The sequence below is a fragment of the Sinohyriopsis cumingii genome, unplaced genomic scaffold (assembly GCF_028554795.1).
Source record: "Sinohyriopsis cumingii isolate HCF-2022 unplaced genomic scaffold, ASM2855479v2 utg000400l, whole genome shotgun sequence".
Taxonomy (NCBI): Eukaryota; Metazoa; Mollusca; class Bivalvia; order Unionida; family Unionidae; genus Sinohyriopsis; species Sinohyriopsis cumingii.
The window spans coordinates 98,859-387,216 of record NW_028315895.1 but is presented as its reverse complement, the minus strand read 5'-3'; the positions used below and the strand labels follow the sequence as shown (position 1 = coordinate 387,216).

Genomic DNA, 288,358 nt, shown 5'->3' with positions numbered 1-288,358 from the left:
ATGAGACTTTCTTGGTTGATCTTTTTAGGTAATCCTTTAATCAAACAGATTAAGCAGCAAGGAAGTTTGTGAACTTGCCAGGAGTTTACAGAAATTAACAGGGGCCCCGAGTGGCTGAGTGGTCTAAAGTGTTCACCATTACGGATCACTGCCATCTAACCTCTGTCTGCGTCGGTTTGAGTCTCGGATTCAGCTAATGTGGTTATGTGAGAAAGCTTGCCAGTAGCTTCTCGTGGGTCGGTGGTTCTTTCCGGAGTTTTTCCAGGTTCTTCCTCCACCATTAATACTGGCCGCCATGTATAGCCTATCTTGTGCTGAAAAATGGCGTTAAACCCTACAACAACAACAATAACAACAGAAATTAACATATGGTAATTAGAGAACAATTAGGGCTGGTTTGCACTTACCACCAACATTATAACACATACATGTACACAATAATAACCAGAAATACAACCAGATTTCTTTATTTGTAAAAGAAAATACATAAAAATTAACATGAAAGTGTTTCTTATTAGCAAGCATGGATATACTGCGTCGTAGCATACCTAGACCACTTCCAAGCAGTACTGAACTTGCCAGGTGTATTGGGATGTTTATTCTTACAACTTGCCAGGTGTATTGGGATGTTTATTCTTACAACTTGCCAGGTGTATTGGGATGTTTCATTTAAACATACATGGTACCCAGGGACAGCAGTTTTAAAAAAAGTGCCTTCCCATGGTCCCATGTATGGTTTAATGGAACAGCCCAGACAATCAAGATATTAATTTTTTGGATAAAATACCGGGGGAAATTTATAATTTTCATCATTGCACACAAATTATCCAGAGAGAAACATAACTGTATTTTAATGTCTGGATATGTAGGTCAATGACAGTACTTCTGCTTTTTTCTGCACATATGTATAGAAACAACACAATTCATAAGGAGTGCACTGTTGTTTTCTAGAACATATGACGTTGAAGGTAATTTTGGAACATTAAACATAAATAAGAACATGTTACTGTTCTGCAAGATCAAACAATCTGTTACGTGATGCTGGACATTTCTGAGAATCAGGAGAAAAATGGATGACTTTGTCAAATATCTAAAGTGAATAAATCTTAAAAACTGTAACAGTTTAAGCACTAGATGCATATAAGTAAGAATCACTCACTTTTATTTGTCAAAGCTTTCTGAGCAACTGAATAAATTCCTATTAGCAAACACATTTTAAGATTTAGTTATGAAAAAACCCTCTATTCTTACAATCTGTTGGTTCAAAACCAAGAATAATTTTTTATTGTTGGTTTTAATGGCACTTTTAGCACACCACCGGCAAATTCATGCAGGGGAAATGGGAGCTAAGTTCATTTTCCAAGGATACACCAAGGCAGCCAACCTGGGCTGAACTTGAATGGTTTTGAACCTGTAACACTTGGATTTCAAGTATGACACTACCAACTAAACTGCCATGGCTCCATTTTCCCCGAAAACATATGAATAAAAATCAGGAATAAGGAAATTAAAAACTTGGTCTACACAATGGATTTCAGGCACCTGCTGCATGAGATTAATTGAGTATGTATGCGTCTACTACAGTTTAATGGCACATCAGCACACAACTGATTATATGATGCCAATTAAAAGTTTTTCTAAATATATAAATATAAAGACCTGCAAAAAAAAAAAACATAAGGGAGATAAATCCTAACATCAAAAATGTAAACATTAAATACCAAGTAAATAGAAAATAAAATCCAAACGTGTTTTATTTCTGTAAATGGCAAGGCGGAAAGTAAAAAAAATTGTTTTTTCTGTGGACTTCACTTGTAATGCATCTTAAAATGTACCATACTATCAAAATGGAAGTTTTCATACTTGATTCAAAAACGTTGATCCTCTGGCAACATTAATGTATTCTAATGCCAAATTTCAAGAAAATGGTTATCTGCAGAAACTATGGAAACAGGTCAGAGATGAATAAAATTACATGTACTGGACAATATAATTTTACCTGAATGTTAAATCTTTCTTCCATTTCAGGGGTTAAATCTTTGGCCCCCTCCTCTAAGTTAGGAAAGTAAATGAACTGACTCTGAGAGGCTGAAGATTTGATCTTCTCTTTTGTCATAACCTTGGCCCTCAATTTGGAATCACCCATCACATCTTTAGTGCGAGCATAGATATCATTCTCGCTAGGAAGCTTGCAAGGACTGCCTATTTTTAGACGCTCATTTCCATCAGTAAATTCATGGATAGCCTCCAGCTGTGAATTGTAAAGCAACGCCTTGATATCAGCTCCAGTGAAATCGGTGCATTTCTTAGCAAAATATTCAAGGTCTACATCCCTTGCCAAGTTTAGTTTTCTTACCAAGGCTTTTAGGATCTGTAACCTGTCATCCTGAAATGGTCAAAAGCAGAAATTCAAGTCAAAATATATCATGTGGAGTTCAAATTTACAAATTTATTTGCTTCCTGTATGTGCCAAAGTTATTATTGACAGTACCAATCTAGATGTATTTACTCCAAACAATAACATTAGAACTTTCAACTGTCTTATTCACATATTAATTACATGAATTAAAACAAAAACCAGAAAAATATAACAGGACATCATGATATGAAGCTTCCTAAATTCATACAGTATCATATAATTCATATTACATATTCATATATTATACATGTCATGAAATGACATAAAGGGGGCCCCGAGTGGCCGAGTGGTCTAAAGCACTCTCCGTTACGGATCACTGCCATCTCACCTCTGTCTGCGTGGGTTCGAGTCTCGGATTCAGCCAATGTGGGCATGTGAGAAAGCTTGCCAGTAGCTTCTCATGGGTCGGTGGTTCTTTCTGGGGTTTTCCCAGGTTCTTCCTCCACCATTAATACTGGCCGCCATGTATAGCCTATTGTGCACTGAAAAATGGCATTAAACCCTACAACAACAACAAAAAAATAACATTTAAAAAAACATGCGTAAACCTTATGTTTGAATTGGCATACCACATATACTTGGGTACAAGTTGGACCCAACTGCAAACTGTACAGATGTAGATCTTCTGGCATTTAACACACTGGCAGGTCTGGGTCTCTGCAGTTCGTTAGGAGTAATTAGTAAAACAAACAACATAGACCCTGATCTACTGGCACATTATGTGATGGCAGATCACAGTCTATGTTGTTGCAGTTGGATCCCTACTTATAAACGAATGTATACAAAATTATATTTTAAATCATTGTCACTGATATTTTATGAGCTTATTAACGAAACCCAGGAGCTTATGATGTCATGATAAACAGAATCTAAAATGTGTTCATGAACCATCACAAAATCCATGAACCATGTTAACCTTATGTATATATGTAGGATCAAGAAATTCTAATTACTCTTGTCAGATATTTTTTCCAAAACTTAATGTAATGGTCAGACATTTGTGAAATTTCATTAAAAGGAGGTAAGGAAACCAGTAACAAAAATGAAAACATTGATTACTTAATTATCAAATTTACCCAAATTGTGTCATTTGTGGTTTCTGGTTCCAGATTTGCTGTAACTTCAATTTTAGTATGATCCTTCCACGCTTCAGTTTCTCTCAAACTATTTATTTAGAAAAATTAAGTAACTTTTCTTTCAAATACCTATACAATATAATTTCATTCAGTGCGAGTATTTATTCCACTTGACTATTATAGAAAGTTAATTTCTGACAATGGGGCTCCAAGTGGCCGAGTGGACTAAAGCGCTCTCTGTTACGGATCACTGCCATCTCACCTCTGTCTGCGTGGGATCGAGTCTCAGATTCGGCCAATGTGGGTACGTGAGAAAGCTTGCCAGTAGCTTCTCGTGGGTTGGTGGTTCTTTCTGGGGTTTTCCCGGGTTCTTCCTCCACCATTAATACTGGCCACCATGTATAGCCTATCGTGTGCTGAAAAATGGCGTTAAACCCTACAACAACAACTAACTGACAACAGGCAGTCTACCTCAACAATTATGACAATGAATTACTTGCATTACTTGTTGCTTAAAAGTCAAAATTATTTCTTGTTGCTAAAAAAATAGTTCTTGCAGTTAAATAAAAAATAAGTAGTTCCTGTTGCTAAATTAAAAAAACCGAGTTCTTGTTGCTAAATCAAAATTAGTTCTTGTTGCTAATAAAAAAGTTCTTTTATTAAATCAGAAGTAGGATTGGGATTTGAGAGACAGAAAATCTAAAAACAAAATGCCCGATGATAACCATTACTATTATATCAAAACCCAATGTAAAAAAAAATTATTATATTGCTTTCAGGAGAATTAATATAGAATGCAGAAAAAATTGTTATAACCTATATATTTCAACTATCATTTTTCTTGGATTAAAATTGAACACTTTACTTATCCTATAATGTCATTATAAATCTCTGCTTCAAATAACTGAGCTGATAGGCAGTTACACCATACAAAAATTTAGTATTTTCTTGGCAAGAATGTTCCAATTCATGCTACAGTAAGAAGTAAATAATAAATGAGAATTTGTCACAAAATCGGCTAGAACAATGGTCGTAAGTTGGATACCGATGTAACCTTCTTGTTTTCCATAAATAAAAAGAATTTTGATATATTCAGGATGCTGTATTACCTTACAGTGTCATCAATCAGATTTATTTTCATTTTTATTTATTATCTGAATCCGAGGAAGAGATGCATGATGACCAAAGTGAGAAATGACCTATGTGCAATTCAAGATCTTCTCTTTCCAGGGCTACCACTATACGAGTGAGTTATATATAGTTCTCTGATGCTAACCGTATTTATCAGAAAGATGTATTATGGCTCGGTTGGGTAAAGGAGGAAAGAAATTTACCATGATGATATAATCAAGAATATTTTTATGTTGATTGAATGAGTTTTCAAATATGTCATTAAAATCAGTGACCATTTATCATGGATGGCAATACCTCCTTTAACATATAAATTCGTTGGCAAGTAAACAGTAAAAGATGCATGTTCTGACCCATACTGTTTTTCTACTGTACAATTATTTTGTGTCTGCCAGCGGATAATAATGCATTGCACTAACAAACATGTATCTGTTTGGCCCTCCAAAGTTGACCTTTGTAGCCACTTCAATAATGTTGTGTGCCCTTTGTCAAAGTGACTACAATCTTCAATAAAACAACACATTTTTCATCATCAAGTTTGAATAAAAGCAATGGCATCTCATAGATTGTTTCATTTTCTTAAGTTATCAGTGATTGTAAGCACAGGAGTCTGATGTATTATCAATATAATATGAAAAATATTGTGACAAAATGAAATAAACTTATCTGTACAATAAATATACAACACAGGACAAATAAGGTTATTTCATGGAGTCACAAATTTTCATTGTATTTTACTGATAAAACATCAGACTCTTGTGTTGGAACACGTTAAATGGGCTTTGAATGTTTCCTGTTTTGCTGGAAAAAAGTAACTTCATGCTTACGATGGATACCAATAACTGTAAAACGAAAACAAAATTTACAATCTCTTGAAACTAAATATCTGAGCATGAAAGAATTTGAAAGTATGGAATCTTGCTAAGATGTTTGTGAACAATTTTCACTTGTTCAAAGGCTGACAGGTTTTAATTTCCCTATGAATAGCCTCAGCAACATGATTACATTTGACTCAGGCAGACTAGAACCAAGGCCAATTTAAGTACATGTAGCATGTAAACAACTACTATCCAGCCATGTGCTACTGGCAAGAATGAATACCATAGTGACATGTTTAGTGACATGTTTGTTGACAATGGGATATAGATCAAATGAGGGCTACCATTTCATGTGTGTGTGTTTATATGTTTTCTAATGGGATGTGACCGATGTATGAATTTTCTAACATGTGACACATACACCAATTCATGGATTTTTTTGTATCCATGTCAAGTACTTGATGTAATATGGACTGTATTACACAAAAGTAGCCCAAATGGTAGTTGTTGATATACAAGTGTATTTCAAACTAGGTTTGGTTTCATTTAATCTAAATATCCATTGTTTATTTTCTTTCAGAGTAAATCCTACTCACTGATGACAGGTCACCACTTAAAAATTTAACTTGTATGCAAAATTTGATTTTTTCCAGCGCCCCCCCCCCATATCTCAGGCCAAGGATGTTAAAGATAAATGGGTAGTACTGTATTATGATAAATACCCATCAAACTGATGAATAATTTACTACAAAACAACTTTTGTATTTGCATCAATTTAGTTTCTTTTACCATTAATTCAACCTCCAAATAAATTGACTTCATGACTTTAACCTCGAAAATACATTACACAAGCAGTGAACAGACTTCGCAATTACACTGAAACTCAGCTGACTAACACAACCTTTGAATGTTTTCATTGCCAGATACATTCTTTCAAAATGGATATTTAATGCTATCTTCCAGTTTTTATCACTGTAACTTTGGCCACTCCTAGCACCATTACATATGTGAATGGACATCTACTAAATTAAAATGTAAAGCCGTAGGTGTATTTTAAAATTTATTTCAGAGAGAGACTATTTATATTAAGCACATGTTTTCCAACCAAAGGATGTACATAAATACTGAAGTAATACCTCAAGAGAAGGGGCTACTAAAGAAACACTGACAGAGCCTTTGCTAAAACCAGGACACTAAACAGAAACAATCTAATAAGGTACAAATCCAAAACCAAAAATGGACACATCTCATAAATTTTCTTTGTCAATCTGCTTGCAAAGCCAAAAGCATTGTGCTCCCATTCATACTTGCACTGTTACCAATTTTTTTTCAGAATATATATATGAAAGACTGCCAGTGCTTGACCAAATCAAGAGTGTGAAACTGAGAAAGCCCCCACATTTCCACTTAATGATGTTGAATTATGTCATATTTCTACCTTGATCAACTTAATTATTCATTAATAATGGTCATATTAGGAATCCAAAGACATACTAGTTTTGCATTCACAAAGCCCATTTATTTATTTACATATACTATTATTTTATTTACCTGAATTAATGTAGTGTTTATTACCAAGTACTTTTTCTGGAAAATAAAAGTTGTTTGACACTGTATATAATGCAATGCATCTGCAATATTTGCTTTTTGTGTGCACTGCATATTTATGGCATTTTTTGAAGTCTTCTTGTTATTTTATGATTGTAATATACAGTTCTAGGCAAAAAAAAATTGTGTAGATACTAAAACCGTGTCTCTGAATAAATAAAAAAAAAAACATGGCATGAAGTTAAAATTATTTAGAGTTTGAAACAAATGCATTTAAAAAAAAAAATGAAACAATGGTATCATTGATCAATACATTTTTCCTATGAAGAACAGTCATTTATTTATTGTGACTATAATAAAGATATTGTGGATCGATATGTCTTACCAGTGGAGAGCAATTATCTATTTAATGTTATCCATTTAATGTGACTTTAAAAGGATCTTAATATTACTGACAATATACCGAAAATACTCAAGTGTAAGTCAAGTCGAACTGCAAACAGCACAGACCCTAATCTACCAGTGCATTGTGTGCCAGCAGATCAGATTCTATAGCACCTGTACTGATTAGTCCTAACAAACGGCTTAGTCACATATTTGCCTGGATATTATGTGATAGCAGTGCTGGATCTGTGCAGGTTGCAGTTGGATATAACTTGTATGTGAATACCATTACAAAGTGATGATGTATGTCTTGTTCTTTCCTGATGCAAAAGAAGAAAAACAATCTACCTCATATGGCACTGAGCAGTGGCAAATACAAAATAGCCCTCATCTAGCACAGAGCAGTGGCAAATACAAAATAGCCCTCATCTAACACAGAACAGTGGCAAATACAAAATAGCCCTCATCTAACACAGAACAGTGGCAAATACAAAATAGCCCTCATCTAACACAGAACAGTGGCAAATACAAAATAGTCCTCATCTAGCACAGAGCAGTGGCAAATACAAAATACCCCTCATCTAACACAGAACAGTGGCAAATACAAAATAGCCCTCATCTAGCACAGAGCAGTGGCAAATACAAAACAACCCTCATCTAGCACAGAGCAGTTACAAATACAAAACAGCCCTCATCTAGCATATAACAGTGATAAGTATAAAATGTCCCTCATCTAGCACAGAACAGTGACAAGTTCAAAATGTACCTGATCTGACATGAGATAAGGTTCAAAATGTACCTCATCTGACACGAGACAGAGACAAGTTCAAGATGTACCTCATCTAACATGAGACAGAGAAAAGTTCAAAATGTACCTCATCTGACACGGGACAGAGAAAAGTTCAAAATGTATCTCATCTGACGTGTGTCAGTGACAAGCAAAGACTGTACTTCATCTGACATAAGACAGAGACAACTTCAAAATGTACCTCATCTGACATGAGACAGACAACTTCAAAATGTACCTCATCTGGCATAGGACAGTGAAGACACTTGTCAAGTCTGCCAGGTCGCAACAGCGCTGGATCAATTAAGTCAGGACGACTTGTGGCACCCAGGACATACACACCTGAAATGCATTGAAATGTACATGTAACTACAGGTAGTGCAGTATATACATGCAAATTAAACATAAATATACACCAATAAATAGAACCAAACTGCAACTTAATACCATTTAACGAAGCATGCATATTAAGTTACAATTGGCAGCAAGACTAATAAGTTCATTTTTTTCACTTTTCACCATATATACTTGCTTCTTTATTATTTTTAATAAATTTATTTTGAACACTTCTTGCACTGTATATTTTAAAAGACAATCTGTATGGCACACAAAGAAAACAGACTTATCACAACTTGCAAGATACAAAATGCTTTTTGAAGTGACAGCCTGAATATTTTTTTGTAACAAAAGTACAATAAACATCTCATTATAAATCTGCTCCATGTTTAATGTTCCTCTTTGTACAATAAGGGCATGTTTTTATGCTTTTTTTACTGGTGCTTATTGACTGATGTGTGTCAATGACCTGGACTTTGATTATTTTTTGTGTGTTAGTCTAATTAAAGTTACCATGCATAGAATTAGACATACCATTAACGGAATCACTGATCTTGACACACCATAACCTAAAGGTTTCTGTTTTAACACAAGGGCATTACATCACAAAGTTTGGTGAAGGAACTTAACCTAGAACAAAAATCTTATTCTGCAAAACCCATTTTTTTGGACACACATAGAACTTGGACTTTGAACTTTTGACCCCAAATCAATAGGCTTCTTCCCAATGCTAAGTTCAGATGTTCAACATACTTTAGTCAAGGTACTTGGTCTAAAACCAAAGGTATGCAAGAAACAATTTTTATCTGTCACAATGACCTTGACTTTTAACCTTTTGACCTCAAAATCAATATGCTTCTTATCCAACATGCAAGTCATCCACAAAGGTGGGTGAATGTATACGAATCAACACAGACTTACTTGAAATAATAATTACATTATTAAGAATACAGATAGCTTGGAGATTTGAGGTAATAGTGCATTCAGCATGATTAAAGGGATTAACATTATTTGTAACATACTGATAAACCAGTCATTTTTTTATGATCATAAGCAAATATAAAATAAATACATGTAATCCTAATTCTAACCGTTTTAAGTATTTTCTACTCTTTACTTTATGTTAGAGAACTGATTATAAAAAATGTAAAAGCTATTTCAGGATGAAAATATTTAAGCGATTATCTCTCTGATAAACAGTTTATGTATTGTTTCAAGTGCATCAAAGTTGCTGCCAACTATATCGAGAGGTAACCACCTCTGACTATTCATTTCCTCAAGGTCCATAGTCTGAGTTACATACCTTTACGTATTTTAAGTGCCTCCCCCCAACAATAAAATATAGAAAGCGCATTATTATTAAAAACACAGATTATTCTAAGTATCAGAGAGTAGATAGCATGCCACAGGCCTTAAAGGAAGAAATCCCCTCCAAGTCAATAATAACATAACAAATAATATTTAGATATAAATCTGTTTCAATTAACACAAATGCAAGAAAAAAGCCACCAAATTATTGTGAATAAATTGAGTCCAACTGCAAATAAGATAGAACCTGTTGGGCAAGGGATAAATAGAACAGGACTAAAGTGCCCCCACCCCAAGTTGTAAGAGCTAACTAATGGAGGCAATCTATTTAAAAAAAACGGTATCCCATATCTGAGAGAAAATATTTAAGCAATTAACATTATTAGCATTTTCTACTGAAATGATTCTGTATTGTTTAATGTACTACATAAAAATAATCAAACTATATCAAAGGAGTTAACCACTCTGAGTAAAATCATTTCCACCGAGGATCAGAATTTAAATTACATCCCTTTACATAATGTAACGGGCTTTCCAAGGTTATGAGACCAATAGATCTAAATCTAGAATGTGCCTCAATATTTGAGACAAAAATTATTCTTAGCAACAGAACAGTAGACATCATGCCATGAACTTTAGAGCAATTTAAATGATTTTTTTTTTTTCCTTGATGAAGAAATGTTCATAAAAAAATTATTCATGTAATACAAGTGCCCTTCTTTCCTGATTCTCCGTAAAAACTTCCTGGCTGAAGCACTGTTTTGGTGGAACCTCCTGGTTAACCCAAGGGAAAACACAGGCTTAAGAAGTGTGACTACTTTTTTCACTATCAAACCAGAGGCATTCAAGTGCAATACAAGCATGCCATCTTGACCTCAAGACTGTCCACTTCAAAGTAGTACAGTAAGCTTACCATCAAGTCCTTCCACACCATCTAGCTGTGTAAGAAGCTGATTGACCACTCTGTCCGTCACCCCAGTGTTGTCATGTCCTCGCCTATAACACAGTAAGATACACATACATACTTTTCATTTGAAACCATTGCTTATATCTAATGATTTGACATCTTTTCTGCTCTCCAAAACCTAGACAACTATATTTGTCTTCAAGGAAAACATAAAAAGTTACATGACACCAGGCAAAAGTGTATGAGCAACCTAATTAAGCAAAATGGTTGATGCAGGTCACTGGTTTATGAATGCTCTTCATCATGAATCTATGTACCAAACTACAGGACTCTGAAGGGAATAGTTTTTTGATATATGAAGTTTCACACAAATGTTAATGCTGGTCACAGTGGCGGGACATAGAGCTATCATTGCCCTAATTTTGATTGATGACTAGTAATCCTCATGATGTATAGCTCTGCAAGCAACATTCAGAGAAATAGAGCCAATGAACCGTGAGGTAGACACCAATGAATGGATCTTGAAAAACTGGTCAGTGACCTAATTTTCAACCAGTTATAGTACTCCTCCTGATACAGATTTATTGAAAGTTGTACAACTGCAGGCAACATTGTTTGACAAATGTGCTAAACCCAAAAACTAACCGTGAGCAATTGTGCTTAATGCAGAGATAAGCACAAATCACTGAACCATGAAAATATAGGTCACAGGGGCCCGGTTTCAAAGGATTCTTTGTAAAACATTTGCATGTAAAGTCATTTAAATTAATAACAAATAGTATCAGAGAAAATGACCTATGCACAGATCCTAAACCTCAGTGTTGACACCAGATGGACAGACAGCATGAACCCATAAATCTGAATTGCTCTGCAATCTTGACTATACCATATTTTGAGTCAAGGAATAGACAAAGTTGGAAATAAGTTAGATTTTTTTCAACATTCCGTCTTTGTGTCATATCTCTACTGAAGTGATTTCTTCAATTGTAAGGCAACATGTAGATTTACTTATTCAAAATAATATTGGAACTTCGAGCTTAAAAAATTATTATTTGCACAACTTTCATGTGGATAAATCTCATCTGAATAAAAACACCAACAGTATCCAGAATACTATCCTCATTATGTGTACATATATATTAGAAGAGATAGCTCCCTCTATCCCTGTTGGACGTTCTCAATTCCTGAAGATGAGTTCTATCTCTAGTTATAACTGCATTTACTGGTAACCAGCCAAATTGGCAAGCCAATATCATAGGTTGGCAGGTAGTAAATTCTCTGTCACCCAAACAGTTAATCTGTGATATCATTCACATAATACATGTATTGACATTATTCCTACAAGAGTTCCTTGAAGGGACTGATGCCTTACTGGCTGAAAAGAATTTCCAGGAATTCAAGATTAAACTACTTCTTCCTTTTAACTGCTGATTGTTGAAACCATCTTTGATATTTTTTTGTGATAACAAGATTTTCAGATTAGCTGCCATGGTGGACATGCTGGATGTCAGCTTAGAACTATTTTAATTTAGGACAAACATGGCACAATAAGAAGTCTTCTGGTGGAAAACCCATCTTAATATGACTTTATGTTTTGGCAGAGTAATGACAACAATGTTTTCAAGATGGATAATGTGGTAGCCATATTTGGTATCAGACTGGCATCATTTATATTTAGTATCAACTAGACATCATAAGAAGTCTTTAGGTTGAAGCATAATGTTGATATGACTAGTCATCTAGGAGAATTAGTGATAGCAAGATTTTTAAGATGGCCATTGCAGCAGTCATATTAGAAGTTGGATTGGCACCATTTTCATTATGACCAACTAGACATCATAAGAAGACTTTTAGTGAAAACCCAGGCCAATATGATGACTCCTTCTGATGAAAGAGAGACAAGATTTTCAATATGGCAACTGTGGCAGGCATACTGTCTGAATGGAACCATTAGGACCAACTATACAGAATAAGAAGCTGTTTAGTACAAACCTAATGTTGATACAACCATACATTCAGGAGGAGTAAACACCATCACATTTCATTTATGACCAACTATACATCATACAAAGTCTTCCGGTGAAAATCCCAAAGTAATATTACTTTTCATTCATTCAGTAGGATTTGCAATAATAGGTCTTTGAATACTGCACCACAATGGCCAAACTGGACATCAGATTCAGATGAAAAATGGCCACTGTAGCAGGAATAGTATCCAATCTCCACTATTTTCAGATCCAGATCTGCCTGTGCGCTATGCAATAGCAAATATAGGTCTGTGCAGATTGGAGTTGGACTCGACTTAATTAAAGAGTATTCTTATTGCAAGTTTTGATGGAAAAGGACGTGCATGCACTTATTAAGGCATGTCTCTGTATCATGTTGAATACAGCACATAAATTAGTGTAAACCATATTCCCTTTGCAATCATTTCAAGCCACCATAAATACTCAAAGAAAAGTGTGATGGTTGCACGCATTGGGGTGGGGTTCTTCCAATATATATTAATTAAATTATGATGAAAGTTCCACCCGGGCTCGTGGGGTTAGAAAGTTAAATTAGTGACGAGGTAGATTTACAGCTCTGAGCCCCCAGTCAGCAATGCTGACGGTTAAATTATAGAGAACACGAAGATGAAGTTCAATTAATAACAATTTAATAAATTCGATAATTTAAAACGATAAGCTCTCAATCACCCGTCTTTCCCTCGACGAAGTGACAGCCTAATTCATCCCGTGATTTACAGTATGAGTTCGATTTTCCCCCTGTCCTTGCGTCTACTCATCTCTTTCTTTCCTGCTAATTCCTTCCTTCCTTCCATTCCTCCAACACCTCCTTCGACTCCGTTTCCCTCTTGACTATCTCCTCCTCCAATTTCGCTCCCAATTTCCTCTTCCTCTCTTCTCTCCCCTTTTCCTCCTAGACTTCAACTTCTCCTGACTTCTATCCTTTCTTCTCTTTTCCTCTGTCTTCTATCTGAGACTACGGGACCAAACTGTAACTGGTCAGTCCCTCAAAGCTTCCTTATTTGAAGCTGTCTGTACTTAGAATTTCCTGTTCTAAGATATTCCCGCCAATAACGAATGGCTGTTCAGAGTTACTCTATCCTCCTCTGGGCAATCTCTCTAGCGAACTAATTCTTGCCGGAAGACGTAGAGATATCATTCTAGCCAAATCAGGGTCTCTCCCCATCTCAATTTTGATTGGGTGGCGCTGTGACCCTGTCCAATCGTCTTAGCGGCCAGTTCAACCTGGCCATCTGTCTGAAGGGAAAAGAAGTTAAGACACTCCCACTTATTCGGGCAACTTCTTCTGATCTGGACAAACGTTTCCACATCTAGGTGATAATTGACTATCTGGCGGCCTTGCAGCTCCTAGGTCTGGCTCTCTACTTCTAGCCACGGCAATCTTACGTAAGGGATTAGTGCTAGCCTGCGGCAATGTTTAACATCAAACAATGGCTTGTCAGAATTACCTTGATTATACATGTTTCAAACTGGGGCTACTCTGGGTCGGGGTAAACGTGACAAAAAGTCTATGATAATTAGATAAAAACTACTTTACTAAATTTACTTCCTACATACATGCAGTGAGGTAAGTACATTTCTAAAAAGCAAAATTTATTCTATGTACATTTTTAATACAATGAAATAATATATATAGTTTTATCTGAGCAAAAACATTCGTAATTCAGCAATAGTTGGATATACTAGTACATCCGTAATTGTTGAATGTAAGAAATAAAGGCTGAAAACTTACCTTGGTGCAATTGAATCAAATTCATCAAAAAACAGTATGCATGGCTTGGCACTCTGTGCTCTGTAAAGGACAGAACAAATATCTGTCAGAATTTTGTTGCGGACTGATGTTACAAAAAATTTAATGTATTAAATTATTAAAAGGTTATAAAATGAAGCACAAAAAAAAGTCCTTCAAAAGTCACTGAATGAAACATAACGTATGAATGAAATCTAATGTATGACTGACTCGTGGAACATGAGACGGATGTGGGTAACACATAGCCCATTGCCAAAAATAGGCTTGGAGGAGGACGAGTAAGATGGATGAAAGGAGGTATATAAGCACAAAGTTCATTGATTAATTTCATGAATTCTTCTCACAGCTCATAATCTTGTACTTTATATTGCTGCCAGAATGTGTTTTGACACCTAGGTCATCTCATACTTTTATCCGTCATCTCTGCAGATAAGTACATGAAAGTCTTGACTGGGTACTCCAAGCACTCTTCTTGATGGAATAATCAAAAACGATAAAGCATAACTGGGGCAGATCAGATGAATCACATTGTGACATAACTAGCATATGATGACATCTGTTCATGTGCTACATTATGTTCTCAACTATGGGTATCATCACCTCAAGGAAAGAATGTTAGGCATGCTTCCATCAACATATACTGCAATACACAATTACACATTCTGCACCAGAGATATCCAAGAGAACGCAATTGTTTCTACTAAATTATATTTCTCCTAGAATACTTACCTGATCACATTAACGTTAGGAATATACAAGCCCTACTACCTCCCAAATTTAACCCTCCCAAAGACAAAATTTGTCTCTCTGACCGTAATAAGCAAAGGGCAATAACTCTTGCTTCTTACCTCCTCTTGCCACTTGCAGGTGGGACCAGTTTAAGCTGAGTGGAACATTGATGCTTGTACTGCGGGGAGGATGGAAGCATTTTAAAGTAATATGATCTGGTACGAATTCTTGGAGAAACATAATTTAATAAAAAATTTGCTTTCTCCATTGAATATGTTCCCTGATCACTTTAGCTTTAGGAGAATAGGTAATAGGTGGAGGCAATGTTGGGGACCCCCACTCTTAATTGTGAGCATCACAACTGGAGGCAATGTGGCTTAAGTCTGGGAAGAAGAAACAATGAGATCTTCTTACCAGATACAATTCTGGGTGAATCCAGCAGAGAATGTGTTGAGTGCTTGTCCTGAGGTTGTGCTGGTGTCGAATCGGTCTGGTAGCTGCTTGTGCGACTGTGTTTATTAGACCCAGAGTTTGTTGCTGTGGATCACAATCTTGGTATTAAAACTCTAAATGGTTGGCTCTTCATGCCAACCAATGGGCTTGACGATATCTTGGATAGAGATATAATGGTAAAGGCATGGCTCTCAGAAATTACTCTTATCTCATGAGCAGAGATTTGTATGCTGCAAATCTGTTCTAGTGATATGTCACAGTATGCTGTGCATACTACACACTTCAACCTCAATGAGAGGGCTTGAAGGTTATGTCCTTTTTCCCAGGTTTATCTGGGAGAAACTCAACAAACTGGCTCAGACTGTGTCAGATAAATTCTGAGCAAACATACCAGGTCTTGTTTGAAAGCCTCTTGGGTTGTGTCAATATAAGAGGGATGTTGTATAATGACATAAATGCCTACTGACAGCAACCAATTCCTGGCGATGAAACCTGACTGCTCAGTTAACGAAAAGGACATGTAATTCACTAATATGCAAGCACAAACAAGAGCTATTAAGAAACAGGTTTTGTGGGAAAGGCACTTCAGCAAGGTCCTGGATAAAGGCTCACATTTGTTTGAACTTGGGCAAGTCAGAATCCAGTTAAGATTCTACTTAGGAAAACAATGTAAGGGATTTAGGCCTTATGAAGTCAAAGTTGGTCAACAGTCAGAGAGGTCTTTGTCAAGACCAAAATCCTTCCTACCATAATGACAGGATCCACCCTTAATAGTAAACTGAGCCAAACTTTTCTATTCAAACAGGCAAAGAGAAGGGAACTTAGAGGGATGATGTTTTGACTTTATGTCAGTCAATGAAAAAGCGATGCATCCCTCTGGAATGCTTTAAAGCAGAGGGACTTGTAGCTTGTGCAATTTTCATTAAAAGATTGAAGGGTTCAATTGTCTCTGGACAAGAACTAAGCATGAAGGAGAAGATGGTCCAGGTTAGGATTGAACATGTAGGTTTGAGGATGTTTTTTGAAGATTCAGCTCAGCCAGGACCTCTGGATGGATCTATTACAAAATCATGAAGATCACTGAACCAGGATTTGTCCCAGTGTAGAGGGCAATCCAAACCATTTTGCATTTCAATTCTGTATAATCTAATGAACTATGACTGTAGGCAGGATAGGGTAGGCAAGGCGACACAGAACATCCAAACATAGAAAAGCATGAACAGATTGAACCTCAGGATCCAGTACAGCAGGAAATGAAGGTGGACAGCTGTGATTCCATCTGGTTGTAAAAAAATCAATCATCTGATGCCCTCAAAGCTGGCAAATCTGATGAAAAACAAATGGATTGAGAGACCATTTTGTGTAAAGAATCTGTTCCTTCCTAGCAGAGAACTGATCGAGACTGAGTCTGCCAGGAATAAGTCTGATCTGGATGTCAATGATGGGATGCCCAGACCAGAATTAGATTTGGGGTGATTTTTACCGCCCTAGGTATGACACCACCACCATGATGTCTGACATGATTTGCTATATCTTGTACTTAAGATGGTCACTCCAAAATGAAAGAGTCTGATGATAGCTTTCATCCTCTAGAGATTGATGCGGAGATCTGTGTCCTCTGGTCCCCACTTGTTGATGACAGTGTTTTTGTCCAGTAACAATTACTCATCCAAAGATGACTTTATTTTTACACAAAGTCCCATTGATGTGCATCCATTCCAGAGGTATTCCTGTCATCAGCTAACCTTGGTTGCATCACTGGTACAGAAATTATATTATCTCACTCATTACACTAATCCTGTAATCGAATGGCATGGAAGAATGATGTCCTAAGATAGTTAGGTATTCCAGAGATACTCCTGTCATCAGCCAACCTTGGTTCCATCTGGTCCATAAATAATATTATCATGTGGGGTGTGTGTGTACTTATGCCACCTGGTCAGATCACGAGCGTAACATAAACAGGCAACACTTGTAAGTGGAAAGGGAAGGTAATGGGCAAGAGTTATTTTCCCTTGTCCATATAATATAGAAAGAAAGAAGAGTTTTATCTTTGGGAGGGCTGGATTTAGGAGGTAGTAGGGTTCATATTCTTAATGTTAATATGATAGGGTAATATATTTAAAGAAGAAAAGCTCACAGTAAATACAATCTTAATAAGTGTTGTGAAGTACAGTTTCTCTCCAGACTGCATTTTACCACCAACTTTAGCAGTGGTGCTATCCAACCAAGAGGAGGTAACCCACTGCATCACATGAGAGTCAAAAACTGCCTAATACAATGTTCTTGGTGTCCTCTGGAATCAATAGCTTTTTTTGTCAACAACCAAGTTATTAAGCATACTATAAATATTACGTATAAGAGATTTCCATATACCTATTTTTTTTCTTGCATTTACAGTTAAAATTTTAGGCAATAATTTCACAACTCTGGCACTCTGCCAAGTTAGACTTACATATTTTCCTTCAAATGATAATACTGCAACTAAAATCAATTGAAATTTCACCATATACCATTTAAGGTAAATGAAAATGGAGCAAAACTGACATGAATATAAATAAAATTTGCAAACTATTCTCTTTTACTCACCTGTTGAATAAATCTCTGACTGCCTGCTCACTTGCTCCAATATACTTGCTGAGCAGTTCTGGACCCTGCATTAATTAAGAGAACATTTGCTGATGACCATTTTAATCACATATCCATAAGGATTAACTTCTATTAATATTGATATTAATAGTGAGAGAAAAAAACCTCTTGATATAAAAGCTTACCTGTACACTGACATTGATGAATAGAAACATGCCATGTAAATCAGAAACTTACCTGTACACTGACATTGATGAATAGAAACATGCCATGTAAATCAGAAACTTACCTGTACACTGACATTGATGAATAGAAACATGCCATGTAAATCAGAAACTTACCTGTACACTGACATTGATGAATAGAAACATGCCATGTAAATCAGAAACTTACCTGTACACTGACATTGTTGAGTAGAAACATGCCATGTAAATCAGAAACTTACCTGTACACTGACATTGATGAATAGAAACATGCCATGTAAATCAGAAACTTACCTGTACACTGACATTGATGAATAGAAACATGCCATGTAAATCAGAAACTTACCTGTACACTGACATTGATGAATAGAAACATGCCATGTAAATCAGAAACTTACCTGTACACTGACATTGATGAATAGAAACATGCCATGTAAATCAGAAACTTACCTGTACGCTGACATTGTTGAACAGAAACATGCCATGTAAATCAGAAACTTACCTGTACGCTGACATTGTTGAACAGAAACATGCCATGTAAATCAGAAACTTACCTGTACGCTGACATTGTTGAACAGAAACATGCCATGTAAATCAGAAACTTACCTGTACGCTGACATTGTTGAACAGAAACATGCCATGTAAATCAGAAACTTACCTGTACGCTGACATTGTTGAACAGAAACATGCCATGTAAATCAGAAACTTACCTGTACGCTGACATTGTTGAACAGAAACATGCCATGTAAATCAGAAACTTACCTGTACGCTGACATTGTTGAACAGAAACATGCCATGTAAATCAGAAACTTACCTGTACACTGACACTGATGAATAGAAACATGCCATGTAAATCAGAAACTTACCTGTACACTGACATTGTTGAATAGAAATATGCCATGTAAATCAGAAACTTACCTGTACACTGACATTGTTGAACAGAAACATGCCATGTAAATCAGAAACTTACCTGTACACTGACATTGTTGAATAGAAACATGCCATGTAAATCAGAAACTTACCTGTACACTGACATTGATGAATAGAAACATGCCATGTAAATCAGAAACTTACCTGTACACTGACATTGATGAATAGAAATATGCCATGTAAATCAGAAACTTACCTGTACACTGACATTGATGAATAGAAATATGCCATGTAAATCAGAAACTTACCTGTACACTGACATTGATGAATAGAAACATGCCATGTAAATCAGAAACTTACCTGTACACTGACATTATTGAACAGAAACATGCCATGTAAATCAGAAACTTACCTGTACACTGACATTGATGAATAGAAACATGCCATGTAAATCAGAAACTTACCTGTACACTGACATTGATGAATAGAAACATGCCATGTAAATCAGAAACTTACCTGTACACTGACATTGATGAATAGAAACATGCCATGTAAATCAGAAACTTACCTGTACACTGACATTGTTGAATAGAAACATGCAAATCAGAAACTCAGCCACAGCTTATATTATTCATATTAAAGTGATTTTTTATTCATCATTTTTTGAAAGATGGCTTATTTTCAGAGTTGGCATGTTTAGAGCAAGATGATTGGTATAAAAAATGGCTTTTGTGTATCAAAAGTTAATAAAGTATATTACAAAAAATAATTTTTAAATCCATACTTTGAAACAACATCATTGATAAAAAATATGGCACTATTCTGACATGATTTAAACCATTTCTTTTTTTCTATGAAGACCCAAATTTTTCATCTCTTTGCATTAACTTTGATAAGATATGCATTCAATATAATGTGGTAATTTTTGACATGGCTAATTTTCAAAATAACAAATGCTGCAGGAATAGGATTTCTTATTTGTGAGGTAGGTTTATGTTTGGGCCTGACTTTATTTCACACTGTTAGGTTATTTTGACAAAAATGAAATTTCAGAAGAGAAAAGTAAGAAACAAGACAGAACTGCAAGTATTTAAATTAAAATAAACTAAAAGTACAAATTAGTTTCTTCCATGCAACATCTTCTCATTTGTATTAGAAATTATAATTATAATTATAATTATTTCTCTGATATTTGAGAAAGAGCAACGAAACCAAAAACTTTGACAGAATTAAAGAAACTTTTAATACTAGACTGATAACTGTGTTTTACAATTTGTTGTACACTGTATATATTAAGTAGAGCACACTGATATTGGAAACCGTACAACATTAAGAATTTCTTTAATCTGAATTACATATTCATTGATAAAAGGAACTGGTGCTTTATTTCATGAATATTCAAGCATTTATTCTGCTTATCAAGGTTCTTGGAAATATTTGGATGATATATAATGGCATTCTGTTTGACCCAGATTATGGGAAATTGTGTATTCATGTTATAGGTTTTGATATTTCAGGCAACTCCACAGTTCTTTTGTGTCTTCTTGCTAGTAATTCTGCTACCTGAACCAATATCACAATACAAGCGCTTGTATGAAAGCATGAATTGGAAGCAGATGCTTTATTTACATCCCTATTGACAGAAATTCTCATGTGAATATTTAGACATTTGAATTAACTGAGTTTGGATTAAAGACTGCACTATAACTGTCTGATCAATAAACAAGCTTAAATCATCTAGCTGACAATTGAGTCAATTTCCTAACAGTTTATATGTTGAGCATGTATTCACAAAATGAGCATTTGTAGTATGAAAAGGGAAAGCTGCATGAGCTGAGAGAGACACACACACACACACACAGACAGACAGACAGACAGACAGACAGACAGACAGAGACTTACTGTGAGGAAAACAAGCCAGAGAGAGATAGATAAACAGAGAGGAAGTTTTTACCTTGATACTGATAAAGTTAAGACCGCATTCTTTTGCCACAGCACCAGCCAACAGAGTTTTTCCAGTTCCAGGTGCCCCATATAGCAGCAAACCAGATTGTAATCTTAGTGGAGAGTTGGTAAACAGCACGGGATACTTTATAACACACAAGACATCATATAATGAGACATAATAAATTTAAGGTTTTGATCACAGCAATTATTGAGATACTTGAAATTCTTCTTTTGGTTTACTTTACTGCACAAAAAACAAACTGGCAATTGGAGTAAAGTGCCTTGCCCAAAGACACACCATGATAGCTAGCCCAGGCTGGTCTGGTGTTATGATTTGAACCTGCACCCTTTCAGCCCCGGGTCAGGCACTCTAACTACTGAGCCACCATGGCTCCCTCTACAAGATATAGCTACTCTTACAAGAGATAAAATTTAATTATAAGAGTAGGTAATAAGCAACATACACTTTATTGGTCATATAGTTTTTATTTACTAAAATTATTTTAATCATACATATACCATGTGAGGTGAACTGAAACAAAAATAAATGTGGCATATGTCAATCATTCACAAATCATCGGTAACAGACAGTAAATCTTCAAGATTTAAATCCCTTAAGACCTTTTCTCAACCCCTTTTCTAGACTTAATTCAAATGATAATCAAAGGAAAAATAAATTAAGAGAATCTTAATGTTGCTGTTTAAACACTTTTGAGATATCTTCTCAGATCAGACTCATTTGCATAAAGCAACAGCAAGGGATTTCCCCAAAACAGTGTCAATCCATCAATTCTAAAGAATACTAAGCCAATGGCACAGCTTTTAATATCATCATATCTTGGGATATCTAAAATAAAGTACAGGCAGTTTTGGATACACCATGGAAACAATTTAGAGAACTGAAACCTACCCATAATCTAGCTTGTAGAATTTGTTCACTTCTCTACCTTTTGTAGTAATAAACTTAGGACTCTATGGACTCACTATTTAGTAATAAACTTGGGACTCCTGTTTAGTAATAAACTTTGAACTCTATGGACTCTCTATATAGTAATAAAACTAGGATGCTATGGACTCCCTTTTTAAGTGTCATTTAGTGGAATGTTGACAAAGGTATCACTGCAATGAGTCAATCTGCTGTTAATACATCCAACTGTAGTTCATAAGAAAATCAATAATGTCTTTTATCTGATTTTTTTGTGGAGAGAAACTAACCTGAATGCTGCAGCATTAAGAGCCTAAACAGAAAATGAAATGTTTTGAGTTTAGCCCCTTGTTTCTTGCATAGAATGACAAAACAAACAGGTGTGATTATTGCTGGTTCTAGAAAGGTCACATCTGCAAAAAATTCCAGTCATTTCATTCACATGAAACAATTTCCAGAAAATGCAACGTAATGAATGCTGGTATTTGGATATGTTGTGTCCAAGTCAGTGCTTAACATGAGTAAGGTAGATTGGGTGCATCTGAACCAATATTTCATGTCCTGAACAATTTATATTTTTAACCAATCATATCACAAGTTACAAGCATATTTAACTAATCAAATGGTAAGTTATATTTTTATTTTCAACTAAATGAGGAGTAAGTTACATTTATATTTTATTTTCAATCAACTAAATGTTAAGTTGCATTTTGAAAAGTAATTTTCACCTAACTACCTTGTGATTTACATTCATATCTGCATTACAAAAGTTGGAAATGTTTGAGCTCCTCACCTTTGCTGGCCACTGTAGAGTCTGTACCAATGTTTTCTTTATGTCTTTCAAGCCACCTATGTCATCCCAACCTAATTCCCCAGCCTGATGAAGTGGAACATTCCGCAATGATGCTGGAGTGAAACCATGGAAGGCTCTCTCAAAGTCATCTTCGGTAAGCTCCATTTCTCCATCGATTGCAGATGCTATCAAATAAAGAAGGAAGATCTTATGATATGTAATCTTTATCTACTTAAACTATTATATAAATGTAAACAGTACCATAAAAATTAATCTCATCTCATATCTAATTATCAGTATAGTCAGTTAGATATGTGAGTAATTACCAGTAAGGGGACTAGATGATGGTAATTTTTTTTATAGCTATGAGGTAAGATATGTGCAGGTAGAAAGAAAGAAAGAAAGAAAGAAAGAAAGAAAGAAAGAAAGAAAGAAAGAAAGAAAGGAAGAAGGAAGGAAGGAAGGAAGGAAAGAAAGAAAGAAAGAAAGAAAGAAAGAAAGAAAGAAAGAAAGAAAGAAAGAAAGAAAGAAAGGAACATAGTAGGTAAATAGATATTGTGAATTCATTTATTTTCATAGCTTTTCAAAAACTTACCTGTTCATCAATACTTGAAATTATTCTTAAAATGAGTCTGAGTCCTATTGTATGCATCCATGAGACAGAACAAAAGTCAAGCATTTGGACAAATTGAGAGATTTTCAAAAGTTTGGTGAAGAGTTATGACATGAGGGAGGATTTTTAACAAGAATGGCAAGTTTTTCATTGTAGCCAATGTCTTTAACTTTTTTTTAATCACAATGAGAATCCAAGGCTTTGGTAACCATGCAAGTAATTTTTGTCTGTTTGTATGAGAAGTTTTGTGTGACTTTAGAGTCAGGGAACATAATTTTGACTATAAAATTGGCAAACAGTGTCTTGGAACGTATATCTTTTTTCACATTTTGATGCAGATTCAGCAAACACAGCTTTCAGTGTGGCATATTTGTTGTTGTGTTTAATATAGTTTCATGAGATGGGGTTTCTGCCTAATGCTAAATGTCATTCATGCCACCATAGCAGATTTTAAAATCAGCTTTACAGAAAGGGCTGGATGCATATTCATTTCCTTTGAACTTGGTTCTAATGACTGTTTTATACTGACAGACCTATTTAGTAATCCGACTGTAATCAATTAATATCATTAATGCTCTCAGAATTACTTTTGATTACACACAGTAAAATACTTGTCAAGAAACTTCCAACACTGAAGCCAGACAAATCTGTTGAAAGAATCAAAGGTATGTTGTTTTAAGTTGATTAAAGTTAGCAACTAAATTGTCTTGCTCAGCTTAAACTAGTTCACAGTCATATGATTAAAGGCGCTACTACTGCTGTAAATATACTACACTGAAAGTAAGGTGTGAAAAAAAGTGGAGAAAATGAAATGTTTCAATACTGATTTTGCATATGCGGGAGATTTCATTAAGTAATGGGAACATATCTCATCTTGGGGGGAAATCTCTCTTGGCTGGGAGGTTCACATGTATATGGCTGGAAGAGCTGCTGTTTGCTTAAGAAATAGTGAATTCACAGTGGATGGATAGATGGATTAAAAAGATAGATATACATAGGCATATGCAAATATATACATACATCTATGCATACATACATATATACTGTGAATTGATCAGTTTTCATGGCTTTTGTGGTTGTCACTAACTTTTGCTGGGTATCTGTTTTCATGGCTGGTGTGGTTGTCACTATCTTTAGTGGGGTATCAGTTTTCATGGCTGGTGTGGTTGTCACTATCTTTAGTAGGGTATCAGGTTTCATGGCTGGTGTGGTTATCACTATCTTTAGTGGGGTATCAGTTTTCATGGTTGGTGTGGTTACTAAAAGCCATGAATCTGTAGACTCAACAAATAATGATCCTTCTGTGGATTTTATTACCCCATCCCTTATCCATGAATTTAAGTATATAAATGGAACTGTCACAAAATCACAAACAATGAAATCAATAACAAACCAATTCATAGTATTAAGATCATACTTCATACAAAAGACAAACACTCTATATGTCTTACGTTACCACAATCCAGGTTTGATGTATCACTTCCAGGTCCTGCAAGAACTTTGCCACCTTACTCTAAGATAAGGTCATTTATTAAATGAAAATTGTAAATAATAACTTTCCCCATGGGTCCAGGAATTTTTTTAAACATTTTCAGAAGCAAAGGTGGAATGCCCTAATGATTTATCAAAAGAGAGGAAGAGAGTGAGAGCTAAGATAGTTGTTTTATTGCTGTAAATCCCATATTTTAAGATTAGGATAATGACTAGATAAACCTACCCTAAATGAACAGTATCCTTTATGCTGCAGATACCTGAAAAAATCACAACCCCTTTGATAAATCATTACCACATGTAAAAATCACCACGCCTTTGATAGATCATAACCACATGTAAAAATCACAATCACTTTGATAGATCCGTGTTTGTTGAATTTCCATCCAGCAGTATAGGCAGAGCTGTAGTTATAGACAGATGGACTGATAAATGCAAAGACAGATAGATGGAGCTATTTACAATATCCCCTTGCTAAAGTGTGGGGTTAATAAATCAAGAACCATGAAATTTACCCGATTTTCTTCAGCCTCTCAACTAGAATGCACAATCTGACACTAGCTGGAATAACGTTAACAACCTTTCAGATGTTCTCATCCTGACTGAGAAGTGTTATGCATAGTTGTATTGTGTATTTAAATTTTATCCATGATTGTAGGTTGTTGCACATATCTTAACTTTTTATCCATGATTGTAGGTTGTTGCGTACATCTTAACATTTATTCATGATTGTACATGGTAGTTGAAGCTAATGGTCATTTATAAACAAATATTTTGATAGCTAACTTTTGTCCATGGTTGTGGGTTGTTTTTAAGATAATATCTGCAAGCATGATGATGCGGCCTTTTAACCTTAGAAAGTTCTGTATGCAAGATTATAACAAATTTGTGCTCATCTTATTTTGTTTTAGGTTTTTATATAAGGTTCTGTTAAACAAAATTTTCATTCCTATTTTAACATCAGTCAAGTGGAATCACTTTTAGTTGTGTTCAGTTATAATTTAAAAGGAATTATGCATATTATTCATTGGCATTATTAAAGTGCTCTTTAACTTTTGGATTATAACACTGCATTGGGATTATTAAGGACTCATTCAAAGACATTCTGGATTATATCACTGTGATACATCAAGACTGTTAGTAAATCAGCACATTCAAGATTGGAATTCATATGGAACACTCTATACTTTTAGACTTTCTGATAGAACTTTTAGGATTATTTTAAATTTAACTCACAATACTGTAAGTTCTTAAAAAAATTTATTTTACAAAATTAGTTATCTTTGCTTCTCTTAAGTTTAAGAGCACAAAGTCATAACAGGAGCTACGAACTTGTGCTTGAGTTCTATGCTCACAAGGCTTAGTGAATATGGCACCAGGTATCATTTATGGAAAAGTGTGCCTTATGCAAGAGTTCAATGCAATATGCACTTACATCTGCCCATGGTGAGAATATGGCACCAGGTCTCATTTATGAAAAAGCGCGCCTTATAAAAGATTTCAATGCAGTATGTACTTACATCTGCATATGATATCATTTATGGAAAAGTGTGCCTTACGAGAGAGTTCAATGCAGCATGTACTTACATCTGCCCATAGTGAGAATATGAGCATGTACAGCTCTGTTGAGAAGATTGAGAAAATCTCTGGCCACATAACCCTCTGTTTTATTGGCAATCTTCACGCAGTCAACTGAGTCCTCATTTTTGTTCATAAGTGTGCCCCGACCTTTTATCATGGCTTTAAGTATCTGCACCCTTTGTACCTGTAAAGATTACAACAGAACACAAAGTAAAACAGACCCATATTGGACCTGGAATCACTAAGCAGGCGAGTAGTATTGTAAGAACACAAGCTAGGTGAACTGTATTGCTCATTATTGAATATCTGATCCTAATAATATAAGCCTATATTCCCAGTTTGATCAAAACTGGATCAGAAAAAGAGCTTCCAGAGGGTGGCAGTGAGAACCAAACAAATGCAAGATAACCTCATCAAAATAAATGAATCTTGCTCATTGCTGAATTGATCTTAGATTAAACACACATTCCATTTTTTATATAAATCAGATCAGAAATATTTCAATTGTTGAAAGAGAGGTGATACATGATAAAAACATAATCCCAGCATTAATGGAACAAGCAAATTCAGCACATTTGTGTCACCTCATAGCATGTGTATACTGACCGTTGACCTTATCCTTAACAACATAGGAGCAACATACAATCTAAAAGTGAGAAATAACTGTAATTTTGGCAAAATGTGAGGAGATTTCAACTTGAGAAGTTGTGAGCAATTTTCTCACATAAACATACCTCTACCTCTCTTGCATTCTCCCTCTCTGTGTTTAGGGGGTACAGAACAGACACAATGAGACATGCCTGTCTCACATTCTCCCTCCTCTGTATCAGTGTGCCTTTTCTGTACCCCTAAACACACTTGAGACAGAATGTGAGACAGGCATGTATCAGTGGCCTTTTCTGTACCCTAAACACAGAGGGAGAATGCGAAACAGTCATTTATCAGTGTGCCTACTCTGTACCCTGATTCAAAGAGGGAATGTGGGAGGATGCTGTTCAAACTGCAGCAAAAGTTAAACTGATAAATAATCAGCTGATGGGTAGCCACCTAGTATTGCCAAAGGGAAGGTATAAGAATTTGTTCCTTTTGTATGAATGATAAATATATACAGAATGATAACATTTTTATCTTTGAAGGATAAACATTACAAAATTGTCATCATATACAAACAAAATCTCATCTTTCCAGGAATGCTCACTTATAAAAGAGCTTTCTCAATGGTTAATGCATTGGGAGGATGTATTTGACTTACAGAATGTATTCAGCTGAAAGTAAAAACAGCGAATGACAAAAATCGTGGCAACAAAGTGATTGTTGGTATGAACATTTTTGGGTGATGATTACCAAGTTTCAAGGCATGCCATCAAAAACTGTGAGATTTGTTGTGCTAACAAGATTATGGTATAGACATAATGATAATATAAGTGTTAATGTAAGCAATGAACAAGTATCACAACTGCATAAATGAAGATCACTCTCCTTGTCAAATAACAATAAATTCTGTTGATTCATAAAATGATGAAGCATGCATAATGGATTGTCATTAGGTATTAAAACTGTAAGGTAATGCTTATATTCAGTTGTTAAATTTAAATTTTCATTTGGTCAAACATAAACAGTCACATAAAGTATCTGCTGTTAATTTATGTCACAATTTATTAAAGATAAATTTTTCAAAACGAACCATGCTGTCAGTGACTTGTGTTACAATCAGAAAAATCAGCTGACCTTGTTGGGTGGAGTAATCTCCACCACTTCCTGCACAAAGTGTGTTCCACGGGATGAAACTATGATGGGATGTAAACTGGATCTGGACTGGCTGGTAGCAATAACTGCTATCTGACTCAAGTTTCGGATCTCCTTGCGCAACAAATCTTTAATGACTAAATGAAAAGAAATTTACTTTAGTAGGTTATCTCACACAAACATGCATTTACACATACATGAATGCATTAACACACACACACACACATCACTAGGATTAGATTTCTTTTGAGAAATTGACAAATCATGAATTTAAATCTCAAATGAATTTCTTTTGTCAGATGTAAGACAAAGTCCAAAGAAATTATCTGCATACAAAAAGACATTCAAATTTATAACCCTTTGATATCTTACAATATGACAAATGGTGCCATTTTGATGATGAAGATACAGGTGCAGGATAGGTTATAAGAAAAAAACCAGTCAATCAATCTCAGGGCTCTTAATACACTATAATCCATACCTAACTGCCAAGAATATGTAAAAATTATTTGGAGCAGATCACATTTCTTTTAAAACACAAGGACATGCATACCAAATTTAAATGATGAGGCATGAAGTAAAATTGTACCCTATGACATACTGTTTGTACACCTCTCCCTTGATAACTTGCACACAATGGGGTCCAAAAACATAAACCGTACTAAAAGCAAGGGTGCAAGTTAACAAGGGACCTTGAAAAAATAAGAAGCTATGCCATTCCCACTGGGGAGAAAATGTTTTTTATTTAAATGGCTAAAAATACTAAAAGAATCGCTTTGAAAATAGTTGTCAACAAGAAAATTTTATAGCAAAGTTATTTATTTTCAAGATGCCCAACATCTGAAAAATTGTTAACGTTATTCTAACTAGTGTCAATAACCTTCACATGTACGTGAAAACATTTGTGTATTATATCAATGAATTTTGTTTTTGTTGAATAATCTGGTTCCCTGCTTATTATGTTATAGCAGAGTTTAAAGCTGGAAGAATAAAAACAGGGAAGCAGACAACCTGTTGACACACCACATAACAAGATTATTTTTTCCCCCCAAAACAAGCAACATTTATTTCATGTAACAATCATCTACGTTAAAGCTCAATTTTTGTAGTTTTCAGTTAGTAAAACACTGAAGCCATGATTTCCTTGCAAGTAATAGTGAAAAGTCTCATCCTTGAGGATATCTCTAAGTGCCAATTCAGGATTATCTGAAACTCACTTCTCCAAGATCTGTTTCTGTAAAATAATGCTCTTTATTTCGTGAAGTATTCATTTCGCTTGGTTGCCTTGCCATCTTTGATCACATTTAAGATCCAGTAGATTAATTTAAGTACACAATACTATTTGTAAGTGTTTTGACTGATCAATTTAAATAAGTTCACCCAACATATGACCGGGGATGCTAGATGCTAGGCATGTAGGATTTGCATGCATTTTAACTTTTTTTATATTTCACATCTGTTATTTGATAAAAAAAGATGCAATTGATGTTATAATATAAAGAAACTCAGCTTTCAATTCAGTTCAACAATAAAAGAAATACTCAGCAAGTCAGATATCAAAACAATGTCTGTACTAAATTAGGTTCTCTGAGAAATGCTCACAGACATAGCTGTAGATTGACACATTTTACGGTTGAATACATGAGGGCACATTACAGTTATGATCATTACACTTAAACCTAACTAAATGGTAGAACTAAACAGAAATTTCACTTGATAGGAAAACTTATTTAATTTGTGTTTATTTATTAAAATACTGCCTTCAGTAGGTGCAAGTGACATTTTCATTGATCAAAGTTTCATTAAATATCATTATTTATGGTACACTAAGAATGTTGTTTGGAAAGAAAATATAAAAAATATATTTATAGTTTTTTTTTTAAAGTTGACAATTTCATAATGTTAATTCAATTTCCAGGTCCTATCTACCGTTTTTGATGATACTAATTGTGATTGTGATTTCCTTCAAATTTCACTTGATAGGAAAACTTATTTAATTTGTGTTTATTTATTAAAATACTGCCTTCAGTAGGTGCAAGTGACATTTTCATTGATCAAAGTTTCATTAAATATCATTATTTATGGTACACTAAGAATGTTGTTTGGAAAGAAAATATAAAAAATATATTTATAGTTTTTTTTTTAAAGTTGACAATTTCATAATGTTAATTCAATTTCCAGGTCCTATATACCGTTTTTGATGATACTAATTGTGATTGTGATTTCCTTCAAGTTCAACAGTTAGGAGTCATTTCTGGGGTAATCTGTAGTGTAAAAACAAATGGAATCAACACCTGACCCCTTGTCATTAAAAGGTTTGCACATTATAATGGCATGAGTTATTGAGTGGAGTATTAGGTTACAGTATATATGATTTTAACAATATACATGTATTAAACATTTACATGCATTACACAATATACCTGTATTAACACAATAGAAATATATTAACCAGTATATATATGTATTAACCATGTACATGTATTAACCAATATACATGTATTAATCTTATGAATGAATCAACGAGACCTGATAATTATAGATATCTGGATTGCATGAAAAAGATCACCTTGGGGAGAAAAAAAATCATTGGGCCAATTTTTGGCAAAGGGCATCATAACCTGCCATAAATGAATTAATTTCTCTGCTGATTCCAATTTGTCAAGTTTAATATGCATGCCACAAAGTAATTCTAATGATTGGAACTGGTCTACTATCCCATGTGGCTCAGGGTTGTAGAAAAGGCCTGATTTGCTATCATAAGATGCAAATAATGTAGGCAGTAGCCATGGTGACTTCGTGGTTGGAGTACCTGACTTGCATTTGCAAGGGTGAAGGTTTGAACTCAGGCTGGCTATTGTGGTGTGCCCTTGGGGATGACACTTTACTCCACTTGCCTAGGCACTAAATAACATTATACTCCTAATTAATGACTTCAGAAACATGGCTCACAGGGCACATTTATCAGTAACCATATACACATACTGCAAGGTTATTTAATCCTTGTTTTTCAAAACTGAACACTAAATATCCTAACCCTACTCTCCCACCATCAAATTCATATTCCTAATCACCCTAAACAAATTCAGATGTATAATAATTCATCCTTGTTTGTTATGTGGAGAAATACATAAAAAATGCATTATGTTCCACCTTCCGCTATCCTTGCAGCATACAAGGCCTCTGCTGACATCTCAGACTCTGGACCTGATGGTGATCCCATGATGTGATCTAAATCATCCAATAAAATGACAGCTGGCTGTCTCCATGCAGCTTCATTAAGCAGTAACTCCAGCATTTTCTGTATTGTGTCCACTTTCTTTCCTGAAATAAAATGATTTTAAGAACAAACTATAATATCTGTTACAAAAATGTAAACATCCAATTATTTGAAGTGTTGCAGGTAGAAACCCAAGGGCAGGGAAACTGTCTCCCCTACCGTCCACACTGGAAGGACACACACACCATTTTAAAGGGACAAAGGAAATTTGTAGCACATAATGCACAGACAGTGTTAAAATAAATAAGGTATTATTTGCTTTGACAGTTCTGCTAGCTTAACTTTATCATTTGGCACTTATATTATTGTAATAAACATTTTATCATGTGCTGAGATAACGTGTGAAAACATAAACATGTTTGAATAATCTGGTTCACCTGAAATGAGGTGCACTATGGAATTTTCCATTCCGTATCATGCTCCCATTTAATTACAAAAGGCATTCATTAAAATTCCCATGCTTTCCCAATTACATTTCTTTCCAAATTAATAAATCAGTAACTAACTGATAAATTGTGTATTTGCATAAATTTAGTCTCTCATCATTAATTCAAACTCAAAATAACTTATATCCTCCTTGCCGAAGGTTTGATTTTAACCTTAAAAATATGTTACACTAGCAGTCATATTTTTGTTTACATGGTAACTCAAAAGACCACTAAAACATGTTTTCCTTGCCAGATACATTGTCTTAAAATGGTTATTCATTTGTCGTCATACAGTTTTTACAACCTGTAGCAATTCCTAACCTTGCTAGTGCCAACACAGACATGGATGGACAACCAATACGGAAAAGGTGTATGCATATTTCTCAATTTTATTTCCCCAACAAAAAAGTGTGCACTGGGTCAAGATTTGGGGGACATAGGCCAAATAATTATGGGAAACCCATAATCCTGTGGCTAACGTGCAACACTGATTTTGATATCATTCTAGCAAAGTCTGTTAAAAAATTCTTATTAAGTTTCTCATCTGCTACGTCAATAAATCATAATTCTTATATATTCTGCCACTTCATGATCCCTATCTTCTTTTCTGCCCTAAGCGTAACAGACTTAAAAGTAGACCATTGTGTCCTACATTTTGCAAGCAGTTAACAGTGCTTTTCAAGATGAATGTACTCAGAGTCCAATGACAATACATGAAAAATTTTCACAACAAACATATAGTGAATGGCACATTATATGCCAACTCTGTGCTTAATAGTCATGATCTATGATGGCACCAGTAGGGCATGGAGATAAACTGACCAGGGAGTCTCACTGACCTGGACTTTTTGCTCAATGTATGCAGTCCTGAACTAAACGTTCTGCACTAAAGACATTTTTTCTTGGCAGACTTATCACAAACATGACCTTTAACTGTAAGATCCCAGAATCTATAGGTGTCCTTATAGCACTAGGTGCAAGCTATCTACAAGTTTGGTCAAGGAACTTACTCTGGAATAGGGGGCCCTGAGTGGCTGAGTGGTCTAAAGCGTTCTTCGTTACGGATCACTGCCATCTCACCTCTGTCTGTGGCGGTTCGAGTCTAGGATTCAGCCAATGTGGGTATGTGAGAAAGCTTGCCAGTAGCTTCTCGTGGGTCGGTGGTTCTTTCTGGGGTTTTCCCAGGTTCTTCCTCCACCATTAATACTGGCCGCCATGTATAGCCTATCGTGTGCTGAAAAATGGCGTTAAACCCCACAACAACAACAATTACTCTGGAATAAAGGTTATCAACAATATCAAATTTTTCATTAAGTCACAATTACTTAGACTTTTGAGCCCAAAGATCAATAGTTATTACTTTAAGTGCATTCCAGGCCCCCCTCTCCCCCTCAAAATCAATAGGCTTCATTCTTATCCAGCATATAGGTCATACACAAACTGTAGTGAAGGTGTAAGATTTGGAATTAAAACTTTTGTGTAGAAACCATTTTTCTCTTTTCAGTGATAGTGACCTTGCTCTTTAACATTTAGACCCATAAAAAGAGAGGTTTCTTCTTTACTCCAAGTGCAAGCCAACCACAAAATTTTGTCACAGTCTGTGAAGCACAACTAATGGCACCATATGGGAACCATTTTTCTTCTATCAGTAACATGACCTTGACTTTTGACATTTTGACCCCAAAATTGATAGGCCTTTTTTCCTCATGAAGAATTTACTGGGACACTTTGGAGAAGGCAGGTGTTGTAGAAATGAAGTTCATGGAGAAAAGAAAAAGACAGATGGAAATCCAGACACACAGACAGTCATAGCAAAAGTTCTACCACAAGGTGGGAATATAAAAATGAAGCTGAATGAACATTTTGAATCAATACCTTTGAAACAATGCTAACAGCAACTAGCTTGCTGTAAACGTGATACTTATGTCTCACATGTGCTTTGTAGATCTGACAAAAACAAAAGTCAATTAACATTTTGTATAATTCAGCAACTTATTTAGGTCTATGAGGGAGTGGGAGGTTTGGATTTGTGACGAAGTGGGTGTACTCCTAACATATTAAGCACTATCAGAGAAACATATTTTAATATATTAACTGGTTTCACATTGATGCATTTATAAAAACACTAAAATCAGTCTTGTGCCATGGAATTTGGAACATCTGTCTTGACTCAACAGACACAGAAGAAAATAAAACACTTAATTCGATCTCAGATAATCACTGAACGTGATCTGGAGGCTGTCCTAAATGATTTACATGACCCATGGGTTGTTGGGGCAGGTGTTTCTCATTCTATAGTAAAATGTTGAAGTTTTTCTCACAATGAGATGTCAGGAAAGGATGGCAAAAGCATGGCATTATAATCTGCATGAAGACTAAAGGTGGCAGGGAGAAGCTGTCTTGAAACCAGTCATAGTCTCCCTGAGCTTAATGTCAGTGGCTCTTGTGAACTGGCTTCTCACACTGGGAAGTGTTTGGGGAGTACAATTCCATTTGGCATGCCTTAGAGGGATCTTTTCTACTCTCAGGGATTCCTTATGAAACAAGGACTGGGTCTGTGTGAGGTGTGCAGCCGGTCTCCTGACTGTCTATTTGATCACTGTATAGGAGGTTGAATGATACAGCTGTGATCTGAGGATGGCCTTGTGATAGTCTTAAGGCAGCACAGATATAGACAGAAATGCATTTCATTCTGCAAGCTGAAGACCAAAAGAAACAGCTACCACACTGACAAGTGAGTGTTAAGCCTCAGTTTTGAGTACAAAAGCCATATGTGAAACTCACAAACATGTTTTTGGGTGGAGATCTCAAAGGGGGATTCAGCCTATTTTCAGACTTAAGAAATATAGCCATTAAGACCAGGCTGATCATGGAGTCAATCACTATAACACTGCAAACCAGTTGTTGCATGCTGTGAAAGAATTTCCAGTCAATATGCACAAAGAAAAACATCTGGACACTACCAAACCCATAATATCTCTGACAATGGTTGCAACTTCAGTACAAAAGACTGTTATGTGTGTCTTGTAGAAGGCTAGGTTGAAGCTTGATGACAGCTGTTGTTGCAGATGGAAAGGCATGTTGATGCTTGGGTCTTGAAGAAGCCATACCATGAAGTGTAACACAGTGAATGTATTAAGTCTGGTCATTCTTGGTTAATAAATTGACCTGTACAGGAATCTTGTAAGATGCCACTGACAGAAATCTTACAGGCAGCACCCGGAGGACCTCTTTAATGGATGAGTGGAAGGCTAAATCTTCTCTGGACATCATCTGATTGCGGAAGGAAGATGGTCAATGAGAGCAGAAGAGTTGGGTGACAAGGAAGTCTCCTGCCAAGGTGTCAAATGGTCGAGCTAGTGAGCAGGTGGATGAAGATGATGAACATGGCTGGAGGTGCATTCATGCTGGGATATCATGATTTCCAGATATTCACTTGACTGTCATCAAAGGTCTGAGATGGGTACTAGATATTTGAACATGGGACTCTCTTCCACAAGTCTAAATCTGTTATAGACCCTACATTTAATCCTGACCATTACTGCTCATACATTTAATTGGAGAAAGCAAGAAAATAGCATATACATGTGAAATTTGGAAGCTTGCATCAAGCCAACCTAACTATGAAGTGGAAGATAAATATCAGAGAAAATTTCAGAAATATAGTTAAAGTACTAAGAATACATGTTTATATACAACATAAATTTTACAAGAAAGGAAGGTGCTGGAGACCACAGAGCAGGCAACTCAGATGGCAGTGATTAGCTTATTTGATGACGAAGCTAAACAAAGTGCAAAACATTTCTCAACAGTAAATTTAGTAAGAAAAAGAATGTGCATACTTACCTGGGGGAAAAAAATGTGACTTATTTTAATGGAAAACATAATTTTATTTATTTATTCCAATTAATAATCAATATCATTTACTATAAGTCAAATAGTTTTGAAAATTTTAAAATTTTAAAAAATTTCTTTTTTAATCAAATGTTATGTACATCTATATTTTTTTAAAACTCTAGGTATAAGATTGTGTCTATATTATGCATACTTTTTGTTCATGACTATAAATTGTAATGATCATCTATATTCAAGATACTAATTAATATTTGTACACATGTATAAAGCCCTATTTTACGATATTAAGAATGTAGATTGCATAGGATCTAAAAACAGTTTTTGACATAAGTATTTACGGTCATTATTAATAATATTAATAATAAAACCTGTTCATAACTTTGGAGTAATTTCTCAGTGGCCGGTGGTGGCTGGTGGGTTCTTAGAAGAATTCAGTTATTTTACATTGGATGGGTTAAGACAGGTGGGTTCTTTTACGATGTGGGATATTTGCAAAGAGTAACATAGCTAGCGTAGCAAAATGTGTTTTCACACTTTATGCCTGTATATAAGTACATGGAGCTGGACAATTTTAGACAGTTTTATTTCTTATTTTCTTGCTGTAACATCAGTCTTCAGACGTATTTAATGTCATGGTTAGATATTATTTGAGAGGAAATATTTGTTACATTATTCATTGGAACTACAAAGTGCTCATTGGACTAAAATATTCTGGGACAGTTGTGAATTATTCAAAATAGTTTAGAACAATGTCATTCAGGACTTTTGGCAGACCAGTGCATTCTAGGATCTGAAATTCGTTTGGAACATTCGATTCTTTTGGACTTGAAAATAACTGTTTAAGGTCCTTTTTGGATTAAATTCAGAATACTGTAAGTTCTTCATATATTTTCATTTTATAACTTTGATAACTGAATTATTTGTTAAGTTTTATAAAACGTGGTTTTTGCTTCTTTCTATTATTTAGTTTATGATGACAGAGTCGTAACACAAAACAGTTAACATGGATTATCGGTTATCACTAGATATAATTGGAGAATGTATTTGATTAAGAAGCTACAGATTAAAGAATGAACCAATCAGGATATGAACTTGATTCTAGCTCAAGCACAATCAATATATGTTGATTAGAAAAAACTAAATTCAAATAATCTCTCCTGCGTGTTTGCAGAAGTAATGCACAGTGATACCTATGATTCAGTATTTGTTAACCTGGGCAAGGCAGCTTAATTTTGTATTCTCACCACGTAAAGGCTTGCAATCCACCACTACAGTGTGGGCATAATTTGGTTCGTCTGCCACTTGTCTCAACACTGCATGAGCCAGTGATGTTTTGCCTGATCCCTTGACCCCTGTGATGAGAAGCATTCCATTAATAAGCCCTGGGGTGGTCAGGAACATTTTCTCATTCAGGGGCTTTGATGCAAAACAAATCTCAAGGTGAGATATTGCTTTCTCTGCTAAAATGGATACACCACTGTAAGAAAAGAAAAACACATGATTATAGAATCTGACATAAAAAAAACCTACAAACATAAAATTGGAAATTCACTGCCCATGTAAAATTAGGAACAAATAGAGACAGTAATGAGGATCAAAATTACCCTGTGAACAACAAACTCATTATTGAGGTCCTAAATTATACTGGGAACAAACTCAGTAGTGAAGTCATAAATTATACTGGGAACAAACAGACTCAGTAATATGGTCCTAAATTATACTAGGAACAAAAAGACTTAGTAAGTAATGAGGGAACAAGACTGATTCTAAATAACTAAATAGAAACTTCCTTCTTGTTTGAGAAGTACATGGGAAAAAATGTTAACATTATTTCTATAGCTGTGAGCAAGAAAATAACACATATATGCAAAGTATGTCACAGTGATCAGTTGCTTCATAAAGCAGCTACAATGAACATTGGAAACCTAAGTTCCTGCCTGTACATGGTATTCATTAACCTATCAAAGACATCTTGTCTACACCAGCTACAATGAACACTGGAACCTGAATTCCTGCTTGTACTTAGTATTCATTAACCTATCACAGACATCATGTCTACAACAGCTACACACCGCTGTGGTGTCCTAGTGGTTAGAGCATCTGCCTCGGAAATGGAAGTTCGTGGGTTCGATCCCCGACTGAGTCATACCAGACTTACAAAAATGGTATTAACAGCTGCCTTGCTTGGCGCAAAACATTAAGAAGTTAGTGTTAGGACTGGTTGGTCTGGTCTCAGGATAATGTGACTGGGTGGGATATCATGCTACATGTCTGCAGCATGATGCCCCAGTGCTAGACATCACTATAAACTGTCACACTGCAGACATCGTAGCGATATGACTGAAAAATTATTAAAGCTACATTAAAAATCCAAATCACACACATACAACAGCTACAATGAACACTGAAAAACCTATGTTCCTGCCTGTAGTTGGTATTCATTAACCTATCACAGACATCATGTCTAAATCATATTTCCAGAACTTAATTAACTCCTTTAACAGTCCTGAGAATGGTTTAAAATTGACAATTAGATTAAACAGGATTGCTAATGCTCACTAGAAGATTTACAGGACTGATATATTGCTTGCAAACACAATTTTCAAATAGTAAATGTGTTGCAAAAGATTCCATTTTATCAAAACAGTATGCACCGTAAGCTGTCAAAAGTTTGAATTCCCACTTCTAAAAAGATATATGCTGTAATTTATATACTTATGAAGTCTGCGTAACTTTTATTGGTTGCAACTGAATCACACATTAAAAACTAAATGTTTCCTATAATCTGACTTAATCTAAATGTCCCATAAAAATCTGAATATGTGTAGGAATTATGGATTATATTTAATGTTTATTTCACTTCAACTGACCATTCAAAATTGAAGGACGATTCCATATATTATATATATATATATATATATATATATATATATATAGGCATCCTCAAAACAGCTCAGTGAATATATAATAAAATAATTACATTTTTCATAAATAGTGCAAATGTGGAAACTCTCTATATAGTTCTTCCTGTCTTATGAGACCACGTCTACTGATGCCAAAATAAATGAATTATTGCATTACAAACATGTTCTCTCAAGATAGGTGGTGTCTTTTAAATAATAAAAAAGTCAAATACAACAACTGCTATGGCCTGCCACCACAAAACCCACTCCTTTACATTGCATATAAATCCCCATCAAACTCCACCTTTCTTGATCCTGGGATCATAATGCAAAATTCATCACATATATGATGCATCCTTCTACTGTGACTACATATACAATGCATCCTTCTACTGTGACTACATATACAATGCATCCTTCTACTGTGACTACATATACGATGCATCCTTCTACTGTGACTACATATACAATGCATCCTTCTACTGTGACAACATATACGATGCATCCTTCTACTGTGACTACATATATGATGCATCCTTCTACTGTGACTACATATATGATACATCCTTCTACTGTGACTACATATATGGTTTATTCAGAAAATATTCAAAAATATCACTGTAACTGACATGTTTGTATTTTTTAACCCTGACCACCTTCCACTGACACCAGGAGTGTGATTGAATGATTGACGCCAGTGGTTGGATCAAATGATTACACTGCTCCTGCAGATAGTCACTCCAAGCGTAATATAACTACAAAGTTTCTTGAATTACCAAAGTGATTTAGAAGGAGCTAGAGTAAACAGACATATTTAAAGACATACAGTGGGTATCACAATATCTGCCACTAAAGTATGGGAATAAATATTGCCAACAGTGAGAGGATAATATACAAATTACAAACAAAAATGAAATCCCCTATTACACAGAAAAAATGTTAGTTAGAGTGCTGACTATCAACTTATGTATTGGAATGCAACTAAATGCAAAGTGTGGTCAAAGTACATTTGTATTTGTACAAGTCACTGTGTTGATAAACTACAGTCAAACCCACTTATCTCGACCTCGGTTATCTCGACAACCCGCTTATGTCGAGCGTTTTGGTCCGGTCCCGAAAAAATTCTTCTTTGTTATGCTATTTTTTACTCGCTTATCTCGACCTCTGTTAAGTCGATAACCCGGTTATGTCGGGCATAAGTTTCGGTCCGAAGTAACATGTGGACCCGCTTAATTCGACGAAATGCAACTTTTTAACGTCAATCTCACAGAAAATAAAATAAATATAAATAAAATAACCTTTGTATTTGATATCCTGCCGGTAAGTTCAAAGAATTAGTTTACTGCTCGCTACCGGATGTGTTTATTCACCACCCGCGCATCTATTTATTTGCCATCTGGAATCATAATTGATACAAACTCGCATTGATGCCTGCGGGGTAAGTAGTCTACTCAACATTAACTTGCTTTAATAAATACTCTTTGTAACCCATGCTAGCGAAAGGAGTGTCATTTGCACTCACAGTCAATGTACATGTACATGTATTTTCAAAAACATTTATTGATCTTTATCTGCGAGATACTGTCATATATTAACCTGGATATAATACAATCTTGGTTATTTTGCACCTAACACCGCGTTATGCGTGAATGGCGGGTGCCTGAAAGCAATCGGTGGATGTTTCTCTCTCACTCTCTCGTTTGTGATTTTCTTTGATCCATTTTTCAATCTGATAACATATTCAAACCTCTGAGTACAACCAAACATGATTTGTTTTTCAATATTCACATCAATTATAAAAATGCGTCGTGTGTTATCTGACATAAGTGATGCACACTACAGTAATGGATGCATACGCTACATGTGATATAAGGAGTTCATAGATATATTTTTTCTTTAATAAATTACTTATGATGATAAAAAAGGAATAAATGATAACAACACCAGGTTAGTTCATTTCATTTTATTATCAATTAAGCGTTTTGTTTATTTTATTGTAACATGCAGTGGGAGGGGATTCCAGTAAACACCAGCAAGAGACAGGAGTAATGCTCAAGGACATTTTTAAAATTACCGGTTTTTATGAACCCGGATATCTCGGGACCCGGTTATGTCGACGATTTTTTTACACCCCCGACGTAATCGAGATAACTGGGTTTGACTGTACATGAAGTATAAAAATTTGTATGGGGTGGAAAAGTAGAGAGAATAAAACATGATATACTAGTTTCCCCAGAAAACGAGGGACGACTAAATATGATACACATATTTTCATTCATTAGGTATATTAAGATAAGATGGGTTAAAAGATTGCTGGAAAAGGAAAATGGAACGTGGCAGAACTTAGTCAATACAACTATACTCAGAAATAAAAAGGATATTTGGAATTTAGGGAGAAGGAAATTAGAAGAATTTTGTAAGGTTATTAAAAACAGTTTTTGGAGAGATGTAATTTTGGCAGTATCTAAATGGAAAGAAGAACCGCAAAGTCCTAACGAGTATCTATCCATGAGTATTTTAAATTTTGTCCCCCCTAAAATGATCTATCAATACAAATCCTGGACAGAAGCTGGTTTTGAAATTCTGAACGATCTAGTAGATGTTCACGGTAATTTAATACCTTTTGAGATAATAAAACAAAAAACTGGAAGCGATGATTTCTTGAAATACTTCTCCTTAATATCCAGAATTCCTAAAGCATGGAAAGATGCCATAAAAAACCACCTAGTACATAATAATTTTGATAAGCAGGAGGATAAAATAACGAACTTGCGAAAACAAGATTCACTCAAGTTTGTTTACAAAGATCTTTTACAGGAAGCTAAAAGGCAACACACTGCGAAGCAAGAAACTTGGATGCAATTATTTAATAAAAATATAAGTAGTGAGGAGTGGTCTGATATATATAGCCGGGCAAAATGCTGTACCAAGGATACCAAGTTGATCTCTTTTAACTTTAAATTAATCCACAGAGTAATCGCTACTAATGATTTTCTTAAAAGAATTAACATATTTGATGACAACAAATGTACTTTCTGCAAGAGTGAAACTGAAAGTATTGAGCATCTCTTTTATGACTGCAGTATTACTTCACAGTTTTGGTACCGTTTTATTGAAGTTTTTGCACCTTTTTGCCCAAATATTGTACATCTGTCCAAAAAAGAAACATTTTTAGGAAGTGAACAACTGGACAGTTTGGGTAATTTTCTGCTTATTTTGGCAAAATATTATATTTATACTTGCAGATTCAATATGAAAAATCCTTGTATTTTTGCTTTTAAGCAAATAGTTGCAATGTATAAGAACATTGAAAAATACACTGCTAAGGTAAATAAAAAAGAGGACCAATTTCTTCAAAAATGGACCTCAACAATGAACATTTAACTTGTCTCTGACTTGAGGGTAAACAGGAACAAAATACTGTAATATCACAAAAGCCATGTCACCTAGATTGTGTGCCATATGCATGTGTATATGCGTGCGTGTGTGTGTGTTTTTCTATTTTACTTTCTCTGTAGATTATATTTATTATCCCTAGATTATCTGATAACCAGAAATGTTTGATTGTAAGGTGACCCTGGGATGGTTCCCCGACCCATTGGTCAACCTATTACGGGGTTAATAAAAGAAAAAAAAAAAAAAAATCATGCAGCAATGACCTTTGACTTGACCCCAAGTTCAAATATGTCTGGCTTTTAAACTCGTTCATAAAGTGCTGATACAGCCTTATGGTGGTCAGTTCTGATTGCGCTTGAACCAGACATAAGCTATGGTATCTGTAGTACCAAGGCTTGTGTGACAGAATTGCTGGTCTGCCACCCCATTTTCATCCCATATGCTATCAAAATTACTGGGTCTTCTCTGAGCAGTTATGTCAACCATTGCTTTCACAAATGTTTCTTTTGTGGGCTTATTAGATATGAGCATCAGGTGTACATATTCAATGTTCCTGGGTTAGGGTTGAAAATATGACTGTAAATTTATTTCAGCAAGTGAGTCATGATTTTCATGGGAATCTTTACTGCTAGATTCAGGAGGTTGTTAATACATGATTTTTACCACTTGTAGGCGTAACTAAGTTTAGTGTGAACTTGAATTCCCTTGCTTTCTAAATAACCCTGAGAATCAGAGGGGTTGGAAGAAAGGTATATGCAGCGAGACCTTTTCAGTTCATTGAAACGGTGTTGACTGTTTAGGTTTTTGGATCTGAAATGGATGATAACAAGAGCTGGGAGTGTGACATTCCACACAGTCACAAAGAGATCCACATGAAGTCAACAACAGTGATTTTCAGAATCAACTGATGACCAAGTGTGAATGGATCATTCTGTTTGAGTCAAATGTACTTCATTTGGACTGCAAGTCTGCTGAGACACTGAAAGTGCCTGGGATGTTGTAGACATCAATGTCAATTTGTTACTATCTGACAATATCCCAAACAAGAAGGCACAGGTCTGGGTATTGGACTCCCCTTTCCCTTCTGAGATAAGTGAAGAATGTGGTATAAATAATTTGATGTCATGGATGTGGAGATTGTTCTGAAATGTGATATAACTCTATCCCTAGTTACAAGAATATCCTGGGACTAAGATTCAAACTCTACAGAAGTGTCGTGAACAAGTACATATTGTCCCTGCAAGTTAACCTCTGGAACATTTAGAAGCCCTATGACTATGAAGGAGGTCTAGGCCTGCCACAAAACTGAGAACAGATCTTGGCATCCCTATCCTGAACTTAGGTCAGTTATGTATGGTTTGCAAACTCCTTTGGAAAAGAACAGCTATGTTGGTGGTCAAATCAACACAATTTCCATTTTGAACCAAGAAGTGTTTCAGCCAATACCTTAAGTCAATACCACAATTTGCTCAAGAGGAGTAGTCACATTAAAAGACCTCTGTTGGTGACTAGAAGGCAGGTTTTTGCAAAAGATAATCAGAGAGGTTCTAGACAGTAGTTCAAAGGAGGTGGGTTCAAAAGGCCACTGTCCATACTTTTGGTATTAGCTCATCTGTCCCTGAAGACTTTTCTGCAAGATGATGTACCATTTGGTGTTAGCTCATCTGTCCCTGAAGACTTTTCTGCAAGATGATGTACCATTTGGTATTACCTCATCTGTCCCTGAAGACTTTTCTGCAAGATGATGTACCATTTGGTATTAACTCATCTGTCCATGAAGACTTTTCTGCAAGATGATGTACCATTTGGTATTAACTCATCTGTCGCTGAAGACTTTTCTGCAAGATGATGTACCATGTCCCTCAGACCATTCTTGACAGGCAATGCAAAGTGAAGAGCACCCAATGAGACATTCTCAGGTGTGTCCTCAGAGACCATAAGCTGCAGATGCTGAACATTTTCAAACACCATTCATTATCTAACAAGTCAATGAAAACACCAAACATTACAGAGAACCAAAGCGGAATGCACAATATATCAACAACATTACCAGTAATAACAATAAAAACTAAATTGAAGGAGTCTCCAAAAGATACAATGTACAAAACAGTGAGTATCAGTGATACTGTGTTTGACAGCAAAGTCAAAAGTTAAGCTAAAATGCTGAATTACACCTAGTGGTGGCAAGGGAATTAATCTGAATGAGTTTCTTCCCTTTGCAAACAAGACATACAGATGCAAATGTTAACATTTTTTTGTCTTTCTTGTGGGACTGGATGAGAGATGGTAACACTGTCATTAATGTTACTAAGTCCTCAAAGACATGACTGTTATCTTATTTTTAATACAATCTCGAATATTGTGTTACAAAGGTCAAAATGTGATTCTCCATGGTTCCATGTCTCATGCCATGATATTGGCTTCAATGTTTTCAACAGTATATACTGGATTATCTTGCTTCAAGCTTTGATGTTCAATCAAACAGAAAGAGCAACATGTTTTTAGGTGTACTACAATTAAGGTAATACGGATACAAATAAAATTGATACCCCAGACTGCTAAGTTCTACAGTAGGCTTATAAGGGTCAAAACTGGACACTCCTGTGTAGGCAAGCATGGGTCTGATGGTGGTATGAAGAATCTCTCTACTGCTACTGATCACCGTTAAACTTGTAGAGTTCAGAACAGACTGGTAAAGAAGAGCAATATTCTCCTCCCTTTGCTCAAAATTGTGGGTGAAAATCAATTGACCTTCAACAAAGTTTTCTGAAAGAATTAGAAAGTATAAAATTAACAAGATCTTAGTTGTGAATAAATGCCAACCATTCCTGGTATATTTACTTTGCAGGAAATTACTTTCTGTATATGTATATATGTCCAAATACAAAAATAAATTAATATTTTGAAACTGTTCTCATATTAGTTACCTCATACTACTTGTAGCCTCATCAAAAGTATTAATGCAAATGTATTATATAATTTAGCACATAATGTATATTAAACACTGTCAGCTCCACTCCTTGTAGCCTGTTCAAAAGTATTAATGCAAATGTATTATATAATTTAGCACATGATGTATATTAAACACTGTCAGCTCCACTCCTTGTAGCCTCATCAAAAGTATTAATGTAAATGTATTATATAATTTAGCACATGATGTATATTAAACACTGTCAGCTCCACTCCTTGTAGCCTCTTCAAAAGTATTAATGCAAATGTATTATATAATTTAGCACATGATGTATATCAAACAGTCAGCTCCACTCCTTCACAAGAGGCTCAAGAAAATATAATACAGCTCCTTTAATGTATATTTCAGTACTTGGCTATGTAATAGGACTTTAACATGTAATTAGAAATATTTGCACACTTATATGATCTCTCTCTCTCTCTCTCTCTCTCTCTCTATATATATATATATATACATCCACACACACATACATACATACATCCATCCATCCATCCATACATACATACATACATACATACATACATACATATATACATACATACATACATATATATTGGGATCTACATAATCGAATAAAAAGTTCTGTTCAGGTATACAGGAAGCCATATCTTACCAGAAAACACTGGAAATGAAACAAAAAGCCCTTGAAAGACAACAAGGGGGTGCCTATAGTCAGCCACCTGGGCCAGCCAATGACGAAATGCCTTTTGGATCATCTCAGTGGTGATGTTTTTATGCTGAAAAATCAAATGTATATATAAAAAAATATGTTTATTTATTTTTAATAAAAGATAAATGTTGCCAAAAAAAGCAAAATTTTGGCAATAGCAAGATTTTCAAGATTTTTCTTGAAAAATTATGTGAAAATTAGCAAGGATAAATTCAATGAATTTTACATTTAAAACAAAAGCAAAAAAGAAAAGCCACATAAAAGCACAAGAACATTTTTCAGAATTCACTTGCAATCCTGTCTTCAAACATTCCTGACCGGAAATAGCATAAAGCAATTATCTCCAACATTCTGGTAAAAGATGTAAGATAAAGTGCAGTCACTGGTTCAATGTACTTCATGTCATGTGTGTGTATATGTGTGTGTGTGTGTTTGTGTGTGTGTGTATGTGTGTGTGTGTAATTTGGATTTTTAACGTAGCTTTAACAACCATCTAATGTGAATAAAACAGTTCTCCATTTATTGATAACACACTACTCATCGTATTGTGTACAACAGTACTCCATGTATTGAGGAAAACACAGCACTCCATCAGGGCTTACCTTATCAGCCAGGAATCAGGTGATTTACCTGGCTACTTTTACTTTACACTTGGCTACTTAAAAAACAACTAGTATCCACAATGGGGGAGGTCCCCACCCCCAACCCCCTGCCTACTTTGGCAACTTACCCTCCAACTTAAAATCTAATGGAAGACCCTGCTCCATGTATTGAGAGTAACACACTACTCCATGTATTGAAGATAACACAGTACTCATTGTATTGTTGATAATACAGACATCCATGCATGGAGGATAACAAAGTACTCCATGTGCTGTGAATATCGGAGGAAAATATCTCCCAAGGAAAACCATTTTACCCTGAATTTAACATAGCATCTGGCAAAGAAAGGATTAAGTTGAAACCTATTTTCATGTGCTACATACCATATTGTTCAGCTGATATCATATACTTTTGAAGAAAATCAATGGTTTCTGAGAAAGGATAGACTTTAGATAGGTCTGAACAATAGTATCCTATCACAACATAATATGGCACACCCATGAAAAAATGTTATAAAGAAACATAACTAAGGTTGGAAATTGCAAGACTGTTCAACAATGAACAGATTTCTCACATTTAATAGCATTTTCATTTTCAAGAATAATAAAATTAAATAAAATACTGATTAAAATCTTGTTCTCATTTTATACCATCTAAAACTTATTACAAAAAAGCAAATTTTTCTGTAAATTATGTTTGTCCTAGAATAATTACCTGATCATGTTGACTTTAGGCATAGAAGCCTTACTATCTCCTGCATCCAGTTAACCCAAAGATAAAAATTCATCCTTTCTGCCCATATTATATAGTCAAAGAGCAATAACTTTTGGGTATTACATCACCTTGCAGCCAACAGGTTGCACTTGTTTCAAGTTGAGTGCAACATTGTGTGACAGGATGCTCACATTGTGGGGAGGATGGGAGGGTATTAAAATTAATGTAATCAGGTAAGTATTTTAGAAGCAACATAATTTACTGAAAAATTTGCCTTCTCCTTTGAATGCATTCTCCAATAACAGTAATGCCAGGAGAAAAGGTAATACGTGGATGGAATGTTGAGCATCAAACCTACACCTTGGGCCATTTCTGAAGGGAGAATATTGGATTCCTCATTTGAAGGCTAACAAACTCTTCAAATTGTGAGGCGACGTGGTTTATGTCAGGAAAAAAGAAATAATGAGATCTTCGTACCACATACAATTTCTGGATGAATCCAGCAAAATCTGTGCTAATCTGAGGGCTGTGCTGATGTCAGCTGGGTCTGGTAGCTGCTTGTGCAACTGAGACTAGGCCTACTAGATCCAAGGTGTGTTGTTTTGGAGCCAAGTCTCATCAATAAAACTTCAAGACGGTTGACTGTGCATGCCAACCCAATTGCCTGAACAATATCCTTGATAGAGACATTACAAATGAACAGCAAGGCTCACTGAGACTCCTTGATAGAGACATTACAAATGAATGGCAAGGCTCACTGAGACTCCTTGATAAAGACATTACAAATGAATGGCAAGGCTCATTGAGACTCCTTGATAGAGACATTACAAATGAATGGCAAGGCTCACTGAGACTCCTTGATAGAGACATTACAAATGAATGGCAAGGCTCATTGAGACTCCTTGATAGAGACATTACAAATGAATGGCAAGGCTCATTGAGACTCCTTGATAGAGACATTACAAATGAATGGCAAGGCTCATTGAGACTCCTTGATAGAGACATTACAAATGAATGGCAAGGCTCACTGAGACTCCTTGATAGAGACATTACAAATGAATGGCAAGGCTCATTGAGGCTCCTTGATAGAGACATTACAAATGAATGGCAAGGCTCATTGAGACTCCTTTATAGAGACATTACAAATGAATGGCAAGGCTCATTGAGACTCCTTAATAGAGACATTACAAATGAATGGCAAGGCTCACTGAGACTCCTTGATAGAGACATTACAAATGAATGGCAAGGCTCACTGTGACTGTTCATATTTCAGGAGAGGAGATCTTCATGAGGCAACACTGTTCTGGTGATATGTCAGAGTATGCCACTTCAGTCATGACAAGAGGGCTTCAGGGCTTATGTCTTTCTTCCCAGGTTTAATTGGGAGATTGATTTTGCATGTTACTCTGTTTTTTGTAGTTCTCCTTGAAACTGTTGCCCATGTATTCTCTGACCAACTGGCACAAATACTGCATGTAAGCTTATGGTGAACACTTGGTACATGTGAGATATGCCTCATGAAATTTCTCTATATCTCTGCATTATTGCATTTAGCTTACAAAGTCAACATCATTAATTCTGAAACAACAAAGTAAGAAAAGAAAAGAAATGATGAAATGCATATTTAACTGTGTTACAAACACCAGAGATACCCGTTATACTAGGTGTGATAAATAATGTGCACAAACATAAACTTCAACACATTCCATTACAATGTAGCATCATGCAGTCAGACCATGCAGACACTAAGTTCTCATAGGTGAAAAAAATTCCCAACTTATAATCAAAATTTAAAAAAAAGTGTTACCCATAGAATAATAATTAATACACCTGAAAATAACAAAATCCTTAATGGATGGGATGAAAAATTCTAATGGGTTCAGGTGGTAAACTGAACAATGTTGTCAGTAGCTTTAAACTAGTGCTGCCTACAGGTGGTAAGGGGAGGTAGTGAGCCAGAGTTATTGCCCTTTGTGCACATTATATAGACAGAAAAGATGAATTTTCGTCATTGGATAGAGGAGGTAGTAGGGCTTATATTCCTAATATTATTGTGCTTGTGGAATGTATTCAAAGGAACAAAATCTAGTGCAAAACTATGGCACATGTACAGTACCTCTACTACATGTACTGTATATTAATGTAGTTTTATGTTACACTTTCCATCTCATGTTCATTTGATATGCTTTATCATACTGTTTTTATATAAATAAAAACACATCAACAATAAAAATAGAAACTGGAGAGAGATTACTACTTACTGGATAGAATCAATAACACACACACACACACACACACACACACAAACACATGATGCAGATAAATAAGGGAAATGACTGTTTTGATTCAACGTGTGTTCACAAAAGAAAAATTTAATTTAGTCAAATAACTGAAAGGAAAAGGAAACAGAAGAGTAAATTAATAGATATAGATTGAGATGCAGAAACACAATGACCACAATGACAGAGCAACACATGTATATGTAACTTCAATGAGAGAAAACACATAACAGACTGCTCTGGTGGCTTTGTGGTTAGAGCGTCCGCCTTGGATGCGGGAGATCGCGGGTTCAAACCCCAGCTGAGTCACATCAAAGACTTACAAAAATGGTACTAACAGTTGCCTTGCTTGGCGCTCAGCATAAAGAGGTTAGTGTTAGGACTGGTTGGCCTAGTCTGAATTTTTTTCACCTATGAGAACTTAGCGTCTGTATGGTCTGACTGCATGATGCTGGGTGGGACATCATGCTATATGTCTGCGGCATGATGCCCCAGTGCTAGACATCACTATAAACTGTCACACTGCAGACAGCATAGCAATATGGCTGAAAAATTGTTAAAGCTACGTTAAAAATCTAAATCACACACACACACAATTAACAGACTGACATGAAGTGAACCAGCTTCTTTTGTATAAAACATTTAAAGATTTGAATCCCTATGAGAAATTCCTCCACAATTTTTATTGGCTGCCATGTATAAACCACCTTGCACTCACAAATGGCGTTAAACCAAAAATAAAAACAAAAAAATTATGGTAGAAATAAAAGATAATCAAGAAAGAACAAAATAAGAGATGTTTTTCTTTGGTTTGAATATAAAGTTTCTGATGTTCTCAATTTTTGTTCTCAATAAAGAGCGATTGTTCTTGCAGCCTCTAAAAATGACTGCATTGTTGCATTCATTTTTCTTAAATAGAAAAAAATTCAGCATAAATACTAAATAAAATTGTATCAACAAAACCTTATTTGTGGTTTGCCTATGTTGAATGAATACAGGGTATAACTGGCAGCATTTGCGATTGATCTTGATATAACGAATGTATGAAGTCTTTTTCATCACTTCTTTTCCTCTCAATTCCAAGCCAGCTCATAAATTATAGTCACCATGGATGCATAGATGTCTGGTTGGTATGATTTTAATTTAGGACCAGCTAGACATAATAAAAAGTCTTTCAGTGAAAACCCTATGCTGATGTGACTTTCAGTTGAGGAAGCGCTTTGATTACTACATTTTCAATATGGCTGCCATGGTGGATATACTGGACATCAGATTGGCACCTTTTTCATTTAGGACCAATAAGACATCGAAAGAGACTTTTAGTAAACACCCATTTTGATGTGAACATTCAGAAAAAGTAGCATTAAAGTTTTCAAAATGGCTATTGTGGCAGCCATATTGAATGTCTGAGCATTGTTATTTTCATTTATGTCCATCTAGACATAGTGATGAATGTGTGTTTAAAGTGTCATGGCAAATCTTCAAGTACTTTAGAAGAAGCAGCAATAATAAACTTGTGCTGATGGATGGACAGAGGTCAGAGGGTGGATGACAGATGACAAACAGGCCATCCCATAAGCTCTTCTGGTCTATGACACTCACAGCTTAAAAACTGTGAATGACTCAACTTTTGAGTCATTCAGTGGATGTTAACTTTTTGCATCAAAAAATGGATGGCATAATTCTTGGTAGTCTTTGCCATGGGACTATAAACTCTTATACTCCTCAATAATCACACCAATGTTTACAAGGGCTGTTCCATTTAAAAATACATGGTACCAGAGAAGGTGGTTTTAAAAACAATATATGCCAGGGTACTCTGATTTCACACAGTTCATGAAAAGAAAATTCTAAATTGCATCTATGGGTGAGTACCTAACTTTAAAAGTGCATTCCTTGGGTCCCAAGAATGTTTTAATGGAACAGCCCAAACCTGATTTGCAGTTGCTAAGTAACACTGGATTATGTCCCATCAAATTTACACTGCAACACAATGTATGTAATGAATACATAAGTGAAAACAGCCAAATACTGGATAGATTGAAGACTGAAAGATTGAAGACAGATGACCATTGTTTAATGATGGAGTAGGTCTGAGGAAGCTATTATACTTACAACATTGCCAAGGATGTGGAGGTTAAACGAAACTGCTTTCACGATAAAAGGTTTCACAGTCTGAATCCAGACACGACTGGTGACATCTGCCTTTAGATACCTTCTAAGTAAGTCTGGGATGATCACACTATTCCTACAAAGCGTCTGTTTTTCAAAAATACTCTCCACTGCTCCTTGATAATCTTCATTACAAAACTGCCTCCGATTATCAATAACAATAACTCTCACAACACAAGTTATGACTTCCTCTGATTTTTTATCACTAGTTATACTCTTGGCATCTTCCTCTGATGGTGAATCTAACCCATTTCCATCAGTTTCTTTGGATTTAGTTTTCAATTTTTGAGGACTAGCTCTCCCTTTTCCAACAGTTGCTGCTGATTTTTCTTGCTCTTGCTCTTTTGGTGATCGAAGTCTTGTCAATTTTGCAAAAAAAATATTATCGATATTATTCCTATTAACCTTCCACTGTTTTTCAAGGTCAGTTAAATCAACATAGACTGTGCTTGGCTGCTGGGGAAAAGCTCTTGGATTGAAGTCAGGAAAACAGTTTCCCGAGTTTGAAGGAATCTTAGAAGAGCTATAATTTGTGTCATATAACATCTGTTGGACTCTTAAACACAAATTCAACCCAGGTTTTTGTGAGGAAAGAGGAAAATGACCTACATTTTGGGCCTCTGTTTTCACAACTGGCAATTTTTCGATTGGCAGAGATTTGGATCTTATACCAAAAAATGATAGGACTGCTGATGAAAAAAAACTACTGGAACTATTGGGAAGATTGTGTCTTGAATTCACATTCCCAGAAGCCAAGTCTTTGATCTCTTGATTGATCAGTTGGCGTTGGCGTTCAGTCACTGGTGACAATGGTGCTTTTGAGCTTGGTACAGTTGCCTTCGTGAAGGGTTCTTGGTTTGGTTGTTGGATGCTAGACTGATTCCTAAGTTTTGGTAAAACATGGACCTCCGTTTCATTTGTCAACACAACACAGTTTGACTTGGGTTCAACAGTTCCTAGAGCAAAACAACAAAACAAAAAACATTAACATTAACATCAATTATTAAATTCTCTATAGCATATCTGTACACATTCATATATTATTGTTACTAGGTAAATATTTAAGAGTGCAAATCTGGAAGCTTTTAGACCACAACCTTTTAACTCTGGATATTTACAATGACCCATCCTGTCGGAACTGCAAATGACAAAGCATGTATTTCATTGATTCTGCCAGTTGTTGCTAGACTGAGTTGGATGCAGGTCTTATATGAGAAATGAAGCAATGAAGCCCTCATGAGCGGTTCAAACAGTGTCACATTCAGCCAGTTTTGTATCCATGATTGATTCCACTTTGGGCACAGAGCCAACACCTTTGGATATGTGACACCGAAATATGACAGAAGGTCAGAAAAGTCATTGTTTTGTCCAATATCCTCTCTTCCATGATGATGCAGCACATCAGAGTTCATAGAACAGTAGCATTTTATGATGACAGGCAATGTTTCTCATCAAAGAAACATAGAAGAAAGTTAACTATTTCAGCTACTGATGCATTCAATGTTGCAATTGTTTTTGCTCCTATACTATGTGAAAACTCACCATTTCCCACTTTCAAAGGGGCAGGCCATCTTCTCCAAGAGAAACAGTTTGTTCTTGTGTGATTGTTAATACAGACTGGAGGTGTCGGTGGTTAAGTGCATGCATGAAGATTGTCCCAATCTACAGAAAGAGCACTGACTGCCCAGGCCTTAGGATCAGGTGAAACAAAGTTGAGGGTTTCGCATTCCTCCTTGTCACAAACTGATCCATTATTGGTCTGTCCCAAAGGGGACACATGAAAGTAAATACCAAAGAATGAAGAGACTAAACCAATTGGCTGGAATATAATGAATTTGTATGTAGATTTGTCAGTGAAGACACCATCTTAGAAAATCCCCAAAAAGGAGGCAAATAGAATGGAAACTGGTTACCCCATGCCTTTGGAGATAATGCACTGTGAAGTTGTTGGACAGAACGAGGACACCCTTTCCATATAACTCATCCCAACACCAATGAAATACTTTCAGTATGGCTGTCATCTTGAGGATGCTGATGTATAAAATCTGATCCTGAGTGGGACACTCTCCACAGGCATCCTAGAATGATGGAAGGAGATGAGCACTCCAGTCTTCTGTGCTTGCATCAGTACCAACAGTGATTTTGGGAGGTTGCACTTGCTAGGGAACACATGATGTGAGCCAATTTAGGATGTGCCATCTTCTGAGATAAATTAACAACTGTGTTGAGATTGTCAGAAGTTGGGCCAAGGGCACTGTTTCAGCCTCTAATAAGACAATAAAATCAGATGTAATGGTCTCATAAAAAGGCTATCTAGGAATGATGATGTCCACTGCTGCAGTGAGCAAGCCCACTAGGCAAAGGAATTGCAGAGAGACTGTCCCTTGAATGCACTGAAGCCACCAATGTACTCATTTGCAATGCCCATTCTTGAAGGACACTTACTCTGGTTACATTTTTTGTGAACTCGAGACCAAAATGGACAAAATGCCGAGTTGGTATGAGTTGGATTTGTCCTTACTGACAAGAAATCCAAGGCTGAGAACAAGAGTATGATGCAATATCATGTCTAGTTCCATTATACAGCTCACCTTATGTTTTTTCAAAAGGTCATCCAGGTAGTATGACGCTGCCATTTGGAGGTGGTCCTGATATGGGCTATTACTCTTATGATGAGTCCAAACGAGTGTGCCCTGAACTGGTAAATGTTGTCTTTGTAAGCAAACCACCCAAACATCTGGAAGCTCGGTAAATGACGAGTCCAAATGGGAATGCCCTGAACTGGTAAATGTTGTCTTTGTAAGCAAACCACCCAAACATCTGGAAGCTCTGTCAATGAGTCCAAATGAGTGTGCCATGAACTGGCAAATGTTGTCTTTGTAAGCAAACCACCCAAACATCTGGAAGCTATGTCAATGGGAATGGGAACATACACATCTGTATAAGTCCACATTGACTGGGATGTCTACCTGCTGAACAGCATTCAAAACCTGTCTTAGTGTTTCCGTCTTAAACCAATGGGGCATGAATGAAATGATGGAGGGCACTTAAATCTATGACAGGTTAAAGAGTGCTGTTGACTTCTGGGATAAGTAATGGTCTCAAATAAAATCTTGGTGAATTTACACTGCAAATGATTTTGACTGCCCGTTTCTGAATGAGGCTGTTAACTTCTAGCTGCAGAGTGGCAGTTTAAATTGGTTGTTGGAAACATTTGCAGCTGAAGTGACCCTGGGCAATGGAAGAGGTGCACTGAAGGTGATACAGTATTCCTCTCAAACCACTTGTTGGGTCAAATGATAATGATGGCAATTACTTACCACTGGGTGGGAGAGAATCAAAGCTTTCCTCCCAGGAGGAAATCTGACAAAGTTGGTGTGAGAATGATGTGGTTTTATTGTTATGGAGAGGCAGGCACAGAGAGAATGCAGTAAAACATGGTCACCATCTCTTCTGCAATTTCATTCCTGAGAACTGTGGTCATATCTGGCTGCAAGATTTGTAGAACTGCTTCTCTGTTCAATGTGTCTTTTCGATCCTTTTGTCAATTTCTTTGAAAACCTTTCTCTCTGGCTGAGACTGCACTTCAAGGAAATTGGTGTCTTTAGTGACCTGTTCTGGAATTTCCTTGACTTGGCCATTAAAGATATTAGACAATAACTGATGCACTCATAAACTGGATTTATGATGATCTTTAAGAAAAGTAGAGGTCAACACCACCACATCTCTTTCCACCAGTTGTAAGTTAATATCTGCCTTGATGGCATTGGCCAGGGTGTGCAGGACATCACTGCTTAAAGATGTGTGCCATTTTGGAAACAGACTCACACACATGTCCTGTGAGATTCAAGGTGGGCGATAATAGTGTTCAGGTTGTTGGAATATGGCCACTGATTCAAAGTCCAACATGGAACCCACTGCTACAACAATGTATACCAAGTGCTGTGTGTTGCTTAAAGACTTCAAATCCATGTGCACCAAGTATGGTTTTGTTTTTCTTAATGTTGCAACATCTTAGTTAACCACTGGGGGGGTCCACGTTAAGAATTGGAGCGTGGTCTTACAGAACCTCCTGCTAAAGTTTGCAGGAATGCACAGCTGCAAGAAAAGAGTCCCATGACACCTGGGTCCTCTAATTTCAATGAAAACTGCCATAAAGAGTCAGTAACTCTATGAGATTGTGGAAGGAATTTATAAATGCCAGTTCATCCTTTCTAAACAACAAGTTAATAATGCAAATTGTTAGCCCAGGTTGTTGATGAAGAACAAGCTGGATGATAAAATAATGGTGGAAGCAAGTGGAAGACTTCCTTAATTGAAATCTGGAAGGCAGACTTTTCTCATGATGAGATCCAACAAAGATGAGGGTGATTGAGAGCAAGTCTAATTGTGGAGACATCTCTTGTACTCTCTGTGATGATGCAGTAGATCATACTGAAGGTGGTAGTTCACCACACTTGCAAACCATTCTGAATGGGATATGGTTATTTCCAAATGATCACTAAGAAATGTACCCGTGATCATCAAAGACTTCAGAACAAAGTGAATCAATACCAGTGTGTATACGGGCTGCAGTAAGCTTGGCATCAAGGATATACAGCACTATCTAGTTATGTTGATCTGTGAGAGTGCCTGTGTGATGCTGGTCTGGCTAAAACTGGACAAAGACCATTTGTCAAACTATGCATGATCTATTGTATTGGTGACCCACTGCATTGAGAGCCATGAGGCAGAGTCTGGTCATGCCATTGTCCAGTTCATTATCTATATATCTGATCCATGTAATTGGTTTATAATTCAGAAGCATGAGTTGGTAACTGAGGTGGTTTGCTTTGATCTCAATCTCACTTGATTGCAGGTGATAAACATGGTTGGTCATAGAACATCTATTCTGCCAAATTTTTTTTTATCATGTTGAAGTGGTGATGGAAGAGCCATAACTGTCAATGGCCACAACAGCTTGGACTGATACATTTTGTTTATTAATCCTGTAGATTGTGATACCCATAAAAAAAGTATACCATTGACTGAAGTGAAATCAGCATGTATACTGATTGTGTTGTCGTCCCTCTAAAGTCACTTGTGCGGCTTCACTTTTTTGTATCTCCAATACTGGAGCCCACTGACTTTCTGTCCGTGAGATGCATATCTGACATGTATTCATGAATTTGGTCATGCGACTGGTCAAAATCTGTAAGACAAAAAATAGAGCTGACAATATATACAGGTGTAGTCCATCATCCATCCTGCTTTACGATCTAAGGGAGTGAATGGATAGCTAAATACTAGGTGACAATTTGCCTGTTAAGAAGGGCATCAGGTCTGTGACAGCTGAGACAGATAAAGTACTGAAAAATCACTACTAACATTATGAAGTGGATGCTTTGGTCTCAAATCTACTGAAAATTGCCTGTAGTAAAAGCCTAGTGAATGCCTATACAGGTAAAATTACAAAAGCATCATTTATAATAACTATAAAGTGGAAGCCGTGACTAGATTATGTACAGGAAACATGCCTGTATGTTTCAGAACATAATGGAAATTATACAGCAATTTTATTTTAGCTTTTAACTATTCTGGTGGCCTAACTGGTTAGATCATCTGCCTTGGATATGAGCAGTGACATGTTCGAACCATGGCTGAGTCATAACAAAGACTTATAAAAATGATACTTATCAGCTGCCTTGCTTGGCACCATGCATTAAAAAGTTAGTGCTAGGACTGGTTGGTCTGGTATCATGATGTGACTGGATGGGACATGATGCTACATGTCTGTGGCATAAAGCCCCAGTGCTAGACATCACACGTCACTATAAAATTGCCACAGTGAAGACATTATAATGATAAAACTAAAAATGTTAAAGTTGTGTTAAAAATATAAAATCAAATGCACATTTCAGCTTTTTATATTGTACACACAATACCTGCATGTAAAATACAGCTACAGCATGCACTAACAACCCATATGGCAACATTAACTCCAGAAAGATAGAAAACTTTGTCTTTGAAAGAAAGGAGCAAGAAAAGTTGTAAAATTAGAAATGGAGGACAGGGATTACTACAGAAAATATGAGTGTTCTGAAGGATTTAATTATGAGTGAAAAGAAGAGGAATTTTACTTACCATCCACATACAAATGTCAGTCTATGTAAATATATTAACTACTAGCGAGTGGCCAAAAGTCCGATGAAAGATAGATTAATGAGATTATGCCTCATCCGGTTGATCTCCACTACCAGACATGTCAACAACAACAAAAACAGATATCTCACAACATACAATAATCAAGCTAGACGTCAAATAAGTGGATTATGATATAACAATGTACTGCTAAGATGGTTTGTCAATACTGACAAAGAATTTGTGTAACAATAGATAAATTTCAGTGCATTTTTATATCAAGTTTGCAGCTTCCTTTCATGGGGCTTCTGAATTTCTCCACTCCAAACCAATGGTTATATACACAGGTTTAAATAGCCAACAATCTAGCCAATAAAACAAAAATTGGTAGATGGTATATTTTATTGCCAATAAGGAAAATAAATTTCAGTTTAGTGACAATGGTGAAGCCATATATGATCCCACATTACTTTGTACTTTAAAGAAGAAAATACTATTTTTTCATGTACGAGAAAAATACATATAAAATTTCAGGAGCCATACCACAATCATCTTGTATCATTCATATGCTATATCTTCCCCAAAATGATTATAAACTTTTTACTTTTTTTGTACTTTTAAGAAAGAATTTTTATTTTCCATGTACGAGAAAAATACATGTATATAAATTTTCCGGAGCCACACAAGACCGTGTTATATCCGAATTCATATTATAACGTAGCATGATATAGTGGGGTCACACTGTACTTGTAAAGATTTAGAGACCTCTCTGTCTGTTGTGAGTAAGCCACTCAGTGTGAACAGATGTAGTAACTGAAGTATCCATGGAGTTTTGTGTAATGCATCCCTGGTGTGGATCATGTCTTCATTACACTTAAGTGTAATGCATCACTGGTGTGGTTCATGTCTTCATTACACTTAAGTGAAATGCATCCATGGTATTGTTCATGTCTTCATTACACATAAGTGTAATGCATCCCTGGTGTGGTTCGTGTCTTCATTACACTTAAGTGTAATGCATCACTGGTGTGGTTCATGTCTTCATTACACTTAAGTGTAATGAATCCTTGGTATGGTTCATGTCTTCATTACACTTAAGTGTAATGCATCCCTAGTGTGCTTCATGTCTTCATTACACTTCAGTGTAATGCATCATTGGTATGGTTCATGTCTTCATTACACTTAAGTGTAATGCATCCCTAGTGTGGTTCATGCCTTCATTACACTTAAGTGTAATGAATCCTTGGTATGGTTCATGTCTTCATTACACTTAAGCATAATGCATCCCTGGTGTGGTTCATGTCTTCATTATGCTTAAGTGTAATGTATCCCTGGTCTGGTTCATGTCTTCATTACACTTAAGTGTAATGCATCACTGGTGTGGTTCATGTCTTCATTGCACTTAAGTGTAATGCATCAATGGTGTGGTTCATGTCTTCATTACACTTTAGTGTAATACATCCCTGGTGTGGTTCATGTCTTCATTATGCTTAAGTGTAATGCATCACTGGTGTGGTTCATGTCTTCATTACACTTAAGTGTAATGCATCCCTGGTCTGGTTCATAACTTCATTACACTTAGGTATAATGAATCACTGGTGCGGTTAATGTCTTCATTACACCTAAGTGTAAAGAATCCTTGGTGTGGTGAATGAATTCATTACACTTAAGTGTAATGCATCCCTGGTGTGGTTCATGTCTTCATACCACTTAAGTGTAATGCATCCTTGGTGTGGTTCATATCTTCATTACACTTAAGTATAATGCATCACTGGTGTGCTTCATATCCTCATTACACTTAAGTGTAATGCATCCCTTGTGTGGTTCATGTCTTCATTACACTTAAGTGTAATGCAACACTGGTGTGGTTCATGTCTTCATTACACTTAAGTGTAATGCATCATTGGCATGGTTCATGTCTTCATTACACTTAAGTGTAATGCATCCCTGGTGTGGTTCATGTCTTCATTACACTTAAGTGTAATGCACCACTGGTGTGGTTCATGTCTTCATTGCAATTAAGTGTAATGCATCCTTGGTGTGGTTCATGTATTAATTACACATAAGTGTAATGTATCCCTGGTGTGGTTCATGTCCTCATTACACTTAAGTGTAATGCATCCTTGGTGTGGTTCATGTCTTCATTACACTTAAGTGTAATGCATCCCTGGTGTGGTTCACATCTTCATTACACTTAAGTATAATGCATCACTGGTGTGGTTCACATCTTCATTACACTTAAGTGTAATGCTTCCTTGGTGCAGTTCATATCTTCATTACGCTTAAGTGTAATACATCCCTGGTGTGGTTCAGGTCTTCATTATGCTTAAGTGTAATGCATCACAGGTGTGGTTCATGTCTTCATTACACCTAAGTGTAATGCAACCCTGGTGTGGTTAATATCTTCATTACACTTAAGTATAATGCATCCCTGGTGTGGTTCATGTCTTCATTACACTAAAGTGTAATGCATCACTGGTGTGGTTCATATATTCATTACACTTAAGTGTAATACATCCCTGGTGTGGTTCATGTCTTCATTATGCTTAACTGTAATGCATCATTGGTGTGGTTCATATCTTCATTACACCTAAGTGTAATGCATACCTGGTGTGGGTCAAATCTTCATTACACTTAAGTATAATGCATCACTGGTGTGGTTCATGTCTTCATTACACTTAAGTGTAATGCATCCTTGGTGTGGTTCATGTATTCATTACACTTAAGTGTAATGCATCCCTGGTGTGGTTCATGTCTTCATTACACTTAAGTGTAATGCATCACTGGTGTGGTTCATGTCTTCATTACACCTAAGTGTTCATGCATTCATTACACTTAAGTGTAATGCATCCCTGGTGTGGTTCATGTCTGCATTACACCTAAGTATAATGCATCCTTGGTGTGGTTCATGTCTTCATTACACTTAAGTGTAATGCATCCCTAGTGTGCATCATGTCTTCATTACACTTAAATATAATGCATCCTTGGTGTGGTTCATGTCTTCATTACACTTAAGTGTAATGCATCACTGGTGTGCTGGTGTGGTTCATGTCTTCATTACATTTATGTGTAATGCATCAGTGGTGTGGTTCATGTCTTCATTACCCTTAAGTGTAATGCATCCCTTGTGTGGTTCATATCTTCATTAAACTTAAGTATAATGCATCCTTCGTGTGGTTCATGTATTCATTACAATTAAGCGTAATGCATCCCTGGTGTGGTTTATGTCTTCAATACACTTAAGTGTAATGCATCACTGGTGTGGTTCATGTCTTCATTACACTTAAGTGTAATGCATCACTGATGTGGTTCATGTCTTCATTACACTTAAGTGTAATGCATCATTGGCATGTTTCATATTTTCATTACACCTAAGCGTAATGCATCCCTGGTGTGGTTCATGTCTTCATTACTCTTAAGTGTAATGCATCCCTTGTGTGGTTCATGTCGTCATTACACTTAAGTGTAATGCATCATTGGCATGTTTCATGTTTTCATTACACCTAAGCGTAATTCATCCCTGGTGTGGTTCATGTCTTCATTACACTTAACTTTAATGCATCCTTGGTGTGGTCCATGTCTTCATTACACTTAAGTGTAATACATCCCAGGTGTGGTTCATGTCTTCATTATGCTTAAGTGTAATGCATCACTGGTGTGGTTCATGTCTTCATTACACTTAAGTGTAATGTATCCCTGGTGTGGTTCATATCTTCATTACACTTAAGTGTAATGCATCCTTGGTGTGGTTCATATCTTCATTACACTTAAGCATAATTCATCACTGGTGTGCTTCATGTCTTTATTACACTAAAGTGTAATGCATCCCTGGTGTGGTTCATGTCTTCATTACACTTAAGTGTAATGCATCATTGGCATGGTTCATGTCTTCATTACAATTAAGTGTAATGCATCACTGGTGTGGTTCATGTCTTCATTACACTTAAGTGTAATGCATCCTTGGTGTGGTTCATGTATTAATTACACTTAAGTGTAATGTATCCCTGGTGTGGTTCATGTCTTCCCTACACTTAAGTGTAATGCATCCTTGGTGTTGTTCATATTTTCATTACAGTTAAGTATAATGCATCACTGGTGTGCTTATTGTCTTATGTCTTAAGTGTAATGCATCACTTGTGTGGTTCATGTCTTTATTACACTTAAGTGTAATGCATCTCTGGTGTGGTTCATGTCACCATTACACTTAAGTGTAACGCATCCTTGGTGTGGTTCATGTATTAATTACACTTAAGTGTAATGTATCCCTGGTGTGTTTCATGTCTTCATTACACTTATGTGTAATGCATCACTGGTGTAGTTCATGTCTTCATTACACTTAAGTGTAAAGCATCCGTGGTGTGGTTTATGTCTTCATTACACTTAAGTGTAAAGCATCCTAAGTATGGTTCATGTCTTCATTATGCTTAAGTGCAATGCATCACTGGTGTGGTTCATATCTTCATTACACCTAAGTGTAATGCATCCCTGGTGTGGGTCAAATCTTCATTACACTTAAGTATAATGCATCAAAGGTGTGATTCATGTCTTCTTTACACTTAAGTGTAATGCATCCTTGGTGTGGTTCATGTATTCATTACACTCAAGTGTAATGCATCACTGGTGTGGCTCATGTCTTCATTACACTTAAGTGTAATGCATCCATGGTATGGTTCATGTCGTCATTACACCAAAGTGTATTGCATCCCTGGTGTGGTTCATGTCTTCATTACACTTACCTGTAATGCATCACTGGTGTGGTTCATGTCTTCATTACACTTAAGTGTAATGCATCCTTGGTATGGTTCATGTCTTCATTACACCAAAAGTGTAATGCATCCCTGGTGTGGTTCATGTCTTCATTACACTTAAGTGTAATGCATGCCTGATGTGGTTCATCTCTTCATTACAGCTAAGTGTCCATGTCTTCATTGCATTTAAGCGTAATGCATCCCTGGTGTGGTTCATGTCTTCATTACACTTAAATATAATGCATCCTTGGTGTGGTTCATGTCTTCATTACACTTAAGTGTAATGCATCACTGGTGTGGTTCATGTCCTCATTACACTTAAGTGTAATGCATCACTGGTGTGGTTCATGTCTTCATTACATTAAAAGGTAATACATCCCTGGTGTGGTTGAGGTCTTTATTACATTTAAGTGTAATGCATACTTGGTGTGGTTCATGTCATCATTACACTTAAAGGTAATACATCCTTGTTGTGGTTCATGTGTTCATTATGCTTAAGTGTAATGCATCACTGGTGTGGTTCATGTCTTCATTACACCTAAGAGTAATGCATCCCTGGTGTGGTTCATATCTTCATTACACTTAAGTATAATGCTTCACTGATGTGGTTCATGTCTTCATTACACATAAGTGTAATCCTTGGTGTGGTTCATATATTCATTATACTTAATTGTAATGCATCCCTGGTGCGGTTTATGTCTTCATCACACTTAAGTGTAATGCATCCTTGGTGTGGTTCATATCTTCATTACACAAAAGTATAATCCATCAATGGTGTGCTTCATGTCTTCATTACACATAAGTGTAATGCATCACTGTTGTGGTTCATGTCTTCATTACACATACATCACTGGTGTGGTTCACGTCTTCATTACACTTAAGTGTAATGCATCACTGATGTGGTTCATGTCTTCATTACACTTAAGTGTAATGGATCATTGGCATGTTTCATGTTTTCATTACACCTAAGTGTAATGCATCCCTGGTGTGGTTCATGTCTTCATTACACTTAAGTGTAATACATCACTGGTGTGGTTCATGTCTTCATTACACTTAAGCGTAATGCATCCCTGGTGTGGTTAATGTCTTCATCACACTTAACTGTAATGCATCCTTGGTGTGGTTCATGTCTTCATTATGCTTAAGTGTAATGCATCACTGGTGTGGTTCATGTCTTCATTACACCTAAGTGTAATGCATCCCTGGTGTGGTTCATATCTTCATTAAACTTAGGTATAATGCATCCCTGGTGTGGTTCATATCTTCATTACACTTTAGCATAATTCATCACTGGTGTGCTTCATGTCTTCATTACACTTAAGTGTAATGCATCCCTGGTGTGGTTCATGTCTTTATTACACTTAAGTGTAATGCATCCCTAGCGTGGTTCATGTCTTCATTACACTTAAGTGTAATGCATAACTGGTGTGGTTCATGTCTTCATTACACTTAAGTGCAATGCATCATTGGTATGGTTCATGTCTTCATTACACTTAAGTGTAATGCATCCCTGGTGTGGTTCATGTCTTTATTACACTTAAGTGTAATGCATCACTAGCGTGGTTCATGTCTTCATTGCACATAAGTGTAATGCGTCCTTGGTGTGGTTTATGTATTAATTACATTTAAGTGTAATGTATCCCTGGTGTGGTTCATGTCTTAATTACATTTAAGTGTAATGTATCCTTGTTGTGGTTCATATCTTCATTACACTTAAGGATAATGCATCACTGGTGTGCTTTATGTCCTGTGTCTTAAGTGTAATGCATCACTAGTGTGGTTCATGTCCTTATTACACTTGAGGTTCATGTCTTCATTACACTTAAGTGTAATGCATCACTGGTGAGGTTCATGTCTTCATTACACTTAATTGTAAAGGAACTTTGATGTGGTTTATGTCTTCATTACACTTAAGTGGAAAGCATCCTTGGTGTGGTTCATGTCTTCATTACACTTAAGTATAATGCATCCCTGGTGTGGTTCATATCTTCATTACACTTAAGCATAATTCATCACTGGTGTTCTTCATGTCTTCATTACACTTAAGTGTAATGCATCCCTGGTGTGGTTCATGTCTTTATTACACTTAAGTGTAATGCATCCCTTGTGTGGTTCATGTCTTCATTACACTTAAGTATAATGCATCACTGGTGTGCTTCATGTCTTATGTCTTAAATGTAATGCATGCTTGGTGTGGTTCATGTCTTTATTACACTTAAGTGTAATGCATCCCTGGTGTGATTCATGTCTTCATTACACTTAAGTATAATGCATCACTGGTGTGCTTCATGTCTTATGTCTTAAGTGTAATGCATCCCTGGTGTGGTTCATGTCTTCATTACACTTAAGTATAATGCATCACTGGTGTGCTTCATGTCTTATGTCTTAAGTGTAATGCATGACTGGTGTGGTTCATGTCTTTATTACACTTAAGTGTAATGCATCCCTGGTGTGGTTGATGTCTTCATTACACTTAAGTGTAATACATCCCTGGTGTGGTTCATGTCTTCATTATGCTTAAGTGTAATGCATCCTTGGTGTCATTCATGTCTTCATTACACTTAAGTATAATGCATCACTGGTGTGGTTCATGTCTTCTTTACACTTAAGTGTAATGCATCCTTGGTGTGGTTCATGTCTTCATTACAGTTAAGTGTAATACATCCCTGGTGTGGTACATGTCTTGATCATGCTTAAGTGTAATGCATCACTGGTGTGGTTCATATCTTCATTATACTTAAGTGTAATGCATCCTTGGTGTGGTTTATATCTTCATTACACTTAAGTGTAATGCATCACTGATGTGCTTCATGTCTTCGTTACACTTAAGTGAATTGCATCACTGGTGTGGTTCATGTCTTTATTACACTTAAGTGTAATGCATCCCTGGTGTGGTTCATGTCTTCATGACACTTAAGTGTAATGCATCCTTAGTATGGTTCATGTGTTAATTACACTTACGTATAACGCACCCTTGGTGTGGTTCATATCTTGATTACACCTAAGTGTAATGCATGCTTGGTGTGGTTCATGTCTTGATTACAGTTAAGTGCAATGCGTCACTGGTGTGGTTCTTGTCTTCATTACACTTAAGTATAATGCATCAATGGTGTGGTTCATGTCTTCTTTACACTTAAGTGTAATGCATCCTTGGTGTGGTTCATGTCTTCATTACACCAAAGTGTAATGCATCCCTGGTGTGGTTCATGTCTTCATTACACTTACCTGTAATGCATCACTGGTGTGGTTCATGTCTTCATTACACTTAAGTGTAATGCATCCTTGGTATGGTTTATGTCTTCATTACACCAAAGGTGTAATGCATCTCTGGTGTGGTTCATGTCTTCATTACACTTAAGTGTAATGCATGCCTGGTGTGGTTCATCTCTTCATTACACCTAAGTGTTCATGTCTTCATTGCACTTAAGTGTAATGCATCCCTGGTGTGGTTCATGTCTTCATTACACTCAAATATAATGCATCCTTGGTGTGGTTCATGTCTTCATTACACTTAAGTGTAATGCATCACTGGTGTGGTTCATATCTTCATTACACTTAAGTGTAATGCATCACTGGTGTGGTCATGTCTTCATTACATTAAAAGGTAATACATCCCTGGCGTGGTTGAGGTCTTTATCACATTGAAGTGTAATGCATCCTTGGTGTGGTTCATGTCATCATTACACTTAAAGGTAATACATCTCTGGTGTGGTTCATGTGTTCATTATGCTTAAGTGTAATGCATCACTGGTGTGGTTCATGTCTTCATTACACCTAAGAGTAATGCATCCCTGGTGTGGTTCATATCTTCATTACACTTAAGTATAATGCTTCACTGATGTGGTTCATGTCTTCATTACACATAAGTGTAATCCTTGGTGTGGTTCATGTATTCATTATACTTAATTGTAATGGATCCCTGGTGTGGTTTATGTCTTCATTACACTTAAGTGTAATGCATCCTTGGTGTGGTTCATATCTTCATTATACTTAAGTATAATCCATCAATGGTGTGCTTCATGTCTTCATTACACATAAGTGTAATGCATCACTGGTGTGGTTCATGTCTTCATTACACATACATCACTGGTGTGGTTCATGTCTTCATTACACTTAAGTGTAATGCATCACTGATGTGGTTCATGTCTTCATTACACTTAAGTGTAATGGATCCTTGGCATGTTTCATGTTTTCATTACAGCTAAGTGTAACGCATGCCTGGTGTGGTTCATGTCTTCATTACACTTAAGTGTAATGCATCAATGGTGTGGTTCATGTCTTCATTACACTTAACTGTAACGCATCCTTGGTGTGGTTGATGTATTAATTACACTTAAGTGTAATGTATCCCTGGTGTGGTTCATGTCTTCATTACACCTAAGTCTAATGGATCACTGGTGTGGTTCATGTCTTCATTACACTTAACTGTAATGCATCCTTGGTGTGGTTCATGTCTTCATTACACTTAAGTGTAATACATCTCTGCTGTGGTTCATGTCTTCATTATGCTTAAGTGTAATGCATCACTGGTGTGGTTCATGTCTTCATTACACTTAAGTGTAATGCATCACTGGTGTGGTTCATGTCTTCATTACACTTAACTGTAACGCATCCTTGGTGTGGTTCATGTATTAATTACACTTAAGTGTAATGTATCCCTGGTGTGGTTCATGTCTTCATTACACCTAAGTGTAATGCATCACTGGTGTGGTTCATGTCTTCATTACACTTAAGTGTAATGCATCCTTGGTGTGGTTCATGTCTTCATTACACTTAAGTGTAATGCATCACTGGTGTGGTTCATGTCTTCATTACACTTAACTGTAATGCATCCTTGGTGTGGTTCATGTCTTCATTACACTTAAGTGTAATACATCACTGCTGTGGTTCATTTCTTCAGTACACTTAAGTGTAATGCATCACTAGTGTGGTTCATGTCTTCATTACACTTAAATGTAATGCGTCCTTGGTGTGGTTCATGTATTAATTACACTTAAGTGTAATGTATCCCTGGTGTGGTTCATGTCTTCAGTACACTTAAGTGTAATGCATCCTTGTCGTCATTCATATCTTCATTACACTTAAGTATAATGCATCACTGGTGTGCTTCATGTCTTATGTCTTAAGTGTAATGCATCACTGGTGTGGTTCATGTCATTATTACACTTAAGTGTAATGCATCCCTGGTGTGGTTCATTTCGTCATTACACTTAAGTGTAATGCATCACTGGTGTGGTTCATATCTTCATTACACAGAAGTGTAATGCATCCTTGGTGTGCTTCATGTATTAATTACACTTAAGTGTAATGTATCCCTGGTGTGGTTCATGTCTTCATTACACTTAAGTGTAAAGGAACCTTGGTGTGGTTGATGTCTTCATTACACTTAAGTGTAAAGCATCCTTGGTGTGGTTCATGTCTTCATTACACTTAAGTATAATGCATGACTGGTGTGCTTCATGTCTTATGTCTTAAGTGTAATGCATGACTGGTGTGGTTCATGTCTTCATTACACTTAAGTGTAATGCATCCCTGGTGTGGTTCATGTCTTCATTACACCTAAGTATAATGCATCACTGGTGTGCTTCATGTCTTATTTCTTAAGTGTAATGCATGACTGGTGTGGTTCATGTCTTTATTACACTTAAGTGTAATGCATCCCTGGTGTGGTTCTTGTCTTCATTACACTTAAGTATAATGCATCACTGGTGTGCTTCATGTCTTATGTCTTAAGTGTAATGCATGACTGGTGTGGTTCATGTCTTTATTACACTTAAGTGTAATGCATCCCTTGTGTGGTTCATGTCTTCATTACACTTAAGTGTAACACATCCCTGGTGTGGTTCATGTCTTCATTATGCTTAAGTGTAATGCATCCTTGGTGTGGTTCATGTCTTCATTACACTTAAGTATAATGCATCGCTGGTGGGGTTCATGTCTTCTTTACACTTAAGTGTAATGCATCCTTTGTGTGGTTCATGTCTTCATTACAGTTAAGTGTAATACATCCCTGGTGTGGTACATGTCTTGATTATGCTTAAGTGTAATGCATCACTGGTGTGGTTCATATCTTCATTATGCTTAAGTGTAATGCATCCTTGGTGTGGTTCATATCCTCATTATACTTATGTGTAATGCATCACTGATGTGCTTCATGTCTTCGTTACACTTAAGTGAATTGCATGAGTCGTGTGATTCATGTCTTTATTACACTTAAGTGTAATGCATCCCTGGTGTGGTTCATGTCTTCATTACACTTAAGTGTAATGCATCCTTAGCATGGTTCATGTCTTAATTACACTTACGTATAGCGCATCCTTGGTGTGGTTCATATCTTCATTACACTTAAGTGTAATGCATGCCTGGTGTGGTTCATGTCTTGATTACAGTTAAGTGTAATGCGTCACTGGTGTGGTTCATGTCTTCAATACACTTAAGTGTAATGCATCCTTGGTGTGGTTCATGTCTTCATTACACTTAAGTATAATGCATCCTTGGTGTGGTTCATATCTTCATTACACTTAAGTGTAATGCATCCCTGGTGTGGTTCATGTCTTGATTACACCTAAGTGTAATGCATCCCTGGTGTGCTTCATGTCTTCGTTACACTTAAGTGCAATGCATGCCTGGTGTGGTTCATGTCTTCATTACACCTAAGTGTTCATGCATTCATTACACTAAAGTTTAATGCATCCCCTGTGTGGTTCATGTCTTCATTACGCCAAAGTATAATGCATCCTTGGTGTGGTTCATGTATGCATTACACTTAAGTGTAATGTATCTCTGGTGTGGTTCAAGTCTTGATTGCACTTAAGTGTAATGCATCACTGGTGTGGTTCATATCTTAATTACACTGAAGTGTAATGCATCCTTGGTGTGGTTCATGTCTTAATTACAGTTAAGTATAATGCTTGGTGTAGTTCATATCTTCATTACACTTAAGTGTAATGTATGCCTGGTGTGGTTCATATCTTCATTACACTTAAGTGTTGATGTCTTCATTACACTTAAGTGTAATGCATCCCAGGTGTGGTTCATGTCTTCATTACACGTAAGTGTAATGCATCCCTGGTGTGGTTCATGTCTTCATTACACTGAAGTATAATGCATCCTTGGTGTGGTTCACATCTTCATTACACTTAAGTATAATGCATCACTGGTGTGTTTCATGTCTTCATTACACCTAAGTGTAATGCATCATTGGTGTGGTTCACATCTTCATTACACTTAAGTATAATGCATCACTGGTGTGGTTCATGTCTTCATTACACCTAAGTGTAATGCATCACTGGTGTGGTTCATGTCTTCATTACACCTAAGTATAATGCATCACTGGTGTGGTTCATGTCTTCATTACACTTAAGTTGATACATCCTTGGTATGGTTCATGTCTTCATTACACCTAATTGTAATGCATCCCTAGTGTGGTTCATGTCTTCATTACACTTAAGTATAATGCATCCTTGGTGTGGTTCATGTCTTCATTACACTTAAGTGTAATGCATCCCTGGTGTGGTTCATGTCTTCATTACACTTAAGTGTAATGCATCCCTGGTGTGGTTCATGTCTTCATTACGCTTAAATGTAATGTATCGCTGGTTAAAAAGATGTAACAATTTCTGTAAAACTGGGTTTAACTTACCATTAAGGTCATCATGTGGATTATTGACATAACACTCAAGATGATGTTTTACATTTAAAAGAACAGTGATCATAGTTTTAATCAATTTACTTTACAGTTACTAGCTTTTGATTCCATTTACATCTTCTTTAACTGTTACATGTCTGCAATAATGTGCATGTAACTTAAAGACATTGTTCTCATAAGTGAAATTTATCAAGACAGAAATTTTTAAACTTCATTTCTTTCTTTAGTAACTTCAAATGAGCAACATGTGAAGATTTTTTAAAGTGTTTGTGTACATAAATAGATGTCTCTATTTAAACAACAAAACTATTGAAGTCCCCAAGTACAGGAAAAAAAGAAATGACACTAATACCTTGGCACATGTAAAACTGAAGACAGAGCATGTAACTTTTTCAAGCCACTTTCATTTGGGGTATGTAAAATTTGAGTCAGGGCAGGTAACTATTTTAAGCCACTTGTAACTGGGCCTGTGTTTGAATATTTTTGTGGTTTTAAGTCCAAATTACCTATCTTGATGAAGATACAGATGTTGCCAACCCACACAGGTAAGACTTGACCAGTCCACACAACTCTCACCTGGTCCATCAGGTGATCCTCTATATGTAGAGCATGGCGTTCCTGAAAATTTAAACTCAGCTTATTTCACAGCTATCACTGGTATAGTAACTGTTGTAATAATTAAATTACATATCATGGAATAGGGATGAAAAATTACACTGATGTAATGCACAGTAACAAACTGTTTTTAATTCAAAATAGACCAAAACTTTAGAACTTCCAGCAATTTTCAGTACAATTACAATATTTACTACCTTTGTTCAACAAAACAACAAACTAACTTTTCTGAATTATCAAACATCAAAGTACATGCATATCTTATTTTGAATCAGCAAAAACACAAGCTTGATACGATTTTGGGGTACACAGTAGCCCTTAATGCTGTGACATTATCAAATGCTAAATCAAATGTGTCCTGTCCACCAATAAAAAGATCCAAAACAATATGGTTTTTGTATTTATTAGAAAATCCCCACTCTCTACATTATTTTTCTCTTATTTATAAAACTTTGATTCAGAACAGCAAAGAAAATCAATAGGTAGACATCAATGAAAACACTGAATACTGCTCTCTCAAGATAACTCAGTAGTCGGGATACACAGATGCTGATTATGCAATGTACTGAACTAAATTACAGTGAAAACCGTAGTATTACACAATCACACATTGAGAATAAGATTACATACTGAACTGAACAATAATGTTTTGAAACGGAAATAGACATAACACTATGCTTCATATTGTTTTCTTCCAGCACATGTTGTTGTACAATGGTTAAGATTTTGGTCATGTGGACCAGTTGTACCATGCTACATCTACAATCAGATTATGATAAACTCACTATAATGGAGGGGGACTGTATGACTTTTTCATCAGTACATATACATACAACTCCGACGGGAAAGGGTCTTCCACTGTATTCACAGATAGAATTATTGTTGGTTTGAATTCTAAATAATATTATGTGGTTTGAAGCAAACACAGAATCCATGAAAAGCTTAACTCTGCAAAGATGAATTGATCTACACTCGATTGTAAATCAGAATAAAATGCAAACTGCATAGACCCTGATCTGTCACTGCATAATGCACTGGTATATCTAAGTTTATGCAGTCTGTTAGGACTAATCAGTGGAATAAATAAGAATTGGATCTGTCAGAGCATAATGTGCCAGTAGGTCTGTGCCTATATTGCTTGTAGTTGGACTGGACTTATAAAATGAGTATATATGGCATGAATTGGAACTCAAAAATTATATTTTTCAACTTCTCAAATTAATTCATTAGGGAAATTTAACTCAGCTTTCAGTTTTGTCAATGAATGACAGAATTCTGGAAACACATGCATACTGCTATATTGAGGCACAAGCCCAGTCAGCTCCTTCACTTGAAATCTCCATCATTAATTTAAAAAATTTGAAACTATACTGGACACAAATTTTCATAAGCTGTATGACTGAAAGAATCACGTCTGATTTACAGACAGCATTTAGACTTTAAAAGTCAAATCAGTAAAGAGTAAGAGAATCTGTGCAAATTACTTTAAGCTCATTAATTAGCCAAAATCATCATTTTATATGAAATGACAATCGGTATTTTCAGTTACTGTGCAGTTATTTCACATAATTTATATCAGTATATGGATCTTGTACCAAAAGTATTACTGATCCAATGGAAATGAAAATCCAGTGAAATATTCTTATAAAAGATAGAAGATCATTAAAGAGGTGTAAAGATCATAAGTGTAGCAGAGTGTCTTCTGAACATTAATGTCATCAGGGAATGTATTCAAAAGAAGAATTGCAACCATGCATATTACAATAAATTATGTAAACTGAATGCTTATTTGATAATATACTGAAAGAAACTAACCTTGTACCGTTCTCATTTATTTATTTATTTACTTTTTGTTCTTTATAAGAAAAATACATAAAAGGTAACCACTATCCAAAATCTGCGTAATGCTCCTGTGATGTAGCATTTACTTCCATGGCGTGTGTCGCTTATATCTGGTAACAATACTGATATACTGTTCTTTGACATGAAGAGATAGAAATCAACCATGTCTATCAATGAATTTACACAAAAAATCCAAAAACCTGAGTCTATAGATGACAAGAATTCACAATAAATTTGGCATGGTTATATGGGAGGTGTTTCATACAATGTTGCTGTTTGGAAGCCAAGCTTAATAACTGCCATAACCTGGTGGCAGCATGGGAAGGTAATGGCAAGAGTTATTGCCACTAGTCTATATGAATCAACATAAAAAATGTACTTTTGGTTTTGTTTTTTAGTAGGGGGTAGGTGTGGGAACAGCAAGCTTATATTCCTAATGGGTTTTTTATTACTGAGGAACCTATTTTGAAGGAGAAATGATTTATCATAACCTTATTGAAATGTCTGGAAAACAGTTAAAGGCATGTTCACAAGATAAGCTTTACCCTGTAAAGGACTGTGTGCATGCTTATACAGCTAATGCTTCAATCTTAACAAACTTTTGAAATGTGACCACGGTTTGGAATAACAGAAATGATGCCATTTAAAAATCTTTGCCCTATCTGCCCATTAGACTTAATATACAGCAATAATGTGCACCCTGCTTCGACTTGAAACTCTATGTCTGATACCTCTTATTATGACTGGATTCAGTTTTTAAAACAAACATACATTAGGTCAAAACTTAATAGAAAAATCCTACAAAATATTCCTGTTAAAGAGCGATTTGGAAATAAATAATTTCAATTGGAATGAATGGTTCCTGCATCACTGACAGCCAGTTGCATACCATATATAGTCACTTATTTGTCAAGTTAAGCCACAAATAACACAGACCCCAATCTGCTATAACGTTATGCACCTATAGAACAGGGTCCATGATGTTAGTTCTATTGATTATTCCTAACAAGCTGCATAGACCCAGTTCTACTGACACATGCAAATGCAGATCATGGTGTATGCAGTTTGCAAGTGAGCATATAAAATATTCAATAACATACACATTACAGATTTTACACAGTAAATTTAAGTAAGCAACTTACACATCATGTAAAAGTTGCAGCCTTGTATTCTACATAATATTATCACATATAATTTAGAGGGTTAATGCATACAAAATGTACAGTGATATTATTCTACTATTCTAGTCCAAAGAAGAAATTATTTTTCTGTTGTATTCATGTGACTTGTACTTTAAATTTCTTGAAGGATTTTTTTTTTGTTGTTATAGGGTTTAACGCCATTTTTCAGCACAGGATAGGCTATACATGGCGGCCAGTATTAATGGTGGAGGAAGAACCCGGGAAAACCGCAGAAAGAACCACTGACCCACGAGAAGCTACCGGCAAGCTTTCTCACATATCCACATTGGCCGAGCCCGAGACTCGAACCCACGGAAACAGAGGTGAGATGGCAGTGATCCGTGATGGAGAGTGCTTTAGACCACTCGGGGCCCCAAATTTCTTGAAGGAAGTTAACTTATTTAAATATGTAACTGGTGTGCAATCCTATTTATTTTGAATACTTTTAATGAACACATATTTCCACCACACTGTCGATGTTCTTTCTTCACTCTTCTGTAATAAACCTTTTCAAGTTTTCTTTATCATATACCTTTTTTGTGGCAAGATATAGCATAACAGTGCTGGTGCAACCGTAAAATCCATAATCAAACATCTTTTCTTTTTTATCTCCCAAGTACTAAGACCATCGCAGATATTTCTGTGACACTCTAACATACCAAATTTGGATACAAAAATAAGTTTTTACAATGTATGAGTCAGCACAATATGAAATTGTTTATCATTGCCTTCAACCTTCCTACCATGCAGCTGTTTCATTTACGTTGAATCATGCGCTCACAAGTTACTCATTTTCAATGATATAAGCGATCCTACAAATTGAGGTAATATTTCTAAAAAGGTAAGCATGTTTAATTGTACAAGGCACATAACCATCATAACGTACATGTTCACGAAGAGTGGTAATAATAAAGGCTAAAATTCTCATAAAGATCAACTAAGATCAGCATCAATCAATTTCAGTTTTGTGTTCTGCTTGAGCAAACATAACTTTCCACATGATGGAAAGCTTGATGTTTCGGCATCTCCTATGTTGATAGTTGGCGAATTTGTCTTTCGTTTTGTGACAGTGGTACAGGCCAGTTAATCATTAAAACCCTGAAATTGGCTAGTGATAATAGGGAATTTTGAACGGTAACTATTATCTATACCAGTACGTTGATGTGTAATTGCCTTTTATTCCATAATATTAGCATGATTACTGTAGTTTTGGGAAATGGAGTGTAAGGCATACCCATGAACTTTTCAAAAGCCAAGAAAAGACCCTGAATAAAAAAATTGGTGATTGGAACCTAAAATTGGGAGGCTTTTCGTGGAATTTTTAAAGTCTTGTTTTCACTAGATATTGATCAATCTTTCTGGTCCAATGTGCATAAAATTTGCAAAAAGACTTGCTGTTTCTCCATGTGATGCACCCTATTTTCTCCCAGGATGTGCCCTATTTTCATATTCTGGTCAGCTGTGGTCAAATTGCACAATAGCTAATGGTTAGTCTTAAATAAACAAGAAATGACTAATTAAAAGTTAATCCTTATCGATGCAACTATTTTGTGAAAATGACAGGCCCTCCGTCATAATTCAAAGAAACCACATTCTACACTATTGGGTGTTATGCAAGCACAGCAATTGATTGGCAAATAAAGGATTCCCAATTTTACTGAACTAAAGGTACCTAATTAGGCAGCCTCATGGTACCATACATGTGGTAACTATTTTCCCTAGTTGTATATCCAACCTTATTCCCTTATTGTCAACTCATAAAACATTTAGTATTCTTTACTATAAAACATGTATTCTGAATTATTTTTTTTGAGGACACATTGTTGCATGATATGTATTTTCTTTCCTTCTTTTAATTTAACAATGGTAATTAACATTGGTATATACTGTATAAAAATGCCAGGTTTTCACTTGTGTAAGTTTCTTTTGTGGGAATGGCACTGTAGCATATGGAGTTACAGCATTCGTAGTGATCATTTTTGGGATTGAAATTAATTGTGGAAGATTTTATTGTTGTGGTTTATTTTTTGTTCTGGTTAATTTTTTATTTTTGTATTGTTGTAAAGGTAAAAGAGTCATTAAGTGAATAATCTTTAAAGTTGACATTTTATTTAGTGAAGAATCGAATTCTTTTAGAAAAGTAATTATTTTGTAACAACAATAATTTACAGGTGATACAACATAATGTGTAAGACTTTTCTTGTTAAGAAGAAATGAAAATCAAAGACATAATGTAATAATAGGAAGCAAAAATCGGAAGATATTATGAAATTGGGAGGTAGGCATGGCACCCCAAAAATCGGAAGGTTATTTCCTTACTTGCATGAAAGTTGACAGGTGTGGTGTAAGGTCATTTACATCAAAGCAAACTACAACTCAGCTTTTATGGTATTAGCGTAATTTTTGAAGCATTATTTCTGAAACTTCATTACTGTATTTTGGGGACATCATTCAAGTTTAGTGCAGGGGTACAAGAAAACAGAAAATTCAAAAGTTTCTTAAGATAAGTATACATGCAATTTTTAAAAAAATATAAGTTCGCCTAAATAAATGCATTTAGAACTTACTTCATGCATCTTGAGATGTCTCGGAGTTGTGAGTTAGCTTATACGTGGGTCAAGCACTTTTTAGTGTTTATACCTGTTCAGTTTGGGGATCGGCTTATACGCGAATGGGCTTATATGCGAATGGGCTTATATGCGAATGGGCTTATATGCGAATGGGCTTATACGTGAATGGGCTTATATGCGAGTACATGCATTACATGTATTATTAACAGTATTAGTATGCTATCGAATACATGTATTTGGTGTAGCTATTTAGAAAAAACAAAACTAACATAATAATAAATTAAAAAGCCTCACAAAAGATTACTGTATCCTCACTTTAATCCCTCATGTACATTACATCATTACTGATTTTCCTATTACTGTCACATGTGTTGAAGTTTTGATCAATTTTTAGTAGCTTCTTAAATTCAAATCCAAAATTTACTTACGACTGGTAAACAGGACTCACTTTTTGTTAGGCCAGGTGGTGTAAATGGGCATCAAAACAGGTGTTCACTCTTTGAACAATTGATAGATTAAGCAATAATTGATGGATTAAGCAATAATTGATAGATTAAGCATAAATTGATGGATTTGCCCAAACTCACACAGCTCAAAAGACAGGAGAGACATTTGATGATTAGGCAATGAAAAGAACTTTCTTGTGGCTATTCTTATATTTGCAATTATTTATAATTTTATTGAGTTTTAATTGTTAAATTTAAAAAAAAAAGATGTTTCCTATCAGTTTTAGAGCCTGTTTAAGTGTATGAATTCTTGTTGAGGCATCTGCTACATAGCTATTTTTAGAACAGGGGCCCCGAGTGGCCGAGTGGTCTAAAGCGCTCTCCATTATGGATCACTGCCATCTCACCTCTGTCTGCGCCGGTTTGAGTCTTGGATTCAGCCAATGTGGGTATGTGAGAAAGCTTGCCAGTAGCTTCTCGTGGGTCAGTGGTTCTTTCTGGGGTTTTCCCAGGTTCTTCCTCCACCATTAATACTGGCCGCCATGCATAGCCTATCGTGTGCTGAAAAATGGCGTTAAACCCCACAACAACAACAACAACAAAATTTTTAGAACAGGGAATTCTCCATCTGCAACATAATAAATATGTCAATATCAACCAAAACATTCTAACAATGGTAGGCAATCTAAGGTTTTGAACATTCCACAGCATGGAATCTTTTCTCTAAATTGACATATGTTTATCTGAGTAGAAGTTCAATATTCAAAACAAAGGATGTGTTGTTTTGTTTGACATATGAATGTCTCTTGGATTTTATGCTATCATGAGTTCATTGTGCCTTGTGAATCGCTATTATCCACACACATGAGTAACCAATATTTGCATCTTTAAATCTATTTTTGTGTTGAATAATGGTTTAGGTTACCTATAAAGGCTACTTACAAATGAAATTAAGACTATTGGTAAACAGTTATAGTGATGAGGGTCTGATAGTCAAACAATGCAAGACATCAAAACTATATAACAGTTATGATGCGGGGTGTAGCAGATCTCCCACCCACCCCACATCGTAACTATCACGGTTGGCATCTTACATTGTAGGACTGTGAATCCAATTGTTATACTGTTAGTCTTTGAAACCTCCTCCTCCCAATCCCTATATCTATTTACCTATAGTTTAAATTCAATTGTAGCAAGCTGCAGTGAAAGTGCTGTAGCCCCAATGTTGTTGGTAGATTTTGAGTTTCCCAGCTTTTCTTTTTCAAATCTAGTCAAATAAAGAATTAGTTATATTCAGAAAAACAGCAAAGATATGTTATCTGATTCTGTCAAATCAATGTATTAAGTTTTCTAAATACAATAAAACCCACCGTTTTTATTTCGTTTTAAAGGCGTGCAATGTGTATTCCTTCCAGTTCAGTGTTTATGTTAATTACTGTGCACATGACTGTATTTATAGACATCAGTATAAAGTAGTTCTCCATACAGTTTACACAGACAAAAGTGCAATTGGGTCTGATCACATGTTTATGTGATCAAAGGAAATCTTCCCTTCATATATCAACTGATGCAACTGCACTCATCACTGATTACATGACATTTATAAAGGACAATTGACAGGGGAAAATTAGAATGGCCACTGTGACCAGGTGACCACTGAACTCAGGTGAATATTTGGGCAGGTTTGACGGTAGTTTCAAACTGAAATGAATCACCTTCTAAACTACAGCTTTCAAACAGTATCAATTGAAAAGAATCAACTTCTACACCATTAGATATGCAGTCTTGAGATTTCCTTTTGATTCAGAAAATTATTGGTGGAGGTGTGAAGAACTGTAATGTTTTATAAATCTAGTAAAAGCGGCACTGGGGGTAATTTTCTCCTTATAGAATATTTCAACAAACGTGTCTGTGAGAAAATACTTTTAATGCATAAAAATAAAACCTAGCTGTTTACCTTCATTATTGGGACAGTGGGAGTACATACGCCAGGAGAAAGCTACTAAATTGTATGCATCAGAAATGCATGTAACAGGAGAGTCAACAAAGTGTGAATGCAGAAAATTGCAAGCAACCCCTGCACAACCTTGCCAACTGCAGTGTGTAAATTATTTAAGTAACTAGATAATCAAAGAAAGTGCCGCATTGTTCTATTAAAAACCTCACTGATTAATAAAGTTTTTCACTCCTCAACTAAGGGTCTCATTGTTCAATTAAGCACCTCACTGATTAATTAAGTTTCTCACTCCTCAACTAAGTGTCTCACTGTTAATTAAGCACCTCACTGATTAAGTTTCTTCCTCCTCAACTAAGTATCTCATTGTTCAATTAAGCAACTCACTGATTAATTAAGTTTCTCACTCCTCAACTAAGTGTCTCACTGTTCAATTAAGCACCTCACTGATTATTTAAGTATCTCACTCCTCAACTAAGTGTCTCATTGTTCAATTAAACACCTCACTGATTAATATTAAGTTTCTCACTCCTCAACTAAGTGTCTCATTGTTCAATTAAGCACCTCACTGATTAATTAAGTTTCTCACTCCTCAACTACGTGTCTCATTGTTCAATTAAAATTGTCTCATTATTCAGTTAAAAACATCTCATTGTTTTATTATGGTGTTTGAACTATACGTACTTCCATTAATAGATTGAATATTGTTACTGTTCATGAATATATTACTAACTTCAAACTGATTATGCATAATTTCATTTGCTTACTAGTTTTTAAGGGCATATTCATTAAACGTGAGGAAGTTTTGTGCAGTCCTGGACCCAGAAGAAAACACTGATGTGGGTAGTAAAAAAATGGACACAATGGTTAAATGAGACAAACTTGTAAAGACATTGCTTTTCTGGCAAAATTATCATCATCATCATTGGACAGTAAGCAATACCTTACCAATATCTCCCAATCATCAACAGAAAGGGGCTCCACACGTACCCAATAACATGTGGGTACACTTGGCACATGTTCAATGATCACCTGAAAAATACAAAATAGTTCATTTGTAAAATATAAAATTGATGATGAATGTGTCAATACAACACAGGTGTCCCAATCAACATGATCCAACCCAAGGGACACTTTTTAAATCAAACAGAGATTATAATTCCACTGAAGTTTGTTGGAAGAAGGTTTAAAACCAAAACTAGCCTACATGTTCCCCATCTAAAGCCTCATACCAAATTTTGTTTTAATCCGTGCAATAATCATAAAGTTATGAGCAGATGTAAAATTTGTAATAAAATTGGACATGATAAGTATGGACATGGTTAACAGTCTTTGATCCCTCCAGAATTAGTGCAGGTTAGTATTGTGAATTGGTAGTGTTGGGAACTGACTGAAATTTGAAGATCCATGACTGGTTCTGGAACGATCAATTATAATCCACTGAAATTTGAAGATCCATGACTGGTTCTGGAACCATCAATTTTAATCCACTGAAATTTGAAGATCCATGACTGGTTCTGGAACCATCAATTTTAATCAACTGGAGATATTTTTATCTATATATTTCAGAAGGAATGTAATTTTTTCATTCTTGGTATGTTGCTTGTATTCTGGAAAGTTGAATGGTTACCAACATGTTTGTCATCTTCCACTTGGCTGTACTATGTAACTGATGGCTACATAAACTGGAAAGTTGAATGCTTACCAACACGTTTGTCATCTTCCACTTGGCTGTACTATGTAACTGATGGCTACATAAACAGGAAAGCTGAATGGTTACCAACACGTTTGTCATCTTCCACTTGGCTGTACTATGTAACTGATGGCTACATAAACAGGAAAGTTGAATGGTTACCAACACGTTTGTCATCTTCCACTTGGTTGTACTATGTAACTGATGGCTACATAAACTGGAAGTTGAATGGTTACCAACATGTTTGTCATCTTCCACTTGGCTGTACTATGTAAATGATGGCTACATAAACAGGAAAGTTGAATGGTTACCGACACGTTTGTCATCTTCCACTTGGCTGTACTATGTAACTGATGGCTACATAAACTGGAAGTTGAATGGTTACCAACAAGTTTGTCATCTTCCACTTGGTTGTACTATGTAACTGATGGCTACATAAACTGGAAGTTGAATGGTTACCAACACGATTGTCATCTTCCACCTGGCTGTTCTATGTAACTGATGGCCACGTAAACTGGAAGTTGAATGGTTACCAACACGTTGGTCATCTTCCACTTGGCTGTACTATGTAACTGATGGCTTCATAAACTGGAAGTTGAATGGTTATCAACACAATGGTCATCTTCCACTTGGCTGTACTATGTAACTGATGGCTACATAAACTGGAAGTTGAATGGTTACCAACATGTTTGTCATTTTCCACTTGGCTGTACTATGTAAATGATGGCTACATAAACTGGAAGCTTTTATACACATATTTTAATTTTCTGCAGCAATTTCATTTCAAAATGTGGAAATAGTTTGAAAAGAAAAAACTTAAGATGTTCCTGTTCAATTACGGAAAATCATAACTGAATGCTTGGTCACTTTTCGGACCAAACTTAAATAATTTTCATGAACTATCACTCAACTAATCGCAGGAGCATAAAACATATCTCACATTTCTAGTCTTTTATGGTATGGCTTCCTATTCTGTCTAGTTAGCAACAATCAAACATGTTTTAAAGGCAATCATAATTAAACAACTTCTTGTCTACTAAAGAATTTCATCTTGGTGGTTATATACAAATTTAAATCGGAGAATCATTTAATTTCAAAGAAGTAGCTGACTGTCTTAATAGGTTATTCTTCTCATCCCTTTTTAAAAGGCTGCATTTTATCTCCTGAACTTTTTCTATAAAATGAATTATTACACAGCATAACATGATACAGAATAGATAAATGAAACAAAAACAGTTGCCAATCAAAATGGAATAATCCAACTGTGCTTCATAGTTATGTCATATGGCAGGTGCACAAACAATGCACATTTTCAAACTGAAAGTGCAAAGCCGAGCTGCATTAAAATTCCTAAATATGGTGCTTTTTCATATGCCCAAACGTATGCAAAAATATAGTTCTACTCATATGTATTAACTGTCGATAATTTTCTGACCACTTTTCTATACAATATTTATTTTTATAAGCCCAACTACAAATTCAGTTAATGGGAACAATGCAGAAGGAATTGTATACTACATGACTTGGTGGTTTTGGTTTTCCATTTTATGGCATATCAATACATGAGGCTTATTTAGTTCTGAGGCATTTGGAGCAAAGCACACTCCCCAATGACACTAATCATACAACTGATTTGATGGTAGGATTAAAAAATTCACTCTTTCAGTCCCAAGTCTATCATATTAAGTCTTTAGCAACTGCAGCTCAATTTAGCAGGACTCCTAAATGTCAAAGAACAATCGACAACACTCCCAGAAAATGAAATATTTCCCAGTATTAGAAAGAAATGCATTAAATGAAATGTTTGAAAGGCACTTGTAATAATGATATATATTAAACAACAATACATTGAGAAAACATTTAGGGCAGAATTTAATGTCATGGAATGCTTGGAGTATTAAAAACAAACAATTTAATAAATATATCATCTACTCAAAAGAAAGACTACTGACTACCTCATCATTTTCTCTCAAGCCCAGCTTATTTGCATACACTCCATTGATTTGCAGAACACTCCTAGATGAAGTGATTGTTTCTCCTGACCAGCTAAAGAAGGCTTTCTGCTCATTTGCATAAACCACTTTAATGACAAGAAACTGCAAAATATACAAATATATATGCAATTGAAATTTAAAAAACACAACAAAAACAGCAATAAATTTAATTTCATCCAACAATTAAATTTATTTGTACTCCATCCAGTATGAATTTATCATTCTTACATGTAAATATATTAAAAAAATTGATAATACTATCTCTACAAATGTTCATCTCAAGGAAACTAATATTTACCAATAATTGGCATATCCTTCTTGTTATCTCAAAGCATGTAAAATGGCATACCTTATAGTCAGGCAAAAGATACAAACATAATTTCAGATGACTGTCAATCACAACATTCTCTGAATGAATTAAAAACAAATCTTCAAAGAAGAAATTAACCCCTACTGGTAACTGATTCTGCATTAAACAAAGCTGCAATCTTACTCAAAACAAGGCTTTAAACACAGCAAAGTGTACAGAAGAGAAATATAAAATTCGTTTCATAATGTAATATAATCCTTCCTTACCAAAAATAAGCCATTCAATTAAGAAATGTTGGAGTTTCCGCAAGTTATCAAATAAAAACAGTGTAAAAACATTTTATAAAAGCAAGCCAATTCTTGCTTATAGAAGACCTGAGAATTTGCAAGAGTTTTTTTTTATCAGAACTAAACTGACAGAAAATAAAGTTTTTCATCATCAGAAAAAGTATCTATTTTAGCAGCTCCAATACAAAAGTGTTTTCTCTATGTTATAAGACTGACTGCATATCAACTGATGTAAATTTATTTGATAAGCCATAAAAAATGTAACATGCAATATGTTGGACAAATACTTCAACAAGTTTCCAAGTGAAAGACTAATCATTGCTTTCATATATAAAAAAATCGCTTTCATATAAAGATAACTGTATGGATCCCCAGTTCTCCTCTAATGTTTCAATACATTTTAGTACAAATAATCACTCTTTACATGATTTTTCTTCATGAGAATCGATATTGTGCATGGAGAGATGAACTGACTGATTAGAGAAAGTTAATGAATTCATAGGTTAGGCACTTTGTATCCCAATGGCCTTAATACCTAGCATGTATAACATATTAATAAAAGAATAAATTGGTTGAATACATACATATAATTTTTAAATAAACACACATTCAAACAACTGTATATACAGTGTATCCTGTATATCTAGCTATGGAATGTGTTTGCCAAGAGCAAATATTTAGTTAACTGGGCTACAGACAAAATCACAAATCAATGACAGGATCTTCCAATAAAGCCAACTGCATGAGGTAAATATAACAGTTACAGCATCCAATAAAAAGCTACAAAATAAAATGAAGCCAAGTAAGGCATGTGGAATATGATTGTGTTCGATCATGTACTGCATTTTGTAAATGAATTGTGTAATGGCATGCCCAACATACAAACACATGATCATTACCTAATGGTCTCTGAACTGTGTAATGGCATGCCCAACATACAAACACATGATCATTACCTAATGGTGTCTCAACTGTGTAATGGCATGCCCAACATACAAACACATGATCATTACCTAATGGTCTCTGAACTGTGTAATGGCATAGCAGACACACAAATGCATGATCACTACCCAATCCAATTTATGAAACTTATTGAACATAATTTGTTTCTGCACAGGGTTCAAAATCAGAAGCGGAAAACACTGATAATATATTTAAGGTTACTAAGCAAATATGTGAGTTCTTAAGAAATAGATATATTATAACATAACATATTACTATTCAATATGTAGACAACACAGTTAAGCTGTCAAAGTCAATTAGATTATTTCAATTTTTTAGCACTACAAGTACATTATTTACCACATATTTTCCTTTGACTGTTTAAAATGATTTATGTGACACAAATTTTGGATACTGGGAGACACAGTGTCCTTTGCCCTTTGGATTGCAGTACTAGATGCAATTGTGCACATGCAACTTTATGCAATATATATTAATTTGTTTGTTCAACAGGATTGCAGTACTAGATGCAATTGTGCACATGCAACTTTATGCAATATATATTAATTTGTTTGTTCAACAGGATAAAGTAATATGTTATCTTTTATTCCTACAAGTAGTTTCAATTTATTTTTGGGTAAATAGACAATCTGATGTCAGTCTTATGCCAATTATATCACTGTTTATAAAATTATCAAAGTGTTACCAGGACTAAATTTAACTTTACTGAAAGAGAGACCCAAGTAACCAAATGTGATATGAGCAGATACAAAAATATTCTAACAAAACAGAAGGAAACTCAATCAAATTTAAAAATGGAACTGTTATATCGATTTTTGCAATTTTTGTTCATAACTGTAAATTGTAGTGATTATATTTAGGTGAAATTTCATACATGCATAGGTTCCATTTTAATATATTAGGAACCTAACATTGCATAGGATCATTATACAGATGCTTATGTACATGTTTACAGCTACTGATAATAAAATTATTAGTAAATATGTTGATAGGTTTTTTAGCTCTTTTTCCCACTGGATATGTTGGTCTAGTGGCATCTTAGAATAATTAAGTTAATTTCCACTGGATGGGTTAAATGATGTGAGTTCTTCTACAATGTTGTAAATTTGCGATTTCTCGCATAGGTAGTATTAGCAAAGTGCATTTTCACCACTGATGCTTGTATAAAAGAATGTGAAGCAGGACAATTTTAGTCATTCTTATTTCTTGTGTTCTTAAGTCTGCAGATGTATTTTATGTTGTGTTTAGATACTATTTGAGAAGAGAAACATTTGTTTGGATTATTCAGTGGAAATAGAAAATTCTCATTGGACTATATATTATTCTTGGACTATTGTGAATTATTCAAAAGAGTTCTCGACAATACCATTTTGGCATATCAGGAATGTTGGTGGACCATTATTCTTTGGACATTAGTAGAACTTACTTTTTATTCAATTCATAAAGTTGTCCTCCTGATTGTCATTTTAAAACACTGATAATTAAATTGTTTTTTTAAGTTTTAGAAAACTTGCTGGTTTTGCTTATTTCTGTTACTTAGTTTATGACCACAGAGTCAAAACAAGACGATTACAATTAACAAAAATGTGATTTATGAATTGATGTGTCTAAAATATTAGTCAGATGAAATATGAACTAAAAACAAGTATTATTTAACCAATGCATAACATTACACCAAATATGTAGACAAATAAAACTTTATAGTTGCAATCCTATCAATGTACAGTTGTAATGAAGCTTTTAAGTGAGCGGTTACATTAAATAAAGCCCTCTTTCTAAAAACTGATGCACTTGCATGTTGGTTGTCTCCATTTGGTTGAAAAAAGTGTTTAGTTCATTCATATACTGACTTTAATTCTTCATGTGTCGTCGATGAACAGTTACAGTAAAGTTTTATCGGCAACAAAGAAATTAGAAGGAACAGTATGATCTGAAACATGCATGCATGTACTCTCATTTACATAGTAGAGAGGTTGTTTCAAAAAAGTTTTGAAATTATTTCAACTGCATTTTATAGTGAACTTGTAGAAAGTAAAAAGAAAAATTCTTGATTAAGGGTAGTTGATTAAGGATTTGTACTAACAATACTGTAATCAAGTTATGCAGTTAAAATTCACTGCAATGTATAGCTTCCATTGTTTTCTTTTTACGACATACTGCCAAACCACATTGCATATGAATATGATAGTTTTTAAACATGCACCAAATGTGTAAAAATTATAGCAGAACTGACAAATTTCTACTTAAAAATAAATAATTGTTTAAAATCAATGTTAAAAGCCAATTTGCATACTGGAAAAAGAAGACATAATTCAACTAAGTTATATATATATATGTATTTACCCAAAAAAGAAGAAAAAAACTTAAGTATAATTTATCTCCTGGAGAGCATCCATGCTGATAAATTGAAACCACTTAAAGGAATAAAAGATGAACATATTACTTGTATCCTGTTGAATATATTGCATAAAATTGAATGTGCACATGAACACTAAGCCATTCACCTACCAGCTCATGGAAATTAATGTAGAATAGAAACTAAGCAAAATGACAAACCAACAAGAGGCAATTAAAATACTTTTATATAGTTACAGTTGATCTAAGTCATTAATCTGCTTTAGTAACAGTACCACCAACTATGAACTCTCTCTCTGTGGCCGGTTTGACTTTAAAACTCTCTCTCTCTCTTTCTCTCTCTCATCCTCTGGTCAGTTTGACTTAACTTTTACCACTTTTACATGTATAGTATGTCGGCTGTATCAATGATAAACTATGAGATGTATACATTTTTCACTAAAAGGAAACGAGGCTTGTCGAGTTTCCTTTTAATTAAAAATGTATGAGTGGTACATCATTGATACATCATACATACTGTGCATATATTTTGTATATATCACATACAAATACATATATTGGTCCTTTGAAAGCAGTTAAGATTTACTACATGCAGCTGTGTACTGACCTGATGAATGAACTGCTCACATCCATGAGTGTGTCTCCTACAAAATGTAGTTCTGTCTTTTATGGATATTCACAACCACCTTTGCATATTGATAAGTTGAATGTTTTCTTTTTTTAGTTTCTTTTTTTCTTCACATTAATTAAATCAATATAATACACACTTATGAGTTAAACACGAAAGATGGTTTTAATAAAAAAAGCAGAGCACTACAAACATTTGGTTAGCTATGCCATTCACATGAATGCTAAGCCATTCACCTAATGGCTCAAGGAAATTAATGTAGAATAGAAGCTAAGCAAAGTGACAAACCAACAAGAGGTAATTAAAATATTTTAATATATTTACAATTGATCTAAGTTATCATTCTGCTTTAGTAACAGTACCACTGACCATAAACTCTCTCTCTCTCTCTCTCTCTGGCTGGTTTAACTTTAAAAGACGCAAACGAAAATCCTATACATTTGTCATTTCATAGATTTTAGCCTATATCTGGCTATAGTGGTCCAGAGAAAGAGAGAGAGAGGCCTTTAGACATTTTCAAATTTAATAAATAATAATCAATTTTTAGAACAGTATAGTATGTTTAAAAACAACAACAAAACATTAAATACCATGTAACCAAGGAAATTACTGTATAATGTCAATATGTTTTTCAACTTTGTATCATTGATAAACACTGTAGAAAAATCTCAAGGAAAGTATACATGTATTGTTGACAAAACTTATTCTTGTAGGTTACTTGGTGTAACTTCTATTTCAAGGTTTTAATCCAGCTTAAATTCCTTTTCTCTCTCACTGCGCATTTCTGCATAGTTTGTTATGCATGAGAGGGGTATTGGAAACAGAAATCAGAAAGGATTGTGATGAAAATGTGTACCCTATTACTTTCATTTAGAAAACAAAGATTATTAATACTTTTTATCATTATTTTCATATGTCACTAATGATTAACGTGTGGAAATTCATCATTGATCTAGAATCAACTGACGGTCGCTAGAATGTTTATAGATGCATATTATTGAGCCATGGGCGGATCACAATTTGATATACCAATAGTATTGGTATATCAAATTGCTTTATACCAACACTAAATGCCACATTATTTTTAATATATGTGGTATAAATGTATAATATATATATATATATATATATATATATATATATATATATATATATATATATATATATATATATATATATATGTATGTATGTATGTATGTATGTATGTGTATATATATATATATATATATATATATATATATATATATATATATATATATATATATATATATATATATATATATATATATATATATATATATATATATATATATATATATATATATATATATATATATATTGCTTTGATCCCACTTCAACCTGTTCAGCTCTCACTTCTCCCTGTTCTCTGCTCTATCCAAAAGAAGTCACATCCTAAAATTCAAGTCTAGCTTGACCCCTGGGAATTCTCTGAAACTTGTTTTCCCCAAAATGGTCCATATCTGTTAAACAATGCTCATTACTTCATGAAGCATTCATTTTTTGTTTGGTTGCCCTGCTATTTTTTATCACCACTATGACTAAGTAGGTTAGTTTAAGGTAGTTTAATTAGATTATGTACACAAAATATTTATAACAGTGTTCGATTAATCAACTAAAAGAAGTTCACCGATGTATGACTGGGGTCACCAGATCTTAAACATGTAGGATTTGCAAGATTTTAACTTTTTTATTCTACCTCCTTTATTTGATTAAGAAAATGTAATTTATGTCATAATACAAAGGAGGCAAGCTTTTTTCAGTGCAACAATAAAACAAATGCTTTCACTAGTCAAAACACGGTCAGCACTTAATTAAGTTTTCACATAAATGTTCACGGGCATAGCTGTTATGGTTAAGTGGCACATAATAGGTTTAATTACAAGCAGGCACATTGCATTTATGATGATTAGACTTAAAAAGAGCTGAATGATAGAAGTAGAACACAAATTTCACTCTATAATTTTTAAAATTTAATTGGTATTTATTTATTAAAGTACTGGCTCCACTAGGCATGCCATTTTGATCGATCAAAATTTCCTTGAATATCATGAATTATTATGTAATAAACATGTTGTATGGAAAGAAAATATAACAAATTATACGAATTTTTACAGTAAAACCTGTCATGAGCGACCTCTGCTATGAGCGACCACCTGTCATTTCCGACCACAATCGTAATGCACATATCTATTTTACTATATAAACGTTGTTATGAACAACCACCTGCTGAATGCGACCAGTGACCGTGATTTCTTGGCAAAATATGCATTTTGACACTGCTATGAACAACCGCATCGCCAAACAAACAAAACAGATTGACACCACTGACCTTAACTTAATCCTTTGTAAACACTAGAGCTTGGGATAAATGTAGTATGCAAACAAAGTGCACATTAAATAAAACTATAGTTGAAAAACCATATATCGAGATAAACACCTCTAACCATCATTTAAATTTTAATCCTTTGTAACAAAGACTGCATAAATAGTAAAGATTGCTCTAATAATGTGTTTAAAAAGAATTTGTCTTGCTACAGTACCAGTTTTGTGAAATTTACAACTCCAGCATACGGTGTCATTTGTAAACTGCAGTAAACCAGACTAAAGTACATGTCACTAACCGCCATTGTAGTGCCGAAGTCATGTGAATAGCCAGTAAGAGTAACATCAAAGGGAGTAATGACGGAAATACGTAGTCAATTTTGAGGTTTATATTTTTCTTTATCTTTATGAAAACTCACAAAAGGCTGGTAGAAATCGTTTGAAAGGGCTTCAGTGTAGGTTTGAGTACATCGTTTGTCTTTCCAGCTAATCCATAATGCCTGGAGGGTGAATGAGCTCATTGTCTTTAATACTAGTAAGAGAGAATCATTTCCGGATTTTTTCAAAATTATTTTTTAATTCTTTTGTAAGTGTTTCACCAAGCCACCATTTGTTTACCTGGGTGCAGATGGTCGCAACCTTTGATTATCGAGCTATAACGCTGTTTATTTATACTTCATCTCAGAATAAATGTATTGTTTCTTGATGAGTTAATTATATCTTTTGGTTTCATTCATTGGTACATAATATATATTTATTCCACATTTCCCCAAAACCTGATCAAAACCGATAGTCTGTATAATGTCAACACTAATAACAATGGCAGAACCTCCGCTGAAAAAAAAGAAAAATTTTAACACTGGAAGAAAGGATTAATGTCATTGAAAGAAATGAAAAAGGGTAAGACCGCTCGCAAAATAGAGGCCAGTATTAATGTTGTTGTTGTTGTTGTTGTTGGGTTTAACGCCATTTTTCAGCACACGATAGGCTATGCATGGCGGCCAGTATTAATGGTGGAGGAAGAACCCGGGAAAGAACCACCAACACAAATTTAAAAGAGATTAAAGAATATCCTTTACAACATGGTGATCCCAAAATTTTGCTTCTTTGCAGTGGAGATACATGTTCAGACCAAACAGCTGAGTAAAACATGCCAACAAAGAAGTATAATGGATTTCTTAAAAAAACAAGTGAATAAGTGTATAGAATAAGATATATACATCATATCTAACTGTTCATTTTTTGCACATATTAATGTGATGCTGAAATATAAATTTTATTCTAGTTGTTTGATAGATGTATATCTTTATTATATAAAGATATTTTGAGAGGAATGCATGCAATATTTAACAAGATTTATGAATAAAGGCTATGACACATGTACAGTGAGTATGGGTATTATTTATTTTTCAACAATGCTAACTATTGGCCCTGAAAACCAGTCCATTTTCACACAACTCTTATGAGAGACCACCTGTCTTGGGAGACAGCTTTTGGTTGGCAGAAGGGGCGGTCTCTCATAACAGGTTTTACTGTATTCAAATTTTTATATTTCCAAATGCTGATAAAATTTCCAGGTCTATTTACGACTTATGGCGATAAAATGAGAGATATAAAAATGTTTTCATTACCGATTTTGACTGTGATTTCAACAAATCAACGCTTTGGTATTTTCTGGTTTAAATAATGGGATCCATGCCAAACCCCACATTATAAGCAGGTTCGTAAGTTATTAGGGCATGAGTTATCAATGGAGTGGTGTATTTATAAATAACATAATCTGTATATCACTGTATCACTGTGACTATTGACAAGGCGACATGCCTGAAAAGGATAAAAATAGTGTAATAATAAAGAGACCTCTCCACAACATGGCCATAGGAAACCAATTTGAATGAACCACTTAATACTTTGTATCAATACATTAAATTTGTATTTCTGTAACATACTTTACAAAGTCTATATTAACTGTATTCTGTCCAAGTTATTTTTGTCTGAATTTAGGAAAGGACTGTGAAGTGAATTAATGATTTTGTCTGTCTTGCAAGTGCGTTTTTGTATACAAACATTGCATATAGTTGCAAAGAAACTGTTTAAATCTCACATATGTCACAATATAAACAATGATGTAACTGATAAAACAATGATTAACATCTATTTACAAAAATACAATTAAAAATACCCGCCAAAAACATAATGTATCCCGTTGAACAAGCATGTTATTCTATATATGAACAAGGGCATGGGCAAATTCACTTTGTCTACATTATAACCACAGGTGCTCGATGCGAGCTTGATGTTAAGAAAAAAATAATAATTTAAAGGAAAAAAATCATACAGAGTGACAAAAATACCCTAGATTACCCCCATGACCCATTCTGACATAGGACCCTCTCTATCATAATATATAAAAGAGAAGGTACGGAACTTCCAAATACTTCGCTCCACCCATGACCCTCGATTTCCTTATGCTATTTCCGTCTTTAAAGGCACGCGACCATACTATATGGCTTGTTTTACTTCTGAGATATTTTTCTATCCATCAAGCCATCATTGACTTTTCTGCGTTGTACCAAAATGAAGTTACGGGCTGCGAAACGTGCGATTTTCGCGAAGTTTTCCTTTGTGGACATTTCCGTGCTCATCCGAAAACTGGTGACAAGAGTGATATGGACAATGTTTTCAACTCTATGGTGCATCCCTTCTTGAATTACAGAACAGCGGTAGATGCAAAAGTAAGATTTTTACTTACCAGTAACTCGATTCAACTTTAGGAATCCTGTTCCATGCAAGTATTATACATTGTCATCTTCACTGCACAACACATTGTATACATGCATCTCTATTTTCAAAATAGGTGGCACTAACGTCAATGCCGAAATATGATTGGCTCAAAAGGTTATTCTTATTATCATGGTGGCGCTATACAGTTTCACATTTTGCATAGGGTTAGGATTTTAAAGAAAAAGAATGTCCCCGGCTTTCCTCACTGGTTATACTGGCTATTTAAAAAAGACCTTGTATATCTTAGGTATAATGCAAAGAACCTTTAATTCCCTTTATTTTGGTGTATGATTGATGGGTGTACTATGGGTTATAGAGTATACAGCTTGGCCTTACTTCAAATGTGCACCTTTCAAAAAAGTGCTAGCTCTACTTGGTCATTTTCACTTCCTGAACTTCAGAGGTCAGTTGTATAAAAAAGAGCCGATAACTTTTTTTACATTTTATATATTTGGTAATTCATTCATTGCACTTTCAGAAGCTGGTATTGTCTAGTCTGGCAAAATTCATTTTCCCTATTTTAAAAGCTGCTATGTATAGTGTACTTTAGACTAATTCAGACTGATTTTTTAACACAAGGGAGCAGTCATTTTAGTTAGCAGTGTGCTTAAATCATGTAAAATTCCCAAAAGTACAATATTCAAAAGAAATATCATCCACATTACATTAATGTAGCATAGAGGTATGCAAACATTCTCTCCACTGTGCATGTTTTAAATGAGAACTACTTCACCTTACATACGTCACTCTCTCAAAAGTACATATTATCTGGTGAGTGCCACCATAAAGAAGATGTAGGTATTATTTTTTTTTATGATTTAATTATGTTTATATGGCTGAAACATTTAAGTCGCAAGCATCAAAACAATCCTTATGAATATTTCTCCGGCCTTTTTCCCCACAGAACAGTATTTATGAGTGTCAGAGTCTCTAACAAGTCCAGCCTACACCCCTCCATGATAAAAGTGAGCTATTTTAAGAATGCACATTACATTTTGTAAACATAGCAACCAATGTTATGCTGAATGACAGGAACATGAAACTAGCCAGAATTATTTCTGAGATATCAACAATGAATTTTACAATTAGAAAAGGGAGGTAACTCATCAGCTTCATAAAGGTCAAAGGTCAAAGTGTAAAATATTTGCCTATTGTTTAATATGGAAGAAGCGAATTCACTTTCTCTTCATTTATTTTTTTATTTCATTGCAAATAAATGAAAAGAAACATTTTCACCATATATTTCTGTCACTTATTGCAACAGTTTTAAATTTAAGTTGACTCTATTCCTATATTCTAAGTCTTCTAATTTCCCCATAATTAAGGTCACTACTCACACAAACATACCTCATGGCAAATTATGTATGCAAGAGAAAAATGATCATAATTAGCTTATTTTCATGCTTAAATGCAATATGAATGTACCATTTTATTCAGAACATCATGCATAATTATATGAAAATAAAAAAAAATAATTGCAAACATTTTTTTATTTTCTTTAAGGTGGCGCTATACAGTTTCGCATTTTGCATAGGGTTAGGATTTTAAAGAAAAAGAATGTCCCCGGCTTTCCTCACTGGTTATACTGGCTATTTAAAAAAGACCTTGTATATCTTAGGTATAATGCAAAGAACCTTTAATTCCCTTTATTTTGGTGTATGATTGATGGGTGTACTATGGGTTATAGAGTATACAGCTTGGCCTTACTTCAAATGTGCACCTTTCAAAAAAGTACTAGCTCTACTTGGTCATTTTCACTTCCTGAACTTCAGAGGTCAGTTGTATAAAAAAGAGCCGATAACTTTTTTTACATTTCATATATTTGGTAATTCATTCATTGTACTTTCAGAAGCTGGTATTGTCTAGTCTGGCAAAATTCATTTTCCCTATTTTAATAGCTGCTATGTATAGTGTACTTTAGACTAATTCAGACTGATTTTTTAACACAAGGGAGCAGTCATTTTAGTTAGCAGTGTGCTTAAATCATGTAAAATTTCCAAAAGTACAATATTCAAAAGAAATATCATCCACATTACATTAATGTAGCATAGAGGTATGCAAACATTCTCTCCACTGTGCATGTTTTAAATGCGAACTACTTCACCTTACATACGTCACTCTCTCAAAAGTACATATTATCTGGTGAGCGCCACCCATAGGAGCACGGAAGTGTCCACAAAGGGAAACTTCGCGAAAATCGCACGTTTCACAGCCCGTAACTTCAGTTTGGTACAACGCAGATAAGTCAATGATGGCTTGATGGATAGAAAAATATCTCAGAAGTAAAACAAGCCATATTGTATGGTCGCGTGCCTTTAAAGACGGAAATAGCATAAGGAAATCGAGGGTCATGGGTGGAGCGAAGTATTTGGAAGTTCCGTACCTTCTCTCTTATATATTATGATAGAGAGGGTCCTATGTCAGAACGGGTCATGGGGGTAATCTAAGGTATTTTTGTCACTCTGTATGACTTTTTTTCCTTTAGATTATTATTTTTTTTAACATCAAGCTCGTGTCGAGCACCTGTGATTATAACGATCAAATTCCAGGTGGGAAAACGAAAGCACTGAAATTTACATTAGCTTTTACCGTTAGGTTAGTTCACAAATTCTTCACTAATATAGTATTTGACCAAGTTTTTCAAATCTACTGGATACGTCAGTGTTACTGCTAGCCAGTGAAACCAGTTAATATTCACGTGCAATATGAATGTACGCAATAATATTTGAGAAATCTTAATTAAGGTTAGTACTAACAGGTTCATGAACTCCCAGTTTGAAAAGGTCAGTCGACAACACTGAAAAACAGTCCTTGTTGCGACTGTAGAGAACTGCTGCAACTTTTAAACTCATAGTTATTTTTCCTTTATGATTTCCATCGCCTACTTATTCAAATCAAATAAAAATATCGGCCCATTGGTCTTTGCATTTATTTCTTTCCGGCATTTTCCAATGTAAACAATTTAGAGTTACGGTTCTTCAAAGGCTACTACTAAATATCGCAAAGACGCGCAAAGGTGAGCAAAGACTTGCAAATACACGACAATGACCATATATAGGTATTTAAACGGACAATATTCGAAAATATTTGCTGTTGATACAAAATTGAAATAAATATATTTATCAAAATATAAATGTTTGCGTTGTTTATATGTTAATTGTTCTTTTTTTTCTTTCAATAAATAAATATTTTGGCATATGGAGGTTACTTCTATTCTCCCTTTTTGGCCCTTTCAGAAGGCAGTGTTTTCCTATTTGCACTGACGAGGGGAGAGGACCTTGAAGTCTGGGGGTCGAAAACAGATTTCAAAGGTTAGTAGAAACGCTTGGAGACGTTTCCCTCTGCATAGGCCTGCAGCTCGTCTGCTCTACAGCTGAACCAGTCTCTATCTCCTGATCGCAATCATCGAAATAGTCCGCGTTCTTACGTGCCGTCGGTACAGTGCCGGATTAAACCCTGTGGAGGTCCTGAGGCAATCGAAATCTTGCCCCCCACCCCCACCCCCGAAAACTATCTCCTTTTACGTTTTTAATTTTACCAACCAACAACTTTAATAAACCAATTTTATTACACAAAAATATTAACACTTATTAATGTTATTAAATAAATTAACATGGTATGTTATTAAACAAAAGTTATCTAATAAGTATTGTCGCGGGGTCCCTAAAAGGCGTTGGGTCCATAGGCGGGTGCCTATTCTGAATATTTGGTAATCCGGCACCGCGTCTGTCCCAGAGGTAAGAGGGGCTATTGGACAATTCAGCCCAAATACACTGAAGTTGGATAGGCTGACCTTCGTCTGCAGTACATACGTTCGGCAAATAAGAGAAGAAAAAAAAAGGGCGAACCAGCAGATGACATCGATCAACCTCCAATGCTTGAGCTTAGAGTAAGTTAAAACGAATTCTAGGTTTATTGTATCATAATACGATAACATTAATAATTCATGAACTATAACCAGTCGCTGTCACATAGTCATACGATGAAGATCCACCGACATGATAGCTTATAATAAGTTAAAAACCAATAAACTTTATATACCCTAATATGATAATAACTGTATTAAATCTAAGTAGTTAATGGGGATCTTATAGGGTCTATGGGATTTATCATTACAGACCCCCTTGGGAACATATAGGGTCTATGTAAATTTAACATGGAGAAAAATCGTGGGAACATATAGGGTCTATGGGAATTAACATGGCCAAAAACCCTGGGACAATATAGGGTCTATGTAAATTTAACATGGAGAAAAATCGTGGGAACATATAGGGTCTATGGGAATTAACATGGCCAAAAACCCTGGGACAATATAGGGTCTATGTAAATTTAACATGGACATAAACCCTTGGGACTGTATAGGGTCTATGTAAAATTGAAACAGGGAGGGTCTCTATTTTTTTTAAAAAAAATAAAATAAAAAAAGGGGTAGGCAATTCAAAGACTATCTCTTTTCGAGAAATATGGCTGGCCCTGAAAAGGGCCTTTGGGTTTTCTTCTTCTTCTTCTTCTTCTAATTTCTTCTTTTCCTCCACCAAGTTCTTATTTTATCTCCTACACTCTTCTTCTCTTTCTTTTTTTTCTTCTCCTCCTCTTCTTTCTTCTTCTCTTCCTCCTCTTCTTTCTTCCTCTTTTCATTTTCTTCTTCTTTTTCAATCTTTTCGTTCCATTTGCTTATTCTTATTCTTTCCTCTTCATCCTCCTTCTCCTCCTTGATCTCTTTCATGACACCACTAATCTTGTCCTTTGCTTTCCTTAAGTTATTAATTTCCATCTTCACACGATGGGGACTATAGGAATAATGGTCTTCAACCAGTCTTAATAGCATCTGTTCCATTATTCCTAAGTTGTCTAAAACGTCTTGCAAGGTTTGAATTTTGTCGATTTGGTTTGACGCCATCTTCTTTTTATTCTTTGCAGAATGGTTTGAACAACGAACACTGTGGGTTATTATAGTGAAAGCGCGGACGTGATGGAAAACATCCCCCTAAAAAACATAAAATCTATCTTACCTAGATCATGACCCAACAACGCGCCAACATGAAGGAAAACATCCCCACTTTTCTCATTTCATATAATATAACCCAAACTATACTCTCCACATACGCTAAGAAACAATAAAGAAACCCATAATCTACTATTCACACAAACTTACTTTATTAGTTACTAACACAAACACACAATCACATACACTCCCACTATCAATAAAGAGTTAGTGTTTATTTTTACACTACTCTACCTACACACATTGGCAAATTGATCGTTATTTCTTTTCTAGAGTATTGGGTAGCCCTGAAAAGGGCTGTTTTGTTTGGAACTTCATGGGCACCTGGTTAATGGTGGCACCTTCCAGGCCTGGCGCCACATACGCATCTTATCCCCCAGTTACTTTTTACCTTTTGGGGGGAGAGAGCAGAGGCAGGATATGTCGCTTCAGAATCCCAATTTTCGCTCTCTGGGATTTTGAAATTTTTTCTTCTCTCCTTTTCCTCCTCCTCTTCTTTGTTTCTTCTTTCCTCTTTATATCTTCTTTCTTCTTCTTCTTTATATCTTCTCTCCTCCTCTTCTTTGTTTCTTCTTTCCTCCTCTCTTATCCTTCCCTCCTCGACAATGGCTTCCGCGGCCAGTTCATTTAATATGCGCCTGGCATATTCCAGATGCACATGAAGCTCCAACAGTTTCTCAAGTCTCGTGTTCATTTTTTGGTGTTGATCAATCAACAAGGGTAACTGGACTGCCGAACGAGTTTCAATTTATACTGAAAGCGCGGACGTGATGGAAAACATCCCCCTAATAACATAAAATTCATCTTACCTAGATCATGACCAAAAAAAACAACAACGCGCGGACCTAAAAGAAACACTCACTCACTTTTTATGCTACCCATCACTATTTTAAATTTTTTTTATAAATCACTTCAATAGACTATCCACATACACAAAGCAATTCAATTTAACTCCAAATATACACCTCAAACACTAAGAAAAGATATCATTTTAATCTACTATCCACACCAACTTACTTGAGCTCTTACAAACACAAACACACCAACACATACCCTCACATTTTTAAAAAGAGTTAGTGTTTATTTTCACACTACTCTACCTACACACATTGGCAAATCGATCGTTACTTCTTTTCTAGAGTATTGGGGTAGCCCTGAAAAGGGCTGTTTTTTTTTGTTTGCTATGGCATTCTTTTTTAGTTTCTAAGAATGCGATGTCCTCTGAGGATAGACTTTCTGGCGATAGGTCTGCTTCTTCGGAAAGAGAAGAAGAACTCTTTGGTGTCGATACGACAATCGACAAAGCCTCTGTCAGCTTCAGGTTGTTGCTGCTGTTGCTGTTGTTGCTGCTGTTGCTGCTGTCTCTGAAGTCTGTACTTCTCCGTCCATTCTTCTTTTTCCCTGTTCACTTCTTCTCTGAAGAGCTCTTCTATCAGGTCTTCAGTGATTTTTAACATTCTCACATTCTCTATTTCTTCTGGCTTCGGTATCAGACTGTGTCTGACCCTATGCAAATTCACGTAGGCTTCGTTGAGCTTAGCTAGTTTGGAGCACATCTTCTTAGGAGGATGAGTCGACAATGGATGGCTAGACTGGAAACAACCCCGGTTATTATAGTGAAAGCGCGGACGTGAAGGAAAACATCCCCACACGATTTTCGATTCGCAACGTTCAGTGATTGTCATGAGAGGGATAGTAAGAAATGAAAGAGCATCAATTCAACATTCTTATAGCTAAACAAAAGACAAAAGCATTTTTTCAAAACACAACATTTTTTATTCAAAAATCACTTAACACTAAACAACAACTCTTACATTTTTTAACAATAATCCAACACTATAACATCAAACCATTTTTTTTCAAATCACAAACATTTTTTCTCAATTTACAATCTACTTTAAACAAGGCTGACAACGTTGTGAATGAAATTGTGATTTCCACTGTTGGAAATCATTAGGCCATTGATGGACACTACGTTTCCTAGCTTGAGACAAAAGATAAGCATAATGGTCACAAAACCATCGATCTACTTTCACATCATTTCTAGAAGAAGAACGAAGATCAAAATGAGTCACTAAATGTTCTAAGGAATAGCCCAGGCTGCGATGATGCAGAAAATACACACAATATTGTCCACACACCAAGGAATCTGTGCCTTGTAATTTCACGTTATTGAATCGGGTGGTTTGAGCATTTCTTCTCATAAAGTCGATGATATCGTCTTCCAAAGGGGGCAATCCGTACGAATCGAAATATTCCACACATCCTTCTTGAGGAAAGTAGACGGCTACCCAGTGGGTTCCTGGGAGATGACTGTCGTCCGTGTTGATCACATAAGCTTGATGGTCTTTAGGTTTGCGATGAGGGAGTTCATCTTTAGCACAGACGACAGGATTCCAAGAAGCCGTATACGAACTGTGGTTCAAAAGGTAATAAAGTTCCCAGGTATCCATTGATTTGTGTTTGTTTTTTCTTCTTCACAGGTAATAATACGTCGTCAATTCGATCCTGACTTTTTGCTTGAAAATGTCTGACGAATAAACGGTTATTCGTTCTGTTTCCTCACTCTGATTCAGGAGAGCTTCGATACGATGGATCTCTTGAGTGGTTAATGGTGGACAAGAATGTTCACGCAAGTCTTTATACCACTGGTGCAACACGTCTTTGTTCGAGATGAGACTCCAAGCTTCGTCCAGATACTCGTCCAATTTTTCTTCTTGACTCAACATCAGGCATTTATCGTGTTGAATTTGACTGGGATGATCGTTTTGACATCCATAGCAATTTTTCTTGATCAATTCCGTCATTTTGTCGACCAAGTGTTTGGCAAAACAGGAGACTAAATGGGCTTCTTGTTCTGGCCATCTCGATTTCATCATGATCACTTCTTCTTCCACAGTCTCCTCACATTTCATGTCCCAAGTTTCTTCACTAGGTAAAGAGGGATAACAGTCTTCCATGACTTCTAATAATCTAGAATGACTTCTCTCAAACTGTTGATTTCTATGGTATTATCGAATTCTGCATACAGGATGACGTTCACTGTTGCTGATAGTTTATCTGCAAACTGAAGTTCCACACGAATCTGGCCAGATTTTATAGGGTGGAAATGTCCCTCGTCGCTGCCTTGGTCTGGAGTGAAATCGAAAGCCCACAAAGCATAGCCTCCTGCATATTCGTTGTACTCAATGCCGTGACTGGTGTTGGTTCCTAACTGGCCGGTAGCTTCGTACAGGGACAAGTACGATCTCAAGTAATTGTTCTTGGTAAAGTCAGGTTCGAAAGGTCGGGTACACAAGGTCTTGCCATCACGACTGACTTCGATTTTCTTTACGTTGAAGTGTTGAAAGTTGAAAGGATTTTGAGCGAAGGCTCCGTTGAAGGCTGAATTCGAGACCATACCAAGGATTAAACGTTTGGGTAACTGTCCTTGGAACAGATGATCTTCGGTCATGGACTGCTGTCCAGCAGGAATGGTGAAGGTTTTCACTTCTACGCGTCGTATGGGATACTTGGCGGTCGTTCTGCTCAACGTTTGACTGATGTCGTTACCCACTTTGGGTAACACTTCCACGCGTCGTACGTAGAGTTTGGCCTCTAAAATTGTGCTTTTAGGATTGCCAGTCTTAGTAGCATCAGCATCGGCCAACAAATGGAAAGCGGTACTGCTACGATTCAGTCTCAAGCGAAGATTGACCCCGTTTAGCAAATATTTCTCTTGCAACCACATGTCCAAATGCAAACGATCCATCAGTTCTAAACTCTTTTCTTTTAGGATTTTGCTTCGTCTTGCCTCAAAGCCGTCATTGTCAGTTGCGTCAAACTTGCCCGCTTCGTCATCTACCCACAGCACACAGGCATTGAGATGAGTATCCTTGGCATCTGTTCCGTACGTCAAGAGATTTTCCAGGTAGGCACGGTAAGGGTAAGTATCCATGCTGCTGCTGACCAGTTTGTTGTTCAAGTACAAGTCCACTGAGCTGAACAAGGAATGCATGAAATTGTTGACGGGAGCTATATTCTCAGTGTCTGTTACTTCACCATTATCCTTATCTAGAACTTTGACTTTCAAGTACAAGTAACTGCTATTCAGATCGATGTAATCTTCGGGCTGTCCCTTGATTTCAAACTCGATGGGAGCGGAATCGGTTAGTGAGGAGACGGGGTGAAATTCCACCCACTGGGATTCTTGCATGGTCATCATGGTGGGGGGCATGGCAAACAGATCCAGTTCCGTCTTGGAACAAGCGCAAGACTCTCGGTGCATCATTTTGTTCTGTTCTTTCTCAATAATCGAAAACGTCTAAGTCTCGAACGGTTCTTCTTTTCTTGGCTTTTCTCGCTTGAAGTCTGGTGAAAGGGTGTTTTCTTCTTCGTCGTCTCTTTCTACCTTGTCCTTGCTGAATGCCTGACTCGGTAGCGTGCAGGGCATTTATAGGTGTGTCTCGTCGGCCTAAAATGTCTTTGCCCGTTTGCAGCAAGACATTTTTGCCTGCCCTCATGAAGGCTTCTTTAGGGTTTTGTTTGTCGATGATGACATTTTGGAGAAATTCTTTGCCTTGCGTCAGTGCCGCATCTTTCAAGGCGTGCAATCCGCGTGTCACCATCGGTTTCAACACTGGGGCCACCGAACGAAAGGCCGATTTTAACATGTCTCCTAAACCGTGTCCTCGCTGTCGAGCCACCCCTTGGTACACTGGATACATGACTTACTTACGAGTCGTGAGAGAACCGTTTTCGAAAATGGAGTTTCACCGTGACTTTTCCTTTGGTGAATGGAATATTTTGTCCCAGATCTCCTTTTATAGTAATGTTGACCGTGTCCAAATACGACTTGCTGACCGGCAAATAGTGAGGATGGACAAATTCGCGGTGGACGTGGTAAGTGTTTCCACCTTCCTCGTCAGCGTTCGTGGCAGAATCCACTTTGAAAGGAATGACACGCAGTAACGGCACGGAGGTGTGGCCCACCACGTTGTACTCCACCACATCGGAGTACACGAAGATCAAATTCAGTCCTTGGTTCAGTTCTACTGGGGTACGAAATAACTTGCTAAAAGAGTCGTTGTCGTAAACGCTGGGTGATTCTTTGTTCTTGAGTATGGTCATTCTCATGTTCATGTCTCCGCCCAACATGTCAAACAATTCAGGACAAAATAAAATGGACACGATTTTAGTCCGTTCAAATTTTATTAAGAAGCGACGAGCTACTTTGTGGTACTCCATGGTGACACTTTTGTTCTTGACAATGTCAAAAGCTTTCCCAAACACGCCATTAAACTTGGCAGCTATGGTGTTGACCAAATGTTGACCACTGAAATAATAGCCTTGGAGAATGGACAAGTGGTAGGTGGTCGTTTTAGTTTTCTCATTATATGTTTTAATGTCAGATATGGTTCTCTTATCCAACTCCTGTTGCAATTGCTCGTCAAGAACTTCCACCTTAAAAGTATTTTGATTGGGAAGGACATTGAGGACTTGGGTCGGGTGAATCATTTCTACTAAAGCCACTTCCCAATGGGCTTCGTGATCTAAGGGGATGGCTTGAGGTAATTTGGCCGTGTAACAGCACAACGCGTTGTGGGGAAACACCTCCATGGAACTGTCACTGGGTAAGGTTAAGTAAAATTGGTTTTGGTGACTCATAATTCCAGAGTTCTGTGGCTGTCCGAGGGGTTATTAATGGACGTCAGAGGCGTGTCTCCGCCCAAAATGGGGTTCTGGTTGTGATTGTTGTTGGAGTGGTGACTGGCACTGACACTGGCACTGGACACAACGTTCCCGTTCGAGGAGAATTTCAGGGAGGGATTGGGAAGCAGGTAACCGATGCAACTGCTCAATAAAATGGTCCACAATTGTTTGTCTCCTTGTTGCAAACTCAAATTGGCAATGGCTGCCCCGATGACACAATACACCACGAAGATTTGGCAGAAAAAGACGATTTGCGTTTTAGGCACACGTTCTCCACACCACACCCACAAGGGTTGTTTTTGTAAATCTTGCACAGAAGAACTAGGGGAAGAAGGACTGGTCGACGTAGCTGCGTCTGCTGCTGTGTGAAAGGGCATGATGGTCACTTCTTCTTTTTATAGTCGATGACTTGCGAAGCGTCGATCCAAGAATCGAAACTGGGTGGATATCCTTTCCAACGTACTTTGACTTCTTTGACACGTCGTTTGCCCACTTTACGGGTTCTGCGTTCGAGAATGCTTTCGATGTCGTACACGTCGTCTTCTTTTTTGGTGACACGTTGTAACTCGGGCAAATAAAACGTTCCTTTGAGTACTTCTCCGTTCATGTCTTCCAATTTATAGACGGCAGGATGACGGCCATGTACTCGTCCAGTGACGCGAAACAGTTCGGTCGTCCAGTTAGGTAAGTAACCTTTGTCGAAAGTGCGTTTGGTTTTGCCAATGCGCACCCAATCTCCTACGGTCAACTCTCCACTTTTCTTGGGGACAGCCCTCGTCGGGGACGTACCGAACAGACGCTCAAACACCAACACTTCGTTGTCGGGAGTCACGTCTTGCGGGGCACGTCCGATGCTTCGATGGTAAGATTGGTTGTACGCTTGCACCAGGTGCGGTAAGATGTCGATGTACTTCAGAGTGTGGTGATGCGTAAAATATTTCCACATGCGTTCTTTCAAAGTGCGTTGAAAACGTTCCACGATGCTGGCTTTGGTTTCGGGATTCTCGGTGGTAAAAAAATGAATGTCACGTTTCTTTAATTCTTTTTGGAAAGCTTGGTTCAGAAATTCGGTGCCTTTGTCCGTTTGCCATCGAAGAGGGTGACGACCGCTTTGTTTCAACACCCGTTGCAGGGCTCGCACTAACTCGCTGCTCGATTTGGAAGTCAAGGGCACGACCCAGGCAAATTTGGAAAAGACGTCGATGACACAAAACAAATATTTGTAACCACGATTGTAGCTGGCCAAATGAGAGACATCGGCTAAATCGGCTTGCCATTGATGATCGATGCCTTCCACTCGGGTGCGACTTCTGGCAAACTTGCGTCGAATGGGTTTGTGTAAAGTGTAGGTAGCTTGTTCTTGTAACCATCGTTGCACTTGAGGTAAACGGAGACTTTTCAGTCGCGTTTTGGCAGCACGATACAATTTTTGAACTCCTGCGTAACCTGCAGGATGCGAGGGATCGTAGTAAATGCTGGCTAAGACTTTTTCCATTTTTTTGTGTTGATTGGTGTCTTAATAAGGCACCCACTCTTGGAAGAGGCTACTCTTTTTCTCTTGGGGTATTTTCTTGGATTGCAAGGCTTTGCGTGTGCGGCCAGCAATAGGTGTCGAAGAGGAGGAGGATGTCTGAGCGGGGGATATCGGTTCTTGTTTCACTTCTGTCTTCACTTTCTTTTTCTCTTGTGAGGAAGAAGGGGTGGCCATCATCTTTTTAATCCATCCAATTCTGGAGGTAGGTGGTGTTGTTAACTTGCGTACTTTTTCTGGTGGAGTTTGAAACCCTTCTTCTTCTTCTTTTCCTTTTTCTGTCTTGACCACTGGTACCGGTACTGGTACTGGTACTGGTGATGGTGCTGGACTTTTCATCAAGGTCTTAAAATCTTTCAAAGTGGGTAGAGCTGTTTCGTCTAAAGCTTTCTGGTGAAAGAGTTGCAGTCGTTGCAAGAGTTGACCGTACTTTTGCGATTTTTCTGTTTCGGACAAATCTTGGCGATCCATCAAGGATTGCAATTCGTGTTGTAACTGGGACATCTCGCTCAAATGGGGATTGGGAGGTAAATGCGGGGTGCGTTGTTCTTGCCACCGATGGTATTCCATCCATCGTTTGTAAGGCACTAAAGCTAGTTTTCGTCCTTCCATGGGGTTGTCAGGGGTCGATTCTGAGATCTTGGAACTTCCGAGGCCTTTTTATCTTGCTCCCACCAGTCCTCCCAACATGGTTCCCAAGACTCCTTTCAGTATGGGGCCTAACAAGAGAGGCAAAATGCCTCCACGTTGGACCAACATCTTCCTTTTTTGACGAATGGGAATTTTCTTTTGAACCATTTGGCGAAGAACGTGACGATGTTTGCCTAAGCATTGTTTCTGGTGTTTGGACAAAGGGATCGTGCCTTTCAAAACGTTCAAACAACATTCGCACACGGTATCGATGACCTCTTTGGAGGCCGTTTGAATGAGTTTTTTTCGTAGGGGTGAAGAAGCTTTGGACAGGACAGATAACAGGTCCCCATGTTTAGCTAAACGTGGTGGCAGTCCTTTCCTTTTCTTTCCTTGGGGTTTTCTGGAGGGTGACATTTTTGCTTGTGGGTTCCGGGACATTCACCGAACAGACACTAACGTCGATGACTTAACGCACGCCCTTTTATCTTTTTTTTGGGACTATCTCTTTGTCATAAAGGTGACAATCTTTTTCCCAAAATCACCAAGGAATCCTCCCCTTTGTTGACGCCTCTTTTTCTTGGAACGACTGTGTCTTTTCTTAGGGTAATGTCGATGCTTGGCTAAGCGCTTTGTCGGATGACGCGTCTGCCTTTGTCTCTTTCTTTTGTGACTTCTTGGAGGTGACATCTTTTTTACAAGTTCACTGATACCCCGACTTGGTCACAGGCTCTTTTTATACTGGAACGCGTCGCCACTGATTGTTTTTACGTTTTATCAGTTTGAGGACAGGCATGACACGTCGTGCAGGGGTACGCAACGGACTAAATCGAGCCAGTTCTTGCTTGGACAAATCCAGTAAACTTTGTAACATGCCCGATCTTTCTTGGACTTTGATTTTGGGAGAAGGTACTTTGTGAGCAGCAGCCACTGCCACTAAATTGGAGGGTCCTGCCACTGGGGAAGTTCTTTTGGGGGTCATCAACGGAGATGTTCTTGGTGTGATCAACGTCTCCAAGTACTCTTCAGTTCTGGGTGTCATCAACGGAGAAGTGGATGAACGTGAGGATGCCGGAGACGCAGTCACTGCCGTGGCAGGTCGTGGTTTGCGAGTGTAAGGTTGCGTCCTGGCCGAAGTGCCTCTCTTGCGACTAGTTTTCTTCTGTGGACTTTTCTTTTTCTGGGGACTTTTTCTCTGTTTCTTTTTCTGGGGGCTTCTTTTCTTTTTCCGGGGTGGTGGTGTCTGGTAAGAGGAGGGTCCTGCCACTGGAGAAGTTATTCTTCTTGGGGACCTGGTCTTTTTCTTTTTCTTCTTGGGGCTTCGTTGGACTTTTGTCTTGGGGATAACTTTGGGGGCATTAGGATCCCATCTTAAGAGTGAGCGAATGATGACCCCTCCTAGAGTACCGCTCCCTCCAGGTTTCAAAATGATTTGTTTTTTGGTTTGAGTGTCGATGCGGGGATCGGCCAGTTGGACCAAAGCGACTTTGTTTCGATCGAAAAAGCGTTGGGTTTGATGAGGAATCTGAATGATTCCTTGGAGTAATTGACGTGCCGTCACCGTGAACCATCGTAAGACTTCTTTGAGACTAGCTTCTAAGACACGGGCTCGTGTTTGTGGATCTTTTTCTCGACTGATGCCATACAAGGCACGAATCAATTTGACGGGAAGATGCGACTGAAGGGACGTCATGTTCACACTGTGTGAGACAGACGAAAAAGGGTCTGAGGTTTTTATAGATTTTTTGATGGGGAGTGAAATGAAGTCGAGGACGGAGACGTGTACAGGACAGGCCCTCCGTCTTGGCACCAGTGGTGAAACAAGTGGGTACGAAATCGCAAATCCTCGGGGGTCGTAGGTTTCAAATCGACGAGTAAATAGGCGTGTGGCGTTTGAGTGGCATCGTCGTACGCCTGAGTCAGCCAAGGCGTTCCTAACTGTTTGGCTAAGACTTGCACTTGCGATTTATCTCGAGGGCTTTTAAACAAGACCACGTAATGCGCATTGAGACTGATGGTGCGATGGGCTTTACTTTGTTGAAACAAATTTTGGGTGATGTAAATGACACTGGCATTACGGTGATGCCCTTTGCGCGTGAACCACAATTTAATTTCTTCTTCGTCTTCTCCTAACATGTCGTCGAAAATGACCAAATGGGTTTGACGGGAGTCAGAGACGATGCCATCGTCTTCTTTAGGAATGCCTTCCACAAACACGATGGAATCGCCTTGACTTTCTCGCAAGAGGCTGTACGCCGATTGCCACTCTTTGTAACACCACACGATCCGTTGAGGTGGCCGATCGATCAAATGATGTTTATGTTCGATCAAACGTTTGACGAATTCGGTTTTGCCTGAACCGCTAGGTCCAGCAATGAGCATGTTAAAGGGATGGCGAAGATACAAAGCCTCCCAACTGGCACGATCTAAGTGTTCGTCGATGACTTTGACAGTAGAGGAAGAGGGAGCAGAGACAGCAGAGGTAGCCATGGTGTGAGAAATGTCACTTGTGACACGAAAACGAACAAGACAAGAGTTTATATACTTTTTCAGAACACGTTTATTGAATGTTTTTTTATCAAACATGAATACGAAAGACAAAAATACATAAAAGCCAAAGGCTTAAGTACAAGGATAAAAGGCACATGATAACGATGAACGTGGAATAAACACAAGTGTCTGTACAACAATCACATCTTTTGGGTAATGTTCTAACCAGTTCAACAGAGGGTAAGGTCACACAAGTGTCCTCCCGAAAGGGTCTTTCAGGTCTGTCCACGACAGTCCTGTCCTGGGTGACGGGTTCTTCTGGCACCGTCACTAACACGGGTTGAAAAGTAACTTTTTTCCTTGAACAACTCTCGTGCATACTGGGCCACTTCTTGGGTCCAAGCCTCAAAATCCCATTCTTTCCAGGCACGGACATCTGTCCAATGGGGATGTAAGTCACAAGCTACACACACATCGTCATACACGTCTTGGGTAGCTAAAAGTTGACGAATCTTTTTTTCCCGTAGAGGTCGAGAAGTATCCAGATGAAAACGCAAGGCTTTGAGCAAAAGGAGTTTTTCGTGACCATTTAAGGCCATGGAGGTGGTAAGTACTGATCGTAAAGAGTCCACAAAGAATCGGCTGGTAAACGAAATCCCAGAAAACAAGTCACTAAGACACACACCACTTGTCGTCCCAAATTGAATGGATACAGTTCTTGTAATAATCGATGGTAATGATCCACGGTTTGAATATGGTCATTGAGTTCCTTCCACGGAATCTGTTGGATGACATGTGACATAAGTCGTGGCATGGCAGCCTGTTTTTATAGTCTCTTTGTTTCGGAAACAATACACGTACTTTCTAGCCAGAGATCTTCGTTCTCCAGTAGGGAATCTAAATCTTGCATACTGTAACCGAAACTTCAGAGTTCGTTTAGAAGTTTCCTCTTCCTCTAAGTAGATTCCACGTAAAATATGTTGATAATCCTTTAACTTGTCTTCCTCAATGTATTGCTGTAGGTGAATCTCGAAGTAACCAAAATAATGAACATTTCGATCATTCACTAACTCAAAGTGTTGAACAAGGTCTGACCACTGAAACAATTTCTGACGAATCAGTTCTCTTATACCATTCAGGTACCAGTGGTTAAAGATCTGGTGACGTAACGGATGCAATTGTTCTTTACGTTTGACTTGTATTTTCACCAGCTCTCGGTAAATGCGTTCTCTCAACTCCACAGGCAAAGCACGAATGTTCTCTAGCAAAGTATCCATGAATAGGTCATACTAAATCCTCTTTGGTCTGACACAAGAAATGTACTCTTTGCACAAACATGGTTTCACTTCAGTGTCAAATTTAAATCGTTGAGTCACTAATCTACACATGACAATTCGTTCAGAAGTTTCCTCTTTCACTAAGTTGACATTGTGTTCAAGATGTTGGTAATTCGTTAACTCTTCCTCTGGAATTCGATGCAGTACGTTTACAATGATGTAGGTAGAATCGTCCATACCAAACCAATCCTTTTTAAAACTAGAGGATCGTTGATCAATGTCTGTCCGATGGAACACTTTCAATTGAATCAATCCTTGTATAGCCTTCAGGTACCAGTGGTTCAAACACCGGTGACGTAACGGATGCAATTGTTCTTTACGTTTCACTTGTATTTTCACCAGCTCTCGGTAAATGCGTTCTCTCAACTCCACAGGCAAAGCACGAATGTTCTCTTGTAAAGTATCCATGAACAGATTATTATGGTAAGAAGTTACTTCAATGTCTCGGTCCCACTAAGGGTAAGTAATGACAATTCGGTGACCATCGAGCATGTTCTACGTAGGCCGAATCTTGCGGTTCCCAGTGGTGAAGTGTCACATCGCAACTGAAGCACCTGACTTTATCTCCTTCGCCCAAGTAGAAAAATCCGGCTCTGGCTAATTCTTCGGGGGTCGGTCCTCCCAGATACTTTGGCCATTTTCCTTTGAACGATTGAAGGCGATTTTCAAAGTCGCAGTATTCCGACAAACGCACAGGAAACGAATATTCGTTTTTCACAGGTTCGTTTCGATGAGGGTTGAGTGACATGGGTAGGAGTTTGCTCAAGGCTGGATGACATCCGTAGGGGGGTAGACGTGAAGGTGAACATTCCCCTTTAAAACGAAACCCAGTAAAATGTCCAAGAGGACGAGCGGCATCACTTTCGCATCCGACAGGTTTGACACGCACAGCATCACTTTCCATGATAGGGGTAGGGGCACTAAAGTTCCCATGATGCTTTACGGCATCGCTCAGGTCACAACGTACAGCATCGTATCCATCGCAAGGCTCACAATCGCACTCGTCTGCAAACTCCGTGACGCAATTACAATGGTAACCACATGGACAATCGCAGTTTCCTTCCGGACATTTTCCGTCGCAATGCATGGGTCTTATCCATCCAATATTAGTCACACTAGAGGAAGATACAACTTTTTTACAATCCCCAAACTGGAACGATGTCTCTTTCAAAGTATTCATCTTGTTTGCTCGGTCTTGGTAGTCCCAATGAACTATCGATCTTGCCTAGGGTTCCTTTTTATATACAGACCAATACCGACGTGACCGTACGGTAAGGTGAAATGATTGGGAAGTCGAACTCGCTTCTGGTACACGATTTGATAAAGTTTTTCCAAAGGTCGACTGACGATGTGGTGAGTGGGTAAACGTACAATCTTGTTCGGTTGGTAAGTGGTCACTTTAAAGTTTCCATCCTCTTCCGATTGCAAGGCTTCTTTCAATACCCCAAAGTTGACCACTCGACTGGTACGATGATTCAGAGTCAGTCCTTTCACTTTGCACGTCGTGTGCACTTCTCCTTGTTTGTCCCGGTATTCGTAGCCGTAATTTTTGGGACCGCCACTGACGAAACTTAGAATCTTGTCGTCGGGATGCTCGTCTGTCCAGGCTCCTAAACGGTCTCCTTCTATGTCAGGGTGATGTTGAATCGGGTGATGGATGTAAATGCAACTGTCCGTGTCAAAGTACAGGACGCGTTCTTCTAACAGTTCTAAAGCTTCGTACAATTTTAAGCGAGCATGGGCTGTCACGTAAGCCGCAATGATGACATTTCCAAAGGGGTCGTCTTGTACAAAGTCCAGATCTTCTTCGTAATTGACTAAGATCAAATCCTCGCGAACGACGTCCACGTGTTTCATGAATTTGGTTTTGTCGTGAATCATCTGAAAGTAGCGAGAAGGTTCTGTCAAATATTCCGTCTTGGGTAAACACGGGCGTTGTGCCATTTTACCCCACAAGCAATTTAACATCACTTTGGCAAACGATCGCCTGCCTTCGTTTTTCTCGATGTGGTCTAAAGTGATGCCTTCTTGTTCGTAGTATTTCTCTTTGAATTGTATTTGGTCTTCCGGAGTGTGACACCAGGAAGGATAGCCGCTGGCTTCTTGCTTCAGTTTCAAAAAGGCATCCACGTAGTCTGCGAAAATGCTTTTCTGAGTAGGGTCACCCTTGTGGTATTGTTGTGTCTTGGGAAAGTGGCAAATTTCGTACACTTCTAACAGTTGGTATCCCATGTCCATAGCTTTGAACAATTCTACGCTGACCCAGGTTCCCGTCAAGGCCCGTTCTTCCTGGCTGTGATGACAAGGCTGGTCTTGGTTGCACGTTTCGGCACAAGTACGGCACAAAGGAAACATCAGTTTGCCTTGACAATGGTGAGGTAAGACGGGATGGTATAGGTTCGTGGGAGGCAAAACTTTGCACTTGATCAAGCCTTCGTATTGTCGAATGTTGACCAGGTCGATGTGTTCCGTGAACAATTGCGGGTGCCCTACAGGAAAGCGACAATATTTGCACACGTAGGGATACAGCGAACACACGTCCAAGTATTTGATTTCTTCTCCGTTCTCTTCGTCGGCTTGGTACAGCAAACAGGTGGCATTGGTCCTTCCTCCGTACAAACTATCCCTCGGGTTCAGCGGGTCCATGAACTGGTAACTTTCCACGAGGCGTTTAAACTCGGGATCGGTTTTCATACGGTGATCGTACTCGTGTTCCCACATTTCCACCACTTGGTATCCTTGCTGTTCTAACTTTAGGCGTCGCTGACAAGTGTCCTGGTACAAGTCTTCCATGGTTCGTTGCAAAAACTGATTTTTAGTGCCACGGTCAGGATAACAAACGGGACATCCGTGAAATAAGCAACCGTTAAACTCGTACACGATCTTGGGGTTTTCTAAGTCCCAGCCATCGACCGAATACGTTCCGATGGTCTTTTCGCCCCCTCCGTTGCGGGCATGCTGAATCCACTTGTCTTCCTTGTCGCACAAGTAATGTAACCAACGTAGGGCTTTGACCGAGTATTGACGCTTGACATAGTGGGTCGTTTGAGGACTGATGACAGCCACGGTGTTTTCAGGCATGAATCGTTGTCGATACACTAAGGAACACGCTTTGGCAATGGTGCAAGCTTCTTTCAAAGGATCGACCCCTCCGTGTTCCATGAACAGTTCTCGAAATTTTCCACAGCAACGCCGTAAAATGTCCACGTCGGAACGACAATACTTTAGCATTTCTTCCTGAAAGTCGAAGGGGTCAGAGGCATGAGCCTGGTACCAAGCGTAGAAAGCTTCTCGTTGTTCGGTACGCATGTTGTCGGGGTCGTAATAGTGAGCCTCAGGTAAATGGGGTAGAACGGCGTGTTGATTGGCTTCCGTATTGAAAAAGTGTGGAAAGTACCCTTTAGCCATTTCTGTCATTCCAAACGTTTTAGGCATTCGACTCAAAGGCATGGCCAAATAGCTCATCGAATCTTTAAACTGTACTTGTCCCACTTGCATGAAAATGATTTTGGCTCCGTTCAAAGTCACTTTAGGACGTTCGGTGCCATGTTCCGTATAGTATCTGAGAAGAAACTGTCCATCGTATCCGGAGAAATTGTGAGCCATCACCGTGGCATGACGATGACAATCTCCGTAAAGTCCGATGTCCTCTTGGCTCCACGTCTTGTCGATGGGGTCTAAGACCCATTGGGCAAAATCGGCTAACGTGTTTGTCCCCCGAAAGATTTTTTCACGCCCTCCAGGAATCTTGCTGCAGTGAGGGCAATGACTGAAGATAGGTTCTTGAATGCACTTCTCGCACGCTCGATGAGCCACGCAGAAATTAGGAATGTGAATGCCAGTCTCTTGCATGCATTCGAAATCGAAAAAGATGAAATTGCCTTTCTTCTTGTGACCGTCCTCTTTCTCTGGTGGGGGCTGGTATTTTTGCACGTAACATTGGTGTTCCAAGTCCACGATGTGGTGACAAATGTGACATTTCTTTTTTCCTGAACATACGTGTGCCTTGGTACTATTGGTACGTATGCCTTGTCCACACGTAGGGCACAATCTCAGGAGTTGACAAGCACATTTCTGCTGTGAACCTTGCGTTTTCAGATGTTGTTGGTAACAGGTAGGGCTGACAAACGTGCGCAGACAAGTGGAACATGGCACTGGTTCTTCGCTCAGACAGGGTGAAGAGGCCAAACATCCTGAGCATTTCGATCCACAATGCTTGTGTTGCTCTCGATTATTATAACCATGGTCACATTTCTCACAGTAATAACCGTATCCCAGGAATCCGGTGATACTGGTAATGGTATCGAAATGGTCATCGTGATGATAAACATGAATGTATTTTCCGTCCTTAAAATCTTGCCCTCGAAACAACAGAGACCCGCGCACTTCTTGAGGGTGCACTTTCAAAGTGTATCGTGGAGCTAGGGCATCTTGCAATTTTTGCATCTCAGGAATGCCACAGGGTGTGTCTTTGGACATGCCAGCTTGTCGTAACAGGAGTTCTGCTTCACTTCGTTGTTTGGCTCGGTCCGATTGTCGAATGTTCTCCCAGTCTCTTTTCCATTCTACCGTGTCGTTCTTGTTGGCATAGGTTCGTCCCACCACGATGGCACGGGCTAAACACATCTGGTCATGAGGATTGTGAATTTGGAGAAGGCTACGCTTAATGCTGCGAAGGTCGTTCACCAATAACATCTTTTTGCGTCCGGTCCCTTGAGGAGGAGAGACGTGGGTCATGTCCAATGTGGCTTTTCCATCGGTGATGTCAAACTGGTCATTAGATTGTTGCACGTGTTGAATCTTGTCCATGACTTTGGAAGCGGTCAATTCTGCAGGGGTGCTAAACTCGATCCAAACAGGGGATTTCAAACCGTCGTGTTGTATGGAAAGTCTCAAGCGATCGTCTTCTTTGGGTTGACATTGTCGCTTGAGTGCAGTGAGCAGAGAATCCCACACTCCGGTGATAAACCCTTCTGCTTTCTCTAACGGTACTTCGGACTTGAAATCTTTAAACTTCACCGTGTATTTGTAAGCCGTGGTTCTAAATTTTCTAGAGGAGCGCTTTTCCGTCTCTCGAATGGAATAGTACTTTTCAGGGTTGACAAAGGGTGGTGGACTTGGTTTAGAGGGTTCGGATTCTGGTTCACTCATGTCCTCTTCAAAATCACTGGCATGAATTTGTGTCAATATTTCAGCCCTGGTACGAGGCGATAGATCACGTTTCTGCCTCTTACTTTCTTCTTCTTTCTTCTCGAATGAATGGGATCGTTTCATCTTGAAAGCAAAAAGTCAAATGACTCAAGTTCAAACACCATGAACTACTTTATAGTCATAGCAGACCAGCGTATATAAAAGGGTGTGTGTCTTGTCCTTTCACTATTCATTTCACTCTCAAGCCGAGCACAACGATGGAAGAGACTAACCAGATGGAACGTTTCGTCAGAGCTTTGCGAGGGGTCATTAGAAAATTCTCTTCAGACCAGCCTACGGACTACTCTCCTTCCTTTCGAGATAAAAGTCAAGATACTTGCTATATCTGTCAGAAGAAAGGGCATTGGTCTTCAGAGTGTCCAGACCGTCAAAAAACAGGAGCTAAAAAAGACAAAAGTAAAGATACCTGTTATTATTGTAAAGAAAAAGGACATTGGTCTCCAGATTGCCCAAAAAAGAAACAAGAGGAGTCAGAAGAAAAGAAGGATTCTTCAGAAGAAGAGAGGGATTCTTCAGAGGAAGAAAGCAGACAGGTGAAGAAAAAGAAACAGGAGACGAAAAAAAGAAGGGAAGAAAGCGAGGAGGAAGAAGAGGAAAAGAGTGTGACGGTGAAGAAATTCAAAAAACAGAGAGACTAAACAAGGAGAAAAGAAGAAATCAATGAACTTTTTATTAAAGTGTTGTTTTGTGAATTGTGAATTGGATTGTAAAAAATGGAGAAAAGAATAAATGAATGATATAAGGTAAGAGTCTTTGAGTTTTGATTTTAAAATAAGAAGCTACACTCACGCACTCATACACAGGCACGTACTATAAGGGTAAAAATGGGTGGGGTTTATTTATTTTTTTTTTTGAGTTATTGGCAAATTGAAATTGTATTTCTTTTCGAGATATGTGGGTGGCCCTGAAAAGGGCCTTTTTTCTTTACGATGTAGGGGTGAGTTTAAGCAATCAACTTTAACTGCCTTATGCCTTTGCCACGGCCAAGGCCTACTTCTGGACTGCGTAATGTTGATGATGATGATAATGATTGGGTTGAAATCACTAAGGGTGGTACGGTAGGCTTAGTCACAGGGTTGACGTGTTTAGCTCGGGAAGGTCGTATTCTCTTCGGTCGTGATAAAGAAGTCTGATACATTTGTTTCAGACTTCTTAACTCCGCTAAAATATCCAACAGTACCGTGACCGTTTGATTCTCACCCTCTTGTTTCTTTGCTGCTACTTCTTCTTGCTGTTGTTTTTTTCTTACCTCTTCTTCTTGTTGCTGTTGCTGCAGGAGAAAAGCCTGTTCCGCTTCTTTTTGTCGTTGCATAAATTTCTCCAATTCTTCTTTCTGTCTCTGTCTAAAATTCTCCACTTGCGGTAATGAAGAAGGTAACGAAGGTTCCGGAACAAATTCTTGCGAGGAGAGAAAATCCACAAAATCCCAATTCACCTCTTCTGAAAGTAAGTCCGGGTTCCCTTGGGCGGTCTCCGCTGCTGGTGCACCCCATTGGATCGTTTTCTGAGTTTCCGTCATGTTGAATCACTGTCGCATAGATTGACTGCACACAAGCGCTAGCAGATCTATATTGACTACGTGACGTCACAGACTGCTCTCTTCGGATTGGATGCAGCTGGCTGAATTTTGTAACGCGTGTTCGGATTGGTGAATGAACTCAATCCGTTTCAATCCTACCTGTCCCTATAAATAAGCGCAGTTCAGTGCATTGATTCACCTATTCTCGGAGCCTCAACATGTGGACCGACGTTGAATCTTCAACCCTTGTGTCAACAATGATGTTCAGGACGGACATGCTCATGTATGTCCGATCCAAGTGGACCGTTGTCCACAGGACCAGCAGCAGTCTGTGGATAAGAAGAGTCTATATAGAGAGACAAGGTTGCCTCAAGAGGACTCTGATGTATGGCCCTGCTGTAAGACGAAGTTTGAGGACAAGAAGATGTCGCAAATGCCCTTTATGTTAAGGGCATATTAACATAAACCAAAGGCCCTTTTCAGGGCCAGCCATATATCTCGAAAAGAGATAGTCTTTGAATTGCCTACCCCTTTTTTTATTTTATTTTTTTTAAAAAAAATAGAGACCCTCCCTGTTTCAATTTTACATAGACCCTATACAGTCCCAAGGGTTTATGTCCATGTTAAATTTACATAGACCCTATATTGTCCCAGGGTTTTTGGCCATGTTAATTCCCATAGACCCTATATGTTCCCACGATTTTTCTCCATGTTAAATTTACATAGACCCTATATTGTCCCAGGGTTTTTGGCCATGTTAATTCCCATAGACCCTATATGTTCCCACGATTTTTCTCCATGTTAAATTTACATAGACCCTATATGTTCCCAAGGGGGTCTGTAATGATAAATCCCATAGACCCTATAAGATCCCCATTAACTACTAATCTACTACCCATATAATTGTATATTGTAAGAATATACGAATATATTGGTTTTTATAACATATGGTGAAATATTAACGTACGCTGGCGACCGTCGCTTATATCATATTTCCTTGGTGAACCATTAGTATATTGGTTACAATTTTAAACGTTTGTAAATCAGCACTGGTGGAGTAGGCAGTTGCCTGGTCAATATTCAGGTCATCCAGTTTGCTGTCCAGGATCATTGACAGGCTTTCGGTGATTGAGCTATTTTTTCAGTTTTCAGTCTTTAAGGATATTTACAGTGTTTTTCCCGTGATGATGTCTCTTGGGTAGGATGTGAAGATTGAACACAATTAGCATGAGATCCGTCCAGCAATCAGCACCACACATGGCCTTCTTCACTCGTACGTCCTTTCTGTCCTTCATTCTGGTGATGACGTAAATGATTTGATGGCAATTCTTTGAGCTGAGGTGGCAGCATCCACGACGTCTTGTTATGGGTAGGTAGGCGGAACAAAGTGTTTGTGACGACGAGATCATGCGCGGCATGGTAATTGGCAAATTAATTGATACCGCTGTATTTAAATACCAAGTAAGCGCCGTCTGTTTAGTAATCTGATCAGTACTTCTAATTAATTTTAGTGCAAAGAACTACATTACGATCATCTGGCCATCAGTTTGCTGAACTTGCTTATTCCATTAAAGTACTTTTGTATTGTTTTCAATTTGCTGAACTTAATATCATTTTAGACCGTAACATATAATATTGACTTTAAATAGCTTTGTGATCATTGGTTACATGGAATTGTTATTATACCATATATTTGTTAATATAATAAAATATGTATTCAGAATCATGCTTTAGTGTATTTAAAATAAGCTTAAAAAGAAATAATTCTCGTTCCATAATGTTTGAACAATTTTCAAAGGTTAGAACGTAGGATGAAAATAAAATACGTTGAGATAAAACGTTAAGGATAACACTGAAAGATGTTTTCATATGGTATTACTAATCAATAACTCTTTACACTATATTTATTTTGGTAAACATAATGTGAAGAAAACGCAATTTGCAAGAGAAATCAATAAAAGTCATGGTTTAGTTTATATACATTACTCTTTGATAGCGTTGAAAGTCAAACATACTGACCTGATTCATGATTAGTTTTAGATTTATCAAAGATATTATTAAAACAATAACTTCATGTTTTCTTCATTGGAATGATACCAATCCAAACGTGATAGATCGTATATATTTTGTTCCTATTTCGGCTAGAAATGTAAGAACAATTATATTAAAAAGCTGAAAATCAACTGTTTTCATTCTCTTACTAAGTTTTACTATAATAAATCCGTTATGAGTTTTCCTGTTTTGTTGTTGTTGTTGTTTTTGTTATAATATTTCTCACGGTCTGAATCAGCTTGGCATTTGGACCAAATCAGCAAGTATTAAAAGAGGTAAGAGCTTGTCATTGATACACAGCGATTAGAGACAAACAACGATAGTCAGGAGAGGTGAAAATAAATGAAAATGACAAAATATATACATTAAAAACATTCAGATTCCTAAAAAAAGCAGCCCCCCTCCCCAAGAAAAACAAAACTGAATGGTGCAAAAAGGATAATACTGCTGCTTCTGCTACTACTATTACTGCTACTACTACTTCTACTACTACTGCTACTATTACTACTACAACCATAATTCATCAACATGAAATACACAAAGGCTAAAATAAATTATTGAAAAAAAGACAAACGAGTGACAAAAGGATATTAGTAGGTGGGACAAATGAGCACGAAGACCACAATAAAGTAATAAAAGAATAAAAGATAACACGGTGACTGCTGGCATATTTTCAAAGCATTTTGGTATAGAAAAGATTGACGAAATTATGTTTAATGTGCAACTGTAGCGTGCAACAAAGCAAATTTCTGATATCAAGTGGTATCTAGGTTCGTGCAGAGAGAACAATTAACATGAACTGGGTTCAAGTCAGAGCGAATTAAAATTATGAAAGCATGCTAGCCCTTGCTGCACACAGAGGAAATAAATCGGACCAATTTGAATTTCAGGTCTTCCAGCCTTGAGAATTTTGTTTGTCTTGAGGACGTGCTGGCTTAATTTTTATTTCTCTTTGAAGCGTAGGGCGTGGTGGTGGTGTTGGCGGTTGTGGTGGGTCTTCGGTCGATGCGTCGAAGATTTACAAAGGTCCGAAAATGATGAGGATAGAGTTATTAGAGAATCTTTACAAGGCACAGGAGTGAATGTGGCGTACATACATACATACATACATACATACATACATACATACATACATACATACATACATATATATATATATATATATATATATATATATATATATATATATATATATATATATATATATATATATATATATATATATATATATATATATATATATATATAAGTAGTATACAGGGCCACCCTAGCGTCAATGGACTTACTATGCAAAAACGGTCCATGCACTCTGGCGTCAAGGGGAATTTAACATGGGGAATTTTAACATGGATGAAACTGTAGAGCGTCAAGGGGAATTGAACATGGAAATTGAACAGGACCGGTGCTTTAGCGTCAATGGGACTTTAACGTTAAAATACGGGGTTTGCACTTTGGCGTCAATGGGAATTGAACATGGGAATGTCACCTGGGGATCAATGGGAATTAAACATTGGTGACGTCATAGGTTTATAGGGTCAAAACCTTTTATAGGGTGAAATGTATTTGTAGGGACAAAGGGTTGATAGGGACAAACATAGACATACAGAAACAAACAAATACACATCCAAACACACAGAAAAGAGGACAGAAATATTCTAAAGAAAGACTCACAGATAGAATAGGAAACTCTAAAAAGAAAAGTCTGTTGTATGGGTTCAAAACATTTATTCAAGTATATACATGGGCACTCTGGCCTGTGCTTTGGTTTAAGCACTATCCATTTAATACATAAACATTTGGACATAAAACAAACCTATTTACGAGTTGTTTAGTTATTGACTCTAGTAAACTAATGTTTAAAATTAACGTTCGATCCTTTCTAAAATCACTTCATATGCAACAAATTTACATTAAATGTTCGTTTATAAGAAAAAGCTAAAATAAAACAAGTAACAAACAATCAAATAAGAGAAAGTTCATGTGTGTCTCTCTATCCGTCACACACGTTGTTTAAAATCTGGTCAGCTACCACTTGTGTCCCAGCATAGATGTTTCCCATCACGTACTCCCTTTCAGTCGTAAATCTGCTGTTACGTCCATCGTGCTAGGTACACTTATCGGTAAGCAGATCAAAAGCAGTCATCGTCTTCTTCCCATGGAGGTACAACATATGCCATATGAATAGTCACTTTTCCATCGGTGAAGTCAAATTTTTCTCTCATCGACTGCACGTCTTCAATGGCCCTCAAAAGTTTGGAAGAAGTTATTTCTGCAGGTCTGCTAAATTCGAGACATACAGGCGAGTTCAAACTGTCGTGATACATAGATAGGCTCAAACGACCTCGATCTTTGACTTGGCAATGACATTTGAGTTCCTGTAACAGTGAATCAGGTAGATCCGTAATGAAACCTGATACTTCTTCGGCTGGAACGTCAGACGCAAAGTCTTTAAATTTCACCGTGTAGGTGTAAGTTGTCGTTCTAAATTTTCTCGAGGTCGCTGTCTGAGTCATTTGGATGCTAAAATACTCCTTTAGGTCTATTGAATCCTTTCCCTTCTTGAACGCACTTTGCTGTGCCGGTATGGTGGTGAAAGAGGTCAATGATGTTTGTTCCTTTTCTATTTTTTTCTGCGTATAGTTATTCATCTTTCTCGTCGCTTGTCCTCGCAATGAAGTGTCGTTCTTGGAAGTTGTCCCTTTTTATATGCTGACCAATATCGATGTGACCGTACGGCAACGTAAAGTGATTGGGAAGTCTCACTCGCTTCTGGTACACGATTTGATAGACTTTTTCCAGGGATCGACTGACGATTTGGTGAGTGGGTAAACGTACAATCTTGTTCGGTTGGTGAGTGGTCACTTTAAAGTTTCCATCCTCTCCAGATTGCAAGGCTTCTTTCAATACCCCAAAGTTGACCACTCGACTGGTACGATAATTCAGAGTCAGTCCTTTCACTTTGCACTCCGTGTGCACTTCTTGTTTGTCCCGGTATTGGTAGCCGTAATTTTTAGGACCGCCACTCGCGAAACTTAGAATCTTGTCGTCGGGGTGTTCGTCTGTCCAGGCTCCTAAACGGTCTCCTTCGATGTTAGGGTGTTGCTGACCCAGTCGATCGATGTAGATGCAACTGTCCGTGTCAAAGTACAGGACACGATCCCCTAACAGTTCTAAAGCTTCGTACAATTTTAAGCGAGCATGGGCTGTCACATAAGCCGCAATGATGACATTTCCAAATTCGTCGGCTTGTACAAAGTTCAGATCTTCTTCGTAATTGACTAAGATCAAATCCTCGCGAACGACGTCCACGTGTTTCATGAATTTGGTTTTGTCGTGAATCATCTGGAAGTAGCGGGAAGGTTCTGTCAAATACTCCGTCTTGGGTAAACACGACCGTTGTGCCATTTTACCCCACAAGCAATTTAACATCACTTTGGCAAACGATCGCCTGCTTTCGTTTTTCTCGATGTGGTCTAAAGAGATGCCTTCTTGTGCCCAGTATTTCTCTTTAAATGTCTTTTGATCTTCGGGAGTGTGACACCAGGAAGGATAACCACTGGCTTCTTGCTTTAGTTTCAAAAAGGCATCCACGTAGTCTGCGAAAATGCCTTTCTGAGTGGGGTCACCCTTGTGGTATTGTTCTGTCTTTGGAAAGTGGTAAATTTCGTACACTTCTAACAGTTGATATCCCATGTCCAGAGCTTTGAACAATTCTACGCTGACCCAGGTTCCCGTCAAGGCGCGTTCTTCCTGGGTGTGCTGGCAAGGTTGATCTTGAATGCACGGTTTGGCACAAGTACGGCACAAAGGAAACATCAGTTTGCCTTGACAATGGTGAGGTAACACGGGATGGTACAAGTCCGTGGGAGGCAAAACTTTGCACTTGATCAAGCCTTCGTATTGTCGAATGTTTTTCAGGTCGATGTGTTCCATTAGCAATTGCGGGTGTCCTGCAGGAAAGTGACAATATTTGCACACGTAGGGATACAGCGAACACACGTCCAAGTATTTGATTTCTTCTCCTTTCTCTTCGTCGGCTTGGTACAGCAAACAGGTGGCATTGGTCCTTCCTCCGTACAAACTATCCCTCGGGTTCAGGGGGTCCACCCACTGGTAACTTTTAAATTCGGGATCGGTTTTCAAACGGTGATCGTATTCGTGTTCCTACATTTCCACCACTTTTTATCCTTGCTGTTCTATCTTTAGGCGTCGCTGACAAGTGTCCTGGTACAAGTCTTCCATGGTTCGTTGTAAAAACTGATTTTTAGTGCCACGCTCAGGGTAACAGACGGGAAATCCGTGAAATAAGCAACCGTTAAACTCGTACACGATCTTGGGATTTTCTAAGTCTCAGCCATCGACCGAATGCTTTCCGATCGTCTTTTCGCCTCCTCCGTTGCGGGCATGCTGAATCCATTTGTCTTAATTGTCACACAAGTAATGTAACCAGCGTAGGGCTTTGACCGAGTATTGACGTTTGATATAGTTGGTCGTTTGAGGACTGATGGCAGCAACGGTGTTTTCAGGCATGAATCGTTGCCGGTACACTAAGGAACACGCTTTGGCAATGGTGCAAGCTTCTTTCAAAGGATCGACCCCTCCGTGTTCCATGAACAGTTCTCGAAATTTTCCACAGCAACGCCGTAAAATTGCCACGTCGGAACGACAATACTTTAGCATTTCTTCCTGAAAGTCAAAAGGGTCTGAGGCGTGAGCCTGGTACCAAGCGTAGAAAGCTTCTCGTTGTTCGGTACGCATGTTGTCAGGGTCGTAATAGTGAGCCTCAGGCAAATGGGGTAGAACGGCGTGTTGATTGGCTTGCGTATTGAAAAAAGTGTGGAAAGTACCCTTTAGCCATTTCTGTCATTCCAACGTTTTAGGTATTCGACTCAAAGGCATGGCCAAATAGCTCATCGAATCTTTAAACTGCACTTGTCCCACTTGCATGAAAATGATTTTGGCTCCGTTCAAAGTGACTTTAGGACGTTCGGTGCCATGTTCTGTATAGTATCTGAGAAGAAACTGTCCACCGTGGCATGACGATGACAATCTCGGTAACGTTCGATGTCCTCTTGGCTCCATTTCTTGTCGATGGGGTCTAAGATCCATCGGGCGAAATCAGCTAGCGTGTTCGGTCCCCGAAAGATTTTTTCACGTCCTCCAGGAATCTTGCTGCAGTGAGGGCAATAACTCAAGATAAGTTCTTGAATGCACTTCTCGCACGCTCGATGAGCACGCAGAAATTAGGAATGTGAATACCGGTCTCTTGCATGCATTCGAAATCGAAAAAGATGAAATTGCCTTTCTTCTTCTTCTTGTGACCATCCTCTTTCTCTTGTTGGGGTTGGTATTTTTGCATGTAGCATTGGTGTTCCAAGCCCACGATTCGGTGACAAATGTGACATTTTTTCTTTCCTCGACATACGTGTGCCTTGGCACTGTTGGTACATATGCCTTGTCCACACGTAGGGCACAATCTCAGGAGATGACAAGTACATTTCTGCTGTGAACCTTGCGTCTTCAGATGTTGTTGGTAACAGGCAGGACTGACAAACGTGCGTAGACAAGCTGGACAATGCACTCGTTTTTGCCCTTCGTTCAGACAGGGTTGACAGGCCAAAGATCCTGAGCATTTCGATCCACAATGCTTGTGTTGCTCTCGATTGTTATAGCCATAGTCACATTTCTCACAGTAATATCTGTATCCCAGGAATCCGGTGATGGCGGTAATGGTATCGAAATGTTCATCGTAATAATAGACATGAATGTATTTTCCGTCCTTAAAGTCTTGGCCTCGAAACAACAGAGGTCCGCACACTTCTTGAGGGTGCACTTTCAAGGTGTATCGTGGAGCTAGGGCATCTTGCAATTTTTGCATCTCAGGAATGCCACAGGGTGTGTCTTTGGACAGTCCGGCTTGTTGTAACAGGAGTTCTGCTTCATTTCGTTGTTTGGCTCGGTCGGATTGTTGAACAGTTTTCCAGGTTCTTTTCCAGTCTACCGTGTCGTTCTTGTTCGCATAGGTTCGTCCCACCACGATGGCACGGGCTAAACAAATCTGGTCTTGAGGGTTGTTAATTCGGACGAGACTTGTTTTGGTGTTGCGAAGCTCGTCCACCAATAAGACCTTTTGCGTCCAGTCCCTTGAGGAGGAGAGACGTGGGTCATGGACAGTGTAGCTTTTCCATCGGTGATGTCAAACTGGTCATTGGATTGTTACACGTGTTGAATCTTGTCCATGACTTTGGAATGGGTCAATTCTGCAGGGCTGCTAAACTCGATCCAAACAGGGGATTTCAAACCGTCGTGTTCTATGGAAAGTCTCAAGCGATCGTATTCTTTGGGTTGACATTGTCTCTTTAGTGTGGTGAGCAAAAAATCCCACACCTCGGTGATGAACCCTTCTGCTTTCTCCAACGGTACGTCGGACTTGAAATCTTTAAACTTCACCGTGCATTTGTAAGCCGTGGTTCTAAATTTTCTAGAGGGGCGCTTTTCCGTCTCTCGAATATGGTAATACTTTGCGGGTGATACTGGTGGACTTTGGTTTGGAGTAGGCTCTCTACGTCTGGTCGCAGACGTGGAAGGTATTGGTTCAGGTTCGCTCATGTCTTCTATTTAATCGAACACTTCATTTCGTGTGTGAGGCGATACGTCACTTCGCTGCCTCTTACGTTCTTCTTCTCTCTCACTGAAATCGTGCGATCGTTTCATCTCCATTGCTGATTCAGAAATGATTTAACCAAGTTCATTCTCTCCATATATACCCTCTCTACCTCTTGTTGTTACAATGACTTGGTATATTTCACAAGGGCAAGTGAAAGCCAAGCATATAGGAACCCAACGACAGCGGTGCGTCTTAAACACCTCATGCATCTTGACGACCCTTCGATTCAAACCCTACCACGAAAGAAAAAAGTTGCAAGAAAAAAACCCAGACAGTTGGTGTCTTCAAGAGATCTAGAGACGGTGGCACTGTGTCGCTGCGACACGTACGTACTCCAGAAAACTAAGCCATTCGACAACGATGTCTCTCCTTCTCTCAGTCACTTCTACTTTGTCGCTGACTACGATTCTACCAACCCTGTTTTAACACACGTTTTTCTTCATCTGATATTTTTAAAAAATATACTAAACTCATTTTTAAAAGAACTACCCTTTTTCGACAGCAGTGACGGCGTCTCCTCCTGCTGTTACCACTGTTGCTGCACAAAGGTGATCTTTCCTTAAGATCAAAATATGAGACAGAGCAAGTAAGTTGTGAAGTTGAGCGGAGGTGTCCAAACAACAACTGTCAAGCCCCTATGTTCCATTTCTGTTTGTGATAATAACTTCTGATACTTCACATTTTCTAAAGTGGAAATCTTTACAAACCGTACAAAAGTTATATGATTTCGGCTTCTGACAGTTGCACAGACTCTTCACTTTATAAGTGTCACGAGAAAATTGTGTATCCAATTTTTACCATTTTCCAAAACACACACACACACTTGCAACGTGACCAGAAATCTGTACTTCTTTATTTGTGGATATCCCACAGACCCGTCCCAGCATATAAAGCTTATTAAGAACTGTTGGAATATCACCTCATTTTTTCAGAAATATCAAAGCTTTTATGTGTATCATTCCCTGTTCCACCCTTTATTAGTGCTTAGGTATGTTCCCTAAAGACTCAAACAATTTGGTATAAAATTAAATTTTGAATCAAGGTTTCTCTCTGATTATACATTTTTTTCAAGTTGTTGGTGCATGGCAGATTACATCCAAATACCTTCTCAGAGTGAGAGGCATTTCTACACATGTCATTGCCTTTGTTAAATTCGGTTTTGTTGGTTAATCATCGTTAATCTTTAATTCTATATTTTGGCGTATTTCTTTCTTTTTTTTTAATAGAAGATGCAAGATTATTTATTGTGTAACGGTATTTATGTTGTTTAGTCTGTTGCTGCGAAAGAAAATATCTATAGCAAAGTGCTTAAGTTTGTTCAGTTTTTTTATTTCAAGCTCTACAAAAAGTACCGAGTTTGTCTTGCAAAGGGATTGAAACTTTAAGTTACGCGGACGTGTAGGAAAACATCTTTGTTACTACAGTTTGCTGTCTTTGTGTTCGTTCTAATCATTCTTGTCTTATATCTTTGTGTTTTTTAGATCATATTTCTTCCGATGTAAATACATGCATCAATGGACATACAGCTTGGGTTATCATCCTTGAGGTTCACTGTACTTTAGTTTATTTACTTCATACAAACCCCAAATTCACTAGTTTGAAGGGGGGAAAAAAAACCCAACAAAAACTGACACCCGGTACTGTAACACTTCTGTCTCTATTGATGTGAGTGTGATTGTCAAAATGTTTGAGGAAGATTAAGAATGTTTGTCAGTTTCTAAACGCGAGTCGTTTAATATTTGATGTGGCAAGAAGAAATGGTACAATACGCAACAAAGGGATTGTAAGTTTACACTCCAATCTGTCTGCACTGAAATGGTAACAACGCTCTTGCGTTGGCATTATTTTGCCACACTACCTTAGAAAAAAACAATGCATCACTCATCATAAACGATTTCATTGGCTAGACTTATTTTCTGACCGCGTTCGCTTCGAATTGACTTCAGTACCTTTTCGCACAGGGGCAAGATCGGACTTTTTTTTTATTCTGCAGCTGGCCGCTACACTACTTGCCCTGAATTTACAACCAAACAATGTGTTACACATTGTAAGTGACTTCATTGGCTAACCGATATTTTCCACCGCCTTAGCTTCAAATTGGTTTCAGCTGTTATTCGCACCGCGAAATGATCAGACGCGTTTTCCTGTACCTGACCACTAGTCACTTCACAAACAATAAAACTAACACACAAACGATCACGCCATGGGCGACTCATGGAAATTATGTTAGTCATATTACGAAATGCATCACGACTTGTTTGGATCTACCATTCTGTGGTCACTTTTTAATCACATGCGTCTTCAGTTCACTCTTGTGATATTTTTTAATGGTGTATGTTTTTATGGATGTGATTATGTTATATGTTCTTTTATCTTTTCAATGATTTTACTTTACATCTATATTTTAATTTAGATGCATGGACTATGTAGTCTGAAATAAAGAATTCTTATCTTATTTTACGTAAGTGGAATGAGTGTTTCTTTGAAACTTTCATAAGGAAAATATATCATAAAAACAAACGTACGTGTCGTGATATTTTTAAAGTAGGAAATACATTCTCTCTCTCTCTCTCTCTCTCTCTCTCTCTCTCTCTCCGTCATTGTTGTTTTGATGAAATCTTAAGGGTAACTGTGCCTGTTTGAAGATACCTCTCCAAAATTGTGATCAACAGTCACCCTATTTCTGTGAACTGTTCCTTTTGTCATGTCATTTTTTTTTCAAACACTTACATCCTTACAAATTGTAAATCAGTAAATCGTTGGATGAAATAAAATTTTGAGTTGACGAACTTGTACAAATCAGGCATCGTAGCTTTCTCTTTATTTTGGCACCGCAATGTGTCACGGAAAAAATTCTGACATTAGATCTACCGTTTCTCAAGAAAGGAAACAAGCACAATGCTTTTTCAAGAATTACGCGAGTGACATTGCACTGTATAACCCTGCCTATGGTTAACTCTGAAATCTAAAAACCAAAACACATGTTCGGAAAAAATGTAACAATGTTCAAGAATGACGCGAGTGGCACTGCACTGTATAACCCTGCCCATGGTTAACTCTGAATTCTAAAGCCAAAACATGAGTCCAGAAAAAAAATAAAATGTAACAATGTTCTCTCAGTTTAGACTGTGGATAGAACAAGGAGCGTTATGGTGCTGTATTTTTTTTCTCCGCCCTTAGTGCATCAAAAAATTGAGAGAACTACGGTGGTAAATCCAGTAGGATGACAGAACCAACACGACCAGTGAAGAAATAAATTTGTTTGATACCTCATGAAGATTATTTTATACATTCTAGTAGACCCATAAGTGAATTGTAGGAAAATTTAGAACGATGACATACACCTACACGGTTACATTAAATGGTTTACGTCAATGGTTGCTATTTATTTGTTATTAAATGTTCGTACAAACGATATGTGTGTAAGCGAAAGCTAAACACGCACGCACACGCATAGAAGTGTTACTGCCTTGGGTGACAGTAGAACGGGGAGTACTTTAGTCTGGAGTGTTTTGAGAGATGGACAGATAGACTTAACATTACAGTGGAGAGAGAAAGAAAGAATGGTAAAGAAGAAAGAAAACGTAGGACACCATTTTTGGTTCCGTTATTCTTGCGGTATTATAGGACAAAGAATATATTTCACATAAAATGTATGGTTGTCTCAATTATCTTTGTCCTATAATGTCACGTTGCAAGTGTGTGTGTGTTTTGGAAAATGGTAAAAATTGGATACACAATTTTCTCGTGACACTTATAAAGTGAAGAGTCTGTGCAGCTGTCAGAAGCCGAAATCATATAACTTTTGTACGGTTTGTAAAGATTTCCACTTTAGAAAATGTGAAGTATCAGAAGTTATTATCACAAACAGAAATGGAACATAGGGGCTTGACAGTTGTTGTTTGGACACCTCCGCTCAACTTCACAACTTACTTGCTCTGTCTCATATTTTGATCTTAAGGAAAGATCACCTTTGTGCAGCAACAGTGGTAACAGCAGGAGGAGACGCCGTCACTGCTGTCGAAAAAGGGTAGTTCTTTTAAAAATGAGTTTAGTATATTTTTTAAAAATATCAGATGAAGAAAAACGTGTGTTAAAACAGGGTTGGTAGAATCGTAGTCAGCGACAAAGTAGAAGTGACTGAGAGAAGGAGAGACATCGTTGTCGAATGGCTTAGTTTTCTGGAGTACGTACGTGTCGCAGCGACACAGTGCCACCGTCTCTAGATCTCTTGAAGACACCAACTGTCTGGGTTTTTTTCTTGCAACTTTTTTCTTTCGTGGTAGGGTTTGAATCGAAGGGTCGTCAAGATGCATGAGGTGTTTAAGACGCACCGCTGTCGTTGGGTTCCTATATGCTTGGCTTTCACTTGCCCTTGTGAAATATACCAAGTCATTGTAACAACAAGAGGTAGAGAGGGTATATATGGAGAGAATGAACTTGGTTAAATCATTTCTGAATCAGCAATGGAGATGAAACGATCGCACGATTTCAGTGAGAGAGAAGAAGAACGTAAGAGGCAGCGAAGTGACGTATCGCCTCACACACGAAATGAAGTGTTCGCTCAAATAGAAGACATGAGCGAACCTGAACCAATACCTTCCACGTCTGCGACCAGACATAGAGAGCCTACTCCAAACCAAAGTCCACCAGTATCACCCGCAAAGTATTACCATATTCGAGAGACGGAAAAGCGCCCCTCTAGAAAATTTAGAACCACGGCTTACAAATGCACGGTGAAGTTTAAAGATTTCAAGTCCGACGTACCGTTGGAGAAAGCAGAAGGGTTCATCACCGAGGTGTGGGATTTTTTGCTCACCACACTAAAGAGACAATGTCAACCCAAAGAATACGATCGCTTGAGACTTTCCATAGAACACGACGGTTTGAAATCCCCTGTTTGGATCGAGTTTAGCAGCCCTGCAGAATTGACCCATTCCAAAGTCATGGACAAGATTCAACACGTGTAACAATCCAATGACCAGTTTGACATCACCGATGGAAAAGCTACACTGTCCATGACCCACGTCTCTCCTCCTCAAGGGACTGGACGCAAAAGGTCTTATTGGTGGACGAGCTTCGCAACACCAAAACAAGTCTCGTCCGAATTAACAACCCTCAAGACCAGATTTGTTTAGCCCGTGCCATCGTGGTGGGACGAACCTATGCGAACAAGAACGACACGGTAGACTGGAAAAGAACCTGGAAAACTGTTCAACAATCCGACCGAGCCAAACAACGAAATGAAGCAGAACTCCTGTTACAACAAGCCGGACTGTCCAAAGACACACCCTGTGGCATTCCTGAGATGCAAAAATTGCAAGATGCCCTAGCTCCACGATACACCTTGAAAGTGCACCCTCAAGAAGTGTGCGGACCTCTGTTGTTTCGAGGCCAAGACTTTAAGGACGGAAAATACATTCATGTCTATTATTACGATGAACATTTCGATACCATTACCGCCATCACCGGATTCCTGGGATACAGATATTACTGTGAGAAATGTGACTATGGCTATAACAATCGAGAGCAACACAAGCATTGTGGATCGAAATGCTCAGGATCTTTGGCCTGTCAACCCTGTCTGAACGAAGGGCAAAAACGAGTGCATTGTCCAGCTTGTCTACGCACGTTTGTCAGTCCTGCCTGTTACCAACAACATCTGAAGACGCAAGGTTCACAGCAGAAATGTACTTGTCATCTCCTGAGATTGTGCCCTACGTGTGGACAAGGCATATGTACCAACAGTGCCAAGGCACACGTATGTCGAGGAAAGAAAAAATGTCACATTTGTCACCGAATCGTGGGCTTGGAACACCAATGTTACATGCAAAAATACCAACCCCAACAAGAGAAAGAGGATGGTCACAAGAAGAAGAAGAAAGGCAATTTCATCTTTTTCGATTTCGAATGCATGCAAGAGACCGGTATTCACATTCCTAATTTCTGCGTGCTCATCGAGCGTGCGAGAAGTGCATTCAAGAACCTATCTTGAGTTATTGCCCTCACTGCAGCAAGATTCCTGGAGGACGTGAAAAAATCTTTCGGGGACCGAACACGCTAGCTGATTTCGCCCGATGGATCTTAGACCCCATCGACAAGAAATGGAGCCAAGAGGACATCGAACGTTACCGAGATTGTCATCGTCATGCCACGGTGGACAGTTTCTTCTCAGATACTATACAGAACATGGCACCGAACGTCCTAAAGTCACTTTGAACGGAGCCAAAATCATTTTCATGCAAGTGGGACAAGTGCAGTTTAAAGATTCGATGAGCTATTTGGCCATGCCTTTGAGTCGAATGCCTAAAACGTTTGGAATGACAGAAATGGCTAAAGGGTACTTTCCACACTTTTTTCAATACGCAAGCCAATCAACACGCCGTTCTACCCCATTTGCCTGAGGCTCACTATTACGACCCTGACAACATGCGTACCGAACAACGAGAAGCTTTCTACGCTTGGTACCAGGCTCACGCCTCAGACCCTTTTGACTTTCAGGAAAAAATGCTAAAGTATTGTCGTTCCGACGTGGGCATTTTACGGCGTTGCTGTGGAAAATTTCGAGAACTGTTCATGGAACACGGAGGGCCCAATCCTTTGAAAGAAGCTTGCACCATTGCCAAAGCGTTTTCCTGAAAACACCGTTGCTGTCATCAGTCCTCAAACGACCAACTATGTCAAACGTCAATACTCGGTCAAAGCCCTACGCTGGTTACATTACTTGTGTGACAATTAAGACAAATGGATTCAGCATGACCGCAACGGAGGAGGCGAAAAGACGATCGGAAAGCATTCGGTCGATGGCTGGGACTTAGAAAACCCCAAGATCGTGTACAAGTTTAACGGTTGCTTATTTCACGGATGTCCCGTCTGTTACCCTGACCAGGACACTTGTCAGCGACGCCTAAAGATAGAACAGCAAGGATGCCAAGTGGTGGAAATGTGGGAACACGAATACGATCACCGTTTGAAAACCGATCCCGAATTTAAACGTGTCGTGGAAAGTTACCAATGGGTGGACCCCCTGAACCCGAGGGATAGTTTGTACGGAGGAAGGACCAATGCCACCTGTTTGCTGTACCAAGCCGACGAAGAGAAAGGAGAAGAAATCAAATACTTGGACGTGTGTTCGCTGTATCCCTACGTGTGCAAATATTGTCACTTTCCTGCAGGACACCCGCAATTGCTAACGGAACACATCGACCTGAAAAACATTCGACAATACGAAGGCTTAATCAAGTGCAAAGTTTTGCCTCCCACGGACTTGTACCATCCCGTGTTACCTCACCATTGTCAAGGCAAACTGATGTTTCCTTTGTGCCGTACTTGTGCCAAAACGTACAACCAAGATCAACCTTGCCAGCACACCCAGGAAGAACGCGCCTTGACGGGAACCTGGGTCAGCGTAGAATTGTTCAAAGCTCTGGACATGGGATATCAACTGTTAGAAGTGTACGAAATTTACCACTTTCCCAAGACAGAACAATACCACAAGGGTGACCCCACTCAGAAAGGCATTTTCGCAGACTACGTGGATGCCTTTTTGAAACTAAAGCAAGAAGCCAATGGTTATCCTTCCTGGTGTCACACTCCCGAAGATCAAAAGACATTTAAAGAGAAATACTGGGCACAAGAAGGCATCTCTTCAGACCACATCGAGAAAAACGAAGGCGGGCGATCGTTTGCCAAAGTGATGTTAAATTGCTTGTGGGGTAAAATGGCACAACGGTCGTGTTTACCCAAGACGGAGTATTTGACAGAACCTTCCCGCTACTTCCAGATGATTCACGACAAAACCAAATTCATGAAACACGTGGACGTCGTTCGCGAGGATTTGATCTTAGTCAATTACGAAGAAGATCTGAACTTTGTACAAGCCGACGAATTTGGAAATGTCATCATTGCGGCTTATGTGACAGCCCATGCTCGCTTAAAATTGTACGAAGCTTTAGAACTGTTAGGGGATCGTGTCCTGTACTTTGACACGGACAGTTGCATCTACATCGATCGACTGGGTCAGCAACACCCTAACATCGAAGGAGACCGTTTAGGAGCCTGGACAGACGAACACCCCGACGACAAGATTCTAAGTTTCGCGAGTGGCGGTCCTAAAAATTACGGCTACCAATACCGGGACAAACAAGGGGAAGTGCACACGGAGTGCAAAGTGAAAGGACTGACTCTGAATTATCGTACCAGTCGAGTGGTCAACTTTGGGGTATTGAAAGAAGCCTTGCAATCTGGAGAGGATGGAAACTTTAAAGTGACCACTCAACAACCGAACAAGATTGTACGTTTACCCACTCACCAAATCGTCAGTCGATCCCTGGAAAAAGTCTATCAAATCGTGTACCAGAAGCGAGTGAGACTTCCCAATCACTTTACGTTGCCGTACGGTCACATCGATATTGGTCAGCATATAAAAAGGGACAACTTCCAAGAACGACACTTCATTGCGAGGACAAGCGACGAGAAAGATGAATAACTCTACGCAGAAAAAAATAGAGAAGGAACAAACATCATTGACCTCTTTCACCACCATACCGGCACAGCAAAGTGCGTTCAAGAAGGGAAAGGATTCAATAGACCTAAAGGAGTATTTTAGCATCCAAATGACTCAGACAGCGACCTCGAGAAAATTTAGAACGACAACTTACACCTACACGGTGAAATTTAAAGACTTTGCGTCTGACGTTCCAGCCGAAGAAGTATCAGGTTTCATTACGGATCTACCTGACTCACTGTTACAGGAACTCAAATGTCATTGCCAAGTCAAAGATCGAGGTCGTTTGAGCCTATCTATGTATCACGACAGTTTGAACTCGCCTGTATGTCTCGAATTTAGCAGACCTGCAGAAATAACTTCTTCCAAACTTTTGAGGGCCATTGAAGACGTGCAGTCGATGAGAGAAAAATTTGACTTCACCGATGGAAAAGTGACTATTCATATGGCATATGTTGTACCTCCATGGGAAGAAGACGATGACTGCTTTTGATCTGCTTACCGATAAGTGTACCTAGCACGATGGACGTAACAGCAGATTTACTACTGAAAGGGAGTACGTGATGGGAAACATCTATGCTGGGACACAAGTGGTAGCTGACCAGATTTTAAACAACGTGTGTGACGGATAGAGAGACACACATGAACTTTCTCTTATTTGATTGTTTGTTACTTGTTTTATTTTAGCTTTTTCTTATAAACGAACATTTAATGTAAATTTGTTGCATATGAAGTGATTTTAGAAAGGATCGAACGTTAATTTTAAACATTAGTTTACTAGAGTCAATAACTAAACAACTCGTAAATAGGTTTGTTTTATGTCCAAATGTTTATGTATTAAATGGATAGTGCTTAAACCAAAGCACAGGCCAGAGTGCCCATGTATATACTTGAATAAATGTTTTGAACCCATACAACAGACTTTTCTTTTTAGAGTTTCCTATTCTATCTGTGAGTCTTTCTTTAGAATATTTCTGTCCTCTTTTCTGTGTGTTTGGATGTGTATTTGTTTGTTTCTGTATGTCTATGTTTGTCCTTATCAACCCTTTGTCCCTACAAATACATTTCACCTTATAAAAGGTTTTGACCCTATAAACCTATGACGTCACCAATGTTTAATTCCCATTGATCCCCAGGTGACATTCCCATGTTCAATTCCCACTGACGCCAAAGTGCAAACCCCGTATTTTAACGTTAAAGTCCCATTGACGCTAAAGAACCGGTCCTGTTCAATTTCCATGTTCAATTCCCCTTGACGCTCTACAGTTTCATCCATGTTAAAATTCCCCATGTTAAATTCCCCTTGACGCCAGAGTGCATGGTAAGTCCATTGACGCTAGGGTGGCCCTATATATATATATATATATATATATATATATATATATATATATATATATATATATATATATATATAATATATATATATATATATATATATATATATATATAGAGAGAGAGAGAGAGAGAGAGAGAGAGAGCGGGGTAGGGGATACAGAACAATTTGTAACTTTTTAACTATTATTTAACTATTTTTTTTTCCAGATTGGTTAGTGACTTGAAATGCTTTATTTAAAAACAAAACAAAACAAAACAAAACAAAACAAAAACACCCAAAAACAAAAACAATACAAAAAGCAACATACAATGAGAAACCTAATATTCAATGATCTGAAAAAAGTTACAAAATAAAAATGGTTGATCAAGGATTGTTAAATAATGGAAAATAACACGTCATAGGCATAAAACTAACTGAAAATGATTGAGACTTTAAAATGCAAGGTTAAGTTGAAGACACGTTTTTTGATGATTAAACATGTACATGATAATAATTCCTGTTGGCATACTATCTACATGTGACAGTAGTTCTGAATGCCTTGCCTTATTCACAGCTTGTGACTATGTCTGCAAGGTGACCTACTTCCGTATTTAGATCGTACTAATTCAACCAATGATCCTGCTATTCGTTTTCACACATTTAAACACTATAAATAGGATCACAGCTTTTGCCTTCCAGAATTGCGGATACGAAACTGAACTCTATATTCCTAGTTAGTTTATCGAGTTTGATTTGTCCCTTGTGTGTGTTTGTCTTCAATCTCAGGTAGGCGCCAATGATTTCCAAAGGTCCGAAAATAAAGAGGACAGAATTAAAGCATTATAAGATAACGGTTACAGGGCAAAGGAGAAAATGTGTGTGTGTGTGTGTGTGTGTGAGAGAGAGAGAGTTCAGAACAATTTGTAACTACTTAACTATTCTTTTCCATAATGGTTTATGACTTAAACTGAATCTTATAAAAAGAAACATTGCAATGATACAATGAAAAATGCATTATTTAATGACTGAAAACTGACAGCTGGAAAATAAAAAGTAATAAAAATGATCATCAAAGATTATTATGCATACATCTGTGAGAGTACGGCAAACAAAACGTCATAGGCCAAGAACTGAATGAAAATGAATGAGATTTTTAAATGCAAGATTAAGTTAAAGACATAGTTCTACAGGAATACACATGTACACGATAATAATCCATGTTGGCATACTATCTACTTGTGTCAGTCAGTTGTTCTTTAATGCGTTATCCACAGCATTTGATTTGGTCTGCGAGGTGACCTATTACCGTATTTAGATCACATTCATTCAACCAATAATCTTGCATTTATTTATCAGTGTGTTTCTCCACACCTTTTAACACTGTAAGTAAGGACACATATTTTGTCTTCCTGGTACAAAATCGCTCGCACCAAACTGAACTGTATATTCCTCATTAGTTTATCAAGTTCGCTTTTGCTCCAAAACTTGTTTGGCTGATTTTAAAAGGACTCATTTATGGACAGGGGCGACTGCCGAATTATATATTTATTTGTTAATTTTTGTAATTTGTTTTTTTTTTTGGGTGGGTGGGTGGGTGGGGGACTTGTAGTGGTAAACTATTTAGTTTTTTGGATGTAGGCCAACACATGTTTAGAGGTAAAATTGGGCGGGATGGGCACAAGTGCCCCTCTCCCCTTTGCCCATATGCGCTGCTGTCCATGATTATACAGCAAATATTCAACGTTGACCCTGTTTTTTTAATGAGAAAAGCTGGAGGGATGGACGAAGCTTTTTCACCATCCGTCGCGCTACCATTTCGCACCCACCGGTTGAAATAATTGACATTTAATTGAACCCATGGAAGGAATGTTCGTATTTACTCTTTTTATTTTAAAAATCCGGTTCGTTTTGTTATGGGCTTAACGCCGTTTTTCAGCACATAATAGGTTGCTATGCATGGCAGCCAGTATGTATATATTTTGTCATTTTCATCTCGTTTCACCTCTCCTGACTATCGTTGTTTGTCTCTATTCGATGTGTATCAATGACAAGCTCTTGCCTCTTTTAATACTGGCTGATTTGGCAAAACTCCAAGCTGATTCAGACCGTGATAAATATTATAACAAAGAAAAAAAAAAAAACAACAAAACAACAACAATAACAACAACAACAAAACAGGAACACGCATAATGGATTTATTATAGTAAAACTTATTAAGAAAATGTAATCAGTTGATTTTCAGCTTTTAAAATAATTGTTCGTACATTTCTAGCCGAAATCGGAACAAAATATATACGATCTTTCACGTTTAGATTGGTACTGTTCCAATGAAGAAAACACGAAGTTATTGTTTCAATAAAATCTTTGATAAATCTGAAACTAATTATAAATCAGGTCAGTATGTTTGACTTTCAAAGAGTAATGTCTATAAACAAAAACATGGCTTTTATTGAGTTCTCTTGCAAGTCTTGTTTTTATTTCTTCACATTATGTTTACCAAAATAAATATAGTGTAATGACTTATTGATTAGTAATACCATACGAAAACGTCCTTCAGTGTTATCCTTAAGTCTTGTGGATGATGAACACGGAAAAATCTCCAGACAAAGCAGCGGCACATGGGTGGCTACTGGCAAGCTTTCCCACATATCCATGCTGACCGAGTCTGAGATTCAGACCCACGCATATGTGGGAAGTCGGGGATATGTAGTTGCTAGCGCCTTAGACCACTCGCCCCAACCCGTTTGAAATCGCGTTTTAGAACAGGGACACTTCTAACCGAAACATATATCATAGGCATTTTATAAAAGTGTTATGACTATTAGACAAAAATGATGTAGACTGGAGATTGTATGCCATAATAGCCATGACTTACTATGTTACTGTTTATTGAGGAACTAGATCCGCATGGTGTACCGTTTTACTGTTTGTCCGATATTTTGGTTACCAAAATTCATTTATTGATATCAGTAATTATAAGGTATCGCTGCAACCTGCTTGAGTGCACATTACGAAGATACATGCGCGTTACGAATACAGATCTTATGTCAAAGTAGACAATTCTAGTTTTTTTATATAGGAGTTTTTCAATGAACTTTTGTGTCTTGCTGGTGGAAGAATATGTTGTTTTTATATTATTTTCAGTGTCACAGTACTAACTCTGTTTCTACTTTATATAACCTTTTCTTTATTCATTACATGTGTCACCAATCATTTTTCTGTTGGAGATTGTGTTTCATGTTCTCTTTTTCCAATGATGGCGTAGGCTCTGATATGTCAACATATTGATATGCATTAACCAGTTCAAGGACTATGTTTACCATTTAATATATAAAATATGTCAAAAAGATACATTCGAAAACTCTAACGATGGACAATATAATTAACATAGCATCTGCTAACTGTCGAGGACTGGAAATTTCCCAGTAAGAGAAGATGTCTTAAACGTTTTTCAAAGGAAAAGAAAATAATGTATTGTGTGCTAAACAGATATTCGCTTTACATTTAAGGAATTGAAGTATATAGAGACACGAAGAGGATATACATGTATTTTAAACTCCCATCAGCCAGATTCAAGTTGATTAAGTATAATGTTCATTAACAACTTTTAATTTAAATAACATAGGAAATGAAAAGAGATGAGGGATAATTTACTGGGAATAGTTCTGAATATAGAAAACAATATATTTACGCTTATTAACTTGTATAACTCAAAACAAATGATTAACACTTATTAACTTGTATAACTAACTGAGATGATACTAACGCTTTTTGACAGAGTGGAAGAAGTAATCGATGAGTTTAATAATTCAGTAAATAGTTTTTTGTTGTGAGTTCAGTTTAGTACTAGATCTACTTTGGATTTGGACTGTTGATTTGGACTAATTACAAAGAGATTGCAATATTACAAAATAATAAAATAACTATGTGGTTCTCTGGAAGAAGAAATGCAACTAGACGAGCCACTTAGTGTACTTAAAATGAAAAATTACGTATCTTCAGGATCTGATGGTGATACGGTGGAAATCCTTTTGGAATGACTTAAAATATTTCCGCTTCAGACCAATTAATGAAACATATTGGACTAAATATGGAGAATTTTCCAAATTTCGTTCAGGCACTGAAATGCATGATTAGGAGAATACTTAAAGCAATTGTTGACATCATATCTTTACGAAACATTTTGGGGATATTAAAATATTACAGATCTTGGTTTTGGGGTCGTGAAAAAACATAGGAAACAATATAAAAGTCATTTATGGAGAGAGACATTTAGTGCCTAGATTAAATTATACGAAAAAATAAACTTGTTTTCTTCAGATAAAATTGTTATATCTATATATTAGAAGTATAACGGTGTTTTATTAATCTTGGCATAATAAAGGAGTGTAGACTACATATTTATCGTGTTTGGGTTAGTACATTAAAAAAGTTTAAGAAAAAAAGAAATTATCTGGGTCTTTTTAATAGAATTCCAAAACTTGATCAGATCCAGAATAAAATACGTGCGTTTCAATTAGATGCCGACCCATTATAAGATATAAATAAAAAGTTAAAAGGGTGTAAATATGTGCATACTGACTGATATTAGGAAATTATTTAAAAGTACAGTAGGAGTATGATATGTATACCGACTCATATTAGGAAATTATTTAAAAGTACGGTGGGAGTATGATATGTATACCGACTCATATTAGGAAATTATTTAAAAGTACAGTGGGAGTATGATATGTATATCGACTCATATTAGGAAATTATTTAAAAGTACAGTAGGAGTATGATATGTATACCGACTCATATTAGGAAATTATTTAAAAGTACAGTGGGAGTATGATATGTATACCGACTCATATTAGGAAATTATTTAAAAGTACAGTGGGAGTATGATATGTATACCGACTCATATTAGGAAATTATTTAAAAGTACAGTGGGAGTATGATATGTATATCGACTCATATTAGGAAATTATTTAAAAGTACAGTAGGAGTATGATATGTATACCGACTCATATTAGGAAATTATTTAAAAGTACAGTGGGAGTATGATATGTATATCGACTCATATTAGGAAATTATTTAAAAGTACAGTAGGAGTATGATATGTATACCGACTCATATTAGGAAATTATTTAAAAGTACAGTGGGAGTATGATATGTATACCGACTCCTATTAGGAAATTATTTATAAGTACAGTGGGAGTATGATATGTATACCGACTCCTATTAGGAAATTATTTAAAAGTACAGTGGGAGTATGATATGTATACCGACTCATATTAGGAAATTATTTAAAAGTACGGTGGGAGTATGATATGTATACCGACTCATATTAGGAAATTATTTAAAAGTACAGTGGGAGTATGATATGTATATCGACTCATATTAGGAAATTATTTAAAAGTACAGTAGGAGTATGATATGTATACCGACTCATATTAGGAAATTATTTAAAAGTACAGTGGGAGTATGATATGTATACCGACTCATATTAGGAAATTATTTAAAAGTACAGTGGGAGTATGATATGTATACCGACACATATTAGGAAATTATTTAAAAGTACGGTGGGAGTATAATATGTATACTGTCTCATATTAGGAAATTATTTAAAAGTACAGTGGGAGTATGATATGTATACTGTCTCATATTAGGAAATTATTTAAAAGTACAGTGGGAGTATGATATGTATATCGACTCATATTAGGAAATTATTTAAAAGTACAGTAGGAGTATGATATGTATACCGACTCATATTAGGAAATTATTTAAAAGTACGGTGGGAGTATGATATGTATACCGACTCATATTAGGAAATTATTTAAAAGTACAGTGGGAGTATGATATGTATATCGACTCATATTAGGAAATTATTTAAAAGTACAGTAGGAGTATGATATGTATACCGACTCATATTAGGAAATTATTTAAAAGTACAGTGGGAGTATGATATGTATACCGACTCATATTAGGAAATTATTTAAAAGTACAGTGGGAGTATGATATGTATACCGACTCATATTAGGAAATTATTTAAAAGTACGGTGGGAGTATGATATGTATACTGTCTCATATTAGGAAATTATTTAAAAGTACAGTGGGAGTATGATATGTATACCGACTCATATTAGGAAATTATTTAAAAGTACAGTGGGAGTATGATATGTATACCGACTCATATTAGGAAATTATTTAAAAGTACGGTGGGAGTATGATATGTATACTGTCTCATATTAGGAAATTATTTAAAAGTACAGTGGGAGTATGATATGTATATCGACTCATATTAGGAAATTATTTAAAAGTACAGTAGGAGTATGATATGTATACCGACTCATATTAGGAAATTATTTAAAAGTACGGTGGGAGTATGATATGTATACCGACTCATATTAGGAAATTATTTAAAAGTACAGTAGGAGTATGATATGTATACCGACTCATATTAGGAAATTATTTAAAAGTACAGTGGGAGTATGATATGTATACCGACTCATATTAGGAAATTATTTAAAAGTACGGTGGGAGTATGATATGTATACTGTCTCATATTAGGAAATTATTTAAAAGTACAGTGGGAGTATGATATGTATATCGACTCATATTAGGAAATTATTTAAAAGTACAGTAGGAGTATGATATGTATACCGACTCATATTAGGAAATTATTTAAAAGTACAGTGGGAGTATGATATGTATACCGACTCATATTAGGAAATTATTTAAAAGTACAGTGGGAGTATGATATGTATACCGACTCATATTAGGAAATTATTTAAAAGTACAGTGGGAGTATGATATGTATACCGACTCATATTAGGAAATTATTTAAAAGTACAGTGGGAGTATGATATGTATATCGACTCATATTAGGAAATTATTTAAAAGTACAGTAGGAGTATGATATGTATACCGACTCATATTAGGAAATTATTTAAAAGTACAGTGGGAGTATGATATGTATATCGACTCATATTAGGAAATTATTTAAAAGTACAGTAGGAGTATGATATGTATACCGACTCATATTAGGAAATTATTTAAAAGTACAGTGGGAGTATGATATGTATACCGACTCCTATTAGGAAATTATTTATAAGTACAGTGGGAGTATGATATGTATACCGACTCCTATTAGGAAATTATTTAAAAGTACAGTGGGAGTATGATATGTATACCGACTCATATTAGGAAATTATTTAAAAGTACGGTGGGAGTATGATATGTATACCGACTCATATTAGGAAATTATTTAAAAGTACAGTGGGAGTATAATATGTATATCGACTCATATTAGGAAATTATTTAAAAGTACAGTAGGAGTATGATATGTATACCGACTCATATTAGGAAATTATTTAAAAGTACAGTGGGAGTATGATATGTATACCGACTCATATTAGGAAATTATTTAAAAGTACAGTGGGAGTATGATATGTATACCGACACATATTAGGAAATTATTTAAAAGTACGGTGGGAGTATAATATGTATACTGTCTCATATTAGGAAATTATTTAAAAGTACAGTGGGAGTATGATATGTATACTGTCTCATATTAGGAAATTATTTAAAAGTACAGTGGGAGTATGATATGTATATCGACTCATATTAGGAAATTATTTAAAAGTACAGTAGGAGTATGATATGTATACCGACTCATATTAGGAAATTATTTAAAAGTACGGTGGGAGTATGATATGTATACCGACTCATATTAGGAAATTATTTAAAAGTACAGTGGGAGTATGATATGTATATCGACTCATATTAGGAAATTATTTAAAAGTACAGTAGGAGTATGATATGTATACCGACTCATATTAGGAAATTATTTAAAAGTACAGTGGGAGTATGATATGTATACCGACTCATATTAGGAAATTATTTAAAAGTACAGTGGGAGTATGATATGTATACCGACTCATATTAGGAAATTATTTAAAAGTACGGTGGGAGTATGATATGTATACTGTCTCATATTAGGAAATTATTTAAAAGTACAGTGGGAGTATGATATGTATACCGACTCATATTAGGAAATTATTTAAAAGTACAGTGGGAGTATGATATGTATACCGACTCATATTAGGAAATTATTTAAAAGTACGGTGGGAGTATGATATGTATACTGTCTCATATTAGGAAATTATTTAAAAGTACAGTGGGAGTATGATATGTATATCGACTCATATTAGGAAATTATTTAAAAGTACAGTAGGAGTATGATATGTATACCGACTCATATTAGGAAATTATTTAAAAGTACGGTGGGAGTATGATATGTATACCGACTCATATTAGGAAATTATTTAAAAGTACAGTAGGAGTATGATATGTATACCGACTCATATTAGGAAATTATTTAAAAGTACAGTGGGAGTATGATATGTATACCGACTCATATTAGGAAATTATTTAAAAGTACGGTGGGAGTATGATATGTATACTGTCTCATATTAGGAAATTATTTAAAAGTACAGTGGGAGTATGATATGTATATCGACTCATATTAGGAAATTATTTAAAAGTACAGTAGGAGTATGATATGTATACCGACTCATATTAGGAAATTATTTAAAAGTACAGTGGGAGTATGATATGTATACCGACTTATATTAGGAAATTATTTAAAAGTACAGTGGGAGTATGATATGTATACCGACTCATATTAGGAAATTATTTAAAAGTACGGTGGGAGTATAATATGTATACTGTCTCATATTAGGAAATTATTTAAAAGTACAGTGGGAGTATGATATGTATACTGTCTCATATTAGGAAATTATTTAAAAGTACAGTGGGAGTATGATATGTATATCGACTCATATTAGGAAATTATTTAAAAGTACAGTAGGAGTATGATATGTATACCGACTCATATTAGGAAATTATTTAAAAGTACGGTGGGAGTATGATATGTATACCGACTCATATTAGGAAATTATTTAAAAGTACAGTAGGAGTATGATATGTATACCGACTCATATTAGGAAATTATTTAAAAGTACAGTGGGAGTATGATATGTATACCGACTCATATTAGAAAATTATTTAAAAGTACGGTGGGAGTATGATATGTATACCGACTCATATTAGGAAATTATTTAAAAGTACAGTGGGAGTATGATATGTATATCGACTCATATTAGGAAATTATTTAAAAGTACAGTAGGAGTATGATATGTATACCGACTCATATTAGGAAATTATTTAAAAGTACAGTGGGAGTATGATATGTATATCGACTCATATTAGGAAATTATTTAAAAGTACAGTAGGAGTATGATATGTATACCGACTCATATTAGGAAATTATTTAAAAGTACAGTGGGAGTATGATATGTATACCGACTCATATTAGGAAATTATTTAAAAGTACAGTGGGAGTATGATATGTATACCGTCTCATATTAGGAAATTATTTAAAAGTACGGTGGGAGTATAATATGTATACTGTCTCATATTAGGAAATTATTTAAAAGTACAGTGGGAGTATGATATGTATACTGTCTCATATTAGGAAATTATTTAAAAGTACAGTGGGAGTATGATATGTATATCGACTCATATTAGGAAATTATTTAAAAGTACAGTAGGAGTATGATATGTATACCGACTCATATTAGGAAATTATTTAAAAGTACGGTAGGAGTATGATATGTATACCGACTCATATTAGGAAATTATTTAAAAGTACAGTGGGAGTATGATATGTATATCGACTCATATTAGGAAATTATTTAAAAGTACAGTAGGAGTATGATATGTATACCGACTCATATTAGGAAATTATTTAAAAGTACAGTGGGAGTATGATATGTATACCGACTCATATTAGGAAATTATTTAAAAGTACGGTGGGAGTATGATATGTATACTGTCTCATATTAGGAAATTATTTAAAAGTACAGTGGGAGTATGATATGTATATCGACTCATATTAGGAAATTATTTAAAAGTACAGTAGGAGTATGATATGTATACCGACTCATATTAGGAAATTATTTAAAAGTACGGTGGGAGTATGATATGTATACCGACTCATATTAGGAAATTATTTAAAAGTACAGTGGGAGTATGATATGTATATCGACTCATATTAGGAAATTATTTAAAAGTACAGTAGGAGTATGATATGTATACCGACTCATATTAGGAAATTATTTAAAAGTACGGTGGGAGTATGATATGTATACCGACTCATATTAGGAAACTATTTAAAAGTACGGTGGGAGTATGATATGTATATCGACTCATATTAGGAAATTATTTAAAAGTACAGTGGGAGTATGATATGTATATCGACTCATATTAGGAAATTATTTAAAAGTACAGTGGGAGTATGATATGTATACCGACTCATATTAGGAAATTATTTAAAAGTACAGTGGGAGTATGATATGTATACCGACTCATATTAGGAAATTATTTAAAAGTACGGTGGGAGTATAATATGTATACTGTCTCATATTAGGAAATTATTTAAAAGTACAGTGGGAGTATGATATGTATACCGACTCATATTAGGAAATTATTTAAAAGTACGGTGGGAGTATAATATGTATACTGTCTCATATTAGGAAATTATTTAAAAGTACAGTGGGAGTATGATATGTATACCGACTCATATTAGGAAATTATTTAAAAGTACAGTGGGAGTATGATATGTATATCGACTCATATTAGGAAATTATTTAAAAGTACAGTGGGAGTATGATATGTATACTGTCTCATATTAGGAAATTATTTAAAAGTACAGTGGGAGTATGATATGTATATCGACTCATATTTGGAAATTATTTAAAAGTACAGTGGGAGTATGATATGTATACCGACTCATATTAGGAAATTATTTAAAAGTACAGTGGGAGTATGATATGTATACCGACTCATATTAGGAAATTATTTAAAAGTACGGTGGGAGTATGATATGTATACTGTCTCATATTAGGAAATTATTTATAAGTACAGTGGGAGTATGATATGTATACCGACTCATATTAGGAAATTATTTATAAGTACAGTGGGAGTATGATATGTATATCGACTCATATTAGGAAACTATTTAAAAGTACGGTGGGAGTATGATATGTATATCGACTCATATTAGGAAACTATTTAAAAGTACAGTGGGAGTATGATATGTATACCGACTCATATTAGGAAATTATTTAAAAGTACAGTGGGAGTATGATATGTATATAGACTCATATTAGGAAATTATTTAAAAGTACGGTGGGAGTATGATGTGTATATAGACTCATATTAGGAAATTATTTAAAAGTACAGTGGGAGTATAATATGTATACTGTCTCATATTAGGAAATTATTTAAAAGTACAGTGGGAGTATGATATGTATATAGACTCATATTAGGAAATTATTTAAAAGTACAGTGGGAGTATGATATGTATATCGACTCATATTAGGAAACTATTTAAAAGTACGGTGGGAGTATGATATGTATATCGACTCATATTAGGAAACTATTTAAAAGTACAGTGGGAGTATGATATGTATACCGACTCATATTAGGAAATTATTTAAAAGTACGGTGGGAGTATGATATGTATACCGACTCATATTAGGAAATTATTTAAAAGTACGGTGGGAGTATGATATGTATATCGACTCATATTAGGAAACTATTTAAAAGTACAGTGGGAGTATGATATGTATACCGACTCATATTAGGAAATTATTTAAAAGTACGGTGGGAGTATGATATGTATACCGACTCATATTAGGAAATTATTTAAAAGTACAGTGGGAGTATGATATGTATACCGACTCATATTAGGAAATTATTTATAAGTACAGTGGGAGTATGATATGTATACCGACTCATATTAGGAAATTATTTATAAGTACAGTGGGAGTATGATATGTATATCGACTCATATTAGGAAACTATTTAAAAGTACAGTGGGAGTATGACATGTATATAGACTCATATTAGGAAATTATTTAAAAGTACAGTGGGAGTATGATATGTATACTGACTCATATTAGGAAATTATTTAAAAGTACAGTGGATATGTATACCGACTCATATTAGGAAATTATTTAAAAGTACAGTGGGAGTACGATATGTATGCTGACTCATATTAGGATATAATGAAAAAGTACAAAGGGGTTTAAAAATATGTATGCAATTAAAAATAATAATATATTTATACCTAAATCAATATACAAATTGAACTTGCTTTAAAAAAATAAATTAATCGAGAGATATGGAAACTGATTTAAAAATTGTATTTAAAAGCATCGGAGACTCTAAACAAAATGATTCCAGAGTAGAATACTTTACAGAATAGTACCTGTAAGAGGCTAATTGAACAAGACAGACGTAAACGGGGAGTGCCCCCACCCCCTCCCGACTTGGCACTGTACACGTCTGGGGTTAAACAAAATATATAGGGTATCGAATATTCTAATTTTTTAATCAGAAATTTGAATTGGTCAAACATATTCGTATATTTTTTAAAACCCAACATTCGGTAATGATCTAAAACTCATCTTACGTTTGACACATTTCAATGTTTGATATCAACAATTTAATTTTCCTTTTACTACATCAAGCCTGTTTTTATTTCGCATTATTAGAAATAGATTGCTTTAAATTTTTGATTATATATTTAGTGTAATTTAGAGCCAAAACAGGAATTCGTTCTAAAATAGAACAAAAGCTCAGAAATAAAAAGTCTAGCTTCATTAAAAATGTTTTGATTGATTTGCGTTTATTATTATTATTATTATTATTATTATTATTGTTGTTGTTGTTTAAAATGTCTGTACTCAAATAATGACAATTCCATTGAATTATTAGATTTAACAAGAACCTTTTCTTTCTTACTTGAAATAGTTATACATATCCATCACATACACTTATGTTAAAAATCTCATTAGGATCTGAGTAAAGTTGCATTTATCAAAATTATAGCTGCAGAAACTGCAAACATACACAAAGCTTTGGACCCTTTTTTTTGTCGCCAATTTATTAATTTGAAAGTATGAACCTAATTATTGTCATTATTAGGTCCTCTCTATTGGATTGAATTTAACATATACGAATATTCTGGGATGTTTTTATTACTTGAAGTAAAACAGTACTCGGCTGCGTTTTTCATCTCCATATATATATACAGTTGATTTTTAGAAGAGAACGGTATACCCACGTGCGATAATAATACATCAGTGTGCCAGCCAATATTAGAGCAGCAGAGAGGGCGAACAGGCTCTAATTGGTTCACCCGTATTTTCGCAAAATAAGCAGACTGAAAAAATAACAGCGAGAACTAAAAAAAACAAAAAAGATTTTACGAGAATTTCCAACTGATATAGCTGCAGCTCAACCTCCAACCGTCGTCGAAGAAATAATTGAAGGTATTGGTAAAATTCGTACTGAATTTGCCGACGTGAAAAAAGAACTTGCATCTAAACCAATAAAAGAAAATATTGGACTGATTGCAAAATTTAGGGAGGGTTTTGTCGAATATATTAGAAATACTAAAATAGAAAATTTATCTGAATAACTATTAATTAGTATATTTAATAAATCTAGTATCTTAAAACCCGGTTTTGAAAAAGTAAATGATGATAATCTTATTAAATGGATATATCGCATATATATATATATATATATATATATATATATATATATATATATATATATATATATATATATATATATGTGTGTGTGTGTGTGTTCATATATATATATATATATATATATATATATATATATATATATATATATATATATATATATATATATATATATATATATAAACAGGCCAGAGATGATGATTTAGAATACAGAGGTCTTTTTGAAGAAATACAGAGACTTTATAAAGAGAGTGTGAAACAAATAGGACAACAACAACTCTCCGAGCAGGAACCTTCATATCAACTTCCTCCACCTCTGCAACAGATAGAACAACAATCTTCTTCACCGCAGCAAAAACCTTCACCCCTGCAGCGATTATATACCCGACAACGTACGACAGTGAGGGAGCCAATTGAGAAGTTTAAAAGAGAAAGGGAACAGATATTGACAGGAAAGGATGATGATGATCCTCCGAGTACTGTACGAAGTGGTTTCCTGACTACATCAGGAGGAAATAATTTTGCTTGTCCTGATAATATCCTCAAAGACGTGTTACGGTTAGAAGTTCTCATAGGGGGAAAACGAGCAGGGAATAACTCACCAGAAATAATTAATGAAGCAGCTGATATCTGTCGCCGATTATTTCAAGGCGGTGTCATGGACATTACTGTTTACTGACAACTTATTGATGAGATCGTTGATGACTATCACATTGACTAGTTGTTAGATAAATGAATAATTAAATAACAATGATCGTACACAATTCTCATTGTAGACCAGTTATGGTTAGGGTGGTAAATTCGCGATTACCAGTATACAGGATGACTTACGGAAATGGATTTGGTGATGTTGTTCGGGGTTTATTCACGAGGATGGCCCCTAAAGCAATGCCAATTGCAAAACAATTATCGATGAAAGCAATGGATATTATTCGTGATAAAGCTCCTGGTGCTATTGGTAACGTTGCCAGTAAAGCATTCTTGGCAGTCAAGGACAGACTAGCACGATTAACACGTAAACCATCACCACCAGTGAAATTACCCAGTACTGAAGTTATGCCCGCAAATGTCAGTAAAGTAATAAATCAAGCAGCAAATTAAAAACTAGCAGTGCTGATAAATCAAGGGGCTGAACAAATAAATACAAGTCTGATATCAGGAAGTGGTCTTCGTTTTAGACGATAACAAATTATAATAAAATGTTTAAACGTGAATCCGACCGAGCGTTTGACATAGACGAACCGGTTTTTAAAAATGAATCAGTGCGTGATTTTCAGTATTATTCTTATGACACACAAGATCCAAATCAGCGAGGACGAATTTAATTACGGGTTCAAGATACAAGTAGATATTTCTTACCCGCTGAAGCATTTATTGAAGTAGCAGGTGAAATTATAAAAACAGATGATACAGCATACGGAGATGGTGTTAAAGTCGGCTTTGTCAATAACGGAATTATGGCCTTGTTTGCAAATGCTGCATATATGATTGACGAAAAAAAAGAATTGAGTCAATTGAAAACAATGTTGATGTGGCTACAACAATAATAGGTTTGGCAAGATATTCCGATGATTATACAAGACCAACTGGTCCATCAATGATGTTTGCTAAGGACACTTCTGATTTTCCTAACAATGATCAGTACAATATTAGACGACCAAGAAATAATGGCAACAACGCTGACGCTGATGTATGGCCGATGGTTCATGGTGCTAATACAGAATTTAATTTAGGATTTGCAACGCATAAATTAATGTTGAGTGGTGATCGTAGAAAATTTTCTTGTACAATTCCGCTGTCGCATATATTTGGATTTTGTAGAGAGGTTAGAAAAGTAATTTTAGAGCAAAACACACAGTTGTGCTTTTTAGAAAATCTGATTATAATGATGCTTTATGGCGACCCATAGGTGACGCTGGTAAAGTAGTGCTTACAAAACTTTCATTGTGGATGCCGGTAATGACTCCGGCAATTGCTGAAGAACATCGACTATGGATCAAGGTGGTAAATCGTTGTAATCATGGCTTACAGTAACTGCAGATAGTGCTCAAAGTAATATTAATGGTTTATTTACATGGCATATAGCATCACAGCAGGGGGTTTCTGCACCGCGACATATTTTCATTGCTCTTCAAGATGTTACACGAATAAACTCACAAACACGGAGTCATATGATATTTGACAAGCTTGGTGTCTCTGAAATTTCCTTAAGAATAAACGGACATCAAGAACCATCTGAGAATATACTGTTAGATTTTACTAATAATCATGTTGCACGTGTATATCATCGTTTGACGAAATATCTAGCGCGTGATATAAATATCGACACTGGCTTGCAAATATCACAATTAGATTTTATGACATATTATCCAATCTATTACTTTTCACTAGAGCATCTTGATTTAACTAGACAGTCTGTCGTTGATGTACACTTTTGAGCTCATGTGACAAGAGGAGCTATAGCTGATTAAAGAGCAATTGCTGTTATACTCAGCGATAAAACAATGCTACTTGAGGGTGTTGGTGGGCGAATGAGAGTTATTGATGCACCAGTGGAAAACATGTATACAATTAGGTCAATCGCGTTAATTATAAAAATGTCATACAATCATGTTAATGTCACTCTCACTCCTGGTCAGGCGAAAAAATTACAAAAAAAAAAAAAAAACGCGAGCGCAACTGGGGAAACGATAACATTAGCGCGGGATCAAATTGCTAATGGTGGTCCAAACAAGTTATCGTTGACTAAAACCCAACTAAAACATTTCAAAAAAGCGAAGCAAGCAAAAAACGGAGTTTAACTTGATTTCACTCCAAGAGCTATCAGCGACATGATTAAAACTGGTGGCATATTTCCACTTCTCGCAGCAATACCAGCGCTGATAGCTGCTGCTGCACCAGCTGTCGCAAAAGCAGCCGCGTTAGGTGCTGTTGGAACCGCTGCTGGAATGGCATTAAAGAAAGCAACTGGAAAGGGATAAAAAAAGGAAGCGGGTCTAAGACTACCAGAAACTCCACCCTCATGGTACCCCAAACGTCATTGAAAACACAGAGTGTTTTACCGATGTCAAAGTTTGATTTGATCGATGCCGCTAAACAATTAAATATAAAAAATTCAGAGGTGTTTTTGTGCGAGATCAGTTACCGCGTGAACCGAATAATCCAGAAACTGGAATTATTAATCTCGATAACAGCGATGGTCCAGGAACTCACTGGGTTGCTTACGCGATACATCCACGTGGAATTGTTTATTTCGATTCGTATGGGTTAGCACTACCAGCTGAATTCCTAAAATACGTACATAGAGTACGAAGTACTCCCGCTTCCATCCCAGTCTGGTATTCAGCGCTACCAACACAAACATTAACCGATCACCAATATGTGGCCGTGAAGTAATTAATGTGCTTGCAGCGTTATCAAAATCAACCAAACCACCTCACAAAGTCGTGCACGAGTATACCACGGATAAATTAAACAATCCCTAAAAATAATGGTTGATATTTACGGAAGATCTCTCAGCACGAGTAAATGTAGAAAACGCTACGACGTAGATTTATCAAAATATGCGACCAAAGATGACGTTGACAATCTTTTATCTCTCTCCGGAATAGACCCTGATGAGGTTGTTATTTTTCAGGACCGATACGGAAAGCTAAAATCCAGCGATATCAAATGGCATGAAATAATTCGTAGGGTTATTGGAGCAATCAAGAAAACACAAGAAGATATCGTAAGTGGAATTCCAGAGATTGTTAACAAAATTGGTCTGATTAAAATCCCATCTGGAGTTACTCCCGGGCATATTAACAATATCGTATACACGGTGTCATCTGGATTCGCAACAATGTCAAAACAAAATAATACTATCAAATATATCGCAACAGTCACTGGTGTGTATAGATTGTCTGTGTTCAGTGCTGAAAAATTTGAGATATTTACAACGTATCCCTGGCGACATTCCACCGACAGGTTTTCCGCGGTTGTGACTATCATATTAAATAGCGGAACCAAAGAAACGTTTATACTGGAAGCTGATAAGAAATTAACCGCAACATCTTACTGGTGGTGTTTGGAATTTGTAGCTGAAACACCTCAATTGGTCACTGCGTAAAATAATAAATGACCCCCTTAACAGAGTTTACGACGACAACATCGTTGACAAAGTCATGTGTCTAGCAATATAGATACAATCAAGTAAGCGAATGGCAATCAGAGTTAAAAACAATCATCGACAAATACACAACAAAAGTAGAAAAATATAAGCGACGAGCAGTTATTCTTGACGTAGCAGTATACTCGGTATCCGCGTTAGTTGCATCCACCGGAGTAGTATTATCAGCGCTAACGCTAGTAACAACTGCAATCGCAGTAACAATATGCGTTTCATCATCAGCGGCAATTGCAGGTGTTGTTAATATAATCGCGAAAAAGATATCAACGTGCACGAGCACAAAATTGCACGATTACGTCACGCGGCTAAATACAGCAGCAGCAGCATACTCAAAATTATCGTTGCTGATATCATCAAGTCTCAACGACGAAACAATATCAGATTCCAAATTCACGATGATGACAAACACATACATAGACTGCAAGCAGTCCGAGTCCCACGTTTTGAAGGAAAAAATATAAATAATGGCAATCCCATCGGAACTATTTCAGCAGATAGCCACAAATACAACTCCAGCAATGACCACAATGATAACAGTGAGCTCAACTAAGCCTGAATTCAGTATTAATTTTCCAACTGCGATTCCGGTAAATGAGATCGCGATGGCACAGTTGCGAGTATACCACAGCTGGCCCAATATCAGATCAAAATCATTTGGCGGATTACCAGCAAATAATTCGTTTGTGTTTGTAAATAAAAATAAACAAGATGGTACACCCGACTGGAATGTTGTTGGAATACCAACCGGGTCTTATCAAATCGAAGAAATCAATGAGGAATTACAACATCGAATAAAAAATATCACAGGAAAAAATACAAAATAACAATAACAGTCCATGAACCAACGCTGTCATCCGCAATTGAGATACATTCTCTTGCCTACGCCGTGGATATATATCAGAGTTCGATCAGAACAGTGTTAGGATGGCCTGAAATTCCACCGGAGGCACCTCCATCGTTACCAGAACCAATGCGGGGTGATTTTACTTCAGCATATCGTTCGTATCATGGGAATCTACTAATAGCAGCCTCAATTGCAAAATAGGATATATTTGATGGTAAACTTAAATTCCGCGATGATGATGAAAGATATGAATTTAAAATCATCCAATCCCAAGGATATACGGTTACAAGTAGTATTGTGGGGGGTTACACTCGTTATTTTGACGAATATAATAAAATACACAAACAACAACGAGAAATTTTGAGTCGGTATTTTACCGAGTATCTTTTTGATCTGTCATCACCACGAAATGAGATTATCAGGCAAATAGAAACATTAAATCAAATTGTATATGATATTGAATTTATTCATCAAAGACTTATACCAATGGTAATTAATACGGATAATATAAATAAACAAAAATTTCTTGACAAATATAAGATAACAGAAGCTGATCTACCAAATTTTAAATATCCAGGGTATAACCCAACCGAGTTAAGAAAATCAGTCAACGATATAATTGATGTGTTCATTCCTAAAATACTTGCCGAGTGGAGAAAAACACTACCATCGGCAACTATTCTCCGGCACAACAATGACTCACAAGGGCAAGGTCGACATGTATCCCCGGAAATCGGAAATCTAACACCAGTGGTCGCGGTCAATCATGTGTGTGATGTGATTGATAACAGTTACAGCACGGACAAAACAATGTTAAATCAAGCCCAGCAAGGGTTCATTTTTTATTCATTCACACCAAAAGATCCACCTGGATTTTTGATTGTGCAAGAGCCGATCAATCCGGTCTATCTGCGATGCCATAATCTACTGTTAACAAGAATAAATTTCAAACTAACAGACCAATTAGGCCACTTAATGGATATGAGGAATGAAACGGTAAATATTAATTTACTTGTGAAATCGTAATGATTTCCATCTTAAAATCTTCAATCGTGAAACTGTTAACCGATTCAAGAAAACAGCACAAAAAATAATTGTCCTGACAGTCAAGGTGGATATGTCTTTACTGACTGTCTCTCAGAATTATAAGAAATTATTTTTTAAAACTGAAAATCTTTCGAATTTCTCAGTTCGGAAAGTATTTAGGTAGTCAAAATCGTGTGCATCGACTGATTTCTCAAGCAAGTATAGTAATTTTATTTTTTAAGCACGAGCAACAGTAAATATACTTTATTTATTTATATTTTGTGCACAGAGTGCAAAGCACTCCACTGATTCGCTAATTCGGAAAGTATTTAACTAGCAAACATCATGGAAATCATTCGACTTGCCAATTCGGAAAGTATTTAGCTAGTAAAAATCATGGAAATCATTCGATTTGCTAATTATGATAGGGTATTTACTAGCAAAAATCGATCGTGCAAATCCAACAATTTTCAGTGAAAAACAAAAAAATATAATATTGTCAGTGAAAAACAAACAAAAAAAATAAATATAATATTTTACTGTAATCAGAAATTTATACTTTACTTTCGATTTCATTTCCACGTACTTGATTTCCACGTACTTACTTGATGGAAATCAACGAGTCTAACTTTCGTTTTCGATCGCTTCACGATCCGACATAATTTTTCTTAATTGTCTCACACAAGAATTAATTATCTTTTTTGCTTCATATTCAAGAGATAATTGTGATCTAATTTTTTCAATTGGATGAGACAACGAAACAAATTCCTTTATTCGCGTTTCTTCTACTGTAGCTAGTGATTGACACATAGCCGTCTGAATTTTCTTTATAAATCTATATTCAGATGGCCGAATATATCTTCCTTCGTGTTTAGCCTCCTGCAGTGTTTCAAAATCAGAAATGATTTTTTCAGGATTTAGTTCATCGGATATATTTATGCCGTCATGTTCTAATTTTTTAATAGCAACAATTACATCATTGATATTTTCGTAATTCATTATTATATATACCGAATGTTATATATTTAAAAGAAAAATATTTTAGACCAAAAGTGAACAGTAGCTATGATGAGCGGTTATCATTCATGGGTCCCTGCACTGGCCCGTGTGTATTTCATGAGATCCTAGTTTGAGACTTTGTCTTTGTTTGAGGCTTTATGTCTTTGTGTGAGACAATTCTCGGCATCTCATGACAGTTTCTTTTTGGCCACATTCTTTCTGAATGTTATTTTTATGGGTACCCATGTGACTTAGAGCTTATACATCCACGCTACTGTTTATTTTAGGGCGTAACAAACATACCTACAGCGAATTTTTTAAGCGAAATGAAATGTTAGAATATTCACAAGGATGTCCGAGGTGAGTAAAACGTACTCATCGCGCTGTTTGACGTGACGAGAGAGGTGTACATGGGCTCCTGGCATCCCACATACAATAGAAAAATCCTATAAATCGGTACCGTCGACAATATGCCCGTTACGAGATTCGAACCGCTGACCCCTTGACTCAAGGAACAAGAATCAGCTGTATTACCAATGCGCCATGGATCTAATCTACTGATATAGAATTTAAAAATTGTTATGTATTTACCCCCAGATCGGTTTCTGAACACACCGTAAATATATATATTTCTGCACTCAAGATAGATATAACAGTGGTTTCTGAACAAAATATATAATAGCTTATTCTGCCTTGATAAAATTGGGTCTGAAATACATGTATCTCGTAGCGGATTTAAAGATATCTTACTGTACATTGTACAATGTTACCGCCGTTATTTTTCTATTTATGAGTGAGAAACCTTAAATATCTTTCTATGTTACATTACTGATATTAATTACGACGTAGATAATTAATTAACTAATTAGGACGTATATAGTTAATTAATTAATTACGACGTAGATAGTTAATTACGACTACAACTACGGAGAAAGCTATATTACATAATTATCTCCCTTGTTTCAGGTCGAGAAAGGGAATTGTAAATATAATTTTCTGACCAAAAAATAAATAAATAAGTAGTTAGTGAATACTACATTTTAACTCTATCTTAATGTTATTTGAAAATAATATTTTGGTTATATTTCTTTGAGAATGCGGATATTTTTATATTTTCTGCGATTTTCGTACTGAAGGTATGCAAATGTCAAAATGTTTGTCAGCTGTATACATCGATTAAAATATTCTCTCTTCGCCAGTATCTAAATTTATGGATACAACTGCTTTGGCGCTATTATCATTACAGCCTGTATTACCAGACTTACAATTCTGGCTTTGCATGACAGCTGTCAGATTGGATAAAGAATTATCGAGTTTGTCGTTGTTGATGTGATCGATCACAAAACCGTCTTTGATCACTCCAAAGAAACATTCAAATACGAAACAATGACAGCAATATTTTTTCTTCCCAACACCAAACGTTAGATAGCCATGATTATTAACAACACCAACTGTTATTTTTGGCCGACAATTTCTACCTACACCATTACGACTTGCTTCATAATCCTTGATGATGGGATGTCTGACACATTCTTGATTCATTTATATAATAATATCATTTGTTTAAATTATTATTTGTCTGAGATCTTATTTAAATGATCCTCTTCACAGTTTATAACTCTGTCACTGTCATTATTTTTTTAATCATAATATCTTTTAAGTTCCCTGTATCGCTTAGCACCACAACGAGCACATAATTGTGTGTTTCCCCGGACTCCGACACCACATCGCAGACATTGTATTGGTCCTAAGCTTCCATTACGAACACATTGTGAATGTTGTCCGCAGAATTCCTTTACACATGATTTGCCACATGGAGTGACAGATCCTACCATAAGCCATTTACACTGATTCATTATATAATATTTTTATTTAAATGTTTGTCTTAATTATATATGGGTGAGTTTGAGAGATTATCCAGAATCAAGCCCTGGAAAGCTTTTAGATTCGATCTTGACAGACTAATCCCTGACTCGCGGAGGCGAGCCCTGTCTGATCTAATTGATATTATCAGAGGTGCCAAAATAAGAATTTCGTGATGATGGAGCATCTCACGTGTGGTCTACATTCAAAATTATATGCTAGACGATGTCATTGATGCTACAATGAACGATGCACGAGCAAAAGCGATTATCGATTACCTTAATCAGAAATATCTTTTCAGAATAAAGTTTATTGTGCAAGCAGATTCCGATACGTGAATTATCTGTGACAAAACGTGATCTTGTCCTTGCTAATGGAAAAACTGCTCTATTAAGTAAAGATTACAAACCAGGAATGTTAACTGGGATTGACAGACCATATTACGCTCGATCGTATCCTGTGACCTTGGTTATTTATGGAATTTATCAACTAAATGATAGACCTAACATTAATGATCTTGCCATAATGAAATTTTCGTCCTGAATTGTGTATCCGAGCTAGTAATGGAATATTTTACAAACGCGAAGCGTGGAAACGGTTTAGCCGATCTTCGACGTGAAAAAATATCGTAGTGGGCTGAATCGGTCAAAGATACCGGAGCGTCAATAAACGATGTCACTGAATTATCAGGTATATTAAAATTTCCAGTGGTAGTAAAAACGTTAACGGGGGAGGTTTTATTAGAATCACCGAATAAGTCGAGAGGGACACCAATTTAAATTATTGATCATAACGCTCACGATTAGACCTCCGAGGTAACAATATTTCTTCGAGATCGTGTCGTGAGATATTACTCGTCAGAGAACTTTGGGGAAAGTATGGTTGATTTTATTAAACAGATAAGTAAAAACGATCCCGTGTCCGTATGGTTGTTTAAGAGCTCCGAAGATGAAGAATATGACCAATTTGTAAGACCCAACGGCGATTTATATCGTAAAGAATCTCTGCATGAAGAAATGAGAAAACTATCGGAAAAATATTCAGACAATACTGAGCAATTATTAATTAATTGTTTTACTGTTTCGTCAGTTGCTGCCCACGCCGCGAGAGAGAGAGAGAAATTCATGGAGACCAACACGCACTGAGTTCCTCGAAGATGTTCAGTTAAGTTGTATCGAATATGGACATGGCGGTTTTGGGAATACCGAATATGACCACAAGGATGTAATTTCCGTGGACATGGTCGCGTGTTATCCGGGAAGTTTTCTCGGGATGGGCGAGTGTGCTGGACAGTTTGCGCGGTTTGGAGAGCCTATAAACGAGATGAAACGAGTGGCGATTAATGGATCGTTACCTGATATCATAGCATATTGTCATAAACGGCATCACGCACGAATGATTATGGATGATGTTGAATTAGAATTTATAATTGCTGATGCCGCTGCGAGAAATATATTTTGTAATCGGAAAGACGCTTACTTGTTTGACGGAACACGGTTAGGCACAATTGTTAGTTACACTGATGGAGAATCTCCTCAGTATACACATTTAAGATCTTCAATGCTCGCTTATGTTTCTATAAATTTGCTATCGATGATAAATAGATTTCCTCTGTATTAACGATATAAAAAGAACACATCCTGACAAGAATAAGTTTTTAATATGTCCTTTTCCTGCTTTCTATAGAATCGTAGCTACAGGGATTGGGATGATCGACCGAATAGTGCAAATCAAGATTTGAAAGACAATGCATGGTCTAAATGGAAAAGAACAATAATTTGCTTTAATTCATCGTATCTGCTCCTTGGCCACCCTTGTCAAGCGAGACACGTTCTTCCATGACACTGTACCTTAATCTGGACATGGAAGATCTACTCAAAATCCATAATGTGTACATTTTTTACTTTGAAAATCAGATGACAGCTTATTCCTCCGCAAGTCTGAAATTCCAGTAATTGTTATGAAGGAGATATTGTGTATCATAACCTACTTCTCATTTCTTGCTATGAGAAGGAATTTGCCCATGGGGAGAGAGAGAGAGAGAGAGAGAGAGAGAGAGAGAGAGAGAGAGAGACAGAGAGCGCTCAGGCACTTTTAACAAAATGTGTCACTCATAACGTTGTAGATACGACTACATCTTGGTAGCGAATTCGTCTTTTCCAATAATATATACCATAAATACAAGTGAATATAGCTTCTTTGAAACAATTAAACATTCCATTCAATATAAGATAGTGTATGGTCTCGTAGACTACCTTAGGTTGGGAAGGGGTGCTCCCAGTATTATCTTTAATTATTACAGAAGACTCACTCTGGCTCGTTTTTGTTAGAAATTGAATTAGTGATAGAGATGCAAAGCTCCGAGCCTCCAGTCAGCGATGCCGGCAGTTAAATTACTGAATACATAAAAGGTGGAATTCAGATAAACAACAAATATAATGTCATTCAATAACAGATAGTCCTTAATCAAATGAAATTCAATATTCAAAACCGTATCACTCGTCTTTCACTCGACCAAGTGACGGCCTATTTCATCATCTGACTTAGTGTGATAGATTTTCCTCCTGTCCTGTGTTTCTACTCATCTGTAATATTTCTTGACTGGTACCCAGTACCCCTTCAGTCCAACAACCACATCCTTCACCCTTCCACTTCCTCCACTTCCGTTCTCTCCTTTTCTTGTCTCACAGAGACTCGGGAGCAACTGTACCAGGGTATTTCCCTTCTCTGTCTCGTACAGCTCCTCCGGTCCCTAAAAGCTTGCCGTAATAGATTGCGACAATCGAGCAAATGAGTCAATGACCTGTCCGAAACTCCTTTGTAATTCCCAGAATAACAATGTTTCCCGCCAATTTCGAATGACCTCGGAGTAGTTTATAACTTTCTTATGTAATTCCGCAAGATGGTCTAGCGACCACTGACGTTTAGTTTCAAGACATTAGATTTAAACTTGCGATTCCACTGGTGGCCACGCCTTGCTCAATTCCGAGTGGATGTCGATTCACCCATGGTCTACATAATTAGCAGACATTGCCCCCTCCCCGGCAGTCTGTCAAAGGTGGATTTACGACCCCTACTTGATGTTCCTTTAAGCCCAACACCGGCAATTCATGCCACTTACCTGTGAATCGCACGCAGCCAAATAAGGCGCCAGTAACAAGTTCCTATGGCTATGTTATATACAACTGGCTTCCCACCCGTCCTTTTGATGTCGGCTTACACTATCGTAACATAAGCCGGCCGGCCAGCTGTGTACACATCGCTTTGACACTCGCAAAATTTATGAAGCGAATAATAAGCCTCAGGGTCTAGCATATACATGTTGCAATATGGCTATTGTTCCTTACTTATAAAGTGACAGATAGAAAGAACCCACAAAAATATGAACTTTACCGTTAAAATCTCAAATATCAAAAAGCGCTTATTCGTTGAAGAAGTTTACGAACACAGACGATTCTTACCCGTAAAGAAAGACAGAGCTGTTCTGACTCTCGATGAACGAATTAATTCTGCGTAAATTTTCCCTCAATTTATACGGAGTGCTTGTGTTCGTTCATTTCGAATCAGAACAAGACTCTCGTCCTTTCCCACGGGAAACGCATGAATCATCCAGCTCACTTATCCGTTAGGGATTTAATAATTTCCATGTTTAGCTGCTTCCCACCAAATCTAAATTGCTAACCTCTGGATACAAGAGAAATGTATTTTATAGGTTTTTTGCACTTGCCCGTAACGTTAGCGATCTTTAATAAAATAGTTTACAGTTGTAGTACAGAAATAGATAAAATTAATCTCAATATATTTTAGTGGAAAATACTTTAAATATAATTTAATGAAAAATTACTTTTAATACAGTTTAGAGAAAATTTCAATCTCAATACTTTTACTAAAAAGTTGTCCTAATACTACTATCTTTAGGCAAAGGTAGGTCATGGTGAACACTATATTCAGTCATGACATTTGTTGAGCGTGTTCACCTTTGAAATCACCAGAGGGAGAAAGTACACGTAGACAGAAGTGACATGCATTACTATTGTTAATTATGGAGCTAATCAAACACCTGAGCGAGCCTGTCTAGGCGGTCCATATTTCCCTTATTTAAACGATCGAAAGACAACGGTCGTTCTCAGTTGAAAGATTTCTAAACGCACACAAACAAAAATAATAATCTTCTAATAATCTAACGACCACACATTACGAAACTAATAGTGTCACACTTGTGTGATATTTGTGTGTGTGTGAAGTTTGCTTGATCCACCACCAAGCTTTCTGAAACCCAATAATATTAATGAAATATAAAACACGACCCAAACACCTAATACAAAGAATTATTCCCATCTCAAATTATTAAACAATTTTAAGAAATTAATATATGCTATAATAAAGTCTGGTGAATAACGCATATAATGACCTCAGCTCCTTGATAATGGTTAATTACTCTGGATGAGAAAGTCTGAAAGATGAAAAAGTCTGAAAGATGAGAAATCTGAAAGATGAGAAAGTCTGAAAGATGAGAAGGTTTTAATGTGGATTTATATCATAGCTACGAAGAACATCTACAACCCTGTCTCCTGTAATTCCACCTGCGTGAGGGTATATGAAAATGATCATAAGTTCTTGTAGGTCTGTTATTGGTTATTGGTTGTATTTAGCCTTTTGCTTTTTTGCAACTGTGGAAACAATTTCTTCTTCTGTCTGATATATATATATATATATATATATATATATATATATATATATATATATATATATATATATATATATACTATTTAAATAAACAATTAAAGAAAAGAAGTGCATGTTTATATTGGACGCGTCTTTCTGTGTAGCACTACAAGCAATATGCTGGGATGAATGCATTTTAGCTAAAGTAACAATCGAAAAACTACATGTTTATCATTTAGTAAGGCAAAACATACCCATGCATACTTACATCCATATAAACCGAGTTCCGGAAACAGGTGCGTGCTAAAATTAGCTCTTGTTCAGAAATATCCTTGCACTAAGGTACCCTACATCACTTGTCGTATCAAGCAAACAGCAATCACCCTACCCGAAACGTTCTAAATTAAAACTAGGACGTTTATTAAGGACAAACATCGGTAATGTAAGAAAAATCTATTGAGATTAGTTTACATTAAGCATAATTGTATCTTCTTCCCCTTTAATGTTAATTAGATATATACTAGGAGCCATACGAGTGTCCGATTCCTGACTTCAGTGAATTATAACTCCATCTTCCTTTATTATGGCATTGACGTACTGAGTCTACAAATCTCAGTTAATCTGTTTTGTGACGTCTAGAAAAGTGTTTGATGGCTTTATCGCAAAGCAAGCACCACCGTTGGTTTAATTTCTTCCACCGTCTTTGCCCCCCCCCCCCCCCCCCGCCCAATGTTTCAATCCACTAGATATGACATGTTTAATCTTTTATATTTCCTTTCATCTATAATGCATTACCATTTTAAAAAGTTAGAAGCCAAACGTGTGGCCTGCTTTGTAATGTACTAATATGTTTTTGCATCATGAACGACTTTGGATAGTATTTTAGTATGTGTCACACAAACATTCATTTGACTTTTAAGTATATTTTATGCCTTTGTCTTGCTCTGAGTTTCCGTACCGTTAATGCTGAGTTTCCGTACCGTTAATGCTGAGTTTCCGTACCGTTAATGCTTCATAGATCAAGGGAATGCTTGTTTCAGTGCGTTCTTGTCAACAGCATTAAAATGTACTTTATGTAGTTTTCCTTCTTCTTTACATTAACTATTAATGTGTAAAAATATTCAAAAGTTATACGCACGGATATATGCATTATTACATACATACATACATACATACATACATACATACATACATGCATACATACATACATACATACATTCATACATACATACATACATACATACATACATACATACATGCATGCATGCATGCATGCATGCATGCATGCATACATACATACATACATACATACATACATACATACATACATACATACATGTTTCCATCGATCAATACGGAAAATACTAAAACTGACAAGCACGATTCCTTCTTTAAAACACGGGGTATTTGACTCTTCGTACGCCGAGCTCTGCCCAGCAAAGTTATGTCCACGTGCTTTGGTTCACAAGTGTTTCTAATCTTTCGCTCTAAATTCTTATCACACAAGATTTGTACTGCCATATTTTTACAGGGATTGTCCTACTTTAGTGACCGTAGGATTTAGATAACGGTAAATTGAAGGACTCAGAGCGTCACCTGAAGGCCTCTGTGTGGGGAACATATTTTAGCTTACCTCCAACAGTATTTAGTTAAAACTTCAGTACTTGGATCGCCAGCCGGGCGAGGAAAACGATCACCGTTATCATCATGAACTCACAAATATTTCTAAATGCCTTTGTATGCATTCTTGTAGGAATTGGTGAGTAATATATTTTATTAAATCTGCAATTTATTTCATATTTCTGAATCAGTTTCAGTCACAGCTATTCCAGTCCTGTAATTTCTAGCCGGTTCCAGCTGTTTTGAGGTTCGTGGTTCTCTTCTGGTCAGTCAGGGTTGATCCACTTGTTGTAAAAAAGGGTATCAACCCTGACTGACCAAAAGAGATGCATCGGAGGTATCGTATGGGAAGAAAATCAAAGAAAAATGTGAAATATATTGTAACCACTCCGCACTATTATTTTCGGTTTTGTAACTTAATCCGCTAAGGGTATAGGAACCAGACTCAAGTCTGATACTAATTTCGGCCAAGGTCAAGATGATAATACAATTTAAGTAACAACAGGGGTTTTATAGTCATTCTAAATCATGGATCCAGAAAATAAATAAATCATGAAGAGACAAATTTAAACTCGAAACGTTGTAGTCTCACTTCAAATCATCTATTTATTTACGGTTTTCGCGCTAATAATGACACATATCAGTAACCAATGGTTAACGTGCAATAATATTTTCAAAACGAGGCAATCTTATTAATTTATTTTCATGCCAAATCGAAAATACTGGCTGATTTTCCTTTATACATGAAAATACGATTTCACATATAATGTCCAATCTCTTACATTAGAAAAAGGACTTTCATGCATTTCCGCAGATTTTCACCAACTTTCACTTGAAATAGTTTATTTCAAAAACAAACATAGATCAAGTCAAATTTCGAAGAATCAGCCGCTGTCTGGATTTTATGTGCATTTTATAAGTTTATTACGATGGCTTGCATCGTGTAAAAGTTGATCGAACTCTACCATTCGTCTTTCGAGTGCAGGAACCAGGCTAGCAATATCTCGTACTAGACAGATAAGATGCTACATATTTGGTAGCTGCAGTTCAGTTATCAATTCTGAATAAACTACATAAAAACAAAGTGTATTAGCTTTTAATCAAAATATGCTGTAACAAAAATACTACTGTCTTCTCAAATATGCTGCCTGTTTTCACTTGTTCGACGCCTAAGACATTTGTAGAGAGCACGAAAATAAAATTACAAATACGTGATGCTATGTATTTTCGTAAACATTAATATGGAGAAAATTGAATCATATGCCCTTACATTCTGGGCTCAGATCGAATAATCTCACTACATGGAAAGCATACACAAACCGTACACATATTTCACATCACGAAACAGGCTATTCGTGTCTCTTTTCGATATAATAAAGAAATACGGAAATTTATGCAACCTTTCGCATTATAATGTTATCTTATGTGACACTGAACAAGTTAGGTATCTTTATGTTGAAGGGATTACGTTTCACGCGGGTCATACAGACAAGAACTCGTTAACATGGGTTCAAGTGAAACAGTGAACAGAAAAAGACTCTTCTATTAATATTAAATAAACGACATCAAAATGAAGAGGGTTCAATTATTAAAACAGGATAACTGTTTAAACATCGTCTCTGTGTTGACATGCAAAGGAGCCAGTCACAGGTGGAGTCCAAAGTTGTTTTTGGTGTCGTGCATAACCATATCCTGACCACTGCGTACGATAGACATATGAAAACTCCACATAGAACCGCTGTCCGATTATACTGCTTATCAAACTTGGAACAATATCGAGACCTCTGTTGTGAGAGGGTGTACTATTTTATGCTGTTTTCTATATCATCTAAAGTTACAGACTGCCTTACTTCATTTTATTCTTTTTGCAGAGATGGCTTCAAGTCAAAATTTCGACCCCTGCGACGTTCACAAGAATTTAAGTGATACCATTCGGAGCGTTGGCTATCATGTCGACGATCCTAATGACTCTCTGATGTGTGACAACTATTTGACTCCGGGGTGGTACAAGTTTACTAGCAACGCAGGTAAACATTACAAGTTTATTGTATTCACTATCTGAGAGCGAAAGTTAGCAACAATTTTACACATTGCTTGAGGAATATGATCTGGCAGTTTGATATTTCATCAAATCGGTAATAAGGTCCTGATCCACACGAGTACGAGGTGCCAAGGTGGTTTGTCCTTTATGCATGCTGGTTGTGAACGTGATAATTCGCCCCAACTACGTGCGCACAGTATTATTTTTGTGTCTACAAGGTCATAATGAAAATTTCACTGAAAGGCTAAACGGACAGGTCATTTTGGTCGGCTGTAATGACATAGAGCTGGGTGTGTCTTGTCGTTTTAAGATAGGTGTCTACCGACCTTTTATTAGTCAGTGAGACGCGGGTTTTAGCGTAGCAACCAACAACTTTATTTACGCTTTAACTGATGATATTCGGTTGTTAAGTACATCGCTTTTTCCGAAAAGAAATGCATTCTTGTTTAAAATTAAACGGAACTAAGGACAACGAAATATCTTAGGTCCGATAAAGGTCGAACCAGATTTATGGTCACAAGCACCAAAAACACCCCCCCCCCCCGGGCTGGTGCTCTGACAAGGAACAAGTTTGACTTTGATCATTTGTCGGTCGTGTTTAGGGACATAAGTTGTAGCCGTCGGACGTCATCTGTCCAATAACATTTTTACCCTAGGATTTACTCGGTTCATATGAAGCTTTGACAGCGGACAAAGAGGTAGCTAAGTTTATTCGTGGTTCATGTGTTGGAGAACGATGACTGACGACAGATCGCCATATTTGTTCCTACTCTACATGTTTTTAACAGTGAATAAGACCATATTTCCAAATGACAAATTTGTCTGTTAAATCAAGTCTACTTTGACCAACGTTTAAAATATAACCACGAAACTTGGTCTTGTTCACCATATTGGAACAGTACATTAGATGAGACTAATAATTGGAGCAAATCGATGCTCATCATCTTGCATCACACAACCATAACTAAAGTTGCCAAAACGACCAAGCAATGATTACAGTGCAATGATCTTTGTCTGACTACGGCCACAACATAGCCCTGTTTCAACTGCTTTTTAAAACACGGCCACAATATAGCCCTGTTTCAACTGCTTCTTAAAAGCTTTAAATGCAAGCTTTGTTGTTAAATAAATAAAGTGGTCTTTCGGAGAAGCCACATCACTTTTTATATAATCCATAAGCAATCCCAGCCATCGACGGTTATGTAGAAAGGTTTTCGTTTTATACGACTGTCTTTCGTTGAGCAAGCTGATCACCTAGAAACTTTTATTATACCACAGTCAATGAATTTGTCTAGTAAACTCATCTTTGATTCGCGATCATTTTTATACCCCGTTCGATAAATACAATCCACGTACAGATTATTAGATTAGTGATCAATCTCTTCCGAAGACGGTTGAGTTACAAAGCCAAAAGGAACTGCGGGGATCGGATGGGGATGGAGTTATTTATTATCAATAAATGAGAAGAAAAAAGTCACGTAACATCCGTTGATGTTGGTTGTAGATACTTTGAGCTGGGCACACCAAAACACCAACTTTTTAACCAAGCTAGAGTATGTACCATGAAAAGAAAATACGACATACAGCATGTACACGTGATTCAGAGCACGAGATTAACGGCTAATCGGGAGCATTTATCCGCCTCCCCCAATATCCATTGTACATTTCGACAAGACTTTGGCCTGTGAATATGTTAAATAAAGTGAAATCAAACGCAAATATTTGCTTTCAAGTGAAAGCATCTGATTACTGAATGAATTGAGATATTGTCTGATAGGTCTGTGATCTGATAAGTTTAGTCCAATCAGTACCGATTAGTATATCATCTCCTGCACTTTACTGGTTCATTATATATCAGTCACGTTCTATAATTTTTAATGTATCTTTCGGAGGAAACTCTATTAAATGAATCATACACGTTTAACTCCAAAGGATATCATATTAGCCTTTGTGTACTACAAGAATATTCATACTATTTTATTACCTTTAGTTCTGGAAAGAACACATTTATTCCTGATTCATCTATTAAATTTACAACTGATTTCCATTTACGTAAACTAAGATATCCAGTTAGATAACCTTCATGGTGGAGAGAACCAGACAATTCGGCAAGAGGTACCAATTTCATACTGGTGGTTAGAACATGGAACGAATCCAGACTCACCGAGATTTAAAACGAACGTTACCAGTACGCTTTCAGTGGCTTATACGATTATCTTTGAAATATAAATTATAGCCCAACATTGTTGGAAGATCACATGATGTACACATATCTTACCATACAATAATCGCGTCTAACAGTTGATTAATTGTCTCATGCACTACATGTCATGGAAACCTCTCTTATCACTTGGAGCCTTCACGGAACACTGACTAATGTATACTCATTGTGGAAGAAAGAGATATTCCCTTAAGGTCTATTGGTAATACGAATTGGTCTAACATGTCGGTTGGTGTGGTATAGTCAAGTATATTGTGTAATGAGTTTAAAAATATTATTAATTTAAACAATATTTCATTTACATTGGACCCTGCGTACAATGCATGTGGCAAACATCACAATGACATGTAATGAGGGCTGCCATATTGGTACTCTTCCAGTCATTCATTCATTGGCAGTCATTTGACACGCATACCTGTAATCCGATGGCTATCAAACTTTCCATATTTAAAGCACAGTTTTGGTCGGTAAAGATAATAGCAGAGGGACTTGCACAAACTTCCTGAAAGGCATACTATACAATAACTTATATGCTTCTTTGCATTTGACTTATCTTCCTCAAAACTTTCATCGCACGTACTGCTCTAAATATTAATCAGCCAAACTTTACATCTTCGGGCTACGTAAGCCTTTATGTCTTAACACCCATCTAAATGTAATGAAAAGTACTTACCATTAGCTACGTATTATAAATAAACATTATATTTATACATAAATTAAATGTATATTGAATTTAATTACAACTATACTAGTTGTATTATGCATTTCTGCTAATGTGTGGGAAGGCACTTCTCTCAAAACAAGCATGTGAATAAAATTAAGAAAATACAAATTTTAGCAAAATTACACACTGATCAGGTACGATATGTGAGCAGCATCATACTTTACAAGACGGTACTTCGTACAGTTCTGGTGGATCGTCACTAATCGTTACAGTTAGACGAAGTATAGCGGAACATGCTAAATGAGGATGAATATGACTTGTATTCATGTATATATCCGTGTGCTTTTCTACAATGGATTTTACGATGGGTCGAATAGGCCATGGAAAGAGTTGACACTTATTTGTACAGTTAGTCATGCACATGTTAGTGGTGATTTAGACATTTGCAAAGACATGGGTGCTATATCAATCAGAATGCAAGGAGGCAGTGAACTGTTGCAAGGGGGTTACATAAAGGGAACATGAAGACTATAGTCTTAGAATTTGTATATGGGGATTTCAACCCATTATTACGATATCTTTAAGCCATTTCGTCACAATGCGAGTACCATCCCCCACCCACCTGTACTGAATGGTGCAATTAAAGGCTATTGGTATGCACAATTCAGTACAGGTGGGTTGGTGGTTGTGAAAAAATGGCTAAAATGTATCGTAATAGTGGTATCTGATTTCTGTAAATTAAATATACAACATTTATCAGTGAGTGTGAAAAAAAAAACGTATAATAAAAAGAAAATTCTAGACATTCGTATTACCAATAGCCATTAAGAGCTGCAGCCGGTGGGACTGACTCTCTGATTGTGAAGAATTGGCTGAGAATTATGGTATTAGTGATGTACCATTTCTTTCAGTTCAGTACCATGCACCATTTAACAGTTAATATGTGAAAGAATAACTTATAATAAAAAACTCCAGACCTTTTCGTCCACGGACTTTGAAGCAGTGTACGGCAATATGGAGCCAGGATGTAGTGAAAATGAAATGCCACTGAAGCTTAAGAATAATCCATTTAGTTGAAAGTAGAAACAGATTTTGTATCAATCTTGGAGACATTGTACATGAGCTGTTTTCCCGCACATACTGTTTGCGAATAAAATGGATTCTAGTCAGTCTTGAACAACATTGACTGTAGTTCCTAGAAAGATAGGTAGGCTCGTATTGGCCATTTGCAGAATTTTATGATGGTAATAATAATAATAATAATAATAACAACTTATTTTTCAGTCCTAGCCTAGCCATTATGATGATCCCCAAATAAGCAGTTTGGAATATAGTCATATTCTCTGCTCGCACTTTTTTCTGTACGTGCTGTATATCTGTATATTCAATTGATAATTATTTTGTCTAAACGTTATTAATGTATGAATCTTGAGTTAAATCTCTAACCACCCTTTTGGGTTCCTTGCGATGGATTCGAGGCAAAAAGTACAGAATGTAAGACTGGTTTCATCGCTGTGTTGACCGTAAGCCACATTAAGATGCCTTTTTGAATTCTGGTTTTAAAAGCACTCCATATCTTTGCATATGCATCTTTGTTGCCCAAGGTTCCGATATGATAACCCTATATATAGGGTTACCATACTGGAATATTGGCTAGCGAAAATGTTGCATATGACTACATTGCACGACGATGAAAGCTAATTTACTCAGTATTCAGCTGCCAAACACAAACCCACATATACAAAAAATCTATCATCACAAATACAGAAAAACACATTAAATTACCACTTATGTGTAGATGAATAATTGTTGAAATAAGTGTCTTGAACTATATATGACATATTGGGTACACCTTAGTATAAACTACTGAAAAGCACATGGATATATACATGCATACATGTTATATTCACATTCGCTAAGCATGTTGCGCTATACTTAGTTTAACATTCGCAATTAGTGACAATCTAAATTAAGCAACTGCCCATATATCTTACTTTACAATTTTAGCTAACATTCGTCATTGCATAATTTGAATCAATCCCACTCTTCTTTTTCTGAAAGCGCCTTCTCACACGCTAGCGGAGATGCATGCCACAGCTACAACAGGTCTCATATTTAAAGCAAGCAATATACATATATTTTAGGTGGTCAAATGCCAGAAAGCTGTGTTCAGCCGTACCATTGTGGAACCCATGCCCCTATTTGGATGAATGGAACTCATCCCACAGTAGCAGAAGGGATTGTGACTCGTGAGGCTTGTGGTAACATTGCTGGCACGTGCTGTATGTATACAACTAGCATTAAAGTTAAGAACTGTGGGGCAAAAGGATTCGTTTATGAACTTCAGCCCACAAGGGGATGCTCATTGGCTTATTGCGCAGGTATGCGTTCTATCTGTCATTGTTTCATTCTGCCTCTCTAGCTGTTCGTAAATGTTTTGTCCTTGTATAGACATGTTTCTCACACTTTCTTTTGGACTGAGCTTTAGGTTTTTTTCTGGTCATAACGATGCATATGATGGCCGCTGTTATCAAATATTCTTGATGTAATTCGACATACTTAGAACATATCAAACAATGCATTCTGATGGACGCTCGTATTGAAATTCGTGATGTATTCTGGGATACTTCGGAGCATATCAACCCAGTTTCTTACATGACACCACATGAAGAAAAGTCGCGAGAACAGGAAAAATGCATTACGCTCATATGTGATTCGACCCAAATTTTAAACATGTTCGATAAATATAAAACATCATCTGTTTAAAATAAAGACCTTTTGCCCATCAGCCCTTCATGAAATCAGCGAAACTAAACGTCTCAGGTTGAATATTCATTTAGACTTTACCCTCCTTTACCCCCACCCCACCCCGGTATTATCAGAAAATGAAAATTAGTAATTTTATTTCAGGAACTGGTACTCCTTGCCGACCTGACCAGTATTCGCTGACCGGCCTCACACCATGTAGTGGTAATTTCGCATGCTTGTTATCCTTTAGTTATCCAACTTTGTATGTGTTTTTATGTATCAAAGCAATCTAGTAAACATTAGCCTATGCAAATTCAAGTTAGATCTATTAAGATGAACATTTTTTTGAAGGCAATTATCATGTTTTATGGGAAATAAAGGGAACAATATGGAAACAACTTTCTCTTTATTAGCCAGCCTTGAAGTATATAATATTTTACCCATGAATACATCTTGGATCAAATTCATACACTTCTCGAATTGGTAATGAAGCTTATCGGCAGTCAGATTCAATTTTTGTTTTTGTTTTATTTTAAATAACGGATGTCACAATTATCTTTGTCTGGAATCTCGAGGTGAAAAACGTTCAGCTCAGAAACACAGATATATGGCGTCAACTTGACACAACAGTTAAACAAGCTATTCATAAATATATTACAGGACTGCGTTGTTGCTTCGAAAGCGAGTTATTTTCGATGGCACAATTTTGTAAGGATGTGAAATATTATTTTCGATGTTTAGATTTAATTTCGAGGAAAGTGTAGTTTCGAATTTCTATGGTATTTGTATGAAACATTTAATTTCCAGATCAAGTTGTTTCAGTTTAACCTATATCAGTGACCCTTGAATTATTGTATTTCCAACATAGCCATGGCACGAATCAACTAACATATATTTCACAATGGAATCAGCACGGTTTGGACAGTTGCCACTTTAATTTGGGTCATGATTCTCGAAGTGTCATGGAAATGGTGCTGGTGCTGGGTAATATGACTCAGCAGTCGTTCGGAAATCAATAAAAGTCAAGTTTCTATTTGTGTCAAAAATTTAGTTATAGATCGGCATGTTCGAGTATTATTATCTACGTTTAAGAAATGTATATTGATATAAAACGGTACACAAAAAAAACATAAAGACATAAATAAAGCGAAATGTTTTAATCAGTTCCAAAATTATTGGGATCAAACACTATCATTTTTCAGATGCATATCCCAAACTTCCGCAGAATCCGCAAATTAGCAATCCTATTGTTCTGACTGACACGTTTGAATTTCAATGCAAGATCCCGTTTGACACCTCCAGGACGGATGTTGGATTCGAGGTTACGTGGCTTTTTAACAGCAAACGCGATCCCAAGGTGCCTCCGACCATTTTAAGTGGAAACGAACGCTTAGCACATTTGGATCAGCATTTTCTGAAAGGTCACTTGGGCGAATCGGTAAATTATAGCTATACGTTCGTTGTATTATTATGGATCATCTTAGGGACGAAAGTTACACCTGTTTTCTAAGGAAGAAGAAAAATATAAATATAGAAGATACATATAACTGGAATAGAAATGTTTCTAATAGATGGCGCACGTACCTGTCTTTGCGATGCTATTTTTTTCTTATTTCTGGGAAATTATACAGTTCTTTCTCGAGTTATTTATATCTACCACGAGAATTAAACTGATGTAATACTTGATGCTGTTAAGATAATTTCAAATGTATGCAAATAAAATTAAAAAATATGTCGTATTCTCGTCTATTGAGGTCTTTACAAAAGTGATTAACATGTATGAGTTAAAGTGATTATTTAATACTTCTAATCACCTTGCCGGTCTGTCGCTTTGTTAAAGAGACAGACAGACAAATATACATACAGGCAAATATACATCTATAGTAAAGGTTATATAGGTCAAATAAGCGTTCAATAGCGACTATTTCAGTAATATGCCTAATTTTGTAAAATTTGATTCTACAGATCTTTACATGAACATTATTCACATTATTTGGATCTTCATACATCCATATTTCGTTGGAAGATCATTATTTACACGCCTAGAGAAGTTCATGTGACAAAATTAATATTAAAGGACGTATACATATTTTGACGTGATAAACCTATAGATGTAGACCAGTACAATACAGACTGAATGTTGCGAGCTCTTATGTCACACTGAAAGCCACGCATATTGATACACAGATTCGTACGACTCAATAGGGGGTTTCACGGTTAATATCTCTCTTTGAAAACACCAGAGGGCATCTCGGTGCAACTCACTTCCTGATAGTTCAATCAATTAAGATGGCAGATGTAGATCAAGAAAATATGATAGACCGCTCACATTATGCAAGCAGGATCGACATCTCACTGTCTTAAAAAGAAATTCTATCAATATTTGATCAATTGGTTTTACGTCTTTTATTTTTCTTCTCTCTAACTTGCGCTGCTCCCAGCTTTCAGAACTTTATCATTTTTTCCATTACTACCTTATGCTCTAATTTGTACTATTTGATTGTGCAAAAGTGTATCGCTGCGTAAAAAGTTCTTGAAATTTATCTCGCTTGAAGAATAATGAAAATATGTTTATTGTTTACAGCTTCAATCATAGCAGTTAATAGAGGTTGAACGACAAAGAGAAAAATATTCTAACTTCTTAAGGTTCTTTTATTATTGATTTAGACTGTTGCTTTTCTATTAATGTTCATTATATTTTTCATGACGAGTCTCCTTGGTGATTATTTTAATTTTATTTCCTTGAACGGTTGGAAATTTTAGAGTATACAGTTTGGAGAAATATCGATGTTAGACACACTATGCACGTATAGGACATTTGTAGCTCTCACCTATCTGCCTGTCTGTCTGTATGTATGTCTGTCTCCTTTCATCTGGTGCATGGGTATGCATATCCTCGAATGAATGTGTGTTCGTATATTACATAAACATACTTCTGGTTAAAAACGAGCATAAAATGATGCTAAGATAGAAAGAGTGACTCATAGATAAAGACAACAAATATGACATTTGTGAGTATCAATTTATTATTGACTTGTAGCTCATGTTATTACAAGCAGTCTCTTTTTTTAAATCATGCTGTTTGTCATTTTACATCCGGTCACGTGGATCAATATTGATTTAAAAGGCGAACCAAACTAATAGGACGGAATCTGTGAAATAATTGGATCTTTAAAACTTACATGTTTGATGCAAGGAAAGTTAAACAGAATTAAACTAATTTTAAAAAGGCTGTTCAAGATGAATTTGCTGGTGGCAATCAGAAATTTTATCTAAATACACCAGCAAATTTGAGAATTATTACAAGTGTGCATAAGCAAAGAAAAATCATGCTGAATGTTATCGCATGTACCGTCCAATACTTGATGTTTCAAAAGTCATAAAGAAAATGAAAAAAAACTCACTGGGCATGTTAATTAATCTGAATATTGTACGATATTTGCACCCAAATATGGATAAATATTCCGTCTGCATTAATTAATCGTTATGATAGCTAATGTAATTATTGCTTTGTTAATTTCCCCTGAATACATTAAAATACTGTGTTCCATTTATATAAATGAAATAAAAAAACTTATATGGTTTAAAATATTCAGTATTACAAATCAGCTGACGTATCGAATTCGTGTTATAATTTTCTTATCGAACTTGTGTCATAACTTTCTTAACTCGTGTTATAAACGAACTATTTGCCTTGCGAAAGTAACTGAGAAAGAAGGATATATCAACATATGAAAAATTCAAATTGTTGAGATGGTTTCCGTTAAAGTTATATAGCCAAAAATATGCAATAAATGTTTAAAATCGGAGAGCAAAGTGATATTTACACCCAAATATCAATAAACATTCCATCAGCATTAATTACACTCCTTTATCGTTATGATAGCTAATGTAATTATTGCTTTGTTAAGTTCCTCTGAACACATTAAAATACTGTGTTCCATTTTTTTTTTTTTTTTAAATTTTCTGGTTTAAAATATTCAGCATTACAAATCAGCTGACGTATCGAATTCATGTTATAATTTTCTTATCGAACTTATGTTATAACTTTCTTAACTCGTGCTATAAACAAACTATTAGCCTTGCGAAAGTAACTGAGAAAGAAGGATATATCTACATATGAAAATGCAAATTGTTGAGATTGTTTTCGTTATAGTTATATAGTCAAAAATGTGCAATAAATGCTTAAAACCGGAGAGCAAAGTGAAATGTTCCTACAAATGTATCTGAAATTATAGATAATAAATCTATATTATCAGGTATAGACAGTGTATCTAATTTAATCATTTGATATCATTTAAGTATGGAAAGTAAATATTATTTAATTATCTGATATGATGTAAGTATGGACACAAAATCTAATTATCTGATGTAATGTCTATAACTATTCTACTAGTATGAACACAAGATGTTAGACATATATAACTGATTCATTGGTTTAACCATAATTATCTGTAGTACAACTAAGATTCCTTCCTTTGTTGACTTTATGTATCGCTAACCAAGTGTAGAACGGTGAACTATCCGGAACTGGAAATTTTTTTTTATGGGCATGCGCATTGGAGCTAAGGGAGGTAATTTTAGGCGCTATGATCAGTAACTCCGTTGCAACAATGAACCTCCTATACTGTGACGAATAGACTCGACGTCCTCTTTTCTAAAACCGGGTTTTGTACCTGGTCACTATTGTAAAAGTCCATAGCGATATTTTTATTTTCGTCTGGGAGTTTTTTTATTGGCAGTAAAGGTGTAACAAATTCAAATATCAGGACTGAATATACTTTAGTTAAATAAAATTAGTATTAATGTGTTCAACAAGAAAGCATATTTAGTTTATCATTTGAAAATGCGCGTACATGACATGCTTGTCTTTTGCTTTAATTGCAAAGATAACAAATAAAGAGAAATTTGGAATATGTCACATCTATAAGTTTTGGATAGAGAACTTTATTAACATCTAATTCTGTTGCTTATCTCCATTATCATTATGATCACATACTTTAGATGTTTCTTAAATACTCTGCTCTTTCTACCAGATCAGCTGTGCCGTAAGTTCTTACTTTTTAAATTCTCCTCAAAGAAGAAGTCCCCCGTTACAGAGTCGTGATTACTGGATGGGAATAAGGGTGAGTAAGAGTATTAAATAACTTTGATGACTACGAAGTGTTCTTTTCAGTGGATTGATCAAGTTGTGTTTGTATTAACGACATGGGTACATTTCTGGTCATTATTTAGGAGAAAGCCTAAGTATGACTCCACAAAAGTTTCATATTGCGTTCCTTATTTTCGCAAGCTCCTTTAGGCTAAGGACAATCTTAACTTTGTGACAGGATATTTGTATGAAACCTACCAGGTTCAATTACTAGTTTGAGACAAATTATTAGTTTTCCACAGACATATCAATAACCTTCATCCAACTTTACCCTCCAACAACAGTTTCCAGAGAGAGAGAGAGAGAGAGAGAATTGCAGCAGTGCATCTTTAACCACCTATGACGGCGGAACCGGAGTTAGAATTGTCGTGAAATGGACACATTTACACGTACGTGAAAGCACATGTCGACCACGCACTGTTTAAACAATTAATGGTATTCCAGTGCAAACTTAGAAATCCGGTGCAATGTACGGAAGTCTTGCAGGGAAATCTTCAGACCAGTGTCAATAATACATTGTAGCTTGTGGTTTGCTGTGAGGATCCCCAGCGACGTTTTTCATCAGGCAGATATTTTGTTTCTCCCATATGATAGTGTACATGGACACATATACAAATATGCGTTAACCGTCGTTAGATGCTGCTAACAGATACAAAGAGGCCGTTCCGTTGACTTCCAAAGATTCGGCGAGTGTTGCAGACCCGCATAAACATATCTGTATAGTTCAGCACTAACAAGGCCACAGCTACTGCAGGTGGACCCGTACAAAGAATTTCTCAGAGACAATGCTGCATTGTTAGCAAAACATAAGGTACTGATTTGTCATGGACATATTGACATACCTTAAAATTAACCAACTGTGGATGTTTGTCGTTATACTTCTGATCAGATAGGCTGAATTCGCATCGTTCCTGAAGATGTTCTACACATTTATCATACCGGAGAACCTTTGCCGCAAAACAACCGGATAACGTTTTGTGTCTTTTGAATGTTGCTGAAACCGGCAACCATAATTAAATACATTTTGAGTCCCACATATTCCTCAACGAGCTTGCTAGCATATTTATCCTTAAGTTTCCCGCTACCTTTTTGTTTTGAGTACTGATCAGGGAGTGACCTTTTGACATTACCTGGTATAAAATTCATTTTTCTGACATGATTCGGCTATGTTCGCATGCACATCGTTGATTGTGACATGCATTAGCGGAGAATTTGTATTCACGTACAACATCTTGATGTTGTAACCGTAACAAGGTTTGATCTTGTCACAATAAAAGATGTTCATGAACAGTTTAGATATATCTATCACTGACGAGCTACCTTAAATGGATTTTCTCTGCTTCACTTTTGATATTTCACTGAGAACAGCAACGATATCACCGTCAAGTAGCTTGTATGGATGGAACGTGGGGTAAGCGACAATCCTGCTAGGTTTATCTTATTCGCTGACACCGCCAAGGTTGACGCAGATTAGCTACCGCAAGTTTTCGATCGTTTATCCAAGCACTGCATTATTCATGAGTTCAAAAAAATCCCTTCCAAACTTCTTTGACGCGGCTGTTCTCAGATTCGTATTCATCGGAATGAAAAAGCTATCCACACACATTTTTGAAACCGTAGCATCCTATGAAATTTACATACACATATCCACAACCGCATATATGTGGACTACGTTGTAATATTTAGTTCGAGGATTTGGGACAAGCTGACGCATTCAGTAAACTTGACTCCAGAATCATCTACGACCGCACACTGGTACTAGGACAACAGCTCGCCTGGTACTGTAAATGCTTCCGGGATTAGGGGGCAGTTATGTGGGCGTGGCAGCTCGTCTGGATACTGTAAATGCTTCCGGGATTAGGGGGCTTTTTTTTGGGCGTGGCAGCTCGTCTGGTACTGTAAATACTTCCGGGATTAGGGGGCAGTTATTTGGGCGTGGCAGCTCGTCTGGACACTCCAGATAAACCTCTAAGAAGTATCTGAGGTCACTCTCGTATGCAATTCCACATCAATGTATTTTGACACCGCCCATTGAAACACACAAACAGGTGTGCATTATGTGCGTCAATATTCATGATGTAACTGTTTGGGGACGCACCGTCGAATCCGTCCACGACCAGATTAAAATAACTCGACCCACTGAACCACTGCTTTGCGTAAACCTGCAGTTACACTTCCACGCACATGTCAGGAGCCCATTCTGAACCTGAACTGGTGTATTTTTCCAACGTCAAAAGAGTCTTTGAAAAAGCTATGTAAAATCCGTAATTAATGGCTTTGTAATTCACTATCGCACAAGTACCGCTGTGAATCCACGGGATTCAATTTTTAATGCATCATGGTCATGGCTAAGCGGCGCGATCATGTACAATCCTAGAACATTGTCTGCTTCTTTTTCTAGTTTATACGTATTCAAAATAATCGCAAGGTTGTTATTGCTGTTGTTGTTGATGTTGTTGTTGTTGTTGTAGGGTTTAACGCCATTTTTCAGCACAAGATAGACTATACATGGCGGCCAGTATTAATGGTGGAGGAAGAACCCGGGAAAACCCCGGAAAGAACCACCGATCCACGAGAAGCTACTGGCAAGCTTTCTCACATACCCATATTAGCCGAATCCGAGACTCGAACCCACGCAGACAGAGGTGAGATGGATTGATCTGTAACGGAGAGCGCTTTAGAACACTCGGCCACTCGGGGCCCTTGCACTTCGATAGATTATTTTGTAGCCTATTGTATTTATTAGTAATACATGTCCTTTATGTAAGTTCAAGCCTGTATATTCATCAGAGAAGAAATATTTACTATCGTCAACTTGCCCAGTCTGTGGGATAAATCGGCGCCAACTCGGTCCTATGAAGGACTAACTCGAATCAATTCAGAGACTACACAAACAAATAACGTGGACTGAATTCTAATGTTAGTTTCTTTCAGTGAAACTCTCGCGTTGTTCTGTGAGATCTCCATCATATGTTGGTCCCTCGTTTGGCGAATATCTCACTGTTCCATGCTAGATGTCTGTTTGAACGAGATAAGACTATGCGTGCCAACCTTACTGTGTGACAACTTATTCACGCTGAATATAGCTTATTAACGTTGTACCGCGTCTTTTTCTAGTTTATACGTATTCAAAATAATCGCAAGATAATGTTCTGAATCACGAACGCGTTTGTGAAACTTGAAAGCTGGTTTGTTGATGTACATGCTCAACTGCCTCAGCAGCTATATTGGCAACAATACGGCGACGCTCTTTTCATCAGTAATCGCCTGAACGATTTCAGCCAGCTTGGCCCATGCAGTAATCTCGTAATGCATTTGCGCAGCTGATTTACGAAGCTGCCTTGCAGTTGGATGAGGCTCATCCGGGGGAAGTAGTAAGAGCGCAAGTATATTACATTTTCTTGCCTCTCGTGGTATTTTTATGTTATGCTTTCGCGCAAATTGCATAACTTAAGGAAGGATAAGCATGCTGATATAAACGTATTTATATTTATTCTTAAAATACATTTTTAAAAATATTTTTAATTTATCAGGATGAGTAACTGCAATCACTTCAGTCATGGCTGGTATTTCATTGATTTCTGTAAAGTTGATGTCGTCGAGTTTTTCTACAACAATGGGTTCCATATTTGTGTTGCAAAGCCTTTGCCGGCGCACTTGACATTACTTACGAACAGGTCCCTATGGACCACATGGTTGATTTTACTCCGATACTACGTTTGAGATAGTGTCCAGCACTAAAACGGGAGCAAGTTGACTTGACAATATTCGTAATTACATATTCTGCCGCAAAGTGCCCATTTTCCAAGGCATACATTTTTACATAGACTGTGTCCTAATGCAACTGAACTTTTTATATACATACAAATTATTTTAATTAATATAAGTTTTTGTTTATCCATTCTATAAATGGCATTCTGGTAGCCCAGCACGAGTAGGTAATTTTATTCCTCGCCCATTAGCGTGTGCGAATTTACTTTTTTTTTATCCCTTATTAAAAGAGTAACTCTTACATATTCTATACCTATTTTGGACGACAAGATAGTGAAAGAAAAGTCGTGGTTTAACAGCCACTCACAATTTCTTTTGTTTGTTCTTACATTTTTCCTGTCTATATCATATATATTTAATTTGAATTGTTTGTTAGTTGTTTATTTGTTTTTTAAATTTCATTTTATACTATTGAAATGTAACTTTGTATGTTTCATTTAACCTAGTCAAAAATCATGTTTTTTTCTATGTGGCCTAAATTATTGATTTTTTATTTTATTTCGCAAACAACTAATACATAGCTAAACTATTCTCTACTTGTATGGGTTTACTATGAGGATCATTTTTAATTGAAGTAAACATGTTTATTGGGACCTGGATTTAGATTATTGGAATTCCCCATACAATTTTCCTGGCGTAAATGACCTAGTCCAGGTTATATATTTTAATTTCAGCAATTGGCATTCTAATTATAACGAATATTTTATCTTTTAACCATTAAGAAGTTTATAGAAGGTTATTTTCCATCAGGTAATAGTTTTAAGTTTGGAAAATGCTAAATGTGAACTGAGGAAATGTAGAGGACTATATAATCTTGCCACTGGAAAATGTATTCATTTGTGTTTTAACATCCCAGTAATCTCAAGTTATTAGTGTATACAGTATTTGATTTGCAACTATTCAAATTATTTCTTCTCTGGAAACACAAAAGTGCTCTGATAACATTATTGGAAATATAGACTTTAATTTATTCTCATATTTCAAAAAAGGATTTATTCTTGGATTATGCTATTGCGATCCAACAAAAGAATGTTGGCATATCAACGCTTTACAAATCATTACATAGACATCAACACTTTTAGCTTTAGACATAATTTAAATTTCTACTAAGGTTTATTCTGAACGTTTATTATTGGGACATGTGTATGCAATTCTAGGATTATTTTGGGATTTAATTCGCAATACCTTTCTCATTTTCACTTTGTATTCGAGGGAAATACAGTTTTTGATGAATTTTACAAAGCTTGTTGCCTTTCTTTCTTTTCTGTTACAAACTTTAAGAGCACAGACTGGTAACACTATACGAAGAGCATTTTCCCTAATTAACGTACCCGTGACGGTGATCACTGAAGGTGTCATCTGTTTCCGTTGCCTTTGCTATATACGCTGGACGTTTTGCTGTTTTTGACAGGTGACTCGGTTAACAACAGCGACTTGAAGTTTCCGTCCTAATATAATGGTTTCTTGCTATACGTTTAACCACGTAGACGTCGTTCTTTTCCCAAGACAATTCTTAAGTCGACTGCTTTATCAAAAACTCTGAAATCTCACACCTGGCCTTATTGTACTACTTAGAATACAACGAGGCAGCCGACCCGGGCTGACCAGCGCGTGTATCGAACTCCATACCCTTAAATTATATGTCTGATGGTAGAATAGAGTATAAATGCCTATTTGAGGACGCTTGTTACGCTCGATATTTGCCAGATTAGAGAGAAACATTGTATTCAGACAGGTTCACTAGCTATTACAAAAGACAGGCCAGATAACTTTCCCAATTCCAGTCGTGTTGGTCCATGACCACTGTTGTATGAAACTAAAGCTAATAAATAATAGTTCCCATTTAACATTCCGTAGACCTCAAAATTGGAGAGACATTTCGTAAAGGCAATGTTAAAGCTACTGTTTAGTCAAACAACCGATAAGAACAAAAACATATTTTCAAGCATTCACAGGTGAGAAGTCGAACATTCTGAGCTATGCTATAATACGTCACACAAAAAATGTTTTGTACTTCATGACAAGCATGATACTCAGCATACAATAATATAAAATATTATAGTTAATTTTCGTATACCAGATTGACAAAAGAAAAGACAAAAAATCTTGCGGAACATTTTTTTCTCTGCAACTACTCTGGCATTCCTGACTGGAATCGCATATAACGCAAAACAGAGCACATAAAATAGGACATCCAAAGAAACCTGGTGTATTGGCTGACTGGTTTAGTTCAAGAATGATCCAAACAGGCCATACCCTGTGCATAATTAGTCGGAAATTTCACACAAAAGCGACCAACGCCACATTCTCATATTATTCCGGTTCTCAACCCCATGATCTCAATTCCATTTTTCTGTTCCATCTCATGACATGCATGTAGATTTGTGCCCACGAACCAGGTATATGTTGTTGATTCTCTTGTGCTGCTTTTACAGGTAGATAATTTAATACAATTTGAATCATAGACTCTTGGGTAAAAATGGTGGATATCAAATGTCATTGTCTTCATCATGTGTCGGTATTTTACTTTTAAAGGAAAGTAATTTATAAAAGGAAACAATATATGTGTTCTTCCAAGTTAAGTAATTTTCCAATCTCTCTGCGAGAACGTTTAACTGAACAATCACGCAGTAATTTCAAAATCTTTCCGCGGGATCTTCCAGTCTCAACATTGTGAGATCTACCATTATTGGAAGTTAACACTGTAGGATCTTCTTTTCTTATACATTTATTTATACCATGGCACAATCTTCCACCGTAAGCAATGGGCATCATTATTATGTGAGTCTTTATCGTCAGTACCCGTCAAGAGAATTATTTGGTCAATATTTTCAACATTTTAAAACATCATTTTCAAAAGGATATGCGACTATTGTAATATCAATAAATTTTACATTCGAGTGTATTTTTGTTAATACGTGAATAATTTAATAGAAAGCGGCCAGTGTACGATTTGCAATTAAGATAATTTTCATTGATATGATTGCTTTTTCTTTTTGTAGACACAAAGCCTTTGCGTGATATTAATTTTATTTTTTTCTCAAGGAAATTTAATTTAATAAAACAAGCATTTGTTTTGAAAATTGCACATCATGTCCTAAATATAAATTACTTTCAAACTGGCTTCATATTACATGGAAATGAAATGACAAGAAATTGGTAGTTAGTTAACCTAATTATAAAGTTATTTAAGATTTTGTACTTTCCTCCATGAAAATAGCTTTTTTTTTGGAGGGACAATTTTCTGTTTTGGGACAATGGGATGCGTTTGAAAGGTTGATTAGCCGTATGGTAACAGTATGAATCCAGAAACATATATCTGTATCCATGAATAACCATAAGTTTATAAAGCAATGATTTGCAAACAATTATGATATATGGAACGAAAGGTCATCAATATCACTAGATTAGATGACTGTGTTTATATGTATATGCAATATAATACAGATCAGCATATGCTCATTGTTGTCTCCGTTATCTTTACATTGTCAGAGTCGTGCAGTATTTTACATTTGTGTAGTATACGCTTTAGGTTTTGGTTGATTGGATTTATTTGTGAACGAACTAAGCAAGTTGCATCGTTCAGTTGAAGGTTTTAGATCATGAAGTTAACGATGCGGACAAGTTCACTGAGTCAGAAATGAAACGTTCAAAGAAACATGTTCTGCAAAACTGGATACACAGAAACTGTACTGGAATTTCGACTACAGTTTCAGCTGAAATCCATTCCCATTATTGCACTGAATTGAACCAGTAATCCAGTTCATCATAATCAGAAAAGCAGAATTGAGTTGGATCAACATGGAAACAAAATCCATGACCATTCATCCACAATATGACAATAAATTTTAATTTCAAGTGGACCAAAACGACAATTCTTTCTGAAACTACTGTCGAGTGAGCGACGAAGTTCAGATGTCGCTGGGCGTAGCTTTGTGAACATTAATATCATTTTGTGTATTGATGAATCTACGGTTCGGTTGTGTATTTATTTTTAAATTCAGCTTAAATTCAATTGCTTTGTTTCCTGTAGTGTATTTTTGTAATTAAGCCTTTGTTACAATAAAAAAATGAGTGTATAATGAAAGGTTACTGCATTTGTATGGGAAAACATGAATTTGTTTTCTCGGACGAAAACTTCACTTCCATAGGTCCTGGAATATTAATCCAAATGAAACTTGTTCATAATTTCCCATTTAATTGAAGTAACCTATAAGTACTAGGAATATCTATAATAAAAAACTGAAATAGTAGCACATTCTAATTGTAATAAACATAAGTGATGTACTATTTGTGCTTACGTCTCCGTTTACATATTTGTCAGATTTTAACGACTACTCTATGATTCATACTATCATTTCCCTCACTTAACTCAACCTATTAAGGCAGATTATTTGCCTTCTTCGTGAATTTTGTAGATTGAGCCAGCCCGTCTCGTGGTGGGAGAAAACGATTCCGAAAAAGACGTAAAGCTCGTATCCACCATTCCTATTGTTTGTGCAACACCAGACAAGTCCTCGTGTAAAATGGAGATTTATTTGGATAATAACAATCGTACGTTGCATCGTTTGCAATTATATATATATATATATATATTTGATTTCTAATTTAAGGCGCTTCATCAGGTCGACTACGTGAACAGAATATATATCTAGGGCTTCATTTTTGCTTGTGGTTTGATGGGGATGGAGCATGCAGTGCCCGCATTAGGCATATTGACTCTCAGCACTTCAATGCATTACACAGCCTAACACAGGTTCTTTCTCTTGTTATAATTAAACTACTGTAACATAAGTTGATTTAGGAAACTTCAAAAAATTGTTGATCGATTACAAGGACGCGAAATTTCAAGAATTACCAGATCAATATTTAAATAGATATCACCCCATCCACTCTAATTGTCGCGAGGTTCATTGACTGATGTTTTGGTTCATTAGGCTTCTAACCTGTGTATAATTTGCAAGCAAGAAATAAGACAGTGTTTAACACACACACACACACACACACACACACACACACACACACCATAAAAGTATTAAAACCTAAGAGCGAAAGAAGCTTCCTGACACGTATGTAATTACGGATGTCTCAGGACCTCATGGAGATGCTATTCCTCAGTTTAAATGCACTGTATAAGATGTTCTGAAACCACTCTAATTCACTAAACTCCAAGCGCACACGGTGTACAATAGACAGTTTAGTTAGTGCACACTGTTCCTTGGAAGAAGAAAAAGAGGAAACGATGTAATACAAAATATCTCGTACAGGCTCTATGTTAGTGAAATAAAGTGCCAGTATCACTATTTATTAATTTATCAATGCATGAAACGAGCACAATGTCTTGCTAGCCTTTCTAATAATCAACATCACCAAAAAAAAAAAGAAAAAAAAAAAAACACACAAAAGACCACTGACTAAATAATTTGTGCTGGGCGCTACATCAACTTGCTTTTATTATTCAGCTATTTTCACTAATGGCGACTGCGTAAAATGCAAGACTATATGTAATTCCGGCATCACCATTTGCAAACCGCTAGGGGTATAGGTTTCAAATACTATTCTTTGCATTCACGTATTACCTAAATGGCTCTCAGCACGAGAGGTCACGACGGTTCCACTAAAGCTTCTATCGCTAGCGTGTGGTTGAGTTTCGCTTATAAAATGCTGAATCCATTCGATCAAACTGTATCAACAGTTCATCTAATACAAGATAAAGAAAGAATTTTTTCCCCATTAGATCAAACTGTGAGTACAAGCAGTTGTACGCAGACCATGAGGCCTTCTGACTGGAATTCTGCCACCAATCAGGCGGTAGTCCACTTTAATGTTCTGGCCCAAAGAGACTTCAAGAATGATGGCGACCAAAATGTGATGCTGCACTTCAATCCACTATTTTCTGTAGATGTTCCGGATATCTGGAACAACTACCAGATTCCATACCTACCGGTAAATGTCTCAATATCTGCATCTATCTCTTCTTCACTTCCTCCAAGATCGAATAAGAGTTGCTATTTCAGCATATAATGTCTCAGTAATATGCTTCTTTTATATTTCTCTGATTAGTTATTTTAAGGATTATTTTACATGCGATGGAAATGTGTAATGTCGATCAGAGTTAGTATATAAAAGCCAGTAAAAATTTCTAGACATTATTGCATTAGAGTTTTGCAATCATGAGCGACAGCGGTCTTAATTTTCTTTCACAGTATTATAGCTCCATACTTAAAAAACAATGCATAAAATATCTCAAAATTGGCGTTACACATTTTTGTGCTGGAAGCACAAGTACAGAAAGATAATCCAAGAAAACGATAAATTAATTTTTCTTTATAATTCAAGATCATAATTGACCGTTGATACATCTTTGTACAGAAATTCAAATAGGTGGTACAATCAACATATTTTGTCTTAGTTACGTTTTCTTCGCATATATATATATATATATATATATATATATATATATATATATATATATATATATATATATATATATATATATATATATATATATATATATATATATATATATATATATATATATATATATATATATATATATATATATATATATATATATATATATATATATATATATATATATATATAAACTAAAAAGGTTGTAGCAAAAGACAAGGAGACATCGATCTGCTCTTGTGTCGGGGATCCACATTGTATAACCCTAGATCAAAATAATGCTGGGTAAGATCTCAACTTACCTGTTTCTAATTCCACTCTTCTTCATCGCAAAATATATTATTGCATCATTCATTCATATATATATATATATATATATATATATATATATATATATATATATATATATATATATATATATATATATGTCTCTGTGTGTGTGTGTGTGTGTGTGTGTGTGTGTCCTTAAAAATTTCAATGCATTTTAGGAAAATATTTTTCTTGAATAGGGCGTATATAGCGAAGTGCAAATAATAACAAGGCAAGGAATGTTTTCAAGGAATGTAATGTGTCAAATATCTGGCTTCGTGTTTCCTTTGTTTCCTCGGTTCATATTTAAGATCATACGTTGAACACCGGTTTCCACCCGCGACTTTTAATTAATTTATGCGAAATGAAAGCCCAATGTGACTTTGTATTCAGTGGCCCAGTTTCCCGGCCGTGGCGGCCATTGCGCTGAAGAATTTCAAAGATGTGATTATGGTTAGATTTATAAGGAAAAGCGTTTTTCTTTTTCTCGTCACTGGCGACACTGGCTATTCAAAAATACCTTGTATATCTTCGATATTGTACAAAGAACTTTTAAGTCCCTTTATTCTGGTGTATGATTGATGGGTGTAATATGGATATAGTGTATACAGCTTGGCCTTACTTCAGACTAAAAAAAATTGCTAGTTTCGCTTGGTCATTTCCACTTCCTGGATTTCAGTGGTAAATTTAAAAGAAGCCGATAACTCTGTTTTTTTACATTTTATATATTGGTAACTCATTCATTGCACTTTCAGATTGTCTTATCTACTCTTTAAATAACTGCTAAAGATATTGTTCTTTAGACTAATTCAGGCTGAGTTATTGAGCACAAGGGAGCAGTCATTTTAGTTAGCTGTGTGCTTAGATCATGTTTAATTTCCACAAGTACAGTATCCAAAGACATTTCGACCACAGTACATGAAAGTAAATTAGAGGTATACCAACCTTCTCTCAACTGTACATGTTGCAAATGTAAACGAATTCACCTTACACCCGCCAATTTATCAGAAGTTCAAAGTATCTGTTGAGCTCCTTATACACAAGTATTTACTGATTGGCTAAAATAAAGTCGTAGTAAGGCTCACCCAGGTACATGATCACAAAGGTATGTATCTAAGGTCATCCATTTTACAGAGTAAACAATATCTCTTTACCTACTTTTCACATATCCACAAGTAATAATTGTAGCTTAATATACGGAGGTTCTGCTCAAGCCCCTGGTGGAGGAAGCTGAGTACTATTTAATGTGAGGTCTAGTTTCTATTTGTTGAATGTATGTGTTGAAATATTTTTTTTTGTTGAAAAAATTGAATGCAGAGGTACAAAACTGGAACCTGTCAGAGTTATTTGAACCGATCTTTTGAGAGCAAAAAAAAAAAAATAAAAAAAATAATTCAAGTTTGCGAACTACTTCAAACTGACCATCGGGATGATATGTCTGTTATTTATTTGTTCCCTGAAAGCAGCAGGAAGGGTCTACAGACCAGGGTCGCCGTCCAAATTGGAGCCTCCTACGAGAAATTGTTTCGTAGAAGCCTTTATTTTCACTTTTGAGGCCTTCTACGGGGTGTTATTTTCGTCATTTTCAGACCACATGCAATCGGACATACATGAAAAACACCCAGGAAGGGTCGGTCGCCGTCCAAGTTGTTTCGTAGAAGCTTTTATTTTCACTTTTTAGGCTTTCTACGGGGTGTTATTTTCGTCATTTTCAGACCACATCACGCGAGACCTACCATGTTATCTGCATATCGTGTGGGTGAAACAAAATTTAAAATATTTTATCAAGTCCGATTCGATATCTACATCGTGGATCGTGCAAATTTATCGTAATAAATCCGTGTGGAGTTGCCTGCGCACGACTAAACAAAGTCTTGAATGCATTTATATCCATGTCGCCGTTGCACTACGTTTGATGAATATTGCTTAACGTGTGCGTATCTACGCCGTTGAATACCGCCAAAAACGTTGCAATTATCCCTGATCACCTTTGGTATTTGCGTATATCGTTGAGTAACATAAATGACGTCGGTGTTTTTATGTCGGCCTCGAGAGAATATTCTAGCCGGATTGGCCTGTTTGTCCAACATCACATCGTCGTACACGACCAGGTTATTCTTTTCTCCATCGAGATCGTCAACGGATGGCGCTTCATCGATATCTGTTATGAACTCTATAATATTTTCGCTGATTTCCGACGTATTATCGCTAAAATCTTTTAAAACCTGATAACAACGTTGATCGTCAACGGATGGTGCAACCAAATATAACTTGTCCCATTTTAGCCATCTCATTATCAAATTTAACAATAATTGTGTTTTACCCGATCCGGATGGGCCAATTATTATCATTCTTATCGAATTTGGTAATACCGCGTGATGTTTTATTTGTTCGCGTTTTTTTGTGGCCGAAAAATCAATTACATCCATGGCTATAATATATTATGGATCTATATTGTGTAAAATGTCATACACGCACACAGACGGAGAACCTGTCCGAGGTTAAAACACGCAACAATACAGATGCGATTACAGGAACATGTGTCAAATGTGGCACAAAGAAATTTGGATTTACTAAAAAAAAACTACGGAGGTGACATTGCCGCAACTCTCGGAAAAACATACAAATACGTGTTAACGGTCGTCGATATCGCTAGCAGATACAAAGAAGCGGAACAATTATTAACTAAAACGGCCAGCGAAGTCGCTAATGCATTTAGTAACATCTACGCGAGATCTCCATTAACATGGCCAAATTTACTTCAGGTTGATCCTGGTAGGGAGTTCATTGGTGCGGTATTGTCGCTTATGAAATCCAACAACGTTAATATTCGACGTGGTCGCGCGGGGATTCATCGAGATCAGGCAATAGTTGAACGATTTAACAAAACACTAGCCGAGCGATTATTTGGATATCAATATGCGCGAGAATTTATCAGCGATGAACGATCTCACGAATGGGTATCGAGATTACTAGGCGTGATTAATGCGATAAATAACGAAATAACCCGACCAATCGCGATGAGGCCAGCGATGGCGATTACAAAAACGACTATGCCAACGAAGCGAGATTTTTCGATACAACCTGTATTGGGCAACCTCATAGTTAGATATTTATATAAACAAGGCGAGGCTGAAGGTGGCAGAAAAAGAGCAACGGATCCAAATTGGAGCGTTACTTCGCATAAAATATCGTCCGTTATAAGATCATCGGAAGTCCGGCTATGTACACGTTAGATTCACTTGCTCCTCAACGCGGATTTACACGAGAGGAATTACAAATAATCCCCGCTGATACGCAGTTTCCACCAAAGTCACTTAAGTAAAATTCGTCCTAACTGGTCCAACTTTCTAACTCTAGATACGGCTAAATAAACCAAATTTGACCACATTAGTCTATCATCGACGATCCAAACACGACCTTCTATGGTTTATCCTTGAGAAGAATGAATCGTTGTTGCATAACCTAATTTCCATGGAGATTTTTCTGCATTCAACATTTCACTGACGAAATTAATATCAACATAGACGATATCATTTAACACCAAATTCTTAATCTCTCCACAAACATCAACGTCAATGTTTTGTTTTCTCGTATCCGCGGGCCTATAACATAATGGTACCTTCAGCGTTGGAAATTTCTCACGATGCAACTTAAATAATTTAGCCTGAAGATCATCGTGAATTATTTTTCTGCTAGCCACGATCAAATGATCGGGACGCCACGATTCAAGAAAATCATTCATTGATGTCTCGTTGATTATTTTTCTCATGACCGCGCATTGAGTTTCATCTGGTTGTAGTCGAATTAATTTTTTAAATTCCGTCAATAGTTTATCCGTGGATCTTAATCGGTATCAACTTCTTCATAATAATCAACAAATTCCTTGAGCCATTTATGCGGAGATTCTCCCTCTATCGGATTTGGTTGACCGTGATCTCCGCACATTATTACCGCCGTATTTTTTTGAGTTAACCACGATAGGAATAATTTCAACGTAGGCAGATTTATTGTACAAACCTCATCGATTATTATTACCTTATTGATGTATTTGTCTCCCATCCGTATATGATCCCATGTACCACCGTTATATTTGAAGTAACTATGATACGTGCAAGATTTAACGCCGCGTTGTTTCATTTCTCGCGCTAATCTATGCGTTGGCGTTAGCACAATCATATCAGAATTTGAAAATAAATTTCGTGCTCGTGTTGTTTTACCGCTTCCTCCAGGTCCATTCAGGTACACAAATTTATGCCGAGAAATCGGATCGTTTACGGAAACTTCGGTAGATACCTCCGTGATTTCTCCATGGTGAAATTCATCGCAGTCTTCAACGTCAGCGTCCTTACAATAATCGAGAATATCTTCATCTTTTGCTCTCCAGGATCCCCATGGACCATCTTCGGTGAGATATTTTTCTACCAAATTCAAATACCTTTCCTCGATATAAAATGAATCTGTCGCTACTCGAACCGCAATATCGGGGAATTTATTTATCATCGAAAGTAAATTTATGCTAACGTAGGCCAACATCGACGATCTCAAATGCGTATATTGAGGTGATTCTCCATCGAGATAGCTAACTACGGTACCCAATTTTGTTTCATCGATGAAAATATTCTCTCTATCACAAAATACACCCCTCGATGTTGTATCTGCGATTATAAAATCCAACTCCGCATCGTCCATAAACAATCTGGTATGACGTCGTTTATGATCAACTGAGGAACCCTGAGTGAATTTACCTATTATTTTTCTTCCTATATCTTTGGCGTTATCACAATCTGTTGGCAGCCACACCGTAGTTTGTTTTTTATATGATATAATCGCTTCACTGACCGTTAATTTTGTTAACATCGCTGAATCTAGCATATATCTCAACAAAGCCGTATGTGTCGTACGTCGTTGTGATAAATGCCTACCAAACCAAATATAACAGATTCTATGCAGATTATCCGCGAGTTTGAATGATGTAACACGCGCGAATCCTGTCAAGTAATCAGGTAACGGTCCGTTTATTGTAACTCGAGTCATTTCATTACAAGGATGACCGTATTTAGCAAAATATTCAGCACAGTCGCCATATCCTAGGAAACTCCCCGGATAACACGCGGACATATCAATGGACATCATATTATTTGTGAGATCGTATTTAGTATTCCATAATCCTCCATGGCCATATTCAACGCAGTTTATTTGTATATCTTTGAGAAATTCACCTCGCGTTGGCCTCCATGAGTTTCTTTCTCTAGCAGCGTGAGCGGCAACGGATGGAATGGTAAAACAACTTGTCGATAATAGCTCGGGATTTGACGAGTATTTATGCGCTAATTTACTCATTGAATCATGGAGAGATTTATTTCTGTAAATATCACCTCGTGGTAGAACGAATTGGTCGTATTTATCTTCACTCGAAAATGACCAAACAGAAATCGGATCTGATTTACTTAACTCGCTGATAAATTTAAACATATTCGAGGAATTGTTTTCCTGGGGAAGGAATTTAACCGTACGTGTCCGTGGAAATATCGTTACCGCACTCGACCACGCATGGGAGTTATGGTCTACAATTACTATCGATGATCCGCGTGATTTGTACTGTGAATCATATAAAATTTCACCCGATAATGTCTTAACCGCGATGGGAAACTTTAATTTTTTTGATAACGCAGCAACATCGTTAACCGACGCACCATCAACGACAGTCTCCGCCCATACATTTATCTTCGATAATCTCAATTCGGTCAAACCAGACCCGCGTTTTGAGTTCCTCATATGCTCTATCACACGCTCAGCGACGCAATTTATCACCGATGATTTCTTCATAGGAGGTAGTTTCTTCACGTCCGGTTTATTTAGCGGATAAATTCCATAAACGACGGCACTAACTGGATATGCCTTAACACAATATGGCTTATCGATACCTAACAATAATCTCGGCCGGCTATGTGCATCGATGACGACATTTTTTTCCCTCCGATTATAGGATCTCGTTTATCGCGAATAATCCATACGCCATTCGGCATTTGCACAATGAATTTTATTCCGAATATAAATTTCTCATTGGGATGATTTTTCTTAATATAATCGATTATTTCCCTGGCCCGCTCAATCGTCATCGTATTGTCAATGGTGTTTGTTTTCCAGGTTGACCATGTATGAATCGCTCCATCTTCGAAAAATTCCTTCTTTGCTTGATTGGCTTCGGAAATCTCATATTCGGCTTCGTCGAGGTCAAATAGTTTCATATTATATTCAGATATTTGTCTAAATATTGAACGAATATTTAGGTAATAATGAACCAATGTAAATGGCTACCAATCGGTGAAATAAATTATTGTGATAAATTATGCAAGAAAGAATATTGCGGAGCTCACATGCAGTCCATTCGACGAGGAAGTTCAGGACCACAACGTTGCATAAAATGTCAAGTTGGAACGCGAGGAAAGACTCAATTATGCCTAAAGTGTGGCGGAAAACGCTATTGAGAGTTAAAACGACATTATGATAAAAAATCTACCAATGACGTGATAACCTGCGAAGGAGACTATATTAATAGATTTCAGACAAATAACGATTTAGATAAAGGAAATATCATATATGAATCCAATATTCAAGTCTCACCCAACAATTAGCGGCTACGAAGCGTCCCAGGATGGTATCGTCAGATGTATAAAGACAAAAAATCACGTTGGTAATATTACTAATGCTGGTTATCTCCAGTTTACGGTTAATAGGGAGAAAACACGTTATCTTAACCATCGCTTCATTCACGAATGTTTTTACGAACTCATCAAGGATGGACTTGTGATCGACCATATTGATGGAAATAAACTAAACAATGAACTATCTAATCTTAGAGCTATAACTCAAAGTGAACATAATTTGCGTGGTAACACCGGTAGATACTCAAAATTTCCCAAGGCTGTTAAGTCAATAAATCTACATACCGGCGAAGAAATCGTTTTCAAGTCAATGACATCCGCGGGCAAATATTTTGGTATTTACCCAGCGGCGGTTCGATATGTTGCGGAAGGAATAATTAATTTGACATTTTCATATAAATTTGATACGTGGATCAAATTCTTCTACGTTTTAGTGATTGACGATTAAAGATATAATATTACAATAATGAACGAAGAAAATATCACGATTATGATCGACGCTATCGAGGATTTGAAGAATAAAAACATAAATTTACATGAAAATCTCGACACGGATAAAATTATGTCCGAATACGAAATTCTTGCTCAGAATAAAATCGATCATAGATACGTCCTACCATCAGAATATAAGTTTATAAAGAACATTCAGTCAGCGATGTATCAATCACTTGCTTCCGTCGAAGAGGCACAAATCAAGGATTTCGTTGCATTATCTACGGCTATTGAGACGATCAGATCGGAGTTATCTGAAGAGTATGAATCAAGGAAAATTATTGGTACTCGCGCCAGGCAACTAAAAAAGTTGATAAATGAAAATTAATTCTTCACCTTCATTGAATTTTATTAATTTTCATTGAATTTTATTTTTTTTAGTAAAATACAACGAAATCGCTCAATTTTCTTGATTTTGAGTACCAACTACCCCGTCAAAAATAAGAAAAAGTCAATATTTATTTTGTAAAATACTAGAAAATTGTACAAAATACCTGATTTTGACTACCAAATACCCCCTCAAAATCAAGAAATTCTTCACTTTGTCTAATTATCCTCATTTTTCATAAATAAATTTTATTTATTAAGAATTGAAATTTTATTTTGTTTACTAAAATACGATGAAATTGCTCACTTTCGTTGATTTTGAGTACCAACTACCCCCTCAAAAATAAGAAATTTGCGCATTTTTCCTTGATTTTGAGTACCAACTACCCCCTCAAAAATAAGAAATTTGCGCATTTTTCCTTGATTTTAGTATTAAAAAAAATTCAATAAAGATTAATATCTTAATAAATAAAATTAATTTATGAAAAATAAAAATAATTTGACAAAGTGAGGAATTTCTTGATTTTGAGTACCAACTACCCCGTCAAAATGAGGTAATTTGCACATTTTTCTCGTATTTTGTAAAATAAATATCAACTTTTTCTTATTTTTGACGGGGTATTTGGTACTCAAATTCGCACATTTTGTGAAAAATATATATATTTTGCCGTATTTTATCTATTTTTTTTGTTTTTTTTTACGGGGTAGAACTACGATTTCACCCAGATGTTGATACTTAGCGTTTCTCCGCGAATATCTAGTAAATTTCCATGTTGATTTGTTAATTTGAAATTGATTCTCGACAATAATCGATTATGACATCGCAGATAAAACAAATTGACCGGCTCTTTTACGATCAAAGACCCTGGTGGAGTTGTTGGTGAAAACGAATATAGGACGTAGCCTTGCTGAATCCGCGCTGATACATCTGCGTCAACGTTGTAACTACCGTCGACGATATCTGCGTGGAGATTAACCGCGACAACATCGGATATATTCACGATACCTGGTGAAATGTGCCTTCCTTGCCCTGATGGATCATTGTCGTGTTTGAGAACTATCGGTGGCGGTAGCGTCTTCGTCCATAAGAGATGTAATTGCCCGAATAACTCATCGATTTCATCGGTGACGGATTTTTTTCATTCTAGGCACATCGTAGCCTGGAAAATTAAAATTTGGTAACGTTTCTTCGGTCAGTTTGTATTTATCCATAAAATTATTAATAAAATTGTGTTTTCTAATTTCCTCTCGTTTTTTATGATCATATTTTAGTATTTGTCTTTCTTCCTCTAACCTTGTTCCCACCGCCCATATCATCACCTCTGGTGGGTCAACTTTTTTTGGTTTTTCGTATCTTCCAGCCAAAATCTGAATCAATCGTCGATTAATATATTCCATATCGGATGCGAGCTGATTTAATATCTCCACGCGAGAAATAATTTTATCGCACGAGGTTGCCGATGCATCAAAGATACATTCTATAAAATAATGCCTTAATAATTGCAATTGCTTCTTATGTTCTTGACTAATGTAATCAAAAAATCTGGTGACGTCGGACATATATAAATCCATTATTTCCCCAACCCATGTGGTTATCCACCCGCCGATGATCTCCGTTAAATCAAATTCTCCATCACCATAAAAAAACGAACTTGTAATCACCCTCGCCCAGTATTACAGTAGCCTCATAATCGTAAGTTTTCATTTTATCCAATTCCTCCCTGTATGTTGGGATAATTTCATGATAATTTCCCTTGTCGCTGACGTAATCAGATTTTTTAGGCTCTGGTTGATCCGGTTGGGGCGGTGGCATTTTTTCAGGCCAACCTAACACGGATCTGATCGAAGATTTATGAATATCAACAATATACGGTGATTTTATCTCAATAATTGACGTTAATGTTGGTTCGTGTACGGATATTTTTATTGCGGGTTCGGAATCGCCGGTTAAGTTTTTAATTCTGTAGGTGAGTTCATCGTTAATTTGCTCAATTTGATAACTACCTGTCGGTAAACCAACCGTGATCCAGTCGAGAGTGTCGGTACTAGTACCATCGGTACTGGGTTTATTCTTATTAGCGAAAACTAACATATTATTCGACAATAATTGTCCAAATGACTCTGATCTAATATTAGGCCAGCTATAATAAACACACAATTGTGATAACGCAATCTCGTCGACAGGTATTGGTGTTGGAAAATTGATGCTAAACTCTGGCTTAGTCGAGCTCGCCGATATCATTGACATCGCTGGCGGGGTTGTATTTGCTACAATCTGCGATAACTCCGACATTATTAACATCGACAACCTTTAACATTAATGAGAATTCGTAATCAGATATAACTCCATCATTGAGACTCTCAGAAAGCAACAACGATAATTTTGAATACGCGATCGTTGCGATATTTAGCTTATTCACATACGAGGTTAATTTCACATTCGTACACGAGGATAATTTTTTTGCGATGATACTAGCAACACCAGCTATTGCCGTTGACTCAGAAACAGCGATAGTTACGACGACCGGAGCTATCATTGTTACCGCGGATAATATCACTCCAACGCCGGCGATAATTGCGCTTGCCGTGTAAACAGCTACGTCGATAGCGATTAATCTGCGGTGATATTTTTTTACCTTTGCCGAAAATGTATCTACGGATAATTTTAGCGAATCCTGCCATGATCGCGCTTGATTATATCTATAATCGGACATTATTAATTTCCTGTCGAACTAAATGATGAGGGAATTTCAGCGATAAATTCAGCGCACCACCAATATTCGGCCGGTGTTGTTGTTGTACGATCAAACGACTCCAATTCAAGTTCCTCTTCGACGCCATTTTCTAGTGGAATATTCAAAAATCCGAGATATCTATCTGTGGCGTGACGCCATTTATATCTCTTAGATATGATTCTAAATCTCACCTTGGATAATACGTATATTTGATACAGACCCGTGATTGTTGCCTTGTACGTGAATGTATTATTTTCTGGCGTCCATGTTCCCAATCCCGACATTGTCGTGAACGTTAGGTTTATAATCTGATCCGGCGTTGTTGCTGGTGGGATTTTAACTAAGCTCGTCTTATTTATAATCCCGGGAATAAATACGCTGACTCCAGTAAATAAATCTGCTGACTTTTTAATCTCAGCTATTTTTGCATTAATTTCAAGTATTAATACATTTATTTCATCGGAGATTTTTATTTCGGAGATTTTTGTGTTAATTTCATTTATTTTTGTGTTAATCTCGTCAATTTTCGACGTATCAACTTTGTTGCGTACTAATGTGTTCAGCGCAGTAACGTCCTCGCTAACTTTCTTGATGGCGTTAAATTCGTTCACGTGCGCGTCATATTCAACTCGCTTGATTATATCGCCTATTTTGACATTACTGGTTCGTAATTTTCCATGTTGATCTTGAAAGATAGCGACATCGTTAGCGTCTATGCCTGTTATCGACAGGAGATTATTAAGGTCGTTTTTAGTTGCTTATTTGGATAGATCGATATCTGATGTGTCGGATTTTTTTACTCTGTAGAGTGATCGTCCGTAAATGTCAACCATATTTATTTGACGTATATTCAAGTGCGGTTTTATGATACGGATTTTTTGTGCGTGAAATTGCCTCAGGAACGTTAAGTGATTCCGGTCCACATATCGGTGGATCGGTTAGTGTTTTCGTCGGTAATGTTGAGTACCAAACCGGAATTTTTAATTTTGATGTGTATTTGAGAAATTCTCGAGGTGGCGCTAATCCGTATGAATCAAAATAAATAACCTCGCGCGGATTTATTTCATAAGCAACCCAATGTGTTCCAGGGCCGGTATTTGAGTCGAGATTTATTTCATTTGCGTTTGGTTTGTCGGGAAGTTGATCTCGCATAAATACGCCTGTGAAAAACTTTATCTTTCTGCGAGTTGCCTCGCTAGATAAATCTAAATTCGACATCGGAATCATGCTAACCTTAGACCGCGTCCTAGGTATGTTCCCGGTAATCTCAGGCCGTTTCCCTGCTTTTCGAGAATTTTGTCCAATAACGCCGGTAGAACCCCCCGATTTATGAATGCTTCCCTTATTCGTGGTAACCTTAACACCCGGGGTAACTTGCCCGCTGAAATATTCCCGCCCCTTTTTTTTTAATCCGCTTCCACTCATCAATTTTGAGGTCAACCCCCATGGCACGAATGGGAGAAATCCGCCCCTCTTTTTTCCTTTATTATATTGCCCCCCTGTTATTTTTTCTAATATTTTTTGGCTCCAAACCCTGCCGCGGCACCTAGTACACCTTTCGCTATGATCGGAGCAGCGGCGGCTAATAAGGGAATAAATGGAAAAATTCCACCGGTTTTAATCATATCAGCGATGGCGCCAGGACTAAGGCTAATTTGGATGCCCGAATTCGCCGATTTAGCGTTGGTAAAACGTCCGTGCTGAGATTTAGTTAACGATAATTTATTTGGCTCACCGTGAAGTTGATTGTTTTTTAACGTTAATTTTACTCCACATTTTTTCGTCATCGACGATTGGAGTCTTTTTGATTGACCCGGTGTCAGGGTAACACTAACATGATCGTATGGCATTATATTGATTCGTTGATCTAAATTACATTTTCTCCACCGGTGCGTCAATTACTCGCATTCGACCGCTGACCCCCTCTAGAATCATCGTTCTATCGCTGAGTATCACCGCGTACGCCCTGTGATTAGCTCCGCCTGTGTTAATTCTGGCCTTAAAATGAATATCGACGACATCTTGTTTTAGTAAATCAAGATGTTCCAGTGAAAAATAATAAATCGGATAAAGCGTGTTGAAATCCTTCTGTGATATTTGCAATCCGGTATCGATATTTTGATCCCTTCCCATGAAGCTTAATATGCGATGATACGCACGAGCTGTCGAGTAAGTCGCAAAATTCATCAAAATCTCCTCGGTCGGTTCTTGTTGCCCGTTTATTCTTAATGATACCTGTGTTGCTTCAACTTTATCAAATATCATATGACTATTATTTTGATGATATCTATTTGCGTTTTGGATAGCAATAAATATATGTCTTGGTGCAGAGACACCCTGCTGTGAGGCAATACGCCAAGTAAAATTACCGTTGATATTTACGTCGATGTTGTCAGTGGTGGTTGTCAACCATGACATAATCGATTTGCCACCTTGTTCCATGAATGTTATTAATTTTTGATCCTCAAATATTGATGGAGTTATCGCTGGCATCTATAAGGTGAATTTGGTTAACACTACCTTACCAACATCGCCAGCACCACCTACTCGCCAGATAGCATCATCGCTGTTATCTTTTCTGGTAAAATCGATTGTGTGTTTTGCCCCCAAAATTACCTTCCTAAAATGTCTACAAAATTTAAATATATGCGATAATGGAATCGCGCAGGAAAAGCTTCTACGTTGACCTTCTAGCATCGCCTTTCGCGTGGCAAATCCGAGGTTATAATTTTCGTTGATATCGGCAACAACTGGCTCGACGGCGGCATCAACGTTACCACCTGCGACGGTTTTGTTTGTCTTTTAACGAGATGAATATTTTCCGGATGATTGGAATTATCCTTGGCAAACATCATACTAGGGCCGGCCGATCTGGTAAAATCGTCGGAATATCTTGCTAGGCCAATAATTGTCGTGGCCAAATCGACATTATTATTAATTGTCTCGATTTCTCTTCCATCAATCAAATATTTTGCACCACTAAATAACGCCATAATACCGTTATTGACAAATCCGATTTCAAAATCATTATCGTATAGGGTATTGTCAGTTTTTATAATCTCACCGGTAAATTCGATAAATGCCTCAGACGGAAGAAAATACCTTGTTGTATCATGAACCTGAATTTCAACACGACCAATTGCATTTGGTGTCACCGTGTCGTACGAATAAAACTGATAATCACGCACCGAGGTGTCCCTACTCACGGGTTCGTCCATGTCGAATGCCTCGTTAGATGCTCGTGAAAACATTATTATAAAGATCATCGTCTAAAACGAAGACCGCTACCTGACATAAAACTCGTATTAGCAATTTCTTTGTTAACTAATTCCGTTAATTTCTTATTTGCGGCGCCGTTTATTATCCTGCTGATATCGCTAGGCATCACGTCCGTGCTAGGTAACACAACCGGCGCAGGTGGTTGTTTTTTCTTGCCCCAGCCTAATAAATTTGAGATTTTACTTCTAACAAACTCAAATCCCTTACTAGCCAAATCGCCAACTTTAGAGAGGGCGGTCTCACCAATTTTTCCTATGGCCTTCATTCCAAGTTGCTTAGCGACAGGTCCGACTTTAGGAGCGACTCGTGTGATGAGACTCGTAACAATATCACCAAATCCGTTACCATGAACGTATTTATATACGGGTAATCGAGAATTCACCACGTGAACCTGAGTCGGTCTACGTTGATATTTGTGAACTATCATTATCTATTTACCACGGTCTAATCGATTAGTTCATCGACGAGTTCCCTATATTCATGAACGTTCATAATACCACCGCGAAGTAATCGTTGACAAATATCCGTCGCTTCGTTAATTATTTCACGCGAGTTATTTCCAGCCCGTCTTCCTCCGATAAGTACCTCCAATCGAGATACGTCGTTGACGACGCTATCTGGGCAGATTGTACCATAACCGCTGCCAGTGGCTTCTGGAGATGAATATGCCTTTCTAGCTTCCTCAATTTTGGTTCGTTCGTGGATAACATATTTTCTAAAATTATTGTAACCCTCATCATCGAAATTGATGGGTTTTTCCATATACGCGAAGTATACAGCAGGGATCCAGTCATGAATTGATGTTATATGAACATTCCTCTTTAGGTGAGTGTCTTTTCTATCGTATCCATAAATGGCCAAATTATGCACTTTTCGTATATCATTCAAAGTATCTAACGTCTTTTTCAGAAACATATTTTTGGGTTCCATACCGTTCATAAAGGTTGATTGTTCTGGTGGAATATCCTTGTATTCTCTTTCACGTTGTTCATCCTCTTGTAACTTCTTGATCTCTTCCTCCTCATCCTCCTTCAATAACTGGGGTCTTTCTTCCGTCGTCATCATTTGATGGATTTTTTCTTCAAAAATTTTATAATCCCGATCGACGAGATTGACGGGTTTTCTCTTGGAGGCAAAATAAACCACAGGAACCCAGTTCTCTCTGGTTATTTTATCAACATATTCTGGCTTTAAAAATTTTTCCTGAACACTAAAACCCGACGCTGCAACGCTGACCAAATTATATTCATCTTCGAGATATTCGAGATATACTTCATTAAAAAACTCATGAGGAAAAATCTGGGATGCCTTTTTTTCGGGTTCATCTGATATCTTTTCTTGCACGGGGGGACCCTTGAGTGGAGGCGGTAACGTTCTTTGCGACACATATTTATTAACCAAGTCAACAAACATAACATAATCAGGGTCATCACCCTTGACCGATTTGATATTTTTATACGTATAATATATCCATCTAACCCACGTCTCGCGAGATACACCTTCGGCATGTTCGGGTTTCATGACCTTTCTTCGCCGATTGATATCGAAATTTTCTACGGTGAATTTAACTATCTCGGCCGGTTTCATCGCCTTTATACGATCGACAGTTTCTTCGGTAAATTTATCGGGCCCAGAAATTCCATCGACGGCTCCTTCTTCTTCCTCCGCTGTTGCTTGCGTAGCCATCTCAGCAGCTACCGGTCTAGGTACCGGCGCAGTTTGTTCTTCAATTTTCTTTAGCACGGAAAGGATTCCACGTTTTCTCACTTCAGGGTCTTTAACATCACCGAGTAATACTCGCTCGGTCGTTTCGGTAACGGGCTTGAGAAATTCCGAAGATAATTCGTCAAATCCACGTTTACTATCTTCGTATGCTCGAATTTTTCTCTTAAGAGATTGCCTCACAGGAATATACGTCTTTAACACGGCCAGTTTTTCTCGTGCTATTCTAGCGGAATATGGTTCTCCAACGTTCATTATTTATTTCAAGTAATTTTAATTCAGTTAAATTTTTGTTTCACCCACACGATATGCAGATAAAATGACACTACATGGCAGGTCTCGCGTGGTGTGGTCTGAAAATCATGAAAATAACACCCCGTAGAAGGCCTCAAAAGTGAAAATAAAGGCTTCTACGAAACAATTTCTCGTAGGAGGCTCCAATTTGGACGGCGACCCTGGTCTGTAGACCCTTCCTGCTGCTCCCTGAATAATTATCATTTATTGCACCTATAGAATTATCATTTTATTCATATAAGTGTGCCAGGTACCAGACAGAAAGCATGAAGAAGACTGATTCTTTAGAAAACTGATTGAAAATTATATGCTGGAAAAGACACCTTTTATCTAACTTGTGGGTTACCATACATTTTGTGTTTAACTTCGCAGTTTCTAAGAAGTATCAGCATCTACATAAAAGCGTTGAAGTACCTAATCTGCTCCGTAATTTCGAATTGAAAGTATATATATATATATATATATATATATATATATATATATATATATATATATATATATATATATATATATATGCTGGACAAGAGCAAACGAAAAAAAATTATAGTGCCAGGCATATTTCAGTATTTGTGTCCAAAATTTGCCTTTTGATTAACTTTCGTTTCTTTCTACGTTTAATCAGGTTCTTCATGTATATCAATATATTTATTATTTGATTTAAATATTATTCTAAATCATTCCGTGAGAAAGTACACAATACATTGGACTTAAATATTTTACCTAAATTCAGTACACTGATGTGCTGAGAAAATATCACACCTTCTTATCCACAAAATCACTCGTTCCGTTAACAGAATAATTAAATGGCCAGTGTTAGACAGTGACTATGAGTTGCAGTTAGAGTCATTAGCTCGTCCCTGTTTAAATATTGCATGCAAGAGTGTATTACAATCATAAACAGACCTTGACGATTTTTCTTTTGACCTGCTTGTTTATTGAATTCGGCCATTTGTGTCATCAATTTTAAGGTCAGAATTTATATTTATGATAAAATGATAAATGAAACACGATATCATGTAGTTAAATGAGTAACTGAAATAATTAATAGAGAAGCGGATACAATTGATCAGACATAGTATCATTCCACATAACATTATTGTCAGTACCTTCCTAAAGGAGATGGCACTAGCTAATTGTATTTATTTGCAAATATTTCTTTTTTGAGAAATCATAATACAAGTGAGGTGAAGTGAAGTGTGTCAGTAAACTATATTACATCGTTTCCATGTGCAGGGTGTAGCTTTTCCATGTAATGCTCTATCCCGTCATGCTTGTCTAATTTAGATGTACTACTTTGGCCTCAAGATATTGAAGACCCAATCTCCATAACAACATATGACATTCTGAGTTGTTTTATACTTTAATAGCACATTCTGCAATATGTCTAATTTTGTTAACATTCCTAAAACATAATTCTGCTATATTTTAACTCCAATCATTATAATTGTCCTGCTGTCCTTAACCCCACCCCACTCCACCCTGCAAAAAAATGCGCACGGCACAGGAGATCAATATTTTACCTTTGGTTTCATCACAATTTCCCTTCAACTGCCTAAGGTTTAAGCCATTTGAGGTTAAGGGATGAATGTTAGGGCACCTATACATCATTACTAGAAGGTGTGTTTTGAAATGCAGCGGGATCACTTCTTTATGACTACGGTCACAGCTAAATATTTTACTGTAATACATCTAGGGTATGTGACATTTGTATTTACGTCTCCATTTTTATAGACCTGTTAGGGCTTGTGATTACTTGTTTGATTATGGGAAGTCGGGGTCGGAGAAATATTTTTCAGCAGAGTAAGTAGCCAATTGCTATAGGTAAACGTCGCAGACTGCAGTGTTAATGAGTTGTCATGATGGCATGGTTCAGTTTCGTAATGAGTTCAGGTCAGTGCAGCGTAAGTCGCCATGGAGCCAAGTAGTTCCTATTAAAATCTGTTTTGATTAAGTAGTTTCTTTTAAAATTTAACTGTGTATTGCTGTGACAGGGACAGATGTTTGGTATAATGGAATAACTGAGAATAGATTGTTCTACTATCTGGATACGCTTTTTATTGTTGCTTTGGTAAATATAACGTAGAGTTACATGCGAAGAGGCTTAAAAGGAGGGTTTTCCTGACCAAGGGATATAGTAGGAAAAAAGTTTCCTGTATTTTATGTTTGAGTTGTATATATATTTTAACGGCGTGAAATACTGGCGCTACATTACAGAAAGTTAATAAAGAGAAACCATGCAGTTGTGAAGTTCTGATGCAAATGTGAAGTTGTGATATTTGTGGTCATTTCATTGATTAGACGAAAGTTAATTATGGTCTTTGCGCGTTGTTAGAATTTACAGTACACATCGGTTGTTGTCGAGAAATTCTAGGAAATAAGGTGAAAACAAGTGACTTCTTGCATAATTCACGCGAGGGTTGGATTTACTCGGAAAGAGACACCTTTGGCCTAGTACATTGCCTTTTCCATAATACTTTACCTTCCGCGTTATAAGTTTACAGCCGTTCGAGATTAAGGAATTAAATTTGGTATACTTATAAATCATCACTAAACGGTGAATCGCGTATCGCACTGGCGGTTCTATCTTAAAATCGATAGTCACTGCTCAATGTTGTACCTTTTCCTTTACCTATCCTCTTTACACAATAGTTTTATAACCGTTTTAGATGAAGCGACGAAACTTGGTATAACTATATATAATCTCTAATTGTTGTGTTGCGTCCCAAAGTGATGAACCCATCAGTCGGAGGTCAATATTTTAGGATTCAGTCACATTTGCCCTTCCTTCTAATTTACGATACATGGATTTTATCATACTACCGTTACTGTCGAGTCCCTTTTCATGCTTGGACTTATCAAATTATCGGTACTGTCCAGTTCATTTTTAAGCATAGATTTATTAGATTACCGGCACCCATTTTCAGGTCGTTTTTGTTGTACATAGTCTTGCTTGTGTGTGTGTGTATGTGTGAGAAAGTATTGCAAAGAAATTGCAGCTTCTCGTCTACTCATTCTTCTGTTTTACAGAAGAACAAAAATATTCATATTGGAATTCATAATTTCACTTAATTGTGTCATTCATATATTACAGAAAAAGTGTTTACCACTACTACAAAGTTGGAGAGTTTTTGATGTACAAGAGTACAAGTAGGCCCTTTGAGGTAAGTAACGAATGTAAACAAAATAAGCACATAGATGCCTACATAACTTAGGTACAAACGTCGAACAATTCCAGCCGATCGTCACTCTAGATTTTATAAAATGCTTAATATGAATCTTTAAAAAATAAAACACATACAAAACAAAACAAAACCCCTCGTAGAAAACATGGACTTAGTTGGGAGTATATTGGTCTGGGGTTTAAGCATGATTGCTGCTCCACTTTTATAAAATAATTGTAATGGCTCTTTTGACCCATTGTTATGGTCAGTTTAATGAACATAATTCTTTCGTCATGTTCAATTTATTAACGATAAACTTCTCAGATAGAAAGAAAGAGTGAAAGACATAATGATGGCCTCTTGTTTGCGGGCAGTGTCACTCTTACGTTGTAGGTGTTATTTCGCTAAAATGTGCGAAGAGGTACTGGGTTCGAACTGGAAAAATGAAGTCATAATTCGAAATCTGCCAGCAATTATGACTATTCTGTTGAGAGCAGAGTATATATATATATATATATATATATATATATATATATATATATATATATATATATATATATATATATATATGTATCTCCTATACTGGCATATATTTTGTCTTGTCATTAATAGATCATTAATTGTCTTGTCATTAATAGATCATAGATTAAAAAACATTCAGCTTCATTTTACGTGTTCTTGAAGCGCTGATATCTGCTCGTGCTTCTGATAAACCGCAAAGAGCTCTCCGTTTTGGATTCCGCTTCCAAGAATAATATGCCTCGTCAAAAATTGCCTGCAGTGTACAACTCAGACCCTAACTGTACTAATTTCTGTTGTTATGTCTCATTTATGTCAGCGTCTAGAATTTTTGTTTAAAATCGTTTTTCGTATGTGATGTATTTGCTACCTTTCTTTATTAGAATATAGAAGAATGCTGTAACTTATACGAACAATAATGATCTCTACTGAATATTTGTTTTACATAATACGGTTCTAACAATCATATACTTTATTAACGGCATACAATTTTGAATTGGACAATACAAAAATGCTAACAATTATCATCTTTATTCAAATTTATGTAAATTTAAATTACAATCCCCAAAATTGCACTTTTTAAAAATTCATAAAACAATTACATCGTGACACCATTATTTCTATGTTTTATACATGTGATAAGTTATCATAGATTTCTGGAGATTAATCATATACTGGATTTTTATATATACAAAATCTAATATTGTAAAATAATTGTTTAAGTTAATTAAAATAGTATGATAGTCTATGATATTTTATTTTGTCATCAAATCGTCGTTAGGAGTTTAAAAATTTACTATTGGGCTTGCATAGCGTACACATAAGTGATTGGATAGGAACTTGTCACTTGCTGACAAAATAAGCGTGCTGCATAAGTTGCACAGTCATTTACTACAGACCAGTACATTCTATGATAGGACATAACAATTCATTTTCTTCACTTCACTTTTCAAAGACGATATAACATATTTCTATCCTAACACCTGTAAAGTAATAAACGCAACGACAGAAGAGATTTTGAATATATTTCAATATATTTTGTTTGTTTAAAACTAGGCATTGTCCAATGCTGATCATTTTCTCCTTGGCCATTCTGCGACAAACTGAAATCTTTATGTCAGCTGACTGGTTAGTTAGTAATTAAAGTATTTTGTTCTCTTCAAAATAATACCCGATGCAAAGAACTTGGATGTATGTCCTGCACGACAGCACCGTATATACCATTCAATATTAAAAACCTTATTGAACATGCACGAGCTCATTTTATTTTAACTCTTTTCTTGTCAAAGATATAACATGAATTAAAGCCTTTTCGCGAAATATAATATTAAAATCTATACATCGAACCACTATCTATGGAAGGGGCCCCAGGTATCAAAGTGGTCTAAAGCGCTCCTCTTTATCGATAACTATACTCTCACCTCTTCTAATGTTGAAGTGTCTGGTTCGGCCAATATGGGTATGAGGGAAAGCTTTCCAGTAGGTTCCCGTTGGTCAGTGTTTTTTATTCGGGTTCTTCCTCCATAATATACTCCAGCCTCCATATTTTGTATATCATGCACAGCCAAATGGTTCTGAATCCAAAACGACAACAATAACAAATAACGTTGGAACGCGACTTAAACACTTCGCGAGAATATTGTTAAATGATCACTAGCCATTAGTGTGCCATACTTTCAGTTGCCGCGTTCATTGTTGGAAGATGCATTGTGTATAATGTTCAATGATAGTTCAAAGACGATACGTGAGGTAAAATATATCCTTAACAACACTTACATTTTTGATATTACTGTACATTATTGCAGGTACATGCAAGGACTGTTACCTGTAACAAAGCTAGTGGGGCCACTTGTAACTGTGCCGTTGCTGCAAGAGAGGGAAATGATCAAGTTATTATTGATCTCTGCCATCATGGTCATTGGGGGCAGACTTATCCGCGAGTGTCTATTCAACCCAAAGACCAGTCCCATGGAACGGTTGTTCAACAGAATCCTCAGGGCACCACATACTACGTAAGTTGTACCAGATTATATGTAGGCTTAAAACTGAAAGGTCGTAGTCCGAATATAGACTAATCTGAATCTGAATGGAAATTAAATAATCTTTCTAATAATTAGCATAATGAGATGAATCGCCATATTCCCATCATGGATCGACGGCCTGTACCCACCCTTCATGTATCTAGATTATACGCCATTTGAAAGCATATTATGTGCACTTCGAGTGGACATACTGTCGTGTTTGGAAATATTGCTCTTACCTATTGTTGACACATCTTAGCCCCGTCCCAGCACATAGAGCTGGTTAGAACTTAGAAGTGACACCCTGATTATATCCAGGATAAAAATGTGCTGTACACTATGTGCAAAGAAATCACTGGCGGTTTGTTAGGGTTGGTCACGTTGTAGTTATACTGTTCTAAATGAAACGCAAAGGCATAAAATATGGATTTGAAATAACAAGTTTTAATTCAGCACGATGCTAGGACTGAACTCGCGGATATTTGTTGTATTACACATGTACTAAACCTATATATAATATCCAAAGAAGAAGCCCATTTTTCCGCAACATTTTACGATACAAGGGTTAGATCTTGTTTGAGTTTATAGCTAATTGGTCCTCGTATAATGCTGACAAACCATCAACGACGTGATGTCAGGCACGTTTTAGGGCTGTTTCAAACACTTGTACTTTTATCTGCACGGGCATCCAAAATTGTTGTCTATCGAGATACTCATTTCTTATTATCCTTACAGGTTTTTAAGCCTCAATTAGAAAACGGTGTTGTTCTTTTCAGAAGCATGTGTGGTCAATGTTGGCGCTGTGGCTCTTTGTTTTGGTCATCATACTATATATATATATATATATATATATATATATATATATATATATATATATATATATATATATATATATATATATATATAGTATGATGACTGCATGTGTGTATGTATATATATATATATATATATATATATATATATATATATATATATATATATATATATATATATATATATGACCCCAAAAGGAGAAGGCATCGTCATCACTGTCTTTCACTTTATTTGACTCATGAAGCGATATACTCGGTTTTGTTATTTCCTAATATATACAGCAACAATTAGGACACCGAATAACTCAAATAATTTCACTTAATGTAGAAAGTATGTCTCAGATGTAGAAATAATAATTTAGCAAATTATACATTAGATTGAACAGATGCAAATAGTCGGTATTAAATTTAAATATATAATGAAAATTTCTTACCTAAAATGAAGCATAGTTTCTGTTTTCGGAACAAATGCCCCACCCCTCCCCAAAGAAAAGAAAATGGCCATCTGATGAATTTACTTACAGGTATAAATGGTTCCCGTCACTGAATGTTATCCCTGTTATCCCTGATATATATTTGAAACGATTGGATCAACATTTAGAGCCTTTTCAATATCGGTACATGTAAAAGACACACACACACACACACACACACACTGTCCTGAGATTGCACGATCAAGAATGAACCTTGGTGTTGGAGATATTACACGAGTTAGAAGCGTTTAGTCCCATTAAACTCAAGACACCACAAGTGCATCCACAACCCACATTTTGTCTGAAACATTTCTGATTTGAAATCAGTACTATTCCAAAGCTGTGGAAACAAATGTTTTCTCTTAAGGCGTATATTTGGTAGAAATGTTGATTAAATTGTCCGATAAAATTATGATGGAAAAAGCTTCCCAGATTGCAGAAATGTTTGAAGATCGCAGCCTATTTGCTTCGTGCATATTCAGCACAAATTAAAAGACTGTTTGTGGACATTGTCTTCAACTCTTTATAGTCTCATTACTTTCACTTTTGTTTCCTGCCGATGCCCTCAATATGACCTTTTGATCACGCTCTTTTTTATCTTTATTTCCACATAACTTTCCACATACAAATTCTACATTGTGACTTAAATGTCGTACATACATTCACGAGGGCCTAATGGTGATTACTTTTGAACACTGATATGACATTGCATTGGCGACTTATTTGTTTAGCAGTTTCCTTCTGGCATAGCACTTGTTGTTCCATATAATCCGTTTTATTCCATATATTTTTCTGTTATGCAAGTATTCAGATTAAAACAAATCCCTCCATTATCCCATTAGCTTGTGTCTCATTCAACATCTGTTTTGATGGAATGTGGGAAAAGTTGCGTCAGTCTCATACTGACATCCTTATGTTGGTCAATCGCACTTGTTCCCCCCTCATCAGTGAAAATGAAAACTAAGAGAGAGAAGGCGTATACTATTATTTAAACAGAGGCAGTAGTTGTTGTAGTAGTCGTGGTAACATGTGTTAATATTGTTGAAATAATAGTAATAACATCTATTACCGGATAAAATCGGAAGGACATGGACCTGAGGAAGACACATTACACACTGAATGAGATGTTTATTTATACTGAATGTTTAGGTGACAATTCCATACATTGTTAACCATCGAATGTGATGCTGTTATATCAAGGCATCCTGTCGATGACGCCAAACGCGCCCAGTCCACAACTTCCGATGGAGATTGAGGAAACATTTCATATAGTCCACTCCTCTAGGTCTACTGAAGGATCCGTTGAAAATCTCCAACCCCGCAGACCCTTTGGCCCCTCACACTGAATCGACCAGTAGCCTCTGTGGAACAAACTCTTCTGAAGTCACTATACTGGTTCCGGGTTAAACAACACATGGCGTACAACCACTCCCCTTAACAGATTAAATTACAATAACTTAGTCGTTTCATATACGACACGCCTAAAACGTGCTTAAACATGAATATAGTGATTTATATTACGCATGTGTGCGCATGAACTGACTTCGTTAAACATTAAGCTCTTGTTCCGAAAGAACGACTGTACGATTAATTATTAATATATTAACTACGTTCATACATAAATCTAAATCATCTCCATGGATTATACAATCTAAAAAGTTTCTAATACGTACAATATATAATTGAATTCAACTTGCATACGCATCTATTAAATGTTTCACCTGAATAAACAATACTGTAGCTGATAGCAGGGTGTAATGTGAGAAAGAATTGACTTTCTTGGAAATTTAATGCTAATTCTGAAACATTCAGTCTGTAACTAATTCTTTACATTGAACGGAAAGCAGAATACATTAAAGTTTTACATTTTTAAATACCTCTACCGCTGAAGATTGCATCAATACAACAGGAAGCTCACTCATAAGGATTTTACACGCTTTGATAATATATCGAAACATAAATATTAACGCCGTAATCAAACCCGCGGCCGAAGAAAATAGACTAAACGTCCCCATCCCGGCGCTTTGTTTATGCTTCAATGAGTATACAGCAACATTATTTCTTTATCGCCACAGCAAATGTTTATAATTTGGGTAACACTGTTCGATGCAATTAAATTGATTTACATTTATGGTCATAAGTAGTAGAAAACTATATCCGTATACGACTGTTCTGTGACAATAACAATTATGATGATAATCGTAATTACGATGAGAACATGACCACTAATGCAATACTATGCTACTACTACTAGTACTGCTACTACCATGACTACTACTACTATGGCATCATTAATAAAGACCTCAGAAGGAAATTGCAAGTATGCCGAACAGGCTTTGTAGAAAATTACAATCTCATTTATATTTAACGAGGCCACTATTTCTACAAATGTGAAAACAGAACACTGGAATATATATATATATATATATATATATATATATATATATATATATATATATATATATATATATATATATATATATATATATATATATATATATATAATGTTGATCTAGATCATATTATGCAATAATTTCAAACTTTCAAGTATTTGCTTTCCCTTCATGTTATAAATTTATGACACATTTGAAATTTCATCTCGTTTTGTTTGCTCAATCGGTTCATTATTTTTTAATATATCACTTTATATTGTAATGTTTTCTTTAGATTTATTTCCCCTCTGGCGCTTGGGTCAAAGCCGAAATCGGTGGTCCTTATATGAACATCTATGTCCAAGCCCCTGAGGATGACTTTGGCAAAACAGAGGGGCTCTGTGGAACATTTGACAAGAACACTGGGAACGATTTAACCGGCAAGGACGGTCACGTGCATCCGTTAGCTGCCTTTCCAGACGCTTTCTCGGAATCATGGAGGTAGATCAACAGAGGAGGCACCGAACACTTTATCTATTCAGACACACCGATAAAGTCTAAAAACAGATGTTTAAGAATACATGTGAATTGATTGCGGTACAATGACCAACTAAAATCATTATGAAAGAACACGACCATTTTGGGGTGTCATATTGAAAATGTTGTAGTGTTCCTCGCTATATAATTGTCTATCTCAAAGTCTCACTACCAAAACAAAATAAACATATATATTTTTATTTCGATACGAAACTGTATTAATTAAAAAATAGACTTATACACAGTATGCGAATTATAATGTATGCACAGGTGTCAAGCAGAAAATAACACAATCGGCGATGTATAAGGTACGCATGGGCGTGAAGCAGAAAAAACCCCCATAGTCTTTGAGGTATATTATACGCATGGATGTGAAGCAGAAAATAGCATAGAGATATATAGTGTACGCATAGGTGTGAAGCAGAAAATGACAGTTGGTTATGTCTAGTGTACGCTTGGTCGTGAAGCTGAAAATAACGTAATAGGTGATGTGTGAAACAGAATGAATGCACTTATGGCTAAGAGTTTTACATTTCTCAATGTTCTACAGATAGTTAATACTCTCCGTTTTCTAGACAGAAGTACTCTTAGTTTTCAGCAAAGAAAAGACTAAAAAGTTAACTAAATGTACTGGTGTTGAATAGGGAAATCGAACTCAAAGGTTAGAGGTTTTTTATTGTTGGTAGGAATGACAAGATTGCCACGGTAAGTTTCTGTCCAAAACCTTAGACACTTAGTGTGGAATTTCCCATTCCCACGCAAACACATAAGATGGATTATTGTTGCTGTTGTTCTATTATTATTTTTATTATTATTACTATTATTATATATTCTGAATCAAATAAGAGGCCCTGTGGCCCAGTAGTCAGCATGTGACATGTGACCAGATGAGTGTAGGTTGAAATATTGTTGCTGTTGTTTCTATTATTATTATTATTATTATATATTCTGAATCAAGTAAGATTCTCTGTGGCTCAGTAGTCAGCATGTGACACGTGACCAAATGAGAGTAGGATGGAATATTGTTGCTGTTGTTTCTATTATTATTATTATTTTTATTATTATTATATATTCTGAATCAAATAAGATTCTCTGTGGCTCAGTAGTCAGCATGTGACACGTGACCAGATGAGAGTAGGTTGGAATCCTGGCATTTTGTTTGCCTAGGTCAGTTGTCGTTCCATTGGCAAAGCGCTTAAACTCCACTTTCTCAGCACGTTTTAACCTTCATGTTTTAATGTGCCGTAAAACAGGAACACACACAAGCAATCCGTATAAAAATGATCATTAAGCTGAATAAATTACAAGATCGAACAATTATAATTTATATTATTTGGCTCAATGTCATCAGGGTTGATTTGTTGTTTCTTTGGAGACTCTAAGACGCCGAGTTTAGACAACTTCATTAAACATGAAGCGATAATTAATTTTACCTGTTTCAGCGAAGATCACACAAAAGAAGTAATCCTTTTCGTAAAAGTACTGATCCAGTCCCCATTTGAAAAAGCAGTTTTAAATGGTTAGCAACATAGCGTCGGCTGTGCAATGAACATTTCACGGTAGTGGTAGGATATATTATCTATTTTTATAAAATAAAGTTTAGGTCGGTAGCGAGTTAGTTGGGACATAGTGTTCGTCGAGGGCGATTATTGCCGACGCAGACGTCTCCTTGTCTCTGTCTCTCCCCTGTCCAATCGTCAGGAGCTGATGTTTCATTTTCTTCAACCAGAATACCACCTGGAATGAGCTACTTTGACCAACCCTACAAACCTGACCCGAAATGGAACAACCAGTTGAAGTACTGTAATTGTGATCAGGCCAAACACCTTGTTGATTGCAGGATAGATAACAAAGCCAATGATCCAGCTAAACAGGTATATATGAACATTATATCCATTTGCCTCTTTCTGTTCGTTTTTATAAACTGTATTTCTGAATCATTTTTCCCCTTTTCTTACAACAATTTGAAATTATTTATCTTGATTTGAGTAGCTACATCTGTATGACAGTAAAGTACAGTCAAAAATGGATACAGTCTCCACGTTCATTATGGTATTAATGTATGTCGTTTAAGAGCAAGTGTATGCTAATGGGGATTTTATAGCTATGGCAACCTTTTATTTTTGTCCATGGTGGAAATGCAAAACTTCTCATCAGCTTAATATTTTAGATTCGTGTTCACTTCATCCATAAACTCTGGTTTAAGACTTGTTCTTTAATATACATTGAATGAAACAATGTGTATTTCAGTTTCTGCGTATCAGAAAAATGGCTATATTGTCGGGTGGAAGTGTACATTTCTCCTGTAATTGCCTTGCCTAATCTGGGTTCAATTACAATGAGGGTGTCTGTGCAGTTCTTACACATTGTCTTATTGGACGTGGCTATCGATGATATTTGTGCATTCCTCATTAGTTTTGAAATCCAAGATGACTATCAATCAAGATCACAAGACAGTCCTAAGCAAATCCAGACTTGGGTATACTTATAATAATAAATAAGCCAAGACTTGAGGCGCTTGCAATCCTAACAATACCCATACCCGGAGACACTTACAATTCTAAGCAAACAGAGACTTGAGGACGCGTAAAATCCTAAGACGAGACTTGATGACACTTGAAAGTCTAACCAAGCAGAGACTTGAGTCTCTTTCAGTCCTAACTATTCTGACACCTGGAGACGCATACAGTTTTTAACCAGGCCGAGACTTGAGGACGCTTACAATCGTAACCATACTGATATCTAGAGACGCTTACAATAAACCTTATCAGGCCGAGACTTCATGACGCTTACAAATCTAACCGTACGGAACCTGGAACAATTGTAATCCTAACCATACCGAGACTTGAAGACGCTGACAATCCTAACCATGTCGAGGCCTGGAGATGCTTGCAATCCTAACCAGGCCGAGACTTGGGGACGCTTATATTCTGTAAATGTTGAACAGACTCAATTATAAAAGTACAATTGAATACGATGATTGGGGTAATATTGTATTAACTATTGAAAAGATATGAGAATAAGTCACACAGCATTAGACATACACCAAAAACATCATAGCACAAAATTATCAGTTGAATCTGTTAAAGTACTTTGTTATTCGTCTGTTTAAAGTAGTTAGTTTCTTGGATAAATAGAGTTTAAATTCATTCAAAAATAAAACTCGTCTGGAAATCAATGGAAAAAATGTCTAATTTGTTTCGTTATTTTTAGTTATTTCACACACACACACACACACACACACACACATAGATAGATAGATAGATAAAAGGAAGTAAAGTGGATTTCAGTGCTGCTCGATTTAATAGCTACTATATAAAGTACCTAAATTTGTCAATCTAATGATAAGTTGGTTTTCATTTTCATAACAAACCATTGCTCCTTACGTTTTCAACTCTTTGGTTCTTAACAGCCACAAAATCCACGTGGAATTCCTTACGTCAAGGGCAAGTGTGTTCACGGTATTTCCTCTATGCGAAGAACCTATTTTCAAAATTTGTGTACCCTGACAGATTCAACTAGATGTTTAGCATATTTGGAAGTTTGCGTTTGTTTTAGAACATTGATTTCTTGGTTGATAGTTTCTGAGCAGGTTTGATTGTAATAAAGGGAAAAATGCAACATTGAAACTTGTTAGTATATCACTAATGGCAAAATAATGCATTTGCTTGGAGGAAATATTACAGTATTGTTTGCTTATTACTTTTTGATGAGGTTATATGTAATTTTAAAGACACGGTGCCAGAACTGTCAGACAGTCAAACAGTCTACCAGACAGAGACGAGACGTGACAGGCCTCCCTGATGAAGATTCCGACAATGATGAATTTTATCTCTTCGATTACGGATACGGTAAGTTTCCAGTGAAGATTGGTTGTAAACATTTTTACACTCTGCTTTTCATTGATACTACATGTAGTAATAACTTGCAGCACTTTCTTATAACAGTTTACATGTAGGTGTTTGTTTGTTGTCATCAATGATGCCCAAGAAATCGGACAACTCTGACGTTTTTATAGAAAATATCTGACTTGCAGGGGTGGACACTGTAGATCATATCAAAATCTTAGTATGGAAATGTGAACGTCCTATCGCTTCGCTCTCCAAATTCAGCTAACCTTAAGTATATAAACTCATAGCCAAAGATATACTAAATTTTCAGATGATTGGCTATGATGCCCGAGAGGGATATATGTTGGGAGGTAACGTTCGCAAGAGGGATTCGGTTACGTTTGGATAAAATAAAAAATAGATATATACTCCTACATATATGCATATTTGTTATTAAAGCTTATAACAAATGGACTATTTTGTATGTTATACGAAATTTGAAGTGTAAACAATTAATGTAATTAACGACTTTCATAGATTTCCTATAAAATGCTTACAAGTGAAACACTAATTTATCACAAGACAGGTACGCCTTTGTATCATCAAAGAAGGAGCTAATAGAGTTCAAAGTTACCAGTTAATTCAGATGTTTCTGGTATTATTTACAGTTATATTTTTGTCTCGCAGAGAAAGCAAGAAACACTGCTCCCTCTTGAAATATGTTTGCATCAAGTGGACACGTTTTACTTTTCCCATGAGAAAGTGCTGACAGCATCAGGTTTATCTCATAACATGTATAACGAGAACACTATGCTAGTATACAGTTAAATTGATTTTACCACATTTATATTATTTCGTTCTTGAACTTAAATTTGAAGTTACGCATTTTGTTCTGGATTCATTTCGTTATTTGTCAACATCAACGACACTATATATCGCCTCAACCGTTTGGGCTACTTGTTTTCAATTCAGGTAATTTTTCCTCAGATATACCCGTATATGGTAAACATTTTGCAAATTAACCAAAGAACAACTTTACAACATTTTCATGTATGATGCTTTATATTTCTCTTTAATTTGGTATAATCGTCTATGGCGTAAAGCTAAACCAGATCTCATTGTGGAAACAATATCATTTCTAGAATTGAAGGCACTAAAATCTGTGCAAAATGATGTGTATGCTTCATCAAAGGTTTAAACAATAGCTGATGATCATGAGTTAGACATTGATGTTCACCTATGATGTTCTCACGAAGTTTCGTTGTCACGACGGTAGTGTGAATTAAAATATAATAGTATGTAAACCATTCGAAAGTGGTGCATCTATAATGATGTTTGACATGCGTCCTGTCCAAAGAAAATTTCAGTATTCAAAACTATGTTAATAATTAATATTTATTTACATTTCGTAGGCTTTGTTCGGGTCATGTCCTCTTTTCCAACCCAGAGTGGAAAAACAGAGTCATCGGCACGTGCCCTATGCCACGATGCATTGAGCAGGATGACTGTCATCAGACAGTGCCAGTCTATTATAGGCTTTGACATCGACAGTTTTGTAGAATATTGTGTCGAAGACATAAAGGTTTCCTTCAGCAAATAATCTTAATCCAATGCCTATCTCTCTATATATCTACGTTAATTAAAATTTAAACTTCTGCAAATAAAACTTGAATAAGTTATGCCATCGTTAAAGAGTACCTAGTAATATTTTAGCACTGGATTTCATGAGGTGTTTTCTGTGTCCAGGATGTAACGGCTCGGTCTCTGAGACAAACTGGGTGCAGTCGTGAGTTAATCCTGCTCTATGTATGAAAAGTCGGACCAGTTCTGGAGACACCTCGGATCAATAATTTTAATCAGTTGGACAAAGTTGCTTCACATGTCGGATATGATTGTACTCTGTATATTATAACCTCTTTTGGAAGATCTGTTATCATATTGGGTGGATTGTGTGGAGGAAAAAGAACACCCCTTTTAGGTAAAATTGTCTTTTCGACATGTTCTCTAATCTCCAGATTTAACATATTGTGATGAATCAGTCCCCAAACCTGTATGATACAGACAATTTGATCTGGCCTGGTATCTTCATAAAATCATGTAATTGATGCAGACAAGTATGTCCACAACATATCATTGTACAATTGTAGATACTTACCGTTATTTCTTGCGGTTCCCGAGCTATGGTTGGTTGAAGGGTCCTTTTGACGGTATGTACAGAATATTTCTTGATAGAATCATCTTTTTGACAACTTGTAAATCCACGCGGACTAACACGACCCTAAATCCTGACGCCATTTCTAATTTCGCGCCTACATTCGGCTGTTCCTTCAGATTCAATAACGAGTCATATGCGACTTTTGCTTATTCCATTGTTTGAAAGTTTCGATTGCTTTCAGTTCATATCGCGGAAAGGTACCTGCAACCACCCATAGAAGGTAAGAGTTTATAATGTGCACCGATTTTTTTTTAACGAATTTGTCTGCTTCAATGGTATGACTTTATGAAGAATTGAGATCACACTCTAACCATCCGTCAGTATCAGTACAGGTTCTGGGGCTGCTTTATCAGACTAATTCTAGGGTAGATCGGTAGATCCCCATCATCTGACATTTAATTTTAGTTTCGTTTCCTACACCTATCCTGTTTTGTTTTTCGAAAAATCTAATAATTTGGAGGCAATTCATGCTCATATACTCCAATCATATTTGTTAAATTTGTTTGGACTTTATAAGCTATATTCAGCATGAATAAGTGGTCACAAATTAAGGTTGGCATGCATAGTCTTATCTCGTCCAAACAAACATCTAGCTTGGAACAGTGAGATATTCGCCAAACGAGGAGACATCGAATGATGGAGATTTCACAGAACAACGCGAGAGTTTGACCGAAAGAGACTAACATTAGAATTCAGTCTTTGTTTGTGTAGTCTCTGAATTGATTCGAATTAGTCCTTCATGGGACCGAGTTGGCGGCGATTTATCCCACAGACTGGGCAAGTTGACGATAGTAAATATTTCTTCTCTGATGAATATACAGGCTTGAACTTACATAAAGGACATGTGTTACTAATAAATACAATAGGCTACAAAATAATCTATCGAAGTGTAGGGGCCCCGAGTGGCCGAGTGCTCTAAAGCGCTCTCCGTTAAGGATCAATGACATCTCACCTCTGTCTGCGTGGGTTCGAGTCTCGGATTCGGCCAATGTGGGTATATGAGAAAGCTTGCCAGTAGCTTCTCGTGGTTCGATGGTTCTTTCCGGGGGTTTCCCGGGTTCTTCCTCCACCATTAATACTGGCCGCCATGTATGGCCTATCGTGTGCTGAAAAATGGCGTTAAACCCTACAACAACAACAACAAATCGAAGTGCAAATAAGTCGGATAAAAATATAAGAAGTTTTGCCTTCCTTGAAACATGATATAGTTTTCTCTTTAATGCATAACGTGGTACGGAATTCATAGTTTCATCTGGTCATCAAGTCTTGTTTAAGTAATTTTGGTAGTGATACTGGCTGTGGGTTCACCGTGACGCACAACACGATCAGACTATTAAATAAAAATGGGCATATGATACAAGAAAACACTTTAATTGTTGTCACAGAATACTATTTAAAACATTATTCCATGTTGAACATTATCAAATACGGTCTTAAGGAAAGTGTAAATGCACATTGACAGCTACTCTATTTAATTGTTTTCACTTTCTTCCTGTTAGAATACTGATGACCTCGCCTTTATCGACGGTGTAAAACAGAGCGCTGTCATGTCATGCATGCAGCTTGCTTTGAAGAATGTATCGTTGTACAACAGTCAAACAGGACAGCCGCCTGCGTTCATAACAACTGATCTGTGTCATTACGACTGTAGCGGAAACGGTAATTGTGTCAGAGGCACATGCCATTGTAACTCTGGGTTTACCGGGGCTGATTGTAGCATCGATGCAACAAAGCCACCAACTATCAATGAAGTCATCAAGTAGGTGTATCTTTTGTAGCATTTAAAGAAATATTTTTGTTCATTGTAACGTTTGCCTCATTAAAACTCACATAGGCAATGTCAAAAATGTCAACTTTACAAAGCTAATGGTAATAGGCATTCATTGGAGTGGTAGAAAAGGTAATAAAATGGATGAAAATAACCAAATTCGGGAACTCTCAAAAATGTTTGCAGCACAGAAATGATCCATATTTTAAAATTTTGATTTCCCGTCTATGATATGACACTTTTTCATATGCTTTATAAATTCGCAGATATTTAATTTTGGGGTTCTCACATTATCTAAATATAATGTTCTATAAATCCGTATTCAAATCTTTCGAATTTTGAAGATATGATCCTCCTGGAATTCCTCGAAAGTAAACATCCTGTGAAAACTATTAGGTTTACCGACTATACATGGTGTGATCACGCTGACTAGGGCTGTTCGCTGATACCATTAAACTGTTTTGCATTACTTCAGGCAGACAATTTTCCAGGTCTATTAATATTTCGTGGCATTTTCTTCACTCATTAGAATGTTCTTTTTTGCCGATTGAAATTTTCATTAATACGTCTGATCTTGAAATTTATATTAACTGCATGATGAGCGCATTAGTACAGGGAACATTAAGCCTTTTGTCATAATGAAGAGAATTTTTTTATAATCAAGAAATACTCCTGTTCATGATGTATTGGTCTGAAGCCTAGATATTCCACCAAATGTACAGAGAGCTGTTTATTTTACCTCTGAAACATTGCATGCTAAGAAGTTATATCCTTGCGTGGTGTTGAAGCGGAATATAACATACATCATCCGTAGCATCACACATATATAAAAAGATGGTATAACGAGTTTTCAAAATAGGTATTTCACCTGTCTGAAAATATCTGTAGTTATATCAATTACTTTCATTTAATTGGAAATGTTTGTCATGAAATAAATAACGTTAGTTACTTATAGTGCTGATGAGGAAAATTGGAGAAAACGGTTGGATATAGATATAGTCTTAATCGCTTCACCAGCCTTTACCCGGCAAATCTTGATGATTAAAGATTGAAGATGCTTTGAGAAGAAAAATATCATGGTGTGATTTATTATGTGCCAAATCATGCTCTAATTACCACCACATTGACTACAAACGCAAGACGCTTTCTTCTGTTTATTCTTCAACAATAGTACTGTCGCCGTACATGAATTATATGTCATTGAAACAGCTTCTCTCATAAATCTGTTTCTTTTGTGATTTTTCTTCCATATATTTTTTTTTATTATACAAATGTATGGATGGGACACGTTTTGTTTCTGACTAACATTTAGAGTTCAAATATATATGTATTGAACATACATTCTTTCTTTATAAGGCTTGCGAAAGATATTTAATTGCCTTAATTTAGAAATTGTTGTCGTAGTTAAATTTCTACCAATTTAATTGGTATACCAAAACAAAAACATCTCTTTAAAATTAACTAACCAAACAATGTTTTCTATGGCTTTAACAAAGTATAATAAACTGACGTATGGACGAGTAGTTATTCCACTGCTTCATTTGAAATGATCTACGTTAACATTGCATCTTATATTAGCAATGGTCGTAATTTTCTCAAAATATTTAACGTATAAATCGACCCATGCCTGAATTATCAAAAGAAAGAAATAAGCTTTAAAAGATATGAGCCAAAAGATTGGTTCTACCGTATCTTAACTGGAAACGCATAAACTTAAGAAATATAAACGTATAAGTGTAGTCTCACCCATTAATATTTCAAATGATCGCCTTAAAATCAATCAAGATTACCGAATTTTATTCTTATAACCTGTCTGCAACGAGTCCTGAAGTTTTCTTTTTGAGATACACATGAAAACTTCAATCCTTTCAGTCGAATGCTATGAAAATGTAATTTGCATTATTTATTTTTTTAAAAAATACTTTATTATCTCATTATATGACCGCTCCGGTGGCCTAATGGTTAGAGCGTCCGCCTCGGATGCGGGAGGTCGTGGGTTCGATCCCCGGCCGAGTCATACCAAAGACTTACAAAAATGGTACTAACAACTGCTTCGCTTGGCGCTCAGCATTAAGAGGTTAGTGTTAGGACTGGTCGGCCAGGTGTCAAGATAATGTGACTGGGTGGGACATCATTCTACATGTTTGCGGCATGATACCCCAGTGCTAGACATCACTATAAACTGCCACATTGCAGACATCGTAGCGATATGACTGGAAAATTGTTAAAGTTACGTTAAAAATCCAAATCACATCACATCTCATTATATACTATTGTAATGTAAAATTGTATTTTGGACTTAACCTTGACCGAAATCAAGTTTATTTTCAACAAATAATAAATAGCTAAAATATCCTGTGTATATGGGTTTAATAGCAGGATCAATAGAAGTAAATATGTTTATTTGGGTCTTGGCCTAGTTTATTGGAATTCGTTACAATTTGCCTGGTGCACCTGACATTGTCCAGGTCAGATATTATAAATTTAGTAACATACTTTCTAATAATGACTAACATAATGTTTTGTAAACATTAAGACTAGGTAATTTTGTTATAGAAAATGCTAATTGTGACATGAGGTCAACTAGAGGACTATATAATCTTGTCACTGGAAAGATTATTCATTCCTGCTTCCAGATCTAGCAGAATCAATATATATATTTTGTTGTAACCTTAGTTTCATCTGGGCTGGAAGTATTTCTTCCAATTATTTAATTCTTGTGATTTTTATTTGTCAATACAAACGTTCTGTGATAATTATAACATTCATGGAAATATAGACTTGGATTTAAAGTGAAATGAAAATAAAATGATATATTCACGGATTGCATTATTGTCATCTAACACAAGTTTGTTGGCACGTCAGCATTATACAGGTCATCACAGACACATCAACACTTTCAGCGTTGGACTTAATTTGGATTTCCACTAAAGTTTATTCAGAACTTTAAATTATTAGGACTTATATGATTATTTTGGGATTTAATTCGCAATACAGTAAGTTATTGTTTTCCTTTTCACTTTTGGAAAATAAATTATTTTTTGAATTTTACAAAGCTTGTTGCTTTTCACTCTTTTCTGTCATTTATTTTAAGAGCATATTCCCATAACACGAGTCAGGAATTGAAAAAAAGGTAAGGAAATGAGTAAGGTTTGTAAATTGTTTATATATATATATATATATATATATATATATATATATATATATATATATATATATATATATATATATATATATATACACTTTTCTCTACTAGGGGTAAGGCATGCGATATAAGACAGAGACCATGCAGAACCGTATATGTAGCAGGACGCAACATACTGAACTCTGCATCCACAAGATGCCGTCTAGGAGAGATGGAGGTTTGTGCAAAATACATCACTCTCTCCCTTTCTCTCTCAGTCACTTTTCTGGAAAGTTGTGACTGATCTGGCCTACATAAACGAAAATCCATCATCATGTATATAACATGCCATAATGCGTAAGAGATATTTCAGATCTTATAGTACACATATAAATATTACCTACTTCACCATCACCATAATGTTTACAATAAAATCTTCATATTCCAAATGTAGATTACGCATGTATTAGCTCATAATGACCACACGGACAAGTTTCAAATACAAATGAATTGTGTTTTATAGACTGTATTTCTAAAACAATGAATATTACAGTTCAGAAATGGGACATTTACATCATCGGGAAAGACACTTGACGTTACCGTGCAGTTTGAATCTTCATTCCATGCGGGCTGTAACATGCCTGTAAAGACATCAGTAGGCGGTAAGTAAGAGCCGGTTACCATTACACAGTAACATAACGTCCAAATAGCAACGATGACCTCTTTGTCTTATTGCAAATAATGTTTTAATTGGCAAATGTGTTTCGTATTATACAGAAAAGAGAAAGTTATATTGTACTTTGTGTAGCGGGCATTTCTATCAGAATCATTTAAAATACTCGTGTACCCTTTGGACCCAAACATCGGATTATTTTGAGGGCATAAAATTTAACTACCTTTGTGCAAAAAGCGGGGATTTAAGTTTTCTTGAGATATATTTTGGTGAGTGTAGATATAGGTAGTTATTTATATTTTGCGGATTTAAATATTAATAACTTCTACTCCAAACAAAGATTTGTCACTTTTCTAAGAAGTAGTGACAGATATTAATGGTTATGCTAAATGATCACGATCCGTTTCGTAACTGTATTGTCCAGTACCAAAAATAGGGTGCAGCCGGAAAACTCTCCCCTTTCGGTTCCATTTACACTAATACATGAGTACTTCGCCGTCTATGCTGAGAACAAAGACCACAGACCAATTCTCTTTAATGACGTGGATGACTGCTACTATGTGTTTTTTTTACCACTTTAATTTATTTGGAATAGAAATTAAAATGGAATCTGGCTTTGAGAATTATTGAGATTGATACTTCTTAATCGCTAAAATTTCCTGACCTCTTTAATCTCTCTTGTACATGTACTAAAGCATTAAATATCTTTATATTAAAATGCTTTATAAGAAAAATAAAATGTTTTAATGTAAAGCTTGTTGAAGACATTCGTATCGTAGAATTATCCTATTTCTGGATGATTTTCAACGACACTCTAAACACATTATTGGTTATACCATGACAAGGAAACGCGAGGAAACGGGGCTAAGTTCATTTTTCAAGGACTCACCTGGCATGGCCTGGGAGGCTACATAAAACGTCACTCACGGATTTCCGGTCCGAAGCTCTACCTGCTGAGCGTCGAGGCCCTCATCAAAAATTATCTTATCAACTTGTCATAAGGTTATAATTTAAGTATATAGTCCTAAAAAGTAGCGGGAACATGTCTACATTATAAAATAAGATAATAGTATATCCCAATATCATATATTGCATAATTCATCACTCATTACCCTCCATACCTAGGATCACTTCCAATAGATTTCATTTTCTTTTAGGTAAAACAGTTGTTGGATACAAAATTTCACTTACAAACGATGGTCATCAATTCAGTAATGAAAAGGACATTTTTATATATGATAGCCATTGTATGACTTGTGCCATCACGGGATCCTGCACTGTTAAGGTAAGCAATAATGTGGATAAAATATGTTTGCGCAAATTTCTTGTTTCTTGAGAGTATGTGAGAACAAGAAGGAAATGAGGAAACCCCTTTCACGCACTTACGTAGCGAAGGTATTATCTCGATTGACTGTGCCATTGTTGACTTGGTATTTGTCTCCTGGTGTTTCATATGGACAAAGTTAACGTTCCAGTATTTTACCTCATTTGCCATTTGTGTATCCTAATACTGGAGGCTCTGAAAACTGATGATTTTATTCACATTTGGAAGCTTCTTAGTTTATGCCGGTGGCGTATCCATTAAGATTGATTTATTTCCTGGTTTCATAACTTAAATTACTGTTGCGACATTTCCCCTTAATATTATAATAATTACAATAATATATAATTGGATAGAACCAGAAAAGGAAAGGATTCTTACTGGATACACCATCTTAGAGGGGTGAAGACAAGCGGTTTAAACCCAAATGACTCCAATAGCGCATCTATACACAAATACAATCATCGTCTGTTTAGAGTCTTCATTGTACTAATACTTATATTGCTAATTTAGTTAATCATTCTCTCAGATATAATTGCTACTGTTTTGGAGGTTTTGTTCTAATGTTTCACTGTTGTGATTATTACTGTTATTACAGAAACGGTGAAATAGCAGGGATTAAAGTTACAGTGAAACGACTTTACATTTAACAAAATGATGGCGCTATTTCTCCTCTATTTGTTGATCATTCCTAAAAAGTCTGCCATTTTAACATCGGAGTTCAAACCAATTAGGCGCGTCATCTACAAATTACAAACGATACTTTAATCAGACATAGTCGTGTACACGTTTGTAAACTCAACACTTTATGTAGTGTTTATTGTTTGTATTGTTTATACTCAGCACTTTATGTTTTTATTGTTTGTATTTGTTTCGTAATTGCCTTCCACAAAGACTCAGCGAGAATGGCAGCCAATAACTTTCATTTTCATTATGCATCCTGCCGGATGTAAACTTTTCTTTCTTTCGTTTGAGTGAGGTTTGTTAACATGACAAAATTGATATATAGAAAATTAAACAAACAAATGCGCGATATTTAATGAAAATTAAAAATGTATTCTTTTTAATTTATAAAGTTTATTCAGAAAAAAAAACGTTATATATTGATGTTGTGCCATTACGCAGTGTTTTATTTCCCTTTCAGTCAGGCATGTGCATGATTGACGGTAGCTGCAGGATTGCAGGGGATAAGAAAGATGGAGATTCGTCCTATGTTTGTGATCCAATAACTAGCTCAACAGAGTGGACTGGTAAATTGAGATTTCATAAAGCATCATTTACGAATGAAATTGCAGTCAGTGAACAATATATATACTATTTTACTTACATCGTGGTGTTTCATTAGACAAGTCATTTTGCTTTCCTCGGCATGATATAAACTTCCTCTGTTGCAGTGTGGATGAATACCAAAGTAATCGACACATCTTTACTTATACCTTTTAGCATCATTCTGCACAACACTTTAATTTAATTGTCTCTGCACTAGATAACCTTCTTGTGTCGCAATGATGTAAAATATCGAAACAAAATAACACCAGATTAAACAAAAACCAACCATACCTTTACTCTTATTGAGTATGCTTTGATAAGATTACAGGACGCATTAACGGAACCTTTGCTTTAAACGATATTTCCATGCTCCATTTACGACTCTGTGGTTATTAACTTAGTAGCAGATAGAAGAAAAACGAAAACGTTTTGAAAAACTCAATAAATAAATTAATTATAAAAATTATAAAATGAAAATGTAAGAAGAACTTAAAGAATTATGAACTGAATCAAAAATAATCCTAAATATACTGGTCCACCTACAGTCCTGACGTGCCAAGATGGCGTCTTCCAGATCTCCTTTGAATAGTTAACAATAGTCATAGAATAATATTATAGTCTAATGAGTACTTTTTTTTACTACTGAATATTCCAAACAAATGTTTTCCTTCAAATATCTATATATAACATGAAATACACGTGCATGCAGACTTGATCAAGAACACAAAAATGAGGAAATTGTCCATTCCTATGAAATTGTATACAGGAGAAAGAGTAAAACACGTATATTGTCACTACTTGTTACGTGGCATATTGCAAAACGCCAACATTGTAAAACAATTCACATGATCTAACCCTTCAAATGGAAAATAACGTAATTATTAAAGAACCCACCTGACCGACTTGTCCAACTGGAAACAGCCTGAAAGTTGTCGACGTATTTAGCATTCATTTTATTTATAGTAAATGTAAACACGTACGTAAGCATCTTTTTATAGATCCTGTGCAATATACCTTGGTTATATCTTAAAACAGATCCTATGTAGGAACGAAATTTCAACTAAAGAGAATCACTACAATTTACAATCATGAATACAATTTACAGAAATTATAGATATGCATAACACTTAGACTCATTTTTGAGTGGAGCAATAAAATTATCTACTTATAAATTCACGCCATTTTCAGACTATTGTATGTTTTTAAAATGCCACTGTAGGAAGCGGTTCATTGCTTACGAATTGGCTGAAAACATACACTACTGTTACATTATCCATTCATAAGAAAGTGATACTTTTTACGGGTAGAGCGATAAGACATGCTTATTTGCCCCAATCGGATTTCAAGTGACCCAAATACATCAGTGCGCGTCAGTGACATTTATATCTATTTCTATGAAAGATTACGCGATCACACCTGCTTTTTTAAAGTGGCATATGACATCTGTTGCTCTCACCTACTCGTCACAGAAACAATTGTTTAGGACTAATACAACGAATGGATGAAGCTGGTGGTTATCTAAGCCAAACAGACATAAGGAATCACGAAAATGTGAAAATATTTTCTTATATCATATTGTTAAAGTAATGGGATTATGAAGGTGCAGCAACAATTTTGCACACAAAATAAATATTCGTATCATGGAAAGGTATTGATATTGTTCAAAACTACATTAATTACGACAGTCATGATATGTATACCAGGCGCCATATATGGACTTGTTTCATTTCTTGTTTCCATGATAACATGTCCTAATTGGCCTTACATTACGATTAGTTCTAGGTTTGTTCTTTTGACCTGTGTTATTATAAGTGTAACTGATGTGAGGTGCAACATTATTGTTTCAAAAATATCACAAATGTCTCTTTGTATTCGAGTAAGCACAAATCATCTAATATACTTAGTAACGTTTACAATAATATTGAAAAAAAGGACTGGAATTATTGTTAACTTTTAAGCAAATACGCGGGACAAAGCGAGAGAGAAATTGGTATTCATTTTATGCATTGAATCCAAGTGTATGCACCATGTCTAAAATGAATTACAAAAGGGCTTAAGAAATTGTATAGCTGACAGTTTCAGTGAAAATTAGTCTGTACTATTTCCTTAGTTTTCTTTGTCTGTATAATTTGTTCTCTTTCTTTCATCGTATATAATCTCCCATTTGTACCTATTTGACCATAATCAATGGCCTTTAATTGATCTGGTCTTCGTGCAGTACGCGTCGATTTGGTATTCTCTTTTTGCTTTAGGAGCTTTCTATTCTTCAACCCAGATGAATCAATTTCCTTCCATTTCAGCCATTTCTGTCACAACAAGTGCTCCACTTGGTGGTTTGATTCCGAATCGTTTTGATATATGGACGAAGTAAGTGCACTAATTTGTTCAATTCAATATAATATATTACGTTTTCCTTTTGAGCATGCATGACGAATGCCACATTGAGTTATGAATAATTAAAAAACTCACAAACAAGTAAACAAAATACAAAGCAAAACAAACAGCAAAACCCCATCAAGACACATCCTTCTACCGTAATCCCCAATTGCATCGAAACCCTCCCCCCAACATAAGCATACCTCAATGTACCTTTATATACACAAAAGTTGACGCTGTCTCGTTTCTCACGAGCATCTTCATCATTCTGGACAGGCAGAGATAAGGCATTATAAATGAAAGTACATTTGCTTGCAAGCAAGGATAAGTAAACGTCTATATGGCAAACTGGAGCCAGATAATCGCTGACCCATAGGGAGAAAGAGAATCATTCTTGTTATTTTATGGATTGATTGAAAATTATCAACCAGCCTGAAACATCTAAGAAAAGCGCAGGAACTGTTACGTCGAGTTTTCGAAGGGATTATGGAGTTCTTTCCTTTCGAAGTACAGGTTATATTTTGTTACCATCTGCACAATATAGATAATGTTGATATATTGTGCTACAATCTGCAATCTATAAGAGCTATAGATTATATTTATTGAATATATGCTGCATTTATAATAGAGGTATTAATTTGTTACAATCTGCACTCTTGGCAATATAGGTAATATTTCGTTAATATCTTCATCTTGTAGGCATTATATGTATTATTTCGTTACAATAAAGCAGCATAGATCAAGTATATTGTGAATTAATGTTTTCTTCTTTGATTACGAAGAAAGATTTTATCAAGGAAAGTGAACGTAAGTTAAGCTTCAGCTCACGTGATTATATGATACCAAAACATTATTATTTCTCTTTAACAATTAATTTAATCAAACGCGCTTACAAAATGTAACTTTTCAACAGTTTAATAATATTTAAAGGTCATATTAATATTCAATGAATATTCTTAAGATGTACATTATAAGTTTGTAAATAGTTTGTCTAATTTGTTTATGTCACCAATTAAAGGTTAATGAGGTAATAAAACATCTCTCACTTTTCAGCTCCTTGAAAGGATGTGAGTGTTATTTCAACACTAGTAGAATGGACTGTGCTTGCTGTGATATGGGCGCGTGCCAGTGTGGGGAAGGAAATGAACACCAATGCGTTCAGTGTGGACATCTGGACAACTGTGGAACTCGTATGTTGATACTATTGAAATAAAAAATAAGGGTTAATGACTAATGTTTAAGACAAGCATACTACTGAAATAAAGAACAAGGGTTAATGACTAATGTTTAAAACAAGCACATCATGTGATAGTACTTACATACACGCTAACAGCAGATTGATATAATGACAGTCATTGAAAACTATGGCAAATGAGGACTCTTGAGCATAATCCTTTTGCTGAAAAACGTAGTAAAAGTATATGTAAAATATTCTTCTTCTTCTTACATTGAAATGTTAAACTCTGACAACCGCTCCTGTTGTTCGAGTCAATTATTTATCATGTTGTATCAGTACTGTACATCGCCTTGCTCTGTAAATGATCAAAGATGACCACACTAGAATCTATCACATAGCTGCACTCTCAGATCATATAAAAATGTGACACTATCTTTATATAGCATCCTGCCTAAATTTATATAACATGAACACATTAGTACATGTCACCTGTCCTCAGTTACACAAAATCTTTACAATGTGAGGGAGAGCGCTAATTTGCCAGTATATGGTTGTTCTTATTGCTTTGGAATTTGGTTGTAAAGCACGTGGGTTTCATAACACCATGTTTAACAAGGGATTAATATTTTTGTCAGAAAGAGATGGTGACAGACGAAGGTTAGATTCAGAAAAATGCACATCTTCCTTTATTTAACTCACACAGTAATCCAAAGATATATAAATCCATATTATTAAAATAACATTCACTGAAAAGATTGTATAGTACAGCAGATTGGTATGGTTGAAAAAGTGTCATATTTCTCATCTGAGACCGTGGAACGCTCATGACGTTATCCATAAGAATGCATTTCGGCATATCATATCTTCGAAGTTCAAAATTAATTATATAAATTTGTTTTAATGGTTGATTTTGTGCAATTTATAAATCTCTGTCTGTCGTTGAGTACATTGAGCAAATGAGACATGAGAGACTATTTATTAGAAAAAAGGAATAAAGGGAGAGCATCTTTTAGGTACTTGTAATTAAGTAGGAGTGAATCGGACACATAACATTTTCACTTGTTCAGGTTAGTGTGAAATGTGCCTTATCAGTATGTTTTTCGATACTATCATGGGCAACGGCAATAGCGTTGTCATCAACAGTTTCTTAAGACTTTGCTTAAAGCTTTCCTTTCAGTATGTCTCAAGCTCCTTGATCGATTCTCACCATACTTGGCACGAATATTATGGAGTTAAGACGATTTATTCTACGTTACGCTCGTTAACACTTATCACTTAGGAGCCAAGGTCAGTCATATAAAATTGGCGAGAACTATTTGGTCAAAGTTTCTTCATTTGGCAGTGATTCTGAACCCCTTGATATAATTTATTCATACTTAAAATAAGTCATCACGATGCTGGGACAACTTAATTTGTGACATCCTCGCTTGGCATTTAATATTATGGACCAGGTTACAGTAATACAATTTTGACTGAAGGTTTCGGTTAATGTATTTTCGTTTGCTTATATTTTTGTGACCCCCATGAACAATTTTGTTAATACTTTGAGTGAACCATTATGAGGTTAAACAATTTATTATGGCATACATGTTTGCTTCTTTTACCTGAGATACAAAGGTCATATTCATGTGCGTTAAATGTTTTGGTTAAAGTTTTCTTTTGTTTCCTTTTCCTAAACCTCAATGGAGTTTCTTCGCACTTGGGTTGAATTAGTATGGCTCGAAGCCAATTATATCTGTTTATACGTTCTTAATCCTTAATGGACTTTGTTCGTACACTGCATGAATCATTATGAAGTTACGACAGTTCATTTTACGACATGTTTGCCCTCACATATTGACCTTGGGATCAAGGTCAAATGTTTTACATCAATGCTTTGATTGCGGGCTTGGCAAGCAGTCACAGGACTCCTTGTTATATAACTTTATTTGGCATTCAAATTACATTATAAGACACGAGGCATACAATGCCTTAATGAATGCACACCTCTCATTTGTGTGCGAAATTCCCATAAAATGCATTGTGTTAAGTGTCGTCATTGCAGTGTGACTTATGGAACGGAAATGACTACTGAAATATACGCCGAAAATGTAACTGTTTATACAGATTTATCATTATATGTTGTTCATGTCGAATTACCGTCTAACTTTGTGTTTTAAATTAATAAGACAAAGGAATCTTAAATGTGTCTTTATGAAATTCAGCGCAACCATGGTGATAAAGAGAATAGTCATTTAAAGGCAACATGTTTAATGGGAGATAACTGTTTTAGTATGTCTATCCTCCATACGTTTGATATTGTTTATGACATCATTGTGTATTAAGGGGAGCTTAGCGTCACGAAATACTCTATGGATCCCCCATTAAAAAAAAATAAAGAAAAAAAGAACAACGCCCTTTCCTTATCCTTCTTAACTCCTACTCCCCACAAAACAAACTTTAAGCAAAGTTTGTATTACAATGAATATAGTTTTTGTTTTAAGTCACAGACTGAACCACTTACAGAAAACACATCTGGAAAGTTTTTGAAGTTATTTGTATAATACAATCAATTTGAAGACTTTCAAATTTTTTCTTTTCTTTACAGCATTGCCAGCCCCAGATTATGGCGTGGATGGTTTTACTCTTGTTTTTGCCGACTGCAAGTGTTTGTTCGACGAAACTAAGTCCGACTGTGCATGTTGCCAAAATGACGGAGTGCAGTGTGGCCCCACACATAAGAATCAATGCGTGGAAGCAGGTCACCCCGAAAGATGTGGATCCCGACCTGATATTTTTGGACCACCCTTTCGTGTAGTTAAATAAACCGATAACTTGTCTTTCGTAACCGGTCTACAAGTTGTTTAAACTATGACAACGTGTTTTGTTCCACCTTTACTCTGCTCAGGGCTGGACAAAAGAAATAAAGGATTAAACTTCACATTTCTTATCTTTTTAAATTCTACAGCTAGATTTGTAATTACTGTCACTGCAATTAAATTGTGATTACTGTCGCGGCAAATAGATTTGTGAATACAGTTGCTGCAACTAGATTTGTGATTGCTGTCGCTATACCTAGATTTGTGATTACTGTCGCTGCAAAGAAGGTTACTGTGTAATATGAACGATTACGATCAACACATTACATTATTCTTCAGACATCTAGGGTACAGGATATGCAAATGTTTACAAACAGTCGTTTACTTTGAACCAAGGTGAATTATAAAATCAGGATCTCTTTTACTGTCAAGCAGCTTGATATTACAATTTTTGGCTATAAAGGCTCAATTTCCTTTAAATTTAACTATTTTTTTTATCTTTGAATTACTATTCGTCAGGAGAGCCATTTTGGAGTTAAGATGATCCAATCGAAAATGCACACACACACACACACACACACATATATGTTTACAATTCGTATTCATATGTACATTTTATTTTTTAAAAAATAATTATTAAAAATTGACTATCAAAGTAAATATATAAAAAATGTAAATGGATAAACATCAATAAATGAAACACTGTGGATTTTAATGAGAAACAGCAGATTTAAATGGGCATAACAGTACATAGAATACAGTTATCGGATACGAATAGAACATATCGAGAATGGAATGACATATTTTGGAATGTTAATGAAGATTATTGGTATCATTAAATTTTGCAACAAAGACCTTATTAATTTTCTTTCTTCCTGAAGTGTGACAAACGGCACTGAAATTCCTAAAGTGACAGGTGCCGGTGTATTGGACACCTACTAATGTTTCTTTCGTTTTGTTATTTTCTCGCTGGTATGCACAATACAACGTTTACCGCGATTCTGAAAACAGTGTTTCCATTTTGTCGTTGTTGTAACATTGACTGCTGACACCACACTTGCAAATGCCACAAATTGTTATGCTTACTATTGACCAAGTACAGCCTTAATGGTAAGTAAAAGTTTACTTTCAGAAAAACTTAGTTTCTCAGTTTTAAGAATTAGCGTCATTAATTGAGTTCTTGCTGAGATATTAGGTCTGTCAGGTCTATTGTCTGTGGCATGTGTGTTCTTTAGTCTTTGTATCTGTGCCTATGTTTTTCTCGTTATAAATCCCACGCATTCCAGTCTGCAGATTACATGTCATTACGACGATCAATTCCGGAGAAGTATCAATATGATTTGCAAAGTGGCTGTTATAGCGGCAATATTGGTGATCTAATCAGAACAATTTTCAACTGGATATCAGGAGCAAACCAAATGAAGGATATCTTAAAATTAAAAGTAGGAATTTTAACGCCGCTACATGGGAAGCCATATTGTATTTATTCAAGACTGAGATATTTTATAAAGAAAAAATGTATGGATGGGAAACCTATTTGCTGCTAAACCGGACAGGATATAAAGATTCTTCTAATAGTACTGAACAAGAACAAACTGTTTGTGTTACTAGAATCATCATAGGAATAATAAATAACTATCTTTACTTATATAATGGCTCGCATGTACAAAACATACGATGTTACAATGAGTTGAAATAATTAACAAATGTATGTTTTTGCAATGTGAAGGTCTTATTATATCTTTATGATCCAGTTTTATCTATATTTATGTATCTAAATGTCTTTTATCCATACAATATTATGCATTTTGTCATGCCAATTATGCATTTATTAGTATAACAAAAATGTGTAAAACAACATCTTTAGCAATGACGTCATCTTATTAATGTCATTTTGTCTATATTATTGATCGCATATAAACCGAATGTATTTAATGATGTAAACGATAACATTGAATTCAATTTGAAATGAGTCTGAAGAAACAATAAAGCGAAAAACCGGTCACAATTTACGTGCTGATATTGTTTACTTGGTGATGTATGTATATAAAGTTATATGATAAGTCCAAAACAATCGAGTATTCCGAATGAATTCCATATCCTGAATATGCTGACATAATGTTATCATTGAATCTGCCGAATTTAGAGCAGTCTTGATGTATCACAACGACATTATTCCGAACGTCTTTGAATGAAATCCTAAAAACCCAAAATGTTGCTTTACTTTAAGCCATACTATGTGTACTCTGTATGTATTTTTTTTACAAGTATGCGGAAATAAAATGTGGATTTGTAATATATACAACAAATGAATATTTTGTTCCGATTCGGGGAAAAGAGCTCGTTTGATATGGCATATCAAACACTTCTTTTCGCCCACTCAGAACATAAAACATTTTCAATGTACCTACCGATGTGCTGATTAACAGAAAATTATGTCGGCTATGCATTATAATGATATTTGACATCCAGATTCATCCGCTTCATTCAGTACAATCGACATGGAGCAAGGTATTAAATCTATTTTCAAAAACTATCCATCTGAAAAAATGGCATAATGCAAGTTTTTAATAATAGCACAGACTTTCGTACAATCGAAAAAAATACATTTTTAACATGCGTAATTTCCTTTTTGCTGTGAAAGGAATTTGATAAAAATGACACAATTTTCACACACTGCAAGCGACAGATTCAGTTTGAAGGGTCAACTGAGTTGTCATTGACAATTGTTTCGATGAATATTTACATAGTCGCTAAGTAAAACTACTGAGTCTGGTCACGTGTGTATGTATGTATGTATGTATGTCTGTCTCTAAGTATGTATGCATGTATGTATGTGTGTGTGTATGTATGTATGTATGTATGTACGTACGTGTTCGTGTGTGTGTGTACTTACCTATCTACCGTCTATATATCAATTTATCTACAGGCATATGAAGATGTATGTATCGTCATGTGACAGTCGGTAGAAAAAGGCGACGAGGTAAACACTTATTCAATACTGTTTTAAGTGGAGCCTCTGGAATCACTTACTGTTGTGTTTATATATAACTTGTGAGTAATTATTTATTTAAATTATTCCTTGGAATTACATAATTCGCATTTATTTTTCAGACTAAAACACTACTTTGGGAATATTGTCACAAGTACCTATAGACAGGTAGCTATCCAGTCTTTCACCTGCAATAAAGAAACATAAACATACCGATGTATTGATAGGATGGTAAAAGCTGGAGACACATAAAAAAATACAATTATATAGGAAGTTACATCCCTTGCCCCAGATCGTCCCACATAGGTATTTTAATTTGTGTTGTCAAAGCATTTTTCCAAAAAAGAAAACGGTCTTAATTACGTAAGGTTTCTGTCATACCGCATCGCCAAGTGAACAGTGATTTCCATGCTCTGATTACACCTCAAATCAAGGTAAAAATAGAGCCGATAATAATAATAATAATAATAATAATAATAATAATAATAATGGTAATGACAACAATAATAATAAATATAATAGTTGTATATGGATTTTTTCGATGCATCTTCCATGATATAATATGACAAACTGCACTTATTTAATAACAATAATGACAATACAAGTGGTATTACTACCGCTACTATAATAATAATAATAATAATAATAATAATAATAATAATAATAATAATTGCTGCATTAACAGTTGCTACTACATACGATCGGATATTTCTCGCAAAATAAATGCATTTGTTTGCTCTCTTTTGCCTCTAATCCCGAAGATTTCTTTGTGTGAGGGTACTGTACAGAAAACGAATTATTTTAGTGACGTTTTCAGACAAAACGTCTGCTTACGCCGCCTATTTTACTTGTCAAAACATACCCATTTTGTCTACTTTATTAGTTTTGGTATATTTCCTCGAATTATTACATTTTGTTGAGAGAGAGAGAGAGAGAGAGAGCAAAGAACGCACTGTGCTCCGTATGGTATTTTGGAAGGGATATACAATTTCCAAATGTATTGTTAAGCAGAACGTTAATTACCCACTCACTCAGCTAATTAACAACATATCGTTACATCTGTATCCATCAGAGTGACATTCGAGACAAGTTACCAGACCCAGGTACGTCTGTTTCAATGCTTACATTATAGTTACAATACAGTTGAAATAATTTTTTTTAATAAACCGCCGATCAATTCAATAGAAATCGTTAAATAATTTTTGAGCTCATTTCTAAAATAATGCAGACATTATAATGTTGACTTTATTGACATCAGCTTCTACCTATTCGTTGTGGATATCTTTGGATAAATAAGACCAAAAGTGTTCACACAAATAGCAATGTTGGCCACAATGGCAACAAACTGGTTAGAGCGACAAGGTGATTTATCATTACGACCGTCATTTTGATTCGGGCCACTATGGGAATAAATGGAAATGTAATGCTAGAAACGTCTGTTGGTTTAATTTTAAATGACAGATATGGGTCAATTTGATGATGTTAAGCATTTAGGGAGCCAAACATACTTATGACGTAAAGGCACAGGATATGGTCAAAAACATCTTAATAGCGCATGCTCACATAAACGTTTTACGAAATTAATTTTTTTACTGAGCTCTTCCATATCTACTAACCAGTATGAATTCCAGTGATCTAACGTTAAGATAAGAGGTAATCCATAGGAATGAAAATATTCCACCATATTATCGTTTTGAAAGTAGACTATCACACAAACCGTTCGTGGTCATTGTCTCTCTTCCATGTTGATGACATAACTCGAACGTCTTTAGGTTTTCGTCGTGGAAGTTCTCTTTAGTACAGCGAGTTATGTACAAACTGTGTCTCAGGAGGTACTGAAGTTTCGAGGTATCCATTTTCTCTCCTACAGTTAATAATAAGCTGTGATTGCGCAATTGATGTTTTCTTGAAAGAGGTCCTATAAGTATGCTAAATGAGTGGCATGGATTGGTAGAGCTTTGATGCGTATTGTCTCCGAAGGAGTCAGTGGAGATTCCGAAGGTCGATCGAATGTTTTTATGCCACTCGTCCAAGATTTTCTTATCAATAACCGTTTGTCCTGTTGTACTTGCATTATGAATCCGTACTTGTCGATTTCTCCGTGTCGTACTTTATGGGAATCATAAATGAAGACACCGATAAATCTTTACCCATAATCCCGTTTGATTTAAAATATTTAATAAATATATAATACAAGACAGAATTTATTCTTTCTTTAAATATTCAAATTTCTTAAAGCTGTTTACATATCCGGATAAATGAACATATTGTTAAGGAAAGTCAATTATTGACGTGCTGAAAAGTCTCTTAACAGAAAACTAAAGTCGAATAGATAAAATATCAATACGCATTGTTTTAGTGAAGTTGTAATTTTTACTACATTCCAGTATGACATCACTCCCATATGTCCCGAAAGTAGGCCAACTGACTAGTGGTCATTTCAAAAGTTATTATGAAGCTGTGTCTATCCTTATGGCGAACAATTTTGAATAATTTGTCATAAAATGTAAACTACAACTGACAAGTAGTGAGAGATTTAGACGCTAGCTATACTCGTCGGACAAGAAGAGAATATGTAAACAGGGCGGGGTTCACGTCCATTGTTAGGTACTAGTAAATAAACATGCGAAAATGTCAGAGTGGCACATTAGGTTTTGCCCAGACCATCCATAATTAACTCCAGAGCTGAATAATCAGCATGATAAGTACATTCTCTCGTTGTCCCAGTATTGCTACCAGACGAAATGTGCTCGACCTAATACCATCTTTACGTCACAAAAGTGCATTGCCGGGTTATCAAGCGTAATGTCTTGACATCATTTTGAGCATTCTCACACAACTCATTCCTAATTTGAGGTTTAAAACATCTACATCAATCCCACTGGAAATTTGAAAAGAAATATATTTACTTCGTGTTTGTTTGTCAGGGTTATTCAAAACCCTATAAAAGTAACTATAAAATACTTTGCATTCCATTGAAAACACAATAAATAATAATACCGCATTTAATGTTTACATTTGATTTTTTTTTCGACCATCCATTCCACATAATTAAAATAAATAGTGACAGACGTAGAAAAGTAATGTTCTCGCTACTGATGCAAACTAAGTCCTTGACTACCAGGGGTATTTTTTTAACAGCGTACATAAGCATGTAAGTTTTTATGCGGTATAAAACATGGCGTAACTGTGACATTCTTTTACAGATAGTTTCTTACGCCGCTATTGATGAGTTGTTTGAAACATTACATTTCATTTCGAAAGAAGTCCATAGTACTACATGGGTACTGACCAAAGTGCCCATCTTCTGTACCATTTCAACAGTATTGTTTTTGAAAAATATCTATATTTTGTATTTAAGTGTGTGATTTATGCTTTTCCTGTCAGTACATAGAGAAAAATGGAAATTGGACTTTTTAATGTATCGTCATAGAACAATTGAGAAATGTAACAATTGGCAGCGAATGTCGCACATCAAATGATGATAAATTCGTCTCGAGTACATAAGCAAAACCAAACGTCTTGCAAGCTTTGATGGTAATGAACATGTAAAATCGATGTAGAAAATCATATGCTGATTTGACCTATTCGTCAATAACGTTACTTATTTGAATCTTAAGAGAACCTAATATAAAAATATTGAATCTTTTTAAATTCCAATCAAACACACTAGAGATGGATTGATAAACATAAAATAAGTGAGGACAAGTTAATGGATGGAACCAGAAATAAAGAGAGATCGAGAAAAGATGAATAAGTACGTTTCTATCGATTTCTAATGAAACCAACAAACTGTTACAATCAATAAGGAAATGCATGTATATCCGTTAATTCTGCTCATATATATATATATATATATATATATATATATATATATATATATATATATATATATATATATATATATATATATATATATATATTCAACATAGTACGATCATATACTCGGCGACTACTGTACCAATGACCTGAATTGTAATCATTGTGCCAAAATCTAATAAAGAATAAACTGTTTTAACTATAGAGAAAATATAATAGAAGGAAAAATAACATTTTCGACGTCTGAATATTAAGGGTCTCCAATATATTTCTAGGTGTAAGAGTTTGTTAAGTAAAATAAATTGCATGAGATTCATTGGAGGTGTTCTTAATAAGCCAGGGGTAATGCTGTTGAAACATTTTTTTTTCTCAGGTGTACGTAATCTGCGTCAGTTATTTTCAAATAACACGAACATTGTCGTTACATCATCTTTTTAAAAAGGTTCAGAGGCAACACAACTCTTCTTATGCAAATGTATAAACTTATTCAGGTAACGAATTTGTTCAGTTGTTACATTCCTTGAAAATGATAAAGCTTGCAATAAGTGCAGAACAGGATTGAATCTGACATCACAACCTGAACAAAAATATATGGCATAATGTACAATACTTTTTAAATTGGGTTTTAAATGCAATGAAGTTTTTTTTTCAAAATGTAAAGCATTAACTAAAACGTATTATCTTAAAATCAAAATCCTAATTACATTAAAATTTGAAGAGAATTATGTTAGCAAAGGACCATAGACAGGTTAATTGTGTCAGTTAGTTGTGTTGTTCATATTTTCTTTAACTTTTGCATATTAAATTTCATGAAATGGTACGGGTGCAATTGCAGCTACCACACCTTCACTGACTGTCGTAATATCTTACTCGTATGAACTAGAGTCGATCAAGGGAACCTGGGTTGTTAATGAGCAGGAACTCAAAAGATAAGCTCGACTTCAATTACATCAGTAAGTATCTTTTAGAGTGGGCAACTAACCCAAAACTGTAGGTAGTAGCAACCCAGTTTTTATGTGTGACATAACGGATTTTTCATATGCACTTTATATTAACATTTACTTGTATTTGGTCAAAAGGTTTTATAATATGAAAACAACCATCAATTCTATAAAATTTGCAAAGTTCTGGAAAAGAAGTCATAGTGACAGAGATTTATTGCTAAATATTTGAATTCTGGGTTGCATTCTCTTAGTGGAAATTTTAGGCTAAAATGTTTGCGATTGGAGCACATACACAACCTGTAAGTATTGTTAAAATCCTCGAAATGTGCGAAATGTTTTAAAATCTATCATGAATTATTCGTTTAATCATTATAGCAACAGGTGAAGATGTATTGGAATTAGAGCCCAATAATAAATGTCACCAGATGTTTGTATTAGGTAGGTAGACATATTGACCCAGTGTTGGTGTGCAACATGTAAGCATTCGATCATAAGACGCATAAAAGGATCAGTTTAATGTTAATAGATGTAGTGGTCTAAAAGATGCATCTCAGACAAGGAGGACTGACACAATGTTTATATAGCAATTATAAAACAACTACTGCAAACCATCTGACATTGATCAGGTTTTAGATTCAAACTAACCCACCCTAAGTTGTTCTCTCAGTAGAAGTTGGTTAAAGTCAGTTAGATCTTAGCATTGAAGTACGGATAAGCAAAATTGATAAATGCTGGAAAGTAGGGCTTACTGACCCAGTTGTGTGTCTAACATATTCATTCGATTATGCACACACAGTGTAAGCTTTATGTCTATATGTTGCAATATATAAGCGTTACAGACCAGACAGGAATAAATGGCATATATCCTGGGAATTAGGTAAAAACAATCTAGCTCTGACGAGCAAACACCTCTGTTGTTAGATGCATTTTCGTCCAATTTTGCTGGTTATATATATATATATATATATATATATATATATATATATATATATATATATATATATATAAACACACACACATTTGTGAACTGTTTTTTTTATTCTTAAAAAAATCATAGAAAGTAGGTCGTTGTGACCAAGTTCTGGTGCACAACACATGTTCATCCCAAGTTCGCCAATAGTGAAGTAGACAGTTTTACCGAATATGCCTGGATTTTGGGAGGTCAAATTATTTTTTTATATCTGGTTGAAATGGACACTAAGATTATGTCACTTCATACACTCATACAGGAAAGACGATAAACATAAAACACACACTATTTCGTATCGATATCACATGAGCTGATTGTAAAAGCCTGCAGACCCGCCCCCCCCCCCCCATGTCCTCAACTTTGACCTTGAAGATGCCACCAAAAGAATGATATTTGACACATCCGTTAGGCTTTAAGAAGCAAGCGTACCACACATCATATTATAGGCATAACTCAAGAGATGCTTCCTTCAAATGATCTTGACCACAGAGCTAGTAACCTGCTAGCTGCGTGATTAGACGTGGACCTGGGTAACATTTCATCCAATTTTTTTAAATGCGTTATAAAGTGCCTGTCTAAAGAAGGAAACAAACCACTTCGTTAAATTATCCATTGATTTTCTTACGTTAACCTTGAGAGCAGATATCATGACTATGAATACGTTGTCAAGTGCAGATAACATGCTAAAATTTCATGATAATATCTTAATTGGTTCAAATGCAATACCTGTACATGGACAGGGGCCACTCTTATTTAGCTTAGTGTTACCCTAAGGTTGAGTCTGAAGTCATTGTTATGGTATGTGACACACTCTAATAAAGATATATAGCTGGTGATAGTTTCCTTATATATCTTCTATAGTTCAAAAGTTATCCTCCAGACAATTTACAGGTCTTATAATTATATTTTCCTTTGCATCTATGTGAACCTTAAACTTGCAGTGGGAGGTGATGGGAGGAAGAGGGCAGTCTATGATGTGTCACATACGATCTAGTCATGATATATACCTGGGCAGTTTCATGCAAACCTATCCACCTATTACAACGTTACGAACTAGACAAGACAACGTTAACCGAAGGATTGATGGTTTCATGCAAATCTATCCACCTGTTACAACGTTACGAACTAGACAAGACAACGTTAACTGAAGGGGGTTGATGGACAGTTTGCCAGATAATGCCTTGTTATGATAACGCCTGATTTAGGACCGGTATTTGAAACTATACCAATATATCAACGTTTGAAATTGATAGAATAGTTAGGACTTTAGGATTTCATTCACCATACTGTAAGTTATTTTTAATTCCTTGACTTCGTATTTTAAGGAAATAAGAAAATTATACTTTACATTTTACAAAACCTTTTTTTCTGCTCGTTTTTGTTACTTATTTTAAGATTATTGACTTTTAACAGCGTTAAAATGCATATATATTCATGCCATGATTTAACATGACACCACAACTACAAATTACCACTAGTGTTAATTTACTGACCTCGACCTTAAGAAATGTTACAGATCATGGTACGCAACACACTGTCTAGTCATTATATGTCGTTATGATATATTCTTTTCCATATTTTAAGCAGCGTCAGAGATACAGGCTAAACACAGTATTTACGTACCTTAGTCTTTAAGATAGAACCATGAAAGTGAAACATGAAACATTATTCCGTCATGGATATGAGGATATGTGGGGTTCTAGTTCAAAACGTTGGAATTTACATACATACATATATTGGCTAGTGAACACAACAGTAACAGTGTGAATACAAAATGATATTGACCTGAACCTTTCCTCACAGATAGATATATGCAATTGCCAAGTACAAAATGAGGTCATGACATATAGTTATACCAGTTTTAATGCATATAACTTTGTTTAAATACTTGTGAGTAACAACTAGAAACACACATATTAATGTGTACTTTTGATCCTAAATTGAGAGTCATAAAAGTGGTAAATTTGGTATTCATATCTTACATGAATGCAAATATTTACCCATTTTTATGTCAATAATTTGACCAACTTCATGGCTCCAACCAGCAAACGTAAAGTAAAACTAAGCAAGATAGGTGACCATGTCCTTCTAGGAAACACAGAAACATACCCTCAATTAGTTATTACGACTATATAGTCTTAAACTAGGTAACAAAAAAAATTGAGAATGAATATGTAATGTAACATTCAACAAATCATTTATTTTCCTGGAATACCAAAGGGAAATGTAAAAAAAGAACTTATGGTATTGCGAATGATATCCCAAAAAAACATAGAACTACTAACACAAGCCCTACAGAATAAAGTTATTAATAAACTTTTGTGGTATTCCAAATAATTTCCTACACTGAAAGTGTTGATTTGCCTATGGTGGCCGGTAGTCTCTAATGTACTAATGTACAAATAACCTGAATTATCATAATGTGCCAACATTCTTTTGTTGACCCAAAGTAATACGATCAAAGGTGTCTTTGTTGAAGTCGCTTAAACATTAGCTAATGTCTCTTTCCAAGACTTTTATAGAGCACTTAGTATTTCCAGAGAATAATTTCACTCAAATAAAAATCTGAATACAAAAATATAAAAGATTTCTGCCATAGGTTATCACAGGAAAAAGTAATTGTTCCAGTAATGAAGATTATATAAAAAGCTAAGGCATAACCCACAACAAATAATGAATGAAAACCTTAAAAACAATGCAGATTAAATATACATAGCATTATATTGTATAATTTTACAAAATATCAAGAATCTAGTAGATTGGTTTAAGTAAATATTTCACGCAGATCCACGTTATCTCAAAGAACCACGTCACTTCTATATCCTTTTACACTAGATTATTGCTTCGGTAAATATCAAGATCGTTGTAATCCAAAGTTAGATACATATTGAAAACAATTTGAGATAAATAACACCTACCACCACGCTTCCAGTCTATGTCACTAGGTGTACTGCGTGATTTTCGTCAAACGTTCAATTCGATAAATGTTCTTTTTCCATATCCAGTTAGTGTTTATACAGTTATATGTTGTGAGGCTTTATATAACGAACTTCCGTTAGGATCTGGTGGTGTTCTATGCCAGCCGTGTGTGCATTGAATGTACTGCCTTTGCTACTGATTTAAATCTAGCGATGCCTCCTAGGCCACTTACAATTTGTCCCAACCTGCTAATATGTTCAAGTACTGGATGTATCTTTCTTTCTTTGAATATATGTCGGGTCTGTTAAACAATGGAATTCAACTTCTTTAAATCTTCCAGTAATGTCTGGGAAAACATTCTAAATACTGCATATCGGTAACGTATAGACACCCTACTCATCGTCATGAGCATAGAACTATTTAAAAATTATTAAAAGTAACAATGTATGAAGTGGCCATACCATTCCATATTTTGATCTCTCTTTTCTCTGCTATAGCGAGACCCAAGATTGTTCCAACCAAACCCAGATAGCATAGCCAAACTTACAATATTGCTTTGCCTTTATGCTTGTTGTTAGAGGTGGGTGAGACAACTTTTGTATCAATAACTTCGCTCGCAAAGTCAAGATATAGACCTAACTGACACCTTGTTCACATATAATTCAGGAGTGAGAGCCACCCAATGTCCCATCTCAATACAACAATGTAAATCTTTCACAGTGATGTTATCAATTGTTGATACTTCAATTAAATTCGTCTGCATCTTTACATAATGTGACTACCCTACCAATAGAAGTAAGTAAGTAGTTTAATGTGGCGATTGGGCGACACACAAGCGTACACGTGGACAAGAATTACTTCATAGACTTACTTAGAGATTATAAATAGTGGACAAAGTGAGATCCTATGTAAAATTGGTCCGTAGACTTAAGTGGGAATAACACTTGCTGGAGAAGGGGAAATACTGTATTAATTGGTCCAAAGCTTTAATATGGGAATTGTATTTTGGTACAACAGTATTTATGGGGACAAAAGCGATTTAGGAACAAGGAAAAATGTAATGTTATGTGTGATTAGTATAGGCCATTTTGTTTTAAAAATTTTATTCGACAGACGGGAATGGTAGTGGTAAAGGCTTTAAACGTTTAGTGGTTGTCAAAATAGACATAGTCAAACAAATACAAACGAAAACGCAAAACATAAACACAAATGGCACATTATCATCTCTCTTTAATATAGATAGTGATGACTCTGAAAAAGAACGTTGCGGTTTCTTAAACAAAGAATTTCTTCCATGATGACTTGGTGGATAAAGCTTACATATAGGCTGTTCTTTTGGTATGTTTCGTCCCATAAAGGCTCCAAGGCTCCAATAACGAATGATTGATCTTCTATTTTTTTCCCTGAACATTCATCTAGATAGCATTGAGGTTCTGAATGCAGCATTCTTTATTTTGACGTTGATTTTATTTTTTTCTCCTGCTGCCAATCGCAGACCTTCATCAAGTTTGCATAGGCACTGAAATACTTTTCTCTTTTTGCTTCCCCCACCAAACGTGGCCCTTGATCTAGTTGGCACTGAGGAGTTAGAAGTACTATTTCCTTCCTCTTCCCACGCTGCTTTCATCATTATACTATCCTTTTTCAAAATCAATTAAAACTCAAAATCCTTTTTTTGCCCCATGATGTACGTGTGTGAATGCACGAGTATAGATCCATATTATAAAAAATCAAAACCAGGAGACATTTACGTTTTCTGTCTGGTCTATTCTGGTACAAATTTTACAATCCAATTCACAACACTTTATAAAGTTCATCGACTTCTTCTCTGTCTTTGTTCACTCTCTGTTTTTTTTTTTTGTTAAATTTCTTCACTTTTACAGGTTTGTCCTCCTCTTCTTCCTCACTTTCTCTTCGTCTTCTTTTCTTCTCTTTTTCCTCTTTCTGGATGTGCCTGGGTTCTTCCTTTTTGGATGATACCTCTTCTTCCTGTTCCGATCCCTTGTCTTCCTCTTGCTCTTGTTGTTTTTTAGGGCATTCTGAAGACCAATGTCCGTTTTCTTGACAATGATACTAGGTATCTTGACTTTTGTCTATTCTTACACCTGTCTTGTTTCTTTTGACGGTCTGGACACTCTGTAGCCCAATGCCATTTCTTCTTACAGGTATAGCAAGTATCGAAAGGAGGGGAGTAGTCAGTCGGCGTGTCTGAAGAAAACTTTCCTATGACACCTCGCAAAACTCTGATCAGTAGTTCGATCTGTGTTTTCTCTTCCATCGTTCTCTTCGGTTTGAGAGTGAAATAATTGCTGGGAGGGAAGAACATTTATATAGAGAAGACCCTGGTTTGACATGGACATAGGGACCCATGGCGTTTAAAATGTAGTCATTTGACCTTTTGCAGTCAAGATGACACGATCGCATCATTTTGTGGAGAAATGAGAAGAAAGTAAGAGGCAGAAACGTGATTAATCGCCTCGCACAGTATCTGAAGTCTTGGGTCAAATTCTTACCAGTGATTTTAAAGATGACGTGAGTGAGCCAAAATCCAGACGAGGAGAGTCTACACGCAGCCAAAGTCCACCATTAACTCCTCAAAAGTATCCTGACGTGAGCAAATATCGTCACTTTCCGGCAGGGCACCCACAATTGCTGTCGGAACACATCGACGTGGACAACATCGATAATACGAAGGATTCAATAAATATAAAGTCTTGCCTCCCACGGACTTGTATTATACCGTTTTACCTCACCATTGCCAAGGAAAACTGATGTTGCCCTTGTGCTGTACTTGTGCCGAAACGTGCAACCAATACCGACCTGGTCAACACACCCAAGAAGAACGCTCCTTGACGGGAACGTGGGTCATCTTTGAATTGTTTAAAGCTCTGGATCTGGGGTACCAATTGTTATAAGTGTACGAAATTTACCACTTTCCCAAGACAGAACTGTACCACAAGGGCGACGAAACTCAGAAAGATATTTTCGCAGACTACGTGGATGCCTTTTTAAAACTGAAACAAGAAGGCAGCGGCTATACTTCCTGGTGCCACACTCCCGAAATGCAAAATAAACTCAAAGACAAATACTGGGAGCAGGAAGGCATCAATTTAGACCACGTGGAGAAAAACGAATAAAGGCGATCGTTTACCAAAATTATGTTGAATTGCTTGTGGGGTAAAATGAACCAGCGACCGTATTTACCCAAGACGGAGTATTTGATAGAATCTTCCCACAACTTCCAGATGATTCACGACAAAACTAAATGCATGAAAGACGTGGGCGTCGTTCGTGAGGATTTGATCCTGGTCAATTACGAAGAAGAACTGGACTTTGCAGAAGCCGACGAATTTGGAATTGGTTATCATTGTGGCTTACGTGACAGCCCATGCTCGCTTAAAATTGTACGAAGTTTTAGAACTGCTGAGAGATCGCGTCCTGTACTTTCACACGGACAGCTGCATCTACATCGATCGCTTGGATCACTGTTACCCTAAAATCGAAGGAGACCGTGTTGGATCCTGAACGGACGAGAACAAAGACGACAAGAATCTAAGTTTTGATAGTGGCGGTCCCAGACATTACGGTAAGAATACTGGAACAAACAAGGAGAAGTGCACACGGAGTGTAAAGTGAAAGGATTCACTCTCAATTATCGCACCAGTTGAGTGGTGAACTTTGGCTTACTGAAAGAAGCATTGCATTCTGGACAGGATGGAAACTTTAAAGTGACCAACTATGAGCCACACAAGATTTTAAGTTTACCCAAACACCAAATTGTCAGTCGGCTTTTGGAAAAAGTGTATCAAATCGGGTACCAGAAGCGAGCCACACTTCCCAAACTCTTTACTTTGCCGTACGGACACGTCGATATTGGTCAGCATATAAAAAGGGACAACGTCCAAGACCGAAAGTTCATTGTATCTACCAAGACCAAGCGAAAACGATGAATACTTCTAAACAGACATCATTCAAGTTCGGTGATACTCAAGTGGAGTGCGATGCCGTGCCTTGCGATAGAGCGATACCATAGGCTGCGACCTCAGCGATTCAGTATCACATCATGGGAATTTTGCCATGACTACTACCATTATCACTACACCTACCATGGAAAGTGCGTGTCAAACCTGACGGATGCGAAAGCGATTCCACTCGTTACAGATCACCCTATCACTTTACTGGTTTTCATTGAGCAAACGACAATACCACTCAAACCCTACACGCCTATTTACTCGTGGATTTACAACCCACTACCCCAGAGTATTTGCGATTTCGTACCCATCTGTTTCAGCACTGGTGCCAAGACAGAGGGCCTGTCGTGACCACGTCCCCGTCGTCGACTTAACAAAAATATCTATACAAACGTCGGACACTTTTGGTCTGTCTCACACAGCGTCAACATGACATCCATTCATTCTCATCTTCCCGTCACATTGATTCGAGCATTGTACGGCATCAATCGCGAAAAAAATCCACAAATACATGCTCGTGTCTTCGAAGCCAGTCTCAAGGAAGTCTTACGATGGTTTACGGTGACAGCACGTCAATTACTGAAAGGCATCATTTACATTTCACATCAAACCAGACGCTTTTATGTCAGAAACAAAGTAGCCTTGACGCAACTGGCCGATCCCCGCATCGACACTCAAACCGAAAAGCAAATCATTTTGAAACCTGGAGGTAGCGGTTCTCTAGGAGGTGTCATCATACGCTCCTTCTTAAAATGGGATCCTAATGCCCACAAAGTTCTCCTCAAGATAAATGCCACTCCAAAAAAGCCAAAAGAACCTAAAAGAAGAAAAAGAGCAACTGTGTCAAGACCATGTCACAGAAAAAGAAAAGTCCACAGAAAAAGAAAATCCCTCAGAAAACAGCGTACACCCGAACGAGAGGCACTTCTCCAAGAACTTCTTCTCCAGCGGTGACACCCTCCTCCTCTTAAGCTACAGTGGTACCTGTCCCCAAAATCAAAGTCCAAGAGAGATCGGGCATCTTACTGAAGTTCACTGGATTTGTTCAATCAAGAACTGTCCCGATTTAGTACGTTGCGAACCCTCCATGACCTGTGATGCCTGTCATCAATTTAATCGGACGTAAAGACAAAAAGACTTTTGATAAAAGGATGGGTCTCAGTGTTTTTGTGCTCCTGAACGTACAAAGATGTCCCCTTAAAGAAGTGCTCACCGTCACCATCGTCGTTTTCCTGTCTAAAAAGGAAAAGGAAAAAGACAGGGACAGCCTCGACATCCAAAAAACGTTAGCCAAGCATTAACGTCACCCACAGAAAAGGCACACTCGTCCAAAGAAAAGGAGAAGCCAGAAAAGGGGAGGATTCTTTGGCGACTTTGGGAAACACATCGTTACCTTCTTGACGAAGCGATAGTGAAGTAAAGATAAAAGGGCGTGTGCTATGTCATTGGCGTCAGTGTACGTTTGTGCGCTGGAACCGACAAACAAAGATGTCACCCCACAGAAAACATCCTTCTTCACTCCCCAAAGGAAAGAAATGGAAAGGACTGCCTCCTCGTTTAGTCAAACATGGGGACATGTTGTCCGTTCTCATCAAAGCTTCTCCATCCATACGAAGAAAACTCATTCAAATAGCCTCCCATGACGTCATCGATACCGTGTGCAAATGTTGTTTGAACATCTTGAAAGGCAAGATACCTTTGTCCAAACACCAGAAAAAATGCTTAGCCAAAAATCGGCACGTTCTTCGCCAAATGGTTCAAAAGAAAATAGCAAAATACCCATCCGTCAAAAAAGAAAGATGTTGGTCCAGCAGGGAAGATTTTTACCCCTGATAGGAACTCTTGTCAGAGGAATAGTAGAAACCACGTTGGGGCTACTAGGAAGTGATTTTCCCCATGCTTCCAGGAAGATAAAAGGGACCTCTGGAGTCGAAAGATCTGAAACGTGACCATTGAAATCGAATGGAAGGACGAAAAACGAAAACTGGCTTTAGTGCCTTACAAACGATAGATTGAATACCATAGTTGGCAAGAAGAACGGAACCCGCATTTTCCTCCCAATCATCATTTGACCGAGATGTCCAAGTTACAACACGAATTGCAGCCGTTGATGGATCGCAACGATTTGTCCTAAATAGAAAATCGCAAAAGTACGGTCAACTATTGCAACGACTGCAACTATTTCACCAGAAAGCTTTAGACGAAACATCGTTGCCAACTCTGATTTTAAGCCCGTGATGAAAAGTGCATCACCACCACCACCACCCCAAGAGGTCAAAACAGACGCAGCCCCACGAATGTCTGAGTAAGAAGAGGTACGAGAAGTCTTTTAAACACTGTCAGCAGCTCCCGTTCCTAGTAAGATTTCAGATTCTTTGTTGACCCCTTCCCCCACTCCCCAACGAGAAGAACTTAAAGCTTGGGGATAGTAGATTTGGGGTTCGTGGATTGTATATAATGGTTATTTCTTCTTCCTGTGTGTGGATAGTAGATTTGTGATTGTTTTTTCTTCTTCCCATGTGTGGATAGTAGATAATATGTGAAGTGATTGTAAGGGATGTTTTTCTTCACGTCCGTGCTTGAAGTATATAATGGGAAGCTTTCATCATTCGCGCCATTCAACATTGAATAAACCAAGATGGCTTCAAACCGCCTTGACAAGCTGAAGAAGTTGCAAGACGTCCTCAACAATTTGGGGATGATAGAGGAGATGTTGTTTAAACTGGATGACGATTTTTATTCATATAGCCCATATCGAGTGAAGATAGAAATAAACAACTTAAGAACGTCAAAGGAAATGATAAGAGATCTCCATAAAGAAGAAAAGGAGGAGAAGGAGGATGAAGAGGACAGAAAACAAATGAGAGAGTGGAATGAAAAAATAGAAAAGGAAGAGGAGAATGAGAAGAGGAAGAATGAGGATGAGAAGGAGAAACAGGAGGAGGAAAAAAAATAAAAAAGAAGACAACAGCGATAACAAAACTCAGAAGATGGTGGAGGAAAAGAAGAAACTAGAAGAACAAGAAGAAGAAGAAGAAACCCAAACGTCCTTTTCAGGGCCACTCATATTCCTCAAAAATATATTTATTCTCTTTGCAATTTATGTGCTTGATGTTGATCAATCTATGTCTGTATGTTGTATGTGTTTTATATGTCCCGCCAAGCGTTCTATGTTTTTTTTTCCGCTGTTTGGGCCGATTGAGGTCAGCCCCTTGCTGCATTATTATCAATCTTTAGTACAGTGACGTCACCTCACCTGTGCCATTCCTATTGTCCCTATACAACAACTCCGCTTTCCCTTGTCACTATACAGGCCCAATATTCCCCATGTTAAATTCCCCTTGTGGCTAGATGTGCCCAGGGGGTCCGTAAAATCCTTGTCGCCAGACGTGCCCTCGACCTTTTTGACTGGATTTTCCATTGTCGCTAGAGTGCTCCACTATACTACTCATAACGTTTCATAAATTATCTGAGACCCATTCATCTACCTATATAAGTTATCCCAAAAATAGGTATATATAGAAAATTTTACAGTTGATTGTGGTTCAATAATAATAATAAAAACAACAACAACAACAACAACAACAATAATAATAATAATAATAATAATAATAATAATATAATAATAATAATATATTCAATGAAATAACTTTGCTTATGTCGAATTGGCACATAACGCTGGTGATAATGATTGGAATGTACACGTTGTCGCAAGAGCCAATGTTCATAAAATTGGCTACATACTGTTAATGAACTCAATATTTTCACATCATTATTAAAAAAGCATGTTCAATCAGTATTCTTTTTTTACAAATAAGGATGCCTATTTATCTCAGATAGGTAAATTGGTACGTCTTCATTCATAAGCTGTACAAACTTACACAGAACTATCCACAGTTTTCAATCTATATTCTACAAAAGTTAGCTCTATACAAAATGAAATATAAATTGCTGAGCTCATTAAAATATTTTTGTACAAAGCGTCAAAGAATACAATGCAATGCTTCATATTTGTCTGAACAGCGTTCGCTTTAGTAACCGAATGATATATTGCCTAAGATCGGACGTTCTTGAATTGCAGTCAAGGTTAACAGACCGATCAAGGGTGGTTAATTGTGTGCGACTATTTCCTCTTCATGCGTTTTTCACTGCAAATTTTATAGTTTTTTTCATGAATTTGCGTTAGATCAAATTTGTAGAAAAAGTTTGCTTTATTTTATGCCATGCTTGTTATTAGTTTTAAGTGAAATATATAAACATAAAGACACGAAAAAGCAAAATGTATTCGATATATTTAAGTTGAGAAGGCTGTGGGTTCATTTACTTACATTTACAATACTAGAATACATGATCTCACTCTATTTCTTAATCTCTCTCTCTCTCTCTCTCTCTCTCTCTCTCTCAACTACGAAGAAGGAGTTCAATAATACATCAGACAGATCTATATCCAGAATTGAGAATTGAACATTAAAATTGTAGCGCCCTCTAGGAGAAAATGGCCAACCGCCTATGCTTGAAAACTATTGGATATATGTCGCTGAACACTTACAGATCTAATAAACAAACTGAACATAATGTAATACATTGATCATAAGTGTAGTGTAATTTACACGAGTCAAAAGCATAAGAATATGTGAAAGACGTACGTACATACATACATGCATACGTACGTACGTACGTACATACATACATACATACATACATTTTATTATGTAACAATACTTAAATAAAAGCGCACAATTAAATAAAACTTTTGATTGATTGTACTAGCAAAACTGATGACTCTCCAGTCTGGCATGTCGTTGGCACTATCGAAAAAATAGAATGGGGATTTTGAGTTCTTGGAGACGATAGTACACGACTTCTCATTCTAAAATTCTGTTGAGAAACCTAATATATGTGTTATGACACAATAGATATGCTTGTTCACGTGTCTATCCCTAATACGAACAAGATAGACCCTGCTTTCATATGCATCCGCAAGCATTTTTCCGGAATGTGTGTGTGTGTGTGTGTGTGTGTGTGTGTATGTGTGTGTGTATGAGTGTATGAAGCCAAAATCAAACGGATACAGTACACAATGGATCTTTATAAAAAAAGGCGAATTGCACACATTCCTCCTGTTCCTGCCAAAGCCTGACCTGTATTTTTAATGAGTATGCATAGAAGGTTTTTTTTTTCTGGAAATTCTACTTATCATTTCTTGCATAATTCAGTAGCATATTTGATTTACCCTGATTGTCATCGGGAACAACATATTCAAGTGTAAGTGCAGTTTCCTTGTAGAATATGTATAGCTTAAACATCAGAAAAATGTATATATATGTGTGTGTGTGTGTGTGCGTGCGTGCGTGCGTGCGTGTGTAACTGTGTGTGTGTGTGTGTGCCTATTATCTGGAAATCTTGACAATCTCGGTGATTATGATGCAATAATTTTCCTTGCGCGAAATGAAAGATAAAACAACACAATTATTCGGAATGGGTAATTTGCATTATCGAACAATGAATAATTTTTCCTCCAATTTTTTTGAGTATTTTTTACGAAAAAGATAGGTTTGTATTCGTCGGAAAAGGATTTTTCCATAGGCCTTTACGAGAAAGAATTGTCCATCAGCTTTTATGAAGAAGATTGTTATTTCCATCGGAAATTGATTTATCCGTAGAAGGAAATTTTCCGTAGACTTTTATTAGATGGATTTTTTTCGTAAACTCTAAGTCAAGCTGTTTCCAAAACCCAACGGATAGAGAGAGAGAGAAAGAGAGAAAGACGAAGTTCAATCATATTGAAAGAAGTGTCACTTGATGATGAAGATGTGGCTACATTATTGGGGAATTGAAGGTACTCGGGGCCGAGCTGTAAAGACAAAATCTGTTTGAGCTTCTGGCCAGCAAATCTTTATTGAAATACTCAACATATAAAATTACATTCTAATATCAATCTACATAAGCTTAAATTGCAGATATAAGAAATACATATAAACTACGATCTTCTTTCACTTACCAACATCATACATTGTATAATATCTGCCGTTTAGAATGCAATACAGATAATTAAATATTGAATAAATTCACGATAGCAAAAGAATCTAAAATTCAATATTTCAGACTAATACCGTAATTGAAATATATTTTACTGAATTTATTCTAAAATGTCAGCATATTAAACTCTATTATTTAAAGAGTATTTTATTTCTAAATTAACTATTACTGAGTATGAAGTTGGTAGCGAACGTTGCTTTTTACTGTAATCAATAATATAATTATAAGTAAATATAAGTTCTTCAAACAATCAAACTCACCAATACATTATATTAAGAATAGTAAAGAAATATTAAAATAATCTAATGTTTAAAAATACTGATGTTAGATTAACATCTTAACACTAAAAATTCTTATAACACTAAAAAGTCTTATACTATGAAAAATTGTACATAGACGGTTATCTTACCTGCAAGGACAAAAGTCTGTTTGAGCTTCTGGCCAGCAAAACTGGTGTCAGCCCGTGGCTGGGGCTTTATATACCAGTTTCTTAAGACTAAGCCAAATATGGCACGCGCCTAGCTCTTTGCGATGGCCAGAATCTCAAGTGAGGCTTCGTAGTCTCTTACAGATTATCGTCTGGGTCTATGTACGTCATTAGACAGACAATTATACCACGGCAGCGCGTAGAGCTAATACCTTTGGAATTTTTAGGTTTCCGCATTGCGGTACTTTAAATGTAGTTTTTTATGTGCTGACTTTAGGATACAAGGGAAATGTATGTATAAGACCGTTTGTACTTGATCATAAGGGCGCAATCTGTATTAAGTAGTATATAGTTGTAATAACGAATAAATGGATTCAATCTCAATATATTTTAATAGAAATTTACTTTCAATATAATTTATCAAAACTTTCTCTTAATACAATTTAGAGAACATTTCAATCTTGTTCCTTGTACTAAAAAGATCTGTCCTAATATATTTACTATATTAAGAATACATATTTTGGTACAGCATGGTGATACGAATAAACCCAAGTAATAATCAGAAAAAGTCCACAAATTCTGTATCTTTTTAATGTAAGCAGTGCTGAGGGCCTGAATGAAACTGTGATACGTGTGCCAAAGCATGGGGGCAAGACCAACATTGTCAGCACAATATTAAAATATGCGCTTTGACTTTGTGACTTTCCTACCAGAGAACAACACCGAAAGAACGACAACGACTATAATCAAGAAATTCTTTCACATGAAATCGAAGAATTCAGAAACTGATGATAGAGGCTAGAGGCTATCCTTCTTGTTTCCGAAGTTCTGAAGAAAAAGACAAGTTTAAAGAACGGTATCGATCTTTAGAACTTATCATGTTCGAACACGTGGAAAGGAACGAAGAACGACAATCGTTTCCAAAAATTACGTAGAAATGTTTGTATGGAAAATTTGCCTAACGTTCGATATTGCTAAAGTCGGAATGCTTGGCAGATGCAAGTCTCTACGTAAAACGTACTGAGACAGAACACGCCTCAATAAATACATGGATATTACGCATAAAGGTGCAATTTTTATGGTTGCAGGTACATATGATGATGTAAATGCTATTATCAGTTGTAACTGATCAAACCTGTTCCACTTTCAAGTAATACTCTAGCATTGCAGTTGGTATCCCAGTGGCGATGGTGCACGACGAGATAGTCACAGACAGTGGAGAAATCTTGGATATAAGGTCATCACCAGGATCGCAGATACAGCTATATTAAAGACATAAATCTATATGCAGAGGTAAAGGTGCCTGAAGCTTGTCTTAGTCTACGAATCGACTGTGAAGAGACTTTTGCGGAGAAGAAATGTGAAGAGGAGTAGTATGTGCGTACGATCTGGTTTCCGATCCCATTCAGGGCCACCCAGATCTTTTCTAAGAAGAGATACTATTCATAACACAGCAAACGATCTGTGCCTTGTAAATGTGTGTTCACAACCGAAAAAAATATTTTTGAAACGTCGTCCCTTATGTTTCAGGTTATAGTGTGTTTATAAACATTCCATCCCTTGCATGTTTATATATATTCATCCCCATACATTCAGATCATGCAACGATCTTTTATGCTATTATACGAGTGTCAGCACGCCTTCCCGTTTCTTTGGCTAGTAAATGTGGTACTTGTTGACACTGCATACGGTGTGCTGAATAGTATTTATGGGGTGTTGGTCAATAATCAAAGTGTGGGTGTTGCTTGGTGATCAAAAAGTGGATGTTAAATATCAATGAAATAGTAGATTTTGGATAGTAATATAATAAGTGTGTTGGATAGTATTTTGAACTTGTAACATTACATTTCCCAATTTTGTCCAGCGAAACCCAGCATTTTAAAAAAATGTGCTTAGCTCCATAGGTAAGATGCATGGGCCTATCTGGTCCTATCATGTTGAATCTATAGGCATTTTAAACATGCAACTTCATATTGATGAGAATTTGAATAAGTTTGATTTCTTGCGTTTCATGACATCATTTACAGAAGTTATAATCCCCAGTTTTCCATCTCCCTAACATTGGTGGTTTATCAGCATTATTTTTGCAATAATTGATGGACTAAAATCATATTTTGGTATGTGGTTTATATTGATGACATCTTCAAATCTCAACACATTTTTCCTCAAACACGTTCAGTTGTTTTAAGTCTTTATCCCGCATATCTAATTAACAGGACCTCTGTGATACACACGTTTCTAATAGCACTAGTTTCCTTTATTTTGTTTAATACTGTGTCATGCTGTGCTTAATTGAGATTGACGTGTTTTCCATTTTTTCTTTGTTTCATCAATGTTAGAAACAAAACTCTCAACTGAAATATCGTCAGGCTAAATATAAGAAAAACAGGCAAGGTAAAAATTTTAAACCCCTTAAACTGTATATATGCAGTTTTGATAATTGATACAAGATTGATTGGTACAGCATCATCTTCAGTCTATTACCAGATAGGGCTTTGGATTTTACAGAGATGCTAGAAATAATTACTGCATCATCTTTACGTATTTTTTTTCCAAGCTGAAAACTTTATAAACAATGTACATTCAACAACCCGTTAATAATCAAAATATTATATTTTTGCTCATAAATCTGAAAAGGACATTCTACTGTATGTTGCCTAGTAATCTTGGTATTGTGTGGAATAAAAGGACAGGGAAAAGACGGCAGATTCTCTGTTGTAAGCCGTTTATTAATGGAATACACTGACTTTAAATATTACATAAATTGCAATGTAATATATATATATATATATATATATATATATATATATATATATGGCATAAATATGAGAAATTTAAGCTCTAGAAAGAAGGTTTGGAATTTCCAGCCCAATCGAGATTCGTATCCATCATTTGGAACAAATTGCAGATGTAATTTGGTACTATGCCGCTACGATATAGTACACACATACCTAAATATCATGATGGATGAAATTAGTACAACGTGCAAACTTTGCCTGTGTCCACTGACAGAAAAGCTCTTTTTTGTCGAGCGATAGACTTCCATTCTATGAGACATACATTTATTAGTGTTAAATCATTTACAAAAATTTATGATGATTATTTCCTTATGAGTAAAATTTAAAGAACACGATTGGAGAATTATAAATACATGATATCCAGCATTTACTTGAAAAAAGTATATGACTTTGAATTCCGTCAACGAGGCCCTAATATGATCATGTAACTTACAATCTGGGTGTAATGGAGTAAATTGATTTACAAGTTGCGTGGAAGGGAATAAATTGACTAACTTCTATAGGTAACAAGATGAAAACAAATAGCGAACACCTTTCGCATCAAATTTTAAAATTCATATGTCTAATGTATAATTAAAATACATTAAATGATATTATATATAATTTGAGTTCCCGTCGTGTAGTTTAAGAATGCTAGATTGTAGTCAGTAGCGTATTTCAGTGGACCCCTACCAATAAATATGTATGATTGTAATGCTATACCACTACTGGGCCAAGATCCACTTGCTGCGGTTGCCTTGGTGGTTGATAGTACCATCGGTAATGATTGTAATAAAAACCATGCATACCCGCTATGTGTTTCGCACCCGGGGCGGTGATTCAACAACTAGTGGCCTGTTCGAGAACAATAGTCGGCATGTGAAAGAATGACAGTTATGAAAATTTGTTTTCCTTAAGTAAATACATTTTTGTAGGTTTATCAGGTAAAGAATTTGTTACATGTTAATTTACCTCGAGGTTCTGAGTGTTATGGAGGTCCTGAATCCCATAGATCCCGAGATTCCAAATCATGTTCAAATGTTCATAACAATTCATATATATAGTTAAACCAGCATATGTTGGGGTTTTGTAAACAATGCGTGTTATGTAGGAAATAATGACCTTATATTTTAAAGATTTTATATTTTTCATGAATCTTATATACATATTGTATATAATTTTAAACTCTTTAAATATGAATTACACACACACACACACACATATACATACACACACAAATATATATATATATATATATATATATATATATATATATATATATATATATATATACACGTGTATGTGAATGTGTGCTTGCGTGTGCCTGTATGTGTGCGCCTTAATGAGTTTTAACTTCTTGACTTTGTGTCTTATATATATATATATATATATATATATATATATATATATATATATATATATATATATATATATATATATATATATATATATATGAACTACATGTGTATGTACGAATATGTCTCCTAAATCTTATTTTATCAATTTTCATCTTTGCATGTTTTGAACGTCACTTTCAATTTGCACAATATATAGTCAGTGTTATGCAGACTTGCCAGTATATCTCACATACATACATACACGTACGTACAAACGTGCATCCTATGCATTTAATATTGATACGGTTCGTTGCCTACGCTGGAATTCCAACTACCCTTTATCTTCATTAATTCACCAGAAAAGCTAAAGCAACAGTTTAATAACTGATCACATGATTACAATTTGATAACTGATACCACGACTCACTTCATCTGTTGTGGTATTTTGCTGCTACGTTAATTATGCGTGCTCGCGTCTGAGAATAATAGTTCCGATTGGTTACGAAGTCTCAGTCTTACATAAATCGTTTGTAGGAAGTTCAATAATAATTTATCAATTATGTTGTTTATATTTATTGTTCTTACAGATGCTCTCGCTGCTGCTGGTGATGATGATGACGATGCCGATATCAAAGAGATTCTTGCCTTTTAAGTAACTTTCATTACTTATTAATAGATAAACTTTTGTTCTGAGAAAGCAAACTAAACTTTAGTTTTGGAAAAATCTTTCTTTGATTAAATGACAACAATGTCGTCAGTTTGTTCTTACATTTATCCCCGATAGCACTGCATTAGCTCTACAGACAGTTGCATTAAATCTGAGTTATGTTTAGCATTCCGGAGGTCCTCTTCTCCCGTCCCCAGTCAATGTCGTGACATTTCTATCTCAAACTAAATGTAACACGAGTGAAACTTTCAACAATATCTAATGTATTCGAATACTACCGAAGTGGCATGACTGTGGCATTCAAAAGGTAATATGATATTGAAGTTGCATTGCTTCCGCATCAGCTTAACCAACAACACGCTATCTATGATTTACGTTTGAAACCATTCTCGTTATAAGGGTTCCAGGAATGTGACAATATCCATATTTTAGCAGCTATCTTCTTGATTTTCTTCTTGCAATCTCGGTTTCGAAGTCGGAGGAACTTAATGTTCTGTTTTTGTTCATGACGTTTGTTACTATATTTGCTAAATCATCTCTACCTATGTCCCGTAGACCTCTTACTAGCTGACCTGCTTTGTCAGGTTGGATTCGTCGCCCGCGCCATTCGTACAAGACGTAGAAATTAGCCAACGATCCGGAATGTCGGTACGTTTTGCAGATCTGGTTGATTTTCTCTGGTTTCATACCAAGAACAACGCCCAAAAGATGGGCCTCTTCCGCAGACATTTGTTTGGCAAGAAGAACGATGCTGTTTCTAGTCAATATTCTCAAAGCAGCTAAAATAAAAACAATTGTCATCCATTACATAAAGCACGTTTTTATTATGCTTTTTTCATGGAACTCAAAGGTCAAAAAGCTTAACCCTTCCTTCATAAAAGGCCATTCATAACAATTTCATATCAAGCTGTGTACATAACTGCAGTTTTCAAATTATGAAACATGTTCGACATAGCTTCAGCTAATTATTATCTCTAAGTTATTTCCCTCCTTCCTTCAAGACTGAGATTTTAATTGTACACAATTTTATTTCAAAGGGAAAATACATGTATGACAATGAGACCATTATAATGAGAATGTGAAAGAGTCAGGACGGTATTGACGCATCAAATAAACACCAAGAAAATAGTTAACAACTATGATATCTCACGGAAATTGGTCTTCTTCAACCAGTCTCTCGCGTGATTTAGAACTATCTACGCTGAGCGAGACAGTTTTACATGTGTGTCCATTTGATTGTTACTGCATATAGTTGTCACTCATTATTTCATTGTTTTCCAACGTGTCAAAAATACGTCAAACATACCTAAAGAGTCCATCAGCACTATTTTGTACATAGGTGAAAAATGTGAACATATTTAGAATATTTGTTATAGTTGGTAGAATGTGTGGTTTAAAGGCGAGAAATGCGTGACACTTTTACGCACTCAGTGAATCAGAACAATTTGGGCTGCACGAATTTCGTCCAAATATGAAAACCTGCATTACGATACATTTTTTATTGTCGATCCATAAAATACCCAAACCATGAAAACTGTACAGTTATTTGACCGAAATCTTTATCAACAACACTGACTATCCTGCTAGCATATCAGAGACTTCACGAGATATTGGTGAGCCTCTTTTGAGTGTTGCATTCTTTTGTATACACCTTTAGCAAATCCTCGTAAGGCGAAGATATCGTGGAGCCACTCGAGGGGCCAGTAAACGAGACTACACGGAGTGAAGAATCAATATTGTTTGACGCGAAAGTAAGGTATGGTGCATTTAAGTCTGGACATTTGCTAAAACTTAAATGAATGAATTAAAAAATAACAACGGAATCTGTACGTCACCAAATTGTCCGCTTTGCAAAGATGTTCTGTACGAGTTGCGTTGGTTTGCTTACTTTGCTTTTGTCAATTGCCCTGCAGTAGATTACACTTCATTGTATGGATTTACACCAAAATATATAACACATGGGAATACCGAGAGACTTGTTTGTGTCCTACCTTCCTGTTCTATATTCCGTTGGTTTACCAATTGTCCCGGCGATTGTGCTGCTGCAAAAGAATTTACATTATTATGTAGAATATGATGCAAACATGCATGAGAACGATTGCTGTATTGTTGACTAGGATGGGTAAGTAAACAGTAAACATACACGAGGAAACAGTTTGTTCAAGATTTACAGAAAAAGGTTTTCTGCTCATTTCGATACATTTCTAAGCAATATTCACGTGCATGGGGCCACTATATTTATATGACAGACACATCAGAAGAATGTCTTTAACCAGAAATATGGTCTTGTTGACAAGCAAAAATAAGCTGTATCACACAATACACCACCTCACGTTCACGATCTTCATTTGGTTCATATGTTTACCCTTTTTTTTTGTTTTAATCGAAATGTATTTAAAAATGATGAATACATTAGGCCCGGACAAACAGGCCAGTTAGTCAGTTTAAAGTGGGAATATTCTTGTTTTGTTGAAAAGGTGGGGTTTATTTTTAGGACCATTTCTTGATTTATATAGGAAAAGAAAGTAGCATAATATTCATGCTCTAGTGATCTTGACACGTGTTATTCGTGCGTGTTTCACATGCAGACGCATGCCCAGACTGATCAGTATAGTAATGTCTCAAGTTGCATGCCTTACACCTAACCACCTGTTTTAAATCTTACCATTGTAAAAAAAATTCCCTTCGTGCAGATGGCATACATTAATTCCTCTAAAATTCTTTATAAATAAGATCTTTTTTTAATTTCTGAACGCACCGTAGATTAAATCTTACGGAATCGTAAATATGAATCCAACAATTTATGCGTTAATAGAGAGCACACAAAATACAGCTCTATGAATTTAAATATATATGCGACTGCCACGGTAATTGATACAAATTTCTCTACAGTGAAGCCCTAAAAGACCGCCTACCTGGACATGAGACACTATTTTACTTTTGTATCAGTATGTCAATTTCTGACTCTCGGTATTTAGATGCAGTTTCTTATATGAATATCGGGTACATTACAAAAAAATGACCCAAGTATATTTCAAAATAATACAATGCTCGCCTTGATGCGGAACAAATATCACGAGCCATTGTGTAGGAATCCAAGGTGGCTTTGGATAACGATGAAAAACGTCATACGAATGCAACAAGGTCGCCAAAACGACTAATCAATCGTCAGAGCGAAATGTATTACGGGTTAGGCGCAAGTGAAGTTGTCATAAGAAGCGGGCAAGACAGAAACCAAGTGCAAATCTATGTCAATATGCGTCTACATAGAGCAAAAACATATATATTCTGACCATAATCTACTAAATATGTTCCATTGCAATGATATACCGGAAATTATTGTACAAGAAATTGATTGACCGACAAGACCTGTCAGCTGTCGCTGTAGAACTGTTTCCCAATCATCAAAACCACACTGCATCTGCTGGCTAGATTCTGAATCCTATCTAACGTCTAACTTAAAATGTAAGTTTACGGGCAGAGTTTTGTGCTTTATGCTAAAAACAGTACATACGAGCAAACAAAACATGGTGTGTGCGCTCCTCTTCTGGGAAACGTGGGACTGGAAGTCCATTTTGTTTACAAATCCGAAGTATATAAGCAAAGATACTGAACTCTCTATTGTGATGGACTTGGCTAATAACAAACCATGATAAAGAGATATAATCTGTCATGAATACTTTGAATAATGTACTTTAGGCACACATTCATATTTGGAGTGATTTACTATATTATATTATACTTACCAGATTCTGTGGAAAGGGAGACTGCAATATCTGTTAGTGAACTCTGAAGCTCAGACTCATCTGAAATAGACAATGACTCCTGACTGTTTTTTTTTTCGTAAACACCTGATAATAGAAACTTTGTAATTTAATACTGACCTAGTTCCTGACTTTGATTCAGAATCAGTGAGAGTGAAGTAAACATCTTTTTTGTTTTATTTGTTATTCTTTCTTAGTGTAGATTCATAAAGTGAAATCGAGGCAGTACTTGGAATACGTGATGTTAGACATGTAAAGCTTCTATCTTGTTCTAGAAACATGATCATGTGACCATCATACGGGAATCTGTTTTGCGTCTTAAATTAGTTTATAACTGTTTCCTATAGAGAATTTAGTCAGTTGGGCTATAAACCATTGACACTTAAAGGTGTTTTGTTGTGACAAGTTTGAGTTGAAATTATATTTGAAATTATATTTTATGGAATTATTATTTCTTTACCCTGGAAATATTTGAGTGCTCAAACAACATTCTTGGACAAAAATATTTATTGAAATTTTATTCGGAATTACAAACTGGAATATTATTTTCTGTGGTTCAACAAAGAACTGTTGACACATCAGGACAACACTGACTATTGCATACGTCATCGTCCTCCATCTTGGATTATTTTTCAGGATTCCAACTCAGAATCTTATAAGACCTTTTATTTCTAGGACTTCTATTGTTTAATTCTTGAATTTTTCTTGGATTTTGTTTAGGATTTGATTTGTTAAACCGTAAGTTCAGTTTCTTATTTTTATCTTGTTTTCTAGGGAAATAAATTATTTGTTAAATTTTGCAAAGCTTGTTGTCTTCACTCTTTTCTTGTTACTGTTTTAAAGAGACTAAAACGTAACACTATGTTTTCAGACTAAACTTTTGATTTTTAAATTATTCTCTATGTGTATGTGCTTAATATCAGGATCTTTGTGTTGATTTAGATCAGGGTTTTGGACTTTCCTAAGTGAACTCAAGTGATTATTTTCTCTGAAATACAAAAGTGCTCTGATAAAATTCTTGAGTAGAGACATTCACTGGAAATTACAGTATATTCAAACCTGGAATTATATTTCTGTGATTTTACAAAAGATTGTTGACACATAAACACTTTAATAACCACCACAGACACGTCATCGACTTCAGTTTTGAGTTTTTTCCTGGACTTTTGCTGAATTATGTTCAGTATTTTAAATTACTAGGACTTGTGTCTGTAATTCTTGAATTATTTTGGGATATAATCTGCAATACCGTTTTTTTTTTATTATTTTGCATTTTCACTTTGTATTCTAGGGAAATAAACATATTTGTTAAATTTTACAAAGCTTGTTGTCTTTCATTCTCTTCTATTACTTATTTTAAGAGCATAAACTCGTAACAATCAACAAAACGCACACTAGTGTTTTCTGGTGTTCGTCCGTCCATGCTTTGGTAGTTGTCCATGTTTGGGTAATTTTTAAGAGATCGAATGATGCACATACAACTGTCGGTGTTAAATTAAAGGTTCGATTTCCTATAAGTTCCAAGGCATCATACAAGTATTAAATGGAATTGGTTGGTGATATTTCCAAACACTGTGTGATAAAATCTGGTCTTGATTACACTTTTCAGCACAAGTACAACGTCAGGGAAACATCAAATTTCATTGGCTGTGATGTTGAAACACACGTAGAAATCTAGCATATTTGCAGGTAATCGATCCAGCGAAATGTACAATATCGTCGTACAAATTCCACATCAGATAGCAATATTTAAACAGTGTACTTCTTGAATGTCAAACGGTGAGTTTGGTTCCAATCGTATAATGCTTCCGTTGTGCCATATGATCAGGGTCATAATTGCGTATGTCAAATAAATTTGTTAGCACAGCGTGTTGATTAGCTTTGTTCTTGCAAATGTTATGTCGCTCCAAACGTTGTATATAATCGACGCAAAGATCTGATTCATTAACTCATGGAATCTTTACATTGTACTTGTCTCACCTTGATGTAGATGAATTTGACTCCCTTTATGGTGAGTATGGGATATTTCGGTACCTTTTCATGAATAATATTCAAACAAAGTCCATCACTGTATCCCTAGAAATTGTGAACCATGACTGTAACATGTCCTTGTTCTCTCCAAGTGCAATTGATAGAGTGCAATTGATAGAGTTTAAACTCTATTTAGCAAAATCATTAACAGTACGATAGCATTGAAATATTTTTCTCGTCCTCAGGGAATCTCTCTACAAATGAGACAGTAAAAACAAGTATATCGTCTTGTATACACTTCTCACAAGCAAGATGCGCTGCAAGAAATTATATATATGAATGACAGTATCTTCATGCAATGATAAGAAAGATAAAATCCACATGTTTCTGTTTGCTATTGTTCGCGTTTTCCTTTACGTCTTCCTCGAGTCCATTCTCATATATTTAATGCAGCGGCATTGATCCTCAGAGTTAACGGTTTTGTCACAGAAACAATACCTTTCTATTCTTGGACAAATGCGTACCGTTGGGTTATTAATTCAAGTAAGGTTGTTGAAAGCGGAGTACACTCAAAAATTTGCTATCACGATTTTTGTTGTTGAACTTGTAGGACCGGCATAAGTTCACTTTGAAGAAGTACAATTAATTCATTCTGTTCCTTCAGTAGTGCACGGTTCGGAAGTTAAACACTCACAAAATCTCTTCCCCGCAGTCAATGTGCTGGTCTCGAATGGCAAATCCATGGTCACGTTTCTGGCAATATTAGTTGTATCTAAGAAATCCTGTGATACTGGTTATGACATCGTAATGCGTTTAATGATGAATCAAATCAATGCATGTTCCGTCTAGGAGATCTGTTTCTCAAAACAGAGCTTTTTGAACTTTATGTGTGTATACTTTGAAAGTATAACTAGGAGCTCGAACTTCTTAATGTTTCTGCATTTCAGGAACTCCACACACGGTCTCTTTAGAAATGCCAGCTTGCTGCAAATACAGTTTTGATTCTTTATGTTGCTTGGCTCTGATCCATTTTCTAATGTTCTCCTATGACGTTTTTATTTCGACACATCCATCTTCACAGCGAAATTCAACCCACGATGATTGCCCGGACGAGACGTATTTCATCTTTATCTTTGCTCATAAGGACGATATTGCGTTTGGTGTTGCGGATTTCGTCCGCCAATAAAAAAAATCTGCCTCCACTACCTCTGCGTTGGTAATGTTAAGAGTAGCTTTTCTATGTGTTGTGTTGTTTCAAATTTTCTAATAATAAATCCCATACATCTTTAAAGAAACCTGCTGCTTTCTCTGGTGTCACTAAAGACTTGAAGTTGTTGATTAGCAGCAGGGAGGGTGAACAGACCAATTTTGAAGCAAATCTTTTTTGAAAATAGGTTCATACAACAAAAATGAAAATACAAGGTCAATAACGTTAAACCGAAGCCTCCAACCGACCGAGATTTTCTCTAATTGGGTTAGCTCATTTTGTTACTTTATCTTTGTCGCTCGTGTTTTCAAATTTGTGTGTGTGTTTGTTTACCCACCCGGACACTCATTGTTGGTCGTCACCCTCCCTGCTACTGTAGTGAGTGCGTAATTAAATCATTATTATACCAATAATGGAATCTCACACAGCTAGATTAGCTCGAGAGAAACTAGAGGCAATTAAAATTTATCTCCCCGCCCGTGATTCTGTCAAGCAATAATTAAAAGAGCGTCAGAAGTCTCGGGTTGAATTTACAGAGGGTGCAGAACAATTATTTGAACCTGTTACAAAGGTTACCAAAGGTCTTCTTCCCACGTTAGAGCAAACCGCCAAAGCAACTGGAAAAATAACAGAAAGAACTAAGAAAACAAAAAGGATTTTAAGAAAACTTCCAGGTGTGATAGCTGCTGCTCAACAAATGCAAAAAGTACTTGAGGGTATTGACAAAGCTCGTGCTGAAATAGGTGATATAAAAAAAAATCGTATACCGGAACCGGAACCAGACCCAGAACCATAACAAATAAAAGAAAAAGTTGAAGTGATTAATAACTTTACCGAAAAAATATTATCGCTATAAGAGGTATTGAACCTTGGATCAATTATCTAAAATTGTAGCGGCAACCTTTAGTAACAGAACTTTTTTAAAACCTGATTATGTTAATAACCTCTAGATCAAAAATCTTGGTACAAATGGATATTTCGAATATACTATGATGTCGATCAGGCCAGAGACAGTGATATAAAATATATTGCATTTATCGCTGGATGAGGTAGATATCTCTCATTTTTACAGGTAATACCACAACGAGGATAAACACAGGCACAACCTCCACAACAACAACATCCTCAACCACAACCTAAAAATAAATTTATTGATAAATTTACGCCTGAAGGTATTAGCGCTATCATAGATCCGGAACAAACACTAAATGTTGCCGCGTATGGATACGATGAAAGAAAAAAATACGTAAAACACAAATATGTTAAATCTCTGAAGCGTGAAAATTGGATCAAAGATGTATATATAGTCGCTAATGATCTTCAGAGTATCAAAGGTGATGATAAAATTTGTGCTAAATTCAAGCAGAAAGTAAACGAACATAAAAAACAAACAAATGGAACTCTTAACACTAGGTGATGAAGAAGAAGGATTTTATGATATAGATCCTGGCTCCATTGCCACTGGAAGTGGTTTTGCTGCTCGAGGAAGTGGCTTTATTGCTCCATATCCGAATAATATCCTTGCTGTTGTTGAACGACTAGATATTATAATCGGCGGAAGACGAGCCAGTAATAATTCTCCAGAAATCACCAATGAATCAGCTGCTATTTGTCAGAGATTATTTACAGGCGGTATCATGGACATTAATGTTTATCGGTCCTCTCATTGATGAAATCGTTGATGATTACCACAGTGATTGTTGGTATGCAATTAAATCGGTGACAATAAAATAAGATGATCATACATAATGCTCAGCGTGGACCTGTAATGGTCAGGGTGATAAATTCGCAATTACCAACATACAAAGCGATTTACGGTGATGGACTCGGTGATGTTGTTCAGTGTCTATTCAGAAGGATAGCCCCAAAAGCAATACCAATTGCAAAACAATTATAAATGAAAGCTATTGACGTTGTTCGTGATAAAGTTATTGCTGCTGTTGGTGATGTTGCTAGTAAACCATTCTCAGCAATCAAGGACAGACTAGCACTATCAATGCGACAAAAACAGCAGCCAGTAAAATTACCCAGCTCTGAAATGATGCCTGCAAAATGTTGGTAAAATAATAAATCAAGCTGCAAGTCAAAAACATTAGCAGAGTTGGCTGGTGTACCACTATCAGAAAAAGTAAAAAATATAACTGCTAGTCTGATAGAAGGAAGTCGTCTTCGTTTTAGACGATAATAAATATGATAAAATGTTCAAACGTTTATGTGATCCCGCATTCGACATGGACGCACCAATTCTCAAAGATGAGTCTGTGCATGGTTATCAATATTATTCTTATGACGCACGACAGCCGCATCAGAGTGGACGAATTGAGCTGCAAGTTCAGGATACAAGCTGATATTTCTTACCTGCTGAAGCATTTATTGTAGTAGAAGGTGAAATTTTAAAAACAGATAATATTGAATATAGAGCTGATGTTAGTATTGGTTTTGTTAATAATGGCATTATGGCGTTGTTCGACAGTGCTACGTTTATCATCGACGGAAGTAATATTGAATCAATTCAGAAATACGTCGACTTTGCCACAACGATATTGGGTCTAGCAAGATAGTCCGATGATTATTCAAGATTTGCTGGTCCGACAATGATGTTTGTGAAGGATACTTTTAACCACCCTGACAACGGACCGTATAATATAAGACAACCAAGAAACTTGCTCACGCTGATGTGTGGCCGGTGGTTCATGGTGCTAATCGAACTTTCAACTTAGGATTCGCAGCACGTCGATCAATGCTGAAAGATGGAAGTAGAAGATTTTTATGTGCAATTCCACTGTCCCACATCTTTGGATTTTGCAGAAATGTCAGAAAAGTCATTTTCAGAGTCAAACATACAGTTGTACTTGTAAGAAAGGCTACTGACGATGATGCAGTTTTGCGCCCTGCTGGTGCTGCTGGTGATGCTGGTAAAGTAATACTGACAAAACTTTCATTGTGGATGCCTATAATGATACCATCGTTCACTGAAGAACAACGGCTTCTCTCTTTTATGGACTCGGGTGGTAAATCAACATTATCATTGTTGACGATGACCACAGATAGTGTTCAAAGTACCACTAATGGTTTATTCAGATGGCAGATAGCATCACAACAAGGTGTTTATGCACCACGTCATATATTTGTTGCTTTCCAAAATTCTGAACTAATAAATTCAGAAACACGCAGTATAATGATATTTGACAAAAAGTTATTACTGAGGTTTCACTGAGAATAAATAAACATCAAGAATCAGCTGATGATATATTATTGAATTTTGAAAGTAATCATTTAGAGCGTGCATATCATCGTTTGTCAACATTTATGGGACGTGATCAAAATGTTGATTCTGTTCTGCAAATATCGCAACTAGATTTTACAACGATGTATCCGTTTTTTCACTTTTCGCAGGAACATCTTGATTTATTTAGACAGTCGTTGATATACACTTTCGATCTCGTGTGGCAAGAGGAGCGATATATAATTAAAGAGCAATCGCTGTTATACTCTAAGACAAAACAATGTTACTTGAAGGTTTTGATGGGCGAATGATAGTCATTGATGCCCCAGTAAAAACATGTAAATAAATTGCTCATGATATTATAATGTCATATCTTCATGTTAATGTCAGTCTGACTCCTGGTCAGATCAATAAACTACAATCAGTATCAAAAGAGAACTGTGGCATAAAATTATCACTAAAAAAGAACAAATGGCAGGTGGTCCAAATTAATTATCATTGACAGAAGGTCAACTCTAACACTTAAATAAAGTCAAAGAATCAAAAACCGGCGTTAAACTTAATATTTCTGCTAGTGCCATTAAAGACGCAGTCAAGACGGGTGGTATATTTTCACTTCTTGCTGCTATACTAGCGTCAATGGCCGCTGCAGCCTCAGCTGTTGCGAAAGCAGTTGCACTTGGTGCTGTTGGAACTGCTGCTGTGATTGCACTAAAGAAAGCAACAGGTCACGGAATAAAGACTTCCATAAAAAGGGAAAGGGTTTAAGACTGCAAGGTACTCCCCATTCATGGTACAGTCAAGGTCTGAGACTTTCCGGGACACTTCGTTGATTCTTCCCATGTCCAATTTTGATTTACTTGATGCTGCTAAAAATAAACATCAAAAACTACAGAGGTGTTTTTATGCGTGACCAATTACCAAAACAACCAAACCGTGTTGAAGCCGGTACCATTAATCTCGATTGAAGTTCTGGAAAAGGTATTCATTGTGTTGCATACGCGATTGATCCACGTGGAGTTTATTTTGATTCGTATGGGTTGGCGCCACCAAACGAATTTTTAAAATATGTTGGTGCACTTCAAAACATTCCCGTCAAAACACCCCAAACCGTTCTAGAAAATTCCAAACAGATATACGTAATTAGTTATTTTGGAAATTCCCAAACCGTTCTAGAAAATTCGAAACAGAAATACGTAATGAGCTTTTTGGGGGAATTCCTTAACCGTTGTAGAAAATACACTTAGAAATTCCGTGTAGGTGTTATAACGATTATAAAAGGCAACCAGAATTTTTCGTCGTGGTCATTCATCAAGTGTATTTGTGTAAGTGAACAGGTAAGTAAAACATTTTTTGAACTTAGTGTTAATTGCCACATAGATAGCTAAATTACAGTATAATAATTACGATGACACAAAAATAAATATTTGCGGTAGTTATTACGCAGTAACAAGCAGGGTAACTTCTTAATTACTCTACCGGAGAGAACTTTGTTTGACCGAGTTATCTTTCTTCATCTGGAGTGTTTGCGTCTAATACACTCGTGAGGTACTGAAATATTATTCGTTGCTTATATTTCTTTGAAAAAGTTGATCTGGTAATATTATCTGCGATATGTTGTACTGAACGCCTGCAAATATCAAAATATTCGCCAGTTGCACTCATTGATTGAAATAGTATTTCTCCATCAGTCTTTACATTCAGAGATTTAACAACTTTTGCAATTTGTGTGTGCTTACCAGTACCACCACGTGCAGAATTCTGATTCTGTGTAATAGTCTTTAAATTAATAAAATAATTATTTTTGGATTGGAATCAATATGATCTATCACAAGATTGGTCCCTATAAACACTCGTACACAAACCTATGCGAGTAATACTTTTTCCCAACACCAAACATGAGATGACCGGTATTAGTGACACAATACTCTGGTTTTTTTAATCGACAAGTTTCCGATTACAGCATCTCGAGATGCTTCATAATCCTTGATGATGGGATGTTTTGGTAAACTCATGTTGCTCCATTTTTATATAATAATATTATTTGTCTATATAATTATTTGGATAATCTGGCGAGATAATCTTCAGCGTTGTTTGTGGGAGATTCATCGGCGTTATTTTTTTATCATAATATTGTTTCAGCTCTTTGTAGTTTTTACCACCACATTGTCCACATAACTGTGTTTCTTCTCTAACCCCAAACCACACTTCAAACAAGATTTTGGTCCTAAACTCCCGCTTCGCACTCTTTGTAGGTGAAATCAACATAATTCATTTACGCAGGCTTTGTTAAACGGAGTTGTAGAACCGATCAATAGCTATTTACAGTTGTTCTTTGTTTGAATCATTATATATATAAATATATAATTATACTTCAGTTTAAATATATATTTGTCTTAATTATAATATGGAAAAATTTAAGAGATTATCTACAATCCAACGTTCCAAAGCTAGTTTCGATCTAGACAGAAGAACCCCTGAATTGCCGAGGCGAGTACTGGTTGATCCGACAAATAATCTGATTGAAAGTATTCATGGCGCCAAGAAAGAATTTCGTGGCGATGGTTCATCTCATTTGTGGTCAACATTCAGAATTATGCGTAACACCGATGGTGTTGTCCATGCTACAATGAATGACCAATTAGCGTCGACGATTATTAATGATCTCGACAATCAAAGATATTTGTTTAGAGTAAAATCTATTGTAGCGGTAGATACCACCGAAGTAAACGATACTTGGACTATCCGTGACAAACGTGACCCTGTCCGTCTTGACACTGGAAATATTGTTACGTTAAATAAAAATTCTAAATCAGGAATGTTGACTGGTATTGATAAAAAGTATAATGAACGACCGCATACTGTGACCGCAGTTATTCATGCAAAATAGTCGCTGAATAATAAACCTAGCGTTGATGATCTCAAACCAATGAAATTTTCGAAATTAAATTGTGTAGCATAACAAGTAATGGAGCATATTACAAATCCAACACGTGGAAATAAAGTAAGAGATCTACGACGTGAAAAATAAACAAATGGGCTGAATCAATCAAAGATAAAGGAGCTACAATAAATATGTTGCTAAAATATTATAATTCCCAATAATGGTAAAAACAATAACAGGAGAACCATTATACGAGCCAAAATATTTATCGAAAGGAGCTCCGATAAATATCGTTGATCATAATTCGCATGCTTGGACTTCTACTATAACAATATTTCCAAGAGATAGAACCGTTAGATTTTACCAAGGAAATATATTTGATTTTATTAACGAAATAAGGAAGAATGATCCTGATGCAAGTATTTGTATCGAAGAAAATAAATTTGATCAGTTTGTAAGACCTAATGGTGAGATTTATCGAACATAATCTCTTCATACGAAAATGAAAGATCTTGCGTCGAAATACACCAATGAGCATGAAAAGTTACTGAGTAATTGTTTTACGATTCTATCAGTTCGCGGCTCATTTTGCTAGAGAGAGAAATTCATGGAAACCAACTCGATTTGATTTTCTCGATGATATAATATCAACTTGTGTCGAATAAGGACATGGTGGATTGTGGAATACCAGATACATTTGCAGAGATATGATATCACTTGATATGGCAGCATGTTATCTCGGAAGTTTTCTTGAAATGGGAGAATGTTCGGAATACTTTAAGAGATTTGGACATCCAACACAGGAGAAGACCAGAGTATCGATACATGGACCTTTACCAGGTTTTTATATAATGGGATTTGCATGAGTTACTTCATTCAAGTTTGCTGAAGGTCTTGATCCGATTTGTTATCTCTTATTTGGTAAACACTTTTCAAAAAAAGTGGGCACAGTAGTATTGTTACGATATATGTTTGATGTAAAAATACTAATATCATTAACAATAAGTGAGGCAATAATATCATATTGTCCACATAAACAAATTTGGCTACCGGAAGAGAAAAAACGATCTTTGCATCCCAGTGAAGATGAAGATAAAATCAATTATGAGAATTAACTCGCTATAGATCTCGTTAGAAAGAAAATTGGCAAATTCACACAAGGTGGTTCACGTGATCATAAACGACGTTGTTGTCGATTAGTTATCGACGATGCTGAACTAGATTTTATAATTGCATATACAACAAATTAAAATACATGTGTTAGCCGAGAAACAGCTTACATGTCACATGGAACTAAGATAGGTACGATTGTGAGTTACATTGATGGTGAATCACCTCAGTTTAATCGTTTAAGGACATCAATGCTTGCGTACGTTTCGATAAACCTATTATCGATGGTGAACAGATTTCCTAAACTCGCTGTTAGAATAACGACGGATTCATTTTATACTGACAAGAAACATATAAATCGTTTGAAACAATTGAATATTGGCACTAAGTCATCATGGGGCGGATATGGAACAAAAACGAGAACAATTACACAACTATGATGAAACTGCCGACGTAGGGTGTAAAGATACTTGTCGCGAAAATAATCAGATGTCAGCGTCATTAGCACCATCGATAAATGATCCTGTGATCAGGCATAATACTGTTTATCTTAATGGACAGGGGTGTTTTGGTAAAACAACACGTGTGATCGAAATATTTCGTGGACTTGATATGATTGTGTTAACCCCTACACATAGACTGGCCAGAAAAATAAAAGAGGGTGGAGTAAAATATTATACTTATCATAGTTTTTTCAAGATGGAGATACATGGACTCCTGAACGAATGGGTGAAAAATATATTCCAAAGATTATTTTCTGGGATGAAATACGTACAGTGTCACTGGAGGCATTAAAATATTTCTTGATTGGTTGTTGACACAAAAAACTGCTGTTATCATGTGTGGCGATCATGGTCAACGGCCACATTTTGTTGAATTGTCTCCGCATGAATGGTTTAAAAGGTTCGTAGATTATTATGTGGAGATAACTGATGATCATAGAGCGCTTCATCCAGAATTAAGAGAGCTTAAGAAATCAAACAGACTACAACCAAATAAAATTCAGTGTGAAATAATGAGTAAGATAATTTCAGAAACTCCTATGAATGATTTTTTGAATTGGTAGAGGCCAGATGATTTGATAGTTGCAAGTAGAAAGATAGTTCGTGATACACTTCAAAAACAATGTTTTCTGTTGCAGAAAGTAAACGTTTCAAATCTACCCGTACCATTGTGTTATTGCACAGCAGATACTCTACGACAAAATATCGACTTTGAAATTCAAGGTCGTGGAAGTAAACAAAATCTTGTGTTAAATGATAATGTTTTAGCTCCTGTCAGTGTTGTTGCGAGCGCGCTAACGATAAACTAAACTACATGGACGCTAGGATATGTTATATCGATTCATTCGTCAGAAGGATTAGCTATTTCGGATTCTAATATTTGGATTGTTGATGATCGTATTTAATGGTCAAATTTAATTTATCTCGCAGTGTCTCGAGTCAGAAGAATATCTCAGCTGCAGAGGGTTATCGTAGACTTCACAGAAACTAATAATCAAACTCAGGAAATTAACGATGATGTAGTAAGAAAAAAATTACTTAGTTATAAACAAGGTGACAAAAAAAAATAAGCGCGACTTTGATCTCGATGCTGAATTTATCATGATATTGACACAATGACAACATAATGATTGTGCGAGCTGTAACACAGTAATATTCTGGCAGTATTCAAATAATAATCCAAGACAGTTTACCATCGATAGGATTAATAGTAGTCTTGGTCACACATGCGGAATGTGATGCTGACCAGTCTTGAATGTAATCAGCATCGAATCGCTAGTTCACAAAAGTGAATGCGGTGGTAATTTTGTGTCCTCAGGAATTAATTGTAATTGTTCACGTGCAAATCCATGGTGAGGAGCAGTTGAATCTGGTCTGTAGATTGCAGGTCTAACCGTGGATCTTACCACGCTGGAAATTATGTCTCGTCACTCTAAAAACAGGATTAGTTGTTGTTTTTTTCCCCCTTCAAGTTCACCAGGTTCATATAAATATCTTACAGTCACATTACCTAGTACTGGTTGTTTTGAGAAAGAGTCATGTCGTTGTATTGGTATATGTTTTTGTTGTGATCGCATTAATGATTTTCATAGAAACTGCACGAGTGATTTCATTATTTAACGCTGCTATTACATTTGGTAGTCTTGCAACCCATTCGCGAGATCTCATATCTTTCTGAACTTTGTTCAGGGATATTTCCTGCGCATACTGATATCCAAATAACTGTTCAACAAGTGTTCGATAAATTCGCTCAACAATTTGCCTGATCGCGATGAATTGCGATATGTCCTCGTCTAAATTTGAAGTTATGTTTTTCATCAGAGATGATACTGCACCAAGACATTCCTTGACAGGATCAACCTGTAGCAACTGTAGCCATCGCAAGGATCCTCGTTGATAAATTGTTCAAAAACAGATGCAACTTCAGTTGCTGTTTTAGTTGATAGTGGTTCTGCTTCTTTTTATCTACTTGCAACGTCAACGACAGTTATAGAGTATTACTATGTGCGTGATTGACGTATACTTGTTTTAATAGTATCATATGGTAAAAACAAAATATCCGTTTGATGAACTTCATTGGGAGCGCTGACATCAAAACGTGTGTACTGAGTTTGATTGGGTGGTGGTAGATATTTGCCATATTGCCTGTCGTACTAACCTACTTGTAGCAAAATTACGTGTGACAGTTGCTGCATCAGCAAGTTTACTAATCGCTGCTCTACCCTTCCAATATCCTTGGGCTATAATAATTCGATTCCATTATAATAATAATAATCAGTTGATTTATTACCGCCTCTAATACTAGTTTACCTTTCAGCGAGGATTTTACTAGGAAGCTAGCAAGTTTTTCTCTGAACACTTCACTGTAACCTATGAGGCTACACTGAAAGTCGTCGTTGTCTGATGGCTTCTTCTCTGGTTTCTTCACAACAAAGTGTTATGGTTTCATCTTGATTCCATAACTAGATTTGACTACGTTGTACACACTCTCTCCCAATGTATACAGAGATAGATTCTCAAGCTAAGGTAGTATATTCATTAAGCTTTGACAGTGTGAAGAAGATGGAATTGGCGAATCAGATCGCCCGTCTCGTCAGAGAATGTGAAAAAAAAATATTTTGAAAGTTTACCACTTTGAATAATGCTATGGGCTACTCCATTTGAGATAAAAATTATGAGATTTGATATGTCTCACAAGAGAAGGGGCGTCGCGTTCCAGAATGTTCACACCGTCAAAGAAAATAGAGGGGCAAAGATAAAGATAACTCATATCATTGCTGTAAAAGAAGACATTTCACAGTGTCCTATGCGAAAAGAAAACAAGCAGAGAGAGTGGCGGGTGCCTTCTGCAGAAACATAAGAAGAATAACCCGTAGCCATCAGGAAATTGAAGACGACAGGATAGAGTGAATACATTGAAGAGGAATGCCGTTGAAGAAATTCAAAAATGTAGAGACATGCAATGAAAGAAAGAAAGACAGATAGAAAGAAAGAAAGAAAGAATAAATAATAAAAAAACAAACGAAAGGAGAGAAAATAATGGAAGGAAGAAATAAAGAAAGAAACAAAGAAGGAAAGAAGAAAATGGAATTTGTGATGTGTTATGAAATAGCACTGTGAAAGAATATACCAAGAACGAAACGCAAGTGGCTTTATGTCGTGATGTTTGTAAACGTTTAGTATGGATAATATACTTTAACACATTTTAGGACACTCATACATGCAAATAATTTAATCATGTGAAGGGATACTTCATTTGGTAATCACTAAATATTACCATTGGATTTTTTACTTTTAGCATCAAAATCTGTAACTTCCTTTGCAGTGCAAAGTCCTACTCATCCTGCCGCTGACATTCCAGTGGAGGCAAGAGTGTATACAGCGACTGAGGGTTTCTTTCTCTTGGACTGAGCAAAATAAATCGGATACATTTCTCTCAGATACCTTAGCTCCGGTAGCAAACTCACCGTTTTGTTTTCGCTCTCTTCTGCTCGCTGCAAAACGTTTTCCTCTTCTCTTCTTCTTCTTCACGATTGCCTTTCTCTTCTTTTTCTTGTTTCTATTGTTGCTGAACAAATGCTTTTTCTTCTTCATTTTAACGTTTAAAAATCTCTCCCATTCTTCCTTTTCCTTCGCTCTAGAATCGTATACCAATGGTAATTATGGAGAAGGAGCTGAAGATCTTACTACCGTAGAAGATATGAAATCAGTCAAGGATAAATTGAAGTCATCATTTTTCTGGAAGAAGAATACTGGTTACATCATCAGATGTATGATATTATGCGTATATGTATGTACGAATGGAGTGTTTGTTTTGTACACTACAATCCTTTTCGTTGGATAGTCGAAGTGCGTGTTTCGATATTCATCAAACCTCAGTCACTGGATAGCGTGGTGTGTGCTGGATATATTCAAAATGGTACTGCTAGATAGCGGATGCGGTATGTTGGGTTCTATTACAAAAATAGTTGTTGGGAAAGTATATATATATATCTTCCATGAACAAAATGATTGATCATTTCTAGTGATATGTATAAATGTTAGTTTATTGATGCTAAATTGGAAAAGAAGTATGTTTTTGATAATTGTACTAGTAGTATACAACATTGACAGCAGGTTCTAAATGCTCTATGTTCGCCAACAGAACCTCCTACTTTACTTTAGCCTAAGTATAAACCAAAATGTCTGATTGTAGCATATACGAGTCTTACTTAAATTTAATCATATATCTTGTTCAAGACTTTGTAAAACTTGTTGATGAAAGTTGTGCAAGATACGACTCCGATAAAACTGTGTATGCCGACAATAAGCTCAGTCTCAAACTACTTTCCGCAGCCCTTCTTTGCGGACTGTGGGATGTGGAATAGGCTCTATGAGGTCTCGTGCATGTTGTATTTAGGCGACAAACAGCGACAGGATTTGTTTGAATGCCGATGTTTCGGCCGAATGGGTGGGTGTGTGTTCAGATCCTGTAATAGGATCAGTTCAGATGAGCTTTGATGTATCTTTGGACATAAAACGTAACTTCGTTTGCCTGGCACTAAATAAACTCGATGTCTTGATATACCTTAAAAGAAGAAAGCAAACTACCCTTTTGTTTGCAATCGCACAGTTCTAAAAGTTTGAACAGCAATACATACATCAGATTCACGATTTTAAGAATGTAATGGCAAGGTAATAATTTATATTACACAAGTCCTTAATGTAAACGCTTACTTATATGTGTATTGTTATTTGCTATTTGATAATCAAGACGTGCATTTGCAACATGTTGTGACTTGTGACTTGTGGGTGTAGAAAATGTATAATTAGTATCAACAAAGTTCAGGAAGATGTTACCTTCGTCCTTTAAGCAAACGTCATCGGTTCCCTCATTAGTCACTAAATCTCGAGACCTATTGGACTTTGGAGGTGTGTTAGCTGTAAAAGATGCACTAATTTTAAATTTGTATATACCATCCTGGTGTTTTTCTTTTTGTTAAATATTATCCCGTTGTTTTATTTACTAAATTGCGGTAAACAGCTAAGTAGATGCAAAACACTCATTCATTATCGTTTTCACACGTCTTGTCAATGACCTGTGAAAATATTTAAGACAGGTTATGATCACCAGGTTACACGAAAAAGATCATGCAAATGGGATGCAAGAATAACGCAAATGACATCATTAGAACTGCAATAAAAGATGTCTTCTTATCGTATTTATCCAAATATAACAAAAAAGAAACATCTATATGCAGCGTAAATCCTGATCATGCTGATAATTATATGCCAACGAATCTTGATTCAAGCTGTACGTCTAAAGTAATAAGTAGTGCAAGCATTATGCACAATAACCTACCGGTGCATTATGTGTCGCTAGAGTTGGGTCTACATTGTTCCTCCAAAACAATATGTAGAACAAGTAGTTTCAACCCGGATCTACCGATGATCAGACACACGCGGGGGTGGGGGGGTGGGAGCTATTGATGTCAACTCTTCGCTAGAGGTATAGCAGACAGTATATACACTAATCTAACAATGTATTATAAATAGCTTGATCGGGGTCTAGTCTGTTCACATGAATAATTAAGCAGAACAAGCCATATAGAACCGGCTCTACCAATGCATTATGTAAAGCCAGATCTTGCTCCATATTGTTTTGCAGTTGGTAGCTCATTATGTAGCTAGGCAATAACGGTGTTTCATAGGCGCAGTTAAATATGAATATCATTGCTAAAAATAGCAATACGACGAAACAGCTAAATGAGAACTTATCCGTTTTTTTTTAAATCCCAAAAAGAGAGAAAAAGCCAATCAATCACCCATAATTTTCATGGGTAGAGGAGGATGCATATACTGACATGCGATGCAGAAATTATTACAAATTATTCAAAATTGTACTTACTTGTGTTACAGTGACCATGCACGACGACGAGCAGGTGTCGCAATGCAGATACGCATTATGCCAAAAAGTGTGGTTGCAATTTTTGAATATACACTGAAACAGCAATTAGCTTAGGAATCATAAAAAAACTGGCAACCACGGGGTAAACCTTAGAAAAAGTAATATTCTTTATTGCATCCCCCTCCCTACACGATACTCCATAAACATCGTAAGAAGTTTTGACACTCTTTGCCAACAATTGAAACTTTAATGTTTCCTTATTGCAATTAGGACAAGCACATAGTCGGTATGATAAACTTTTTCTTTGTCCTAACCTCAAGTCTGATACCTTATAATGTAAGACACACTAAACATATAGTGTGCAGTGGAACATTCATTATCTTTGTTACAATTTCGTTCCTGGACTTGACTTTGAAATCCCAGTATATGTTTCATATTGTCATTTTGTTTAATAATTCGATTATTTTTATGTGTTTGTCATACTTTTCATATGTTTAGTGTTGTCGTTAAGGAAATTTTACCATGCCCTTATGTGTTAACTAGATATTGTAAAGTGCTTGGAGTTTTGTAAAAGATGAAACGCCTTATTAAGAAGTTATTATTATTATTATTATTATTATTATTATTATTATTAGTAGTAGTAGTAGTAGTAGTAGTAGTTGTCGGTTCTTTCTTGTGTCGTACATTATTTAGTAATGAAAATTCGCTTTATTTCTAAATTGTATCCTATAACCATATGCCTTGAGATCCTGTTGCATTTGCACATTTACCAATTGTCATGAAATAATTTACCGTGTATGTTGTTTAAATGAATAATTATACATATATAGGAAATAATATGTGGTCGTTCCTATTTTTCAAGGTGAGTATAATTCATTTAGAAGAGCGAAACTTCATCTATTCACCAACAAATACATATACGTTCCAGCATACCGACTGAAATACAAACGTCAATCAAATAATATAGTTAACACGCTTGACAAGAGATATGAGGTTAGATTGATACTTACTAACTAAATCCAGAATAGCGGATATTGGGCTGGAAAACGTGTGAAGAATAGCGTTATCTTTCCCTTGCCGAAGAATGAATGTGATACGTCCATCTTTGTCCATTATTTTTACTGGAAATCGAAAATAATTGTCGGAACATTCTAAATACGTTAAGGTGTAAGCTTCTACTGGAATGTCTTCATCCAACATAATACTTCCCTCCATTTCCAGTTTAATATCATCGGCCTGCTTGAGTAAACGATCGGAAGACTGACTTTTTGGAATTTCCACTAAACCAGACTTTGATTTCTCCTTGATAACTTCATTCACTCTATATGTTTCTGCACACACTATTTGGAAGACGCAGTTGTCAAGATCTATTTTATTTTGCTCAAGTTCTACGAACATCAATATTTTGCAAAACTGTTTTTTTCCCAAGAGTACTTCCATCTCCTTCTTGATATCACTGTCACTTGCAGTTTGTTCATATACGTCTGGATCAATTGTAGCCAGCACTGTTCTGTGTGTAAAAACAGACTGTGTTACGTACTAAAAGCATTTAAGCAATATAGGTTTAAATTTGGCTGAAAAAGTTACTTAACTGGACAGATTCGTCTATGTGGAAATGTGCCCACTTTGCTAAACACATAAACATGAAAATTAACCCCCTCACTGTTTAAGCAAATCTGTACCAGTGGTGACCACCACGCTGAGTTTTAAGTTGAAGTGCCTGACGTGTGCTATAGAAATAAAACTGTTTTCCGTCCTACTTTTTTCAAATAGAGATGGCGATGATAAATGATAATTGCTTCCGCCAGATACTTGACAATACACGGGCACCAATTGCTCCCATGCATAGCGCCTTGCAGTGTTGATAAAACAGTTATGGGTAACCTTCCCTGTATGCACAAGTAGGACGACAAATAGAGGCAACAAACGTACTCGTCCAATCAAACAGCCATTTTTATATTTGTCACTTATCAAGCTTCAATTTTCTATCGTGTTAGAGATGTGGCCTTGCAATATTCGAAATACGCACACTCATAATTTAAGTTACACGAGAAATGCTTGCTTATTGCAAGAACATTAAAACTCACAGACGTGCATAGATTTATCCACAATTGGTAACTACACTATAGAGATTTTGACACATAAATGGGATGTCCAGGTTAGAGCTCGTGTGGTATTCAGAGCTCTATTACTTATATATAGATATGAGCTTGTGTAGGCGCAGATATTTTGTTTCATATATGTTAATGTTAGGTTTATGTCTTTTCACCAGATTATGTAATGCGTAGCACTATCACGCACGTTTAAAAAGCGAATGCCTTTTGGTTTATATTCAGGTGGATCAGAACAATGATAGTGCTACTCTTTTATAATTGTTTCCCACCGTTAACACAAGAGAAATATCTGTCTTAAAATACAACATTAATAGTATTTTTCTATAAGCAAGTTGACAAAATAAAGGTGTAAACGTACCCTCCATTCCTAGACGGAACGGTATAACAGTTCCCGTCACCCCTCATGAGACTGGAACCATCTCTTATTTCCATGTGATCATTAGTGTATTTTACCACCAAGAGTTTTGTTTTTGCATCTCTCAAGAAGTCGAATGGAATCTTTATGGCAATATCTCGTTCTGAAGAGGCTCCATCGATTTCCACTGCGATGGACGCGGATTTAACGCAATGAAAGACACCAGGGCAAGATTTCCTATATTCTCGTTCCATTGCCTGATTAATTGGTTGTATCTGACAAGTACAAACAATATATTGGGCAAGGAATAATAATAATAATAATAATAATAATAATAATGTTATTCTTCTTCTTCTTCTTCTAGTTATTATTATTATTATTGCAATACTCAATCATAAAAAATAAGAGCAATTTAAAATTCCACATTACAATCAAGTATTTGATGCCTATAATTTTACAAGTACTTAATGAAATATGATCCATGACATTGATTGTCTTATAACAGGAACCTTTTCATAATGAAAAAGTTGAGAGCGAGGGAAAAAAATGCTGTATTATTATTATTATTATTAGCTGAGGTAGAAAAAGTTTCCAAATCACATTAGCCTACGTAATATGCTGCCCAAATAAAAAAAAAACAACAACTCAAAATTTATATAATTTGGAGACTTCTTGGAGCTTTTTTAGATGACGAATGCCATCATATGCATTTTCATATGCCTTTTTATATGCTTTACAACCAGGCCACCGGACAATTAATTTTCTACCATGAATTTGTATTAATTAATATGAATTCCTGTTTCATCGCCTCTTTGTTGGTATTTTGATATTGTTTGGTATTTTTGTCCCTAGATATTGGTGCGGTTATGTGAATTTAGAGCTCAAGGGCGTTGTGTAGTGTGCTGAATGAACCTACGTTTGTTGCTTATTATTATTATTATTATTATTATTACTGCTTGTGATTCAAGATCAAATATATGTAGGCTTAATTTGTCCATTTCTCTACCTAACGTTTAAGTGTTCAATGAAAATCTGAAGTAGCTGCTTCATTTTGGAGGTACCTGTAGTGGAGTCGTCAAAGTTTATAAAAAACTTAGAAAACAATACTTTTCTGTAGTACGTGTCCACTCAGTTCCCCATGTTTTAAAGCAGTTATGAAAGGAATTTACCCATTATAGAACTCTGTTTGCTAACTATTTAATAATTTAGAGAAATGAAGATATTTTAGATTCGCTACACTCAAATGTAACCAAAATTGTGAGTGGACCGAGTATAATGTATCTTTTAGGGTTTTCTGCTTGTCTTTACAGCTGCACTCCTTTGCCACGAAAACTACAATTCAGAGGCTTATTTTTCCTACATGTGGAATTCAGATTTTGATTTTCTGAGCAACAACTGTATCCTGTTCAGTTTAAAAAGCGTTCGTTAGTCCGACAAGGTGTTATGCTTTGCGTGACCTACCATATGGATAAGAAAAGAAAATTGTCGTGTTTGCTATCATATCTTATAGCAATACGATGCTTTAATCCTCTAAAGAATGATCAAATCTTCAGGTTCCAGTGCAAATGTAATTTCTTCTTATCAACTGAGCAATGCAATTTAAAAGCACTTTTAAATAATGTCATCATCGCGATGGAGCATTTTCAGAGATAGCACTATTATTGGTAAATGAAAATTAATTTCAGATCCACATAACCGTACCATCATTTTGACGATAGAAATATCTCGCTTGACTCCATCAGGTATTTCAACATCAATCCTTTTGTCGTACTCCGTGCTTAGACGTCCACCTTCGGGACCAATTTCCTTGGCAACCATGGGTATTTCCTCCACGGCCATGAAACCCTCCACATGTTCTTCTTCGAAGGTAAGGAACTGACCCTTGTCATATAGACGCTGTAAAACAGCAGTTAAAAATTTAAATTAATTTAATTTTTATTTTAAAAGATGGTAGTACTTATAATTGTTTCTGCTCAGAATAATGCTAGCACTGGTAATGGGGATATAAACACTTATTATCTATCCGATGAAGTTGCCAAATAAGATCGGAACAAAATTAGAGGATTTAGTAATATTTGGAAGAAATCAGATATCGACGAATGAGCTTGCTGGGTTGCATTCAAAGAATGAGAAATACTAGACGCCAATACAATGTGCGGATATAGGCACTATGTGGAAAGGAACCACTGCAGAGGAAACTGAATTCACTGTGACAATCATGACAGAGCTGACATAGCCGGCCCAATACAGATTAGTTTGTGTGTGTGTGTGTGTGTGTGTGTGTGTGTGTGTCCTATTTTGTTTTTTGTTGCAAATGCAGATTAACAAGAACGAAATTATGAATGCGTGATTTATTAAGCAGACGCGTGGGTGATTCAGTAAGACCAAAAGGCTATCACATACATTTGTTATATATGTTCACTTATGTAGAGGACAAAGTAATTCTATTCAAAATATTTGTGATAGGCTTTGAAGTGATATGAATCAATACTTCTATACTACTGTAGGTACTGAATGGACAATATTAAAGGTGAAATGAAACATTAAGCAAATTACCTCCAGCTTGGTTTTTGCCATTGTCCACACTCCTCCCTTCTTGACTTTGACAAATAATCTCAAAGAAAGGTCCTCATACTTTTTAAAGAGAGGACAATGTAGCTTAATACCCTTACAGGAACTGTGTTGGGGACCTGTCGCTAGGTAGATATTGGATACCAACTTCTGGTTCTCTTTTAGACCCGCTTCCTTCAAATACTTTTTTCGGAGCTCATTAGGACAGATGATCATCCGTGCAAGTGCAACGTTCAGCCATCGGCTGGGCAAACACGTGGCTCGTACACGGGACGAGTGGTAAACCTTTAGTGGTCCTAAACACGTTTCCGCGTCAGAGTCACGTTTGGTCCTTGGATAATTTATAATTAAAAATAGAGATGAAAGAATTCGTGTAGTATGCACAGATTTACCTTCATACTACATCTCTCTCTCTCTCTCTCTCTCACCTATATCCACAGAAGAAAAGCAAGCATATATATATATATATATATATATATATATATATATATATATATATATATATATATATATATATATAAACCAAAGTGGGCTTTTCATGTAGCTGAGATTCCCACTTCATTAGTCAAGTACGAAGAAAAGACACACTACTTAAAATACATACATAACATCAATTGCTTATTGTTCTATTAGCTGATATTGTACCAATCTCTAATTATTTCTGTCTCTACTTCTAGAATCTTTATTTCATGGAAATTAATATAGTATAACTAAAGTATTTGAGCTGAATACGCTGATTTTCGTTATGCTAATATCGTTAGAGTGAGTAAACTATCAGCACAACCGGTACAATGGAAATTAACGATAACGTTTTAATAGTAGTTATACTGGACACTTGAGCCTCGAGTTGGACACTTGAGCCTTAAGGGAACTTAACATGCGGCGGACACTTGAGCCTCAAGGGAAAAACTATAAAATACGAGTACACTCAAGAGTTAAAATTGTAACAGTGTTACAAGTGGCTGACCTCAATTGGAGTTGGCATAGTAACAATGTTCGAGGTGACCTCAACTGACGCCGAGGTAAATACGTATGCAAAATCCAATGTGAAAGGGGTCCATACGTTAACATGCGGCGGACTTTATTGCCTCAAAAACAGTTTATTGTCTCAGAGGGGTTTGTAGGGTCAAAAAGGAGGGTAACGTGAACAGGACAAAAACAAACAAGCAGACACATACACGCCAAATAGATAATCTAACACTCGCTTTTTCATTACTATCCAAGCATACCATATACACAATCCAGCAACCACTTTTTGGTTACTCTCCAAAATACATATGGGTGTAAGTGAATTTAACCAAAAAAAAAATTGTTTACTGAATTTAATAGGGGGAAATAAGTCGAAATTGTTTAAATTCAAGGAGCTGAATATTTGTTAGGGTCTACGGGAAATTAATATGGAATAACTATCTACTATCCAGCACCCAATACACACTATCCGAACTTCTTGTGTAGTCTCGTAAATCCCACCCCTACATTAAGAATAAATGGTTAGTGAGTAAACCAAGGCACTAAATTTTACAAACATAATATTCATCGCATCACCTGTACCATCCAATACCCAATATATACAATTCAAAACGCTTTGTGTAGTTCCTAAAATGCCACACCAACTAGCTATCAGAATATACGGGTATTGTGTAAAAAAGGAGATAAAATCGCACACATATGCTATTCATCACACCAGCTATACCATACAACTCAACATACACACTATCAAAACGTATTTTGTAGTGTCCCCACACTTATTATAACAAAAAAAAGTGTAGACTGAATAAAAAGGAGACAACATCACACAAACATGTTATCCATCGTTGCAACTATATCGTCCAACATCAATACATAATCAAAATGCTTTTTTTAGTGCCTAAAATCCCACAACAAGTATCACGAAGAAATGGGTAGGGTTCTAAAGAAGGAGATGTAATCGCACAAATATATTATCTACTACACCAACTATAACATCCAGTACAGCATGCACACTATCATTACGCCTTGTGTAGGTCTAAAATCCCTACACCAACTAGCTATCAGAAGACAGTGGTATTGTGTACAAGAAGGAGATAAAAGCGCACACATATGCTTTTCATCACACAAGCTATACCATCCAACTCCACATACACATTATCAAAACGCATTATATAGTGTCCCTACACTTACTATTACAAAAAGGTCAAGACTGAATAAGAAGGAGACAACATCACACAAACGTACTATCCATCGCATCAGCTATACCGTCCAACATCATTATACAATCCACATGCCTTTTTTAGCGCCTAAAATCCCACAACAACTATAGAAGAAAGGGTTAGTGTTCTTAAGGAGATGCCATCACACAAATATAATATCTACTGCACCAACTATACCGTCCAATACAGAATGCACACTAGCAAAACACCTTGTGTAGAGTAAAAATTTCCTACACCTACAAGCTATCATATGACAGGGGTATTGTGTACAAGAAGGGGATGACATCACACATATATAATACCCACCACACTAACTATATTACTGAACACCTAATGCACACAATCCAAACTGCCCACACCAACTATCGGAAGAAAGCGGCTGAGTTTAACAGAGGAGATGATATCGCACAAACATACAATCCATCACGTCACCTTTATAATCTAACACCTATACACACTATCCAGAACGACTTGTATAAGCGTCCAGTTTAAAAGAAGGGGATGAAATTTTGTGAATAAAGTGCTTGATGTTGTTTAGAAATACAGGAAATTAACATTACCAGCACACGCACGCGGTATTATAGGACAAGGGTAAATTGACATTAGGTTACACTATTTATAAGTTTATGGAGATAAAATAAATTCTATATGAGAAATATTCATTGGCAATTATTTATTTCATTCATCAGTTTTTAAAAACCATTTCTGTAGCTATTGTAAAATGATTGCAGTATCATTTGTCGTTTGTCACAAACGTTAAGATGTCATGTTAAGCTGCATACGCCTGGAGACTATTGCAAACAATATTACAACATTCTCTAAACCAGAGGGCGGAAAATAGTAACAAGCAAGTCATGATCTATTGGCGTTTGAAATCAACTTACAGAAAGCGAGTTTTGTTTGCATTGGTGCATTTGACTGGCGGCTGAAGAATCGTCAATTCTGACCGATCTGTTCATATTTTTTCTCGCAAGATTCGAGACATGCAGTGCAAACCATTACCTATTTATTGTCAAGCTAAATATTTATTGTACCATAACATTTTTCACCCCACACTAAGTATTGAAAATCATGTTTTGAAACAAACAATCCCTATTTTCTACTTAATAATGTTGACTTACACAAAGTGTGAAAATGCTGACGTATCGGTCAACGTTCAGTTTAGCAAGGACTTTTGACATGCACAAAGTATGAAATCGCTACTAACTTTGACATAAGGCTACCTATTACGAGGTTATGAAAGCAAACTATAAATTGTATGATCAAATGTTTAATTGAATTTGGTCATTCATCAATTTCATAATGGCAATCCACGAATGTCCTCTTCCAGAATATTCATGGAGATGAGTACCTGGTCTTGGAAGTCTTAATTTTTCTTTCTGGACAACGGTGCTATCGTTCCTAAGGTACCGTCACAAATGCGCGGTACCGTGACTGGTGGGAAGGTCATAGAAAGGTAAAGGTAGTATGGACAGCCTCTAGTGTGTTCCATAACAGATG

At 36.2% G+C, this 288,358-nt stretch overlaps 3 protein-coding genes across 3 annotated transcripts in view; 1 reads left to right on the top strand and 2 right to left on the bottom strand.

The window, feature by feature from the left end:
* LOC149774181 (peroxisomal ATPase PEX1-like) overlaps window positions 1–95,129 on the bottom strand; it is a 109,685-nt gene extending 14,556 nt beyond the window's left edge. Inside the window, exons 1-18 of the mRNA XM_089945712.1 lie at window positions 94,940–95,129; window positions 82,475–82,615; window positions 79,775–79,858; window positions 70,725–70,836; window positions 51,646–52,658; window positions 45,878–46,001; window positions 44,843–45,059; window positions 37,239–37,471; window positions 31,585–31,755; window positions 28,414–28,568; window positions 26,692–26,869; window positions 23,001–23,185; window positions 21,290–21,424; window positions 18,263–18,327; window positions 14,474–14,533; window positions 10,721–10,803; window positions 8,402–8,505; window positions 2,000–2,386 (exon numbers count right to left, since the gene is read on the bottom strand). Of these exons, the coding sequence (XP_089801838.1) occupies window positions 2,000–2,386; window positions 8,402–8,505; window positions 10,721–10,803; window positions 14,474–14,533; window positions 18,263–18,327; window positions 21,290–21,424; window positions 23,001–23,185; window positions 26,692–26,869; window positions 28,414–28,568; window positions 31,585–31,755; window positions 37,239–37,471; window positions 44,843–45,059; window positions 45,878–46,001; window positions 51,646–52,658; window positions 70,725–70,836; window positions 79,775–79,858; window positions 82,475–82,615; window positions 94,940–95,035 (3,543 nt within the window). The 5' untranslated portion in view covers window positions 95,036–95,129. The remainder of the gene's footprint in view (window positions 1–1,999; window positions 2,387–8,401; window positions 8,506–10,720; window positions 10,804–14,473; window positions 14,534–18,262; window positions 18,328–21,289; window positions 21,425–23,000; window positions 23,186–26,691; window positions 26,870–28,413; window positions 28,569–31,584; window positions 31,756–37,238; window positions 37,472–44,842; window positions 45,060–45,877; window positions 46,002–51,645; window positions 52,659–70,724; window positions 70,837–79,774; window positions 79,859–82,474; window positions 82,616–94,939) is intronic.
* A 67,749-nt stretch (window positions 95,130–162,878) lies between these two features.
* LOC149774180 (von Willebrand factor D and EGF domain-containing protein-like) lies at window positions 162,879–232,337 on the top strand. Its single transcript, XM_089945684.1, has 23 exons — window positions 162,879–163,071; window positions 164,804–164,959; window positions 170,003–170,239; window positions 170,769–170,828; window positions 171,809–172,044; window positions 175,643–175,732; window positions 183,948–184,083; window positions 185,267–185,475; window positions 186,146–186,228; window positions 204,861–204,930; window positions 207,255–207,461; window positions 211,423–211,628; window positions 213,394–213,538; window positions 215,398–215,515; window positions 216,907–217,076; window positions 219,209–219,468; window positions 222,734–222,839; window positions 223,155–223,263; window positions 224,432–224,559; window positions 225,740–225,845; window positions 228,165–228,231; window positions 229,294–229,430; window positions 232,005–232,337. The coding sequence occupies exons 1-23, from the start codon at window positions 163,020–163,022 to the stop codon at window positions 232,220–232,222; spliced, it is 3,306 nt and encodes a 1,101-aa protein (XP_089801810.1). The 5' UTR covers window positions 162,879–163,019; the 3' UTR covers window positions 232,223–232,337.
* A 26,215-nt stretch (window positions 232,338–258,552) lies between these two features.
* On the bottom strand, window positions 258,553–284,994 carry LOC149774179 (uncharacterized). The gene is made up of 8 exons (XM_089945705.1): window positions 284,655–284,994; window positions 283,800–283,994; window positions 282,102–282,373; window positions 280,640–281,139; window positions 278,582–278,662; window positions 262,824–262,883; window positions 261,069–261,119; window positions 258,553–259,856 (listed from the first exon to the last, which is right to left on the bottom strand). Exons 1-8 carry the CDS (start codon window positions 284,883–284,885, stop codon window positions 259,513–259,515), a joined length of 1,734 nt encoding a protein of 577 aa, XP_089801831.1. The 5' UTR covers window positions 284,886–284,994; the 3' UTR covers window positions 258,553–259,512.
* Between the last annotated feature and the right edge of the window lie 3,364 nt (window positions 284,995–288,358).

Bases quoted from the DNA above. Each gene is read 5' to 3' on its own strand.
- LOC149774179 (XM_089945705.1), bottom strand. From the start codon at position 284,885: ATGATCATCTGTCCTAATGAGCTCCGAAAAAAGTATTTGAAGGAAGCG. The intron at 281,140-282,101 runs GTACGTTTACAC...TTTTACACACAG, and splicing joins GTTCCGTCTAGGAATGGAGG to AACAGTGCTGGCTACAATTG. The intron at 261,120-262,823 runs GTAAGTATAATA...ATTCTTTTGCAG, and splicing joins CTCCCTTTCCACAGAATCTG to CAGCACAATCGCCGGGACAA.
- LOC149774180 (XM_089945684.1), top strand. From the start codon at position 163,020: ATGAACTCACAAATATTTCTAAATGCCTTTGTATGCATTCTTGTAGGA. The intron at 163,072-164,803 runs GTGAGTAATATA...TTCTTTTTGCAG, and splicing joins ATGCATTCTTGTAGGAATTG to AGATGGCTTCAAGTCAAAAT. The intron at 224,560-225,739 runs GTAAGCAATAAT...TTTCCCTTTCAG, and splicing joins CGGGATCCTGCACTGTTAAG to TCAGGCATGTGCATGATTGA.